General features: G+C 41.8%; 2 protein-coding genes across 2 annotated transcripts; one reads left to right on the forward strand and one right to left on the reverse strand.

Annotated features, from left to right (window-relative positions):
• Nucleotides 1–2045: 2045 nt before the first annotated feature.
• On the reverse strand, nt 2046–181566 carry CEP85L (centrosomal protein 85L). Its single transcript, XM_077812142.1, has 13 exons — nt 181503–181566; nt 155802–155963; nt 102391–103175; nt 51752–51873; nt 30409–30526; nt 27512–27688; nt 20718–20870; nt 19003–19157; nt 17140–17257; nt 16589–16639; nt 8430–8537; nt 7744–7957; nt 2046–6405 (listed from the first exon to the last, which is right to left on the reverse strand). The coding sequence occupies exons 1-13, from the start codon at nt 181564–181566 to the stop codon at nt 6242–6244; spliced, it is 2391 nt and encodes a 796-aa protein (XP_077668268.1). The 3' UTR covers nt 2046–6241.
• On the forward strand, nt 88864–89022 carry PLN (phospholamban). The gene has a single exon (XM_077811722.1). It carries the CDS (start codon nt 88864–88866, stop codon nt 89020–89022), a length of 159 nt encoding a protein of 52 aa, XP_077667848.1.
• Nucleotides 181567–288358: the final 106792 nt, after the last annotated feature.

Here is a 288358-nt window from a genome sequence, read left to right on the forward strand (position 1 = left end):
CAAGGAGAAAAAGATGACAGTTTTATTAAGCTTTGCCACAGTAACACACACACACACACACTACAGGAACTGAGTATCATAGAATTCTCTATCTCCTTCCCCACACCTTCAAATACACCAGCTCACACCACTGTCATTTGCTTACAGACCAAATGACTCTTCAGCCATAGTGAACCACTGCAAAATCTATTGTAGGTGTAGCTGTCACAGTTGAGGTGTGTGTTTTGTAAAAAATACACAAAACAGAAAAACCACACACCATGTTTGGACCTATAGTGTTTTTGTGGTGTACACTAACAGTACTATATTTAGACTGAGGAAAATGGGGTTTTTAAGTATTAAAATTGCTTTAATAGATTCATTCATCACATTCTCATGAAGTTAATCTTTTATGAACTGCTCAGCCTTATGGAAAAGTGGGCTATATGTTGCCCAGCACATATGTTAATACAGAAGACAGAGGGAGTTTCATTTAATGAGGAGTACCTCATTAGCAGTCCAGAGAGAGGGCTAGAGAACTCCCAGTGATGTGAAATGTGTATAACACACTGGCTAATTATATTAGAGGTGAATTTTGTGGTGTCTCTGGCAGGTAGGCATAACAAATAATTTCTGTGCAAGCTCTGCGAAGTGAGATGGTGGCTGACTGAGAGGTTGTCTCTGAGGGAAAGGTTCACACAAAGTCCAAAGCCAAGGCCAAAGAGAAGGGAGGGAGAAGAGTTCTTACAGGGAGTTGCAAGGATCCAGGAGGTGAATATAAACAAACACTCTCTCTTTACTTTGCTTTAGGCAACAAGCCATTTGGAGTTGGTCATTCTCCTTTGGCCTGTCTTTGGCTTCATGTGTTTAAGTAGTGTCTGGCTGTACTGGTTATGAACCTGTGTTAAGTGGGGACAAACACAAATCTTTCTTTGATTAACTCCACATGGTCGAGTCCTGTGACAGGGCCTGTATTAATTGATGCAGCTTGGAGCTCTGAGCAACTTTGAGATGTAGGACCCAGATCATGACCCATTTGGGAATGATCTTCAACAACTGGCCAATCCTTTTACCTCTCTGCACAGACTCATTTTAAACACACCCCCTTTGCTATTGCTCATTGACCTGCATGTTCTCTTACACTTTCCACCTCTGGACTCTTAGCCAGAATAGCGCATAGATTCTTCCACCTGCTGGCTGGGCTCTGTAGCAGCCAGAATATCTCCTAGGCTAGGGGATGAAGGACTTCAGAGCAGCCCATATATCTGCTAGAAGCTAGGCAAAAAGCAAGATTTCGAAGGCCTTGTATGATAGCAAATGAGCTATCACCCCACCCCATCCTAGATAAAAATACCAATACCAGGGGTCTCCCACATTGCAAGTACCTTAACTACTAAGCTAAAGGTAATGAAGGAAGTCCTACTTTCTCATTCCCTCTCCCCACCCGTATAGCCATTTTGTGTGGAGTTATGAGCCTGTCTGCAGGGCCTGATATGGTAGGTGTGCTCAGAGGCTGCCTATTCCCCCAAGTTTATGAATGGCACTAGGGCTTAGGCACCTGGACCCCTGGAGTGGGGCAGTAGCACCCCTGTTCAGAGGCAGAAACATGGGCACTTTTACTGCAAAAAGTTTAAGCTCCAAGTGAATCTAGGCACTTACAGGGTTAGGTGGCAGTGAGTGGGGGTTTTGTACATGAATACCAAGGGCGCACTTGGTGTCCAAGAGTGACAACTGTTGTGCCAACTTGCTTCCTGGTAGGTGGAATGGATTTTCTGTGTTAGGCTGTTTTTGGTGTAGGATAGGAGAAGAGAGAACTATTTAAAAAAAGGATTATGGGTGAGTAATTTTCCTTCTTCTGTCTAGGTATGTGTCACAGTTGGTATGTACTGGTATCTTTTCTCTCTGCTTTTACTTTTAGGTTGCTGGCCTTTCAGTGGAGGGACCATGTCTTGCTCCTATTTTGTATAGTGACTAGCACAGTGAGGCATCAATCCTAGCCGGGTGTTATCACAATATAAATTATGATTAAAAACAGTAATTTTGTAACAAAATTTATTTTTGCTCTGTAGATACAAATCCCAAACAACAAACAAAATTCCAGTGGAAAAATACTAGCCGTTAACAATGAAAACTTATTATTTAATAAATAGAACTTTGGCATTCAAAATTCTAGCTGTAAACCCTACTATAAAAAAATTACAAAAAGAGGCAACAACAGAGCTAAAGGTGAGCCACCCAGTGGCTCCTTTACTTTTTACACTGAATGCATTTTGATTAAGTCATGACAACTCTATTTACACATGAGGTATTCTGGGCGGTTCAAAAACAGAACCCAATTTACATAACTACCAGCCTTTGGGGACTGAGCCAGTACGTATGTCAGCTGTGCTTTTAAAAGGTAGCCTCAGCCCCCCCTCCCCACCGATTACCAATGATATATTGTCGTTAATATATACAAAATTATCATTCTGATTGAATTTCCCTCTCACTCTTCCTGTACAGAAAAACTGGACTGCTAAAAATCATCTAACTTACAAGATGTAGGCCTAGTACCTATAGCATTTAGTACATATTTCTAGATATTACGTAAGAGACTCCTTACTCTCAAAGCCTAAAAACAAAAGATCCGTAGTTCAAGCAAACAAGGTGCAATAATTATTGACATTCTTCTAGCTCAAGTAAAATTCATTGGGACTATATACATTTACTGTAGGCAACAAAAGGCACAAAGGTATGCAGCAGTGGACTTAATACTGCTGATCAGCTAGTCATATAAAATCCATTTATATAATTGTCAATAGCCACTGTTTTGTTTTCATATTTTAAAAATGTTGGTTGATTGATTCAAACAATCTAAATATTTCCCCACGCAGCAGAAAAACCTGTTGTATTCCAATTCTATTAAAACAACCAAATTCTAATTCCAGTTATGCCCATGCAACCCCACTTATGTCATTGAGGGTACATGGACATAAGTGAGGGCAAAATTCAGGTGTCAGGTACCTGAAGAGAGATTTCCATCCTTCCTTGCACCCTCTTATCTTTAAAGTAGAAAGCAGGATTATTTTCCCCTCTAACTAAAAGTGGTAAGAAATCTTCAGAAATGAGCAGAGCAAAATAACTTTGGCTCTTACAGCTACACTACTGGCAGTTTTAAAATGTCGCCTGAGTTGGTGGTTACAGCAACCTCAATAAATTACAGAACCACATCACTACAAACCTACACATCTGAGGTTAAGAATCTAAGTTAAGTTTATACAATTGAGCTGAACTACTTATAAACAGTAAATACATAGCATCTTCTATAGCTTACCCAAAGACAACTCCTTTCTATGCCATTTTCAAAATACATTCTTGAATACAGTAATTTACTGTAAGTATCACTTAAAGGATTGGAGAAATTAGACAAACTGTACAAAAATTACTGTACTTGTTTCTCTGAAAGTCCACTAATAGACAAAATGGTACAGTATCCACTCAGACTTTTTTTTAGCCCTTGAGATTGTCTCTAAGTTATGGCAAAAAGTTGTCATGACTAAATCAGTTTCAGTAATGCCACTGTTAACATTTGTTAATCAACCATATCATATTAAATATGTCAAATGAGACCACACACACTCTACTTTTTAACCAGTTAAACAATCATGCATATCTTACTTAGACAAAGCTTATTCTGTTTGGAGACATCTGTAAATTGATGCATATATAGCAATAGCTCCTACAACTGCAGGCCCAATTCTAAGAAATCAAAGAAAAGGAAAAAATACTTATTCTTGTGGGCACTTAATTCTAACCTTATCAGTAATTTGTATCTTTGGCTCATCACATCTGCCATTTCTCTCCCTGCTTTAATTTGACTGAGGCAGATAAACTCAGTGTGTTACTTTAAAAATCAAGTGCTCTTGTATTTTAATGTAAATACAATTGGCGCTCTAATATACCAAAGAGAAAAGATGCAGAATTACAGTATCATTCACAATAGTGCAACTAAAAAAAAAATCAAGACTTTCATACTGGGAGAACGTTCTATAATACTTTTGAATCATAGCAACTTCTTTCCAAGGATCTCTAAGTGCTTTATAAACATTAATCAAAACTCCCCAGTGCAGTATCCCCATTTTTGAGATGGGGAAACTGAGGTACAGAGATTAAGTGACCTGCTGAGCATCACACAGGGAGGACCTGGCTCAGATAAAAACAGAATCTGCTGTTCCCTTCTCTAACACTACGCTATCCCTCCAATATGTGCCCACGCGATTTAAAACAGGAATACATTTCCCTTTCATAGGCTGATTTTTTTAAAATGTAAAGATTAGGCTGTTCAGTTGTAAGAATGGAAGACTTAATGCTCCCAAAGTTGCTGCTTCAGTCTGAGTAAATCTGCACTTGAAAAATACTGAGAACCATTAATATAAACACTAAAATAGATTTTCACAGACCTAGGCCAGGTGTAGGGACGGTTTAGCAAGCAAGACCTGTTGAATAAATAAACCCATGTAATAGTTAGTCATTTAAAAATCTTCTGGTCAGTCTTTTCTAAGTTCATAACAATGACATTTAAACACTTTGTAACACAAAACAGAAAGCTGAAAATGTCAACATTAAAATCAGCAATGTCAATCCACGTTATTCTTAAGCTATTTTTCTGTTTTAAACAAACAGTGAAAATTAAATATAGATATTGTCAGAAAAACTGAAAATAGCCATTCCTTTACTACAGTTTGCTGTCTTCCAGCCCACTTTGTCATTGCCCATAAGCTTACTAACAAAAGATATCTAATGCTGTCAGCACTGTACTGTCAGCTGTAATAACGGCACAAGCAAGCTGCAGCTATTTGCTCTCAAAACTTTTTCAATTTTAAATGTGTTTGTAGTCTTTTATGATTATTTCTCATTGTCTGTTTAACATTAATAATGCAGCTTGACAGCCATTTTGGTCAGGTCAGCATTTGAAGGCAGAATTTATTTGCTGTGTTTGTCTCCAGTGAAATAGCGGTATCCTTGTTTTACAGTTACTCAGCTAAATTCTGATCACAGAATCTTTTTGCGGGAGTGCTAATATTCTATCTATCCTGCAGGGGCAGTCTTGCACTGGATAATGATGTGTTCCTTTATTTTTTAAAAAGTAATCCTTTCCTACAGGACTGGAAAAATCTACAAGTCCTGCACACCACACAAAATGAGAGAGTCTGTGGATAGCATTCTGAGCTTTCAGCACTGAGAGGCAGAAAATATTGTGTATGGGGCCCAGATGCTGCACGGTGCCAACCAGCCTCCTTGACCCACTGGATTTAGGGTGTTCATTACCTTCAGGAGGCCTGCAAGATTGGGCCTTTGATATAGAGGCTGAACACATTTAAAACAGAGGTTGTAGATAGAAAATAACTACAGTACACACACCATGAGATGTCTCCAGTGTCATTTTTTTGGACAGAAAGCCAGTCTTAAGACTTACAGCTGCTGGCTTTCGTGGGTTTGTGTCACACAGTCTTCATATTACTGAAACAAAGTTTTTAAGCAACATGTTAAAAGATGGCGATATGAAGAAGGTTAACATCTAAATCTGATGGGACCACATTCACATACAGAGTTTGTCTGCCTAGACTGTTGCTGGATAAAATAAAAACTCTAATAATTAACAGGATCAGCTGCTAAAACTACCCCTTCTTTCCCTTACCTAATTCACGAGGCAATTATAAAAAGAGCAACCACCTTTTGTTATAGTCTAAGACCACCCCAATTTGCTGTTTCCAACATGATGTGTTTTGCAGAAGCATCTGGCTCCACTGTCCATTTTTTTCTCTACACCTTTGGGTGCTTGAACCTGTCACTCCAGCCTTTCAATTCTGACAGTGCAATTCCAACCGCTGATGAAGGAAAGTAAGTACAGTAGTAACAACAGTGCCTTTTTCTGAGACTTTGCTTTGACTCCAGAAAACAATATAACCATACAAATTGTTTAACTGAGCCACGAGGGAGGAAATAAAATCCTACATCTCTAATGGGAACATTCTTCACAGCTTGGTCCTACATTCAGTAGCTTGGAGAACACAGATTTTATTGAGATCTGTACCACTTCAAATTATGATTTCCCTACCATCCCCCAAATTAATTATGCACAACCCTCAGATCCAGCAGAGACACCCATGTGCAGCTCCTATACAGTATGCAGTCTTCCCACAGGGCTCCTTCATAGAAATGCAAAGATCTGTAACACAGCAGCATTTAATAATGTAGTCATTGCTGTGAGACCAAAATGTTATCATTGGGTAATGCAGTTGTCTCCCATGTCCTGAGCATAACGGTCTGATATTAGAGTCCTCAGTTCATCAATATCCTTCCGTAACTGACACACCTCTGAGAGTTTCTTGGTGAGAGTTTCTGTGCTGTGGTAATTCTCATTCTCTTCAGCTGAACAGCTCATTGCTGTGAAAAACAAGACACAGCTAGAGCTTACCTTGCAACCACATGAAAACAGGAATACATTTACTTACGCATTCATTCACTTCGAAGAGGGCATGTTCGGTTTTTAGTGATACCAGGACAAAAATTGCTTCAATATAATGAAAAGCCATCCACATGCAGTACTTAGTGCACTTAAAACAATACACTATTCAATTTTTGAATCTACTGTAGCTCTTTCAAAGTGGCTATGGAAAACCCTAAAGGCCAGATTGTCTCCACAATTTCCGGGGGGGGCTCCTGCCAATAGAAAGCGTGCTGGGTGGGATGGAGGAGCGGTGGCAGCACGACTTTCTCCCCAGGAGTCTGGGGCACAGCCCAAAAGCAGGTGGACATGGGTCTGGGCAACCTGGTGGAGAGCAATGCATGCAGGATGTATCCTTCCAGTAGCCTGGAATAGCAAGACTAGGTATCTCAAACAGAGATGCAATTAATGCTCCCCTGGGACCTCACAGAGTAAAACCACCGTTCGGCCAACCCCTTCAAATGCTGCGTAGGTAACAGAAATGAGAACTACACGTGTCGATTCCTGCCCCAACACTCACTAGTCCATAACCATGGCTGGTCTGCAACAGCTCTCTATTAGTGAGGTCCTAGAGTATTTTCTTTAATTTATACCATCTCATGTTGTGATCCTACTGGAGCTCACAAAATCAAGTCAGATTAATAATCAGTTGGGAGATCTCAGTGCAACACCTATTTGCTTCAGGAAGTGGGTTCTATTAGTAGTAAACCTGTGTTACTGAAAGCATCCCTTGTGGAGTCTTGACTACTTATACTTATTCAAGATCACATGGCACTGTAAACTTATGTGCATTAATGCCAGTATACTGGCTCATCCGGAAGTATGCTAACATATATAATTTTCTCCACTTCTTCTCCTAACCTGTTGGCTATGTTGTGTGCTATCAAACAGCTGCTGCATTTCACCTTAGAGAAGATGGCACTACTCTATAAAGTGGTTCCTGATTATGATTTGGTCATATCATATACATTTGAAAAGAGTTTTGGGATCTTTGTGGTAAGAAGCACGTGGGGAATTACTACATTTTATCAGGCTGAGTTCTGCCCCTCCTGTATATCTTATAACCTGAAGGACATTAACAGGAAATACTTAATAGCCTGGAATAATAACGGCATGACCAAGAACACTTGAAAAATATAGAAAGAGTGATGTTTAGTTTTCTGCATGGTGACCAGAAAGTACAGGTCTCAGCCAGCCCAAACTAGATTCCATTGCTATAGACTGTGGTTTCTCAATGTCAAAGTACAATATAAATATTGTATGATAATATCACTTACATCTGATTCCCAGCAGTAAGGAGAGGTTAGGCTCCTTGCCCTGAGCTCTCTGGGTAAGAATGCTGCATAGTGCTTTCAAGTCAAACAAACAATGAGACATTTCTTTGAACAACTGGTCAGCCACTGGCATCTTTTGAGACACTGGCTGTCTGGACTGTTCCATCTGGCGTATCTGCTCCCTCAAAAAGGCATTCTCTTCCATTAGTCTTTGGTTCTTTGTGAAAATAAAGAAAGAAAGAAAAGGGCTGTGTCATTTTTGTCATCTAATACTAGCCCACACCAGTTGTAGACATCTCAAAACATTCACCATACAAAAAAGCAGCATATTTTCTGTTTCAAACAGTGAACAATATGAATTAAACTGAATGGACTTAGATAAATGATGGCATTTATTAAATGGCAGATTTAGGGCCTAATCTGATTTTAAAAATTAAAAATAAACCATCCATATCAAAGCTTCCAGGCTAGAACACTCACTCAAAGTGTGAATGGCAATAAATCCCCACCGATTTGTCTGTTTCATTCATTTATCGTGTCTTGTCATTAACTGAAACAGTAAGCTCTTCAGGGCAGGTACTGTCTCTTGACTACATACCTGCAGAGCACCTACCACAGTGGGGCCCTGACTGGGATCTAAAGCCCTACTGCAGTAGAAATATTTTTATCAGGGGTTTCTAATTACTTACTTCAAGCAGAGTTTTATTTAACTGCTGTATATGCCTTTCTTTTTCTTCCATCTCATTTGTCATCTTCTGCATTGTCAGTTTCCCTTGCAAAAGCTTTTCTTCCATAGACTAGATAGAATAAAAACAGGAATAAGTGCCTTAATTCTTGTATCTTGTCAGTTGGGGTATATTGTGGTCCATTGGGATAAATTTTGTTGAGGAACAAGTAAATCCAAACATAACAAGTACAGTAAATCATCTATTTATTTCACCACCTTCCCATCAGCGTTAAAATGACTCGGCATTTAGCGATAGGAACAGCTTCCTCTAGCAGTCAGTTGGGGAGCAAATCTCTGTAGGATACAGACTATTTCTAGTCAGAGAAAATTTTAAGTTATCATGGTAGATTTCTACAGTAATATCAAACCTCAGAGAAAAACCCTTAAAATAAGTTAAGTGTCTTCTTAATAAACACAAATACCTGTGGATTTTAAGTAGGGGAAAATACATGGAGTCTAAAATTACTATTCACTATAATTAATTCCAAGCAGCTATTTCCTTTTTATACGAGGAACGTCTTAACGCCCACTAAGTGTCAATTTTGTGCTAATTTCATTGTCACTAACAAGACGAAGTTCTTTTCACCTTTCTTTTTCCATTTTTAAGACTATGGAGACAACCCCTCCTGAGAGTACTGTCAGAATTTGATGGTAAATTCAGATCGAAGGCCTTTTTTGGCCTTTGATGACCACTCTTGATATGGTGCAGTTACTGTAATTTTTTACAAAATTATTTTTAAAACACCTGAACTGTGCAGTGGGGAGGGGGTTGTGTGTGTGAAAGAATCCTGATTAAACAAGTGGCTGCAAAGTAAAATAATTTAATAGCTTTTGGGTCACTTCAGCTGTCCAAATGATCATCCTAGCAGTTACAAACCAGCAATAACTGTCTATGAACCTATTGCTAATAAATACTCAGCTTCTCAGATTTGATTCCTACATTGACCAAAAAGATCAATACAAATTGGAGGATTGGGCCAAAAGAAATCTGATGAGGTTCAACAAGGATAAGTGCAGGGTCCTGCACTTAGGACGGAAGAATCCAATGCACCGCTACAGATTAGGGACCGAATGGCTAGGCAGCAGTTCTGCGGAAAAGGACCTAGGGTGACAGTGGACAAGAAGCTGGATATGAGTCAACAGCGTGCCCTTGTTGCCAAGAAGGCCAATGGCATTTTGGGATGTATAAGTAGGGGCATAGCCAGCAGATCGAGAGACGTGATCGTTCCCCTCTATTCGACATTGGTGAGGCCTCATCTGGAGTACTGTGTCCAGTTTTGGGCCCCACACTACAAGAAGGATGTGGATAAATTGGAGAGAGTCCAGCGAAGGGCAACAAAAATGATTAGGGGTCTGGAACACATGACTTATGAGGAGAGGCTGAGGGAACTGGGATTGTTTAATCTGCAGAAGAGAAGAATGAGGAGGGATTTGATAGCTGCTTTCAACTACCTGAGAGGTGGTTCCAGAGAGGATGGTTCTAGACTATTCTCAGTGGTAGAAGAGGACAGGACAAGGAGTAATGGTCTCCAGTTGCAGTGGGGGAGGTTTAGGTTGGATATTAGGAAAAACTTTTTCACTAGGAGGGTGGTGAAGCACTGGAATGCGTTGCCTAGGGAGGTGGTAGAATCTCCTTCCTTAGAAGTTTTTAAGGTCAGGCTTGACAAAGCCCTGGCTGGGATGATTTAATTGGGGATCGGTCCTGCTTTCAGCAGGGGGTTGGACTAGATGACATCCTGAGGTCCCTTCCAACCCTGATATTCTATGATTCTGTGATCAACTCCTCCAGTGGTGCTGAGTCAACGGCTCTTGAGTGTGCTTTAGTGGTCTCACCTCACTGTCTTTTTGACAGCTGAATGCTTAAATAACAATAAATCCATTTTATAAAGCTTCTTAAAGTTGTGGAAAACAGATACAGGACAAATTTCACCCCTAATTGGGTCAAAGTTCTTGCAATATCAGCTCATCTGAGACAATGACCTTGATCTCATGAGAAATTCACACCATTGCTTTATTTCCTTTGCCTAGCTTTTATTATATATATATATATATATATATATATATATATATATATAAAATCAGACTATAAACATTTGTCAAACTCCATTCATCTAAAACACTTATCTGTACTTATTGTATGTCACTGTGACGTAACATTCCATGTTCTCCTTCTCAAAAATAGGGATAATCCTGCTCTGCACAAATATGTGGAATTTGTTAATGTTTGTATAGTTCTGAAAACGTACATCACTAAATAATATTAATATTTCAGATTAAGTGCACGTGTCATCTTTTGCTGGTGTAGTGGGTTTCTAGTTCCTGCTTACAAAGGTTACTTCTGGGTTCCAAGAGACACCTCCACATACATAGTTCCACTGGGACATATACTGCAATTCAGTATGACCTTAGTTATCTTTGTCAGTATCATGCAGACTTATTTCACCACTTGATGATTTCCCTTATCTATGTTTATATGCTTTGCAGGATTATTTGGCTCAAATCCAGAAAGAGAAGCAGTCAAACTGCCTCACTCAGAATATTAATAAAGCTGAGCTACTGCTTATATAAACTCCTAAGGCTCTAAACCACAGACTCTTGCAAAGCTTCAAAAAGGGGGATTTTTTTCATGTTGGTAATGTTATTGCTCTCAAAGCCCAGTGATATGCTCTCGCAGTGCACCCAAAGGTTCCTTTATAGCCTTTGATCAGCACATTAATATGTAAAACCTGTTGCCAGTTCCAATTATTTGATGTCAATCCACTCCTAGCTTGCTCAAAATACAGGAGGAGCATACGTGGCAATGCTGCATACTTCTTCACTGGTGGAACTATTTTGATTTAACCTTTCCAGGCCAGTGGAACTCAAGGTCGTGTTGCAAGAATTAAAATGGGTTCTCCATAGATTACTGCTTACTACACAATGCTAGCCCATGTACGGAATGGCATTGGCTCAGAAGAATATTTTCTTACGTGGACTCCTGGAAAAGTCCTGTAAAATGTAATAGAGAATCACTTCTCTCTCAGAGAATTCTAAGAAGATGGTTAAAAAAAAGTAAGATTAATCGTTCTTTATTAAGTTCTATAGTTCAATTTCAATAGGAACCTTATGGTTTCATCCCAATTCTCTAATAGTTTTTCTTGAGGATATGAAGAACTCAAGGAGAAGAAGAGCAATAACTGAAGCAGCCATGGCAAATTGTGCTGAATTGTTCCAAACTGTACAGTGCTTTTGGGGCACAGAAAAATGCCCATGAAGTTTTAGGATAAACTAATTCCTTTTCGACTGAATATGAAATTACTCTGAGAGTTACATTCAAAGGCTAATGCACTAACCCACTGCCCATTTGACTCCCAATAGCATAGAGCTTTTCCAAATGCATTAACCTGAAAGTAATGAAGAATGGTGCTGCTGCTTCCCTATTCTGACACACCAGAACCAAAAACAGAGGATTTGTCTTCCCTATTACATTTTGACTTCTAAAAGGTGAATAATAAGAGAATTTACTCAGTGGTATGCTAAATCACCATGTAGAGCAGCGGTGCGCAAACTGTCCTGCCCGGCCTTTGAGCTCCCGGCCAGGGAGGCTAGCCCCCGGCCCCTCCCCTGCTGTCCTCCCTCCCCCACAGCCTCAGCTCGCTGTGCGCCAGCGCTCTGGCCCGCCGCTCCTGCCAGGGAGCACGGTGGCGTGAATGCGAGCTCCTGCTGCTCTGGGCAGCATAGTAAGGGGGTGGGGAGCGGGGGAGTTTAAGGGGCAGGGAGTTCCGGGGGGCAGTCAGGGGGCCGTTGGATGGGGCGGGGCTGTCAGGGGACAAGGAGCGGGGGAGTTGGAGGTTCTGAGGGGGGCGGGAAGTGGGAGGGGGTGGGGGCCAGGCTGTTTGGGGAGGCACAGCCTTCCCTACCCGGCCCTCCATAGAGTTTCGCAACCCCGATGTGGCCCTCGGGCCAAAAAGTTTGCCCACCCCTGATGTAGACCCCCCAGATATTGTTCATTTATATCAACTAAAAGAGGTTTTTACATTCAACAAGAACAGGAGTACTTGTGGCACCTTAGAGACTAACCAATTTATTTGAGCATGAGCTTTCTTGAGCTACAGCTCGCTAGCTCACGAAAGCTCATGCTCAAATAAATTGGTTAGTCTCTAAGGTGCCACAAGTCCTCCTTTTCTTTTTGCAAAGACAGACTAACACGGCTGTTACTCTGAAACCTTACATTCAACAGTCACACTGAATGTACATTTACATTCTTTGTTTTATGTTCATCCCATCTATGCACATTACAAGTTTGTTTGTTTTTTTTTAAAAAGACATGTTCAAAGGTACTATTAAGTTTTCCCATTTGATTTTCAAAATTCTCTCTGTCATTGTGTCTTATGTATAACTGTAGTCACACTCCATCAATGAATAGTCTGGAAATAATTTCACATACAATTCTATATTACACTGAATCACATGTTTCAGAGTAGCAGCCGTGTTAGTCTGTATCCGCAAAAAGAAAAGGGGTCCTTGTGGCACCTCAAATAAATTGGTTAGTCTCTAAGGTGCCACAAGGACTCCTTTTCTTTTTATTGAATCATATGTATGTCATCAGCTCATGAGTCACTGGCATTTGCCAGGGATCACTAAAATTGGAAACTTGTATTAATTATTAATCCTACCTTGGGTAGGAGCTTCATGTCTAAGTGCTCACTCACATACAAGCCCACTGGCTTACCATCCCGGACACACAGTACTATAGGTTTTCCCTTCCCCTCTCGCTGTGTGATTTACTTTATACGTTTTCTATATGAAGCTAAAATTCAGTTGTGTTAATCCCATCAGTCATGATACACAAATAGCTCCAACAATAGGAACGCCAGATATGCGTTGGATAACAAGTGCCCTGTACAATCTGGCTTTTCTATCCTTCTTAATTTTTATTTTTTCCTAAAGAAAATGTTAGTTCTGTGACAATCTAATTTAATCATTTGAACCGGAATTTTAAAAAAGCAACTGCCATCTACATTTTCTATTTTTGAAGATGTTCGGCACGCAAAACAACATCTCAAAAGTAACCAAGACATTAATCTCTCACAATAAAAAAAAAAAATGGGAAGATCAAAAACCATTACAAATAAACAGGAAATTAAAATGGTCACAAATTGTTGTTTGGAGCAGGATTTGTTTTCATTTCAGCTGATACTTCCAGGAGGCAAATATCAAAAATAATATTTGAGGGGCTACTTTTTAAAGAAAATACTGAACTGAAAATACACGTATAAAGCATAATTTTAAATTGTGGATGAACTCACTGAGTAAATAAGTAAAATTCAAAAAGGTATTATTAGTCTGGTTTTTGCTTAACCACATTCTGTGCTTCCTGGTTCTGGAAAGAAATCCTCCCTCTTCTAGTGATGTTAACAATTCACCTGCAATTTCCTTTAAACTCCCAGCGGGAGCAGGAGACAGGAGAACAAATGCTACATAATGACTGATGAGGTCAGAGGTCAAGTAAATATGGACTGATGGAACCCTGGTGGCCAGGAACAATCACTGAAACCTTCTTCTCCACCCCCACAAAAATATCAAGATGGCAGGGGAGGGGAGAAGGAAAAAGAAAAAAACAGTCCTGCCAAGATATGTGGGTTACTCAGCTGTGAAGTCAACAAGCCTGAAATTGCTGATCCCCCTTTGGAGCGGCCTAGGACTCCCTATTCTGGAACAGGCTGGGGAGGAACGGGGCTGGTGAAACAGCCATATTTCTTCTCTCCCTTCCTCTCTCAACAGAAGCACAAAATGACAATGGAGGAGCACACGAGGCATCAGGCAGGTCTACAGAGGGGAATCTGGGTGCTCTGGGGGGGGCTGACTCCATAGAGAAATAGGCTAGAAAGCTTCTCAGCTTCTAAAGTTCAAATTTTGTGCTTTTGGGGGTGGTCTGCTGGGCCTTGATCCAAAACCCACTGAAATCAATTGAAAGCCTCCCATTTGCAGCAGGCCATTAGTGCTTACCACCTGGTCCCTAAGGCTCATTGTGGATCTTTCTGGGGGGTGTTTATGGATCTCCCTGGATGCAAGTGCTGGTGCTCTGTATCTAGGAGTCTTCTAATGGGAAGAGACAGTATTATTTGGGTTGCCACCAAATGGGGCACTGAAGAGCTGCTTACAGGAAATTGGAAGCAGACGCGATTCAGGGGCAAGCACCTCTCTTACAAACAGGAAGACAAGAAAGAGATCCTAATTTAAAAATAGAGAAGTTTTAAAGGAGAGAGCAAGATCCCTGGTCACACAGAGTCCTCTTTGCACCGCTCTGGGAGTAAAAAGGCAACTTAAAGCTGCCCTAAATAGACAGCTGAGGATTCCCCAGGCATGCCAAATCCTTTGTTGGCATAGAGCTGGTGTAGCTAGTTCTCCACCATCCCTTTCCAGGACCCCCAAACCAGGAGTATGTATGGAGCATGCTGCAATCTGGCTGTCCCCGCTGTTGTTGGCCCTGAGGGTGTGCTGACGGGTACCCCATTGCACCTGAGATCCTGGTCCTCATACCTAGATTGGTTTTAAACTCATTATGACCCTCAATTATTTTCTAAGGGTGAAAGTTTTCTACATTGCACACCCAGTACTTATGCAGCAGGTAACTGAAACTGACAGCATCTTCAGCGACATTATGGAGATAAGAAGCCAGACTCTCCTTTCATATAAAACCAAGTTTTGCCTGCGTAACTCCACTGCCTTCAGTGGAGTCAGACCTGACTTATGATGGTGTGAGAACAGAACCAGCCTGTCAACTACAGCTGACAGAACGCTGGGCACAAGTGTCAGGTATGCAAGCTTTCCTTTTTCCACCTCTTAACTGTACGAGCATCCTGTGCTGAAGATACTGTTTAAAAATAAAAGGAGTCCTTGTGGCATCTTAGAGACTAACCAATTTATTTGAGCATGAGCTTTCGTGAGCTACAGCTCACTTCATCAGATACATACCGTCCTTTTCTTTTTGCGAATACAGACTAACACGGCTGTTACTCTGAAACCTGTTTAAAAATAGGTTGTCAATAGCAGCAAGCTCTGACAATGGACATAGAACGGTTACTGGGGCTAACTCAGGTTAGGGCAATGCTGGCCTTGGTACCAATAAATGAAGCAGAGCTTGTAGCCACTGGTCCTAATCCAGCTCAACACACAATTTGACTCAGCGTAAGACCCTCAACATATATTAATGAGGTCCACTGATATATCTAGCACCAGGGAAGTAGATGGAATGAGGAGGTTAAAACTATAGGGGAACTGGAGAGATCCAGGAATACATCGTGATGGCATAAGTGTGTTAAGCTACTAAACAGTCAGTCCAACTGACGGGTAAAATTAATCAGTTATTTTATGAAAGTAAGTGAAGGAAACTTACTTATTTTTGTTAACAGGTATGCCAGATCATTCATACTATAGCAACTCATCAATAGTGGCTTTTATTTCAAACCCATTCCTGTTAGATTTCCATGCATTCAAGACTGCAGCCTTTGAGCAACTGCTAGTGTTCAATATTTAGGAGTTTAACGTGCATTTCTTTTTCTTATCTGACTACAATTTGTGCCTGTCCCATGACGCATTGTTAAAGAGTGTGCAGTCATATCAATAGCACCAAAAGTGACATTATCCACTCTGAGGATATCTGACATGACATCCTTTAGACCATCAGCATAAGGCAGCTTGGAGGGAGGCAGTTTTCCACCTTATGCTGGGAATCCAATTTGTTTCTATCTGCAAAGTGCTAAAAAGCTTATTTTTTACTGATTAATAAATATTAGGACTTTCAGTTGCCCAATTTCATTTTGCTCATACTTGAAATTTAAATTCAGTTATGAAGTTAGCGAAACCACATACTACTTCACAGATTTGCATTTACTGTTTAATGTTTTTTCCACCAAATTATATGGCCAATGCAAAGAAACTTTGTAAAACATCAATAATGAATAAATTAGGACGCTACGAGGGAATGCAGATAACTGTAGTTAAGGTTGAATTAAGGTTAAGGAGATGTTTCTACTCCAAGCTCCTGTCTGGACAGATATTGTATATCTGTGTTTTAATAGCACATTATCATAAACTGCAGCTGACTAAACCAATGGCAAAATATATACATTTCCTTACCTGAATTTCTAAAATCATCCCAGCTATCTGATTTTGTTGATTGTCTATAACCTATAAAAAAAGGGAAATATGACTAAGTGCCACATTCAAAAAGATGATAGACCCTGTGAGTTTTAAGTAGAATAATCTCTATAATTTCTGATCTAGCAACCCTCTTTTCTTTTATAAATGTCTAAACCCAGAACTCAAATGACCTATCCTTGAAGAAGTAAATAATAATAATAATAAAAAAAAAGAGAAATACTGCTTAACACTCACAGCAATCTTCATCATGAAATTACTAATTACACAATCACAATTAACTTATTGCCAGTTTCTTGGTAAAAACAAAGTCTCTCTGTATTTTATTTGACCAAAAATGGTTTACATTTTCTTGTGCAACCGAGATTCATGCAAAACAAATGCACTGACCCATAAAACACGTGTTGAAGAAAAACCGGAATCAGCAATACACGTGAAAAATTGAGTGAGAGAAAAAGACTACAAAGGAACACAATTGGACATTCTGTGGACGCTGCTGACAGTTCATCTAATCAGTTTCATGGACTGACCTTGTGGGCTTTCTCGTTCTTTTCTTTGAGGCATTCATTCTCACTCTGAAGCTGTTTTGTGTCCAACATGGGGAGGCGGATACCATCTTCCAGGCATTTTTCTACTTTCTGTTGCAAACTGCAATTCAGAGATAAGAATGGAAAAGCAACTAGTCAATGTATTGGGAAAACAAGGAAACAAAACTGCAAAATGTTCTAGTGGAGGGTTTAAAAAGCACCATAAGCAACATCACCCAGTCTCTCACCAAACCCACCAAGACTTTACAAGTAGATTCCAGCTTCATGTATAAGTAAACCGACAGGTGTAAATCCTGGATTTCTTGAAGTCACCATGTCATTAACAAGAACAGATCAATCTAAATACACAGGAAAGTTTTATTACTAATCCAATATATACTGCACCTTTGTAATACTTTGTTGCCTGGTTAAAAAAAAAATCCTGGACCAGATTCTGTGTTGCATCTCTTGAGGCATGGCACCAGAGGCGCACCCAGAGAGAGGGGAACAAATGTGACTTTAAAACACCTTTGTGCTGCCCATTTTATGGGCTGCTGTGGGGGCTGAAACAGCTCCAGCATTAGTCAGAGCAGTCCTGGGGGTTGTTCTTACAGCAGCTTTACTCAATTTGCCTATGGGGTCCCTATGAGCTCCACTGCAGTCCAGAATTGCCCACAGTGCCAAGCACTATGGTCTGTCATTCCTGCCCCCTATGATGGGCAGCATAAAGCCACAAATCTCAGCCATTACACTGTTTACGCACCACAGGAATGTTCCCAGCCCCCTGCAGTTCATTTAAAGCCCCTATATGCTGCCAGAGCTTTCCCCCTCAGCAGCTCTCAAAAATAAGTGTATTTTATTACAGTGACAATCCTGTTTTCCAATATAGAAGCCAGAGATCATTTCAAATATTTGTAGGCTTTCAGGAAAGACAAAAACCACCACAGTAGATTACACGGGCACAAATAAAAGCGTGCATCAGCTGTAAGATGGAAACAATGTGTCCAGTGATCTGCCTGACTAGATGTCCCAACTGGCTAGCCTTTCATCAGTAACACACTTTTAGACTGCTACTGGCATGTACATTTAGGCAAGTGAGGGGCCCTGAATTAAAGTGACATCCACCCCAAATTATGAGAAATTATGCTTTCCATAACCTCTCTCTTTTGGCCGTCTTCATCACATAACTCCAATTGATATTTTTCCTTTTAAAATTATGCCTTTAAGTAGTATAAAGAATGTAACATACACCATAACAACATTGTCTCATTCAATCATCCATCTGGAATTTTTCTATGGAAATCTGCCCAATTTGTTCTTTTATGATTATGTAAGGCCAGCAATAGGGCACAAGCTGCAGTTAAATGTCCCTGTAAATATCCTCCCGCTTCAGAACAAATACCTCCCCATTAGGACATGGACGCAGGATTTTTAAATCTTTGACCCTTCCATGCTTAGCTTACCCCTCAATAAATTTCTTCTGAGCTTTCCTACAGTCCAGTACAGGCTTATTTATTAGTTTGGAATTCTGGGAGTCTCTGAACAATGCTCTTTTGCTGCACACGCTTATTCTACCCAACCCCCACCAGGCACTATTCCATGCTGCCAGCTCAGAAAGACACTGGTGAGAGTCAGCCCTTCCTCTGTTATCGTATCATTTGTAACATGATACAAAGGAAATCTCATCATATTTCCAGTACAGTGTCAATGACTTTTGTGTCACACTGTCACCCTCTGTGTGGTAATACGTTCCAGTGTGACACAAAAGTCATTGACACCATACTGGAGTAAAGCTGCAAAGAATTCGGCAGCTTGAAACAACAAGCACGCTGAAACAGTCCCAGAGTATCAAGTAGGTATTCATACCTCTGCACTGTAGTAACCAGGTCTTTTTCTTTCTTTTTCTGACACATGAGTTGCAGCTCTTTCTCCCTACACTGTGTTCTAGTCTCTCCAAGCTTCTTCTCCAAATCGGTCACTGTTTCTTGGAGTTGTTTGTTCTTCTCTTCTAGAATATGCAGCTAAGACAATACATCCAAATAGTCAGATACAATGCTCAATTTTGTATTAGAAGTACTTACTACAGGCCCCAGCTTTACACTTATCTTCTGAATACACTTTTAGCCTCATTTTGACTGTTTCCAACTACAGTGCACTTAACTCTATTACAATTATCCTTGTTACAGTGTTAAAACACCTTTTAACACTTTAAATATTTGTCTTCTAATCAGGTGGGGAAAAAATGTGATCCACATTGCAATTCAGTCAAGAGGAATTGCAAAACAATCAATAATGGTGTGACACATGGCCAGAAAGGGTAAAGCATCTCGCAAGATAAATGACCTGAATTCAACCTTTAGAAACATATTGGTAGATAATGTTTGTGTTTTTGTGTGTGTTTACATATATATTGTTGGAGGTTAACAATGTAACCAAACTTTTCCTGTCTATGCTGTATTCTGTTAATTCAGAGATCAAAAGGAGATCTTAACATTTAAATGAAGTGTAAATATAGTGGCAGGTTTTAGAGTAGCAGCCGTGTTAGTCTGTATTCGCAAAAAGAACAGGAGGACTTGTGGCACCTTAGACGCTAACAAATTTATTTGAGCATAAGCTTTCGTGAGTCTCTAAGGTGCCACAAGTACTCCCTTTCTTTTTGTAAATATAGTGATATCACTGTATTGATTTCTCTTTGAAATGTATAGCAAATCATCTGCAAATGGTTGAAAATGGACAATTGCCTTGTGTTAATCCATATAGCTAATTACTGGTGATGCTTAGGAAATATGTCTATTTCAAAGTCTCAGTGGTTGCCTATTGTTCACTTAAGAACTCTGAACTGTCAAGAGAAGGCCTGGAACTATATAAAAAAAACCACTGGGTTATCATCCTTTTTATTTCAGATCTGCTTGATGCTTTACACAGAAGCTTGAGTCCTAAGACTGAGATCTCCAGTCCCACCTGGATCACCCTGAATATGAACATTGGACTATATCCTACGGACAAATTCTGAAAGAACTCTTTGCAACTACAAAGCTCACCATCTCTACTATAAAACTGATCTCAGAACTGTACTCATGTCTGTATGTATCTTTTAACCAATACTCACTCTCTTTTCTTCTTAAATACATTTTAGTTTAGTTAAGAAGAATTGGCTGTAAGCATGTATATGGGTAAGATCTGAAGTATTCATTACCTTGGAAGTTAATTTGTCCAATCATTAGGGATTGGTATAACTTTCTTCTATGATGAATAAAATGTTCAGTAATCCTCATCATATGACTTGGGCATCTGGGTGGAAGCCCAAGGCTGGGTTGCTTTAAGGGAACTATGTTTTGGCTTCTGGGTAACCAGTAAGGTATTACAGAAGCTGTTTTGTGCTGGCTTGGTAAATTTAAGTATTGGAATATCCAATACTTAGGGCTTTAGGGATTGTCTGCCCCATTCTTTACAGTTTGCCCTAATTGAATAACCTCAGTGTGGCTCCCCTGGGACCCCAGTCACAAATGCATGTCACAGAATATATTTATATCTGTAACTCTCCTTTTATGTATTATTAAAACCAGATACTTCTCCCTTACCTGCTTACTCTGCCTTTCTACATCATCCAGCGTTGGCAGGTCAGCCAGGTATTTTTCTAGGGTTTCAATTCGTCTCTGTTTGTCTTTATTTTGTTCAGACTCTTTCTGGCATTTCTTTTTCAGGCTATTTATGTATCTGTCTCTGGTTTTAAGCTAAAAGAGTAATAAGATTACATAATTTATTGTGGTAGAAAATAAACCAGTACAAGATAATGAAGAATCTATTTCCAAATTCTCAAAACTCAGCAGATCTTTAGAAACAACATTCTTAGCCAGAAGTAAAGGTTAGTTATTACAGAAAATTACACCAAAGGGTCATTTATTTTGCTTAAATCCAGTATCTCCTACCCAGAACAATCACCATCTTTAAATATTTGCGTTACATCAAACATATGTGAAGCTACAATTGTTTTACCTCAGTTTATATGACCCAGTGCTTCGGAATTGAAAACATCCTTATTTAACACATTCTTTTTTATGTCAATTGCCCACAGTGTTAGGAAGTTTCTCACTCTTTTGGCTTGCTCTGTGTGCATGCCTGGTGATCAGAGACATGAAAAATATTAGGAGTGGGAGAACTGGAACAAAATTACTGTGTGGACAGTCAACAGAGAGTCTACATTTTGCTGCAAGTCTGTGAGAGTCCTTGGAGAGAAAAAACAGAGGCAGAGAATTCTTTCTTGGGATAATGCAAAGCCTGGTATGAGGCTACTGCAGAAGAGCTGTCTATGTGCTACTTTGTTCCTACTGCTATCCAGGCAGACAAGATTATTGTACTTTGTTTGTAAATAAACATATTACACTAAGATAGTGGTCTCCAACTTTTTGATGCCCAAGATCACTTTTTAAATCTAAGGGCAACCCAGGATCTGCCCCGCCCCTTCCCCAAAGATCCACCCCGCTCACTCCATCTACCCCCACCCTATCACTCGCTCTCCCCAACCCTCACTCACTTTCACCGGGCTGGGGTAGGGGGTTAGAAGAGGGTGTGGGCTCTGGGCTGAAGGGTTTGCAATGTGGGAGGGGGCTCTAGGCTGAGCCTGGGGAAGGGGGTTGGGGTGCAGGAGGGGTGTAAGCTCTTGGAGGGAGTTTGGGTGCAGGAGGGGGCTCCGGGCCAGGGCAGAGTGTTGGGGTGCAGGATACAGGAGGGGGTTTGGAGTGTGAGTTCTGGGAGGGGGGCTCAGGGCTGGGGTGCAGCCTCCCGCCAGGCAGCACTTACCTCTGGCAGCTCCCGGTCGGCAGTGTAGCATGGCTGGGTGCTAAGGCAGACTCCCTGCCTACCCTGGCCCCACGCTGCTCCCGGAAGGGGCCAACGCGCCCCTGCTGTGGGGTAGGGGCACGTGGCTCTGCATGCTGCCCCTCTCTGCAAGCACCACTCCCGCAGCTCTCCCAACCAATGGGGGCTGCGGGGGAGGTGCTTGCAGGCAAGGGCAGCGCGCAGAGGGAGACCCCTGCCCCTGTGGCCATGCTGGCTGCTTCCAGGAGTGGCGTGGGGCCGGGGTAGGGAGTCTGCCTTAGTGGCAGCCATGCTATGCCACTGGAGATCGTGATAGACTGGGGGATCCTCTAGGATCGACCAGTTGATCGCGATTGACCGCTTGGTGACCACTGCACTAAGAAAATACCCTCATACTATGCCACCAATTTTTCATCCAAATGGAAACCTCTCTGCAAGACTCTGAATTTTTGCTACTCAGCCAAGGGGCAACAGCTCTGTTTTTGTGGGTTTGAGTCATATAGCATCACACAACATAGCCACTTTTACTCCTAGTTCTTGAGCTTTTTTATTCTGTATAAATTGAGATAGTTTTCTTTGATCTGTGGCACATTAGCCACTAGAGCATTCGGCCCTACTTAAAACCAACCCAACCCAAAAACTTATAACACATACATGCTTCTGAGTTCTTGGGTAAATACTGTGTTTCGAAGCCATGTACACAACAAGCTGCATAGCCTCAGATAGGGCAGTGGACTGGGGGTCAGGAGACTTGGTTCTATTCCTGCTTCTGCCACTGACCTGCTGTGTGGCACTGGGCAAGTCACTTCACATCCCTGTGCCTGTTTCCCCTCCTGTCCTTTGTCTGTCTTGTTTTTCAGGCAGGGACCGTTTGTATGTGCTTGCCAAGCACAATGGAGTCCTGATTCATGTGGTGCCTAAAGGTAGTGCAGTGATAATACCACCTAGCTCTTAAACAGTGCTTTTCATCATTAGATCTCAAAGTGCTTTACAAAGGAAGTTACTATCATTAGGCCCATTTTACAGAGGGGCAAATGAGGCACAAAGGTGAAGTGACTTGTCCACGGTAACCCATCAGGCCAGTGGCAGAGCCAGGAACAGATTCCAGGTTTCCTGAGTCCAATGCTCTACCCACTACGACAGTAACAGTGGTTTACTCATGATACTCTTCTTGAATTACAAAATGTTATTTCAACTCTCATTTTATAATATACACACAATATAAATAGGTGGCCAGATAACATCTTCTCAAGACAGATGTCCTAAATGTTTTGTTTTGGATATTATTTTGTGCAACAGCTACAGGAATTAAAAAACAGCTTCAAATACATATCTATCAGGACTAAACCCAATAGGAATCTCAGCCAAAAAATTGACCTTGACACAGTCCAACAACTACATCAGAGGACATCACAATGAAATAGCAGCTTTGTTAAGGCTGACTTTCTACAGGAATCTTAATTCACCCTCAGCCTGCAAAATAATTTCTTTGCTATGTTTGATAGCCAAGATCAATACGCATACATGCATTCCTGGCACTTGCTTTATTAACAAGGACTTAAAAAAAAAAAAAAAAAAAGACTGCTCAAAACCGGTCTTCAAACTCAGGATTTGATTTAATGAAAACTCTACCCATATTGCTCAGATCAACAGATTAGCAATTTATAGGATTAGAAACATGTGTCGCTATGAATAAGTGTCAAATGTAACCCTTTAAAATATCTCATACAATTGGTGTTTCTGTGTCTAGTGCTGGAAACATCCATCTTGCTGAAAAACAAATGTTATGTGTGACACTGGCAATGTCAGAGTCTAATGATGGAGTCTATAAAAGTGCTTAGTAGCTGACAACATCGGAAAAGCTTTTTTAGGGACAATTTTCTAAACAAGTCAGGATCCTGGGGGCTACGGGAGGGCTATATACACATTCTGTGATGTTTTAAGATTACGGTAGTTTTGATATGGATCTCTTAATTATCAGGGCCTCAAAAACTCATACAGCATTCAGGCTGTTCTAAGGTATTTCTTACCAGATAAAACCCCAAAGTATTTGGAGATACATCCAAACCTATGACCTTCCAAAATGCCTTTGTTCCTCTGACATATCTTCCTTTAGGGGATGCTGGGCTTGTGCTTTCTTCAGTGAGGTTTTGCACAACTGTTTGGCCCACTAAAATCCTCCTGCATTTTCAGGGACAGATATAATGGCCTTCTCCACATCTTCCTTTCCCTCTTGCACCCACAACCTGAGGTCCTCTCCTGCAATCACGGTCTGTAGCTTCTCTCCCTCTATTAGCTGGATTGTCAGCCACTGATATTCCCCTTCCTTCCATCTCCACATCCCCAGTGTCCTCTCCCCCCCTTCCTTGAGAATTATTTTTCCTGTAAAGGTCGGCCCTCAAAAGTTAGTGTTAATGTCAGTATTAAGGTGGCCCATGAAACCTTAATTTGGTCCTCTTGTATGCAGCAGGGGGAGAACAGGTTTCCCTTACTACTAGTTTGTTTCAATCCCCCACCCCTTGCCTTGGAATGGAGATCCCTTCCACAGCCTTTGGGGAGGAGGAATTCAACCAGAAATCACTTCAACACCTTTCTCAGTAACAATCAGCTTTATCATCCCTAGATGAGCAAAATAATTTCCATACCCCCAGCATCAATCCCTCAGTCACTGATCAGGGGCCTTCTCCCCTGTGGGCTCTGACTGATCCTAACATCAGCACCGTGACGGTGCACAGGGGTCATGCAGATAGGCTGCCTCCTAGACCTAGCCCCCAGTCTAGAGTTCAGACCGCCTGTCAGCTGTGTCCCTACAGCAGCACATGCCCTTTCTGGCCCTGTATTCCCTCCTTTCTACGATTACAATCCCATCCTACTTTAATGCATTCATTTAATTACATGATCACATATTTTTTCCACAGGATCTTTGCCTCATTCAGTCCACAGGCTGGATGGAGCTTAGAGAATAAGTCATGGTTGTGTAGTGAATTAGGCTGCAGAGATTCTGCCCAACTCCCAGAACAGCCCAGAATCGGGAGCCGTCCTTGTCTTTCACTGTAATTTCTACGCTGCACCTCTCCGAGAGGAGGCAGCAGCTTTTCACTCATGGATTTGGCATATTCACTCTGGAAGGCAGAATGGCTCAATATATGAGACTTGTATCTGCTGTATTAGACTCAGCGGTTCTAGTCCCAAACTTTCCACAGTATTTTTTAAAAAATATATGTTCGTTTATTCATGTTAATAAGTGCTTCAAATCACATGAATTTTCAGACTGTTGGGCTGAGGCACATGGATACCATTTTCCTTGAAAGCGACACCCTGAGCAAACCTAATTAACAGAAGCTGAAAACAGTGTCAGCAACAGGTTTTAACTGGTTTCTGAATACCATTCAAACATTCAAGAGAGGTTCAGATCCATTCTGCTGACACTTATCAGCAATGGTAATTTTTCTATTGTAGACATGATTTAATGGAGTTTTGAAATTAAATTGAGTTGTCAGTTTCTGTAGCGCAGGGGTTCTCAAACTGGGGGTTGGGACCCCTCAGGGGGTTGCGAGCTGTCAACCTCCACCCCAACCCCACTTTGCCTCCAGCATTTATAATGGTGTTAAATATATTAAAAAGTGTTTTTAATTTATAAAGGGAGTTGCACTCAAAGGCTTGCTATGTGAAAGGGGTCACCAATAAAAAAGTTTGAAAACCACTGGTGTAGCATATTTTAAGATGTATCCAGGGTTGCTCAGAGGAGGCAATGTTCCTTCTGAGGGAACGTGCTCAACTGAAAGTAATAAAGAAACAAAAATTAAGATTTCAACACACTGTTACAAGTGTGCTTTGTGCTTACAAACCTACCGCCTTCTCGACACCATGGAATTTTAACAGAAAATGTCCCTCTTTGGCTTCATTCGCCTTAGTAACCACAAAACCAATAATGAAGATGGGTGATTTTAGCACCAGGTCATATATGCTTGCAGGGAGCAAGCTTAATTAATATGGTGCTGAAAATGGCAGCTGGAACAGAGAAAGCCATCTACATTCGGGCTAACACCAGTGAAGCTGCCTATAGTTTTCTCATCCCTCCAGGAGAGGCTAATGCTATCTTAGTGAGTTGTTTTTACTGCTCCCTCAGCCAGCATTCTCTCGCCCCTGTTCTGAATGTTCCACTTTAGGGAGTGTCAAATATAAAGGGAAGGGAAACCACCTTTCTGTATACAGTGCTATAAAATCCCTCCTGGCCAGAGGCAAAATCCTTTCACCTGTAAAGGGTTAAGAAGCTAAGGTAATCTCGCTGGCACCTGACCCAAAATGACCAATGAGGGGACAAGATACTTTCAAATGTGGAGGGGGGAAAAAAGGCTTTTGTCTGACTGTGTGATACCTCTGCCGGGAACAGATCAAGGATGCAAGCCCTTCAACTTCTGCAAAGTTAGTAAGTAATCTAGCTAGAAAATGCGTTAGGTTTTATTTGTTTTGGCTTGTAAATTTGCTGTGCTGGAGGAAATGTGTTTTCCTGTTTTTGTGTCTTTTTGTAACTTAAGGTTTTGCCTAGAGGGATTCTCTATGTTTTGAATCTGACTGCCTGTAAGATTATCTTCCATTCTGATCTTACAGAGTTGTTCTCTTATCTTTTTTGTTCTTCTAATAAAGTTCTGTTTTTTAAGAATCTGACTGGGTTTTTTGGGTCTTAAAAATCCAAGGCTGGTTTGTGCTCATCTTGTTTATTCTTAAACCTCCCCAGGAAAGGGGGTGTAAGGGGTTGGGGGGATATTTTGGGGAAAGAGGAACTCCAAGTGGTCCTTTGCTTGATTGTTTGTTAAATCACTTGGTGGTGGCACCGTTTTACCTAATGCAAGGGCAAAGACTTTGTGCCTTGGGGAAGTTTTAACCTAAGCTGGTAGAAATAAGCTTAGGGGGTCTCTCATGCAGGTTCCCACATCTGTACCCTAGAGTTCAGAGTAGGGGAAGGAACCTTGACAGGGAGGACTAGCAACACAGGCATTTTTAAACAAAGGTTTCCAGAGTTACATCCATATTAACAAGTTCCAATCCATGTGGCAGCCATGTTAAAAAACTGCTACAGGCTATGGTACCTGTGGCAGTATATAGCATCTGTTTGGCTATTATTATTTGTTACCTGTATTACAGTCACACCTAGGGCTTCACTGCAGTAGGCACTGAACACACATACAAATAGCAAGACTGCCCCTGTCCAAGTGGGTTTTTTTTAAAATGAAAAACCAAAAGCCCTTTTCACCCTGGACAGGGAAATCATGCTGCCACTCTATTGACAGGACTGAAGTTTGGTACACTTCTACTGGGCATGAGTCACACTGTGATACTCCAGTTTCACGCAGTGCAGCGAAATCAAGTAATTGCATAATACCATGTAACACTGGAACAACTGGTGAATCAGGCCCGGCATGTTTAAATGCCATATTGTGGACTGGCTATAGACACCGCAGGATAAATTAGAGCCTACACATTAGTTGCTTTCTACTTAAGAAGTTCTGAAACACCATGGCACAAAAGGTGAAATCTAAACATGAAAGCCACTTACTTTCTCTTCCATCTTCTTTTTCTCTTCACTGGATTTGTTTGAAATTTGCTTGAGAAACTCATTGAGTTGCATTTCCTTATTCTCAACTGATGCAAGCTTTTGCTCAAGCTCCTCACAGTGGGATACTGATCTTTCTGAAAATGGAGCTTGCAATGATGTGATCTCATATTGTGGATGCTTTAAAAACAAGAAAAAAGTATAGTTAAAGTACAGCTGACATTAGCTCTTCGAGAAAACACTCTCACTTGGTAGATTTAAAAATACAGTGCCTGGCTTACAAAGAAAATGCACACATGCTACAACATGTTTACTGAGGAGAGGTGACACAGTACAAGCTACGAAAAATAACTGCACTGGTGTTCATTAGGCTACATCTACACTACAAGCCCGGTGATTCCCCTGCTCATGTACACATACTCATGCCAGCTCTCAGCAAGCTAGCACGGCTGTAAATAGCACAAACAGGAGAATCGCAACTTAAGCTCATAGGGAAGGCATAGTCTTATACAACACCACGTTTTTTTGCATGCAGATAGAGTGGGGCTTAATTTTCAGTCAATATCGGATGTCTGAGCTATTTATAAGCATCAAAAAAATAAGCTAACCAATTTATTTGAGCATAAGCTTTCGTGAGCTACAGCTCACTTCATCGGATGCAAGTGATGCATCCGATGAAGTGAGCTGTAGCTCACGAAAGTTTATGCTCAGATAAATTGGTTAGTCTCTAAGGTGCCACAAGTACTCCTTTTCTTTTTGCGAATACAGACTAACATGGCTGCTACTCTGAAACCTGTCAAAAAGTAAGTTAATACATCATGAATTTCTGGAAGTTATACTTTGTGGAGCAGGAGAATATCTGAATTTGGCAATCAGACCTTAAAATGAAAAATTATCATGATCTCCATAACATGTTTAAAGGGACAGGGTCATGTCAAATTTGGCTCCAAATTTAGGTTTTTCTTTTACAGAAGCCAAGACATCCGTAGTGTTTCCAACCCCAAACACTGCACTATAACCCAAAAAGCAAGCCAGACTACAAATGACTATGAACAAACCAAAATATTGCAATGGTGCTTACATCTTTAGAAGCTTTTTGAAAGAGGGTAAGCATGATTATCCCTATATTTCAGATGGAGAAACTGAGGTACAGAAAGATGGAGTGACTTGCCCAAGATCACAGAAGTGGCAGAGCCAAGAACAGAACCTATGTTTCATATCTGCTGCTCTATCTATTGCACCAAGCTGCCTCCTCTTTCACAGGAGTGAAAATTACATTTCTGTTTTCACTGTCCATGGTGAGAGAAGCGCAAGATGGAGATAGGTAGCATGAGAGATGAAAAGTAAATTGCGTTTTTTAAAAAAAAATCTTTCCCTTTCCATAATCTACACTGGAATTTATGAGGCAATTTGATTTTGTTAAAAGACATGATATCTGAGCTGACAACGTCCCTTTAACAAAATGGACAAAATATTCAGAATAATTTTTAAAATCTTTTCAAAGATTAAACTATGTATGAGGAATACAGTTAAGAAAAATAACTCCCAGGAATAGATGCTGAATAAACCAATTAAAGCAGAAATCCTCTGAGGCTTGATTTTAAAAATGCTATTAATTATGAAAAGCCTTCATTAACATTTTACATAAAGTTTATTATTAATATGATTATATGTACAATTGTGTGCAACACCCTTTTGCTAAATAAATAAATAAATAAATAAATAAAACCAACCCAGAACATCCTTGCGGGTTTTGGGGTCACTGCCCCTTTCATGTAGAAAAAAAAGTCAATACTTTTTTCTTCAAACTCACATCCACCCAATCTCTAGTAGGTAACTATTTCAGTATAGAAAAGCATGTTTACAATTTTAAAATAATTTTACAAAATAAGGAGATTTTGCAGAAGTGCCTACAGCTGGGATTAAGCACCTAAATCCCTGAGGTGCCTGAAAATCTTTCCCTAAATAATTAACAATGCATGGTGTTTCCATTTCAGTCAATACATTTGTTAGCTTACAGGCATGCTAAATTCTCCGCCCCAAAAAGCCAATGATCAGGCATTCAGATTCCTCTTTCTATGAGCTTATACATACACTGGGCCAGGTCTTCAGCTGGGGTACATCACTATAGCTCCAGTGACATAACTGGAGTTATGCTTAAGTACATGAACTGAGGATCTCGTCCATTGATTGTAACAACAAAAAGGTTAAGGTGATACAAGGGAAACAGGATAGGAGAATATTTTGTCTACACTTGCCATTGTCATTCCCCCCCACCACCTTCCTTCTAGATGCATCTTTGGCTACTATCCCAGGTCCTACTTAAGTGTCCCTGCCAAATTTGTTGTCTTGTTCTGCCATGCAAAGTTACCCCATTGGTCCCTTGCTTGACCACCACAGCCCAGGCTTCTACATCTTTTCCATTTATTTTAAGGTGCTGAACTTCTGACATATAGCGAACATTGTAATGTTACTTTTGTTCAACCTCTTCTTTTTTATATCTCTTCCTCATTTAACTTCATCTCTAACATTACCCTGCACCCTGTCTTAGAGATCCCTCTGCTGGCTGAATACTATGATGGCTCTAACCTCAGTCTTCACAACACACATTTTTTTTCAGATTTCAAACACACACACACTAGTAAAATTGATGTTAAGCACAAAATATACTTACTATAAAAATACTTAATTTAAACACTTCTGCAATTACTGGAGAAAAGGACATTTAACAGAACATTCTGAAATGTATGCAAAGTATGAGTATTAGGCATTATTACAGACAAACAATTTAAACAGTTTTAGTTTTTGGCCTGCAGTGGAACTGTGAACATGCCCTCAGGTATTTCTGATGCGTTCAGTTAATATATATTGAAATACCTAAACAAAGATAACCATTTTACCTGTAAATTAGTCACATAAGGTTCTTCACAATTCACAAGGTGGCTCAGCCTGGCACGTTGAGCCCGTAATTCATTCTCCCGTATCTTCTGATGTAAACTGTTAATTTGTTGCTTCTGACTGTAATACATAAAGTCAGATTACTTTGGGGGATGGGGAGAAGGAGAGAAAACCATGAATCTTGAAGATTTATATTTCATAACACTCTAGCAATAAAGACCAACCTTCAACTTACTTTGAGCACGTGAAAGAGAAAACTATAGGCTACACTTGGCCAAAGTTAGATATTTCACCATAATGAATCTATAGTAACCCTGGGATTTCCCACAACAGCCTATCTGAAATTAATCCAGATTAGGGCCAGAACTGGTGTCCCACTAGGCCAGGGGTGGGCAAACTTTTTCGCCCGAGGGCCACATCGGGGTTGCGAAACGGTATGGAGGGCCGGGTAGGGAAGGCTGTGCCTCCCCAAACAGCCTGGCTCCCGTCCCCTATCTGCCCCTTCCCACGTCCCGCCCCCTTCAGACCCCCTGACCCATCCAACCCCCCCTGCTCCTTGTCCCCTGACCTCCCGGAGCCCCAACCCCTATCCAACCTTCCCCCCCACCCCCGCTCCCTGTCCCCTGACTGCCCCGACCCCATCCACACCCCCAGCCCCTGGCAGGCCCCCCAGGACCCACAACCCATCCAACACCCCCCTTGTCCCCGATCACCCCCTCCCGGGACCCCCACCCCTAACTGCCCCCCAGGACCCCACCCCTATCCAACCCCCTCTGCTCCCTGTCCCCCCACTCCTAGGACCCCACCTCCTATCCAACTTCTGCTAAGATACATGGTCACATATTCCCCATAAAGCATATACAAAATGAGCTAAATTCAGCCTGGAGAATCCAGGTGGAACTCCTATGGAAGTGTGTCTTGAGACCACCATGAATTTGACAAGTAGAGATGTCTTTTATACCAGGGGTTAGAAAAAAGGCAGGGTTACACCTGCTTTTGCTCCTCTGGTTGCATGTTATGCTTTTTTCACATAACTGAAATTTACACACCAACAGGGGGCAGAAGAAAGTTTAAAAGGAAAAGCCACGACCATAAAATAAGGATGGCAGTGTTTAACCTAAGGTCCTCCTTTTAGTTCCTTTTTCTGCTTACTATTTTCTCTTCTGACTACTTGACAGATGAGCTATAGTGCATTTAAGTTTACACAGCACTAGATATCAAAGTTGTACAAGTTAAACTACTTTATTGCTTGCACCAATCTTCCCACCAGTTTACACCAGAGGCATAAATTATACCACTATTTATAAAATAACTGATTTTGAACTACTATGGTTAGAGGGCCAAACACAACCCTGGATGTCAATTTACAAGTCAATGGAGTTACATCAGAGATACATATGGCCCAAGAAGTCCACTAATCTCTTTCCTCAGAGACAGGACTTCCTATGGTCAACTACAATCAGCTTTGTCACACTGGCCAGTGAAAACCTTAAAGGGACACAGATACCTTGGTGGGACATTATTTAGAAACAGTAAAAATTCTGCATCTCTCTCATTCTTTGTATTTCTCCTCAATTTTCCCCTCCCCTCCACCCTTTTTGTATTGTTCTCTGGTGTTTTTGGTTGGTTGGTTTTCTTTGGTTGGTTGATTGGTTTTGTTTTATTATACTAGGAGGGATTTGCTGGAGAACAGGATCATTGATTAAGTATTCATCTGTTCCTGCTGCTTATACATCATCTAAATTCACAAACCTATTTGTGACATCACAATTAAATTCTTTGGAGATTATATCCTGTGGTGAGTGGGGATAAACAGCAGAAGCAGATTAATTTCTGAGGAAAGAGATCCACCTCTGAGCAAAACAGCTTAAAAAAAAACACCCATAAAAATTATAATCCATAACCAGAGTGGTTTCTAAATTGAATGTCTTCCAAATATTCCCAGGAGGCATCAAAAGGTTTTCATAAAAGTAAAACAGCAAGAAATGGAAAAAACATGAAAAGCTGGTTAGGGAAAGGAATCCTTGATTAGTTAGGTAAGGAGTCTCTGAGGCCAAATCATGGGAGAAAAAAAAAGTAAAACCACACGCACAAAAGCCCACTTAGAGGGATTTTTTTTTAGCCAGGAAAATTCACCTAGCTGGCCATGAACAGACTGTGTCCCATTTATTCCACCTCAAAGAGGGATTTGCTGCTTAAAAAAGGTAAATTTACGTGTCCCAAAAAATGTTTGTTGCATACAGTGTGGTACATATTATACATGTATTGGAATGTATGGAAAAAATATAAGAAAGGCTTAACTGTACAGCATATTAAGACCATTCATTAAATATAATTCATAAGAATAAATAAATTTCAAGATGTCCTATGATACAATGAAACAATTTTTTTTTTTAGCCACCTCTCCTCCTCCTTCCCAGCCTATGTGGAAGGAATGAGCCCAGTTAAGAAGGAATGAGTAACACTGGAAAAAATAAATTTGCTCTAAAAGAGGGGGAATGCTACAATAAACAATTTCGATTTGGGTCTTTATGCACTATTGCATTTCAAATAATAGTAATAACAAGAGCTGCAAATCCTGGTATGGAGGGAGAGGATTTGAACGTAAAGAGTATGTGATTTTTACTAGAAAGAGACACACAACATTACGAAAGAGATGATGAGGTCTTCATAAATTCTGTTGTGTTCTTGGTCACAATCACAAGTTCAGCAAACTCACTTAATATGAGACCTCTTAACCTGAGGTCAAACTAGGATGATAAAAGGTGAACAGTCATTATTGTGCATACGTATTTCATTAGAACATTTTCACCAAGTCTGATTTAAATTATGTAAGTAACCATGACTCAGCTGTTGAAGCAACTGCACTCTCCTATTCTTTTGGTTGATCATATCTCAACATTTGCTTTACATTTGCATTCCTGAACAGATACTAAACAGTTGAACTGAGCATTTAAAAATACCACTGAACTTCAAAATACATCACTTTTTTTTTAAACCAATTCTCTTCCCACTAATCCCCAGAGGAAGATAAAATGAGCCAAATTAATCCCTGGTGTAAATGACTACAGTGGATTGAATTTGTCTCAATATTTTTCTGTTAGCCTGCAAAGTGTAGTTAGAATTTATCTGCCATCCTAAAACCTTGTCAACAAAAGACATCAAGGAAAGGTTTTCCTAGATGATGTATTTCTCTGCAACTGTCTTCCTGAAGATGAACTCTCTACAGTAAACTAACTTCAGGCCATAGGAAAACAAAACTATGAAAGCTGATGGCTATTCATGAACAAAGAATGAAAAACAAACGTTATAGAAATATATTCACTATATGCATATAATCCAATAAGTCTTTGGAGTTCTCTGACAATGAAAGACCTCACACCACGTGCATTTCATTGCTGATGTTGTCATATGCTAGGATAGTTTTAATCCTTTGTTACCCCACAGCTGTTACGACTAATCCGCTATATAACCACAGGCTGTGAGGGCTTTGTTTAAAAAAAAGTGTGTGTAAGAGGTTCAGATGACCTCACAAATATAGCCTATGCATGGCAGTGGAAATACTATACCTGACAGCCTGCCTGTCTTCAGCTAATAATTCTAGCACTTTCAAGAAGACTCTTTAGGCTCTTTTCAAGCCTCTGCTCAGATAAATGGCAAAGTTTAATATCAAGGTTGGTAGGCCAAAACAATTAACCAACCTTGAAACAGATAGCTAGTTTCACCTTCCAGACAGAGCTATTATTAGACTAGGTCAGCTTTAATATTAATCACCTTAACAGTGTGCTCTGTCTTCATAAAGGACAAAACTAGAGCTCACTGATATTTTTTGTTTTCAAATTGATGTTTGGAAAAAAAATTCAAATTCACAGCCCTATCCCCAAATTATCTTCTGTGGTCATGTTTTTTTTTTCCGTTTGTTTTTTCAAATTGCATTTTTCAGCCAGCTACAGCTAAAATGTATGTCTGACTGCAATGAAAAACAAACAAACAATCTCGTTCATTCACAGGACCACCATTCTCTCATGAAAGGCCATCTCTCAAAATTCAATACTGAGTGTAGGAAAAAAGAAAAAACACCAACAACGTTACTTTCAATACATGGACTTTTAGTTACTTCAGCTCAGTTTCTCTACTGTGAGCCAGAAGATAATTAAAAGTGTTTTGGGGTTGGTTTGTTTGTTTTTTAAATCTCAGACTTGGCTTCTTGTGTATGCCAGCAGGGTCAGTCTGAGGAAAGGAGATGAGCAGAAATGACTTGCATACCTCTAAAGTGCCAGTTAAAGGAACTGCATTCAAGGGAAGCAAAGCTATGTTTTTATATAAAACAAACACTGAGAAATGAAAGCACCCTTTTTGGGAGCGGTGTTTAATATATATATATGGTGATACCTATGAAGGAATCTTCATTAAAAGGAGGTATTACGGTCTACTTTTGTTGCCAAATAATTGATACAAATATAACATTGAAGTTGCTTTTCAAAAAGATTTTAGTCTGCAAGACATCTCAAATCTTTGCACCTTTTCCTCAAGGCATAAAGAAAGCTCTGATCCAGGAGCAGAAGAGAAAGCTTTGAAGCTTCTTTTTAACGACATGAAAGATCCTGTTGTATCCAGAATACCATATTCAATTTCCACAGAAAAATTCTGCAGTGTAGCAGTTTCATTTTTGGGGGGTAAAATGAATTTTAAAATGTGTTTTTCTTCTCAGACATGATCTGCTTGTTATAGTCTGATTATAGCAATATCTTTCTCTTCCCTTGATCTCCTACAAAATTTCAAATCAGTATCCTGAGGGTATGTTCTTTGTTGGTCCCCTTACCTTCCCCTCCCCATTTTTTTTTAAAAACACCAACCATCATTATAAATCTCAAAAGCCACATTCAATCTTGATATATCCAGCGTGCAACCCAACTGAAGTCAAAGGGGTTACCCAACGCGTGCATCAGACAACACCTGGTTCCTACATATTAGATTCCCAAGTCCCAAATGCCACATGCAAGATCCTGATATACCTACAGTAAACCCTTTTACTTTTCATGAAAAGATGTGTTCCCTTCTATTTCCACCTTTCGTAAAATCTGCAAGTCTTTTGTAAAATCCTTTTCTCTTTGCCATTTCTCCACCAAATACCTTTCATTTCAGGCATCAACAATGTCTTAATTCCTGTGGATCAGTGGTGCTTGACAGTGTAGGGGAGGGAACACTAGCCACGGATGTTCATATAAAGACCTGGTTTTATCTGGACACATTATAATAATACTCAGCCCAACAATACCAAATGTTGTTTTAGCTAATTAGAGGCTACAGTTAATATGTCTTAAAGTGCATCTGAATCCAACTTAAAGAAAAAAATTACTTATAACAGTATATGCAGATTACATAAAGGAAATACTTCTACTTAATACTATACAATGAGGAAGGAATATACAATACAGCCATAGTTATTCAAATTCATGCGGGACACTGAAATTTCCCTATTAGCTAAAATTTTCCTTTGTACAAATTTATTCAATGCATTTAACAGATGTTAAAGGAGATAACCCTATGTCAGATAATAATGTGTTTCAGAAATTGGAGACTGTACTATACATAGCACTATCTTGTCTTCATCAACCTATGCTAACACACAGGCCAATATTAAGACTTCTTCATAACCCTTAGGACTAATCTATCTGATATCAAAGTACGTGGTAGGAGGAGGACTTGTCTCAGAAGATCAGCTGCTTCTCTTTACATTCTGCCTGCCTGCATTCATGCTTCGAGCAGGCAGAACAGCCAAGAGCTGGGGCCACCAGTTCTGACACATGGCAGAGCTCTGGAAACATGTTTCCCAGATCTCACAGAACTTGGCCACCTGTGTAGGAGCCCTCTACACCAACATTCCACACAAAGATGGACTACAAGCCGTCAAGAACACTATCCCCGATAATGTCACGGCTAACCTGGTGGCTGAACTTGTGACTTTGTCCTTACCCATAACTATTTTACATTTGGGGACAATGTATACCTTCAAATCAGCGGCACTGCTATGGGTACCCGCATGGCCCCACAGTATGCCAACTTTTTTATGACTAACTTAGAACAACACTTCCTCAGCTCTCGTCCCCTAACGCCCCTACTCTACTTGCACTATATTGATGACATCATCATCTGGATCCATGGAAAAGCAGCACTTGAGGAATTCCACCATGATTTCAACAATTTCCATCCCACCATCAACCTCAGCCTGGTCCAGTCCACACCAGAGATCCATTTCCTGGACACTACAGTGCTAATAAACGATGGTCACATAACCACCACCCTATACCGAAAACCTACTGACCGCTTTTCCTACCTATATGCCTCCAGCTTTCACCCTGACCACACCACACGATCCATTGTCTACAGCCAAGCTCTGTGATACAACCGCATTTGCTCCAACCCCTCACACAGAGACAAACACCTACAAGATCTCTATCAAGCATTCTTACAACTACAATACCCACATGCAGAAGTGAAGAAACAGATTGATAGAGCCAGAAGAGTTCCCAGAAGTCACCTACTACAGGACAGGCCTAACAAAGAAAATAACAGAACGCCACTAGGCGTCACCTTCAGCCCCCAACTAAAACCCCTCCCACGCATTATTAAGGATCTACAACCTATCCTGAAGGATGACCCAACACTCTCACAAATCCTGGGAGACAGGCCAGTCCTTACCTACAGACAGCCCCCCAGCCTGAAGCAAATACTCACCAGCAACCACATACCACACAACAGAACCACCAACCCAGGAACCTATCCTTGCAACAAAGCCCGTTGCCAACTGTGCCCACATATCTGTTCAGGGGATACCATCACAGGGCCTAATAACATCAGCCACACTATCAGAGGCTCGCTGCACATCCACCAATGTGATATATGCCATCATGTGCCAGCAATGCCCCTCTGCCATGTACATTGGTCAAACTGGACAGTCTCTACGTAAAAGAATAAATGGACACAAATCAGATGTCAAGAATTATAACATTCATAAACCAGTCGGAGAACACTTCAATCTCTCTGGTCACACGATTACAGACATGAAAGTTGCGATATTACAACAGAAAAACTTCAAAACCAGACTCCAGCGAGAGACTGTTGAATTGGAATTCATTTGCAAATTGGATACAATTAACTTAGGCTTGAATAGAGACTGGGAGTGGCTAAGTTATTATGCAAGGTAACCTATTTCCCCTTGTTTTTTCCTAACCCCCCTCACCCCCCCAGACGTTCTTGTTAAACCCTGGATTTGTGCTGGAAATGGCCCAACTTGATTATCATACACATTGTGAGGAGAGTGATCACTTTAGATAAGCTATTACCAGCAGAAGAGTGGGGTGGGGGGAGAGAAAACCTTTTGTAGTGGTAAACACCCATTTTTTTCATGGTTTGTGTGTGTAAGAAGATCTTCTGTACTTTCCACAGTATGCATCCGATGAAGTGAGCTGTAGCTCACGAAAGCTTATGCTCAAATAAATTGGTTAGTCTCTAAGTACTCAAGTACTTAGTGCCACAAGTACTCCTTTTCTTTTTGCGAATACAGACTAACACGGCTGTTACTCTGAAACCATGAGCTACAGACGTCTCTAGGCCCAGTTCAGCACTGGTAGAGCAGTTTTCAGTTTCCACGGTGCCATTTAGCTTTTGCCTGAAGTTGTGCTCAGTGGCATCTCTGGGAAGATTCACAGAGCGAGGTAATGTAGGTTCACGATGATTGGCTGGCATTTTGTGAGAACTGGTTCTGTTCTATAAAGTTTTTATACTGATGTCATAACCACAGAAGCTGATTGCCTCACAATCATGCATTAAGTGACATGCTAACATCTGTCATGTATCAATCATTCTCTTTCCCTCTTTCCGAGGAAGAATTGTGTGCACCGTGCAGTGTTTTATTTTGGTAGAAATTTGTTTTTAAGGCTTTTTTTGTTCTTGTTTTTAAATGTACCCACTGCTGTGTATTCACATCAGCAAAGGCAAGGTTAAAAAAGTATGTCTTGCACTTGGAATGGAAGAAGATGAGGTTTATGATGGTCTTCATTCCCAGGTCTGCTCACAGCCTATGAAAGAACTGTCTTTTCAAAGTCATTTGGCTTTGTCCCTGGCCTCACAGAGGTGATGTGAGAGAGTGGCAGCTAAAAAATGCTGCACAGTTGAGAGGGTTTCCTGTTAAATGCAGCTTGATGCAAGAAAGGATACTGTGATAGGATGTCCACCCCACAAAGGTTTGGAAGAGGTTAAGGTGGCCAGGCAGGCCAATTAACTCCACAGGCACCTGGAGGAGCCAGGGAACAGGGAATGAAGTGATTGTGAGCAGGCCCACCTTGTGCAGGAACAGGCTAAGCCTATAAAGCCAAGTAGCTGGAAACTGATGGGGGTAGCTGGGAAAGGGCAGTCTCTCACTGGGAAGAGAGAGAAGGTTTGGAGCTGGTATTCCCAGAGAGAGAAGGGGAACCAGAGTGGTAGGAAGCAGTCCAGGGAAGGAGTAGTGACGGCAGAGGGAGGAAGCCCTGAACTGCTGAGCTGAAGGTTCCTGGACTGGAACATGGAGAATAGGGTGGGCCTGGGTTTCCCGAGGGCATGGAATAACTAAGGCAGTGAATGGGAAGACTACCTAGGACTGCTGATGGAGTGTACTCCAGAGGGCTAAGTCATGAAGGGCCCTGGAGCAGAGGCGGGCAAACTATGGCCCGCGGGCCACATCCGGACCATGGGATCGTCCAACCCAGCCCCCGAGCTCCTGGCTGGGGAGGCTAGCGCCTCCCTCCCCCCGCTGTTCCCCCTTCCCCCGCAGCCTCCTGCCGGGCGGTGTGGCTGCCAGACATGCTGCTCTGAGCATCATGGTAAGGGGGTTGGGGGGTTGGATAAGGGGCAGAAGGTCCCGGGAGGGGGCAGTCAGGGAACAGGGGAGGGGGGAGGTTGTATAGGTGTGGGAGTGCCGGGGGCAGGGCAGTCAGGGCGCAGGGGTGTGGATAGGGGGCGGGGCAGACAGGGAGCGGGGGGGCGGGGTCGGATAGGGGGCGGGGTCTTGGGGGGCAGTCAGGGGGCGGGGTCTTGGGGGGCAGTCAGGGGGCAGGGTCTTGGGGGGCAGTCAGGGGGCAGGAAGTGGGAGGAGGCCAGGCGGTTTGGGGAGGCACAGCTTTCCTACCCAGACCTCCATACAGTTTTGGAACCCCAGTGTGGCCCTCAGGCCAAAAAGTTTGCCCACCCCTGTCCTGGAGCGAGAGGAGCTGCAGACCAGAATTGGACTGACAGCATGCAAATTGCGGATGGGGGCGTCTGTCTCAAGAACTAATACCCAGAGTGACCAGGAGGAGGAACCAGACCAGTGGGGAGTGGTGCACCCCAGGACAGGTACGTACAGCATTTTATATACTGTGCCAATCCAGGTCTCACTCACAGCAGCCTAACCCCATAGAGACATTGTAATTTAGGGCCATATTCTGACAATCCTTATACCTTATGCAGGTGCACAGGAGCTGTGTATATGTGGGAGGTAATGCACCAGCTTCCCCTTGTGCCCCTCAAGTAAGGGCCTATCTGGAGCGCAGGGACTCCAGAGATGGCAGGGACTGTTCCTTCTTGATGCACACATCATTCCCCTTGCACCAGTCTTCAAAGCCGGCCTGCTATGCAAAAGGTAGCATGCCACTCCCCATGAAAACATGGAACAGCAGGCACACTCCCTCCATCTGACAAGATGGCTGGTGTGACTCTGCCTAGGGGGCATGCTAGAGACCATAGGGAAGAATCTGTTCTGAGTATGCCAGTTTTAATTAATATGGCGAACAGTAAAGGACAGCTAGAGTTATGAAAGAGACAAGTGATTTAAAGACTTCAAGGAGCAGAGAATCCTCCAGCAAGTGACCCGTGCCCCATGCAACAGAGGAAGGCGAAAAATCTCCAGGGCCTCTTCCAATCTGCCCTGGAGGAAAATTCCTTCCTGACCCCAAATATGGTGATCAGCTAAACCCTGAGCATATGGGCAAGATTCACCAGCCAGATACCACAGAGAATTCTTTCCTGGGTAACTCAGATCCCACCCCATGTAACATCCCATCACAGGCCATTGGGCCTATTTACCATGAATATTTAAAGATCAATTAATTGCCAAAATCATGTTATCCCATCATACCATCTCCTCCATAAACTTATCAAGTTTAATCGTAAAGCCAGATAGGTCTTTTGCCCCCACTGCTTCCCTGGGAAGGCTATTCCAAAACTTCACTCCTCTGATGGTTAGAAACCTTTGTGTAATTTCAAGTCTAAACTTCCCAATGAGCAGTTTATATCCATTTGTTCTTGTGTCCACATTGGTACTGAGCTTAAATAATTCCTCTCCCTCTCTGGTATTTATCCCTCTGATATATTTATAGAGAGTAATCATATCTCCCCTCAACCTTCTTTTAGTTAGGTTAAACAAGCCAAGCTCCTGGAGTCTCCTTTCAGAAGACAGGTTTTCCATTCCTCGGATCATCCTAGTAGCCCTTCTCTGTACCTGTTCCAGTTTGAATTCATCCTTCTTAAACATGGGAGACCAGAACTGCACACAGTATTCCAGGTGAGGTCTCACCAGTACCTTGTATAATGGTACTAAAACCTCCTTATCTCTACTGAAAATACCTCGCCTGATGCATCCCAAGACCGCATTAGCTTTTTTCACGGCAATATCATATTGGCAGCTCATAGTCATCCTATGATCAACCAATATTCCAAGGTCCTTCTCCTCCTCTGTCACTTCTAATTGATGTGTCCCCAGCTTGTAACTAAAATTCTTCTTATTAATCCCGAAATGCATAATCTTACACTTCTCACTATTAAATTTCATCCTATTACTATTACTCCAGTTTACAAGGTCATCCAAATCTTCCTGTATGATATCCCGGTCTCTCTCTAAATTGGCAATACCTCCCAGCTTTGTATCATCCGCAAACTTTATTAGCACACTCCCACTTTTTGCCAAGGTCAGTAATAAAAAGATTAAATAAGATTGGTCCCAAAACTGATCCCTGAGGAACTCCACTGGTAACCTCCCTCCAGCTTGACAGTTCACCTTTCAGTAGGACCCGCTGTAGTCTCCCTGTTAACCATTTCCTTATCCACCTTTCAATTTTCATATTGATCCCCATCTTTTCCAATTTAACTAATAATTCCCCATGTGGCATGGTATCAAACGCCTTACTGAAATCTAGGTAAATTAGATCCACTGCGTTTCCTTTGTCTAAAAGATCTGTTACTTTCTCAAAGAAGGAGATCAGGTTGGTTTGGCATGATCTACCTTTTGTAAAACCATGTTGTATTTTGTCCCATTTACCATTAACCTCAATGTCCTTAACTACTTTCTCCTTCAAAATTTTTTCCAAGACCTTGCATACTACAGATGTCAAACTAACAGGCCTGTAGTTACGCAGATCATTTTTTTTCACTTTCTTAAAAACAGGAACTATGTTAGCAATTCTCCAATCATACAGTACAACACCTGAGTTTACAGATTCATTAAAAATTATTGCTAATTGGCTGGCAATTTCGTGTGCCAATTCCTTTAATATTCTTGGATGAAGATTATCTGGGCCCCCCGATTTAGTCCCATTAAGCTGTTCGAGTTTCGCTTCTACCTCAGATATGGTAATATCTACCTCCATATCCTCATTCTCATTTGTCATGCTTGAAGTCTTTAAACCACGATTTGAGGACTTCAGTAGCTCACACATAGGTGAGTGGTTTTTTGCAGGAGTGGGTGGGTGAGATTCTGTGGCCTGCGTTGTGCAGGAGGTCAGACTAGATGATCATAATGGTCCCTTCTGACCTTAATATCTATGAAGTGCTGGGAAATGCTGATTTTACACTTCATTTGCACCTCCTCATCTCTTTAGCTTAAATAAAGATCTCACCGGAAAATCTCACATTAGTAGCTAATATTCTACATGGCACAAAGGGCACTGCACATTATTTTCAGAGTGGAATTCATCAGGATGTGAGCGATCTTGGATTGTCTCCAGTGACCAGTATTAATAAACAGGCCTGTTTAAGATAAAAATTCTTTCTGACTCTCTCCCAAAATGTTAGGAGGACAGAATGGACACTAACGTCGCTTTCTCACGTTCAAAACATACCAGTCTCCTCGAGGCTGGCTAATTAAAGCTTTTACATATATCCATGTATGCACACAGAGCATGCACACCACCCCATAACTGAGGGTGATATCTATGTAATAAATTGCATTCATCATGCACCTTTAACCAGCTCACCTGCTTTCTCACCCCTAATCTAAATCCTGAGGGAGATTGTCCTAACATTACTAATAGCCTCAAAGAGCTGGGGGGATGGGTATTTTATTCTTTTAAATCAGCCTCCCAGAGAAATATTTCCGTCTTCGCTTTCAAATTTATGCTCCGACTCTCTTCATGGGAATATTTAGTTCTACACCAGTGTCAGGTTTAAGGTCCAGGACCTTAGAGAACTTCAAAATTTAGGAATAGGAGCTTTATCCATTGGACAGGGATATTACCAATTTTATAACAGATCAAATGGCAACTGGAATGTCACAAGTTACTGAGAAATAGATGCATTATATTATTATTTATTGTTGTATTGGGATAGCACACAAAAGCCCGTTAAGATCAGGATATACATGATAGAATAATGTGGCCTCATTACTCAGGAATGCTAAAGCCATGAGTGAATTATGCAGGTAATTTTGAAAGGAGGGCCAATAATCTTTATATAATGTATCGCCTCCCTGTTTCAGAGAAACTGTTACAGAGATTTTTTTAAATGGATACAATATTTCATATCCCTTTGCTGGTAAAGCTGGGTTCTCTTGGGACGATGAGTCCAAATGCACAGAGCACTGAAAGGGAGGAAAACGGTAAGTAATACATTTTAGAAAGTTCTAAAAATGGTGTAAAGTAAGTTTTTCATACCCAAAAAAAAAAAGTTTTTCATTCCAGTATCTCAAGATCTCCAAGTACCAAATCCTAAAGCTCTGATCACTGGTAAGGAATGGCAGTGGAGAAGGTCCTCATTTGTAATGAAATAAAGCCCCGGTTTGTTCATGAGCTACCTTAAACCTGCCATTGGTTCAAACTGAACACTGCTCATACCTGGTCCTCTGGAGAATTTAATTTTGGCATGGAGAAAGGAATACCACATTTGGAAGTTAGGAGGAAACATTTATCTGGAACGTTATTTTTGTACATGGCTGCTTTTTAGAGCAGCCTAGAAATTTGAGTGTTAGAATAAGGCCCAAGGGAAATGGTTAGTGGTGAGAGTGCAGGTGAGGCAGTCAAAGGTATACACAACAACTGTTTATCACACGGCTTTGCTATTTATCACATGGCTATAACTACCACAGGGAATATATAGAAGGTGGAAAGGGAGAAAGATACACAGAGTTGTCTGCTCAGAAAAAGGGCTGGTTCCTCCACAACATTGGGGGAGTTCTGTAGTTTTCTAAAACAGAGTGCAGACATCAGTGGAAGGGTGAGAAGTGCTGTTTCACATTGGTTTTGTGCTAAAAAAAACTAGAGCTTTAAAAAAAGATACAGCATACTTCAAATCTCATACCAAGTTTAAACCTACTATGTAGCCTATGAAAATGTGGAGAAAGACTTTTTAATATCTTCATGTCCATTGTATTGATCTAAGTTGTAGCCACTTGTGGAAAGGTTGAGCTTACATGATTTTTTTTTTTTGTTAAATGACAAAATCACCATGAAAGTTTACTAGTCAAGGTACAAAACCTTCACACTCATCTCTTACGAAAAATGATCCAGGATAAGGAAAAAGCCAATTATATTTTACTCAGTTGCTCTCCAAAAATGCATTATTCTGACTGTGTGGGTGAGTACAATTTTATAACATGCTCCCAGTGGGCCATAAATATATTGGTCTTGATCTAATGCATGGAGTTCCCATTTACATCACAGACTGTTGCACATTCATATCTAAAAGAGTATATGCCTCTGAACAGGCCATTCATGACTTCACTACCCTCCCTTTCTCAAATCGCTGCAAAAATTACTATTTCAAAATGCCGTTTCTATGCACACAGTAATACTGTAGACCTTGACAAAATACTCAAATCAAGAGAGCTACAATTAAGCACTGAATAATGGATACTGGAAGTAACATGCACATGATCCAATCACACACAGTATGATGTCAACAAATCAAGACAAACTAATTTCACAAAAGGAAAGAAAATGGATCTAATTCAGCCATCTAAATGAAAGCTCTAACCACAATTCAGCTAGGGGTATGAAACCAATGATTTAGCAGCTGTTCTAAGAATCTAAACGTTATTATACCCTGAGGAATGAAAGCTAGTCGCTAAAATTCTAACCTTTACATTTACCTTTCCTTAAAAATAAGCTGTTTGGAAGAGAACACTGCAGTCATTGCCGAGTGCAGTGGTATTTTCAGTAGCTTATGTCATATGTTCAAATATTTGGCATTTACTCATATAACCGTTACACATTGTTCCTGCCAGACAAACAGTGCCAGTACTGCCTAAGTTTGTACTGCAAATGCTTAGATGTAACGAGAACAGGAGGACTTGTGGCACCTTACAGACTAACCCATTTATTTGAGCATGAGCTTTCGTGAGCTGCAGCTCACTTCATCGGATGCATTGGTTGTAATGGTTGGTCAAATTCAGAACCACTCCAAATATTATAAAACAAGGTTACAATTTTAACATTTTTAATATACAAAGCAAAACAGACGCTTGCAGAATTCAAATGCGACACTGGCATTTACCAAATTAATAGAAGAACTCGCTGCTCCCTCTAGTGTTAAAAATAAGATGTCACATGTCAAAACAAAATCCTTGAGAAATAACACAATAAAGTGAAAACAATCCAGGTTTGGCTATGTTTTCAAGCTACTTTGTACGGTGTCTAGTAGAGCATTCAGCTTGTAAACATTACAATAACAGCAGCACATCTGCTCTTAAGGCAAATCCTAATTCAGGGCTCGATCATTCCTCATGAACCTGTGTGTGGAGGGGAAAGACCATGTACTCACTGGTTGTGTGCGCGCGCAGTCATAGCCTCTCATGCATTTTCCTCAGAAGAGGAGATGGATCTGGACCAGTTTTTACTCTGTCTTCATGGCTGAATAAAAACTGATCTCAGTCTCTGAGGCATTAAGATATGCAATTTTTAGAAGTACCTTTTCAATACTCCAAATGAAAATAATTGCCTTTTATCTACTTATTGATACTATTGTGTTCATATGTGCTCAGCTTTCAAGCTGATCTACAGAATGGGACTCCAACTGATTTTGAACCAGTCACTTAGTAAATCTGCTGCTCAACGTGGTAAAAAGAAAAGGAGTACTTGTGGCACCTTAGAGACTAACCAATTTATTTGAGCGTAAGCTTTTGTGAGCTACAACTCAATTCATCGGATGCTACTCTGAAACCTGTCAACATGGTAAGTGGAATAAAAAGTGAACCAATTTTTCTATTACAAATGGAACCAGGTGGGTTGTTTTTTTGTTTTGTTTTGTTTTTTAATTCTACTCAAATCTTTGGCTTTCCACTGACAGGAAACTACCAAAATGCACTTTTGTGCATACTGAGCACTATTCACTGAAATACTTTTAAGACAACTTGAAACTGGTTTGATTTCAGCTATCCAGCTTTTACTATATTTCAAATGCTTAAGACACAGAAAAGGATGTTTGTCCAGTTTTCTGATCCAGAGTGCTTGTTTTTTGCTTCTTCTCAGGTGGAAGGAGGTGGCAGGGTTCCCCCCCCCTTTTTTTTTTTTAACAGTAAAGTAACACTGAATTATCCAAAGCGATTTTAAATCTAAAACATCCATTGTCTGCACATCATTAGACCAGAGTGCACATGCTGTAGATTTGGGTGGGAGGTGCAAAGGTGATTTATATCTCTCCCAATTCTAGACAACTGTTGCAGGGTCAGTCCCTAGCACATGTCAGAACAATGTAAGTGCAACATTTAAAAACAAACTTACTCTGTTACTAATGTCCCCAGCACTGAAACAGAAGCCAGAGATTGGTGTAGGATAGATATGTCCCAGCCATGCTCCTTTTTATCTGACTATGTCCTGTACTGGGCAGCAGGGAACAGGTGGGATGGATGAGAGCACTGGGGAAGAAAATCCAGCCCATTATATGGAAGGCCAGCACTATAGCATTGCTCTGATTTCCAGATAGATGAGGAAAGAGGTGTTTTAGAAAAAGCATTTATATTAAACTAGTTTTCTGGTGTTGTCAAGTTACCAGTTTGTTACGAACTGGATTTTACATTAGCTCAATGTCAACCACTGTTTAAAAGAGAGACCCCAACAACCTCACAGGCCTCCATAAAACACATAAAAAGTTGTCTCCCCCAAGCATCTACAATCAAAACTACAGGAAACTAAATGAGTTTTTCCTCCTTTTCCCTAAGCACAGAGTCTGCAATTTAAGAATCAAATTGAACTGTGGGCAATTTGGCAATAGAACACCAGTGCTAACAATGACTGATTTTGTTTTTTAATATCCAGTGTAAACACACCCTTCCAAAAATGAGTTAAAAGTACGGTCCTGCAGGCAGAATAATATAGGGCTGAGTCAGGAGATGTAGGTTCTATTCCTAACTCTACCCTTGGTTCCCCATGTCCCTCTTTGCCTTAGTTTCCTCACTGGCAAAACCGGGATAATGCCTACCACGAGCAAAACCAGAATAATGCCTACCTGTGCAAGTGCTTTGAAATCTGTAGATGAAAGATATTATTAGAGATAAATATTATGAACCAAAGGCACCACACAGGATTTCACGTAGAGTGCAGAACACCAATTATGATCAATAGTGCCATATTTCTGCACTATGAAACAGGAACCTAACCTTGTTTTCTACATTAAAAGAGCCAACAGTGTTATGTACTGTTTTTGGTTAGTTTTGTAACTGTCAAAACTTGTAAAAACTGTTAAAAGAAAGCCGGTTTTAATTCTCAACTTTAAACGTCACAAAAATATAAGTGTTAGATTATTTAAAAATATCTCAAATCATTGGCTTTAAAAATAATGATTTACAAATTGTTTTAAAGCAAGCATTTTCCAAAATGAAGGATTGCTACTCAGGAGGAAATCCTTCCTGCATAGTGCTATTAAGCTGCATGATGGTAATTCACTACATGCTTAACACTAGTGCTGAGTATGTACTTAAAGCAAATGAATGTGAGGTCACTAAGGTTTTGTTGTGCACCTTTAATAGCTTCCATTATGCATTCTACCACATTTAGTTGAATAAGAAGTAATCAGCGTAACAGACTTTTCTGAGAGATGCACAAGGACCTGTATTTCCTGTTATCATTGCAAACAGAACATGTAAGAAGAGAACTAAATTAAACACAGCTACAGAGGGAAAAGGGCTGAGAATTACAGTAGTCAGACTTTTTGCCATTCAAAATGCCAGGTAAAAATGCTTTTTTTGCCAGGTAAAAATACTTGATGGCCATCCCAAGAAAAAAAAACAACAACAAAATCAGATAGTTAGAATTCAAAAAGTCATTTTAGTCGAACAGAAGTTCATGATCAGTTGTAATCATGAAACGTTTAACAGAAGGGGAATGAAGAAGCGTAGAAACATGAAAACCATGTTAGCTGCCATCCTCTAAAATCTAAACACATAAGGTGAGATGCCAGCTAAAATGGCCACAGTGGAGTAAACCCCTAATCTGGCTGGGAAAAAATCCTCTGTCACTGGAACTGAGAGACAGCTATAGACTGTGCTCCACAGACACCCTCACAAGCGCTGAGGTAGAGGGTGCACTGGAAGGAGGAGCAGCATGTCAGGTGAGGGGCTGTAGCACATAGCACTGCAGAAATGGAGCTGAACATAGAGCGAACTGGAGAGACAGCCATAATTTAGACGGACCCTGCTCCCCTCCCCCAGGCTTATGTAAATTATGCCCAGGGCCTCTCCAGCCACTGGAATAGCCCCAAATCAGGAAGATGCCAGGGTGGCTTAAAGCCACCTTAGCCCACCCCTTCCCCTGGCTGAGAGTTCTGTGCTGTGCCTCTTGGAGGTGCGACACAGAAGCTGCTCCAGGAACGATACTACATGCTGTAATCTAAACTATCATACTCTGTGAACGAGGATAGTGGCTCAAAGAAAATGGTACATACTATTTTCTCTTTGTAGCAGTCAAAGACTAAAATGAGTCAGCCCACTTGAACAGATTACGTATGGGACATAATTCTATTGGGTTCAAAAAGTTGTGTCCAGCTGAGCTACACAAATGCATTAGAAGAAAAGAGTCATTGGCATTAAATAACAGAGCAGTAAAATATTCCATAACAAACATCCATCATTCCTGTAGTTGGCCAATCTCTATCTTATATAATTATCTATGTTCTGTACACCAATTGTTAATGAGAGGTTTCACACACTTCACAATTAGTATAGCTTACACACCTTTACCAGCTCCTCAGAGGCAAGAGTCCATTATTAGAGATGAACAAAAACCAAAAACCCAGTATCCAAATGCTCTTTGACATTCAGATCCACACTTCATGACTCAAGCTCACATCTGTTCCTTTAACATGAGCTTCATTAAACTTAGATTTTTCCCTAAAAGCACATTTTGTCTTTCAAAGCTTCATTCAGCCAAACACCAAAAACTTCAGAAACTGCTACAAACCTAGAAGGTAACATTCAACTGCAGATTGCGGCACACCAACGCAAAGAGGAACCAGACACTGTCAAAACAACAGATGCAAAATCTGTAGACATTTCTCCACGGCTACAATGATCAACAACCCCCACAACACACCTTTCAAGATTCATGGGCCCTACACATGCATATCACAACATGTGGTGTACCTCCTCCCATGCACTAAATGCCCCATTAGCAACTACATGAGTGAAACCAGACAATCACTATGCTTTTGAATAAACTGTCTCAGAAAAATCATAAAAGTTATAAAACGTCCATATCACCTGTGGGTGAACACCTTGGGTTTTAGCCCACGAAAGCTTATGCCCAAATAAATTGGTTAGTCTCTAAGGTGCCACAAGTACTCCTCGTCGTTTTTGCTGATACAGACTAACACAGCTACCCCTCTGAAACCTTTCACAAAGTGATCACTCTGCATCTGAACTATCAGTCCTCATCCTCAAAGGAAACCTGCACAACACTTTCAAATGATGAGCCTGGTAGCTTAAACTCATAACTTTCCTAGATACTAAAAATCATGGTCTGAATAAACACACTGGATTTATGGCTTATTACAAATCTGTAACCCACTAACACCACCTTAGTGCTTTTCCCCCCTCTCCTTTTCTCTCTATGACTAGAGAGGTGTTAACAGGCCACTTCACTTTGAATGGTCCCTTCAAATGTGTTAACTGTTTACGCTAAACAATCTTTCAAACCTCGTATTTAGCAGGTTTCAGAGTAACAGCCGCGCTAGTCTGTATCCGCAAAAAGAACAGGAGTACTTGTGGCACCTTAGAGACTAACCAATTTATTTGAGCATAAGCTTTCGTGAGCTACAGCTCACTTCACTGAATGCATGCAGTGGAAAATAGTCTCTAAGGTGCCACATAGGAGGAAGATTTTATATACACAGATTTCAGAGTAACAGCCGTGTTAGTCTGTATTCGCAAAAAGAAAAGGAGTCCTTGTGGCACCTTAGAGACTAACCAATTTATTTGAGCATGAGCTCACGAAAGCTCATGCTCAAATAAATTGGTTAGTCTCTAAGGTGCCACAAGGACTCCTTTTCTTTTTGTATATACACAGAGAACATGAAACAATGGGTGTTATCAGACACACTATAACGAGAGTGATCAATTAAGGTGAGCTATTACCAGCAGGAGAGAAAAAAAACCTTTTGTAATGATAATCAAGATGGGCCATTTCCAGCAGTTGACACGTTCCTGTCAACTGCTGGAAATGGCCCATCTTGATCATCACTACAAAAGGTTCTCTCTCTCTCCTGCTGGTAATAGCTCACCTTAATTGATCACTCTCGTTATGGCATGTCTGATAACACCCATTGTTTCATGTTCTCTGTGTATATAAAATCTTCCTACTATATTTTCCACTGCATGCAGTGGGCTGTAGCCCACAAAAGCTTAATGTTCAAATAAATTTGTTAGTCTCTAAGGTGCCACAAGTACTCCTGTTCTTCTTGTATTTAGCAGTGACACTTTGAATTAGCCCATGTCTACACTACAAAATTATGTCAACCCAGCTGACGCTGACATACAACCAACGCAGTTATTCAATCGCTTGTGTGTATGCACACTTGGCTTCTTGTGTCAGCAGCGCATGTCCTCACCAGGAGCACTTGTATCGACTGTAATGTCAGTGTCGGGCATTGTGGGACAGCTCCTGAAAGCCCACCAACAGTCAATGCAAACAATACGGTGTCAACACTGACACTGCATTGACCTAATTACATCAACTATGACTCTACGCTATTTGGAGAGGTGCTGTTACTAAATCAGTATAGAGAGGCACTTATGTCAGCGGGAGCCAAATTTAAGTGAAGACACTTTCACAGCTAGATCAACACAAGGTAGCTTACACCAATTTAACCGCGTAGTGTAGACCAGGCCTTAGTCTCTCACACCTGAAGAGCTCTGTGTAAGCTCAAAAGCTTGTCTCTCCCAACAGAAGTTGGTCCAATAAAATATATTACCTCACCCACCCTGTCTTGATCATGGTCCTCTTCTGATTGTTTCATACCACTGATTATAAAGGAAGTGTTTATCTAGACATTTATTCTGGATTTATCATTCTCTGAGTAACACATAGGAATGTTTGAATGCACTTTTACCATTTGCATAACTCTATGGTGCCAATTTCTCAAATCTTTAAGAGCTTGGTTTGACTATATCATTGAACAACTGTAGCATTCACCCCCCCTTTAACTTTTCATAGGGAAAAATCTCAAGAATGGGTTACAAATAACCAATTTTTGTCCTCCAAGTCATTTTCAAGGAATTGTTCAGGCTGAAAAAAGGAAAATTAAGGTTTTACAGACAGTTTCTTAAAGATCTGTTTTTTGTAATCTTAGGGGCAACAGTCCCAGACAATGATCTCATTCGCCTTTCTCTCAACCAATGTCAATGAAAAGACAGACAAATTACACTATGTCCCTGATCCTGCAAAGGCATGCACGCGTACACAACTGCACACACTGACTAGTCCCGTTTGTACATGAGTCTTTGCACGACTGAGTGCTAAAAACCTTCTTTGAACCAGGTCTTTTTGAAAGTCAACATCTATAGTACTTTCTATGTCAATAATCTGGTCTATTACTTAACACAGCAATTGAAGACAAAGGATTACTCACCGATCGATCACAATTTCTTTCTGTCTTAGCAACCCTTCTTTGATTTTCATAAGGGATTCCCAATTACTGAAATCCTGATAGCCTGTACCTGTGTAACCTTGACGAGACGATCCAGTCAGAACCTGCATTTTAAAAAATGATATAGATTAGTTCAAAGAACAGAAATTGTAAGAATTTTTTCCGTGTTCTATGAGTTTCAAGTGTAAAGTTCTTTCTGAAACATAAAACATTCTTGTATTTAATTTTGCAGTTTTACTTAAAAGAAAACTGAGCAAAGAATTAAGCATACAGTAAAGTTAACTTTTTTTAAAAAAGCAAAGAAACTTTGATCCAAAAGATCCCATTTTCAAACTCATCTTAGATTACTCTGAAAGTATTGTTAAGGCAATATCCTCTGAAACTAGAGCTGGAGGAAAAAAAGGCCATTTAAGAGGTCAAATATTGTGGTTAAGGGAAATACTGTTGAAAATTTGATGCACATTTTTATGCACTTGCTGCAGTTTTTTTGAGCAGAATCAAAAGATTTCCTGATGGCATTAGAGCAGTGGTTCTCAACCTTTCCAGACTACTGTAACCCCTTATCTTGCATACCCCAAGTTTCACTTCACTTAAACTGCTTGCTTACAAAATGAGACGTAAAAATATAAAAAAGTGTCATAGCACACTATTAAGGAAAAATTGCTTCCTTTCTCATTTTTACCATATAATTATAAAATAAATTGATTGCAATATAAATATTGTATTTACATTTCAGTGTGATAATTGAGCCTGTTTTTCATTTGTGAGCCTTGTCTGAAGCCCGAGCCCCAGGAAGCGGGGCTGAAGCATATAACTTACCTTTGCAAGGCTCCCTGTGGCGTGGGGCCCTGGGCAATTGCCCTGCTTGCCATCTCTTAATGCCGGCCCTGCACTCGGGAGCCCCCTAAACCTATCCCGTGATCCCCCTGGGGGTTGGAACCCACAGGTTGAGAAAAACTGATCTAGAGGAGTTGAGTACCCCAGAAGACCTCTGTGTACCTCTGGTTGAGAGCCACTGTATTAGAGCACTTGGCACTAGATTCACAAAGGTACTTAGGTGCCGGACTCCAACATTTTAGGCACCACTAACACTCACAAAATCACTGATCAGCTGCCACCTAACCCTGTAGGCACCCAACATTCCCTCTGGTGTACATGCACAAAAAGCTGCACAAGTCCTGATGCCCAGCTTAAGCCCTGGTGAGATCCTCAAACTAGGCATTTCCCCACCTATCTCCCCAGCAGAGCCAATCCCAGACATGCTCTGAGCATGCCTAACCTGCACAGAAGACAGCTGGGGGTGAGCAGTTTGGGAATTTCTCTGGCTGTGGGGATGTGCACGTTGGCAATGTTGAGGGCAGGTAGGAGTAGGTGTTGCGGTGTACCCAACAGCTCCAGTGGTTAGGGTATGCTCCTATGGGAGAGGTGGGAGACCAAGGTTTGAATTTGCATACTGCCTGATTTGAAGCAGGGATTTGAACCCAGGTCTCCCGCATGCAGTGCCCCAGGCTATTGAGTATTCTGGGGTGTCTCTCTCTCTCCTGATGAAGCTGTATAATTTGTATAAATAGTTAAATATTCACGGAAGCAGAGACTTGAACCTTACTCTCCCATATCCCAGGAAATGCCCTAACTGCCAGACTATAGAGTCAGTCTCTCACTTTCTCTCTCTCTCTGGCCCAGTGAATATTTATATAGAGGAACAACTCCAACAGGAGAGAGACCGTGTTCCAGAATGCCCAATAGGCTGGTGGTTAGGGCACTTGGCTGGAATGTGGGAGACCTGGGGTGAAATCCCTGCTCCAAATCAGACAGAGTAGGGGTTTGAAAACAGTTCTTCCCCATACCAGGGGAGTGCCTAGCCACTGGGCTATTGGCTACAACAGGGAGAAAAAGTAGCTCTCTCTCCCCACCTCTCAAAAAAGGGCTGAACTGGCTTAAGTATCTAACTCCAGGAGAGGGTTCATGGCTGGGAATCCAGAGTGGAGACGGGTGCCTCTTTCTGGCCTGTTAGTCAGGTACCAGATCAAAGGGAGTTAGGTGCCCAAGGGTGCTCGACCAATTTGTATAGTGGGGGTGCTGAGAGCAATTGAACCAAACTGTAAAAACTCTGTACACGACGGAAACCACTTCAAGCCAGGGGGTGCTTCCACATACCCCCGGCAGCCCTAGTTCCAGCACCTATGTAGGTGCCTAAGTACCTTTGTGGATCTGGGCCTTAAGTCCTGCTCCTTTCCTCTGCATTTCACTCTGCTATCTTCGGAGGCTCCCCATTCAACTTGCTGGCTTCTGTGGATCCCTTTCTTAGACGTCTAACTCTCCTCATAAAACATGTGGGAGCCTGGGTGCCTGCCTAGGAGTTAAGTGTTTCAAGGCCTAAATCCCCTTTGTGAATCTAGCCCTTGGCATCTTGAGATCTTCAAATATCATTTTATCATCCTTCAGCCAACCACTAGATTTCACCTCCAATGAATTACATGAAAAAATTATGTAATCCCCATGAATATATGTACCTTTAAAATATATATAAATTGGTTTTAAATTCAGCACACAGAGGCCTGGATTGCCCTCCCATCAGTCCTAGTGCGTGGCTGAGAGGGGTGCTCATTAGGACCTGTGACAAAGATTAGCAAATTTTAGTATTTAATTTGATGATTTAACTAGTTGATTTGGTATTGATTTGAAAGTTGCATTGTTTTCTTTTTAGTTTGATTTATTATTAGTAATATTCATTTTGGTGATGTGTTTTCTTGATTTTATTTTCAAGTGGCTTAATAAAATTTTTAAAAAGGTACTGAGACACATTTCTTTTGATAAGTTGCAAAAGTCAAGAATCTTTGAGGCCCTGGGTGGATACTGGCCTTTCAATCTAAGTCAGACCAGCTCCCTCTCATTAGTCTTTGCTTCTCACAAGATCCTAAAATCACTGTCCCATCGTCCCCTCCAACAATTTTTTTCCGAGTCTGGTACAGGGGATGTTATGCCCCAATGCAAAAACACTAACAGAATCTGTTTTGCATGGCCAAAAAAAGCATGCCTTACAAAACTTAGTTGTACCAATGACAAGAGGCTGGATTGCATAATAAAAATCAGTAAAAGGTGGCCATATTTGGTGGCATATAGCATTTCCTTTGCTGGTTTTCCCATTACAGAGCTGCCTGCCTCTCTACCCCAGCTACTGGACCTTTTAGGCTACAATCAGACAGAGAGAGGAAACAATCTTGAATCTTACCAGATCAGATTCCCTATTTTCGCACCTTTCCCTGCCTCTCAGAGCCAGGGATTCTCTGCCTTCCTAAGAAAACTCATTAGTTTGATATCTTGATTCAGTGTCCCATGCATTGCATAGCTATGAAATTGTCAACGCTGAGATCACAACTCTTGCTGTATGATACAGCAGCCTATTTCATTAATGACAGTGTGTCCACTGGTGGAATAAATCGTTGGAACAAAAAATATAGTTGCAGACAGCAAGGTCTTTTGCTTGAGGGACAAGGTTTATAAAAAGAAAGCAAAAATAAGTTAATATAAGCAGAAAAGAAGTGTTAACAGATTCTCCAAAGTTTGAGGTTCAACCCAGTCACATGACATGGGTGTGGCGCACAGGTGCCAGCTTCCTCTGGGCCCCCGACGTGCTCAACCCCCAGCTCTGCCCCCACCATACCCCCCCCAAGTCCCCACCCACACCCCACCTCTTCCCCTCCACACCCCACCTCTTCCCAGCCAGTTCCACCCCCTCCCCTGAACGTGCCCCATCCCCACTTTTCTTCCTTCCTCCCAGAGCCTCCTGCATGCCGCAAAACTGTTCATCATGGCGGGCAGGAAGCGCTGAAAGGGAGTGGGAGGAGTTGATCAGCGGGGCCACCAGCAGGCAGGAGGTGCTGGCGGGGGCGAGGGAACTGGCTGCCAGTGGGTGCTAAGCACCTGCACATTTTTCTCCATGAATGCTCCAGCCCTGGAGCACCCACAGAGTCGACTCCTATGGTATGGAGTCTAGCCTTCCCAAAGGCATTCTCTCCCTCCTGTCTCCAAAACAGCCAGTCTACAGATGTTCCCTTGAGTGTCTGAGTAAAAGGAAGGGAAGTTGAATGGAGGCAACTTCCTGTCTACATATTCTGTCACAGGATGGCAGGGTCTGGCATCATCAAAAGAGTTAAGGGCTTGTCTGCATGGGGAATTATTCTGAAATAGATATTCCAGATTAACTCCTTGTGTGGGTGCTCTTATTTTGGAATAAAATAACCTGAAGTTTATCTGGAATAGCTATGCAATTTTCATTTGTACCCTACCTTAATCCGAATTAACTTCTTGGTGTAGATGAGCCCTGCTAGTTCGAATCTGGCCCCATAAGCAATAGGCATGACACAGAATTTGTGAAGATCTACTGTGAAGATCTACACTTTGAGATCTACTGATGAAATATGCTACATAAGAGCTAGGTATAATGATTACTATTTAAATTGTTGGGCATATCTTCCAAAGGAGACATAAAACAAAAAGGTTGCAGAGTAACAGCCGTGTTAGTCTGTATTCGCAAAAAGAAAAGGAGGACTTGTGGCACCTTAGAGACTAACCAATTTATTTGAGCATGAGCTTTCGTGAGCTACAGCTCACTTCATCGGATGCATACCGTGGAAACTGCAGCAGACTTTATATACACACAGAGAATTTGAAACAATACCTCCTCCCACCCCACTGTCCTGCTGGTAATAGCTTATCTAAAGTGATCATCAAGTTGGGCCACTTCCAGCACAAATCCAGGTTTTCTCACCCTCCACCCCCCCACACACAAATTCACTCTCCTGCTGGTAATAGCCCATCCAAAGTGACAACTCTCTACACAATGTGCATGATAATCAAGTTGGGCCATTTCCTGCACAAATCCAGGTTCTCTCACCCCCTCACCCCCCTCCAAAAAACACACACACAAACTCACTATCCTGCTGGTAATAGCTCATCCAAAGTGACCACTCTCCCTACAATGTGCATGATAATCAAGGTGGGCCATTTCCAGCACAAATTCAGGTTTTCTCACCCCCCCAGCCCCATACACACACAAACTCACTCTCCTGCTGGTAATAGCTCATCCAAAGTGACCACTCTCCCTACAATGTGCATGGTAATCAAGGTGGGCCATGTCCAGCACAAATCCAGGCTCTCTCACCCCCCCCCTTTTTTTTTTCCCAGGGACACACACACACACACACACACACACACACTCACACTCACTCTCCTGCTGGCAATAGCTCATCCAAACTGACCACTCTCCAAGTTTAAATCCAAGTTAAACCAGAACGTCGGGGGGGGGGGTAGGAAAAAACAAGGGGAAATAGGCTACCTTGCATAATGACTTAGCCACTCCCAGTCTCTATTTAAGCCTAAATTAATAGTATCCAATTTGCAAATGAATTCCAATTCAGCAGTTTCTCGCTGGAGTCTGGATTTGAAGTTTTTTTGTTTTAAGATAGCGACCTTCATGTCTGTGATTGCGTGACCAGAGAGATTGAAGTGTTCTCCGACTGGTTTATGAATGTTATAATTCTTGACATCTGATTTGTGTCCATTTATTCTTTTAAGTAGAGACTGTCCAGTTTGACCAATGTAAATGGCAGAGGGGCATTGCTGGCACATGATGGCATATATCACATTTGTGGATGTGCAGGTGAACACAAAAACTCTGAGCAACTGCAGTCAGAGATCTTAAAACACTTTTTACAAGGGAATGGGTATGCTGACCAGATTCCAACAAGGGCAATTTTACATAAAGTTCTTCTTGTACTTTCAACTCTAGCAAAACTATTCTTCAGTTTCTCTCCTAAAATATTTTGCATAATGAAACGACAATATATAAATTAAGACTGTAAATGAATATAAATGTCATATCATTGCTTGAACAAGGCAAGTTCTGGCTCTTATACTGACCAATGAGAATGAACATGTTGGCCAAATTTAGACAGCCTTATGCCCAACTCAGTGGCATTTCAGTTTGTCTGTCTGTCTGTCATGAGGTAACTTTTGAATGCCACATCCAATCTAGTCCGAAATTTCAGGGAATGTTCTAGGCACCAATGACCAGCACCCTATTGATCCCAGGAGAAATCAAAAACCTGAAAAGGGTGAAATGGGGGCACATGAATTTTCTGCCAGGTCTTTAGCACACCAAGCCTCAAGCACATCTCCAATTGTCTATAGATCAAAGAAGAGGTTGATGGCACCCATTACACTTTATAGCACAACAATACTCCCGTCTCATATTTTTATTCCTTTCCCAGAGAGAAAAAAGGTGTCTGGTGGAGGGGGGAGAGGGAATGGAGGCATACATGGAGAACTCCTGGTGGGTGAGGGATGTTGGGGGACTCCGGCATGGGGATGAAGGAGTTAAGGTTTAATGAAGGATTACATAGAGTCTCTGCCATGGGGGGCAGGGAAGATGGAAGATTCTACTATGGGAGGAAACAGGCACACAGAGCCCTCTGGCATAGAGGGGAATGGAAGGTATGGGGAAAAGCAAGGATGGAGGGGCACACAGAGATGCTACTATGGGGGAGGGATAAGGGACCCTGGTATGGGAGAGTTGCAGGGAGTCCCTGAAAAGAGATGTTGGCACAGTGAGCTTGTGGGAGAGGAATGGAGAAATGCAAGGAGCACCTGGTGTGTGCAATGAGCTAGGATTACACAAGCTACAAAGCGTGCAACTCCCTATTCTTTGGGAAAGCACCTAAAGGGGGGGGGGGAGGCAGAGATTAAAGTAAGTAATTTAAATCCTGCCCCTTTTATTTGAAAATCATATGGAAGCTTCCATATATTTTTCTAGCTGAATATTTCAAAACAAGTCCACTACATAAATCCACTGCAAAAATAGCTTTAAAAAATAATGTCGTAATGTGCAAGCAAAAAGCAACACAAAATCTACTTCACACAATAAAACGACCATGTGCAGCGGCTGTCAGTGACCTGTCAATGCCACTTGAAAACAAGACAGAATACACACTGGAAAGTTAAACATATAATGATTAATGATTTGCCAAATAGTTGCTATATAATGGGGGATGTGTCAATATATGTACATACAGTACCAAAGGTCTATTTACTTGACTTTCACAAACAAATTTTTTGCTATTGGAACATATCCATTCTCATAGATGTGCACAATGTTTAGAGAGCATCATAATTTTCTATGAAACCTATCAAACCTAGGTGTTTTTACTGGTCATTCCAAACTGACAAATTATTTTTCCATTTCTTGTATCCTTTTTGTTCTGTGCTATAAATACTTTAATAGGGCCCAGAATAACAAAGGTTCACTTCACTCATTTAGAGCACATGGTGTTGAATACTCTCAACAGCTTTCTAAATAGTTTGAATTGTGCCATGATAGAAACACAGGTGGTCCAATTACATTTGAGAACTTTTTGTCCTTTCAAGCCCTCAAACCATGTAATGAGAATACAGTTTGTTTTTAACAGCATATCCAGTAAAGCCAACAACACGTTCCCACTTCAAACACCGTCACCCTCCACTGCAACGAGAAAAGATGCCCGTCTGAAACACCCAGCATTCTTTTCCAACTGCCCCTAGAAAACATGACTATTTTTGCTAGCTGGCACCTCTTCCAAGCATATCTAACTCAGATTGAAAACATCTGTTCAGTTAAAACAGTATCCTTTGCACACGGACATCCAAAGCCCCACTAGCTTGTTTCTGAACAAGGACTTGGCCTTGACTTTCAGGACCTGGCAATCCTTCAAGTCACAGCTGAGACACAGCTAGTTGCTGGAAAAAAAAAAAAATCTTTGCTGTACTGGTTTATATGCAAAATATTTATTGCTCGGACACAAATTACTGACCGATACCATCATGTTTTCTAACAGTGGGAAAAGAATCTCTCTCTAGACTCCCAAGATATTAACATTCAGATAATTTAACCGAGCAGTATTTGGGTCCAGTTTTCAATGACAATATTAAGATCTCCTCCTCAACCATGCTCATGCTTTTTGCCTCAGAAAGCACTGAGTAGCTCAGCACATATAATTAGATGGGGCCAAAATGCTGAGGGCCTATGCTGAAAAAAAAAGTTAATGATTTTTCATATAATCTTCCCTGAAAGTTGTATTTTAATAAGTTATTAAAATATATTAAGTTCTACTTTACAACAGTAAAGTTTCCAGCTGCCCACTACTGTTTCGCACAACCAGCAAGAAGCCAAAATTATACTGTTTAAGCGAATGACACTTCTGACCAGTTGCTTGCAGTCCAAACAGCTGTTTCAAAACCCCACACTTTTTATGAACTGTACATAGCCCCTCTGTAACAATGTAATTTACAGACATCATCATGTAAGGGCATGATACCCCCCTCTGCAGAGGGGCCAAGGTGATGGAACTGGTGCAGCTCTGCCGCACAAGAGTAGCAGGATTTTTTTCTTCTTTTTTTTTTTTTTTTTTGGAGGGGGAGGGAGGAAAGGAGGAGGTGGTGTAGGAGTTAGGAGGAGGAGCAAACCATAAACCTGTGTGGCATGCACCTCAACTCCACAACAGTTCCCATATCAACCTAAAAGGGTTAGAGTGGGTGGGGGGGAGGGAAGTAAGGCTGGAAGCTTTATTCCTGCAGAGAGACACTTCTGTTCTCTCCTCCTCTGGGCAGGGTAAGGGTTAGGGCTTTGGTAGTGGATTTGGTTTAGCTCCGTGGCTGCTCCATAGTCTGAAGCAAAAAGCGTGCGGGGACTTCTTTAACACCATTCCGCCTGTCACCTGCCCATACCTCTTCTCAGCCATGGGAGCGATAGCACGGTGGTTTGAGCATTGGCCTGCCAAACTCAGGGTTGTGAGTTCAATCCTTGAGGGGGCCACTTAGGGATCTGGGGCAAAAAATTGGGGATAGCTCCTCCTTTGAGCAGGGAGTTGGACTAGATGACCTCCTGAGGTCCCTTCCGACCCTGATATTCTATGATCGATCCATTTACTCAGGATGAGCGTATAGGAGTGGAATAGCTCTTTAACACAACACCACTGTAATGTAGAGAACTACTATACCTATTTTGCTGATGGGTAAAATGAAGCCCAGAGAAGTTCAGAGACTTACACCCAAAGTCACACAGAAGTCAGTGGCCGAACGAGGAGCAGAATGCAATAATCCTGACTTGCAGTGTTTGAATTCTAACCAACTACTATTTCACTGAACCTAGCGCCTTTGCTATACAAGGATAAAATGTGCCGCCACTTAGCAACATATCATTTGTTAAATTCGTAACAGGAAAGACTAGGGGTACGTCTACACTGCAATCTGAGGCGTGACTGCAGCTCAAGCAGACATACCTACATGGCTTTACCTGCACTAGCACTGCTAACATTAGCAGCGTAGATGTGGAGCTAGCAATGCAAGTAAGTACTCAGAATCCCGTGGGTGTGTACTGCCCGACTTGAACTCTGTGCCACCACTCTTCACTGCTATTTCAAACAGCACCATATCAGTGCACACTAGGGAACTTTTAGTTTATACCAGCAGGACCTATATGGGCCAGTTAACATGCAAATCACATCCCTCTAGTGTATGTTCCATGTACACCAACCCTAAGGTGTGATAAAATCTGTTAATGCCTCTGCAAATCCAGCACACTCTGGGTCACAGTTTGTCCTAAATTATAACCATGCAACCCTACTGATGTCAATAGTATCTACTGGAGCTCTGCAGAGACTGCTGTTAAGTCCAGTCTTCTTTAACATCTTTATTAAGTGAAGAAGAAAAGTGAGTCATCCAAAAGATCAGAAAACAGCAACAGGAAATAATGAAATTCAGCTTGGAAAAATGCACCCTAATACAACTTGGGAAATGTGTATACTTGATGTGAGGATGTAACCTGGAAAGCAGCTATGAGAGAGATCGTGGGTTAAAAATGGACAATAAAAATTAGACACATTTGCAATATAATGTGGCTTGCAAAAAAAAGGGTAATGCAGTTTTGGGCTCCATACACAAAATCATCACATTATGGAGGAGAGAAGAAGAGGATAACCTCTTTATAGATAGCTCTGGTGTGAACCCATGTGGAATACTATGTTCAGTTCTGGGCCCCACATAACAGAAAGATATTGATGTACTGAAGGGAGTTTGGAGAAGGGCAACCAAAAAGATCCGGGACCCGAAGGGACTGATTTATGAGGAAGGATTAAGAGACCACATGCATAGTTTGGAGAGACGTAACAGTCTGTAAATATTTCCATGGAAAGAGGGAAATTATTTAATGGGTGCATGCACCATGCAGAACTAAGTAGTGTGATGAAATTACAGAAGCGCAAATGTAGGCTAACACCAGGAAAAACCTAATGACAGTGAGATATAATAGGTAGTGCAAAAGTCTCCCAACGAAAGTGCTGGAAATCAAGTCACTTAATTTTTTTAAACTACGCTGGACAAAAAACTCTAGAGAAAATAGAGAATAAGCTTGTCCTAGCAGAGAGATGGTGAGGATGACTTAATAGGTCTTTTTCTTCCTAATGTCTATGATTGGGATTGCACAGGTGTAGCTGTGGGCAGAATTCACCCCACCGTGTCTACCGAAGTGTCTACTTAAGGAGCAAGCACATATACTGTAAAACATGCCCACTAATAATTACAAAAGGGTCCATATGAATGTGCACACAAGGGATTTCTGCAGAACAAAAGGCTAGAATGACAGTTGCATTAATTGGTACCCCACTTCACAGAAGTCAAAATTAGCACTGGCAATTTGGAGTCTAAAGTTGGCAAAAAACAATACAAGTTTCATTTCCCAGTTTTAAGTGTTACATTGTTTTGAGCATTAATCTCGTATGACTGTACATAACAGATTCTAAAGTGATATAGTTTAGAAAGTAGTACATAAAATACCGTTTAAAGTATTTTTCCTCCCTCTTGTCCTGTCTTTGTAGTAGTTGTTTAGATTTAATAGTGATAAATAGTTGTTTTGCTTTGATAGGTTAGTCAAATTTGCCTCTATTCTATTACATGGACCTATATTCTTGAATTCCATTGTATAATTGTTTAACATTATTCAATAAAAATATTTATTAAAAAGAAAAATGCTACTTAGGTCAGCTTGTGACTAACAATGCTACTATTGCTGTTTTTGTGAGCAACTCAATAACTAATAGAATAAGGCTTTGAATAGAAAAAAATATGAAAAGGTAACAATGTACACAGCACTATATTGCATTGTTACATTTCTTCCAAAACATTCAGTGAAATTTTCTTAGTACTAATGTTTTACCTAGACATGAACTGGAATGGTATATTAAGCATAAGACATGATTCACACTGATTTATTTCAGAATACAAAAGTGAAACAAAAGAACCAGGAGAGAGAAAATATAAAAATATATTGTACGAAGTAACAGGACAGAAACATACAAACTATTTTGTTTTCATTAAGGTGAAATTAACTTTCACTTGCTTAGCCATACTTTATTTTCAGGACAACAGTGGAAGAAGAGGAGACAAAATAATTAGAGGCTTAATAGACATGTTCACCAGTAGGACTTTGAACTTTTTAAATTTTTAGATACATGAGCCAAATGAGGGGGAATACAGAGGGAAATATCAACTTATCAATCAAGTCATCTGTAAGGGCTTAGGATCTCTGAAGGTTAGTTGTATTGCACTAAATGCACCAATTAAAGAGTGCAAGAAAGAGCTCAAAATGGGCATTTGCTTTAAGCGAGTGTAAAGGGTTGTTGTCGCCATGTACAACGATGGAGTGAGCTGTAGCTCACGAAAGCTTGTGCTCAAATAAATTTGTTAATCTCTAAGGTGCCACAAGTCCTCCTTTTCTTTTTGCATGTACACCTTGTACACGGTAGGTTGCTACTAGCAGTCCTGGCTTCTGTACCAGATATGGACTGTCTACAGAGCTTCCTTCCGAGAGAGAGAGAGACAGAGAGAGACACAGAGACAGAGACCGACCAGATGTAAACCCTATAAGACTCTTTAATGCACTGCCAGGAATAGCTACTGTGAGCTTTAAGGAGGTATGTGACACACAGCATCACCTAATGGTTGATCTGTACAATACAATTTAGCACTCCATTACAGTTGCAATGTATGCAATCTTAGCCCTGGTCTACACTAGGACTTTAGGTCGAATTTAGCAGCATTAAATCGATGTACACCTGCACCTGTCCACACGATGAAGCTCTTTATTTCGACTTAAAGGGCTCTTACTCCACCCCTGACAAGTGGATTAGTGCTTAAATCGGCCTTGCCGGGTCGAATTTGGGGTACTGTGGACACAATTCGACGGTATTGGCCTCCAGGACCTATCCCAGAGTGCTCCATTGTGACTGCTCTGGACAGTACTCTCAACTCAGATGCACGATTGTTTGCCGTTGCTCTGACGCAGGGAGGGGCGACTGAGGACACGATTTACAGGGTTGGCTTACAGGGAGCTAAAATCAACAAGGGGGTGGAGTATTTCAGGCAGGACTTCACGGAGGGTTCCAATAAGAAATGGTGCACCTAACTTATTGTTCTTATTGGAACAAGGTGGTTAGTCTGGCCTCTGAATGATACATGGCTAGATTTACCTCGCTGCACCTTCTCTGTGAGTGACTGCAGTGTGACCTAAAGGAATGAGTCCCCTAGACGGGGGGCAGGGGTCTGCAAATGAGTATAAAACAAATCTGGTCTATTTCTTTTTTTGATACACTCCATCTATCTTTTACATCTTTGGCTGGCAGCAGACAGTGCAGAAGGACTGCATGCCATCCACATCTCATGGCTGCTCGGCAGAAGATGATGCAACAGGACTGCTAGCAATCCGTATCACCTGCCTGTTCACCATAAGATGGTTCAATAGGACTGACTGCAGGACTAAAGAGAATGACTTGATCAAGTCACTCCAGATTTAGTCCCTGCACCCATGTCTGCCCAGGCGCTCCTGATCGACCTCACACAGGCGACCAGGAGCACCTTGGACATGACGATGACGGCTACCAGTCCTATTGCACCGTCTGCTGCCACAAGGCAATGGGTTGCTGCTGCTGTGTAGCAATGCAGTACCGCGTCTGCCAGCACCCAGGAGACATACGGTGACAGTGAGCTGAGCGGGCTCCATGTTTGCCATGATATGGCGTCTGCACAGGTAACTCAGGAAAAAAGGCGCGAAACGATTGTCTGCCCTTGCTTTCACGGAGGGGAGGGAGGGAACGGGGGCCTGACGATATGTACCCAGAACCACCCGCGAGAATGTTTTAGCCCCATCAGGCATTGGGATCTCAACCCAGAATTCCAATGGGCAGCAGAGACCGCGGGAACTGTGGGATAGCTGCCTACAGTGCAACGCTCCGGAAGTCGACGCTTGCCTCGGTACTGTGGAAGCACTCCGCCGAGTTAATGCACTTAGAGCATTTTCTGTGGGGATACACACACTCAAATATATAAAACCGATTTCTAAAAAACTGACTTCTATAAATTCGACCTAATTTCATAGTGTCGACATACCCTTAGGGACTGACACTGCTGGCACCTATTAATGGACATAGTACTCACTACCACGAACAGCTCCATGACTACGTGAGGCCAATGAACCCATTTATGTTATGGGGGGAGTGATCCTGAGACCCTGCATCCAGTAGCAGCAGGACTGAGCCCCACCTGCATGCATTTGCATGTGGCAAATGACACTGCGGTAGGCTCCTCCGAATCTACAAGTGCCTAGAGCCAATGGGCTGCGGAGCAGGGAGCTAAGCCCAGCTCCACAGGACAGAAGCAGCTGCACATGGGAAGTGAGGGGCAGATTCAGTCCCCTACCGCGCCCTCCCCCCCGCCGAATATTTTCACTGCCATTCACATCTTAATGTGCCCTTCACAGAGGCATAAAAGGCATCATGTATGGAGGTCACTATTAGCGACAGACACCCCACACGATAAGCAGTGCCTCAAGCCTAGTGAGTGCTTCCTACCACCGGTGCCTACCATCGAAACCAACTATTAAAACAAACTTGAAAGTATAAAATAAGAATTAAAAAAACACTTAACAAGTGTGAACTGCTAACTAACTGTTGACAGGTTAGCTTTCTCCTTAATTAGCTACCTACACAGAAGAAAATCCATGAGGTAATCCTCACAGTGGGCTCTGACACAGGCAATGAGCAGTGAGAAGGAAGTCAGAGGGTCAGGAAGGCACTGACCTGATATAGCCTCCGGAGAGGCCATGAGGAGGTGCAGGATACATGTGTCTCCTCGACAAATACTGCTGCAAAAAATTCTCCGGCTCTAGCATTTTGGAATAGATGCGTGCAACCACGTGAAGAACTGCTCAGGAGGGAAATACAGCTAGGCCTCGCTGTGTTGAATTAGGCAATCCCCCAACAAACCGAGTAAACCTACCCAGTGAAGAGGACCTGTGCAAGGACCTATGAGCTATCTGAACTCTAAGCACAGCTGGGTGCATAGGGAGCCCCTGCACAGAAATGAGTTCTCCCTATAACAGCATCTTGCTCAAACGTGTCTGGATAGCCACAAGTAGGGGTCAGCTCCCGATTGTAAGAATCGGTGAACACTAAACTGCAAACGGATCCTAACTTTCACTGCACAAAAGCTATCCCTTTGGCTAGTTTCTACTAGAAAATGGACTGAAGGGCATCTTTGGCATTTCTGGTTTAGAATTGGGTGCTGGAAGTTTTGGCTTACGTGTTTGATTGTTTTGACCAAGGTTTCAGAAAAACCCGTCATACCACCCATTTGCAAATAATTATCTTGGCATATTGATCCCATATTCCTTACCAGGCCGGATGAGTGATAGCTGCATATTTCTGATGTCCCAGAAACATTTAAAATAAAAGTGTTTACATAAAAATGATATCCAGAGACCACTCAAAGTATTTTTGATTTTTCAAAATATTCTTATTATTGAGTTTTTGTATCACTACAGACCCTGCTTGTCGGCAGGCAGGATTGACCGTAGGACTTCTGCATGAGCTAAAAGCCACATGACTCTTAACCAAGAATATAGCAGATTCATCAATCTCTAGCTGGGCTAGATGCCACTAGAAGGGAACTGACTGTAACACCAAGCAGGCATGGGTTACAACAGCACATAGTGGTCCCCAACCCACTGTGCTAGACACTATGCAAAGATAATGAGGATGGTCTCTGCTGCCCCATACAGTGTATAATCCAAGTAATTTTTATTTTGCTCAGAATCTATCCATCCACTAATCTACATATCTGTGTGTTTACGCTGCACACATCACGATGGTACTGAGTTCAGTATGAATACCTAGATAAAAAGGTATCACTTGGAGCTATGGATACCCACGTGGGTGGTGAGAACATTAGTTTTCCTCTCATGGCATGTTCTATTGTAAGAATGGCACCAGTGGTGTTCTTACCAATAACAAGATCTCTAAAAAAAGCCTAACCAACAAGTGAAAAGAATATTAACTCTGACAATACAGTTTTGCAAGGTACATAACAGATACACACTGTCACGGGTAACTCTGTCATGGCACAAGAATGTTGTCTCATTTGTGGCATGGTGTCAGGCACTCCGTTATGCTCCACAACTTTCTCATCTATGCCACTTCTGAGCCAGCAGCACACTCTTACATCGCGAAAGAGGAATTCCCGGAGTTGTGGACTTGATTATATACCTCCTTCTGCATATTGACCTCCTAACAATAAAACCATGACACACAAACGCAACAGAGATGTCATTCCTTTAAAGTCTGAGCCAACACCAATATTAATTTGTTCAGATACCCCTTCCATTTATATTCTGGCAAATGTTATGAGCACAACACACTTCTAGGTGCCACTTAATAGGATGTGAAGACCAACAGTGCCTGGAATTTTCCATAGATAACAAGTGAGTCTTTCCTAAGTATAGAAGCACTTGTTTTATTAAGTGATCATATTATCTTCCCATTACATTTAAATTCAAACATTTTTTACTGAAACACTCTGGAGACAAAGGGGGCTTTACTGGGTGAACGGCTGTGATTTTTTTTCTTTATTCTCTGAAGCTGTGTATGATACAAGTTGCTAAAATGATTTCTTCAATCCACTCTTCTGAGCTAGAAAGCAGCATAACCACAAAAAATGTAAATATAGTTATTCATTGTGAAAAGCAAGCACAAACATTAAGACCAAAAAATCATGCACTCAGAAAGGTCAGGAAAGAGTTATACCTGATTTACCATAAGTAGTTTTGAATATTAGAGTAGCACATAAAGACCCCAATAAGGGATCAGGGCCCCATTGTTTTAGGCATTGTACATACAAAATATAAAGACAATCTCTGCCCCAAAGATTTTCCAGTCTATACCTATGATAGAGACAATAGATGGCTAAAACAAGTGAATGAGTGGGAGCATAAGATAAAACCATGAAACCATTATGATTAGCATAATAAACAACAGTCCTGGTAAAAGAACTGCCAAAAATTCCCAGTGCCTGTAAATTCATTTATCAGGTGTCATCTCCTAAACACAGCCATCTTTAAACAAGATCTGAACAGAACTATATCCAGTTAGGGGATAAGTATGTGCGGTCAATATCTCCATATCCCTTATTTATCTAGCGCATATAATAATTAGTCACTACTTATCTCTACAGTTGACCCTGCTGCCAGGGTTGGGCAGAGGGTATTACCATATAGGGGAACAATCTGGACCTCAGACTACCAGCCAAACAGTTTAGTATCCTAGGAACATCGTTAAACTACAAGTTCCACGGGACAGGGACTGTATTTCATTTCTGTACAGTGCCATGTATAGCCTACAGCACTACACAAATAGCAATTATTCAAGAATTTCCCCTAGAAATTAGGCCAGAATTTCTAGACTATTTTATACCCACCTTGGGCTTGATTTTTCTGAGTTGCTGAGCATCCACCTCTCCCATTAACATCAGCTGGAGTTTTGGGTGCTCAGCACTTCTAAAAAAATCGAGGCTAAGATGTCTCAGAATCAGAGGACACTTGAAAATTCTGGTCTGAATCTTTCACAGGTTCATAATGGACTAAAAATTGCAACCAAATTTGGCCTCTGACAGAAAATCCATACAACTAGGACTCTGACAAGTGTGGAATAGAGTTAAGCAGATTGTATGTGGAATAAGTGAAAGTTTCTAACTGTTTGGCTTCACTTCAGATAGCAAACCTCTTCCACTTGACATTACGAGGGGTACTTGAGACACACTTGTCTAACAAAACTAGCAGTTCGATATGTGGGTCCATCTGAGGGCAATCCTGTCTGTCTGTGAAAGTGTTTTCCTTCCTTGCAAGAGACATCAGAGGCAGGAAGGTCTAGTTGGATAATACCAAAATTCAGGCCTTGAAGGCTTCTTAAGGCAAGGAGAAAGATTCTAATAATTTCCACTTCCTAATGCATGATACCTACTACCCATTATATAGTGCTCTTCACCTGTGGATCTCAAAGAACTTTAGACAAGAGCTAGGCATATTATCCCCATTTTACAGATCAGGACACTAAGGCACAAAAAAGTGAAGCAACTTGCTCAAAGTCACACAGCAGACTTGGAGCAGAGATGGGAATCGAACTCAGGTCTCCTGAATCCCAGTCCAGTGTCCTACCCACTGGAATACACATCCTCCTGATCACTATCTGGACCAATTTCCTTATTTATGTAATGTTATTCATTGGAAAGGAAGCAATACTTGGCACAGACAGGCCAGTTCCCCAAGTGCGAACCCTTCTGTATGTCTTTGGCAGTCAAGTAAGGATGGTTTAAGACGAAGGAATGAATTAAAACTTTTTTTTTTAAAAAAGACACTACAGAGATTATAAAGGGTTTTTGTTTTTTAAATAAATTTATTTTATACAATTGTAATATGCGCGTACTTGAAACCTCAGGATGCGTGGAGGATGTTTTATACCAGGGAACAACATGCTGCTTAAGAAAATTATTGCAGCCAACAGGCAAAATATTTTTAACACAGTCCTTTGTGATACCTGTCTTACTTTGCTACACTCTTCCCACTAAGAAAGGTGAGAAGATATCTAAGCAAGATCACTAAATTCTTAACGTGCAGAGAGGAACAGCTGGGAGCCAGGTAGATTTATATGGAAATCTGGAGATCCAAATAATCTGTATAAAATTCTCTGGATCCTTCTGCCTCTTGAGTATTTCTATTGATTGATAAACCATGAAGGGATACCACACAAATTCCCCAATGACAGAACTAAGCACAAGCACAGATATCAGCTGTGAAGGAAGTATGCTCAACTGGTCACTTTGGAACTTTTAGTAATCTGGATATGAATGCTCTATAAGCACGCCTGCATCCAACAGGTTTGAAACCCATCATCAGTCTCCTGAATTTAGGATTTAAAAAAAAAAAAAAAAAAGAAGAGATTGCCACATACTGAAACACATGCACAAACATATTCATGTACTTAATATACCACTCTTGGGAGAATTCTGTGCCAAAAAAATAAAAATTCTGCATACAGTATTTTAAAATTCTGCAAATTTTATTTGTCAATACATAAACGTGGAGGCTCCAGCACAGCAGTGGGAAGCAAAGGCCACTGGCTGCACGGAGGTGGGCAGCTCTCCCGCCCCAGGACAGACTTGGTGGTAAGGCTGCACCTGACCCTGACACTGCGCAAAGGCTGGACCTGCCCCAGAAACACGGTGCCCTTCCCCTCCATGCCACAGGCACCAAGATAGCAAATGAGAGGGACAGATTCTTGCATGCATGCCCAGCCCTGGCCCTGAATCCAGGTGTGAGGCAGGCAGGCTCAGCCTGACAGGATCCTAGTGTGCAGGGGCTTAGTGTGAGGGGATCCAGATATGGGGCAAGAGGGTTCTGTGTGGGGCAATCTGCGGGCAGGCAGCTTGGGGGCGGGGTGGATAAACAAAGGCTCATTGAGGGGTTACAGGTTCATGGGGAAAGGGATTCTGCAGGGGGGTCCAGGTGAAGGTGGTTGGGGCTCAGCAAGGGTGTGTTAGTTAGGGGACCCAGTGGTGGGATCTGGGTGCTGGGAGAGTGGGTCTCGATGGAGTATGAATGCAGCTGGTTGGAGCTCAGTGGGTTGGAGATCTGGAGGGCTCATCGGGGTGGTCCAGGTGCAGGGGGGATGGGGCTTGTCAGGGTGTGGGTTGGAGTGTGGGGAGCTCAGTGGGGGGCAGTCTGGGTTAAGGTGTGGGTGTCCAGATTCAGGGAGGTGGGGCTTGGGTGCAAGAGGGCTCCAGATGCAGGGGGGTGAGGCTTGGGTACAGGAGGGCTCCAGATGCAGGGGGGTGAGGTTTGGCAGGGTGGGGTTTCATGTGCAGGGGGTTCAGGCTGCAAGAGGGTGGGGATGAGGTTTGGCAGGGAAGTCTCTGTTTGGGGGATCCAAGTATGGCGAGCAGCTCCCCGTACAATGACACCCACCCCCCTGCAACTGAGGAGCAACGGGGGCAGGAGGTGGGGGTGCGGAGCTTTCTGTAGCCAGGGGAGGTTTTTGGTCTGACCTGGGTCCAGCTGCTCCTTGCTGGGGAAGAGGAAGTCCCATCCTCCCCTGCCCCCAGCCCAGCCAGGACTAGCAACTGAGCCCAGCACAGGTTAGGAGCCACCAGCCAGTGTGTTGACAGCCCAGCTCCCTCTCCCCACACAGTGATTTCCCTCTTCACCAGCTGTTCTGAGTGCGCAGAACAAAAAACCTGGCTGCTGGGGAGGGGGTGAGACCGCTCTTGCTGCTTCCCTTTGTTTCCCTGTCAGAAAGTCATTTTTCTCCAGGGAAGCAAAGAAATCTGCAGGAGACATCAGTTCTGCATGTGCGCAGTGGTGCAGAATTCCCCCAGGGGTAATATACTGGCTACCACTGTAAACTAACTGCCACAAATCAAGCCAATCAGCATTAGGATGAACTCCGTGAAACTTGTAATCCACACACACACACACACACACACACACACACACATTATTATTTATTTGTATTACAATAGCATGTAGAGGCCCTTAATAACAGCTGCTGCAATGAAGTTTTATTATTTCCAAGAATATAGTATAGTTAGCACATTTTACTAACATACTACGATTTATCATTAGAAAGCTAAAAGTGACTAATTTCTCTGAAAAATTCTACAATTTCCAATCTACAGTGAGGATAAGGATATTCTCCTGTAAATAAAACAACCGAAGAAGGTGGCTTGTATAGTGCTGCAGATACTCAAGTTTTGGGCAGAAGACCTAGCATGGTCCAGAAGCTATAGACTTTTTTCAAGATTAAGAAAATCACAGCTTTTAATTATTTTTTTCCAATTTGTCATTTAATAGGAGCAATCAAAGCAGAGGATAGCAGCTTTTCAAATACCCAAGTGATATGAAGGAATGCAAATCACATATCTGTTCCACTATTTCTCTCAAATGATTCAACAGAAAAGCCTCAATAATGGAGAGCCAAAGAATTTCGGTGATAACCTAAATAATTATAAAAGAAAAAGAAAACTCCCCTTCATTTCAATAGTACAAGGATTCGCTAGACTCTATACAGCATACTTTCCTAGTTCGCTGAGTGATAGGAAGCAGTATACATGTAATAAAACAAACAGTACTATCAGGCTTCCATTGGAATCTGTTCTTACTGCTTAGAGATGGATCAAAACTAGAGTCCCAGATTAAAGTTCACAGTTTGACACTTTCTATAATGGTGGATCCAAATACTCCAAAGTTTTGAACACTTTGGCTCAGAGACAAATTTCAACCCCTCAAACTCACAAGTATTCGGGGGTAGGAGGAGCTGGGCTTTCCCCCCCCCCTTAGGTGTTACCAGAACACCTCACAGGAAGCAGCTATATTTCAAATAGAGTCTTTAGTATTTTTTCTTGCCTATGTACATGTGAAATGAATCGCAAGAAGTCAACAATTATTATTTAGCTGGAGAAATTCTGTATAAAAAGTGAAACTGTAAAAACTAACCAAATATTTTATTTATAACTATTTGTGAAACAAAAAGAGAAATGGCTAATGGCTGGTAATCCACCAAGAGCTTTTCACTCATCTTGGTATCACCACCCCATACTAAAGCGAGAGAAGATAGTGGGGAAGGAAGAGAGAGGGGAGTAAATGACAATTTCTTCAACTTGGAAAAAGTGTTAAAATTTCCGAGTTCAATATTTCACATATGCACCTGGTAAAGCAGGGGTGACTAAACAAGTAACCCGCAAGCCAAATACAGCCATTTCCGTCTGAGGAGTAAATCCATGGAAGCTAAAAGACCTCTTTATGCCACCTCCATCTTAATCTGATGGAAGTGCCCCTTGGAGCCAGATGGAGCATTGCATGAGGGCACCCATGCCCTCCATGAGTACTACTGCATATTAGGATGAAACTAGCTACTACAGTATTCTCTGTGATATGACTCTCAAGCTCCTGAGTATTGCTAATGTGTTGGAAAAGTTTGAGCACCCCCCTGTTAAAGACAATCTACTACTGAAGATATGTAACAGCTGAAGTCCAAAACACAATCTCTGGCCTCCATTCTATAATTGCTGTTAAAGTGGAGATAATCCAGTGCCACCACACTTGGCAAATGAAACATGGCCTTCAAGTCTTATCTCTCCTTCATATGCCTTTGTCCCTATGTTCATCCATCACTCATACCATGTCAAACAACACAACTAATCTCTGTGCTTCCTGGAACAGTTTATCTGAAAGACACTCAACACGGTTTCTTTGTTACAAGTATCTCAGCACATCACTTCATGCAAATAAACTAAGCTAATCAACTGAGAGGCCTAAAACTTCAAAATTACAATGCGTTTGAAGATTTTGTAATAATTAAAAAAAAACCAAGCACTGGGTTAACCAAAAGCACTGAAGCAATTCTCTTTTTTCCTTTTTCTCTGCTGTATCATGTTGCTTTCTGGCAGCGAGGCAGGTGTAATGGTTCTCTTAATTTACAAGTTAAATAAACTGACCATGACTTAAATAGTCAAAAAATGTGTTGATACAAAAGGAACCAAATGTTTTACAGAATACAGATTTTTATGGTGCTAACATTTATTGTAAAAATAAGGTATTACCTGGGTACAATGTGTGTCAAATATGTACTGTCTAAGGAAAATAAATTGTATGTTTTGGAGGTCTGGGAAACCACTATGAATACATACCACAAGACCCAGCCAAAAATCTTCTTTGATCCTCTTCCCCTATCCTACCAATCGGTCAAAGTATCAAACAACATAACAGGTGCCATTATACTTGTTAACACTGTAGTCTACTGCAGTTGTTAAAAGTTCATGCCCATAAGACTGAAGGTAATGTAAATATTAAAGCTGACCTTTTCAGAAACGGTCTTCTGTTAGTAACAAAGCTGATAATCAATACTGTTAGAGCCTTTAGCATTCCAAGAGAAAAAAAGTCCCAGAGAGATGTGCGATGCTGCAGCTCCGATGATGAGAGACTTTTCTATTCAGTTATATTCCATAAGATTTTAAACCCATATGCTTATGTATACTTAAGAAAACAGGTACAAAGCCAAAGACTTATCATTTTACCTTGCTATTATCGATGACAGAGTAACATCTAAAAATAAAAATGAAGCCAGCACTTTAATGACATTCCAATTTTATGAAATCATTAAGAACTTTCACCCTTTTTACCAGAGGACAATAAATGTGATGCTAAGATGACAGGCCTTGATCTTCAGGGCACAGGTGTGAGGAAGGAAGGACTCCTCCACAACACTCCACACAATTCCCTGTAAGCCAAATCTATGAAGCAGGAAAGGTGACTCTCTTAGAGAGGACTCCCTGTGACTGTTCTGTCTCCTTTAACTTGGATACAGCATGTTGTAACAATAGTCTGAAAGCAGCACGAGGTAGGGGAACAAGGAAGAGATAGGGTAAAAAAAGAATATCCCGGAGTGATGTGGTAAAGGGCAATGGAAGAAAATTCAGAATACTGCTGATTATCTTCAAAGCAAATGACTAATTAAATTACCCTACAGGCTATGGAGTACAACCTATTTATATAGCTTTTGTGATTAAAAACAAACAAAACACTAAAATCAGATTCTGTAGGATTATATGTTAACATCATAACTTTGATCTTATTTGTTATTCCTGAAGCGTGAACTCTGGTTATGTTGCTAGAGCATGTTTCACTAAATGCTTCACTAATACATTAAGTTAAACGACACCAAAAGAAACCTGAACCCCACTCCTCTCCACCCCACAACTCCCCCTCCCCCCCAGTTAAAAGGAGTAGAATCTGACATGAGACCCACTGAAGTCAGGACTGTATTCTTAAACCTCACCACCAAAATCAAGCAAAAAAAATTCAGACAGGAAACTGTCTTAAAGTGCAATTCTGTTGTTAAACTACTAAGTAAAGTGACACCTGCTTACCACATCTGCTTTTGGGCCAGATCTTCAGCTGGTGTAAATCTGTATACGGACATTGGCTTTAATGGGACTAGGCGGATTTACAGCAGTTGAAGAATTAGCTCTTTCTATGCTTTCAGAATCGTATCTGCCACGTTCAGTAACAAAAAAAGTTTTCATCACTGTTTGCACTACAGGACTAACAGAAGTAAAAAAACACCAGATATCAACAGAAGTGTTTCCTAAATTACCATCAGTGACACCTGTGCAAACACACAAACAACAGTGAGGTTATCACCAAGAACAGCATTTGTTTTGTCGATCATGTGTTACACTGGTGACAAGACACAAAAACAAAGGAACTCAGACTCAGTTCTCAAGGTGAGTTTGCATCACTGACAGTTAGGAAAAAAACAAAAACAAAAATATATTTATTATTTTTAAACTGAACATGTTATACTGAAATCCTGGAGAGATCTGGACTCTCAATTATGCCCTTTTTACAGAGGCAGAGTAAAGATACATTTTTGTCTAATAATATTTGGTAAATTTAAAAAGTGGCACAACTGTGTGAAGGCCTCAGCACTAGCATTCAGTTTTAGTGCTGAATTTCTCTGATTACTTTAAAACCACAAAACCAGACTATCCTTGTGTTATATAATATATTTTAGTTCACTTCTATCCATCACCATAGATTATAGAAAACAAACACCAACATCTCAGAGCTTTTTACCAAGATAGTACAGGTGACTGACTTCTGTATCTGGAATTTTAAAAACACACACACACACACACACACACACACACACACACACAAAAGACAAAATAACCTCAAGGAAATTTTTATTATTAGTTAAATAAGGAGCTGCTACACCAAGTGTAAAATGCCTCTGCTCTTTGGATATTATCCCATAGAGCAACCGGATCGCTAAATACAAGAGCACAAACATGCTCTGGGGGTGGATTTCTAATCCCCCTGGAGAGAGTCCAGCTCTTCTCCATTTAAGGTCAGGCAAGCAGCAGCTGCACATTTTTGTTCCTGAGAAGAAAACGAAGCCACGCCAAAGCCTCCAACACATATTCCTTTTTTAAACCTTTGCTTTTCTCATGTCCCAAATTAGTTCATTTGTGGCTGAGCACCTTGTAATACAGACACAGAAGAGTTAAATCAGAAGAATGCAGTATGCATTTAAGTACAACTGGTGGCCTTACTGCACTAGTAGGTCAGCAGGAAGCACCTCAGATATTTTCAGAAGACTACACAGATAACTGAGCCCCTTCTTCCAGGTTTCATGTGACAGAAAAGGAAATTTCAGACTGAAATTTAACGAAGTTCTACAGCGACAACTTGTCTAATCTAAAACCAATCGATCTACAATCGGTATGATCGACAAGATTCACAGTGGATATACTCATAGCATTCACTTAGTCTGAAACTGTACTACGTATTCAGATATTTTAAATGGTTCTGGACTAGAGAGTCCTAAAATGGTTTTAGAAATACACAGAGGAGATTCATTAAATTCCTTTGAAGGCACCTTTTAATTGTTTGTACTACTCTCTCATTTATTTCCTGGTCATAAATTAAACACAAAAAAAAGTATCAAATTTTAATAAAACAGATGAAACTACTAGATTGAAGGCAATTTTTTCCTTCCCAACAACATGTCACAACACCATATACGAAGAAAAACAATCCTTATGAAGCATACACAGACACACCCCTAAAGTGGCAGTAACAGACCAATGCAGCAAAATCAACAAAGACAAGTTAAAAGTCTGGGAATGAATAAGTGCAAAACACCACTTTTGCTATGCCCATCTGTACAAGGGATGGATTTAAATTATAGTTAATGTTATGCTGGGTGTTGTAGTCAAACACTAATCATTTTAACAGTGGACATTTCACTTTAAAGTCAGAATTGAAGCAGCTGACTAAGTTAAAGAAAGTACCTTTGCTAAAAGTGGTTCATTTTGCCTCAAGTAAAAGAGCAGCACCATAATGTACCCATCAGTGGTAAATGAACTTTTTGCAGGACCGCATCCTGTGATAAATATAGGATGCTTTCCTTTATAAAGGGCAAATACATTTCTCCTGAGACGTCAGAGATCCAGAATACTAACATTGCCACTACAAGTGAATTATGAGGCCTTAAGCACAAGTAAAAAACCACCACCATTCACTGAGGAGACATTCAATTAACTTTAAACTGAAACATGTAACCTTAAATTTTCTGTTCCTGATACTAAAGGGCAATAGAAAACTGCCCAATTTACTATATTAGGATAAAAGCTTCAAGCTCTGGTTGTGTTAAAGTTATTGTAACAGTTTTACAGGATCTGACTTCACTTAACTAAGGGTAAAGTCAAGAGAAGCTCATCAAAACAGTGCAAAAAAAGTAATGCAAACACTATATTTTTAAAAAAATGCAGCAAGACAGAATCCTTCTCTCAGCACATTATTGTGTGTCTGGTTTGTGTTCTATTTAAGCTGCATGGTTTATAGAGCAGGGAGCATATCTTCCTCTGTTTACTATATTTCCAAATCCGCTCTGTGCTTTCTTATAAAAAATGATCATATCTGACCACAATATAATTTGGTTTGAGGTAAAGGGCAAGAGAAGTAACTATTTTAAGCATATGCAGAGAGCTAAAAGCATCTCAGTTTATCTGGGGCAAAATCCTGCCCCACATCAAGTCTGTGGGTGTGGAGATCTTGAAATGAAGCACAAACTGCATCAGTTCCTCTGGGGTGGGGAAGGAAAGTTTTGGAGAACACAATAGGGATACTCATACTGTGACGTAAAGAGGATAGCAATCAGTTGCATAACCATACTAAAAGCAATACACACCACATAGCTCAGTAAACCCCTTTTAACAAATGAAAATGGTTCAAAGCTTGTGAAGATGCTCAAGACCCATAAAAAAAAGAATTAATATGAAAGCAAAATATTCAAAGGGGGATTTTTATTATGGGAAAATATTTCATCATTGTTGTAGCAAATTCACCATCTTGAAGAATTTTCTAGCGTTTTCTTAACTAATCACAATCTTATATAAGTTACTAAAAATACTACATATTTGCATGCAGCCTCATCTCCACATTTCCAAACACTGGATCATATCACTGCTCAGGTTCTTCAGTTCATGGCCATGCAGACTGCTTTCCTCCTGTCCACTTTCTTAAAGAATGTGGCAAAAACAAAACAAACCCCTTTCCCCAGTGCTAACATTACTTCTACAATGAGCTTAGATGAGCAACTTTCCTGTATTGGAAGGCCATGTTGTAACCAATCACAACTTCTGAATTTCTGCATGACATCATGAGCCCTGCCTCAAACTTTTGTTATTTTTTCTCTCCACCTTCTTCAATTGTTCCTACAAACTTGGTGACAGACTCAGACAAGTTGCCAGAGAAGTCCAGGCAAAGTTTCCCACAGCTCAGAACACATTATCCTATAATTCACTAATAATCATCAGCAGAGGTAAGGGATCTCTTCTTATTACAATTATATTTTAGTTTTCCAAACTAAACAGCTCTATGCAAAATTAGCAGTCTGTATTATAAATGCTTATTTAAAATAAAACCCAACCCTTACAGCTGTTTTTTTAAAAACAGTAGAGAGATTTTAGGCATGACTGTTCCAAGCCAAAAAAATAGTGCAATGGAAAAAACAGGATGGTAGTTTTGTTTTTAAAAATCATCAGCTTCTTTTTAATATGAAGCTATATTTTCCTTGGGGAATGGGTTAAGCAAACATCACACCACCAGAAGTCTTAATGATTTCTCCCATACCTCTACTCAGGTTTTTGTTGGCTATTGTTGCTTTTGTTTTAAAACTCAAACCGAATTTTTCTGTTCTCATCAAAAAGTAAGTTTTAATTCAAGAGTTTACATTACTGTTTTTTGGTTTTGAGGGTTTCTACTTTTGGTTTAGTTGCCCACTAGCAACCCAACATAAGGAAAGTTCACCTTCCTATTCTTAAGTCAGAAAAACAGATTCACTTATATAGCACAGACATTTTTTAAATTAACCTGTGATATATAGAGACCCCTATTTTGATTATAAAGAAGGGTTAAAATGCTGATCCTTAGTCATTTTGCAGTATTCAAATTTTAATGTACTATGTCTCAGTTCTGAAATCTTTTTAAGGCTTCTTTTTTTTTTTCTGATGGCCAATATAACCTGAACTTAAAACCTTTTTTTAGGCTACACTAGCTTCTGAATCCATTAGTCTCATTGAAATACATTGGCACAAAAGATTCTTAATACCTAGCAGGAAAATACAGCTAAGATTCTCAAACATCAAAAGTAATTTTTATAAATAAAGTATCCTTCTAGCCATCAAGTGTTTGGGCACTGTACAAAACAAACAAAAAAAACCCACATGAAAAGTTTTAGCTGTTTAAAATCTGACCCTTTTATAATGAACATATAGAGCAAAAATACTTTATTAATTAAAGGAAATGAGTAAAATAAGGGACATGTCTGGTAAACAGAAACTTTTTTTTGTCACTTCTTACATTTGTTTTTGTATTTTCATGTTAATTTATTTTGTTAAGAAATCCAAAGAACCATGACTGCATGAGTCTAGGAATCCGATAAGAATTTTCCTAAATAAGAGGGAGAAATCTATCATTTTTTTAGGACGTCAGGAGACTGCAAAACACAAAAATGGATTAAGTACATTCTAAACCTATATCTGTTCTAAGACTAGCACTATATTTCTATCGATATATACCTCATATATGCATGTTTAACATTTTAAGATAAGATCCATGAATACCAGAGAGTTCTACTGTATATTTTGTATTTAGAAGTATATTCTCCCAACACTCTTGGGAGTGCCTGCATGCAAGTCCATTAACGTTGTGTGTGCAATGTATTCATCAAGAATATACCCAGATATTTGTATGTGGATGCATCATCCATGTGTGAACAGGGAACTGTTAGAACTCTATTCCTGGAACACTTTGATGTTCATATGGTGAACTTTGCATCATATAACTAGTTGAAGACTATGTAATTCTGTTATAGGAGTTGTTTCCAGAAGGAAGCAGTAGTACTTCTCATTTTGCCTGCAAGAGGCATTTGTCTCGGGACATTTAGGTAACAGCATTTTATTTTCCTTTTAAATGTTTTTATTTAAAACCAAATATTTTGTCTTTTCATACAAAGATAGGGATTTGCTCAAACTAAGTTACAGTAATTATATTTAAGAAATAAACAAGAAATTTGAGTTATTATACTGTGTATATAATACACAAACACAAACAGAGCTATAGCACTTAGTTGCCCTGTATTATTAGATTCTTTATAAAAATACATCCATGGCTATATCAGGTGAGATTCTTGTCTGATGTAAATTAATATAGCTCCACTGGCTTCAATGGAGTTATGCTGATTTACATTAGGTTAGAATGTGGCTATCATCTCTACATAATCCCAAAGCTTGCACGGGTAATAACACATTTTGTAGATGTCCAAGAATGCTGAGTAACAACGAAAGTATTGGTGATATAATGAAAACAATGTTTTTAAACAGATGTAATATTCTACATTTGACTTACAGTTAACAGCAACTATCTCTTTATTTGTTTAATTGTCTGATTCCTTATTAATATTTAGGGACAGTTTTGTAAATACTGCAGAAGGAAAAATTAATGAGTGTTTCATAGATGTCTAGAGACAAGTTACAGCCTACGTAGTAGATCACTGCTCTAAAATTCGTTACTTCGGATGTTTTAGAACATAAGAACGGCCCTACTGGGTCAGACCAAAGGTCCATCTAGCCCAGTATCCTGTCTTCCGACTGGCCAGCACCAGGTGCCCCAGAGTGAATGAACAGAACAGGTAATCATCAAGTGATCCCTCTCCAGTCGCTCATTCCCAGCTTCTGGCAAATAGAGGCTAGGGACATCATTCCTGCCCAACCTGGCTAATAGCCATTGAGGGACTTATCCTCCATGAATTTATCTAGTTTTTTTTTTTTTTTTTTAAAACCCTGTTATGGTCTTGGCCTTCACAACATCCTCTGGCAAGGAGTTCCAATAGAACTTTATTTCTTGTTCTGCAGGAAAGCTATGAATAGAACTTCCTCAATGTAGGATTAGGTTTCAGAGTAACAGCCGTGTTAGTCTGTATTCGCAAAAAGAAAAGGAGTACTTGTGGCACCTTAGAGACTAACCAGTTTATTTGAGCATGAGCTTTCGTGAGCTACAGCTCACTTCATCGGATGCATACCGTGGAAACTGCAGAAGACATTATATACACACAGAGAATATGAAACAATACCTCCTCCCACCCCACTGTCCTGCTGGTAATAGCTTATCTAAAGTGATCATCAAGTTGGGCCATTTCCAGCACAAATCCAGGTTTTCTCAGCCTCCCCCCCTCCCCCCCCACAAACTCACTCTCCTGCTGGTAATAGCTTATCGGTCACTTTGGATAAGCTATTACCAGCAGGAGAGTGAGTTTGTGTGTGTGGTTTTTGGAGGGGGGTGAGGGAGTGAGAGAACCTGGATTTGTGCAGGAAATGGCCCACCTTGATTATCATACACATTGTGAAGAGAGTTGTCACTTTGGATGGGCTATTACCAGCAGGAGAGTGAGTTTGTGTGTGTGTGTGGGGGGGGGGCGGAGAGTGAGAAAACCTGGATTTGTGCTGGAAATGACCCAACTTGATGATCACTTTAGATAAGCTATTATCAGCAGGACAGTGGGGTGGGAGGAGGTATTGTTTCATGGTCTCTGTGTGTATATAATGTCTGCTGCAGTTTCCACGGTATGCATCCGATGAAGTGAGCTGTAGCTCACGAAAACTCATGCTCAAATAAATTGGTTAGTCTCTAAGGTGCCACAAGTCCTCCTTTTCTTTTTGCGAATGTAGGATTAGTAGTAAATGTGAAGCTCATTAAGATGGGCCCATAATTACAGAGAGCAAAAATGTGCTTATTACTGTACCTTTTAGATCAGCAGCAAGTGACAAATGCTCCCAGCACATCCATATAGGAATAAACACCTTTGTTTTGTTTGTTTTTAATGGCATTTGATCAAACAATAAATGTATGCCAGTGGAGGACCGAGCTTTGGAAAACAGAGTCAGTGATATATGTATGCTTTTGGGGACTTGTCCGCACATCAAATCACTTTTTAACCACTTGAATTCACCCCCTAACCTATCCCAATACCATTCTTTTTAAGAAGATTATGAAGGAAAAATGGTTTCCCATTGCTTTATCTTTGCCTCAATTCTGTTTTCACTTACGTGCTTTCTATTTCTGTTATCAATTATTAGTACTACAGGAGCAACTAGAACCCCAGCTGAGATTGGAGACCCACTGTACTAGATGCTGTACATGCCACACATTAAGAGAGCTCCATTCCCAAAGACCTGCTGGTCTAAACTGACAAGTCAAACAAACAAGTTGGAAAAAAGCAAGTGGTATTATTCCCTAGTTTTTAAGTTTGGGAATTGACACATAGAGAGATTGAGTGACTTGCCCAAGATCACACAGGAAGTCTATGGCAGAGCTAGGAATTTGACTCAGATTTGAGTCAACCACAAAACCATTCTAATGGCTCAATATCATATCATGAGTATGACGACTCAATATCATAGCAATATCATTACTAATTTTATTAAGTGATGATCAGTATAGCCATACGAGACATGCTGGGTGACTTTCAGAAACAAGAATCTAAGCTATGTATGCACAGCTAGAACTGTTGCAGACATTGAGTGACTAATTACATTAAAATATATATCTGTTAGGTATTTATAGGACCCAATCAGTGTAATATTTAGACTTTAGCCTCTGTTGGTCCTCAGCAACTTATGATTTAGGAAGAAGCTCTCTCTCATTGATAGCTATTTTGCCTCTGGAACAAGAGCAGCAGCAAAATTAATCAGAATAAGGAGGGTGGTGGGGGGAATTCACCGAGCCCCTTAAAATGGCCAACAAAATAGCTGAACTTAGCCTGTTTTATGACATCTTAACCACTGAATCCATTAGTCTGATTTAAATGCCACTGCACAAAAGATTGTTAATACCAGGCAGGAAAATTCAGTTAAGATCCTCCAATATTACCATCAGAAGAGTGAGTGAGTGAGTGTGTGTGTGTAAAAATTAAGTATCCCCTTCATCCATCATTAAATCAAAGTGTAAGAACAATGTATAACAAAAAGCAACCCCAAACAATTTTAAAATTTGGTCCTTGCTATTTCTGGCAAGATGGATTCAGTCTCCTGTTTCATGAACTGTTTTCTGTACTCCAGCTTCAGTTGGTCTCTTCTTGTTTCTTTACACCTGCCTTTTCCCTTGTTTCTCTTTCCCTCTCTGTAGATTTTTGGCCCCTTCATCCCTTTGATCTCCCGCTCCATTTCTCCTCTCCCCATACTCTATTTCTGTGTTCCATCTCCCCCTACCATGACATCTATTTTTCTCTAGTCTCCATCTTTTACACAGTTCTATCCATTCTCTTCCCCCAATTCAGCTTCCCTTTTTTGATGTTCAGGTTGCTCCCATCAGATGACTGCCCTTCTCATGGTGTGGGAACAACTTACTGTGCCCATAGTGCTAGTCCTTTCCTACAGTGGCCTGCTTTGATCAGAACTCTTCTCTAGTTGAAACACTTGAATCAGAACAAGAAAGAATTCCGACCAGAGGTTCTACAAGACGTGAATAGCGATACAGGAAAGCTCTTATGCTGTGGGTAGATATACAGACATCCAGCTAGTGACCAAAGAACCAGTGGACCATTGGCAGAGCATTGCTCCACTTCAGAAAATTGCTAGATGCCATTATGAGCCTCTCCAGCACCCACCACCTATGATCTAGTCCTGTTTTTTTTTTTTTTTTATAAACACTTGTTTTATTGAACTAACTGGAGCATAAACAGTAGACATAGGACCTCTAGTGGTCTAATGAGTTAATGTTCCCCCTTCTTCCTAGACTGAAAAAAAGGAGACTTCAGAAGGACATAGTAGGTTTTCAAAAATTAAATGGATCAATACAGTCACTGGCTGAAAAGGAGGTTACATATGCTGGGATTAGACATATTTTCAAGGAACTATATAAATAGAGCAAAATCCTCCTGTCAGGGAGGGAAAATCAACAGGCAGATCTCTGCACTGCATACAGATTTCTATGCATGAGCAGAGTAGCAAATTGTATTCTCAGTCTTCCACTTGGATCTGCATGTTGCACATCTAACTGTAATCGGGGGCTCCAGAACTACACTCCCACAGCTAATGTTCAGTGTTTAATCCTAGATACTTAACTAGCTCTCTTTTGCTTTTGAGGTGCTGAGTTCCCACTGTCAAACTGTGACCTTTTAGTTCTTCCTCACCTGAATTTATAGAGAGCATCTCATCTCAACTAGGATTAATGGGATTTCATGTAGGAAGACCAGAGGAACAACAATTAATCCAAAAGTATGTTGTATGCTGGATTATTTTAGATAATAGCTTCCAAAAATATACATAAACCACAGATCGCATAACTCCCTAGCATTTTTGCTCTGTGGTACTGATGGTCACTAAATTGTTCATTTTCAAAAGGAAGCAACTAGGAAGCTTTTTGTGCCATGCTACCAAAATGAAATTACTGTGAAATACTTTATTACTTACTGTTCATTTCCTGTGCCTGTCTCACTATTCCATGCCACAAGTTAGTTTGGTTTTATGGAAAGATAATAAATCATGCATGCATGTCAAATCCGTTTTATTTCACAGATATAACTCCACATTTAGTAAACATATGACAGGAAATGAGGAAACTGTGTCTAAAATCACTGTTTCCAATGGAGTCAAATTTATCCTGTGTGACCCAAGTGAAGTCAATATACTTATACCTGGAATGAATTTGGCCTACAGTTTTGAACTTTGTTCACATACCTCCTCTCAGTATGAAGGGTACCCAGAAATGGATAAAAATAACCACACGCAATCACTGCAATAATTACTTGTCAGCTAGGAGAACAGTCACTGATCTGTTGAACCACTGTAAGACAGCAACTGTAAAGTAACCTTTACACGCATGTAGGATCAGCAATGTGGCCTTTTCCTGAAACAATGAAGCGTGGACACTACATCTCTTCCAGATGAGTGAACACACCCATTGAATGACAGAGACAAAGTTTTGTTTCTTGGGCAATGCGGGAGAGTACTGCACATGACAATAGCACTTGGCACATAAGAACTCAAATATAATTTGCCCTCCTGCTGAAACTCCCACTTTTGGCTTTTGAGATACATTTTTGCGTGTGCAAGGCTTCATCATAGTATTGACCTAAAACATTAGCACCAGTGATCTAAACTTGGGCATTTCTATGCTGTCATAATATATGGCAAGAATAGGCCTTTATTTTAATTAAATGATTCTTCGTGATATAATATTGGACTGTGCCTTTTGACCTTGTTTGTTATCCACACACGGCTGTGTTAATGAGTCTATTTCTCTTAATGCACATCCAGGGAAGATTAACAAGCAAAATGTGCATTTGCTAGCTGAAACCAAGCACCTTGTAGAGAAACACGTATTGAAGTCTAGACATATAGATCTATATGTAGATGAGAAAACCTCTCCCAAACAGAGACATATCAGATAGGGAGAAGATAGGAGCACTCAAAATTGCTTCTGAAACCCTGCTGGTGCTTCTTTAAGATCTTCACATAGGTTCTCTAGCACAGCAACACTAATTACTGAATTCTGAACTCCTTACATCTGGTTCTTCCAGAGCATTCAAAATATGAATCTTTTAAACACAAAGGTACCTATTTTCATTTATGCCACTATCTCACTTTAAGGCTCCTTTACACAGCCAGAGTGGTATATGAGAATCAAGCCCAATGACTATTTCACTAACAACATTTCCTCTCTCCTTCCAAAGGTTTAAAAAAAAAAAAAATCACCATTAACATTTTGTAATATGACCGTACTAAATGATGGGCCCTCTCTGAATTTTGGTGGCCATTACATAATAGCACAGAAGGTTGTGAAGAAGTAATTCCCAGCAAATATGGTCGTCTGAAGTGTCAACTTATGCACTGCTTGAACAAACTTGTTTGTGTCAGTATAAACACGTTAGTGCTTGAACTATCATACCTCATCTGGAACAGAATAAACATTTTAGTGTATCTCAGCCCCTATTAGGCTAGGCGAATGGATAAACTTTCAGTCAAGTCATCTGAGAATTCTGGCACGTCTGTCTTGCTTTTACTGCACTTACACAAGAGAGACACAGACCAGACAAATAACTGAATAGAATATGCCGGGCAAGTACTTTAAGTCTTTATGCTATACCTGCTTTCATCTATCTAGAGTCAAGCTAAGCTGAAAAATTAAAGTAGCAACTAAAAATAAGCTCTTGATGTCATATACCAAAATTGTAGAATCTAAGTTTAGGAAAAGATGTCACCATATTCAACCAACCAAAGCTATTAATATATCTAGGTGCAATTTGATTTTTGTGTCAGTTTTTGAAATGCTATTTAAGTCTTCGATGCTGAAAACAGATCCCTGTCACAGCACACAGTAATAGTGGATATGAACTAACAGCCCCTTATCCTCCTCTCCTGTGGACAGATTTTTGAGAAGAGAAAAAAGGTTGACAGTTTTCATGAAGTTCACTTTATGATATTTCTTATGAATCCTTTTAGCCAGATCAGCAAGCAAGCTCATGGATCTGGAAGCATCCATGTGTAACGAAAGCCTCCTTATTCTGCTCTCCATTTACCCCCTTTTACAGTCAGGACGGTTCACACAGCACTTATGATGCCATTTGTGGGATGGTCACTGCTAAGGATTTGTCTTCCCCCACTCTACGTGGATGCGATGGCAGGAGTCTATGTATCTTAAAATATAGCTGTTATGAATAAACTTATTTGAGTCAGGAGTAGAGAAAGTATATCTGCCACAGAGAGAGACAAGGCAGGCAAGGTAATATCTTTTATTGGACCAACTTCTGCTGGTAAGCGACAAGCTTTCAAGCTACACAGAGCCCTTCTTATGCTCCCAGAAACACAGCAAAATGCAAGGTGGAACTGATTGTTTAGCACAGGGATTCTCAAACTGGGGGTTGGGACCAGTCAGGGGGTTGTGAGGCTATTATGTGGGGGGTCATGAGCTGCCAGCCTCCACCCCAAACCCTGCTTTGCCTCCAGCATTTATAATGGTGTTAAATATATAAACAAGCGTTTTTAATTTTATAAAGGGAGGGTCACACTCAGAGGTTTGCTATGTGAAAGGGGTCACCAGTACAAAAGTTTGAGAATCACTGGTTTGGCATAAGTAGTTGGCAGCCTGGAATGGTCCCTTACAATATCTGGTAACTGCTTATGCTAAACGATCTGTTCCACCTTGCATTTTATTGTGACACTGGGAGAACCTTTCCCAGAGCTGAAGAAGAGCTCTGTGTGGCTTGAAAGCTTGTCTCTCTCACCAACACAAGTTGGTCCAATAAAAGCGATTACCTCACCCACCGTGTCTCTGTAATATCCTGGGACCGATAAGGCTACAGCTACACTGCATACATAGAGATAAACGTAATATGAACATAGAGAGGCAAATTCTCTGCTAGGAGAAAAATGTATGGTGAATAAATGTATTTATCCAAGGGCAGCTTGCAGTTACCATCATTATCATCAACTACTTGTATTCTTGTAGTGCCTAGCAGCCCCAGCCATGGACCAAGCCCTCATTGTACTAGGTCCTGAACAGACACATAACGAAAGGACAGCCCCTTGCCCTGAAGAGCTTACAGCATGTTCTGGGGGTTTATTTTTTTTAAAATTCAATATAACTTGCATTCCTAAAAGCACTGCATCCCTATCTCTTTATTTCTTATCAAAAGCACTTCAAGCAACACTATCTATCACTAACAAATTAAAAAGTTGTATTTTCCCATGCATTTATTGCATCATCTCCTCTCTGCCTTTGGGCATGAAATTTTTAGTGTACGTTAGTACTTTCAGAGAAGAAAAGTCTCATGTCTCAGACTGCCAGTCCTTCAAGATAATTTTACTAGAAATTCCCCATATCACTGATACGTATTAGATGCTGCCACAGCATTTGCTTACACTTGAAATTCTTTCTACTTGGAAAGAAAATGCATTAACAAGACTAGTTTTTCCGCTCCCCCTCCAAAATGAGGCATTGAGAAGCTAAATGATTTGTCCAAGGTCACATAAGTAGTCAGTGACACAGCCAGAAAAAGAATCAGAATTTCCTGACTCCATGTTCTGTGGCTTTTATCCACAAGACCATCCTGCCTCTTAATTGGCCAGAACCAACTCCCACTGAAGACAAGGGGAAGCTTTGCATGGACTTTGAAGGGAATCAGATTAGGCCCTGCTGGACCGATTCTGAGAAGTGCTGAGCATCCACAAGTTCCATCTCATAATGGGCCTGCACCTCGGATTTGCAGGCACTCAATAACTCACTCATAAGGTTGCATGTGCAATTCCACTAAGTCTTATCTGTCTTGAAAATCCTTTTTTTTTTTTTTTTGGTAAGTGAAAATAATGTGTAGCAGACTGTGGAAAGTAACTTCACTTTTTCTTTCAGGCACTATTATAACGAATACAATCTGCACTTGCACTGATCAAAACACTTTACTTTTGTGTTTCTAACTCTTCACTTTCCTGCTTTCCCAGCTCCACACAGATTCTCTAAACCAAAAACAGAAGATAATAACCACTTTGCACTGTTCCTGACAACTTCTGTTTTTTACCTGCACTTCTTCTAAAACCTGACTTGTGCTCTCTGCTTTCCTGTTGCCATGGAGAAGGTTCAGCACATAACCCGCTCTGCCATGAGGAGAGCCTCAACTATTGAGGTGAACCCACACACACGCCAAAAGCTCCAGGAGCTCTTTATAAATTTTTGTCTTATTTTAATATGCCTCTTGCTTATCTGTATCCTTGTGATGCTTCTCTGAAGTTCCACAGCATCTTTGCTTCCCATTGCACTATCCTATAAGAAAGCCAGAACAAAAGGGAAAAAAAGAACTAAACAAGAAACTCCCAAGGCAAGAACACCCATGTGAGCAGGTCAAGCAGTTGGACTAAAACAGTCTCGTCAACCCCACGGCACCATTTTCGGACTAGCCATTGTAAACACGTTAAAAAGCTCTTCTGTATTGAACAGTGATTTAAAACCTACTGGTACAAAGCTGTCCATGAGCTAACTTGTTTGTTCACCTTGCTAAGAGGCATCTCATGTGAATGTTGGAAAATCTGTGCCTTTTTCATGGAAGTAAGGAAGGGCATTAATTGTGTTATTCAATTAGTGTTTCAGCCAAGTCAACTACAATATTAAAAACAATCACCTCTCTCCTTTGGGCCTGCATGCTTTAAAAATTTCACTGTAAATCTTTTTAGATTTTGGATATATATTTTAATATCTTATAGAAGTCCAGATCAATCCAAAATGATGCACAGGCACATTTAGATTTCAACGTGTTCCAGAAAATTTTCTGTTCCACTTCAAGATGCTACAATGTTACACTGTTGATTGAAATTATTTAACTTGCTCTAATAGTTTATGACTAGAACCCTGAAAAATGAAGTAGAAGCTATTTTAAAGAAACCTTTTCCCAGATATAAAATTGTCTTTTTCTTTTTTCCTATTTGAGGAAGGGGTTTAGGACTGATTAATGGGAAGAAAAGTAATACCAAAACTTCATTTCTGTCTGATATCTTTTCACGTGACTTGTGACTCAGTTTTAAAAAGATGTGTATTGAAGCAAACTGGCATTTGCAAAGAGAGTTTTAATTTGCTTTTCAAGGTATATCAAGAACCAACCACGCTATTAAGAGAACAGCATTCACTCATGTTCAGTTGGCTAACAAAACAAGCAGCAGCCAAAAAAGTGTGCCTTGAGTAGGGTTGCCAATTATCTATTCACACAAACCCAAACAACCCTGCCCCTCCCCTTCTCCGAGGCCCCATCCTGCTCACTCCATTTCCCCACTCTCTCTGTTGCTCGCTCACCCCCACCCTCACTCACTTTCACTGGGCTGGGGCAGGGAGTTGGGATGTGGGAGGGGATGCAGGCTCTGGGCTGGGGATGAGCCTGGGGTGGGGGGGAGAAGGGCGGGCAGGGTGCAAACTCGGGGAGGGAGTCTGGGTGCAGGAAGGGGCTCAGGCCTGGGGCAGGGGATTAGGGTGTGGGAGGGGGGAAGGGGTGCAGACTCCAGCCGGGCAGCACTTACCTCAGGTGGAAGGCTCCCTGCTGCTCCTGAAAGTGGCTGGCACGTCCCTGCGGCCCTGGGGGAGGGCAGGGGTCTCTGCGCACTGCCCACACCCGAGTGCCAACTCTGCAGCTCCCGCTGGTCATGAAGTGCGGCCAATGAGAGCTGTGGGGGCGGAGCCTGACTTAGCCCTGCTGCGCCACCGACCGGGAGCCACCCGAGGTAAGCAAGGCTACGGGGTCCGTACGCTGGTACCTCTGCGCGTCACTCCCGGAAGCGGCCAGCACGTCCCTGTGGGACAGCAGGGGGCTCCATGCACTGCCTCTGCCTGCAGGCACCACCCCCATAGCTTCCACTGGCCACATTTCCAGACCAATGGGAGTTTTGGAGTCGGAGCACAGGCAGCACATGGAGACCCCACCCGCCCCTGCAGGGTCATGCCAGCCGCTTCTGGGAGTGGCGTGGGGCCAGGGCAGGCAGAAAGACCTGCATTAGCCCCCCTAAGCTGCCTAAAATCTCCTGGTTTGGCTTCAGTAGCCTCCGGGAGATAGAGCCTGAATCCAGCAGACTCCTGGGGAAACCAGGAGGGTTGGGAACCTTAGCCTTGAGATCTCAAGATCCTTTTGTTTTACATAGCTTTAGCAGCAAATTATTATCTACCGCACTTTACATGTACCATAATTTGCACAAAGAAATGCAATTTCCTTTACATTAGGAAACTTGAATACAGGAAATTCAGCATTTATCTATGTCAGAGAGGCTTCTGTGTTTGGTATAATAAAGTAAAAGTAAATTTGGGTTTTTTATCCTGCAGCCAGGTCATTTCCATTATTCTGATCAAACTTACGCAAGCTGGATACAGTACAAGAAAAAATAATGCTTTTCTTTTAAAGGTAATTCACTGCTTATCCAAACCCTTTCTATTTGAGGCAGCTCATCAGTATAGTATTTGAACCAAATTCACCTTCTAGTGAGATCAAGATGGTCAGAAATCGGTCAAAAAAACACAACATAGGCCTGCTCCCAGCTAGCTGATGACTAGGGATGTGTTTCTAATGTGATTGTCTAGAATGAAAAGCTACCCATCTGTCATTTTGTTGTAAATTTTATACCATACCTTTTCCCAGGGAAGGTATATTTTGCAGGCATCAAGAACAAAATAAATCAGTGGTTTCCAAACTAGTCCATGGATCATGGCAGTCCATGGAGCTCTTGCTAATGGTCGGCAGAGAGCTGGCAGTTCACACAGTGCTAGCTCTTCTTGTTTCCAGCAGTCAAAGCACATTAAGGAACAGCTAAATACACAAATATTTTCCCAGTACCAGTTTTCCAAAGGGACACTGTGTGATTGCAAAGGAGGTGGCCCACATTATCCTGGATAGGAAGGGAAGCAGGTCGCACAATAAAAGAGTTTGAGAACTTGTGAATTCGAGAATTTATTGATCTCTCAAGAGCAAAACCTTCAATTGAGGTCTATTTGGTTCAGCAAGACTTTGAAATACTGAAGTTAAATATCAGTTTCATACTGAAAGTCACTAGAAATTGACAAGGATTATTATGCGTTAGGCAAAAAGTGGGGAGAGGGAACTGTAATCTATCTTTAATATTCAGAAGATCTATTCCAGCAGCATTTAAAAGGAAGGAAAAACAAGAATCTAGTGTATCAGTCAAAAAGCATTCATATTTAAAGGGCTCTATTCTACTGTATTCTGTGTGTGCAATTTATATTTGATGTCAAAGGGAGTTTCATGCAAACATCAAGGGAGAATAACTTGCCCCAGGAATTAAGGTTACAAGAGCAGGGTTGATGACAGTGAAAATATGGGAAGTCAAACAGAATGAGGAACAAGCCTAATATTTGGTTTGGTGCAAGCCAGCATACCCATATTAAGGTGTTGCCCTACCTAGATAAAGCAGATAGATACATAGGTCAGCAGAAGGATAGAAGGAAGTTGGTAACTACAGGCAATAAAAAGATAGCTTCTATACATTGGCCAATTCAGGAACTGATGGATTCAGCTATCCTTCAACTTCCTTTGTTTTGAAAGACAGTAGTCAATACTGCCTCTTGCATCTCAAGCACATATCAGAATCCTGAATGCACCACTGAAGACTGGTAAAAGAATCCCGGTTTCAAAAGGCGTTTATAAATACTAGGTTCACATAAAAGCATGTGTGTCCCCTCAGCCTAGTCCCGCTGTTAAAACCAAGCATGAATGCCTTATTTTTGGTGAAACTGTAAATGCAGTGGAGTACAGTTTGAAACAAATACCCTTGTAATTCTTGCTTGCAAAAACTGTTACTGTTATTTAAAAATTTTATTGAAATGTCTAGGTAGAATTTCAATGAATTTAAAAACAAAGATGTGCTATCACATACAATTTAATGTGAATATAAGACTATTCTTCATAATTACAATGTTTAAGTGATCTTATGATCTATTCCACATCTTTCAATTCTGCCCCACAAATTCGTGAGGAGATTCTAGTAACTGTACAGTAACTATTTAAAAGATCTGCCTGTAACATGTTGGGATGTCCCTTCAGAAGAAGTGGGAAAAGCCAAAGCTACAAGTCTTTTTGATTTTTTTGGATATAGGGTTTCCAGTTTTAGTTTGCCCTCAAGAGGAACTCATACATTCAGGGAACTCTTTGTTGGGATAACAGGCTTCAGAGGAGTCAGTTTTTTTATATTAAAAGGCAAACCCCGGTACAAATAGAATTTTCTTCATACAAATTCAAAAAACCTTAAACAAGAAAAAATGAATTTACGAAACTGAAAACACTATTAGCATTTTGAACCAATGTAAATCTATAATATATAGATGTGTGTCTTGGGATTCTGTTGATATGAAGAAAATACGATAACATTTCTATCATACTTTATACCGTACATATCAGTGGAATCCAAAGATAAATAAAACTTTTTTTCAAATTTGGGTACATAAGACCTTTCTCTTTGTATAGTTACCGGACCTTTAAAATAAGCATTTTATTGTACTTCTATTCATTAAAATCAACACTTGAAGATGAAATAATACAAAAGCAAGGAATGTTCAAAAACACTCCAGTTTAGAAGAGTTAATTCTAACTTCTTATATAAAGTCATATGAAAGAACTAAGCAATGTAAAATTTTTTTTACTCTTTGTAGTGCTGTTTGTTTTGACTAGCGCTATTTGCTTACTTTATTATGCCTAAATGAATTTTAAGTAGATTTAATTCACTCAGGGTATACAAGCAATCTAGTGAGTTTAATTAAACGGCACTACAGTTCACCCTATAAGAATAAGAATTCCAAATACCTTAGGTGGCTTTTGATTTTGGGAGTTTTCATTTCTGTACTCAATCGATTGCCATTGCTTTACTGCATACTACCTAATTTTTTTCTAGTTTATCTTACACATAGGTAAGGAGAAAAAAATATATAGCAATAATCTTGGATCAGCCCTTCAAAAACAAAAAGTGAAAATCAAGAGTCAGTAACTCTTAACTCTAGCATGACTCCACTATAATCAGCAGAAGTTCCATCCCAGGAAAGAATTTAGTGAGGATCAGAATTATGCTTTTTTAAAAAAACTATATAGTAAGATTCCCTGTTTACAGCCTTTAGGCTAGATCATCAGCTGGTGTAAACTGATGTTACCGTTTTACACCCGCTGAAGATCTGACCCATTTCAGCATTATCTGTTCTGCTCAGAGCAAGTCTAAACCATGAGGCAGTTAAACCTTGGATAGTTAAAAAGGGCACCAGTACTTTCACCTTTTCTAGGCTAGTTCTGCCAGTGGCTGCTGTTGCCACTAGGGGAGCCAACAATGGGAAATCTTGGGGGGGAGAACCTAATGTGGAAAAGGACTAAATGACACTGTTCTTGCAAAGGTGCATAACCACCACTGTCTCACAATGCAGAATAATCCACAGTGCATGGGTGTCTGGTGTAAGCCAGGCTCCACCTACTTGTGGATGCACCAATATGCACATAGCTATTTACACACACACACACTGAATTCGGCCTGTGGCATGTTGGTGCCAGATTCTGATATTCATATTCTCACTAAATAGTACTTACGAGACGAGCTCTTAAGTCAGAAAATGTTTGTAAATGGTCTGAAAAACATGGATAACCATATTTCTACGTAGCGTTTTGTATCTTCAGTCTGCCCCACCCCTAAAGTTTGTAATGGAGTTTCACGTTTTTAAAGATGTCATACTTTAGCAATGCTGTAGGTAGTAGTGGAACTCTATATATAAATAAATAAATGAAAAGCTTGTCATTAAAACCAGTAAATTAAAATGCATTTCTTGGGAGCAGAAGGAGGTACGGCAACATTATTTTTATGCCCACAGTGCAAAAATGAAGTATGATGGCATACGTATAGAGACTTTTGTCAAGATCAGTATTCTCATTAAACAATCACCTAAAGTATTTGTAATGGTTTAAACGAGGCTCAAATATTTCTTTTTAATATCCGGACCATAATTCTTACACATACTTTATTTTATAAAAATCAGATCACTATTTTTTAAAAAGGTATGAAAATGCCAAAAAGGTACTAGCTTTATGTATTTGACAGCCATAAACACCCCCCACCCACCCCCCAAATGGCTTGCCATCTAAATGAAGTTTTAACAGCATTTAGTACAGAGGTGGGCAAACTACAGCCCAGGGGCTGCATCCGGCCCTCCAGAAGTTTTAATCCGGCCCTCAAGCTCCCGCTGGGGAGCGGGGTCAGGGGCTTGCCCCACTCTGCGCGGCTCCCAGAAGCAGCAGCATGCCCCACTCCAGCTCCTACGTGTAGGGGAAGCCAGGGAGCTCCGCACACTGGCCCTGCCCCAAGCACTGCCCCCGCAGCTCCCATTGGCCAGGAACCCCAGCCAACGGGAGTTGTGGGACAGTGCCTGCAGACAGGGCACCGCACAGAGCCGGAGGCGGGACATGTCATGGCTTCTGGGAGCTGCTTGAGGTAAGCGCTTTCCAGAGCCTGCACCTCTGACCCCCTCCTGTGCCCAATCCCCTGCCCCAGCCCTAATCCCCTCTCCTGCCCGCTGAACCCCTCAGTCCCAGCCCAGAGCACCCTTCTGGACTTCCAGCCCCTCAGCCCAGGCCCCACCCCAGAGCCCACATGCCCAGCCAGAGCCCTCACATGCCCCCCTGCATCCCAACCCCCCTGCCTCAGTCTGGAGCCCCCTCCTGCACACTGAACTCCTCATTCCTGACCCCACCCCAGAGCCCGCACCCCCAGCTGGAGCCCTCATCCCATCCCGCACCCAAGCCACCAATTTTGTGGGCATTCATGTCCCACCATACAATTTACACACCCAGATGTGGCCTTTGGGCCAAAAAGTTTGCCCACCCCGATTTAGTACATAGCGTTGAGCAGTCCTATTTGTTTAATGTTTTGTTTTTACAATTGCTAAGTTATTACATTTTTAAATAAACTATTGCGTATATGTTTATTAAAAGCAGTAAAGATGTAGCCTGTGCCAACTCAAACGAGGCTCTTAATAAGGCTTTTACAAGGCTGCAATAAATCTTATATAACACATTGCTGGCAAAAATAAGAGGATGTTGCTCGCTGTGCCACACAATGCCGAAAACCTTAGAAGGGCAGGAAATTTCCCTCTTTGCAAAGATGCATTTGACCCACGTTAGGAAATTTTACACTTTTTGAAACTTTAGTGTTCTTCCAAAAAGTTTTAAGCTTCCAGTTTTTTTTAAATATAATTGGCCTTAAAGGAAGTTACAGACCCATTACTATTACCCATACATTCCATAAATGACCTTGACAAGAGCTTTGCCTGGACAGCACCACACACATTTTTTGTTTTTAAATAAAACTGCTACATAATCCCCATTTCTTTTACTATGGGTCTGTTCCTTAGATGAGCAGTAGCAAAATAGGAGATATCAGTAAGTCAAACAAGTTATCTTTCCAAACTAGCTGCTCTTCGCAGAAAGTAAAGGATTAACGTTACCAGTCATAAGAGTATAAGTTATTAGTTATTGTGAACAAACAATTTTCTCTTAGGTGGCAAAAACTGAGGACAGGTAGAAAACTAAGAACAGGATGAAATACATGCGAATCCCAATTTCTTACTACTGCAACTGAACTGGCAGAAGCTACAATCAAGAATTCAGCTGCAAGCACAAGAGGTCAGACTAGTGCAGAGTATGGATCTTGCTAACAACAGAGGCCTCAACTTGCTACTTAATTTCCTGCTTATTGTTATGGTTCTGGTGCTCATGTTTATCCTTGTTAAACTCATGTGAATCTCCTTGAGGTTCTGTTTTTGCAATGATAACTTAACACTTCAAACTATCTGAACATAAGATGTAAAGACTGCATAAGCTAGAGAAGGGTCTATAAACTGTAAGACTATTACATGCTCATGTATCTACTCTACAGCAAAATAGCTTAAAAGCAAAACAATCAACATACTTGCCAAAGGCTAAGAAAAGCGTATAGTTCCATGCTAGCTACAAAAGGACACTGTATCTAAGAATACACAGTTCTCTTGCCACTGGTATAATAAACTGATTACTTGTATTTAAACAACTAAGAATCAAAGGTGGCAGTCTCCTAGGAGTACAAGTTCTGCAAAGAGGATAACAGAAATAACAAAAAATGAAATCTTCATAGAGAGGCCTCTCTGAAGAAAACTGAAACACAGGCCTGAAAAAGGACAAGAGAGACGCCTGAAGCTGAATGATGGCAAGTATCAGATTACATACAGAAAAGAAAAACAAAAATGCTGTTGTGGCTATTCAAAAGCAAACCCCACCAGCTGGTTACAGGATTTGTCATGCATGTTCAAATATAAAACAATATTAACCGCAGCTTTTTAAAAAAGCGTACCATCCACTGCAGCATTTGAAAAAACAAAAACAAAAAACCAGCAAGCAGATCTATTATGCATCAGTATTGAAAGAATTTCACCAACCATCAGCTGTTAAGCTTAAAATTTTGAGCAACAACAAGGTAATATAAAATAGAAAAAACACTATCAAGTCTCCATACTCTACTTCAGTCTCTCTGAAGTTTTCTGAAAGTTTCATGCCATAGTAGATGGGACGGCCTGGATACTTACAATTAAAGCTTTTCACACTTGTCTACAAATGACGTATGTGCAATAGATATTTAAACAGCCTTTCCAAAAATCAAAAAAAGACATCTATAGCAACAAGCTGTAAAGTCAATAGCTATTCTATGTTGATACTCTATTGTCAATTTCTGTATTGATTGTCAATGTATGTTTCAAAGAGAAAAAGTTACCCAGCTACTTCATTATAAGCACTTTATCACATTTTGTTTGATATTTTGGAGGATATTCTGCTGTTATAAAATGTCTGTACATTCATATACAAGAGATCTAAATTATAGCAATGGGCTCGTTTACTGTTTCAATTAACCCTTTTAGAGTCTCACTGTGCAGGCACATTACGATAACATGAAGTATACCAAATCCGAACAAAAAGCCCACTGCAGTCAAAAGGAACCACCATGCTATAATTTTCTAATGACATGCCTATTCACAGGTATGCTGCATAGATTGCTTTAGAATGTACTGTGTATATATAAACTACAGCTACCAAGACAGCCAATTTGGAGGAAAAAAAAAAAACAAAAAACAAAAAACAGTGACTCTGTGGGTTGTATTTATATTTCACTTTTTATCCCAAATCACTTTACAAACAAAGCATACAAGAATCTCACCATCCTGCGCTAATGTGTAGCTACCTCTGGGGAGGAATGCAACAACCGTTTATCAACTAAACAGTGACACTACACAAGTTTGAGACAGATAGCAAAACATACATCTTTAAAAGACAGAATATAAATGTATATGAGCTACTGGGAGTAACATGTCTTCTGCAGCAAACAGAGGCATAATATTTTTAATAATCAAAAATGGTCAGGATTGGATTTGCACATCAGCCATCAGCACGTATTCAAAACCATTTATTGTATTAAGATGAATCCCTAGTTGTCAAATCCCAAGACTACCTACTTCGCAATGAACAGTATATAAAAAGCAACTTCAGTGAGGTACAACAACGAATGCTGATTAAACTAAAAGAGATTGAACTTTTTAGTACGAAAAATTCTCTCTGAAAATACCATTTAATTAAAATTGAAAATTTTCTGTGGAGAAATGTTGAATTTGAGAAAAGACTTCAATTTTTTGAACAGATGGGACCACGGTAAAAATATTATGAGTTGACATTTCAAAATGAAACTACTTTTCTCATTTCAAAATGTCCATCGGAAGAGAGTGGTGGTGTCGTTTCAACATGTCAGATTGTTTTGCTCATAAATATAGACATTTAGTTGAATACTTCCAATTCACAAGTTGAAATATTTTGATCTGCAAAATGTTTTGATATTTTGACTTTCCATTCTGATTTGGAATGCAAATCAATTCTGAATTGTCTAAATTTTCCAAAAGACGAAAATTCATTTCCCGAACAGCTCTAATATTAACCTATGCGTACTTTAAACAGAGATATGGGCTAAGCACCTCGTTAATGGAAGACTGCAAACAGACAAATTAAGGGGAAAGCCAGACTACTAAGTAACTTCCATCCAGCACAGATGTAGCCTCCCAGATGAATTACTAAACTCAAGTGTAATTGCAGTATGAAACAAAATAAAAAAATAAACACAAAGAGAGCATGATACAATGAGAGCGCTGGGGGTGGCTGTTGGGTGTGTGGTGAGGACATAGGCCTGGCCTCAGCATAGGGCCAGCTTCACTGCACACAGCTGCCCTGAGGCCAGTCCCAGTTTACTCAAGCCAGTGAGACCCCGCCCAAGAAATGGTAGGGGAGGGGGCTCCACTCATCATCCAAACCCAGCTGCTCAGAATGGGGAGAAAGCCAGCATGAGCCAGCACCCAACCCTGCCCCACAAAGTGCCTGGAGAACCAACCCCACCCCAGAGTTCCCTCTGGGCCTCTGTAGTTCTGACCTCGTCATGCAGTGATGTGGCCAGGAATGGTAGCACCATGATGCAGGACTCAGCCTATGGAGCTGCATGTGGTTTCTTGTGCAAAGGAGCAAACATGGCTTCTCCAGTTATTCCTGCAGGATGTTTCTGCATCCTTGGTTTCAAGATTTCTGTGGGTCCAACTCAACCCACGAACCCCTGCTAAAGCCACCATGGCTTCCACCTATTATATCAATACTAGAGTCAGATGCAAGTCAGGGTAGTCTAAAGAAGCCTCTTCAAACCAAGTATACAAACATACTGTATATTAAAAGAGAAGGAAGGTATAATTCTTCCAAAGACACCTAGTACATAGTACTAATACACAGGTTTGCAACCTTCTGAAACATTTCTTACTGTATGGTCTCCTGCAGTTTTCAAGAGAAAGTATTTTCATTTTAAATCTTATTTCTAGTGCTGCTGTACAGCATTCAGCTCTATATCAACAGTATCAAGGTTTGAGAAACTACTATTCACAAATACTCGTGGTCAAACCTTTCACAGCCTTATGGGGCATATTCTCCACTCCAAATTTTATGCCTGGTTTCCAATTAAATCAATGGGAGCCTTGGTCGTGCATCTGAGGCTAAAATTTTGCCCTAACAAGTGCCTAATCCTGCAGCACTTTCCTGTGGAAAAAGTTACCTAAAAAGTGGGATTTCTGTGTGCTGGAACATTAGGCATAAGTAGGGAATAACGAAGCGTAATGCCTGATGGCAGGAGAATAGTGTGTGGATCTTTCTAGTTCACTAAGAAAACAACCTTATGTTTAAAAAAATATCTGCTTCTTGAAGGTCTGTTTACACCTTAGATTACAGAATTTGATGACAGACATGCCCTCAAAACAGCACATGTTGGTGAACGCAACCTCAAGAACACTCCCATGATGTTACAGAATATCAGAGAAACACTTAGAAACTAGTAACCTCCCCTGTAATTTGTTTCACAACATGTGTAGATATTATAGCTTCAGGTGAATATCTTGTAATCTCTTCAAAGCAATATGCATCTCCTTTGAAGAAGATATAATCTGTTGATCCACTTCACTCTTTTTCTATTTTATTTTTTTTTACAGTTTCAATATAAAGACGCTTTCCACATAGCTTGAAATTGAGTACAGAATGTGTTTAATCGGCCAACTTTTCTGCACATACTTTCTGATGTAATGTTCAGGGCAAGTTATCATTGTTCTATCTACATTCTTAGTCAAAGATAAATTTGGTTATAATTTTGTGTATTCTTTAGTGTAGAAACAGCATATGTGGGTTCTCTCTGCCTGTTCTGAAAATCACTGCATTTCAATCAGTACACATACTTCCAAGCAGATGGCACATTTCTTATTCCACTGTTAAAAGATTGTCACCATCAGCAAAAATGATCTCTAATGTCATGAAATGAAATTCCTTACTCTGAAAAGGAAAATAAAGTTTATCATCCTGTTATTGTATTGTACACAGTATCACTGCTTTACTATTTTTTTAAATAAAAGTAACTTTATAAGATTTTTAATTTTTCAGAAACGGTAGCAAATCAATTTCAGGAGATTCTGCTGTTTGGACAGTATTCAATATGTAAAAAGCATTACGAATAAATAAATTTTATTGCAGAAACATTTTAAGGTTGTTGCAATAAGATGATTTTAAAACAGAACCAAGTTCTCATTGAAGCGTTAAAAGAAGGAAACTGTTCTCCCTCCTTCAAACATTGCTACTTTGCTTCTAAAAGGCTTTGAGCCATTGCAAACGCTCCCCTACCCACATTTCCCCATTCTTCAAGTGTTCCTCATGTGAGCCACAACCCCAACCTCTCACTTGAAGGAGAACAGGTAGGCTTTGAAATGTGATCTATAGACATCACTCATTAATCAGCTGCATAAATGCTTCTGCTGTTGTTAAGCAATGCTCCCACTGTACTCCAAACAATCGTGCACAGTTCCTCAGCATTCCCACCCTATGCTAGCCACAAATGTCAGAGTAAGGACTTGCCTACACTTAGAGCAGTGCATCTGCATGGCTGTAGTGCTTAGTGAAGACAGTACCTATGCTGATGGGAGAGCTTCTCCCTTCGCCTTAGGTACTCCACCTCTTGGTAAATATGCCGATGGGAGAAGCCCAACATAAATTTGTAGTTTAGACCAGGGCTATTAGCTCAGCAATCGAATGCTGGTCTCCTGCATGACAGTTCGGAACACTTCCCCTAAAGTTACAGCCTGACAAAGGGAACTGAATTTTTAAACAGTTGGAGAGAAATGGACTCCAAAAAATTTTAAAGACAACATAAAAAAGGTTTTAAACAAAATCGTGTGTCTTAGATTTGTTACAATCTTGAAAATTAGAAGAGCAGAAGCATCACTGAGCTTACCCAAAGTGATAAAAACTGTTGTTTTCCCTGTCCTTGTTCTGCCCTTGAACACAAATTATTCTGAGCTGTGTTGATGGCAGTATTTGCAAACAGACATGCATATAAATGGATATGTTTTGAAATAATAATTGTAATATATGTAATGCTTTATTTTTGTTAAACCATGTTAAATTTTACCTTCATACAAAATAGAGGGGGACAATCTTGAATGCTTAGTTTTTTTTAGAAAAACAGAAGTTATAACATGTCAACACTAATAATCAGAGTGTGGTTTATAAATGAGGCTATTAGGAACATTTATGAAGTAACTAACCTTGCAGTATGTGAGGGTCATTGTCTACTATGAATCTGTTTCAAGTAAAAAAGAAACGGCGCTTCCTTATAAATCAATTCAGATTATAAAGTCCATTCAAGCATATATCACACCATTTCAACTGAAGGTTCTTTTAAAATGACACAAAAATGTGACTAGATATACCCTATATATTACACAGTTGCAGAAAGTATAGATGCTGCTCTCATATAGATTGGGTAAATTGTCTGGTATAATTAACTGCCAGAAGCTGTAAATTAACTGGAGCACACTTTGCTGGCACTCAGATAATGATGAAGCTCTAGTGCAGTCAGTTTTTCATTAAATTATACAAACAGCTTAAAAGTTTAAAAACCAACAATAGCACCACCTGAAACACTTAATAAAAACATGCCGGATGCGGTGTCTCTTGCTGCCCACCTGATGGCAGCAAACACCAAATTTCTATTCTTACCTGCATCGGGTGCTCATTTCCCGTTGTAAGATCTTCAAGCTGCTGCAGCTGCCAAGCTGCCAAACCGTATGTCTCCTCAGCAGTCCTACAGTCCAGAGGATTTGCATGCAACTGTTCTGTAAGCCACATCTGAGTCCTCACTGAAGGCTGAATGGGTACTCCGTTCATAGCCTGCTGTCCCAGCGTTGCATATCGATGCCCAAAAGCCTCGCAGCTGGCTGAGTTGGGCTTGCTTTCAGGTAAGGCACTGTAGGTCATGTCAAAGACATGTCTCCTATTTGAGGTGTCTGAAACACCAAAGTCTTCTTTGCTGCAACTTTCAAATTTGTATTTGCAATCCAACGTAGAAGATCGTTTTTTCCCAGTTTCTTTGTCCTCAACTTTTAGCAACTCCATGCTATTATGCAAACAACTTGGCCCATTTGTTCTTAATTGTGGTGACATGGTCTTGTCTCTCCCTGATCTGTCAGTACTAGACCTGGAGTCCCCTGAAAGGACACTTTCATCCTGACTGCAGCTATCTGGTGTGCTGAGTTTAGACAAGGACGACCATTTCCTTACAGGCCTCACATCCTTCATGTCAAGAGAATTGTCCACTATGTCCAGATTTCGACTTCCTCCTGACCGTAAAAGGTTTGTACTCCATTGTGAGCAGTCAGACTTCAGAGCTTCCCTGTGTTTGGAAAGTGAAGAGCTGGCATTAGACGGCATCACATGGGCAGTGGGAATAGAGACCAGTGATCGGCTGGGCTTAAACAAGGAAGTACCACTTGACGTTGAATGATCTGGGAAAAAAAAGATTTATCACGTAAATAAACGCAACACAAGCTGTGACAGCAATACTGATCAAATGTCAAACTCAGGACGAAATGCTAAAGCAGCAGGCATATCCTCTAGTAATTTCTTAATGGGACACAGTCATATTAAAAACACATTCCATGAAACAGAGTTATTAGAACTGATAAATCTGAAACCCATATAAAAAACATTTGTTTCCTTTCTGTGAATGCTGCAAAGTTAGGACAATGAAAATGGTGTACACTGGCCAGTTTCACTACTATTTTTTCTTTTGGGTTGCCAGTGTTTCAGGGGAATGTTTTCCATCTAAACACTGTCATAAAGTTGCCAAGATTTCTATTTAGGCTATGTCTACACTAGAGACATTACAGCAACACAGCTGTACCAATGTAGCTGTGCCACTGTAAGATCTCTCTTAGCTGCTCTATGCTGACAGGCAAGAGCTCTCCCATCAACATAATTAAAGCACTCCAAACGAGCAGCAGTAGCTACATCGGTGGGAGAGCTTCTGACATACCGCTGGGTACACTACCACTTATGCCAGCGAACCTTATGTCACTCAGGAATGTTTTTTTCCCCCCATACCCCTGAGCGACATAACTTTTGCCAACATAAGTGGTAGGCTGTAGAGACTCTCTTAAATGCGGGAAAAATATTTTTTGATTGTTTGCATATTACAGAGATATCAGTAGCAACACTATAATCAAGACTGCACTGAAATTTTTAATTAGAGCAGGTTTAAAAATTCCCTCAGCCACATATCAATCCTACTTAGTCTCCAAATATGAAATAACAAATTTTCAAGAAAAAATGAATTTCTATGCATTATATTGTTTGCAAATATATTTATTAAATTTTGCAGAGGAAACAATTTGAAGTGCTCCCTTTTTGAAATGTACATTTTTTTTTTGGTTCCTCTAGTTAAACAATCAGTCACCACAAATTCCAAATTTCTCTCTCTGAACCTCATACATACAGGCAGTGTATTTGAAATAAGCCACTTATGACATTTTCAAATTAAACCACAAACAATTATTCCCTTTATTTAGGTTAAAATAATTGAGTTACGCCAAGATTCTGCAATGAAACAGCCAAGTTCTGCTAGCTACTGCCATTCTCTCTCACTGTCAACAACCATCCGCGATTCACCAGACATCCTGTGAAGACAAGGAAGCAGGCTGATCAGCAAAAGAGCTGTGCAAGTGTGTGCACGCACACTATGGAGGAGAAAATGGAGCTGTAAAGGATCAGTGATGCTGTGAAGGTCAAGTCCAATGTCCATGTAACACGTTGTACTACATGCTTAACACTGAGCATCAGGGGCATGCACAAGCTGGAGCAAGCAGGGGCACAGCCTCTCCATCCCTGTAATAGGTTGGGGCACAGAACTCCTCTGGCCCCAGTGGGAGAGAAAGCCGCTCCAACCCCGGGGCTGGGGGGGAGGGGTGGGGAGGGGCGGGAGAGACTCCTGCCCCCCATGTTTTGTACTGCAGTGCATGCCCACGCAGAGCTCTTAGCTACAGCACTGGGCAGCCAGATCCCTCCCCTCTGCCAGGAGCCTGCATTCTCCAGAGCTCACCCACCCCACCCTCTTCTCTGCCTCCATCAATTTTCTGCTGAGATGATACGGAGTGACAATCCTCCTAACCAATAGTAGTGTGGCAGTGAGCAGAGCAGGCAACAAAGATTGGTCAAGAGGGGGGCACGGTTACCGCATGAGGGGTTGAGCATGGGTGGGGAGCTCCTCCGGCCCTGGGGCTGCAGGGGGGAAAACACAGAACTTGTCACCCCAAAAGGAGTCAATTTTTATTCCTGCACACGCCCCAGCTGAACATGCTATATATATAAAAACAAACACATTTCAATTCTGAAATTTCTACATAAAAATAAATAACAAAATTTTAAAAACAAATACTAACACCAGATACCATTGAGGAAATCTTCCCTAAACACTACAGGGGAAAAAAAAACAAACATTGCAGCCACCATTTGCAATATGGCACTAAATTTTGCTTATTACTGACACAAAACCACATAGATCTGCATACAGCATAATTTAGGGAGGCCACACCAAGCCTAAACAAATAATCAAGACACACAGCTACAGTGTGAGGATACCCATTAGCTGTTTGTGATGTAGGTGAAGATGCTCAGGCTCTGCGTGGTAAAAGGAAGGCAGCAGAGACTGAGAAGGAGAACTGATTGATAGAGTGTACACGAAGTGATGAATAACTTAACTAAGTGTTTCCTCGCTTTTTACAGTTTGAGTTGGTGGGCTATATAGTTTAGCCAACTTCACTCTAAAGTTAAGTGGAGTTTTTTCTAAGGGAGTTACTGTATATAGTTATATAAATGGGTATCTATACAATGAAAGGATCATACTGTCATTTCTTGCACTTATCCCTGCATCTCCAACCCCAAGCAGAAATATGAAAATGTACACAGAGGACATCAGGGAGACACTGTTCAGAGAGAGACTGGTAAGCGAAAACAACAAAAAGGTGAGACAGAGGTTACTGGGATCCGACTGACAGCTCTCCCTTAGCCAGCAACTGCTGCTTAGCATCAGAGCCTGTAGACAACCAGAAGCAAGCAGCTAATCCTCTCACCAGCTTCCATTAAGTCACATGGCTTAACCTTACCCGTGATCTCACGTTGTTCCACTCTGAAGCTCATTAAAGCATTATTACTTACTCAACCATCTGCAAATTAAACTCCATGAGACTTTTTGGTTACATTTTTGACAAAAAAAAAAAAAAAAAAAAGAAGTCTTTACTGTTTTTTCTCCTCAAAATCCTTACAGTTAGTACCAGAGTTCCTGGGGAACCACAAAACTAGCCCAGTCACGATCAGGGTTCAAGGGCAAATCAATTAACATGAACCAGCACTCTGCAGATGCTGCTTGTGGGGGTGACCGAACTTTGGGAAAGACACTTTCTTTTACTACAAACCTAAATAACAAGGAGCACCCAATTCCTCAACACTCCTACTCACCATTCACAGGCACAATTCTCCCAACTCTCATTGTTCCCGCACACCTATGTAAGAAAATATGAAAGACAACATCCACAGGGCTAGAGTAATTTCCTTGTATGGCTTTACCATGGAAAGCGGGCTGGGCCCTGCAGTATTAAAAAAAAAAAAAAAAGGGGGGGGGGGAGGGGGGGTGAAAGAAACTTGGGTAGAGGAGAACACCTACAGTTTGGGGATCTCTGTCTCCCCACTCCCATCACTAATCTTTGTGAGATCCCATTCCCTGCATTGGTGTTGGGACAGAAAAGAAATTGCCTCCCCATCCCACTTCCATTCTTTTTTGGAGGAAGAAATATTCTGCCTAGTGCCTGCCTCTCTTGGCTGAAATCCATTTTCAGAGCAGTGAACCAGGAAGACATGTTGAGCTGCGCTACCCATTTAAAACCCCAGCTAGCAGTGATTTCAAGAAGAAATCACATGCACTGGTAAAATGCTGGTGTAGTCTGTTCTGTACCGACATCATACCTGGCAACGGAATAAGTCAGAGAGTGGAAGAGGAACAGGACAAGGCAGCCACACAAGTTCTTATGTGGCTTTTTTCCAATAGGAAAGTAAACCCTTGGAATAGGCTGGAGCCTCCATTACTATGGAGCCCAGGAAGTTCAGGGACCTATGCCACAGGCCATGCAAATGGAACAATGATTTTATGGAAAGAATCTTAAAAACGGAACAGCCCAAATCTGCATGGGGTTTAAAAAAATAAAATAAATAAAAAACCCCACATGAGAGAAAAGAAAATCACCCAGAAAAAGTATCAGAAAGACCCTGAATTGTGATATTTCTCCTGTGGCAATGAAACTGTTCCATTTAGCCATAACCAACCAAGAAAAAGGACTCAATCCAAAACACAAATTTTTCCTTACAAAAAGTCAGGAGTAAGGGTAGGAATTAAAGCACTACTTCATCCAACAACAAGACCAAATTTGGAACCCACACAACATTCAGACTTCAGCATTTCTCATCAAATAGGCTCCATTTTATTGGATCAGTTTTTATGTAAAGTTTACAGGCATTATTATTGATGCTGTCTTATTGGCTCAAGGTTCTTAAAATTTTCTGTTAAACAATCTTCTTGGTAATAAAATTTTTAAAAAAAAGCAGAAAAAAAATGGAGGAAGTTATTCCTGGGTTTCCTCTAAGACTACATCATAATCATATCCTATGGTATATAATAAAATGAATTGCTTTTCCAATTATCCTATTTTCTTAACCCCCCCGCCATAAAATTCCCTAAAATACCTAGCTAACATGTACAACATTTTCGTGACAAACAAGTATTGCCCAAACCAACAGGTCAAATAGACAGATAATTTGGAATCTCCGGCATTACACCTTAATAAATTGTACAATTTATTTATATACGTCAAAAGAGTACAACCAGCTACTAGACAGGGGTATATTTTAAATGTGCTAGTTATTACTTAGTGTATTATACTTCTGAATTAGTTTATTCTCAGCACTGCACTGCTGGGATGAAATCAAAGGGAACAGACTCAATCCTGGTCCTATTTAAAAAAAAAAAAAAAAGGAGAATTCTCATTTGAGAGAAGGCCCAGATCTTTTTTTATCCTCCTACATGCTCAATTTACTCCTTGTCTGTTCAATAAAGTTTATAATACAACATCAGAAATATTTTTAACATTGATATTGTCCCTTTAGGCGAATCAAAATACTGATTTAAAATAACTAAGGGAACCTCCTGGGTCACTTTCTGAGTCAGATACATCACGTATATTAAATTATGGCCCGGGGATGGAGCGGCTAGAAAGTCTTATCCAACTCACTTTCTGGAGGGCGGGAGACTTGCAAGAGGGGAAATATGGGCCAAATTCTGACTTCAGTGATACCAATGAAAAAGTGTTTTCCACGTGTCTTGGATAGTATGCAGCAAGATTGAAACTGGCAAAAAACAACATTTTTTGGTTGTTATACAGTATCCCAGTGCTTCCAACACTGTACTCCCTCTGCTTGCTCTCTCCATCACCAACCACATAGGAATGTTTATATAATTAAAAACTTGTGTTTACTAATAAATGAAAAATGTATCTATTTAGTGAATAAAAACTGAAATTGTCCCAAACTACTTACCTGAGTCCCTTTAAAGAAGAACTTCAATTCTTTACCTGCTAAATCTATGTTCAGGTTTCTGTGTTTTTCCTGGTATGTCCAATAATCCTAACATCTAAAGAAGGACAGGGAGCTGAATTATGCATCTTCCTTATACCATATTAGGTGTTTGTGAGGACATTTTTAACAAGGAAAACAGAAGCAAAAATTTGGGACTTAGTTAAGGAAAGAAAGACTCATCTACCACCAGGGTGGATAAAAAAAAAATCAATGATTTAAAAAAAATAAATTGTATTTTTTTTTTAAATCAGACTTTTTTGATAAAATGCTTTTGAGGAAAAAACATATCTAAAGATAAAGATATATTTGAGCTATAATGTATCTCATCATGGAATAAGGATTATAAATTCTAATTCTATAGTATGAGAATATATTCATGTAATATTTAAGAAAAGTTTTGTAAATGAGTTGCATTGGTTCATGGATTAGGACCCAATCTTATGGGGTACCAGGGGCTTCTGTATAGATTATTTAGGCTAATCTTTCGATCTACCCAATGGGACTCAGTGCTCAGTCTAGAAGATACCATCAGAGATTCTTAGTTTTGCAGTTCTCAAACTGTGGATTTGTGTCTCCAGAGATAACATGCTTGTTAACAGCAAAAATGTTTTTAAATAAATAAAGATATAGAGGTGAGAAATAACAGACCTCAACCCTATTGTCCCTCTGCAGATTTGTGTACAGAGTCACTCCCTTACCTCTCTCTAAAAGTGCAAAGTTTCAAAAAAATTCAATGAATAGAAGACTGTTGGGGGCAGAATAGATCTGGACAAGAAGAAGTCTGGAGATAAATGTGAGAAGGGAGGGACAGGCAAGAGAAACAAAAGTGAAACTGTTTGAGTGTAGCCTTCATTGATTTGAGATCTACCGTACCATTCTCTCACTAGAAGAGAAAACCTAAAATGGCAGCAAGCCATAAGAGAGACCCAGTTTGGGAATATTTTAATGAAGTTCCTCTACCTGTGAAGAATATGTATTAAGGTTATAACAACCAACAAGAACGCACTTTTATGTAGAAATCCATGATTTAATCGAGTCTTCCTGGCTAGTGATTTAAATCAAATCCATCCTGTCTACCACCATAATATTTTGTTTTAAAATTCACTAGATGTAGTTTTAAGGCTACAAATTATATATGTGGTGCTTTGATAATACTATACTGGTTAGTATACAAAATCCTACATTACTGAACTTGAATTTGCCATTTTAGAGGTAAAGTGAAACTAGTTGCTTAAGAGACCTCATTTATGAGTAAGTGTGTCACTATTTATCACAGGTTTCAGAGTAGCAGCCGTGTTAGTCTATATCCGCAAAAAGAAAATGAGGACTTGTGGCACCTTAGAGACTAACAAATTTATTTGAGCATAAGCTTTCGTGAGCTACAGCTCACTTCATCGGATGCATCCTATTTATCACAGTTTCCTCATCGGTACCAAAGTGTTTTCTTCTCTCAGAAAGCCAGAGCAACCACTTAACTCATTTGCACAGTTTTAATAAGAGCAAATACTGTGTGGCACGTACATCCCCAGTGCTGCTGAAATCAGTGGGCTTTCCTAGTATCAGAAGCTTTCAAGTCTGGCATTTTATCTGGGCTATAATTAGGAAGTCCTGATCACTGAAGAAAATGCAGGTATTAAAAAGTAGCCCAAAAAAACCCATACTTTAAACTACCTCTGTGATCCAAGAAAGTACTTATTACAGAAATAAAAATATTTTTAGCAATCAGAAGGTTTAGAGAAGGCAGACGTTCCTATCTTAAGAGCTTGCTAAAAAAGCCCTTAAATTGGGGTGTACAGAAGTTCTGTGCTCAGCTGCATGTCATCTTTTCAGAATGATTCTCCAAACAATGCTTGCTGCAACTCTTAGTTAGACCTCTGTGACACAGCCACAAGTGATTTAAAACCAGCCAGATCATGACTCACACAGTCTCTGCAATAAATCATCACATCTGGCTCATGAGGGGGTGGGAGCCTGTACAAGCCTTCTCTAAACAGTTGCTGAGAACAATGAGAATTTGAGCTAGGGATGAGGATTTAATCAAAATTGAAGATCTGGGGCCCTGTCAAGAAAGTTTTTAGCGCTGCAGCCACAAGCCATGTGTTTTCCTTTGTTTCCATCTATCTGACGATTATGGCTGGACTGGGAAGCTTTGATGTAGAGGGGATAAGCCACTGCAAAGCGGTTGGAGGACCTTAAACTGGACAAGCAAATAACCAGTCCAAACAAAAAAAGACCACTGAAAAGGCTGATTTACCATTCTCTAAAAGCAAAAATGCATTTGCATGATTCAACAAAAAGCTGCCAATAGTGATACCACTGTGATGATTTACATATGTACTTCACCACACATCCTTTGGAGTCTCTCTGTACTACTTTCAAATTTTAGCATGCCAAAAACATTAAAAAAGGATAATTTAGTTGTAATTACTGCAGGAAAATAAACATATTCCTTCAAACAAGCATCTCCCAAAAATATAAACAGACAGATATTAGCTATCTATCTTTATATAATAAAAATACGAGTCCAGACACAGAAGAGAAAAACTAAAGTGTGTAACGACTTCTGTACAAGGATAATTTGAAACACTAAGGACTACTTAGTTAAGAGAAGAGACAAAAGGTACAGCAAGTAACGACTGGTAAAGAAGAACTAAATTGGCACTTTTACTTACCATCATAAAAAACAAGGGCACAGCCAAAGACATTGAAAGGCAAAATGTTTAAAATTGATAAGAAGGGGTATTTATGTGAAGTTTTTAAAATACAACATAATAAACTGGTGGAACTCCTTGAGGGCAACAGATCAGCAAGATCTGAAAAAGGATTATACATTTATATGGATAATGACTTTCATTAGATCAGATTAAAATGATTAATAGCACAAACCTATTACTAACAAATGGGAATTAAAAAGAAATTTCTCCTATGGCCTGGACATTCTGTATAGGTCCATTATGGGTTTTCATGAATGCTCCTTTAAAACATTTTATATTGTCCCCTGTCAGAACCAACATATTGAACTAGATGGACAAAGAATCTGATCCTGCATGAGAGTTCCCTTGTATCTGAGGGCATGTTCACCGAAGGTTATAGACAGCAAGTCTGAACTCCTTGTCTAGCTGTTAAATATAGAAGCTTTTTTAAAAACCAAAGTGAATCGTGTTTTGACTTTTTAGGGAAAAACGTTTTTAAAATGTATACTCTACATGTAAAATACGAATACGACTACTACTACTAAGAAAAGGGGGGGGGGGAGGGAAAGCAAAAAGAAAAATGGTGCCATAGTGCTTATTGCTGCAATATTTAAATATGTCACATTCTAGGTCTTTACATGATCGCTTGAGATAGGAAGCAGTTTTGATAAGGGCCATTTCTAAAAGCGAATTAAGAAAATGAAGCACTGCCGGTAGTGAGTAAGTAATTACATATAGTCATTGTGCTGACCAGAATTTGTCTACCTAAGCAATGGACTGCAAACAAATCAGAATCAATACATCACATTATTCTAAACTGCTCCCTAGAATATTGGATGTAGTCTACAATGTTTCCGTCATTTTTAAGTGGTGTTTTTTTTAAAAAAATCACCATTTGGTTTGTTTTGGTAGGCAAGTCATTCAAAGCACACACAATTCACAAGGCACACAAAAACAAAAATCCTAAAGTCAACCTTATCAACAGCTGCTCAGGGCCTGTAATTCACGTTGCTGCTCAGATATGATGAAAAAAATCACAACTAGGATGATTTTGTTACATTTGTTTTTATTTCCCTTGAAATTCCATCTACCTACAGATGTATCAAAGTCATACATACACTGAAATATTAGTACTGCCACCAACACTCAGTAGCTGCTGGTGGAACCAATGAGTATTTGTCCTACAGAGGGGAGCAGCAAATGCCTGGTACGCACCCCTCCCCCACTTCCCTTCTTGCCAAAAGTCACACCTCACCCATTTCCCACAATTCCTCCTGCTAGGTTATCAGCTATATGGCATTGTGTTTGGCCAGATGGCAAGGATCCCAGTTACACTCAGCTTTACTCTTCAGTCCTTACCTCAAAACTCAAATACCCTTTTTATTTCTAAATTAAGTACATGAGGTAAAATTTCATTGAATTAAGCTGAAAGTCATAACTGATTAGTTAGGCAAATCATATTTTATTCACTCCAATATCACACAGATGGACTAGTTAAGTCACTCACCTCTGTTTTCCTTCTGCGTAGGTCCTGCTTTCAGTACATACAAGCTCCCTTGCTACGTTCAGATCTACCCTTCCCCCTCAAAACACACAGTATTGGCAGAGGACATGCTGTAGAAAGTTTACTTTCTTAGTATTTGTAACAGTGTTGCACTCCTCTTAAACGGTAATGTTAGGATGTTAAATGGTGGTATTTCTCTTTTTTAAAGTCCATTATCTTCATAAAATCTCCCAACCCCTGGCATTCACACATGCTGTGCAGAATGCCACAAAGCATCACCACCAGGGACTTATTTAAAACCATCATCATTGTGCTTCAGGATTCATCCCCACATAACCTTCAATTTTACACTACATTTTTCCTATAGCCTTGGTTGCTGTAATCTAGAATTTTTTCTTTAAAGTAATGGGGCAAAGAAAAAGATGGCTCTCTCAGAATCACATCTCTTAAGACCTCTTAAGCATGGACATAAATGTATGGTCACATTGTGGAAACACTGCTGCCATTTGGGCATGCTGAAGCATGTCATGGGAGAGGGGAAGAACCCTCTACTTTGATCTTTAGAAGCCATTACCTAACTAGCTTGCAAAATGCAAACAAACAGACACCCTCTCAATTCAGGAGTACTGCACCGAATACATAAAAAACAAAACAAAAAACGGACTGAGAAGAGACACGCCTGGTTGACATACCCATTCTCCTGCATACACATGGTTCATTACAAATATGGTCTGAAGTTATGCTCCAAGTGAAGATGAAACTGGGTGATCCAACATGATGTACATCCAAATTACATCACATTAATACTCCATTTTAAATATGCAGTACATATATGTTGAAAGGATCAAGCATAAAGTCTTTCACTTTCTGCTCATTAAAAGGAAAAAAATAGGGGCTCTTGGAAAAAATAACGCAAACCTCAAGAAGCAAAAAAACATTTCAGTGGATTTGAACAAATAAACCTTTTAAAAAGGAATGATCAACTATAAAATGTAAACCTAACAATATTTTGTGCTCTGCAAACCCTGGTCTCAGAGGGACAGGACCAGGCAGACGCTGCAAAGAGAATTTTTGATTAAACAAAAAATTCAGAGCCATTTGAGAAGTACAGGCAGAACTCCCAGGATTCAGCATGGGAAAGCTGACTTTTCAAAAGGCACTCTCATATACATTTTGGGGAGGGGAGGGGAATATATATCAATCAAAGCTGCTCCTTGAGGGTGTTTTTAAGCAAGACATAAAACATTATAGCAACTGCCTACTCAGATTAGTGGCAATGCTCAAAAAAGGTTTTCAAGGTTCAGTAGGATAAGCAATGGATACATATCCCAACCTCTGAAAGCTCCCCAGTAAGTTCTTATTGAAGATAAAACCCATCAGTTAGAGAGTGAGGAAAGAAGTGATCGCCTCCGTCTTCCTGAAACTGTCTGAATGCTGCTTCTGGAAGAAAATGAGAACCTCAAACAGCGGATTTGAACCTGAAAAAAGGTTCAGTAAGGATCTGATGTGAGATAAGGGTGAAGACTCATCTTACTTTTAAACTGCCTCAACCAGTACACCTCAATCACTCCCGTACTCTCCCTGTTGCACACACTGGTTTAGCCTCCTGAGGGCTGCAATGGTCTGGTATAATTTTGGCTGTTGGGCTTGGTGTGGAGGTGTCGGGGTGGCATTTAGTGGCCTATGATATACAGCAGTTGAGACTAGATGATCTGGTGGTCCCTTCTGCCTGTAAACTCATAAGGTATGTCTACATTGCAACTGAACACCCATGGCTGGCCCAGGTCAGCAGACTTGGGCTGAGAGGCTGTAAAACTGCAGTGTAGACATTCAGGCTGGAGGCCGGGCTTTGGGATCCTCCTCATAGGGTCCCAGAGCTCAGGCTCCAGCCCAAACACCTACACCACAATTTTACTGCCCCAGAGCCCAAGCCCCACAAGCTTGAGCCCACTGACAAGGGGCCAGCTACAGATGTTCAAATGCAGTGTAGACATATCCTACGAAATTCACAGCTGGGAAAAATGGGTCATGGACCGTGAAATCTGGTCTCACACGTGAAATCTGGTCTTGTGTGCTTTTACCCTATACTATACAGATTTCACCAGCATTTCTCAAACTGGGGGTCCCGACCCAAAAGAGGATATTGGGGGAGTTGCAACGTTACTGGGGAGGAGTCACGGTATTAGCACCCTTACTTCTGCACAGCCTTCAGAACTGGATAGCCGGAGCACAGTGGCTGCTGGCCAGCTGCCCAGCTCTGAAGGCAGAACCGCCACCAGTAGCAGTGCAGAAGTTAGGGTGACAATACCGTGACCCCACCCCCACATAATAACCTTGCAACCTCTCCGCCCACCACACAACCCCTTTTTGGGTCAGGATCCCTACAATTACACCACCAGGAAATTTTAGATTTAAATATCTGAAATAATGAAATTTATCATTTTTAAAATCCTATGACCGTGAATTTGGTAGGGCCCTACCTACCACTAAACCGGGCCAAGCCTCCTGATCTTCAGCTGCAATGGAGGAGTACACAGTGCAATTCAGGAGAAGGGTGGATCCAAAGATGCCTTTAACCCATCTTTGCAGTCCCTGAGTCTGAGGCCAGTTGTGCATCAGGCTGGTCCTTTAGCATAGGTCAAGAGCAACTGGAAGGCTGCTCTAAATCATACTGGTTATCAATGTCCCCAAGAAGTTTTTATGGCAGCTGTGGATCCCAAGTGCACAGGGAAGCCCCAGCCATGCCTCTAATTCAGGAGCTGTGGGTAGCGGCTAACGCTGGCTGTACTCTATTCATTGGATTCCCCAAGGCAAGGTGATCTGCTTGTTACCAGTTATAATGGTCATAGGCACTGGCTTCCTCTGGGCCCTGTGGGTGCTCAACCCCCCACTCTGCCCCAGACCCCGCCTCTACCCGCCTCCTTCACCCAAACCCTCACCCCACCTCTTCCTGCCCCCACCCCATCCCTCCTCCAAACCCCCACCCTGACCCCACCTCTTCCCGCCCCACCTCTTCCAACCCAAATTCCATCCCCTCCCCCAAGTGCATCCCATCCCCCGCTTTTCCCCCCTTCCCTCCCTCTCAGGGCCTCCTGCATGCCGCAGAATGGGGGGGGGGGGGGCTGGCTGCCGATGGGTGCTAATTTTTTTCCATGGGTGCTCTAGCCCTGGAGCACTCCTGGAGTCGGCACCTATGATAATTGCAAGAACAATAATTGCAACCTGCGTTGCAGAGACAGTGCAACACTAAATGGCCTCAGCATAAAGAAACTCTGGGCCCCCATTCTGAAAATATATACATTTAAAATTTGAAATTTAAGAATTTCAGTACAATTACCACTCTAATTTTGTTGCTTATTTTTCCCCCGTTAAATATTTTCTTTTACAAATCAACATATCCAACCTCCACATTTGAATTTTCTTGAAAAATAAATCTTAACTAAAACAGCAACGAAAGGATGGTTACTGTAATTTTTAAGAGGCCCTTGATACCAAATGACAAATTATGTTTTGTGTCTGAATTAAGGGCCTATGTATTATGCATACAACTGGAAGGTCATCTAAAAGTGGCCTCTGTGGTGGAGACAGGACACAGCAGTCAGAGGCAAATCAGACAGCTGTCATTTATTGAACAATAACCTGGGGTAGTCAAAAGATTATAAAGGAAAGTTACCTACTTTTCGTAATTGTTGTTCTTAGAGATGTGTTGCACGTGTCCATTCCATTCAAGGAATGTGTGTGCACGCCCATGTGCACAGTCGTCAAAGATTTTTTTCTTAGCAATATCCGTAGAGTTGGCTGTGGTGCCCCCTTGAGTGCCACGCTCACGTGCTGGTATATTAGGCGCAGACGACCCTACGTTCTCTCAGTTCCTTCTTGCCAGCAACTCTGACAGAAGGGCAGGACAGTGGATAATGGGGTCACCAGGGCTAGCGTTAGATTTTCTGAGGCTGAGGCCAAAGCCCGAGCGCAACGGCTTCAGCCCTGGGTGGCGGGGCTCAGGTTACAGGCCCCCTGCCTGGGGCTGAAGCCCTTGGGCTCAGGCAGCAGGGCTCAGGCTTTGGTTTGGCCCCCCAGCCCAGGGCAGCGGGGCTCAGGTGGGCTCAGGCTTCAGTCCCCGCTCCTGGGGTCGTGTAGTAATTTTTGTTGTTAGAAGGGGGTCGCAGTGCAATGAAGTTTGAGAACCCCTGGTCTGGTAGCTTGCAGTACTGCTCTACCGAAGCCAGCATCATCCTGGACCTGCTGGGTAAGTGCGTAATGGGACATGAACATGTGGATGGACAACCAGGTGGACATTCAAGTCCCAAAGAGGGACAGGGTCCCTCACGAGCAGGCAGAGGCACTCGAGGCCCTTGGGGAACCTGGCAGTCACGTCCTGAGTGAAAACCGACCTACCCTCAAGCAGTGAATGGAAAGCCGAGACAGCAGCCAAGTGGACCCTGATCGATGAAAGGGTCAGGCCTTGGAGCTTGAGATGCAGAAGGTAGTCCAGGATTAACTGCAGGGAGGCCCACTCAGGCCGAATGCCTTTATCAGAGGTCCAACAAGCAAACCACTTCCATTTGGCCAGGTAGGCTGCTCTGGTGGAGGGCTTTCTGCTGCCCAACAGGACCTGTTGGGCACTGACCGAGCACTCCTGTTCCTCTGCATTAACCATGCAGCAGACAAGCCGTCAGGTGCAGCGCTGTCAGGTTTGGATGCAGAAGACTGCCATGGTTTTGGGACAGCAGGTCCGGCCTGAGCAGTAGCTGTAACAGAGCAGCCACTGGGAGGTCCAGCAATGTGCTGAACCAGGACCAAAATGGGTCTGAGGCCCCCTTTTGCTTTTGGGATTAGGAAGTAGCGGGAGCAGAACACCTTTCCTTTCATGTCCTGAAGGACCTCCTCCACCACCCCCAGGTGCAGGAGGTTCTCGACCTCTTGGAAGAGAAGTTGCTTTTGAGAAGGGTCCCTGAAGAGTGACGGGGGAGGGGGATCAGAGAAAGGGACGGCCGTGAACTGCAGGGTGTAACCTGAAGATATTATTTCGAGCACCCAATGGTCTGAGGTCAGCCGAGACCAGGCTGACCGGAAGGGGGACAGGTGGTCAAGGGAAAAGCGGGAGGGTGGATCCTGGGACTGGGTCGCCATTCTCGAGCACACCATGTCTGCTTCTAGCCTTCTTGGTTCCGGGGGGGGGGGGGGGGGGGGGGGGGGATGAACAGGCTGAGTAGACCAACAGGAAGACGATGGGTGCTGCCGCATTGACCCCTCATCTCTACCCTTTCTCCTGTAGGTGCTCAGCTGGGGAGGCCCCCAGGACCTAGACTGGGGAGGTGGAGGAGATGGAGGATGGAACAGCTTCCTCGCCCGCTGAGGAGTATGAAGGCCCAAGGAGTGGAGGGTGGCACGGAGGCCTTCAAGGCTATGGAGCCTTGAGTCCGTGAGCTCAGAGGAGAGTCTGTAGCATCCCAGGCCATCTGGAGCGCCCCTCTCGCCACCGTTGTGCCGCCTTCTACTAAAGCGGTGAACTCCTAAGCTTGGTCCTGTGGGAGGGCCTCCTTAGAATCATAGAATCATAGAATATCAGGGTTGGAAGGGACCCCTGAAGGTCATCTAGTCCAACCCCCTGCTCGAAGCAGGACCAATTCCCAGTTAAATCATCCCAGCCAGGGCTTTGTCAAGCCTGACCTTAAAAACTTCCAAGGAAGGAGATTCCACCACCTCCCTAGGCAACGCATTCCAGTGTTTCACCACCCTCTTAGTGAAAAAGTTTTTCCTAATATCCAATCTAAACCTCCCCCACTGCAACTTGAAGCCATTACTCCTCGTTCTGTCATCTGCTACCATTGAGAACAGTCTAGAGCCATCCTCTTTGGAACCCCCTTTCAGGTAGTTGAAAGCAGCTATCAAATCCCCCCTCATTCTTCTCTTCTGCAGGCTAAACAATCCCAGCTCCCTCAGCCTCTCCTCATAAGTCATGTGTTCTAGACCCCTAATCATTTTTGTTGCCCTTCGCTGGACTCTGTTGGACTCCTTGAATTTGTACATATTAAAACTGTACCTTCCTAACAGGGCCTGGTGGTTAGACACCTGAAATTGTAGGCTGCTCATGGAATCAACTTTTTTGACAAACAAATCCAGTCTCTTGGCATCTTTATTTTTTGGCATGCCACTGACATGGCCCTGCCTGTCCCTTTCATTAACAGCAGACATGACCAGTGATGCCGCTGGAGGGTGTGAACCCTTTTGCAGGGACATAATCCTTCTTTTCCGCCTTCTTAGAAGTAGGCAGAATGGAAGAGGGGGGTCTGCCACAGCGATTTGGCAATCTTAAGTGGACGGGCAGCGCGACCCGGGCCAGGGTGGAGGAGGATATAACATTAAAGAGGTCGTCGGACTCCTCTGCAAACTCCTCAATATTTAAGTTCGAATTGGTAGCCACCCTTTTAAGGAGGACCTGGTGATCCTTGAAATTGTCAGGGGGGACTGCCCGTTTGGGAGGGACCAGCCACTGCTTCATCTGGAGACAATGACGACGAGAATTGCACTGCCGGGGGAGGGGCAAGTTCCCCTTCCTTCTCTGGGGATGGCTCCTTAGGTGTTGGAGCCTGCTGCGCTGCCCCCACATCAGATTCGGTGCAGTGTTCCAACTCTGGTCCCGGAGGAGGCTTTTCTGAGGCGGTTGTGGAAGACTGGTGGGAATATGGGACTGACATTACGGGCACGCACCCGGGATCTGATATGGCCATTGAGCGGGCCACCTGTCCGTGCTGCCACACTGCTGCAGATGCCACACCGGTCTCGCAGGTCGGCATTGATTCACCCCTCCTTGGTGAGGGGCTGAACTCCTGGTCCGACTCAGACCATTGCCCTACCAGCAACCAAGGCGGGGCCACGGAGGCCTGAGTTTGCTGATTGGCCCAGGGCAGCGATCAGTGAGAGGAGGGCAAGGACCAGTGCCTGGCCAGGGAGTGGTAAGGGGGAGGTGAAGACCGGTGTTCTGATGGGGAGCGATCCCACCCCGGTGGGAACCTAGGTCTGGGAGACCATCTAGGCAAAGGTGACCTGCGCAGTGGCAATCTTTGGTGGGAAGCTCACCTGTACCAAGGATACAGCGACCAATGCCTTGACTCCGGTGTCCCATGCCCCATGGGGGAGAGGGGGGAGCACAATGTTGTGGATCTGGGCCTTCTGACCAAAGACCGAGGGTACGGTGCCAGGGTCCTAGGCTGTGAAGATGGGGATCGACGCCTGTGGTCTGGGGATGGAGGGTGCTTCACTGCCCTATAGGGCAGTCCCATGACTGGCTCGTCCTTAGGTGCTGGGGTCTTAGCCGAGTCTGGTGCCTGGCGTGGCGACTGCTGTGACAGTCAGCCTGCTTGTTTCTTAGCTGCCAGCGCTGCTTCGGGCAATGAGGGCCCTAGGAGAAGACCGAGTCCCCTGCCGCTCCCGGGAGTTGGATCCCTGGTCTGGCTGGGTGGTCCGAACACAGCGGTACCCCCATGAAGCCCCAGAGCGGGCACATGGCCTGACATAGGTCCTTTACCCAAAGCCCCTTTTCCCTCTGGTGCCAGGGTGCTCTTCTTCTTTTGCAGCTTCTTAGGCACTAGCGAGGGGGATCAGTGCTGGGCGGAGCCCAGTGCTGGCGATGCATTCTGCACCGATGACAAGGTGCTCGGCCTGGGGTACGAGCGGGAGGGCTCTGACGCAGGACGAAGTGCAGCCTCCATGACACGGGCCCTCAAATGGATATCCCGCTCCTTCTGGGTTCTAGGGCGAAAGCTTTTACAGATTCTGTACTTGCCCTTTCTATGGAACTCCCCTAAGCACTTCAAGCAGTTGTCATGGGGGTCACTAATAGGCATTGGCCCATTGCATGACAAGCATGGTTTGAAGCCAGGAGAACGGGGCATGCCCCACTCCAGGGTGAAGTCCCAGCCGAGACTAACTACAAAACTACCTAACATTTAACTTAATGGCTAAGTACCTAAAACTATACACAATGAAGATAGACAATGGGCTGTAAAGAACCACGAATGTTCTTGCAATGCAAGATGAGGTGCTCCAACCAATCGTCACGGGCGGCAAGAAGGAACTGAGAGGGTGTAGGGTCGGCAGCACCTAATGTACCAGCACATGAGCGTGGCACTCAAGAGAGTACCATAGCCAACCGTACAGATACTGCCAAGGCAAAAATCTCTGACAACTGTACACATGGCCACGCACACACCTAGAACGGAATTGACATGAGGAAGCACTTGAAGAAACAGATTTACTCCAGAATGCCTGCTCCACAAGGGTAGGCTATTCAGAGGAAAGTAAAAATAGCTATGTAGAATTCAGTATTTGGAAAATTAAGAGACTATTGTGGTAAACTGTGCTTCAAAGCAGCACCCTGGCACCCCCATATTCACCACTGTCATATAATTATGATCTGTTTTGTGCAAAATATGCCTTGTGAGGTACAAGATACACAGATACAAAGATGTTTTCTAGCAACTCCTAGAGAAGGTAGACAGAACTCTGTGAAGGCTCATGTGTGTAACACTACATTGTTTAGCAACACTTGAAAGTTGTATGGTCAAAACCTAAGGAGGATCTTGGGCACACTGCCTCCACATTAGTCAATGACTAAACTCCTGCAGTAAAACTAAAGAAGGGTGTGTGTGGCATGCTGTGCTTCAAAGCAGTACCCTGAAACCCCCAAGTTCACCACTGCCATATAATTATGATATGTTGTGTACAAAGTCTGCCTTGTGAGGTATTTTCAAGGTTCCTTCCCCACTCTGAACTCTAGTGTACAGATGTGGGGACCTGCATGAAAACCTCCTAAGCTTACTTTTACCAGTTTAGGTTAAAACTTCCCCAAGGTACAAACTATTTTACCTTTTGCCCTTGGACTTTCGCTGCCACCAAACGTCTAACCGGTATTTATTATTGGGAAAGTTTGTTTCCCCCCAAAATCCTCACCAAAACCTTACACCCCCCTTCCTGGGGAAGGCTTGATAAAAATCCTCACCAATTTGCATAGGTGAACACAGACCCAAACCCTTGGATCTTACGAACAATGAAAAAACAATCAATCAGTTTCTTAAAAGAAGAATTTTAATAGAAGAAAAAGTAAAAAGAATCACCTCTGTAAAATCAGGATGGTAAATACCTTACAGGGTAATCAGATTCAAAACACAGAGAATCCCTCTAGGCAAAACCTTAAGTTACAAAAAGACACACAGACAGGAATATCCATTCCATTCAGCACAGCTTATTTTCTCAGCCATTTAAACAAACAGAATCTAACGCATATCTAGCAGGATTACTTATTAAGTTCTAAGACTCCATTCCTGTTCTGTCCCCAGCAAAAGCATCACACAGACAGACCCGGACCCTTGTTTCTCTCTCCTCTCCAGCTTTGAAAGCATCTTGTCTCCTCATTGGTCATTGTGGTCAGGTGCCAGCGAGGTTATCCTAGCTTCTTAACCCTTTACAAGTGAAAGGGTTTTTCCTCTGGCCAGGAGGGATTTTAAAGGTGTTTACACCCTTCCCTCTATATTTATGACAGGTATCATTTTAAAAGTCTTGATCTGTTTACAGGATTTTAATGTTTGACTGCATCCGCTGTCATTGCATGTGGAGTTACGATGTTTTGCTATGTGTGCGTTACTGAAATATGTTGTGAGGTTGGGAACACCCACAACCAGCCTTTCAGGTACAACAATGGAGCAGCCAGATGCTGCTGATGGCCCATTAAATGAATCCACGCTCCCAAGGACTATCCCAGGAACTGTATACAATGGAGACTTCTCAGAGATAGCACATGGACAATGGAGACTGCTTGAGTCACAAATCATAGCAAAGGATCTTTCGAGCAAACTGGAAAAAAACTATAAAAGAGAGGAAGTGACATCATCACTGGCCCTCACTCCCACACAACTCGACACCTTGAAACACATCTGGAGAACAAAGACTGAACCGGGGAGGTGGTCCCAATCTGAAGTAGAGTCCCAGCCTGTGTAGTGAAGATCTGTAACCTGCTTGTATTATCTATCCGGGTGAGACTTCTTGATTTAAATCCTGTTTTGTTTATAGAACTCAGATCGCAATTTTTATTTCTAGGTAACCAACTTTGATCTGCATGCTTATTATTTATAATCATTTAAAAATCTATCTTTCTGTAGCTAATAAATCTGTTTTACATTTTATCTAAAACAGTGCATTTTGGCTGAAGTGCTTGGGAAATCTGCTCAGGTTACAAGGGCTGTTGCAAGTCCTCTCCACATTGAGGGAGGGGTGGACTGGGTAATAAACTTACACTGGTCAGGCTTCTGTCCAGGGCAAGATGGTACAGCCCTGAGGTCCTAGGCCGGGAAAACTGGCTGAAGCCTCTGTGTTGCTAGTTCATGATTGGCTAGGAGAAGCATTCATGTAACTCAACTGGCTGTATCCCTGCCGGTGGATGGTTGTGTAAGTGCAGTACATGGAGTGGTTTGTAGCCTGTCACAACACCAGAGTGTGAAAGGGAGTCCAGGCTGGAAAGCCAGTGGACAAAGTAGTACCCCAATTCCAGGTTGCACCCCAGGGAATCCATCACAACTGTATTGTGTTTTTCTTATTAATTGGATTTATCCAGCTGTTTATCTAAAAGGGAGGTTTTAATCAGGGACATGAATGGCAGAATTATTTTAAAAAGCATCCATTGCACATTGTGAGAGAGAGGATAGATACTATACCATCTCTTTCTTTACAGTCGTAGAAAAGATTTCATATCCCTGTATCTGATCAAAGAGAAACCAAAGAAAATATCAAGCAAGTCCAAAAGTAAGTTTCACTTATTGTGCAGTCAGTGGAAACAAGTTATAAATAACCTCTGCTGAGTCTATGTGATGGCCGTTTGAAGTGAAAGCAGGGCTGCTGCTCTGATCTGTTCATCCAGCTCATACACACACGATAAGTCTAGTTTAAACATAACCTTATGTATATCTTAAAATGTATTTCAGCAAGTAAATTAAAAAACATGTTTAAATAAAGCTAAACCATCGATGGGTAAATTGATCTTACTAGTACATTGTGAACACTATTTATAGATCAGTGTGTTACTTTTTCTTTTTCTGATTTTCCCGTCAAAAAAACCAAACACCCACACTAAGAATTAGTTAAGTGTAATTCCGGTACAGCAACACACTAAGGAGTGTTGTCAACTTGATTTTTTTTAAATGACTAATTTTTTAAAAGTAAATTTTGTGACCAAGCACCCTTTTGTCCTGTTCCCTTCTTTGGTTTATAAGGGTCTTTTGGATCAACCCAAGAGTGATACAGTGCCACAAGAGACACTTGTTCACACTTTCTCCTCCCCTTGTTCTCTCTGTTCACTCCCTTGCCTACTGCCTCTATAGTTTCAGCATCAGTGTTGGTGCTCCAATAGTTAACTGATATACAAACTCCTGCAGAGTTCGGAGCACCCACAAGATCAATGCAGGAGTGTGGTGCAAATGACCAACAACAAGAAAAACAGTAAAAATTACTACACACAAAATCCTATCGGAAGCAGAAAGAAATACAGAAAAAACAGAGACAAATGATAACTCCCTCCCCACTCCTAATCTCCTTCTGTTCCAGTAATTGAGGATTATTTTTAAACAGTAGATATACAACTTTCAGAAAGATAGGTGATTTTTAGATTAACAGTGTCCCTTTATCTCGAAAAAATGGAAAAAGCAATACTCCAAGGAGAAGTCATATAACCAGGAATGGGAGAACAAACAACATGTGAAAGATGTGTTGGCATGTTGCTTGATGCAATACTGGAAGGCGCTCAGATACTACGGTGATAAGCATTGTATCAAAATCTATATAGAACAGAACATAAAATGTATTAAAAGTGAGGTGAAGCCTGAGAAGACACCCTCACCCCTTCCTAACAATGATCTGCTCCCCGCTTTTAGTGTTACAATTAACTGAGAGTGAGAAGAAGTGGCTAGGGAAGAATGACACACCCATGCTTCCCTTTTCCCTTGGGAACCATTCCAAGGGAAAAGGGCAACAGGGAAGATCGTACAAATATGTGAACAGGAGAAAGATACCAAGGAGCAAATAGGAGGCTAACATTCCCCCCATACACCCACACACCAGAAAATGCATTTACCCCCATCTATACATGCTGTGTTTCGCATGGTGATTTGCTAAAAATATTCCCATGTGCTACCATTCATCTCATCCAAAGCTTCAAGACCCATTTGGTTGGCTTTGCTTCCACGAATTACACAATGATTCACTGCAGTTTTCCATAAGAAATGCACATTTCTGCATGTGACATTATAGGTAGATGTTAGGGCATAGTCTCTTACTGAGGGCACAAATATAGCTATAAAACAAACAAAAATGAACAAATATTCTAAAATGGTATTATATGAAACCTTAATATGGCAGACAGTCAGTCAGTGCAGTCTGACCCTACTTAACTGAAGTCATATGAGAAGCTAGCAATTCTTTACTGTTAGCTGCAGAAAGATTGTATGCATTTGGGAAGTGAACAATAGGATTCTGGCAATAATTAAAAGCTGAGGAAGAAAAGTATGTAGATGGTCTGTTGAGCACTAGACCTTTCCAAAAGATCATAGATTTATCTGCCTGCAGGGTGGATAAAAATCAATGGTTAAAAAAAATCGTATTTAAATCAGATTTTTTTATAAATTCTTTTTGAGGGAAAAAACCTATCTAAAGATAGTTTTAATTTAGATACATTATAGCTCAAAGATATCTCATCATGAAATAGGGACTATACATTCTAATTCTATAGTATGAGACAATATATTCATGTAATGTTAAAGAAAAGTTTTGTAAATGAGTTCCATTGGTTCATGGATTAGGGACCCAATCTTATGGGGTTCCAGGAGCTTCTGTATAGATTTTTTTAGGCTAATCTTTCGATCTACCCAATGGGACTCAGTGCTCAGTCCAGAAGATACCATCAGAGATACTTAGTTTTGCAGTTCTCAAACTGGATATGTCTCTCCAGAGAGAACATGCTTGTTAACAGCAAAAATGTTTTTAAATAAATAAATATATAGAGGTGAGAAATAACAGACTTCAATCCTATTGTTCCTCTGCAAATCGGTGTACACAGAGTCAATCCCTTACCTCTCTCTAAAAGTGAAAAGTTTCAACAAGTTCAATGAATAGAAGATTGTTGGAGGCAGAATAAATCTAGACAAGGAGAAGAAGTCTGGAGATAAACATGTCAAGAGAGGGACAGGCAGTAGAAACAAAACTGAAACTGTTTGAGCAGCATATTCCAGAAGTCTTGAGATCTTTCTGAGTGTAGCTTTCATTGATTTGAGATCTACCATACCATTCTCTCACTAGAAAGGAAACCTATAATGGCAGCAAGTCGTAAAAAAGACCCAGTTTGGGAATATTTTAATGAAGTTCCTCAACCTTTGGGTAAGACATGTATGCAAAATGCAAACAGTGAACAAAGAAATGCAAGGCCTGCTTGCCCGATGAAACAACATCATGGTAAGTGTTCCTTCTCAGGAGGAAGCTGCCTTGAAGATGATGAAAGGAACATGTCTGAACATGCAGGATCTTCAGATGGGTAAACTTTTTTATTTCATACTTCTTTCTTAAGGACTGCCTGGACTATTCTTGAATTCTCATATTTGAGCAAAAAATATAGTTGTTACTCTATGGTACTATCATTTTAGATGCAGTTGTGATAAAAAATAAATAGCTGAAACTGGCAGATCTTCCTTTTACAATTTCACCTTTAAAGTAGTACTGAGTGTCCATGAATGCAATGAGTAATACTAAATGAGCAGTACGGTAATAATTAAATAACTTCATTGACGTATTTTGTTTAGGAGAATCCATCCTTAACATACAGGATTCTGAAGACTATCCACCTTCAAGATCACCATCATTTTCCATAGTTTCAGAGTTATCTGCCAATTCGAGTGTTTCAGTCACATCATGTATGTCAGATAGCCACAGTATATCACCTGTAGCAAAAAGGAAAAAAAAACTCCATCATCCAGAAACAACCATAGATAAGTTTGTAATAAGAACCAGTAGATTACAAAAAGAGGTAACTAATGAAAAAATTGCCAAGTATTTATGCAACAAACTCTCTTTTCTGTATGATAATGAAGTGTGGGTTCTGCGATTGACCATATACCCAGCTTTAGCCAAAGGGAAGATAGCACGAAATCCTCTATCCTGATGAGCCATTCTAGAGAGGAACACACATGTTTATAGTAGAACAAATTCTTCCCAGGCATGGTTGGCAATTTTAAAGAAAGCACAACATGGCCTGAGCTATAATGTACATTAGGAAGTAATTTTAGGGGTACCCTTAAAATGTAAAGAAGTATATATTCTTAAACCAAAGACACAAAAAGAACAGCAGCATCCTCTAATCCCATGAACAATTTTGTTTTGCAATGCCTATTTTGTTTACTTGGAAAGCGGCCTAAAAATTAATACTGTGATTACTTTTACCAGCAACTCTTGAAATTCATTCACTGAATGTGCAGCCATCTTCTGGGACCAACCCCAAAGTCTACAAACAGTAATTATTATAGAAACACGAAGGAAAAATTCATCCCTAATATTTCTAACCAAACCAAGTAATCTTGCCTCAACTATAGTCTGACTGGTCTCAGTTAAGTGGGGGAGACCCATAAAAGAGTATGGAGGAAGGCACCAATAAGAAATATAAAGATCTGAAAATACCTCAAAAGCAAATGAAACATTGATTTTTCAAAGAAACTGCATTTTAGAAGGCACAGAGGATTTAAAGAAACTATTGGGATGGAAAAACCTCTCATATGATGAGAGATTAAAGAGAAGAGGATTGTTTACCCTTCAAATAAGGAGACAAATAAGAGGGGACGTGATAAAAGTATATAAAATAGCGGATGGTCTAGAAGACCAGGAGCATCAGTTCTCTCTGTCTCATATCACAAGAACAAGAGAGAGAGATTCAATGAAATTTAAAGTTGATAAACTCAAAAATTGATAAAAAGGAAACATTTTTCACACAATACAAAATTAGTCTGTGGAATTCGTTATCACAGGATGATGTCGGGACCAAAAACTTATCAAGATTCAAAAAGAGGGAAGTGACAATTATATGGATAACAAGGACATCGCAAGCAATAATAGTTAATGATAATTAAAAGATATGGGAAGGGAGAGAGGGTTTCTTTTCTTATGTTTCAGGATTGAAGACAATCTTTATTACAATCTCTAAAAGTATCAGAGGGGTAGCCGTGTTAGTTTGTATCCACAAAAACAAGGAGCCCAGTGGCACCTTTAAGACGAAGAGATTCATTTGGTCATAAGCTTTTGTGGGTAAAGCTTATGGCCAAACAAATCTATTAACCTATAAAAGATTACTCCACATTTACTCCCTGTGAGGGTTCTTGCATCTTCCTCTGAAGCATCTGATGCTGGCCGCTGTTGGAGACAGGGCACTGGAGGAAATGGACCACAGATCTACTATTTAACAAGTTCTAAATGGGAGATGGGAAAACACACACACACAATTCCAATTTCTAAAATGGCTAATAAAAAACCTACAAAAACATTTTAAAATTGCTCTTTTGCTGCAAGAGTCGTCATTGCCACAGCACAGTATTCCTTAAAAATAATGCTAGAACTCTTCAATGGTTTACAAATTAGCAACATGGAGGCAGGCAGGCACTATCAGGTTTTATACTCACACCTCATGCCCTGCCTAGAGTTTTGGTTTGTTTTGGGGGGTAAAAAATGCAAATATGACGACTAGACCCATGATCCATGTATGTTTTCAGCATTCCGGTATTGCTCTACAGTGGTTTTCTCTTTGCTGTGGATCTACAATACAATATTAAGGCAGCATCAGTTTAACATGCAGTACATTCCCTTGTCTAGGAGACTTCCATTAAGAGAATGGACTCAAAATTTCTATGATCCTGTTAGAAAAACTGAAGGCTGAACTAAGCTTTTTGAGGAAAGGTCAGCCAATTGCTTCAACAAATACAAATAAAACGCTCATACTAATGGAAAGATTTAGTGGCCTTAATGCTCGTGCTATTCTTATGGCTAAATCTTCCTCCCACTTAAGTCGATGGGATTTACAATCTGGAGAGGGCTCAGGTGCGGAGGCTGCTTCCTTTTCTACCCTTCACCTTCAAAAATAATCTTGTGATAGAACATTCGTAGAAAGCTTGCCAAAGACTTGCATATTTACTACAATCGGAAAAATTCAGACGTGTAAGCAATCTATAGAGCTTGATTTTCAAGGATTTCTTCCACTTTTGCAGGCAGTTTTTCACCTGCAAATAGTTGTGACTGCATCAATTTTTTGCATTAATAGTAGTAGACAGACATCTAGCTACCTGTTTGTATCTGTAAGTCAATTAGTTAGACATGCTCGGATATTGACACCCCCAATTACAGGAAAGGCCAGCACAAACTTTTGTCCCCAAAACAGCAGATTGTCTGAAATCTGCCTGGAAAAATCAAAGTCTACTACAAGGAAAGGAGAAGTGAAGACTAAACAGACACTGCATTAACGATAAACACAGAAAGGCGAATATGATTTCAATTCTAGACTATGTCGGAACAAATGGATAGCCATTTAGAAAAGAGCTGTGCCAATGAACTCAGAGACCAATTTAAAGGTCTGATATTTCTTCCACTGAAATCAAGTCCAAAGCTCCCAGCTTTCATTGAGAGCAGGATTATATCCTATGTCTTCTGAGCAGCCTTAAGACTGTTTCAAACTACTCACAATCTTTAAACAACATTGACATGGTCGGCGACTGGAGAGCTGCAGAGGGGGGGCACCCCTGCCAGCAGAGGTGGCTGGGCAGCTCAAGGGTCCCCACTGTGGCTGGGAGCTGTAGGAGTCCACCCCACCCTGGTGACAGCTAAGCAGCTCTGGAATCCTGCTGCTCAGAGCTGCGGATGGGAGGGCAGAGAGGGGGCCTGCCAGCAGCGGCACTTGGGCAGCTCAGGGATTCCTATCAGCAGCGGCAGCCAGTCAGTCGCAGGGCCCCCTCCCCAATATCACAGAGATCTCAGGAAGTCACGGATTCCGTGATCTCTGTGACATAATCGTAGCCTTACTCAGCACCATGGTATCCAAGCACCTTATTCCAAGTAGTTTATGCTACCCAAAAATACGTAACAAAATTTCTTTTCTGTTCAACATCCCACCAAGGAACACCTCAGAAATCTGTTTCTACAACCACAATATTTTCCCAAAATTAGAAATAAAATTTCACTAAAAAAGAATCACACAATGAACATGAATTGTTCAATGCACAATATATGTGTGGGAGAAAAGAAGATACAGACCCACAACCTAAATTCTAGTTCTAAAATGAAGTCAAACCCTCTGGTCACCAGTACAGAAACATTTTAGATAGTCACCTTGCTATGATTAGTTAAAAAAAAATGATGTTCATTCTGTTCTAATGACATCAATAATTAGAAGAATTCTTGCACCACAGGGGGAAAAAAGAGCCATTTTGCGCAATGCAGTCTCTAATGTATTTTCTTGTGTTACCTAAGAGTAGCAGCAAATCCCTAACATAGCAATTGTAATGGCATTCGGCCCACATCCAAGCTACAAGGGTGAAATCTGAAACTTAGCACAGGATACCAATTTTAGAAGCCAAAGAAAGAGCTTTACATCATTACTCAGGAAACAGAGGAGGTAATGGGCTCCTGATACACTTCAGCTTAAGGGCAGAAGAGAGAAGGACACAAATGACTCTTGATAAATTGAAGCAATGTGCTTCACATTCTATAAAATCCTTCTAAATTCTGAGAAATTAACCTCACTTTAAATTGACAGAAAATAGCATAACTGAAATGGTGAAATATAGGGCAGGTGTAAAAACACAAAAACTTGTCTGGTGAGAAATCTGAATATTGAACATACAAAATACTCTTTTTAAAAATTATATATATATATAGTTAACATTTTTACCATGGTGTTTTATCTACTTTTGTTTTTACTCATAAGTAAATTATTACATAAAAATTATGCCAAACATTACATATATAGATAGAATCACAGAGCTGAAAGGGACCTTGAGAGGTCTTCTAGTCCAGTCCCCTGCACCCATGGCAGGATTAAGTATTATCTAGACAATCCCGACAGGTTTTGTCTAACCTGCTCTTCCAAATCTCCATTTGGAGAGATTCCACAACCTCCCCAATCAATTTATTCCAGTGCTTAACCACTCTGACAGTTAGGAAGCTTTTCCTAATGTCCAACTTAAACCACCCTTGCTGCAATTTAAGCCTATTGTTTCTTGTCCTATCCTCAGAGGTTAAAGAGAACAATTTTTCTCCCTCCTCCTTGTAACAACCTTTTACGTACTTGAAAACTGTTATGTCCCCTCTCAGCCTTCTCTCTTCCAGATTAAACAAATCCAATTTTTTCATTCTTCCCTCATAGTAATGTTTTCTAGACCTTTAATCATTTTTGTCGCTCTTCTCTGAATTCTCTCCAATTTGTCCACATCCTTCCTGAAACACGGCACCCAGAACTGGACACAATACTCCAGTTGAGGCCTAATCAGCATGGAGCAGAAAGGAAGAATTACTTCTTGTGTCTTGTTTACAACACTCCTGCTAATAAACCCCAGAACGATGAATGCTTTTTTTGCAACAGTATTACACTATTGACCCATTTAGCTTGTGGTCCACTATGACCCCCCCAAATCCCCTTCTGCAGTACTCCTTCCTAGGCAGTCATTTTCCATTTTGTATGCATGCAGCTGATTGTTCCTCCATAAGTAGAATACTTTGTATTTGTCCTTATTGAATTTCATCCTATATACTTCAGACCATTTCTGCAGTTTGTCCTGATCATTTTGCATAAGGAGAGAGCAGGATAGCAGCAGCTCCTGATTCTAGCCTCACGGCACAGGTGGGGAAAGTGAACTGGATTCAGGGAGCGCCTGACATTGCTCTTCACTTCCCCTCTTATAGACCCCTCAGGGAGCACGGGCGAGCAGTATCTCAGTCATCACTTCCCCCACTCCCCATCATTCCTCAGCCAGGAGAAAGCAGGGAGAAATCTGGACACCCCTACCATGCAACACCTCTGAGTTTGCAGTGCTCCCCTGCCAACCGGGAGTAGTTTCTGACTCTACGCTGCCAGATGGCACCCCCCTTGACCACAGCGCCCTGGGTGGTCCCCCTGGATGACCCACCCCTAATGCCAGCCCTGATTCTAAGATGTATTTAATCAGGCCCTGGTGACTTGAAGACACCTAACCTGTCTAAAAGAACAGGAGTACTTGTGGCACCTTAGAGGCAAACAAATTTATTAGAGCATAAGCTTTCATGGGCCACGGCTCACTTCACTGGATGCACAGAATGGAACACATAGTAAGAAGATATATATATATAAAGTTAAGTTATCTGTACATATATTTTTGTGTGTGTGTGTGTGTGTGTGTGTGTGTGTGTGTGTGTGTGTGTGTGTGTGTATAAATAAAAAATTTAAGTTATCTTCTTACTATATGTTCCATTCTGTGCATCCGATGAAGTGAGCCATAGCCCACAAAAGCTTATGCTCTAATAAATTTGTTAGTCCCTAAGGTGCCACAAGTACTTTTGCGGATACAGACTAACACGGCTGCTACTCTGTAACTTGTCTAAGTAATTTTTAACTTGCTCTTTCCCTATTTTAGCCTCTGATCCTGCCTCGTTTTCACTGGCATTCATTAAGTTAGATGTCTAACTGCTACTAAACTTTTTGGTGAAAATTGAAACAAAAAAGTCATTTAGCACTTCTGCTGTTTCCACATTTTCTGTTATTGTTAAATGCACAGAGTTATAAGAACCAAACTGCTGATAGTTTGTACAATTTTCTGCAGAGGGCAAAGCAAACAAATACAGGAGGTATTACATCAATATGTAAATCCAATTTAAAATCTAGTCAGTTAGTTAACTTAAAAAACATTACGATATTAACAATTTCAGTAGCATGGACACACAATATTAGGCAATACATATTGGTGTGCATCCTGGAAGTGTTTCACTAGCACAGGTTTGGGATGCTGATGTTATTCATGGGTAGTAAGCCAGGATTGAAAGTTATGCAGATCATTTCAAACAAATGCTGTGAAAACCTTCATGCCAAGGCCCAGTCTGTCATTTAATGTGTGTTTGCACAGGGCCCAGCACAACCAGGCTCTGACCTGGTTGAGGCATTTAGGCTCTACTGCAATATTAATGTTAAAAAAGTAGTGTCCATGTATTCTATACACATCACTATTGCTGAAAACCTATTTTAGGAATGTTAAAGTTTTGTTTTTTAAATATTATTGGGACTATTTCTTGCATTCTTCCACCTGTAAGGTGTCTTCATCGCCTTTGGAATCCCAGCAGCAGTTCTAGATAAATTATTTGACATCTGTAATCCTCTTTTGGCCACGGTACATGATAGTCCTGCTACTTCCTGCTTTGCAGCATCATTATGGAAATGAAATTATATAGTCAACTGTCCCACAGATTAAGGACTTCTAAGTTCCACAGTGTACAATTAACCTGTTTGAATGAACCACACAAGTCATCTTGACTCCAATTCTAACTAAACAATAGGAACAAACAGTGAATCTGCCAGCTAATCTGCAGAGTTGGTATATAAGTAGGTTTCACAGAATGTGAAGATTAGAGGAGCTAACATGGTAAAAGAATGTTGAATATTCTGCCCACATTACAGGAACAAGAACATCCAGTCTTACAGAAGCCATCAATCACCACATTAATGAGTTATCTGGAAGCTAGATTAGACAATAGATTGCAAACGTTTATAAATAATGCAAATGAGCACCATAAAAAGCGCTATTCTGTGATTTATTCATGAGTGTTTTTCCCCCTAACAGTAACATGAAACGAAAGAACAAATTTGTGGTGTTTTTCCACACAAAGACTACGGCTATGTCTACACTACCACTTTTGTCGGTAAAACTTTTGTCGGTCATGGGTGTGAAAACATACACCCCTGACCAACATAAGTTTCACTGACAGAAGCACTGGTGTGAATAGTGCTACGTCAGCAGAAGACTCTCTCCCGCTGACATAGCCACGCCCACTTGTGAGGGATTGTTTGTTTATGCTGACAGGAGAGCTCTCTCCCATTCGCACAGAGCACCTACATGGGAGACCCTTACAGAGGCGCAGCTGCAGTGGTACAGCTGTGCCGCTATAAGGTCTGTAGTGTAGACATAGCCTAAGTTTCCAGATTTTGAAGAGGGTCACAACCTTCCTTCTCAGGACCTGCTTCTATTGACCTTACTTACAAGTCCCATGGTCTTCAATGGCAGTTTGGCCCAAGTTAAGGACTACAGGATCAGGTCAACATAGACTTGAAAATAATCTCATGTACTATTAAACTTTCCTTCCTCAATCTGGTAATCAATTTCCTTCCCTTACCCCGCCTCCTTTATTCTCACTGCAATAAGAGCCAACAAGACTAGTTTGTTTACCTTCTTGTTTGGGCAATATCACCCACGTGTATGCCAAACTCTGGGCCTTACCTGTTTTCTGTGTTTGTTTACTCACAAGCAAGCATTCACTCCTTTTCCAATTGCCATTCTAAACTTTGCTATCTGAAAATAATTAAAGGTTTGCTTTTTGAAGCTTTGTACTGGAAAATGCATGTATCAGAATCTGGTCAAATATCACCAAGTCCGTTGTTAATTTCAAATAGGAAAGGGTGCTTGTGGAGTCTAATAATAATGTTAGTTTATATGAAAAAAATAATAAAAAAGTAGAAATTTTAAATTCCAGAGAGCTAGAATTCTTGTATATTAACTAGTTTCACATGTTCTTTCAAACAATTTCCTGCATGCTGACAAAGGTGCTGTCTAGTCTCACTACTTTTCTGCAGAACACTTGCTTGGAGTAGACAGTACCAGTCTTGACTGAAAATGAACATGGTCTCAGAAGCAAGATAGAAATGGGGCTTTTGCTAGGGATAGGAGGACAGAGGCTGGTGTAAGAGGCGGTAGGGTTGCCTCTGCCAGTTTTAAACTAGCAGAGTGACTCTGTACAGGGTGAATTCTCCACTGGCTATCTTCTGCACTCTAAGGCTGCTTTATGCCACTTACCGGTTGCAAAGCAACCTTAGTGGACTAGAGAATTCATTCCATTGCATTTATTTTCAGGTTAATGTTGTATGGTAACAAAAAACACCCCAACGTCCTGATAAGACAGCAACAACAGTAGAAAATTCCACTTGTTAACACTACAAACTCAACTGTTTCCTCTTAGGTGATCTGACAAGTTAGGAGCACTGTTAACTTCCATATAAAGAACTTGGACACACAACTGTTGAGACCTTCCCACTCAGATCAACCAACTGCATCATCTTACTAAGGTTACTAAGCTATAGTGCTAAGGATACACTAGTAACAAAAATATTTTGTAAATAAACCAATGACCTTTAATTTTCAGGGCCATCACTAAGCTTGTAGCAAAATATAATACGAGTCTGTGGACAGGACCTAGTGATCTACTGTAGAGCACAAATAATCCTATTTTGGAAAAGTTACCACAGCTGTTAATTAAATATCCAGATAATTAAGACAGGCAATGCTGAGTAACTCAGACTGGAGTAACTTTACTTGACAAGATAGGTGAGGTAATATCTTTTATTGGACCAACTTCTGTTCTCTTTTAAGCTGTGTGTGGCTTGAAAGCTTGTTTCTCTCACCAACAGAAGTTGGCCCAATAAAAGATATTACCTCACCCAGCTTGTCTCTCTAATATCCTGGAATCAACATAGCTACCACAACATTGCATTATCATATTTATTACCAATCACTGGACTTCATTTTCAAGCATCCTTTTACCATTAATAGTTAGTACAAATAATTTAAGTCATGCACTTTAAGTTCTCACCACACAAGTGCCCTCTAGATCCTTAATGGGACTTAAGGATTTTCCCCAGTGTAACTATCAAACATCCTTCTGAACTGGTCAACAATTCTCCATAAGTCATCTGAAGTGTCACCTCTGTGCACACATTCCTGCTCACTAAGATATTGCTATTCCATTGCCTCCACTAGAAACTGAATACATTACCCTCTCCTCCCAGTCTACAGACAGAGACTAGGATCACAAAGTAAAAACTGACCTGCATGGACCAGTGAGTGTATGGCACTACCTCAAGAACAGAGGGCCAGCCCAATATGCTTATCGCTATTTTATACCTTTTTAATAACTAAGGTTAGTATTAGATTTTTGTCATGCAAGGAGTGACATTATACCTGCTCACAAATTGCTTTCCTATGTTCTGTCTTCTGTGTAACAAAAGCCCTATAAGTTTAACTTTGATAAGGAGTAAGCACGTCTTGGTGCTATTCTATAGAATACTTTTAACTGTTGCCAAGAAAGTATAATACAAAAATGAGAAGCTTCTTTTCCGAACTCCAGTCCAAAACAAAATAAGCAGGCTGGGCTACAAAGAAATTTTTAATTTCCAGCCAGCCTGTTCTCCCTCTAATTGCAGGTTTCAGAGTAGCAGCTGTGTTACTCTGTATCCGCAAAAAGAAAAGGAGTACTTGTGGCACCTTAGAGACTAACAAATTTATTTGAGCATAAGCTTTCGTGAGCTACAGCTCACTTCATCGGATGCATTCAGTGGAAAATACAATGGGGAGATTTATCTATACAGAGATTAGAGATGACTAATTGCAGTCATCTGTGACAGAATCTTAAAGGCTTGCAGTCTCCAAACCAGAAATCAATAGGACATGCAGTCAGGGAAGACAACTGCATCACCTAGCGTGTAACCAGGCTGCACGATCTGGTCTTTGCTTTAGTTTCAACAACTTTCTTTTTCTCCTGGGAATTTTAATTTATGGTAGAAAGAAAAGGAGTACTTGTGGCACCTTAGAGACAGACTAACATGGCTGCTACTCTGAAACTAATCTATGGTAGAGTACGCCACTTTCCTCCAGCTCCTTAACTGGACTCCTTTTGAGATCCTATTTTTAAATCAGTGAATTCAGAAGTGCTGACATATCGTATGAATAATGTATGGCTAGAGAATGGATTTAAAGTAACTGATGACCATTACTTAGACCCAGGCTATCAATTTACCTTTTAAAGCAATAGGGAGCCTGATCATGCAAGTTCCGGTACTCTTAACTCCCCACAATCATGTAGGAGCTCATGCTAGGCCCAAAAGTTCCCAAAATTCATTACTTTCATATTGAGAAGTAATGAAAGATGTTCCCTAGCTCATCCGCTTAATTTTTAATCAATATTGTTACTCCTTTCCTGAGAGCATTCAAGTCCCCAGTATAGTTACAGACTAAGCCGCATGCAGAAGAACTCTAGAAGTAGTTAGTAATCTGCAATCTATTACTTCTGTGATAAAAATAAAGAATTACTTTTCAGATCCAATAATCAGCAATTTGTCATTTATTTCCAAAGTAGCTTTAGCATCCCTATTGAGATAAATGCACAGGGCTGACTATTTTCCATAATTCCATTTTTATGTCTCCTATGTTCACATCAAAAGGATTTGTTTGTGTTTGTTTTTTTTAAACATCACAGACTACATAAGATTCTATCTTGAATAACGTGAGTAGAGTAAGAATGCTTTTCTTGCATGAAAGTGGTCTGCAACAGTGCAGTAAAAGGCAGGCAGCTTGAAGACTAAAAGGCGTCACAGGCCCTACATACCTGCAGAGCTGTCTCCCTTCAGGCTCCTGCTGGAACAATACAGCCTTCTCAACCCATCTTTTGCAGTGTTTTGGTCATATGGATCCATACCATGACCCTAATCCTGTAGCAAGCACTACATAAGCCTACCTGTGTGCCTGCATGGAGCCAAATTACTTAAAATAGGGCTGTGTGTGAGTCTTCCTCTGCAGCACTCACTAAAAGGAATGGGGCCTATTTGTGGATCTATTCGGTATGTTCTCAAGTGTGGGAAACATACCCACTTCTCCTCCTTAGATCTACTGTTATAACCAGGAGGCTGCAGAGCCTCCCTGCAAGGGATCTCTACTGTTGCTCCCTTACGCAGAGAAGAAATGCACTGGTTTGGCTAGATTAAATAGTTTGATTATACAGTTTGCTTCGTTTAAACAAAAAAACAAAAACAAACAAAAAAATTAAATAACTAAGATTGCCACCTTTCTAATGGCTGGTAACCGGACCCAATGACGCCTTGCCCCTGCTCAGTCTCTTCCCCCAAAGCCCCACCCTGGCTCCGTCTCTTCCCCCTAAGGCCCTGCCAGTCGCTCACAGGACCTTCACCAGCATGGCCAAGGCCACCCTGCTTGCCATCCATGGGCTGCACAGAGCCATGCACCGCTGCAAGCCGCATAAGCAGCTTGGACCCGTAGGCAGAGGCGGCTGCTGCTGCGCTGCCTCCTTCCTTCTCCTTAAGGTTGCCATCTTTGCCACAGATTAAAAAAAAACAAAAAAACAAAAAAACAAAAAAAAACAGACATCCAGGCTTGTCAAGTGACACCCGGATACACAAGCTGAAACCCAGACTGTTCAAGTGAAAACCGGACATGTGGCAACCCTATAAGTAGCAGAAGAATGAAGCATGATTTTTAGCATAGCTTTTCTGATTAAAGCCAAGATGTAAGCCTGAATTCAATATTCAGTAACTGAGCACTTTTAATAACTGTACCTTCTAATTTAATTCTGACAGCAAATGCAATGTTTTTCTGAATAGAAAGAAACCAGCTAAAATACCATAAACAGCAGCATTAATCTTATAAAATGAAAGCTAGAATTAAAACCAAATGTTAGATCCAGTTTTGAAGGATCAGCATAAAATCCATGTGCTTGTATGACCACTGGATATAGCTGTCAACATGCCAAACATTTTTCCAGGGACAATTCAAAAAAAAGCTAGATATTTGAGGTATAGGGAAAGCAGCAAAATAGTATGCAAATACCCAATTCATGCAACTGACCTTCCAAATTTCAGTCCCATAATTACAAACATAAGTAGGTCTCTATAGAAAGGTGGGCTTTTGTGTCCATGCAGTGCAAACAGGGCCTCATTCTTATGGTTTTATACATACATACATACATACATACATACATACACACACACACACACACACGTGTAAATTGCATGGTTTGCAATTTACATGCCTTGGAAAGATGAAAGAATTCATCCATTCTGTTCAGATTTGGCCCTACTGTTCCAGCAAGTTGAGACATTTTGAAAGTAATTCTTATATCATTTACGCAAGTCAGTAAATTCTTCTGCACCCTCCCCTCTCTACCTCCTTCCACAAACGCTTTTCAGGGCTCCTTTGCTTCTGCTGCTGCCCCCGTACTCCCCTGATACTGATGAGGTGTCCATGGCCTCCCAGCTCCCCCATCCTGCAGCTCAGCCACTCTACTCCTCACTTCCATCTTCCTGCTTGTAAAAGCAGCATTGGCAGCTGTCTTTCCTCTCCTCCAACGCTAAGTGTAGCGACCACGGCCAGTACAACCCAGCTCTCTCTCCCACTTCATTCCCCTCATAAAAAATAACCATCAGCACCTAAGTCTTTCCAGCAGCTGTGCTGGGTAAAGGAATAAGCAACTGGTTTGGCAAGGCTCACCAGGACGACCTCTGGAAGAGCGAAGCAGAGAGCGAGGAGCCTGCCAGGCACAAAAGTTCTGGATGCTCACTGGGAACCCAGTTCACAAGTTCAAAATCCAGGACTCTTTTGCCAAAACAGAACTACTTGCAGCTGTGGCATTGAGCCAGCTGCCTTCTGATTCTCAACTGTAGGTCACAGAACTAATAATGCTTTTAGTGTCTGTTATAACTATGCCTGCCACCTCTTCGAATCTAAAGATTGGCCAAATTCACAAGTTAGTTTTAATTGTCCATTAAAATTTAAACCCCAATTTTCATTTCTAGGGTTTCATGCACGTTAGAACAGAAGTAGTTTACACATAATAAGATCTCTCCTGTAGCACAGATTCAGTACTTATTAATGGCCCGTAAAAGCTGATGCTTTTCGAATGATTGCTTTGATACATATCAATAATGGAGTTTAAAATCCCTCTCTCCCACTTACACACAGTCAAATCTGTCTCAGAGTTCTCTTTGGGAATTCAGAAATAAGCCCTGTTTTGTAAGTATTCACATCACTGACTTTTGACATAGGCATGCCATCACTTCTCAATCAAACGTGCTCAGTTTACAAGTAAAGATTTTTTTTTTTCCTTATTGACAGTACTACAAATTCAAGCTGGACACTGCAAATCCAGTTGGATTCTTTTCCTCACACTCATCTTTAACAATAAAAGTTTCTGCTGGCCAAACCAACCTTTCACTCACACCTGTGCAAAACAACAGATGAGAATATGGTTGCACAACGGTAACCAATTTCGAATTGTAGGTCCCCTGAAAAAACAGCTCTACTGATGATGCACAAGGAGGAACAGAATCCAGATCACTCACTCATTGCGCTAGCTTTGCAATGCTAACAAGAGTAAAACCTTTTTTGACACTATCAGCAGAGAGAACTCTTACTACATACAGGAAGCCCATCTGTTGCTTAAGGAGGCAACACTTTTACAGTGTTGCTTTTCAGAGTAACACTACTTTAAAATGCCTTTTTCACCCAGTTAAAAAGGTTAAAGGGTATCTGCTTGTACAGCACCTTCCATAATGGGCCACAATACTAACTGGGATCTCTGGGGTGATCCTGCAATAAAATAATAAGAAAGAGATAATAAGAAAGCTGAAAATCTTATTCTGAATTGAAAACAAACTAACTCGTAATGTCAGTCTACAAGAACGGTTCTGTATATGAAAATACGAATTATTTTTAGCCTCTGATAGTGATGGACTGAACCTGGTGCAAAAAGGATGTACCATTAATAGTCTATCCATGTTTCCCATAATCCACTAAACATACACAGGATGTTTAGGCTTATGATTCATGGGCCCATATCAAAAATAATAAATTGTGCTCTGTTTTAGCAGTGGCAGCCCAAATACAAGGAAGTGTATTTGTTCTACACAGCAAGAGCCATTACATAAAATGTGTCCTCTGGCCAGCTCTTTAGCAATCTAGATGTTACAGACATAGGAGATAATGCTAGACTGTTGAGCCATGCATAATTTTGAGTAGAAATATCAAAAATAAATACTTAAGTGAATAAACATAAAAGTTTCTCATACAATTTCCTTCTCAGATGTTGAGAGAAATTGTGCTAATTATTTTGGATAATGCAGTTTAGAAGTATGCACCTTAGACATATTGGGGAACAACTTACACCAATGTGTAAATTTACTACATGTTTTCATTTGAGATATCGAGCCTGATTGTGGCATTTAAGGCATGGAATATGCCAGATGAGGTACAGACAGGTGGCCTACAGCAAGGACCGGAAGAAGAATGAGTGACTCACCCAGAATTCCTCCTCGGCGCTCTGTGCTAGGTCCAACACATATTTAAAGGGATTTACGCAATGTCCTGGTGCAGCAGGGTTTGGGGCCAGAGCTCCACCTTCATTCTGCCCTGTTCCCTTTTAGGTAGTTATTGCTTGCTGCAATGGCGGTGGAATGGAAGAGCCTCTGCTCCCAAATGGGAATGGACTCTTTCCAGGGGCATGAAGAGGCAGTGGGGAACAGGGGGAGAAGAATTTCTGAAACCCCTTGTGCACCTGGTTAGGAATCCGGTCTACAAGCTTTCGTGGGCTGCCTAGCATGTTAGCAACCTCTTTACGCCCTGTCTGTTCAAACCCAGAAGAGGAAGAAGAAAAAGAAAAAAAAGCTGCTGGGAAAAAATAAATCTTGAAGGACGTGCACGGAATAAGGGAGAAGATGATACAAATGTAAGGATCTGGAATTTATAAAAGCAACAAACAAAAAACAGCTGTCAGCAGATATACTTCATATTTCCTCGTGTCCACTCTGCCAGTGAAAAACAAAACAAAAACACACAAAAGACTATCTGCACTTTGCTGGAGTACTGGATGTTCACTAAGCAAAGAGAAAGCAATCTGTGAGCCAAAATTAGGGCTTAGTCCTATTTTCATTCAAGAGAACATCAAAGCTCCCATTGTTTCAATGGAAATAGAACTGGGCCCTGAGTATGATTTCTGCAATAGAGAATGGACCCTTGTCAGCAGAATGGTAAGTAGGTGGGCTGCTTTGTAATCACAGCTTCACTTACAAAACAAAATAGATTTCTCTTAAGACCTCAGGTTGACTATAACTGAAATTCCAAAAAGAAATCCTATTGCTTCCTGCACTAAACTGCCAGGTTCCAGGCAGCATCGTTCAACATAAAATTAAGCATCAGGGAAGACCAAACTAACTTATAAAACAAAGAATATATTACTGTCTAGGAAGAAGTCAAATACTTTATTTAGGCAGTTTCTTCCCTCAGGTTATTCTCCGCCCCCCCCCCCAAAAAAAAGAATACATTTCTGACTGGTTTTTTATGTGCATCCAGGAATTGGGGTGGATTTATTTTTTAATTTTTAATGTCTCAGCTACCTACTATGACCACAAAATGACTAAACCAGAAAGGAATTTTCTGGTTAACTATCACTTATTATTTTTCCGATTTGCACAACCAAAAATTTTGGGAAAGGCTATTACTCATAAAATTATGAACCACCACTTTTTTCTAGAGAAGAAAATGTGAAATAATGTTTGTATGATCTAAAAAGCTATGCATGGCATCTTTCACAAATATTTGTTTTCATAACCAAAATATTATACATCTGGCTAAACACATATAGTATTACTCTAACAACAGCACAAAAGCATAAAATCTCAATACAAAAATATCTTTAAGTGTTTTTTCCCCACCTTCACATCAGGCAATTTCCAAATAGAGAAGTAAGCACTTTAAAAGATTCTGACCATCTGCAGTTCAATAAAGAACTCTTAAAATAAGCCAATAAACCTCTATGTAGCCTGCATATGATCACCTAATCATAGGAGGTTTGTCAGAGGTGTGGAGGTAGGGGAGCATTTAAGGATTTCACAGTAATGAGAAGATTTTTACACAAGGTCTCTCTCAGAGGGCAAGATTCTGTTTTCCTGTCCACTTGCTGCATTTCAACTTTGATATTCTGTTCTCCCTATGCAAGTTCGGCTCAGAGCGAAGAAAGAATATTGGACTCAAAACCTGCACGCGGACAAGAAAAGAATAATTCCGACTTTAAGTTACATCTTAAAAACAAACAGAAAAATACAAGCAGTTCAGTCATGTGCCCCAAGACGACGTATGCATAGCCCATCACACGAAGACATAATCCCAATTTAATGCCAAGTAAAAATATTTGCCTTACAACCCTGTGTCTTGAAGAATTAAAAAAAAAATTTCAGTGTACATATTTTTTAAATGTTTGAGACATCATAAAGGCTTAAAAATCTGTTAGCAACAGACCTTAAACTTTAAGAGTATTCAGACTTATCTTGGGTCTATAAAATTGTTCCATTATTCCTCTTCAATAAAATGTTAAAAATTTGCCAAAAAATTTCTATTTAAAGTAGTTTAATTTTTCTTCAAAGTCTATCAGGATTTAACCCTTTTCCCATCAGAGTAGTTCCTGGGACATTTCACTGAGGATTCTCCCGTCACCAGGAAACAGAAAGCCTCATGAATTTTGCTCTGTTTTTTCAGCAGCGTTTATACTGCTGATATTGTCTGTTTGCAAAAGAGCTATGAGAAGACAAATCTTAAGCAACAAGTTTCATTCAGCCCTTTTCTGTACCCAATCATCAACTGTTGCTGCTCAAACCTGGTCACATGAGTCTATCTGGCATATCCTCAAAGAACACAGTAACTTTTAAACAAGTACCCACAAAAAGATGGATGAGGAGTTTTCCCTGCGCTTTCACAATGACAGATTGTACCAGAATGACTACATCAGCTTAAACCAAAATGGACAACAGCCATAAGTTTCAAAATTTCAAATATAAAACAAATTTAAGAACATGTACTTGAAGTGGAATCTCTATTCCTCTCCCCAACATCGACTTGCACTGGTGCCTCCTGAACATAGTTAGAATTCGAAATAAGAACTTCTCTAACACCTCAGCTCTAAAACTCAGAGCTATGGAAAAATACTAGAGTGTAATGATAGCAAAGTTATGAGAGATCTCAGGAATGCACACAAAGAAGGTGCAGAGATTTGTAAATTGCAGTGTGATTCTAATGTAAAATCTGCCAGAATACTTTCCCCTGCTGAAAAGTTTACATTAAGACAGCTAAATTACAAGGATTAGAAACTAAACTCAGCTCTATTCATCAAATATCAAACACTTCCTATGATACAGTACTGACATATCGCATGGGATACTGAAAGTACTGTTACAGTTCTGTAGCTCAGCAGAAAGTTGTGTTTCATTTTTACACTAGGAAGCATTCTCTGACTGCTAGACACTGGGCAGGAGCTACAGCTGCATCACCACCAACTACCTTGTTAAAAAAAAAAATCGCTATTAAAGATACATTTATCTGAAATCAAGACTCAAGCCCTTCAGGGGAAATTCTCCAAAACTGAAGAATGGCAAAAAAAGGAGGGACCACTGTGGTCCTGCTACATGAACCCCTGGAGGGCTTCATTGCCCCTATCCACTGTGGAGACAAGCTAGCGGGTCTCTTCGTAGCTGAGAGACATGGTTATAGTTATACTGGGAGAGAGGGATGGGCATGCTCAGCAGATCCAGGAATTTCAAAGACCCACTGACCACACACACTGTGGAACACAGGTGGCACTTAATGCATGATTCCATGTCCCCCACACCTTCTTAACCCCAAGCACAAGGCGTGTTTGCTCAGACTGCACAGAGAAACAGGATTTCACCTTTAGTTTGTAGTACAATGTTCATGAGAAAATGAAAAATGTATTGATTTATAAAAATAAATATTGTCCGTAAGAGAATATCTGTCGGCTATTAAAAATTCCTGCTAGGTTCTCTCTCTCTCTCTCTCTCATGTCCATCACCACCCTTGAATGGGCTGCTCATTACAAATTAAATTTTCTAGTCCTCTGCCCAGTCTCAATCCATGAGGAATATATAGCAGTAGCAAATAGCAATGTTGCACAGAGAAAAATGAAGGGGAACTGGAAAATTAAACATCTGATTATTGAGATTTGTCCTAGTGTTTGTATTTACGATTAAATAAATATATTTGAACTTCCAGGATAAATGTATGAAAGAACATGAATAAACCCTCAATGATCATGCTCTTAATTTGCATGTTTCATGGAGTAGGTTACAACTAGCCAGGTACACATTCAAACACAGATTTCTACAATGTAGGACTTTTTTTCCTCCCCAATACTGGAAGCTAGAAGCTATGTCTCTGTAACGGACTAGATTTCTGCAATGCAGATTTATATTACTGCAGCTGACACACATGCAGTCATCATAGCAAACCTTTCCATTTCACTCCTTAACACACACACACACACACACACACACACACACACCTTCAAGTATAAAGAAATTTTCCTTACAGCAAGTGGCCTGAGTCTTTAAAAGCTTTTTACAGCAGGGGGAGTAGGAAACAAATACAGTGACAATATATAAAAAAAAAAATGTTTAAAAATAATAGGCACAGAACTTTAGTCATAGCTCTCTACATAGTAACTGCCACAGTCCTTTCTATTCTGTATGGAAAAGCTAATCAAAACAGAACTTGATTGAGCTATTGCTTCTAATCACTTCGGTTCCGCAAATTTAGCATCCTATAAGCAGGTGCCCAAGTGTTTTTCATTTTTTTAATTTCAAGCATCTCAGACTGTCAAACCATTCCCCTCCCCCTAAACCTGGGCTATTTTAATTTTCCTTCACTGTTCTACGTATATAATTTCTGCATCACACACACACACACACACACACACCTCCCTCCTCCTCTGCAGGGTTTTGAGGGGAGGAAAGAGCATTTGCCTCTCTATTAGTGTAAAAAAATGGAATAATCTGTGAACATTGCATTTACAAGCTAATTTCTTCACCACTGATGAGACCCATCTAAAAGAAGTCTGTACCTATGGTTATCGAGAAGGTATAGAGTAATATGCCATTCAGAAGCAAGGCTTTGGGACAGATTCTATTATCAGAGCAGTTTTTATGCACGACTTTGGTGGAGTCACCCTTCTATTTACATAGGTGAAAGCTCAGAATCAGACCCTGTTTCCGAGCAACTTTTTAATTTAATAAAAATCATAATTAAAATCAAGGATATATAGAACACGCTATTTAAGCTACATTCAATACAATGGAGTATTCCATCATAATTAGTTCAGCTCTACAGTGATAACAGAGATCTGTTCACATGACCAAAATAAAAAGGAGGAAGTCAAGCAGTCTGCCAGCTGTGTAAATTTAACGTGATAAAGCAATGATTGCAAAGCCATCTACAAAGGCTTTGACGTCTTCTCTGTAAAATTAAGAGCTGAAACTTCAGCCATCATCAACAATGCTTCTCATGCTTAGCAGAAAGAAAATCACTTCCTGTAACACAAATAATTATATTCACTCTACTGCTAGTTGCAGTACCTTGATTATAATGCAAGGGATTAAAAGAAGTCATATGATTAGTTCAAGTAAGGCTGCAAGCCATATTTAAAATTATGTAATTATACCCAACCAAGAGGTTAACGTGGTTATTCCAGATACCTGCAGTGTACACAAAGTACATTAAAGCTCACTTCCCCCGCCCCTAATTCTGGTGCAGTTCTGTGCAAGCTGGTCTCTCAGAGTATGTCTATGCTGCAATTAAAAACCCACGGCTGGACTGTGCCAGCAGACTTGGGCTTGCAGGCTGTGGGGCTGTTTAATTGCAGTGTACATGTACAAACTCTGGCTGGAGCCCCAGCTCCAGGACTCTGCAAGGTTTATAGGGCCTGATCCTGCATTCCCTACATTTGCATAGCTGTCACTGAAATCTATGTAAGCTTGCAAACAGAAAAGGATTGCGAAAACAAGTCTTGAATAAGTCTTTAAGAGCCCTCTGCTGCATGAAACTCAATGGTAAATTTCTAAGTTATAGTTTCTCTCCTCTATCTAAACTGAAGTACCTGTACCGGGTTTTAAGTGCTTCTATAGGAATTTAACATGTACAATTGCAAAAAATAAGACATTAAAAATACAAATCCATAGTGCCCATACAAAACCATAATACTATTCTCTCCCCACAAACAATATCAGCATTATCCCCACTTTTGATCACTCTCTCTACCCATCAGCCTAATACCACATTGTGTCACTTGATATCTGTTATCTTATGTATTGACTATTCCAATATACGTCTATTTTAACAGAAGCCACTGGGAAGCCTTAAAGTCTGTTACCACTTTAAGCATTTTCAAACTCAGCTTCAAATTAAGTTTCTTGATAAATTTTGGGGTCAGGCTTTTTGTGAGAAACCAAGGTAGTCTTTTTTCAGGCATCTGTCAACTTGAACAAGGTTATTCCCCAATGTTGCACCGACACACCTTCGCAATTCAGAAACAGACTTCCACCATCTAAATACGAGGGGTACATGAAGTAGGTATTAAAGTGGTGATTCATAGGGTTCCAGGCTTTGGCAGGCTGACGCATCTTGTTTCTACCATACAGGAAGTCCTTTTGCAGGAACATATTTATAAACCGGGTAATTCTGATCTAAATCTTAGAGCACAATCGTATGCATGCAAGTTGTGGTTGCAATGCATATAGGCATGAGCATGCACAAGTATGCTGGGAAGGGGAGACATGTTCTGCTGAATAACTTTATTTTTGCTTTTAAATACTTTCCAGTAGGAACACTTGAGCATTAGATAGATGCCCCTTCTTATTGTTGTATACAAATCTGAGTCAATGTTTCTCTGTGCGCGTGCACTTTGAAAATACGGTCCTCAGTTATCTGTAGAAGTGGCCTTTGGGAGGAGTGTCACAATTTTAGCAAGGGGAACAACCCCTCCACTTTTTGACCTTTACTGCTGAACTTTAAAAAAAGATGCATTATCCAGAAAAAACAATACAGATATACATTATTCTGTTTTAATTAAATGTTGCTTTGTTCAAAGGATGAGATTTAACATGAGATGTACTGTCACTATTCTTCGCACAAAGTTGGATTCTCCGGAATATTGAACTATAGAATAGGAGCTTGTTTTAAAGGATGATTTGAGGTCCAAAGGAATCTCGCCTCACATTCTGAGCTGAACTTTTCTGTATCACTATGACATCTAATTAGCTTAACTTGAGAGCAACATTTCCTTGTACACATGGGGGATGTGCCACAGCCTGCAGCAGCTGTGAAATTATGATTTCCATTATTTCAAAACTTCCCCTTCTCTTCTTTCTCAAGCAGTTTCTTCGCCTTATTTCTACCCTTCCTCCCTTTTCTTTATATGACTGAAGGATGACTTAATGAATGTATTTGTTTACCGTAGCTTAGTGCAGGGTTAGGAAAGAAGTTTGATCTGAAAAAGTTAATAGTGTAGTCTAAAGACTGAAGCTTTCTTATTTATTTAAAAAAAAGAGGTAGTTGGGGGGTGGTGTTTTCAACTACCAACACCTCCAAATCTTAGTCATAAAGTAGCCATCCATCTTGATGTAACTCAAGATGACGTACTGTAAGAGCACAGAGGCCTGAATCTTGGGAGATGAGGAGAACCTCCTTTGAGCTGGCAAATGTCATTAACTCCCATTGTCGTCAGTGTACTCTAACTTCAGAGCATATTGCATCCTTAGTTTCCAGCTAAGCAATAAGCAAAGCTGGAAGCTGAAATCCGTGTACTATCCCAAGTTAAACAGTCAATCCCTGAGCCTTTGGATCCTGGCAGGTCACAGACAGACATTGATGGAGCAGTTCCATGACTGAACAGGGAGGGAGGGAGAGGGAGAGGGGGAGAGAGAGAGAGAGAGAGAGAGAGACCGGGGGGGGGGGGGGGGAGAAGAGGGAAGAGTATTAGAGCCTTTCTTTTTTGGGTTTCCTTCCTTTGAAAAGCAATGCTCTGCTCCTGTGAGTAAGCTCCATTTTGTTGGAGATGCTGTCACCACTTGCTAGGTAAAAGTGTTTTTTCTTGAGGGAACAGAAATAAGTACTTAATGCTTGGAGACATATTTATTCTTTAGTAGGATTTAAACAAAATTGCTAGGGAAACCTAAGTTATATTAGTTTTGAAAGAACATATTGTCAAGATATAGTAGCTAGAAAGAATGATGGTAATGAGTTCCCAGCAAGGGAGACTTAGGCAGTAGCGTGGGTATATAAAACCAGGTCACACTATTCATTACTGTAGGTAAATGGCGATCCTATTTTACATCTTTAAATCAGTAACTATCTCTGAAGAAAAAAAAAAAAAGTGTTAGAGATCACATCTTCAGATCACGTTTTATGGGCATGAACATACATCTTGTTTGAATTGCGACGTGGCAACATTCACCATGATGCCACCCAAAAAGTTGTCTCCCTCCACATTAGCATTTTTTGGAAGCTTCAGTGAGTTTGAACTCCTGACTGTATGAATTGACCACATTCATTAGGATACATCCTGTGGCACAAGATGGTAAAATACACCATGGCTTCTAAAATGTTAACACAATGCTGCACGTAGACATTGACTCACATTGAGATGCCACTTGGGACCAGCTGTGTTGTAACCCTTTGTATGCTAGTGGCCCTAGTCACCAGCTGGGGATGGATAGACAGTCAGCCACACTCAGGTTAGATTTCTGTCCCTTTATTCAGGGCTCTCTTGTCTTCACAAAACAACAAAAAAAGTATGCAAAAAGGAACACAAACCATCTGGTTAGGCTTCGCACTGGGGTACTCTGGCCTCCGGTAGCTACCAAGTAGGACCATCTCCCACCCTGAGGGGCTCCACAGGGTCTGCCTGCTTGCCTTCAGCCTCATGTTCTGGTAACCAGAGGGTATCCTCTCTCCTGGTTCTCTCTCCTCACCCCATCTATCATGGAGCTGAGAGCCTCAGCCAACCATGAGGTGCTGATCAGCTGATTTCCAGCACTGTCTTCCACTAAAACCTCTTCTTCTATGCAGTTCTTTGAGGAAACTGCCTCCTATACTCACCAAAAGAAATGCAAGGAATCATTTTCACAGGCCTCTATATAATCTACAGTGCTTATAAAAAGAAAAGGAGTACTTGTGGCACCTTAGAGACTAACCAATTTATTTGAGCATGAGCTTTCGTGAGCTACAGCTCACTTCATCGGATGCATACCGTGGAAACTGCAGCAGACTTTATATACACACAGAGATCATAAAACAATACCTCCTCCCACCCCACTGTCCTGCTGGTAATAGCTTATCTAAAGTGATCATCAAGTTGGGCCATTTCCTGCACAAATCCAGGTTCTCTCACCCCCTCACCCCCCTCCAAAAAACACACACACAAACTCACTCTCCTGCTGGTAATAGCTCATCCAAAGTGACCACTCTCCCTACAATGTGCATGGTAATCAAGGTGGGCCATGTCCAGCACAAATCCAGGCTCTCTCACCCCCCCCCCTTTTTTTTTTCCGGGGACACACACACACTCACTCTCCTGCTGGCAATAGCTCATCCAAACTGACCACTCTCCAAGTTTAAATCCAAGTTTAACCAGAATGTCTGGGGGCTGGGGGGTAGGAAAAAACAAGGGGAAATAGGCTACCTTGCACAATGACTTAGCCACTCCCAGTCTCTATTCAAGCCTAAATTAATAGTATCCAATTTGCAAATGAATTCCAATTCAGCAGTTTCTCGCTGGAGTCTGGATTTGAAGGTTTTTGGTTTAAGATAGCGACCTTCATGTCTGTGATTGCGTGACCAGAGAGATTGAAGTGTTCTCCAACTGGTTTATGAACGTTATAATTTTTGACATCTGATTTGTGTCCATTTATTCTTTTACGTAGAGACTGTCCAGTTTGACCAATGTAAATGGCAGAGGGGCATTGCTAGCACATGATGGCATATATCACATTGGTGGATGTGCAGGTTAACGAGCCTCTGATAGTGTGGCTGATGTTATTAGGCCCTGTGATGGTGTCCCCTGAATAGATATGTGGGCACAGTTGGCAACGGGCTTTGTTGCAAGGATAAGTTCCTGGGTTAGTGGTTCTGTTGTGTGGTATGTGGTTGTTGGTGAGTATTTGCTTCAGGTTGCGGGGCTGTCTGTAGGCAAGGACTGGCCTATCTCCCAAGATTTGTGAGAGTGTTGGGTCATCCTTTAGGACAGGTTGTAGATCCTTAATAATGCGTTGGAGGGGTTTTAGTTGGGGGCTGAAGGTGATGGCTAGTGGCGTTCTGTTATTTTCTTTGTTAGGCCTGTCCTGTAATAGGTAACTTCTGGGAACTCTTCTGGCTCTATCAATCTGCTTATAAAGAAGAATATCCTAAAATCCCCTCCCGCCCTTTTCAGAAAGTACATGAACTCTAAATAGGGTGACCAGATGTCCCCATTTTATGGGGACAGTCCCAATTTTGGGAGCTTTTTCTTATATAGGCACCTATTCCCCACCACCACCACCCCGGCTCCCTGTCCCCATTTTTTACACTTGCTATCGGGTCACCCTAACTCCAAAGAAAATCATTCCATGAGAAAAAAGGTTTCTTGTTAATAAGCTCACACAATTCTTTGCTGGAGAGTTAGCTACTATATAAAGTCAGGAGGGATAGCTATTTTTTTTAAAATAAAGCCAGACATATATTTTTTATTGGTTTCAGAGTAGCAGCCATGTTAGTCTGTATCCGCAAAAAGAACAGGAGTACTTGTGGCACCTTAGATACTAACAAATTTATTAGAGCATAAGCTTTCGTGAGCTACAGCTCACTTCATCAGATGCATATTATTCAACTCACAGGTGATGGGGCACCCACCTCTGGAATTTTTTCTCCTGCTCCAAGTAGAAATATTATTAAGAATTTAGCCACAATGTACATTTGGTTAAAAAAAAAAAAAAAAACACACACACACAACTTGTGAACAAGGATTTGAATCAGCGAACAAGTTCATGTCCATCACCGCTTGTTGGCAGAAAGATTAAAGGGATACTCTGAGTGACGATAAATACAGTTAATACAAATCTTTACTAATATCAGATGATTATCGCAGAATGGATTTAAAATCCTGTTAGCTTTTCAACACATAAGAGTCTTTACTTTCCCCTATACACACTTTGCTCAACGTGAACAATGAAACTAGACTAGGTCAGTTTCATTTCCTGGTTTTCCTATACTAGCACAATACTATGATTGGGCTCTCAATCCTGCAGGAGGACAACTACACATTAAGTGATATTTTCTCTTCCTCTTGGGCATTATAAAAACTCTTTCTGCCCCCAATCTGAAATTAATTCTGAGTCTAAAAAAAATTACTTGGGACTATCCCTTTAAACTCTACAATTCCAGAATGAAAGAAGAATGCTCCTGAAATAGTTTAAATAAATATTTAAAATTTAATTTTACCACCTTTTAAAGAAATTATTAAAATGTAATAGCGAAAGAGAAAAACAGATCTTCTTTAAAAAAAACTGACTTGAATTTCAGTCTTTGCATCAGACAAACATATTACTGCATTTACTAATAACTACAGCTCTGAACAAATCTTTTATTTATAAAAAATTCAAGGATATTGTTAACATTAACAAAATGCATTTTTGTAATTCTAAAGTTAAGAATAGATTGTTAGTAGCTTCAGAAAAAGCGAGGTAACACACTCACGTTTCAGTCTTCTTGAATTGCTAGATGTTGTAATGATTTGCTGAGTTGTCCAAAGACAATAATCTTTTCTGCTGAATCTGTTCCCTAAGGGCTATTTTCCCTAGCACCCACATTGAAAACAGATGGCTAGAATAGAGAGTCTAACTACAAGCCGGCCCTGGCAAGCTTATCAAAATTGCATCAGCTATTCTAATTTGTTCCTGAAAAAAAAAACACAATCAACTTTAAATTTAGTCAGTTACAAAGAAGTAAGTTCAGGTACTACTTATCCCCTCAGTCCTCCTGCCAACTTGTATTTTACAACCACATTTTTCCTGTTTTCCTCTGCACTGTCGTGCAAGTTTTCAAACAGCTAACAAGCCAGGGGACTAAGGGAAACAGTGAAACTGACTGCATGTAAATCACCACCAAATGCACAAAATATACAAACTGAAAAAATAGAGAGATGTTAGGTGATTGCTGTAACTGAAAATAATAGATGTTTCTTGTAACAGTATGTCAAAACCAGAGAGATATAAGGTAGCTCTTAAAGTGATAATACCCCTTAAATCAAGTTTTACAGTAGTTGCTTTTTCATCCCCCCTCTTTCTCACCTGCCCCTCAAATGGGGAAGCCAACAAGAAAAAGAAAAAAGTGCTTTTATCCAAGCCTGGATCTTGACTCACTATTCTGTAATGCCTGTATCTGTGTATAAGCAAAGAGAAATCCAATGGGTGGATCAGAAAGCAAAATTACGGGCTAAGGCAGGTCAGGTAATACCTTTTACTAGACCAACTTCTATTGATGAGAGAGACAAGCTTTCAAGCACACACAATACCTTTTCTTCTGGTCTTATGGGCCAGTAATACTTCTGGACTCTATCCACACATTTTACTCAGGGAAGGATCCCACAGAATTTCATGGGAGCTTTGCCTGAGTAAGGGGTGTGGTTAGAACCCTAATGCTGCATAACTAAGCATTATTTCAGTATTACAGCAATTACATTTGCAAGAATCAATAAAGAAGGTTTGAAAAGGCAAATTAAAAAAATCAAATAAAATCCCAGTACTGCAGAACTATCATCTAGGTTACTGAATTTTTTTCTGAACTATATTTCTTCACAGGACTAGCTAATGAATAATCTGTTTTACATAAACCCTACCATATTTTATAAATAAGTATTTGGAAAAATAAGAAAGGAAGTGTATTAATTTAGATGGAATATATAGGCTCAAAGGTTAAAGGAGTTAACAAGACCCTATTACTGTTTGCGCTTAAACAGTGCTAAACAAGGTTCGGGGTTTGGTATACAGAGACCTTAGCTTGCTTAGTACCATGGCAAACACACCATTAAACATTACTTTAACCTTTTATCAAAAAATACAGAAAAGGGGGGGGAGGAGAACAGTTAAAGCATTTGAAATGTCAAAGTATTCCATAAGGCTTGTTTGTTTTAAGCTACAGTGAGTTTTTAAGAAGAAACCCTCCACCCTTGTCTGACAGATTTTTAGAGGGTACCAAAAATGGTAATTTTTGGGGTGGTGGGGGGAGAAGAAATTAGTAGATCAGCTGGAGCTTGCATTACTGGTGTTGTGAGACTTGGATTTTGTTTTTTAGAAGACAAGACAAAAACCCCCACAAAAAGGGAGAGAAAAGAAAAACAGAGAAAATGCAGCTTCTGTCTCTGGTGCTTATTTTAATTGCAACCTCAGTGCTGGAGAAACGCAAGCACAGTGCTGGAGAAACGCAAGCACAGCACACAGTCTTATAAGCCATTCTGAGACCTGGAAAACTTGTACCAGCTTTGGGCTATTTAGGGTATTGCTTTCAGTTGTCTTTTCCTAGTCACAGACTTATAGTAGTGTTGCAAAATATAGTCTTGCCTGGCTAAACTGGACTGTTATTAGACAAAAGGAAAAAGGTGAGGGATAGAAAAAAGAAGAAATAAGGTGGGGAAGGAAAAGGACACACTCAGATGGGTAACAGAGATTCAAAGCCTCACATCCCAGGAGGCGTTTGGGACATTGCAGAGCTGGCAGAGGTGGAGATGTCATTTGGGTCCCTCTCTGGTCAGGACATCTCCTAGTATCAAGATGACAAATGCTTGGGGTCCCTGGAGACGCAGGGAGTAGCAGCAACCATAATGGTGAAGCTCATTCCAATTTTTCGCCCCAAAACAATCTCTCTTTAAGGAACTCAAAAGGGAATGATGGGTGAAATAGCTAATCCTTTTATTATTTGGTTTACAAATTAGGCCTAGTTTTTAAACGAGCCAATTTTGGTTTATTGATTTTGGGTTTTACACTGTCTTGCTTACCAAGCAGAATTTTTACACAGTTCTTGAATTATATTAATTGGCCTTTTTATTTTGACTAATTTAAACTTTGTCTGTTTTGAAGCTTTCCCCCATTAATAGTTGTGACCTTTTAGAAACTTTTACTTACTTTTTACAGTTGAGCTGACAATTAGGGTAAATACATAGGCCCAATTATTACAGAGGATTTCTCCAACAAGCTCTGACACAAAGGGTTAAGAACGCACACTGATCAGAGTACAAATCCATCGCAATTAGCCAACAGAAAACATGTCTTCTTTGTACAGCAGTTATCACCTCCGAGTCTCTTAATATAGCACCAGACTACCCTTTCTTACAGCTAAACCCACAGGAAGGGAATAAGGAGATGGAGAGAATTCCTTTCCAGAGCTCCTCTTCAAATCAGCATGCGGGGGGGCGGGATGGGTAAGAAAGGACTGCCCCCCTTTGCAATGAGGCATTACAGCCTCAAACCCTGCGGATCCAAGGCCATCTTCAGGAGGCCAGGAGCAGTCATACAGAGACCCATGCCTCTATATTGGTTTAAGGGCTCCCATGCTATCTCCCTTCTCCCGGGCTGCAGTGGTCCCAGGATTCCTTTTAAAGAGATCCAAGCACAGAAAGGCCCTGCAGAAAAAAAGTAACATAGCCCCAACCTCTATTACCTTTCCTCCAGCAGGGTTTTCTAGGGTAAGGGGACCATGCATCCCTGTGGCCTATCACTGCTCAACACAGGCTTAACCCATTCTTGTCCCATTCGCTGCCCCAGTGCAATTCCGAACTCCAGGGAGAGCCCTCCATGCAGGGGCAATAGGGATACTACTGTTGTAGTGGCTAAACCCCTTATACATCTTCTGTGATGGCAGCAAGTTCGAGGAATCTTGGGGATATGATATGGCCCAAACTTAGTTTTATCCCTCTCTAGATATTTTTGGATAATCTTAATGAATTTTGCCAGTTCATGAGATGCCCCATATTAAAATACAATTTGTATTCCCCTGAACAGAAGGCAAAAAAGACATGAGACCTTTCTCCATCTTTTTCCCAGTCCTGTGACTTATCTATCTATCTTTACTCCCACGCAACAGAAGACAACCTTGTGATACAGAGAAGTTAAGGCCCATACAATGCAAATTAATCAGATCTAACCAAACCAATTTCTCAACCCATCATAAAAATTGGCAATGTTCTTTAACAATATTGGAAAAATAAGTATTTTAAGACACATTTGGCCTTTAAAACTTCTTAGTTCATCTCTTTTTCTCTCACCAAAACTGATTAACTTCAGAATTTAAGAAATCTTCACTCACCTTCCACACTATCAGAACAGGAGGTACCAATGCCTGTGTCCCCGCTGTCAGAAGCTATACTGTGTCTTCTGATATGGTTACTTCGGCTGCTCGATGGAATGGTTGTGGCCTGCCACAGTGATTCAGTACCAGATAACCATCCCGCAGAGGAGTAATCTGGGCCTACAGAGAAGGAAGTCAGAAGTCTGTCATTCCCGATACAGACCAGTGAAGTCAATAGTGACTATCTGGTTAGGAATAAAGTTACAATCAGGGCTCTGTGTACTCTTTGGCAAGGTTTGCCTAAATAGTTCTGTAGCAACAGTTAACTGTGGCAGTTCAAAGTAGCAGACTAGAAATTCCCCAACCACTTCAGGTAAACATAAAAATATACTCTTTTACTGGTTTAAATTTGAACCTGAACAAACAACAAAACTGCACTGATTGTAGCAAGAGATTTAAAATTATTGTATGTTGCCTGCCTTAAATTCACTCATCAACACGCCGCAGAACTGTGTTGCACTGAGGAAGCTGTAAGAGGAGAAGATGGAAGCTGGGTAGAAGGTGGTGGAAGCTTTTGGTACTTGAATGCAAGGAAGGTACAGTAGTTTCAAGCTGTACAATAATCACGCTACCTGAATGTTTTTGCTAAAATGAATCATTACTGGAACACTTAACACTGACATCTAACTGGTCAACACTAAGTTTCAAAGTTTAAAAAGACAGATAAATGGGGCAGCGCACATCTCTCAAAACTACCATTTCAAGCTGGCTACAGGCTCAGGAAAATATCAGTGCACTGTTTAAATTTGGAAGGTTTCTTTCACAATCACAGGATCTAAGATTTTCTTTTTTAAAGAAACAAAGATTGGATTGTAAAGCACAGTTCTGCAGAATTATGAAACATAGATTATGCAGAGTACGTGGCCATGCTAACAAAATTAGTCCCCAGAGTATACACTTTATAAGGATGATCAAATGCATACCTGGTGTATGCTAACCCAGATGTCCATCAGAAAGTAACTTTCAGTAACCAACATAGTCTAGTTAAGCATATTTCCAGGTAGAATACTGACAACCAGATTTGTACGTCTAATCAGAAGTCAGACATTAAAAACTGAGAAGCAGTGCACAGCATAGGTCTTGTTATACGCTGACCTAGCAGTTAACTACACACCACACTTTCAATAGTAAAAAGAAAAGGAGTACTTGTGGCACCTTAGAGACTAACCAATTTATTTGAGCATGAGCTTTCGTGAGCTACAGCTCACTTCATCCGTGAGCTGTAGCTCACGAAAGCTCATGCTCAAATAAATTGGTTAGTCTCTAAGATGCCACAAGTACTCCTTTTCTTTTTGCAAATACAGACTAACACGGCTGTTACTCTGAAACCTTTCAATAGTAAGTGATCATCAAAGGTTAGTCCCACATTCAGTAACCATTCTCACATGCCACTCACAGGTATTTTCAGGTCATTTAACAATTTTTGAGTTCATTACAACACCCCAAACCAGTGATCTGTCGTTCCCGGAGACGAGAATGCAGCTAATGAATTGATAAAGTAGTTTTTGACAGTACTCGAAAAATATACCCATCTAACAAGCCTACTAGCCATGGCGAAAACATGTATACCAACATGCCTCTAAAATGCCCTACCTCCTGCAATTTAAGGCAGTGGCTCTCAACCTTTTCAGACTACTGTAACCCTTTCAGGAGTCTGATTTGTTCTGTGTACCACCCCCCAAGTTTCACCTCATTTAAAAACTACATGGTTACAAAATCAGATATAAAAATACAAAAGTGTCACAGTACACCATTACTGAAAAAAATTGCTTAGTCTCTCATTTTGGCCATATAATTATAAAATAAATCAACCGGAATATAAATATTGTACAGTAGTTATGTTTCAGTGTACAGTATATAGAGCAGTATAAACAAGTCATTGTCTGTGTGACATTTTAGTTTGTCTTGACTTTGATCGTGCTTTTTAATGTAGCCTGTTGTAAAACAAGGCAAATATCTAGATGAGTTGATGTACCCCCTGGAAGACCCCTGCATACCCCTAGGGGTTCACGGACCCCTGGTTTGAGAACTAGTGATTTAAGGAATACGACAGCTGGATACAGTTTCCGGGGTACAGTAGTTAATTGTAATACTGTCAACTATTTAATACATTTTCAGAATTTGTAACTGAACATCTCTCTCGTTTTTGTTACACCACCAGTCCCTTCCTGGTTACTTCCCATTTTTCCCTCTTAATAAAAGATAATTGTGAATCTTTTTCCTATGTTGTTGTCGGAGTCTGTCATTTCCTTCGCTTTCTCCACAGTGTTCTTTACCCTCTTCCTTTACATTTTCTGTCTTCCCCCCAAACTCAAAACATCTCTGCCTGCCCAAACCACTACATATATTGTCCTGTCCCCCTGCCAGCCACAAAACATCCTCACAGCAGTGATAGGGAGAATTACTGTTATATCCTTCCTTCAGCTCGTTCCCAGCAATTCGCTACACTGCCCATCTCTCTTGCTGCTCATGGTAATTAATGTCCTGCTAAAGATTTGTATTTTATTTCCTCTTTTAATAAAGCAGAAGTACAGAAAAGAGGTACAAATACCAAAAAAGTAATACAAATGTTTCTTGTTGATATTGCAGCCTAACACACAAAAACATATGTACTGAAGAAAAATCCCAGTCATAAACTAAGTACACACAACCTTTATGCCCAACGCAAAGCTTATACAAGAAGCAATCTCTACATTCGAGGGTCATCTAGATTAGAACCACCTATCTTCCCCACTCTGGACATGCCCAGTGATTGCAACTGCAGTTGGCCTACTTGCAGGAGACAGAATATGGGGGATGGAGGGAAGAAAGCTTCTTTTTTCTTTACATACCATAGCAGGGGCCAGATACAGTCTGGCCACTAAGGAATGCAGCACATCTAAATGATGTAGTTCCAGGTGTCTAAACTGTCAGATGTGCCATAAACAAGGCCCTACATTTTTGTTTAAATTATCTGGGAATTTATCAATGTTTCCATTTAAAAATTTTGAAATGGATGAAACAATTAGTGCAAAAAATCACCCCCCCCCCCCAGTTTTATCGGGTTTGATAGAGGGGGACGGGATGACAGAAAAAAGCAACAAAGAGAAAACGTAAGTGTACTGAAAGTACAGAAAAGACGTTTAATGATGTAGTTTATTGCATGAACTGTACATTAAACAGTACATACACATATGCACACGTGTGTAGGTATATACATTTTCTACTATTGTCTTGCTTTCACAGACAGCCTTGCATTTACACTTAGACTAAGTGATTATTAACAAAACACAGCTACCTAAGGTAATGGACTGGATTTTCTTAATCAGTATTTTCGTAAGAATGGCCATACTGGGTCAGACCAACGGTCCATCTAGCCCAGTATCCTGTCTTCCGACAGCGGCCAATGCCAGGTGCTCCAGAGGGAATAAATAGAACAGGTAATCAAGTGATCCATCCCATTGCCCATTCCCAGCTTCTGGCAAACAGACGCTAGGGACCCCATCCTTGCCCATCCTGGCTAATAGCCATTGATGGACCTATCCTCCATGAATTTATCTAGTTGTTTTTTGAACCCTATTAAAGTCTTGGCCTTCACAACATCCTCTGGCAAAGAGTTCCACAGGTTGATTGTGTGTTGTGTGAAGAAATACTTCCTTTTGTTTGTTTTAAACCTACTGCCTATTAATTTCATCTGGTGACCCCTAGTTATTGTGTTATGAGAAGGAGTAAATAACACTTCCTTATTTACTTTCTCCACACCAGTCACGGATTTTATAGACCTCTATCATATTCCTGCTTCGTTGTCTCTTTTCCAAGATTAAAAGTCCCAAATTTATTAATCTCGCCTCATACGGAAACTGTTCCATACCCCTGATTATTTTTGTTGCCCTTTTCTGAACCTTTTCCAATTCCCATATATCTTTTTTGAGATGGGGCAACCACATCTGCATGCAGTATTCAAGATGTGAGTGTACCATGGATTTATATAGAGGTAGTGTGATTTTTCTGTGTTATTATCCATCCCTTTCTTAAGGATTCCTGACAGTCTTTTAGCTTTTTTGACTGCCCCTGCACATTGAGTGGATGTTTTCAGAGAACTATCCACAATGAGTCCAAGATCTCTCTCTTGCGTGGTAACAGCTAATTTAGACCCCATGATTTTATATGTATAGCTGGGATTATGTTTTCCAATGTGCATTACTTTGCATTTATCAACATTAAATTTCATCTGCCATTTTGTTGTCCAGTCACCCAGTTTTGAGAGATCCCTTTGTAACTCTTCAGTCTGCTTTGGACTTCACTATCTTGAGTAGTTTTGTACCATCTGCAAATTTTGCCACCTCACTGTTTACCCCTTTTCCCAGATCATTTATGAATATGTTGAACAACAATGGTCCCAGTACAGATCCCTGGGGGGCATAACTATTTACCTCTCTCCATTCTGAGAACGGACCATTTATTCCTACCCTTTGTTTCCTATCTTTAAACCAGTTACTGATCCATGAGAGGACCTTCCCGCTTACCCCATGAAGGCTTATTTTGCTTAAGAGCCTTTGGTGAGGGACCTTGTCAAAGGCTTTCGGAAAATCTAAGCATACTATATCCACTGGAACTCCCTTGTCCACATACTTGTTGACCCCCCTCAAAGAATTCTAGTAGACTGTAAAAGAAAATCATGCATCGTCAAAAACCACGCTGAATCTTCCCCAACAAATTATGTTCATCTATGTGTCTGACAATTCTGTTCTTTACTATAGTTTCAACCAGTCTGCCCGGTACTGAAGTTAGGCTTACCAGCCTGTAACTGCCAGGATCACCTCTGGAGCCCTTTTCAAAAGTTGGCATCACATTAGCTATCCTCCAGTCATTTGGTACAGAAGCAGATTTAAATGATAGGTTACAAACTACAGTTAGTAGTTCTTCAATTTCACATGTGAGTTCCTTCAGAACTCTTGGGTGAATCCCATCTGGTCCTGGTGACTTATTACTGTTTATTTTATCAGCTTGTTACAAAACCTGCTCCAATGACACCTCAATCTGGGACAGTTCCTCAGATATGTCACCTAAAAAGAATGGCTCAGGTTTGGGAATCTCCCTCACATCCTCAGCTGTGAAGACCAATGCAAAAAATTCATTTAGTTTCTCTGCAATGGCTTTATTGTCCTTAAGTTCTCCTTAAACATCACGATAGTCTAGTGGCCCCACTGGGTGTTTGGCAGGCTTCCGGCTTCTGCGTACATAAAAAAATGTTTTGCTATTACTTTTTGAGTCTTTGGCTAGCTGTTCTTCAAATTCTTTTTTGGCCTTCCTAATTATATCTTTACACTTCACTTGCCAGAGTTTATGCTCTTTTCTATTAAGATTTAGCTTCCACTTTTAAAAGGATGCCTTTTTGCCTCTGACTGCTTCTTTTACTTTGGTGTTTAGCCATAGTGGCACTTTTTTGGTTCTCTTACTATGTTTTTTTAATTTGGGGTATACATTTAAGTTGAGCCTCTATTATGGTATCTTTAAAAAGTTTCCATGCAGCTTGCAGGGATTTCACTTTAGGAACTGTACCTTTTAATTTCTGTTTTAACTTCCTCATTTTTGTGTAGTCCCCCTTTCTGAAATTAAATGTTACCGTGGTGGGCTGCTATGGTGTTTTCCCCACCACAGGGATGTTAAATTTAAATTATATTATGGTCACTAATGTATTTGAGTGATCCAAAATTAGGGAGAAAAAAAATCAATATAAACCAAAGTAACAGTTTTGTAAAACCCAGGCTTCAATGTTTTTGGTAAAAAATCAGTAAAAACTGAAAACAAAGGGTCTTAGCCATGAAAAAATGAAAATTACTATCTTAAAAAGAAAAGGAGGAGTACTTGTGGCACCTTAGTCTCTATGGTGCCACAAGTACTCCTTTTCTTTTTGCGAATACAGACTAACATGGCTGGTACTCTGAAACCTATTTCCTCTTACTATCCCACTGGTGCATTTTGTAGATGAAAACTATTATGCAGAGTAAGTACTGTACACATGTGGTAGCTTTTCATAGTTAATTTACTCCACTGCCATAAATTGTTTAAAAAAAAAAGCAGAATGCAATAAGACACTCCAGTTTATTAAACTGAGTCCCGAGAAAAAATTTGTCTCAAGAGCTGAAAGTTAAGTTGTAACCAATACAAATTTAAAAAGTGTAAAGATACGAAGCCCCAATTCTAAACTAAGGCAGTTAAGAAAGCAAAAAACAGAAACCAAAAAATAAATATATATATATAATCTCCATATCCTTGCAGGCTGAATTAATTCAGTTTATTATTTAAAATTCATTAGCTTGGAGTATTTAATAGAAAATTGCATGACAAACACCACATACACTGTCTCATAGCCCCCACCTCCTCTTCAACACTACTTGGTGAATTTGTGATATATTTATATATAAATATAAGAGTGAGGGACTAATGTAACTGAGCCAAGCTTAATATGGGCAGATGATATGCAAGCTTCTCCACACTGCTCTGCCAGTGCACCTGTGTTACCCTGCTGTTCTTATCTTAAACCAGCCAACCAACATAAATTGCCAATCTCGCCTAATTGGGGGAGGAGGGTGAGAGACACACAACACCAGCAAGTATCACACCAGTCAGACATCAATGCAATATTTTACAGTTTGACCAGTTTTATCTCATGAAGATGATCTGATTTACAAATAAGTGCACAAAAATCTGTTCCAAAAAGATCAGAATTATGGTCAGATCAGGTAGCAATTCCTTCCAATGAGCACAACACACACACTCCCAAGATTCTATGTCTGGAATAGGCTTAGTTTAATCAAGAGCTGTTAATTATTGCTCTCTAAGGCTGAGCAGACAAAATAAATGAAAGATAAGATGCTGTCTTACCACCATGAGTATTTATATATAATATAAAAATAATTTTAAATATAAAATCAGTAGACAGCAAAGTGTATACAGAGGCAGAAGTGGACTAGTATTTATTGAGACAGATTAGCTCAACATTCATTGCCTTCTTTTGTATAAAATTTAACCTTTCTACAGAAAAAGTCACATATAAAGTATTCAGATACCAGACAGACAGCTAGCCAGCTTTTTGGCTGCATCAGCACTTTATTTTAGCAGCAGGTGTAGATTTTAATATAATTGTGCATAAATTTATGCATGTATATAACAGAATAACCTTCACAAGAAGGGTTTTAGAATCCCAGTTTAGTGAGTTTGATAAAGAGTTGCTTCTACAATAGGAACAATAAAGGAGTTAATGAACTTAGACACTAAACTACAAGCAACAGCTGAAGTCTTCCACCCTTGTTATGAAATTGGTAAAATACTGAAATTGGTAAGTTATATTGTAAACTACAGAATACCAGATTTTCTGTCCTTGACACGGCTTTGGACACAGCAATTTCAAAACTGTGACCAGAAATGAGTCAGCTTGGACAGCCAACATTAATTTTAACATTCCTTGTCAGTTTAAGAGGAACCTTGCTATGCTGAAATTAAACATGAGCATGCCCTAATTTGTCATAGTTAGTCTTTCTTCAAAAGTTCATTTGCTTTATAAATTAGACTGTAAATACGATAGTTGGAGTGACTTTTGATTCAAATACTCCTGTGGAGGAACAGTGAATGGTTACAAAGAAAGGAAGATCAGTTACCTTAGGGTAACTGGAGTTCAAGATGGGTGAGCCTTATGAGTACTCACTGTGGGTGCACTTGTGCTCCATGAGCCCAGAACCAGAAACACTTCGAGAGCTGCATCCAGTGCCTCCTCCTGCTCCAAATAGAGGGCACAAGGGGCAGTGCAGACCAACTGTCAGCCACCTCTCTAGTCCCTGCTCTACCATGAATCCAAAGAGGACCCAAGCAGCGGGGAAGGAAGGAGGATCATGAACATCCATGGGCGCTACACATCTTGAAGAATTCCAGTTACTAGGAAAGGTAAGCAACCTTCCTTTCTTCTTTAAGTGCTGATTCCTATGGTTGACTCCCAGTGCTCACTGAGGAGGAGGGTGCGAGGAAGCATTCTGTACTACACAGCGGAGGATATCAGAGCCAAAGGAAGCGTCTGAAGCTGAAGTTTGAAACAGAGCACAATGGTTGGCAAAGGTGTGTACAGAACCGCAAGTAGCTGCTCAAAGATATAGCTTCTCCTTTCATTCTGACAGCGATAGCAACAAATAATCTCAGAGACTTCCTAAAGGGTCTTGTCTGGCGCAAACAGAAGGCCAAGGCCCTGCATACATCCAGAGAATTAAGCTTGACTTCTTCAGTGCTAATGTGGGGCCTTGAGTAGAACCCTAGAAGGCAAACAGTCTGGTTAAGGTGAAATTCAGAAGGCACCTTAGGGATTAGTTCGGGATGCAGCCTCAAAAGAGACTTTGTACCTGTGAAAGCCTGTGTCTAGTGGGTTTGCCCCAACCTGCCTTACCCTCCTAGTGGAGGTCATAACCTTAAGGAAGGCCACCTTCCAAGAGAGGTGCAGGTGGGAATAGGAAGCCAAAAGATAGCCTCATGAGTGCAGGGGGGACAATGCTCAGACAGAGATCGGTTTAGAAACTGGAGGGTTTCTCTTTATGATGTCCTTCCGGAGCTTCATAGTCATGGCATGGGTAAAGACTGAGCAGCCCTCAACAGGGAGATGGAACGCATCAATAGCTGCCAAGCATATCTTACAGAACTGATTGAAGACTTCAAGTCTGTCTGAAAGACAGGATATTCCAGGATGAATGGGATTTCCAAATGTCTCAGAAGGTAAGCAGTATAGCATTTCCATGTAGAGGGTTTTCTGCTGCTACTAAGAATAGACTGAATGTCCTGGGAGCAGGTTCTTTCTATGCTTATCGTCTATCCAAAAATCACTATGCAGTATACTTTGTTACAAATCTTTCTGCTCCTCTACAGAAAGAGAAACCATATAAAATTAAGCTTGGGTGGATGATGCAGCTGGTTTGAAGCATAAGTGAACAAGTTGGGATGGCAATGTGAAATTAGCTAAATATCTTAACTACACTTTACTGAAGTTTCAGGTTCTAGAAACTATTTGTATGTAGATTTTTGTTTGTTTTAGAAAAGATTGCGGCTTCTTTGGTGCTCGCACAGCGAGGTAGTGGAATCAACATTCAAACAACTTTTCTTTACGAAAGATTTGTTTGGGAATGTCCACCACTTTTCCACCATAATAATTTAGGATATATGTACAGAGTTGCTGTTTCCACTTTTTGCCAACAATACTGTCAATACCATCGATCGGCCAATACTGCACTGGAACTGGCCTGTGCAGTTTACAATATTTGTAATAGCAGAGCTCGCAACATGCACAATTTCTGAGACGCTGAGGGTTAAGAACTCCTCTTCAGACAAATCAAGCAGGAACTAAGCTCCCATTCTGCACACCTTCAGAAAGTGCTGGCAGGTATCTCCTACCCTACTGGCCTTATATGGTCAGCAACTGTGGAGAAGCCCCTCCTATATATATTTATAGTCTGCAGGCTGGGAGCTCCCCTCCGACATATCTTTTAAGGTGACATTCAGCAGAGAAGTTCTTGTTCCTTGTGCAGAAATAGAGCTCATTCAACAAGAGCAGTCATATAAATTAACAGATTACACGTACAAGTTAAGAAAATATACAAAAAGAAATACAATAAGACCTGTGTCCTTCTATGTATACTTCAGAAGAGGCGTGCATAACGTTTCAGGTCTGAGACATGTCTATAAAAACACCGTTCTTCATAGATAAAACAGATTAATATTATTCTAAAGCCAAAAAAGTTTGCATATCAGTAAAACTGTGTTCCAAGCAAGTTACAATTTGCCTCAAAACTGATAAGATATTGTGTAGTCCTCTACTCCTCTCAAATTAAAGGGGGTTGAAAATTATTAGGGAAGCACTACTTCACTTCTAACTACAGAAACAAGGTACATTTCTGCACAACACTAAATCCCAATTTGGTGAATAAACAATGGCAAATCCATATATATTATATTAATGCAATTTTATAAACAATCCATCTAAGGATTCTGGTGGGATCCCACAGCATAAGAGAAAAGCTCTTGTGGTTTACTATAGCACCAGAAACCCTCCATTCCATAAATTGTTTTCTTATAACTCACTGGCAGCCATCTATTATGATTTATAGACCTGTTCAAACTCACAATGCAATGAGTGGCAAAACTTCCATTAACTTCAGCACAATCAGGCCCCAAAACGTCTTACACATAGCAAAATATGACCTTGTAAAGTAACAAAAAGGATAAATTTATTAGCTTTAATAGAATCAAACCCCGCAGGTTGATAAGAGTCCTCAATTCCTACGGATCTCAATTGAATTTGAAGGTGATGATCATCTTTCAGGATAAAGGAATTTGGACTGTGTCTTTTAATATGTTTGTACAGTACTCAAAGCAATCGTCCCCACCCACTCTGCAGAAGCTAGCACAGCTCTAGGCTGTAATAACCTTTCCAAGGATGTCCCTGATGGCCACCATCGACAAAAAGGAGCCTGGGGTCATTCAGCTCCTAAAAGAGAAAACTGGGGGAAGGGAGAGCATGCTAGGTTCTGAAGTTGCTGTGGAAGTACAGGGTCTACATGCAGATGGCCCTGAGCGCCTCCCTGGATCGCTGGTCATCCTCCAGGTTAGGGAGTGACTTCTCATCTCACTGCTCACAACAGGGAGATGTGGGGAAATCTCTGCAAAGAAAGAGTCTATGAAATCTCTGCAAAGTCCCTTTCTGAAGCTTTGTGTGTGATAGGAACAATTTAGTCCTTCCTTTTTACTGCATTTTCTGTCTTATTTTTCTTTACAGGTTTTGTTCCCCCCCCTTTTAGGATTCTCTCTCTCTCTCTCGTGTGTGTGTGTGCGCGCTATTGATCTTTGCAGCATTAGCAGACGACCATATATAAATCTATAGCTTAAGAGCTAAACAGAATTCTTCTACATTAAGTCACCATCGGGCAAGAGGGAAATTGACTAAAAGTCATATGGATTACTCAGATTACCTCTGTGGTTAGCTTCATTAATAAAGCACTACTGAGCCACAGTGTTACTTTGGCTGCTCTAGTCTGTCTGCTTCTGAAGGTTTTTCTCTGCTTATGATGGACAAATTATCAGGAAGCATGGGAGGGGTGGTTATGCATGTCAGGTGACCAGCAATGCATGGCTAAGTCACTATGTTCATGCACTCTGGAAAAGGCATTAGGACAGGCTTTAAGCAATAAACATTCAGCAATGGTAACTAGATTTTTATCTTGTGTTATTTCAACACATTTATTTTATTTAACAAGGCTTCTGCAGGGCTTCAATTAGGACCTAATTTTTTTAATCTCCTTCCTCTGAAAGATCAGGGATGGCCATGGCTGGAGATGGGACTCTGGAGGAGAAAGGCCAGGACTATGAGGTGGCACTGAACAGTTTATCTGTCAGTGCTTGGCTGGCTGGTTCTTGCTCACATGCTCAGGGTTTAACTGATTGTCATATGTGGGGCTGTAAAGGAATTTCCCACAGGTCAGACTGGCGCTGACCTTAAGGGTTTTTGCCTTCCTCTGCAGCTTGTGGGTATGAGTCACTTGCCAGGATTATCTGGGTCTCTCTCACTTAATCATTTGCCTGCTATTGCAGGGACTGAGATTCACCAGTGCCTGAGGTCCCTCTTAATCTCTGTCAATGGTACATAATAATCTAGTCTCCCTGTGGGCTACAATACTGGGATCTAATTTTGGTTGTTGGCTTTTGTATGCAGGTGCTGGTGGCCTGTACTATAGAGGAGGTCAAACTAGATGATCTGGTGGTCCCCTCTGGCCCTATACTCTAAAACAGGGGTGGGCAAACTTCCTGGCCCGAGGGCCACATCTGGGTGGGGAAATTGCATGCAGGGCCATAAATGTATGGCTGGGACAGGGGTGCAGGAGGGAGTGTGAGGTGTGGGAGAGGGTGCGGCGTGCAGGAAGGGGCTCAGGGCAAAGGGTTGGGGTGCAGGAGAGGTGCGGCAGGGGGCTCAGGGCAGGGGGTTGGGGTGCAGGAAGGGGTTGGGGTGCAGGCTCCGGCCCGGCGCTGCTTACCTTGAGCGGCTCCGGAGCGACAGTGGCACGCAGCGGGGCTAAGGCAGGCTCCCTGCCTGCCCTGGCCCCATGCCGTGCCATTCCCAGAAGCAGCCAGCACCACGTCCCGGGGGGGGGGGGGGGCGGGGGAAAGGGCTCCATGTGCTGCCCTCGCCTGCAGGTACTCTCCCAAAGCTCCCATTGGCTGCGGTTCCCCATTCCCGGCCAATGGGAGCTGTGGGGGGTAGTGCCTGCATGAAAGAGCAGCACACTGTGCCCTCTGCCCTGCACCCCCCCCCGCCCCCGCTCATTCATACAGGGGCTGTAGGGACGTGGTGCCAGCCGCTTCCAGGAGTGGTGCGGGGCCCACGGCGGTGGCTATCCCATGGGCCAATCCAAAACCCTGACGGGCCAGATCCAGCCCACAGGCCGTAGTTTACCCACCACTGCTCTAAAAGATTACTATAAATAAGAAGGAGAGAAAATGGATAAATAGTAAATAAGATGAAGGAAGGGAAAAACCAGAAAGATAGAGGAGTGGGAAGGGGAAGACTACTGAGACAAAAAGGGAGGATAATCTTTTATGTATTTTAGCACGGAGCTTACAGAGTTGTAGATAGAGGTAAGACAGCACTCTTTATAAAACCCTTTTACAATTGGAAAAACTTTGTAGGGAAACTCTAGCAATTTTACCCATGTTATCGGTTTACATATCGCCCTCTGTATACAAAAGGCCCGTACCTGTATCTTGTGTAACTCCTCAATAAAATAAACATTCACACATTAATGTATTCTATTTCCCAGTTTTTTGATCATGTAATAGGAGACCCTCACATAATGCAAGCAAGTGAACAGAGATAAGATGTGAGAAGGGAGGGAAGAATGACAAAGTAGAGAGGAGAAGAGAAACCCAGGAGAGTAAGGAATCCAGGAGAGTAGAGGGTGAAAGAGCATGAAGTCTTATCTAACTGAACTCCCAGACTTGCAGCTTTAAATCACTACTACTCATTATTCTAGTATTATTACCACTCAGTATTCTAGACCAATTACATTTAATATTATAACCCAAAATTACTATAAATTCATGTAATTTCTTCTGTGATTTGGTGATATGAATAATCTACTTAAAATTTAGCTCTCATGTGTTATGTTGTCTCTAGAACCCTTTAATGCAATTAAGCCATATTGCATACAGATGGCTACAGGTACAGTATTCTTTACATATCCCCAGAAGCCATTTCCAAATATATAACTCTTTGTAATAACATGGAACATCTAATTATGAACTTCACAAATTATGAAAGATTTTAAGCTATTCGTGTTTCCAGAGAAGAGAAAAACCCTCTGGGGAGAAGAGGGGAGGAGTAATACAAAATACAATGGTTTGACTTTGATCTTAAAATAGCATCCAAGACAGAGTCATCATTTACTTTGTAAATGCATAAGCCACTGTACAATACTAGGTCAGTGACAAGTTTTCAAGCCCTTTCTGGTGGAGATTATATCAATCTAAAGGCACAAGCACGGACAAACAAAACAAAGACAGACAGACATATAAAGATTATATGAAGGCATTAGGTTCCATTTGTGAGAGGTCACATTCTAGCTTACAACCAAGTCATTATATATATTTATATATATAAAATTATACACACAAAACTTGAAATAAGGTGCAATTTTTAAAAAATTTATTTACTCATTAGTTTCTTCACTGTGGGTTATTAACCCCTGAAACAGCTTACTAAGGTTGCAGTGGATTTACCTTACACAGAAATTTTTTAAATCCAGACTGGATGTTTTTCAAAAAAAGATATGCTTTACTGCAAACAGGAATTAAGGGAAGTCCTCTAGCCAGCGTTATGCAGAATGACAGACCACATGATCATAGTGTCCCTTCTGGCCTTATAATCTATGAATATATACACCCCACACACAACTATAAAGATTTGCTTTCATCCTATCAATCACAGGTAAAATCCTGGCCGCACCAAAGTCCATGAGAATTCTGCCGTTTACTTTAGTAGAGCCGAGATTTTATCTCACTTGCTGATCATATTTATATGGGTTCCTTTCTTTCTTCCAGATACAGCCTATTAGCACACAGCAAAATTTAGAAATGTAGACTACAGATGTTTCTTATTTTACATTTGGCACAAAAGACTCCATAAATTACCTCATGTCTGCTATGCTGGCTCGCTTCCTTGTCTTCATATTCAATGTACTCTTTACCCCACTGTTCCACTTTTGCTCTCAATTCAATCTGATTACTGCAGACTGGGAGTCTTCCTTTTAAATTCAGAGAGCCTATCAGTTAAAAATGGCTTTACTAGACACCTCTCTTTTCATAGCATTAATAATAAAAATATTATAGATTTTGTTTTACACTGTATTTGTGTACACTTCCTACACTGGGCCCTCTGGATATGCAGCCAATTGCTGAAGTCAATTAAATGAGACATATTGTACGTGAACAGCAGAATCCCTTCCCCACCATCAAAAGACCACTCAGACCCCCAAGTCAGTGTACAAATTTAGCCCTTTCCCAGGGTTTGGCTTTACTGATAACTCAAACACACCACCACACCATAAACCTGTGCCCTCTCATCGCCTGGCCATTCCTAGGGTTTCCCTCCATAACCTCCTTCGTCCTAGCACCCTAATTCCTCCTCTTTAAAGAGCCAGTCCCACCTCCCTATATACAGGGTGGAGTGAGTAGTCATGTCTACTACGAGTCAGTCAACAAAACTTCAGTAGCTTTATAGAAGGTTCTCACACTTGCTAACAGAGTGAATCACAGAAGAACTCTTGCCAAGCTGGTGTACTGGACTTGGGGAAAAACAGAATAAAAACACCGGTCATCTTCATTATAAACAAAGGCCTATAAATAACCTTGACTGTAAAGAACAGCCATGTAAAAATGGGATGTAGGAAGTGTATTACAATTGGTCAGTAATCTTCAAATATCAGGTATTTCTATTGAAACGTGAAAGAATTTCCATATTTTTCAACTTCTACACCTGAGTGCAAGGGGCAAAATCCTGGTCCCTTTCAAGTCACTTGGAGCTTTGAGATTGACTCGAATGGGGCCAGAATTTCACCCTACAATTTTAACAAAAACACCAATTTTCTTTACACTTGCTATGGTGCATTTGGAATGAAATCCTTTCCCCAGCACTTAGCCAGAGTAAGTGAACTGGCCACTAGGAAATTTCAAAGGGGGAAAGGGGACATGCATGAAGAAATGCTCCCAAGCTACAGAGCAGGAACAGAATCATTTCAGGACTCCCACTCCACCCCAATAACTGACGTATCCTCTGTGGGCAAGTCCAGACAGGCAAAAAAGGGTGCATTTTTCAATCACATTAGCTTAACAGGATTGAACAGTCCTGTTAAGACACAGGGGAAAACTAGGCTACAACACAGCCAGCTAACACATCTTCAAAACACGTTAGCAGCACTTTAACTGGGTATTCCAATTGCGTTCAACTAAGATGATTTAAACACATGCACTTTTTGTCAAGACAGAACCTTTGAGTCAGCAGCTCCCCTCCAAATCCACTGCATGCCAGCATCTTGGAAGCCCCCACGGAGAAGAGATAAACATTCAGTTTTCCTTTGAATAACAGCGTCAAAGGGTTTGCTTACTTTTAATGGCAAATATTCCCCTTAACCCCACCCAGGCTACCAACAGCTACTTCTTTTCCTCTTCTTTCTCAACTGTTTAATGGCTTTACATACAGTAAAATCTTCTATATGATTTAAATTATGATTCTTCTGGTACAATGATCTTACCAAGTCCTTTTTCTAGTTACATCAAAAGAAGTGGTGCATGAAGTTACAGAACATCATGAATATAAGAGTACAAATGTTAGCCCTATTTTCCATATCAGTTTTGTTAGAGAGATTTTTTAAAAAATAAAGTGGTAAATATTACCACCCTGTGCGATGTCTAGCTAGGTCACCATCCCTTTGAGCTTCTACTCACAGACGCTTTCATCCTTTGATTAATATGAGTCATAGAATTCTGTATAAAGTGAAGTCTCTTTTGCATTAATTCTCAACTATAAAACAAGTCTAAGGATCAGGATTGTCCATACTTATGGATAACTTTGTTGCAGAGCAGGCATCCAAGAAGAGCTGCCATTTTTAAAGAAAAACAATCCTGAAAAGATGCCCAATTTACCCTGAAACACATTTGAAAAAGTTGCGACTTCCAACAGCATCTGGACATGCCCTATTGTAAAAAGGGTGAACCAGACACTAAAAACTGGATAACTGGTGATAAAGTCTCAGACAAGGTTTCTGAGTGACTTAGGAATGATTCTTGCTTGGATACTGCACGTTAAGACTCTTTAATTAAAAGATGAAAATTATGTTTGTAACAAAAATCCTTTTTGCTTATTGGAACATAGATTATATCATATAAGAACTGTCAAAGTATTGAACAAAATGCTAATTTATAAGCCTACCACAAGCTTCCATGCATTATAAATGAATTTGCATTTGGAAATTTCACAGCCTCTGTCACTAAAAGTGCAGGAGGGGAACAAGTGCTCAGTCACTCCATGGCTGGCTTGTTTTCAAAGATACGCAAGGGTTTGGGATTACACGGACAGCTGCAGAAGAGAAAGTGATTAACATCACAAGCCACTCTTCTTTCTCTGGTAACTTCCCAACTCTCTACTACCTGCTGTACAGCCCCTTCTTAAAAAAAATCCTTCCCTTGATCAGGACATTAGTGCCACTCAGTCTTTAGCCTGCCTTTTCTCAGCCAAGGGTTTGTAAAAGCAGTCTTCCCTTATCACTTTAACCCCCATTCATACAATACTATTCTGGACCAATTCCAATCTGCCAGTGCCATTAAAGCTGCTTACTCCCTGGAGTTAACATCATGATCCTTCTTTCTACTGCTCCTCTCTCCTCATTCTCCTTGACCTCCATGTGGGAGTCTGCAGCTAAAGATCTACTTCCTGAAGTCACCAGATGGACTGTAGTGGTGAACCAAATCGGTGTGAAGAGGCTATTGGAAAGACTCATGTAGTTGTAAGATTTGATTCATCCTCCCTCTTGCTACAGGAGTTTGTGCACCAGGTGAAACTTGAGGGACTAGTGCACCTCAACAAAGGAAATTCTTCCCGGGGAGGACAGGTAGCGTATGCACTATTGCACTTTCTACACTGTCCACATGCTTGCCACATGGCAGCAGAGGTCACAGGGGAATGACATCAGGAAGAAGCAGCACCTCCCAGGTCATGCCTCTGGGGGCTACTCAATTGACAAATGCTGGAAAATCAGTAGGATGCTGAATATTCTGGCAGCAGAGCCAGCTGACGGCCAATCAGCTATTTTGGAGAATGTTACCTTGGACCCCACATCCTTAGATCCTTCAGCCTAACCTTACCCCGCAGAGCTGCCTGTGAAATTAATTGTCGGGTGCAGAAGAGCAAACGGCCAGGATCCATACAAGGCTGGTCACAACTCTAAGTAAATTTGCATGAATTTTTCAACCCCCTACTTCTGAGCCTTTATAGGTTCCAGTGATTGAGTGGCTGAGCAAATGCTCTGCAGCGCCTCCTGGCCAGTCTGACCATCCTTAAATTAGCCAGACCACCAGATTAGCAAAAATCTCCCCTATAGAGAAATAAGGGGCCTCTACACCCCTCAAGATTAGGTTCTGCATATTTTCTAATAACTTATATCAGAGGTTCTCAAACTGTGGTCCGCGGACAAGTTTCACTCAGGTGGTCCGCAGATAATTCCCTCTAAGGCATGCGGCTGGGTGGCCGCACATGAGAGAATGAAGGACCACCCACCTAATTAGCGGAGCCGTGCAGGCGTGGTTCCACCCTGGAAAAGACGCACATGTAAGGTGAGGTGGTGGCCTTGGGGAGAAAAGGGTGTGGGTGGGAAGGGACAGCGGCGGCCAGAGAAAGAGGAGACTTTCCCCAGCTCCAGGGCTGCAGCTGCTGGGGAGAGATAGCCCTCTTGCCCAGCCTGGAGCTGGGGCTAGGAAGAAGGGGAGTCTTTCCCCCTCTCCCTCGCCATGGCATGTGTAAGAGTTTTTAGTGTAAACTTTCAGTTCACAGCACAGTTGTGTGTCACCAAACACTTTACGACAAAGGGCAGAGTGCAAAAAAATTCTTCTTAACTACAGCTGTACAAAGTGGGCCACCATAAGAATTAACAAGTGGTTTTAACTCCTCCACTGTTAAGCCTCAGGCAGGTTGCAATGCAAAGACAGGCTTCTAAAGAATGTGGAAGGCAGAACAGTTGATACTGGAGACAAGTGTAGAATTATTCCTCTTCCTATAATAACCTATCCACAACAAACATAATCTGCTTCCAACAATGGCAGCACAACCATTTGTTCCTGTAACTTCAAGTCCTTCCAGAACCATTAGATTTACAAATCTTTTTCATTTGTGCTTTCAAGACAGGTTATCACTATGTTTGGCAGACACATAAGCTTTATCCATACTATCAAAAAAAAAGTGGACTTTTAACACACTAGCTCACTCATGTTAAATGTTAATATCCTAATATAGACCAGGTAAGTGCAGTTTTAACATGTACTAGCTGGTTGAGGTAAATCTTAAGATGCCAGTTAAGATTTGCTTTCACTAGCTAACATTTGTTAAAACTAGTTTGCCTGATTAGTCTATTCCATAATTTTAACATGTTAGTAGTTAACATGAGTTAATAAACACCTGTTTAAACAGATACAGACAGACTTTTCTTACTCTAGACATAGCTGCCCAGGGCAAACCATTAATATATAGTTCTGATTTGTATTGTGAGATGACTTCACTTTATTATTACTTAATCCAATGCTTCTGAGCAGAGTATCTTAAAGAGTCACTTTAGATAGGATTACAAAAAAAAAAAAAAGTAGTCCACTGTCAGATCAGGAGTTTTGAGTGAGAGTATACAATTGAAAAGATTGCAGCCTTCCTTAAATGCCACTGAGTAAGAGAGTATTACTGCTCTTATACTTTTGCATTTTGTAGAACCACTAATTCTTTGCACTCAACCTCTTAAGACATTAGTGTTTTGTAGTACAAATTCACTTGAATATACACAGCTTTAAAATTAATGTTTTGAAAAGCTATAGCTTTGTGGAGAGATGTAAGGAGTTATCAGTAACTACCATTCCAACAAGGAATCTCAGTTTACCTCATCATTATTGAGGGAGAGTAAAGAGATCGCCTCAATGTCCATTCCCATAATTGCCATTCTGAGTTTGTAAACGCCGATAATCATTCATTCCGTAATATGACAATTTTATTTGTCTGGCATAAATATGTATATGATGCCCACTCTATAGGGTGACATTAACTCACCATTTATTGCCCAGCACGCAAAGATAAGCCTGCCTCCTTGCAGGCTTAGAGGACCATCTCATCCTCAGCAGCTGAACTTGAATTACTGATGAGCAAAACTTGTTACAGAAATGAAATGACTGGATCTTTCCCCCCACCCCAGCCTCCCCACCCCCAAAAAGAACTAAGTTAAGTTTTCCCAAGTACTTCTCTCTCTTTGGTACAAACTAAGCACCTAAGTTTCATTAGTGCCACTAGGCAGTTGTGTTCAGAAAGTTATAACACCAGCAAAGCTCACAATGAGTTGCAACCTTATCACAATTTTAATTATGACATCACTAAGTAGGCTGTTTAACTCTTACACATACTAGCTTATGCCTATGATTTAAGTAAGAGAAACAAGGCAGCTCAGGGGTTTGTGGATATGAACTAATCACATTCCTAATGTATTACAAGTCACAAGACTCAGGAAGTTGTTTCTTTACGATGTTAATCACACCCTTAGGAGCTTCCTTATTTCAAGTTTGTTGAGAACGTAGCCAAACCTTATACACCTTCCTCACATACAGAGCCCCATGGCCACAATAATCCAGTTTTGGTTGCTAACTACAGTATGAACACAGATGGTCCCATTTATTTAAGGTAATAAACACACTACAAATAAATCATTAAGCAGTTGTCTAAGTCCCTGCAGCCATTTATATCATACTGAACACACACAGTCTAAGGGAATGATTGTTTGTCTGGTGGATACTGTTGATGCAGATGAACATTTTCACAGCCTGAAGTGCATCATCAATTGCCTACCCAATTCAAACAACAGTCTAGAGGCTTGAGCTTGGGGCTGGGAGTCAGTTTTCAAAACTCCCTGTGTGGTCTTCAGCAAGTTACTAAAAACTCTTGCATCTCAGTTTACCCCTCTGTAAAATAAAGAGAAATTACTTATCTAAACTTACAAGGTTTTTATGAGTAATAATTTTTGCAAAGAGGTCTGAAAGTGACCAACTTAAATTCTAAAAAAAAATTATTATTCGATTTTCAAACAATAGACAAGTGTTAACAGACCTTAGACTGATTTTAGCTTGGCAGCTCTATTTGCCATGGTGTAAATGTTTACCATTTAATCCTTGGATATAAAGGGGCACATAAATTTGTGCACAAGCTAATGTCTACCTTCATTTCAGAATGCAAAATTCTCTTAAACTGCAGAATGAAAACAATTTGGAAACAAAACAGGATGTGAGTGAAGACTTCAAAGACAGCTAGACTTTTGAAATTTTCCAAAGCATTCTGGGTATTTATGTTGTGTATCACTGCAGTTTACCTATAAAGACAATTACTTTACTGGTTCCGGAAAATAAATATGAAAGGAAACAGAATAAGTTATCTAGGTTATACCTGAATATTTAATACAAGGGCCAAATTACTCCGTGGTGTACATTCCAGGAACTGATCTGGCCCATTGTGTTTTAAGAAAGTTAAAATGAATGTATATCTTTCACAGAAAAAAATCTCATGATCCAGTTATATAAAAAGTGATAGGGTTCCACACTGTGTATCTAAGTAGACCATGAGATTTTTCATGAAAAAAGGGGATGGTATTACCCATCAACGTACTTTACTAAAGAAGAATTTTTCCACGTATATAGAATATACTTCTAACAAAATATTATGTTTTCATGGATAAACTATTCTGACTGATTTAATGAGAAGATCTATTATGTGTGTCAACCAATCAAAATGTAATAACAGCTGGTCAATAATGTTGCAGTCTTCAAAACTCTATTGCACCAATGTGCAACAGACAAAAAGATATAAAAATCTATACCAATCAATCACTTGGTCCAAGAGAGATATATAACTGGGGGGAAGAGAGTGGCACACTGTCATAAGACAAAAATCTCCAACTTTGAAAATAATGCTTTGACTTTTGTTTGCCAGTAAGAGACCATTATCTTACGACACCATACCGTTTCAATAGTCTCAGTTTTATTCCTTGTATCAATACAAACAATATCAGATCTGCTAACAGCAGAGTACATTGGCATTCATTATCAATTTCGAATCAGAATGGCTGTGCACCTCTAACTACACTCCTTTCATTTGCTACTGAATACTATTTATGGACACACTTAACTGCAGCAGTTTCTTCAGTCTGTGATGGAAATATTTTTTCAGAGATCAGAACTCAAAGGTTACACTTGACCTTTATCTTCTGTTCACTTTCTAACTAACCATGCTTTTGTAATTCTGTGTTGTGCCAAACTACACATTTGCCTCTTATAGTATATGAAATGCAAAGTCCCTTTTCATTCAACTCAGTTTATTCCAAAAGAACAACACTACGGAGGGGGAGGGGTGGAAAAGGAGGATGGAAATCAGACAGTGAAGTAATTTATAGAATATTGCAGACACTGCTGAGATAAAGATTATCAGAACATGAGTAAACCCTTCATCCATTCATGGACTAAGGGACACCTGACGGTTGATTCAAACAAACACAGAAAAAGAACATACAGTTTAAGTTTAGCCTAAACCAAATGACTTCCCAGTGCAGACACAGTGGGTATGTTTACAACGCAACATAAGATCAGGATGAGTAGAACTCAAGTTAGCAGACCCTGGGTTTGCTAACCTAGGGCTTGAACATTTTACACTCATTTGTAACCCCAGGTTAGGAATTGTTGAATTCTGGGTCCCCAACCAGGGGACCCAGGGTCTACACTGCATTATGCAGCCCCGAGTCCAACCACCCATATCCCAGATTTCCTAGCACCCTCCCAAAACAAGGCTGCTCCAGCCCTTGGTTTGTGGCGCAATGTGGGAAAACTTTATTGTTCAGAGGACAAGGAAATTCCTTTTTTGTACGGCTTGGGTAGGTAGCAACAACTACAAATTTACATCTGAGTTTGATAGTCAGCACATTGCCACAGCAGTGAACTGGTGAATGTCCTTCAGGCCCCCAGCAAAAGAACGAAGGGGACACTCAGATATGATGTGCTCCATCATTTGTGCCTGGTGACCAGAGCCGCATACAGGTGTTTGCCTCATTTCCATTTAAAGAGAATTTGTCCACATCTCCCATGAGATGTCCTTATGCAATTCAATCTGCACCAGTCTTTCTGACATAAATTGAGATCCGGTGGTTCCTCAACAGGATCAATGAGCGGTTTGTTTTGAGCAGTTGAAATGTTCCATGTGACTCTCCATTGAGCCTCAGCATTGAAGTTGGGTGTAAGGGTCTTGATACGGTTCCACAGAGGGTTGCGGGATTTTAATCTTGTCTTTGGCAGGTTCTGCAGGTCATCGTGCAGCGGGATCCTCACGTTTGCATTGACCTGGTTCAGAAAGCGAGATGTCTGAGAAGCTCTTCTAATCTGTGGAGGCTGGATGGGCGATAGGACCGGGAGCCAGTCAACTGGAGCTGATGTGAGCATCACTGACACTATGCGCATCCTATTAGTGATCCTTGAGTATCAAGGAGTTTAGTGCGACTGCTGAGAGACCACACTGGCGTACAATATTCAGCTGCAGAATATACCCACCTCCTTTCCAGTGAACATAGCAATGATTATACTTCCTCAAACCGCCCTAAAAAAGAACAGTCGGCTAGTCCTTCAAATATACCAATTTAATGTAGAAGGGATGTCCCCGGGGAAAAGGACAATGAAATCCAGCCTGTGAGACAGTGGAATACTTTTGGCAGATTCCCAAAGCACAAGTCTCTATTGCAAAGCTATAGAGTTTGAACCCTGAGTCCCAGCTTCACTTAGTCTCAGACCCTTCACTCCCAGTCACTCCTGAGACTGAGCCCTGGCTTAGTACGATTTGTGTATAGACAGAAGGGGGGTGAAGTTTGAGCCTGAGTTTGAATCCTGGGATTAGACTGCAGTGTTCACATAGCCAGTAAGGGCCTGATCCAAAGCCCACTGAAGTGAATGGAAAGACTCCCATTAACATGAAAAGGTTTCATATCTGGCTCTAAGTTTAGTGATCATAACAACTGATATTATACACTGCCCAAGTACTGTTGTTTGTACCACCAGATTTCAAATAATTATGGCCACTTTCTCAAAGCTGCCAAGTTCCTGCAGTTCCAAAGGAATCCACAGGCACTTAGACCTTCCAAAAATTTAGGCCTCCGGCAGTTTTCTCCTTTGATTTTATGTAGGATATGACAACTTTTCCTATCAAAAGAATAGATAACTAGACAAAAGAATAACTAAGCCTTAGCAAATTATGTTAGACATACTTTTAAAAGATTAATAATTCTTGCTACCAGTATAGAAACAGCAACATCTTCTTTCAGATTACCATGAGCACACATTGGACTATTTGTGGAGGTTCAGGCAGTTGCTAGAAATATCTTATATTTTCAAGCAAAAACATGTCAGCTCAAAAGCAAACAATATTGCCATTTAACTATGCCAACTATTTATATACCATTTAATGAAAGAGACAGATGTTTTGCAACCATGTTGCAATTCCAAAATTGAAACTATGCATCTCAGTTTCAAAACTAACACAGTAGGCTGATTTCAATGACATTACTTCCAGTTTACACCAGAATTTAGCCCTACACTTTGACAATGATGTATTAGTCTAGACTAGGGAGCAAAATCATGAGAGCTTTGCTTGAAAAAGAACTGCATGATATTGCTCCCCCTTCTAGAAAACTGTCTAAAGCGCTCTGCAGTCAGACCATTTATTTTATTTGCCAGTAGACAGAGGGCCCAATCCCGAAAGCCCTTGCTCCCATGAGTTGTCCTATTCATGAGATCGATACACTACAAAATCATCTCTAAAAATTCAATTCTAAATATCAATCAATCTGAAAAAGTCTTGCCAATTGTAGAAACTCAGAGTTCAAATGCAGGCCAGAAACAGTTAGAAAAGTTACACTAAAATTAAAGGTCCAAAACAATGTTAAAAAAAACCTGACTAAAACGTTGGTCGTAGTCCAAATCTGAAACAAGAACCACGCATATGGGCAATGACGTCTATCGTTTAGGTCCTCCATCCTCTAGGGTGAATTAAGGAAAAGCAGATTATTTAGATAAAAATCAGGTTTTGTCACCACCTCTATGTTCCAGCTAACTAAATAGCAAATGATACAAAAAAGGGGTATTTGAAAACTACATCTGTATAATCTGTAACAGTTAGTTCTCCTGCAACTGTGGGCAGTTTATATTTCTAACCCTAAATCCAGCTAATTGGAGATATAAAATAACTACTAACGTTGCAAAAGAATGATAGTATTTTCAAGTGCCCTACAGCCACATACAGTGAGTTCCCAGCACTGTGACCAAACCGTTCCACATTAATAATAAAAGATGGGTACTTTACTGGATATAACACAATGTCATTTCAGCAATCAGCGCAAGAAGAATCAAGGGGATCACATAGTGCATTGTTTAATTACAAACAGAGATATACGAAGCATCTAAACACAATGAGCCAGCTTCTTCTCTGGTGGAAATCCATTGATTTCAAGAAAACTGGCCTTCCCTTATTCTCATCCTTTTATCCTTTCACATTCTAAAAACATTTTCAATTGAATTACACCAGTGATGAATTTGGCCAAGATACCATATATCCTGAAAAGTTACACTACCGAAAAAACAACAATTGACCCAGAGCTATCACTATGTTTCCAGTCACTGTACCAGTGCTGCCTCAATTATACCCAGTGACTAAAGATTCATTAACTAGATCACAGACGTGCAATGAGGACTCTTCCTCTAACCCCAAACTTGTCTCTCTCCCTTTGCAGAGAAACAAGTGAGGTGTCTGGTGGGGAAGGGTTTTTTTTTTTTCAGTCGCAGATTTAGAAGTAATTATGATCAACCCTAAATATAGGCCCGAGCTAATTGCATTTACTCAGCTCAAATGGCTCCCTTAAATGCCCCTCTACACAGAGCAGCCTGTCTGCAAACGCACCACCACAAATGAGTTGCCCTGACCTTCTGCCACCTCCCCAAAACTATTATTCTCCCCTCCACCCCCATCCTTTTGCGACTGTTTTTGAAGCACTACACAGAACCGATTGGTTGTGGGCCCGGGGCTGCCCCAAAGCCAGACTTGGGGCATGGAGACCAATCTCCCAGCCATCTGTTTAAACCCGGGAGCGGGGAGAGAAGCGGGGTTTGGAAATGGGTCGCTCTCTGCAAACCCAGCGCGGTGCCCAGATGTCACCAGGCAGCGCGGCGTGCCCGCTGGGCAGGGGCCGCCCAGGAAGGGAGCGGGGCAGGGGGAGGCAGGATCCCGGACGCAGGCAGGGAGGCAGGCAGGGATGCGCGGCGGGCGGGCGGGCTCCTTACCGGCTTTGTAGCTGCGCAAGCCGCCGCCGTCCCCGAGCTCAGGGAGGATCCCGCTGCCCCACATGGCGCCGGGGCCCCGAGCCCAGCAGCACAGCAAACTTCCCCGCCTTGCGCCGCGGGGCCCGGCCAGCAGCGGGCGGACGCGGCCGGGCAGGCGGGCGGGGCGAAGGCGCCAGGCGCTGCGGGCGGGCGGTTACCGGGCCGCTCTGGCCGCGCTGTCTCCCCGCTCCGGCCCGGGGGCAGCCGCGGCCATGGCGCGGGCGGCGCTCGGGCTCTCGCCGCCTCCTCGCGGGGCGCAGCAGCGGCTGGAGCAGCGGCGACAAAACTTGCTTTATGCCGGGGCCGCCGCCGCCGCCTCCACCTCCGCGGCCGGCAGCGGGGCGGGGCCAGGGGCGGGAGCCCAGCAGATGCTGCCGCGTCTCGGGCGCTGAGCCGCCCGCCTAGCCCGGCCTAGGGGGAGGGGGCGCCGGCGGAGCAGCCCAGCGGCCGCGGGGAGTCCTGCGCGCATCGACTGGGGGGTGGGGGGCTGTGTCCGCCCCTCCCAGCTGGTACCCCGCCCCCGCCAATGCATATCTGCCCCTCTAGATTTCCCCGCCTAGGATACCCGCTGTAGCCACTCAGCTATCCCGTATCTCCTCTCTGTGCCTTCCCCCGTGTCCACTCCTGGATTTCATATGTACAGCCTGGGAGCCTTAAAATCCCAGCTGCGTTTCATGGAGCCGTTGCCTTTGTGTTTTTTACAAGACCTCAGAATTATTCAATTTAATTTACCTTACAGGACAAAGAGAACTGGGAGAATCCAGGACTGTATATTCCCAATCCTTCCTCCCACTCCCCAAGCATTTCCACTGCCTTCTGCCCCAAAGATCCCATCTATATTCCTCACATAGTTCATACAGGATCAGGGAGAATTAAAAGGACAGCCGCATGGGTGAAATCTGAATACAGAGGGATCTGAAAACTGATTCCCTCCTGTAACTTCCCAAACTAGTTACCAAGAAGAACCTTGCCAGGTGCATAGAGAGAGTAGCAGTAAAAATTTGGGATGATAGTGGGAGAGGCTAATGACTCATTTGCAGTGTGAGGGTGCACCAATGTATCAGACATTGCCTTAGTCACTCCTTGAGCCCCCTTCCACCTACAGCTAATACAGGCAGACCTGTAACCCCTCCAAAAAGTCCACCATGACTAGCTACTGCCCAGCACAAAGCAGAGGAGCCTACATCTCCTCCCTACTACCTAATATCATGTATAAATAACAATAAATGTACAGAAAAAGGATCTGTGTTATGATGACAAGAACCTACGTTGGGTTCACTCCCAAGCTTGCACTAGAAAGACATTTCAGCTGCCAAATGAAAATGAAAGAAAGCTACAACATTCACAATACACTTGAATCCAACCCCTAAACACTTAGAAGAGTTTATGATAATAATACATGATTACCATCTACTTTTCTGCTTCAAATAGCAGAAGAAAAAATGATGAAGAGCAATAAGAATTGCAACTAATTTGTATTTATTTTAAGAACACTAAAAAGGCCCTCACAAAAATCGCTAAGTACCCTAACAATCACAAATTATGACCATCCAGCAGAAAAAAAATTGCAAATCATGAATTAGCTCTCCCTGAAATAAAAAAAAAAGGGGGAAACAGCTACATCCCCAGAACACAGTTTCTGCCTGCCCCCAAACCCGTCAGAATTCTTCACAACTGGTTGGCATATTCATTCCATTGTTATTGGTTTGCAGGAGATGTTAGAGTAACTGTGTCTCAGCTGGCCCTTCTTTAAATGTACCTCTGGAAAAAAATTTAACCTGACCTCCATCAGAAATACACGTCAATAAACAAGGATGCATACATAGATTGTGGTTGAGAAAAAATATTTTGCTAAAACCAGTGTACATGCTTTATTGTACTCATTCTCACAACAGTAGACCACTACAATCCAGCCAATGGAAGTGACGGATTCAGACACTGTACCCTTTGATGAGCACAGTATAAACGCATAGTAGCCTAAACAAAGGGTCAGATCGAACACTACAGTATGTATTCATTGTGATCAGGAACAGCCAGCATGGATTCACCAAGGGAAGGTCATGCCTGACTAATCTAATCGCCTTTTATCATGAGATTACTGGTTCTGTGGATGAAGGGAAAGCAGTGGATGTATTGTTTCTTGACTTTAGCAAAGCTTTTGACACGGTCTCCCACAGTATTCTTGTCAGCAAGTTAAGGAAGTATGGGCTGGATGAATGCACTATAAGGTGGGTAGAAAGCTCGCTAGATTGTCGGGCTCAACGGGTAGTGATCAATGGCTCCATGTCTAGTTGGCAGCCGGTGTCAAGTGGAGTGCCCCAGGGGTCGGTCCTGTGGCCGGTTTTGTTCAATATCTTCATAAATGATCTGGAGGATGGTGTGGATTGCACTCTCAGCAAATTTGAGGACGATACTAAACTGGGAGGAGTAGTAGATACGCTGGAGGGCAGGGATAGGATACAGAAGGACCTAGACAAATTGGAGGATTGGGCCAAAAGAAATCTGATGAGGTTCAATAAGGATAAGTGCAGGGTCCTGCACTTAGGACGGAAGAATCCAATGCACCGCTACAGACTAGGGACCGAATGGCTAGGCAGCAGTTCTGCGGAAAAGGACCTAGGGGTGACAGTGGACGAGAAGCTGGATATGAGTCAGCAGTGTGCCCTTGTTGCCAAGAAGGCCAATGGCATTTTGGGATGTATAAGTAGGGGTATAGCGAGCAGATCGAGGGACGTGATCGTCCCCCTCTATTCGACATTGGTGAGGCCTCATCTGGAGTACTGTGTCCAGTTTTGGGCCCCACACTACAAGAAGGATGTGGATAAATTGGAGAGAGTCCAGCGAAGGGCAACAAAAATGATTAGGGGTCTAGAACACATGACTTATGAGGAGAGGCTGAGGGAGCTGGGATTGTTTAGCCTGCAGAAGAGAAGAATGAGGGGGGATTTGATAGCTGCTTTCAACTACCTGAAAGGGGGTTCCAAAGAGGATGGCTCTAGACTGTTCTCAATGGTAGCAGATGACAGAACGAGGAGTAATGGTCTCAAGTTGCAGTGGGGGAGGTTTAGATTGGATATTAGGAAAAACTTTTTCACTAAGAGGGTGGTGAAACACTGGAATGCGTTGCCTAGGGAGGTGGTGGAATCTCCTTCCTTGGAAGTTTTTAAGGTCAGGCTTGACAAAGCCCTGGCTGGGATGATTTAACTGGGAATTGGTCCTGCTTCGAGCAGGGGGTTGGACTAGATGACCTTCAGGGGTCCCTTCCAACCCTGATATTCTATGATTCTATGAGACATTCAAGCAAGCAACAAACCCTGTCCTTATGTAACTTCTTGCTGATCCAATGAATTGTTTGTTTTTTAAATGGTAAGCTGATTAACACAAATTATCTTTTATTTTCTTATTTTAACCCATTATGGGGAATCTAATGGTTATAGATTGGACTTCAGCAAAAACACATTGATCTATCTGTCTAGGTGTTTGTAATGTACGTATCACAAAATAGTTTCTAAGCATTCATTCTAGCTAGAGGCTTCTGGGCAAGTGTACATTGGCTAAAAAACAACATAGAATCACAGAAATGTAGGACTGAAAGGGACCTCATTAGGTCACCTACTTCAGTCCATTGCACTGAGGCAGGTCTAAGTATTATCTAGACCCTCCCTGGCAGGTCTTTGTCTAACCTGTTCTTTAAAACCTCCAGAGAGGGAGGTTCCACAATCTCCTTAGGTAGTTTTGTTCCAGTGCTTAAGTACCCTTATAGTTAGGCAGTTTTTCCTCATGTCTAACCTAAAATCTTTCATGTTGTAATTTAAGCCCATTACCTGTTGTCTGTCCTCATGAGATTTTATCATGAGATTACTGGTTCTGTGGATGAAGGGAAAGCAGTGGATGTATTGTTTCTTGACTTTAGCAAAGCTTTTGACACGGTCTCCCACAGTATTCTTGTCAGCAAGTTAAGGAAGTATGGGCTGGATGAATGCACTATAGGGTGGGTAGAAAGCTGGCTAGATTGTCGGGCTCAACGGGTAGTGATCAATGGCTCCATGTCTAGTTGGCAGCCGGTGTCAAGTGGAGTGCCCCAGGGGTCAGTCCTGGGGCCAGTTTTGTTCAATATCTTCATAAATGATCTGGAGGATGGTGTGGATTGCACTCTCAGCAAATTTGCGGACGATACTAAACTGGGAGGAGTGGTAGATACGCTGGAGGGGAGGGATAGGATACAGAAGGACCTAGACAAATTGGAGGATTGGGCCAAAAGAAATCTGATGAGGTTCAATAAGGATAAGTGCAGGGTCCTGCACTTAGGACGGAAGAATCCAATGCACCGCTACAGACTAGGGACCGAATGGCTAGGCAGCAGTTCTGCGGAAAAGGACCTAGGGGTGACAGTGGACGAGAAGCTGGATATGAGTCAGCAGTGTGCCCTTGTTGCCAAGAAGGCCAATGGCATTTTGGGATGTATAAGTAGGGGCATAGCGAGCAGATCGAGGGACGTGATCATCCCCCTCTATTCGACATTGGTGAGGCCTCATCTGGAGTACTGTGTCCAGTTTTGGGCCCCACACTACAAGAAGGATGTGGATAAATTGGAGAGAGTCCAGCGAAGGGCAACAAAAATGATTAGGGGTCTAGAACACATGACTTATGAGGAGAGGCTGAGGGAGCTGGGATTGTTTAGCCTGCAGAAGAGAAGAATGAGGGGGGATTTGATAGCTGCTTTCAACTACCTGAAAGGGGGTTCCAAAGAGGATGGCTCTAGACTGTTCTCAATGGTGGCAGATGACAGAACGAGGAGTAATGGCCTCAAGTTGCAGTGGGGGAGGTTTAGATTGGATATTAGGAAAAACTTTTTCACTAAGAGGGTGGTGAAACACCGGAATGCGTTGCCTAGGGAGGTGGTGGAATCTCCTTCCTTGGAAGTTTTTAAGGTCAGGCTTGACAAAGCCCTGGCTGGGATGATTTAACTGGGAATTGGTCCTGCTTCGAGCAGGGGGTTGGACTAGATGACCTTCAGGGGTCCCTTCCAACCCTGATATTCTATGATTCTATGATTCAATGGTTAAGGAGAACAATTTATCACTCTCCTCTTTATAAGCGCCTTTTATGTGCTGGAAGACTGTTATGTCCTCCCTCAGTCTTCTCCTCTCCAGACTAAACAAACCCATTTTTTAAGTCTTTCCTCATAGGTCATATTTTGTAGACCTTTAATCATTTTTTGTTGCTCTCCTTTGGACTGTCTCCACTGGAAGAATTACTTCTCATGTCTTGCTTACAACACTCTTGTTAATATATCCCAGAATAATGTTCGGTTTTTTTGCAAGAGTATTATATTGGTGACTCATACTTTGTTTGTGATCCACTATAACCCCCAGATCCTTTTCCACAGTACTCCTTCCTAGGAAGTCATTTCCATTTTGTATTTGTGCAATTGATTATTCCTTCCTAAGTGAATACTTCACATTTATCCTTATTGAATTTCATCCTCTTTATTTCAGACTATTTCTCCAGTTTGTCCAGATCATTTTGAATTCTCATCCTGTCCTCCAAAGTGCTTGCAATCCCTCCCAGTATGGTATCATATGCAAACTTTACAAGTGTACTCTCTATGCCATTATCCAAATGATTTAAAGTGCAAATACTAAAATTGGCAGATGTCTAACTCAAAAAGAACTCCTGAATACACTCAAATCACCTCCCTTCAGTAAAGTTTTGAGTGATACAATACTGATAAGCTTTGCAGCCTTGAAAGGCAACAAACTTGGGTTTGGGCAGATCTATGAGGGAAGCTAAATCCTGGACCTACCATCAAACCATGAGAATGTCCAATCCCCCCCCCCCCCGGCCCCAGCCTTACTCCTGTGTTCAAGTCAAAGGACAGTTACAAGAGCATATAGGTAATCTTAAATGTTGGGATGGTGCATAAGTAGCAAGCTGCTTTCTAATACATACAAGATCCAAAATTATGCAGTGGCACTGATTCAAATGCTCTTAAAGAACTTTTCTACATACTGCCTTTGAGAGAACAACTAATGTTTTTATCTGTATGTTCTGTACTTTGGTTCAGCACTTGTACTTAACTCAGTTAGAAGAAGGCAATGTGGATTTTAAACAGGCTATTTTTTTTAACATCAAGTAAAGACTGTGGAAGAAAAATCTCCCCTAGGAGAAGAAAGATACCAAACTGGAGTGAAGCTTGAGAGTTTCTGACCCTACAACACAGTGCAGAGGCACAAAGCCACAGACTTTTTGACCAGGTGGAAATATGACTGGGAAAAGGTGTGATGACCGTTCTTTCATATCATGACATATGTATAAGGTGCTTTTGTGAATCTGTTATTTACTTCCCTTTAACAGTAGCTTCTCAGAATCCTGAGCAGATCATAGAAAAGGAGCTGTAAGAAGGAACAGTAAAGGTGGTACAAGACACACCACTGGATTGACTTCATTCACTTCAGTGGGAGTTTGAGTATTAGGCTCAAAGTGTTTCCCCATGTTTTGAGGAATCTGAGTTGGTGCATCTGTACTTTTTTTTTCTTGGTGTGTGAGGGGGAAACAGTATAATTGTACATATTTGGAATTAAGCATTAACCTGCTATCACCTGAGTCATTAGAATCCTTTTGACAAGATTCTGATTTATAGTCCCTGAATTTAATTACCAGTGCCTCTTTTACTACTTATCTGAGAATATCAGTCTAGAAACTAAGCCAAATTAAAGTCAGTGCATAAATTTGGCTCCGTAATCCATTACTCACTCCCTAATAAAGTCTGTTTTCCTCTTTGCTGCATACACACAGTCCTGGATACTCTGTACCATAATACAAGGTCTCAAAATAAATTATTTTTTTAAGTTCTCAAAAACTTCATAGAAAACCTATGCTGCTAAATTAATTGAACCTCCTGCACAGGGGAGGCTGAGTTAGTTAATGCGGTTAAAGCCAGCATTAACTCCCACATGGATTTCAGCTTGGAAATGTTTGGAGTCTTCAGGACACTATGCCATTAAGTATGGCTGCATCCCAACTCCCCTCATTCTTAGCAGGCCCATCCCCATCATCCCACATAGCCATAACTGCAGAGCTCATGGGCTAGAAGGAGAATATGCTGTGTGGGCTCTGGTGTTTATTTTCATTTGCTCCTCTGCACATCTCACAGGGCCTGTCCATGCAAGGATAAATGTGGCCTTTTTAAAAACATGTTTGTTAATACATTTTAAAACTTACTGTAGACAGAGAAAGTTGTCTTGATCAGCTAATACATGTTATAGTGGGGACCTTATGCTCCTCTTTGGTTACAAAACAACCAGCTGATATGTTAAAATACCCCTTGCCCTGTCTATAGTAAGGTTTTAAAATGAGTTAGCTAACACCTATTAAGAAGACCCATTTCTCCTAGTGAACATAGGCCCACAGAGGGTGCTTGGGACCAAAGGTAGAATATTGTCAGATTGCAGTTTGACAATTTAAAAAAATGCTACTGTTTGCCAGAAGCTGGGAATGGGCAACAGGGGATGGATCACTTTATGATTAACTGTTCTGTTCATTCCCTCTGAAGCACCTGGCATTAGCCACTGTCAGAAGACAGGATACTGGGCTAGATGGACCTTTGGTCTGACCCAATATGGCCATTCTTATGTGCTTATGTACCATGAAGACTTTTGTTTGCTTGATTACAACATACTATTGCTTCAAGTAAAATACCAATCCATATTATATTTAGGTCAACTAAAATATTCCTGGTTTCAGCATAGCAGCTGTGTAAGTCTGTATCCGCAAAAAGAAAAGGAAGACTTGTGGCACCTTAGAGACTAAAAAATTTGAGCATAAGCTTTCGTGAACTACAGCTCACTTCATCAGATGCCACAAGTTCTCCTAAAATATTCCTGTTTCATTTCCCAGCTTGCTTGACAATGGTGCTGTAGGGAAAAGTTGTACATTTCTATCTTAAAATGTAAAATCTAAATAAAATGTTAAAAAAAAGCATAAAGCAGTTTAATGACCAGCACTTTGTCAGTTTCTAAAAGCCTAAAATCCACATCTGGATTTTTGCATGTCCCAAAGTATCAGAGAATTCAGATCTAGGGTTTTGGGACCATCTATAGATTTTAACTTTTGTCTTCACATTTTTTGTTCCTCTAAGGAATAAAATATAGAGCAGTATTACAAAGGGGCTCCAGCCTTGAACTCCCATTAAATTCAGTTAAAATTTTGCCTACCTCAGGGTTGCCCTGAGTGCAGTTTATTCACCAACTCAAGTGGAGTATAAAACAATATGTGTAATGAGTGGGAAAGAAAAGATGTAACCTTATTACTGACTTATGCAGGGGTGGAAGCAGGCCCAGCCCAAGTATAATTGTTGTGGAATGTACTGCTACAGACAATGAATGGGCCTGACTTCTTATGATCTGGAACTGAAAACCTCCTCCCTACCCCGCTCCAGGATTTTGTGACCAAAAACCTCCTCCTTTGTGGCAGAAAACAAGAGAAACAATCATAGAAAATAACAGTGAAGTGCTGGTGCTAAGGAGATGTTACTCCACTAATATCGTATTAAACTGATTTGTAAGTGGATTCACACATCACATACTTGATTTTTTTTTCCTGAATAGAGATAGAATGTTATAAACTGTCAAACTGCAATCTGACAAGTAACAGCAGCACTTTTCTTTTAGTAAAACCCTTCATCTGCTGTGCATTAATTCTACATACTTGCTTCCAAATCTAATAGAATTATCTTCTTTAACAAGCCAATGCTAAATACCTAGCTATTGTTCAACCAGAATACAGATAATTTCTAGTATTGTACTAGACCGTGAAACTCCTTTTTATTCTGTCAAAAGCTATAGACAGCACTATTTCTGCAAAAAGTCTATACTGGGAATGATTGACATTAAAATGACAATTTGCTTTTCTATTCCTCAGTTACTTCTTTTCTATGTTTTTCTGTGAGAGCAATACAGCGGTGCACAGACAATCCAGGAAGTTTTTGGAAAATGTAGGGGACAATTTCCTGGTGCAAGTACTGGAGGAACCAACTAGGGGCAGAGCTCTTCTTGACCTGCTGCTCACAAACTGGGAAGAATTAGTAGGGGAAGCAAAAGTGGATGGGAACCTGGGAGGCAATGACTCTGAGATGGTCAAGCTCAGGATCCTGACACAAGGAAGAAAGGAAAGCAGCAGAATACGGACCCTGGACTTCAGAAAAGCAGACTTTGACTCCCTCAAGGAGCTGATGGACAAGAGCCCCTGGGAGAATAACATGAGGGGGAAAGGAGTCCAGGAGAGCTGGCTGTATTTTAAAGAATCCTTATTGAGGTTACAGGAACAAACCACCCCGATGTGTAGAAAGAATAGTAAATATGGCAGGCGACTAGCTTGGCTTAACAGTGAAATCCTTGCTGATCTTAAATACAAAAAAGAAGCTTACAAGAAGTGGAAGATTGGACAAATGACCAGGGATGAGTATAAAAATATTGCTCGGGCACGCAGGAGTGAAATCAGGAAGGCCAAATCACACCTGGAGTTGCAGCTAGCAAGAGATGTTAAGAGTAACAAGAAGGGTTTCTTCAGGTATGTTGGCAACAAGAAGAAAGTCAAGGAAAGTATGGGCCCCTTACTGAATGAGGGAGGCAACCTAGTGACGGAGGATGTGGAAAAAGCTAACGTACTCAATGCTTTTTTTGCTTCTGTCTTCACGAACAAGGTCAGCTCCCAGACTACTGCACTGGGCAGCACAGCATGGGGAGGAGGTGACCAGCCCTCTGTGGAGAAAGAAGTGGTTCGGGACTATTTAGAAAAGCTGGACGTGCACAAGTCCATGGGGCCAGATGCGTTGCATCCGAGAGTGCTAAAGGAGTTGGCGGATGTGATTGCAGAGCCATTGGCCATTATCTTTAAAAACTCATGGCAATCGGGGGAAGTCCCGGACGACTGGAAAAAGGCTAATGTAGTGCCCATCTTTAAAAAAGGGAAGGAGGAGGATCCTGGGAACTACAGGCCAGTCAGCCTCACCTCAGTCCCTGGAAAAATCATGAAGCAGGTCCTCAAGGAATCAATTCTGAAGCACTTAGAGGAGAGGAAAGTGATCAGAAACAGTCAGCATGGATTCACCAAGGGCAAGTCATGCCTGACTAATCTAATAGCCTTCTATGATGAGATAACTTGCTCTGTGGATGAAGGGAAAGCAGTAGATGTGTTGTTCCTTGACTTTAACAAAGCTTTTTACATGATCCCCCACAGTATTCTTGCCAGCAAGTTAAAGAAGTATGGGCGGGATGAATGGACTATAAGGTGGATAGAAAGCTGGCTAGATTGTCAGGCTCAACGGGTAGTGATCAATGGCTCCATGTCTAGTTGGCAGCTGGTATCAAGTGGAGTGCCCCAAGGCTCAGTCCTGGGGCCAGTTTTGTTCAGTATCTTCATAAATTATCTGGAGAATGGTGTGGACTGCACCCTCAGCAAGTTTGCAGATGACACTAAACTAGGAGGAAAGGTAAATACGCTGGACGGTAGGGATAGGATACAGAGGGACCTAGACAAATTGGAGGATTGGGCCAAAAGAAATCTGATGAAGTTCAACAAGGACAAGTGCAGAGTTCTGCACTTAGGATGGAAAAAATCCAATGCACCACAACAGACTAGGGACCGAATGGCTCGGCAGCAGTTCGGCAGAAAAGGACCTAGGGGTTACAGTGGACGATAAGCTGCATATGAGTCAACAGTGTGCCCTTGTTGCCAAGAAGGCCAATGGCATTTTGGGATGTATAAGTTGGGGCATTGCCAGCAGATCGAGGGACGTGATCATTCCCCTCTATTCGACACTGGTGAGGCCTCATCTGGAGTACTGTGTCCAGTTTTGGGCCCCACACTACAAGAAGGATGTGGAAAAATTGGAAAGAGTCCAGCGGAGGGCAACAACAATGATTAGGGGACTGGAACACATGACTCATGAGGAGAGGCTGAGGAAACTGGGATTGTTTAGTCTGCAGAAGAGAAGAATGAGGGGGGATTTGATAGCTGCTTTCAACTACCTGAAAGGGGGTTCCAAAGAGGATGGCTCTGGACTGTTCTCAGTGGTAGCAGATGACAGAACAAGGAGTAATGGTCTCAAGTTGCAGTGGGGGAGATTTAGGTTGGATATTAGGAAAACTTTTTTACTAGGAGGGTGGTGAAACACTGGAATGTGTTACCTAGGGAGGTGGTGGAATCTCCTTCCTTAGAAGTTTTTAAGGTCAGGCTTGACAAAGCCCTGGCTGGGATGATTTAATTGGGGATCGGTCCTGCTTTGAGCAGGGGGTTGGACTAGATGACCTCCTGAGGTCCCTTCCAACCCTGATATTCTATGATTCTATGTGAACAACATAAGTTTTTCCCCCCAAGAGTACAATCTTCTGAAGTGGACTATTTGAGTAGTGTACAAAATTTTAAGTCTGACCTTCACATCATCGTAGAAACCCAAAAGCAAATTATTTCTGGTTTAGAGAAAAGTGATTCAAATACAAAGTGATATATTTAACCCAGTACAGGTGGGATTATAATTAAAAACAAACTAGCTCACCCCGTAAACACATCCCAACAGAAATAAACAGAGATTGGCCTGTGAAAGGCTGAATCACTCCACTGGGTCCATTCTGTGTGCTGTACTGCACCAACAGCAAGCTGCATCAACCCATATTGACAAAATGTGCATTGTGGAAAAAGGTGTTTACATAATTGTTCTGACTTTTTCTATAAGGAAATTGAACTGGATATCTTACATATTGTTACCCCTATTTAAACCCAAGCACCTACTTGAAGTTTGGGGCTTTGAAGGTAGTTGCAATTGGGAGAAGAAATTGACAACTGAGTCTGGTATTTTCTTTGATGCAATCTTTTTTTATTTACAAGGAATGTACAAAGTCCTGCTTCTCTGAATGTAAGAGGAACCACAACCAGGGGATATTATCTTGCTTATGGGCCCTAGCCTCTTTAGCTAGCACCAGACCCAGGCTTCTCTCAGGGTCACATTGTGCTTCCAGGCTCCTGCCTGGCTTAATTTCTTGCTCTTCCTTAATTTAGGTTGATGTAGAAATCGGTCAGGGACAAATCCACATCCCTGAGCTCAATAGCTGTGGCAACCTAACCTCCAGTGTAGACACTGCTAGGTTGATGGAAGATTGCTTCCACTGACTAGCTACCATCATTTAGGAAAATGATGTTACTACAGTGATGGAAAAAACTTCCATCACTCTAGGCTGCATCTTCACTCGGAGGTTATGTCAGCACCCCTATAGCACTGTATATATGCCACTATAGTCCCCATAGACATACCCTTAGTCTCTCAATTTCTTGCCTGTCCCACTTCCAATTCTCCCTTTCAACCCCCACTACTTGTCTTTTTCACAGCCACACCCTCCTGGTCAGAACAAAAACTAGTAGACCTCCCCTACCCATACCATTCTGATTTCTGGGCAGAATCTATTAGGTCTTGTTTTAGATGGGGCCCCTTAACTGTCTCTCATAACTATTTTTGAGGGAAGAGCATGTTCACACATCAGTTTCAATGAAGTTTTAACTCAATCCATAACAAGATTTAACTCAGCTCATAACAGTACGAAAAAACACAAATATATTGGACCTATCTATTTGTGTCAAAGCAGCTAACAGAATGTTAGGAACCATTAAAAAAGGGATAGTTAAAATACAGACAATATAATGCCCCAATATAAATCCATGGCACACCCACACCTGGAATACTGCATGCAGTTCTGGTTGCCCCATCTCAAAAAAAGATATATTAGAAATGGAAAAGGTACAGAGAAGGGCAACAAAAATGATTATGGGTACGGAACAGCTTCCATATGAGGAGAGATTAAAAGGACGGACTATTCAGCTTGCAAAAGAGACGACAAAGGGGAAGATATGATAGAGGTCTATAAAATCATTAACAGTGTGGAAAAAGTGAATAAGGAAGCATTATCTACCCTTCACATAACACAAGGACCAGGGGTCACCCAATGAAATAGGCAGTGAGTTTTAAAACACACAAAAGGAAGTACTTCTTCACACAATGCACAGCCAACCTGTGGAACTTATTGTCAGAGGATGTTGTGAAGGCCAAAATTATACCTGCATTCAAAAAAAAAGAATTAGATAAGTTCATTGATGTACTTGTCCTCTGTGACTATTAGCCAAAATGGTCAGGGATGCAACCCCATGTTCTGGGTGTCCCTAAGCTTCTGAGAGTGTCAGATGCTGGGACTGCCCGACAGCGGATGGATCACTTGATAATTGCCCTTGGAAGCATCTGGTATTGGCCACTGTCAGAAGACAGGATACTGGGCTAAAAGGACTTTTGGTCTGACTCAGTGTGGACATTCTTATGGCCTAATTCTCCTTTGCCCTTCACCTTATGTAGTCATTTTTACCAGTACAAATTGGGTATAAAAATTCAGAATTTCCATGTTGCCAAAGCTCAGGATTTGTCAGTAGTAACACAATATTTGGTGTTTTTCTTAAACTCCCAGAATCAGGTTATTAGATAGGAATCTCAGATTTCAGGTTCTCTAGGATTTTTTTTTTTAGTAACTTTCTAGTTCTCACAGTTGCAGAAAAAACTTTGAAAATGTGAATCTTAAATGTATTGCCAGAAAACAAATAAATAAAAAAACACCTTTGGATTCTAAGTCACAAGATTTTAGATTCAGTCTAAACGGAATTCCAGTGTCATAGATTCAAACATTACGTGGAAAAATATTTAAGTAACAGGCTCATGGGCTTTATGACAGGAGCATTGGTACTGCAAGACAAGGGAGAATGTGTTTGCTTCAGAATGAGGAGTCTGGATCGGGGAAGTAATTAGTACAGCTGGTCAGGAATTTCCCATCAAATGTACCCTACTTTCGACGTCTCTGACTCAAGGAATATTTCCAACACACCTCTGAACAGCATACTAACCCACAGAGACCTTCCTACCAACACTACAAAAAGAAGAATTCTGGGTGGACTCCTCCTGAAGGTCGAAACAACTGACTGGACTTCTACACAGAGTGCTTCCACCGACATGCACGGGCTGAAATTGTGGAAAAGCAGCACCACTTGCCCCATAACCTCAGCCATGCAGAACACAATGCCATCCACAGCCTCAGAAACAACTCTGACATCATAATCAAAAAGGCTGACAAAGGAGGTACTGTCATCATCATGAATAGGTCAGAATATGAACAAGAGGCTGCTAGGCAGCTCTCTAATACCACATCCTACAAGCCATTGCTTTTGGTAACCCCCAGTGGGATCAGAGGGTTACCAAAAGCAACTACAACATCTGCTCAAGAAACACCCTGAAAAAGCACAAGAACAAATCTGCACAGACACACCCCTCCCTGACCAGAGGTATTTTGTCTGCTACCCAAGATCTATAAACCTGGATGCCCCATCATCTCAGGCATTGGCACCCTGACAGCAGGATTGTCTGGCTATGTAGACTCTCTCCTCAGGCCCTACGCTACCAGCACTCCCAGCTATCTTCGATACACCACTGACTTCCTGAGGAAACTACAATCCATTGGTGATCTTCTAGAAAACACCTTCCCGGCCACTATGGATGTAGAAGCCCTCTACACCAACATTCCACACAAAGATGGACTACAAGCTGTCAGGAACAGTATCCCCGATAATATCATGGCAAACCTGGTGGCTGAACTTTGTTGTAATTTTGGTGGTTGTGTTTGGTGGTTTTGTCCTCACCCATAACTATTTCACATTTGGGGACAAGGTATACCTTCAAGTCAGCAGCACTGCTATGGGTACCCGCATGGCCCCACAGTATGCAAACATTTTTATGGCGGACTTAGAACAACACTTCCTCAGCTCCCATTCCCTAATGCCCCTACTCTACTTGCGCTACATTGATGACATCTTCATCATTTGGATCCATGGAAAAGAAGCCCTTGAGGAATTCCACCATGATTTCAACAATTTCCTCCCACCATCAAGCTCAGCCTGGACCAGTCCACACAAGAGATCCACTTCATCGTTTATTAGTTCTGTAGTGTCCACGGTCACATAACCACCACCCTATACTGGAAATCTGCTGACCGCTATACTTATCTACATGTTTTCATCCAGACCACACCACACGATCCATTGCCTACAGCCAAGCTCTAAGATACAACCGCATTTGCTCCAACCCCTCAGACAAACACCTACAAGATCTCTATCAAGCATTCTTACAACTACAATACCCACCTGCTGAAGTGAAGAAACAGATTGACAGAGCCAGAAGAGTACCCAGAAGTCACCTACTACAGGACAGTAGTAAAGTAACAGAATGCCACTAGCTGTCATCTTCAGACCCCAACTAAAACCTCTCCAACGCATCATCAAGGATCTACAACCTATCCTGAAGGACGACCCATCATTCTCACAGATCTTGAGAGACAAGCCAGTCCTTGCTTACAGACAGCCCCCCAACTTGAAGCAAATACTCACCAGCAACCACACAACAAAAACACTAACCCAGGAACCTATCCTTGCAACAAAGCCCATTGCCAACTCTGTCCACATATCTATTCAGGGGACACCATCATAGGGCCTAATCACATCAGCCACATGATCAGAGGCTCGTTCACCTGCACATCTACCAATGTGATATATGCCATCATGTGTCAGCAATGCCCCTCTGCCATATACATTGGCCAAACCGGACAGTCTCTACCGAAAAGAATAAATGGACACAAATCAGAGGTCAAGAATTATAACATTCAAAAACTAGTCAGAGAACACTTCAATCTCCCTGGTCACTCGATTACAGACCTAAAAGTGGTAATACTACAACAAAAAAGCTTCAAAAACCAACTCCAACGAGAAACTGCTGAATTGGAATTAATTTACAAACTGGACCCCATTAAATTAGGCTTGAATAAAGATTGGGAGTGGATGGGTCATTACACAAAGTAAAACTATTTCTCCATGCTTATTTTCCCCCCTACTGTTACTCACACCTTCTTGTCAACTGCTGGAAATGGGCCATCCTGATTATCACTACAAAAGGGTATTTTCCCCTCTTGCTGATAATAGCTCACCTTAACTGATCACTCTCATTATAGTGGGTATGGTAACACCCATTTTTTCATGTTCTCTGTGTGTGTGTGTGTGTGTGTATATATCTTCCTACTGTATTTTCCATTGCATGCATCCGATGAAGTGGGTTTTAGCCCACAAAAGCTTATGCTCAAATAAATTTGTTAGTCTCCAAGGTGCCACAAGTATGCCTCGTTCTTTCAACAGCAAGAAAATCCATATTTTGCAGATTTTTGATTTTATATTGGGCAAATCAAAACATATTTCATTTCAAGTCAGATGACCAAAAATGTTTAGATTCACTCACTCTATAAAGTATGGGGGGGGGGCAAGGCCTATCTTATAGCACAGTTTTTGCTTTTGCTGAGCCACTCATACCCTAGGATAAAACTCTGTCTGAGCGCTCTCTCAGAATCCAGGAAAGCAATTTCCAGTATGGTTAAGTTGTTTTATTTTAACCCGCCTTAACAAAACAATCAAATCCTTTCAGACTTTTCCCTCAAAAGTCTTTGCAGGCTGAATAGTCCCTTCCCCAAATCTTTCCCTTGCACCAATAACTTCAGCAACCCAAAATTCCCTGGTTCTTGCTTTTGTAATAAAGAACTACACAGTCTCCCTACTATCTATTTGGTTTCTGGAGCAATTCCTCTCTGCAGTAACTCTAGTAGCAGTCCATTGGGAGCACAGCCCCTTGGCTTTCTGGAGGGTGTTACAGGCTCCCCACTCCATTTCCTGCTGCAGGGGTGCTGGAACAATTTTTATTGTGGTGGAGCTGAGAGCCACTGAACCAACTGTAAAGTCTGTATATAATGGAAACCATTTCAAGTTAATGGGTGCTGCAGCACTCCTAGTTTCAGCACCTATGTCCTGCTGCCTTCTTTTATAGGGATCAGGTACTTAAGTTTAGTTCTTTTTTCAGGTGCAGCAGGTGGGGTTAATCAGCCAGCAGCAGACCTCTGATCCCAGAGGAATGGTATCCCTGATACCTTCACACACCACATTGAAACCTTTTGTTTTGGGTCACTTACTGTGACATTAATCTGGGTCCACCTGTGCTGCTGTATTACCTCAGGGGAGTTGTCATTCACATGCATTGTGGTCACGAGGCTCCCATAGTATACCATAGTGGTTCAACCAGAGATGAGACCACGGTGCCTCATAGGAGATGTAGTTCAGTCAGCTACCTTTGCAAACTGAGGAGAACGAAGCCATGAGACACACAAACTACAACTCTCACGAGGCACCACACCAGCCCAAGCAGACACAGTTCAATGTCAAACTGAGCCAAAACGAAACATTTCAGTTCTGGAATGTTATATGAAAAAATAAAAATTCTGATATTTCAGCTTTTTGCCCTGATTCAGGATGAAAACAAATGTTAATTTATCAGCGTTTCCTTGGGAGGTCGAAATTCTCATTTTTGACCAGCTCTAATCACTGGAAATGTTTGGATTTTAAATTGGATGAGATGCAGTATTACTTCTGCATGAGCTGGTTTGCATTTACTTCACACAGGTAAAAATGACTCACAAAAGGACAAGCCAATGGAGAGTGAGTGCCTTCATATTGCAAAACTCTGATGTTGCAAGTGCTCTACAAAAGGTGGAACCTCTGCACCCACATGGAACAACTTTCATATTAGGGGCTTAAAATAGCAAAGGCTAAGGGTTTAGCATTTTGTATTTAAAATCTTGATTTTTAAAATAAAACCTACAGCACGCACTTCCTGGTTTTATAAATTGAAACAGAGGATCAGATCATTAATCCGGTCAGTTGCTTTTCTGTTTCCAAGGGTGGACGTTAAGGGACGGAGCGTGTTTTCTTTGTTCCACCCAAAATGGTCATGGAACTCTATGGACATTTGAGAGGTCAAGCAACACTAAGTGATCCTTCAGAGGAAGGCAAGAAAAATACCGTAATGCAACTGGCAAGTATTATCATGTACTAGTACATCAGAGTGGAAATTCTTTCTGAATGCCTGTCACTATCAGCTTTATAGCCTGAAGCTTGGGATTTGTTTACCCCAAACCTAGACAAAATAACTACAAATATTAGTCCATTGACCTTAAAGACTAACATTTATTTGGGCATAAATTTTGTTAGTCTTTAAGGTGCCATCAGACTCCTCGTTGTTTTTGTGGATACAGACTAACACAGCTACCCCTCTGGTACAAATTTTAGTTGTCAGAGAGTTATCCAGCCACTTGTATTTGAGCCAAAACCAATCTTGCTGCATCACTGAAGTCAAGCTTACACTAGCTCTGAATTTGACCTATTAACTCTGTTTTCTGCGGACAGTAAATTAAATGGGCCAATTACTGATTAGGAAGTATTTCCTTCAACTTGTTTTAAATATAAATGCCATGAACTTTATCAAGTCCCCACCACAACTTGGTCTTGTATTACTGGACAATATAAAATGGAATGACAGATCAGTGTTTAATATGTCTTTCATAATCTTAAATATAGTAATGCAACCATATTGACTACTGATGTTACTTCTGATTTATACTGGTGTAACTGAGAGGAAAGTGTGGGCCCCTTACTGAATGAGGGAGGCAACCTAGTGACAGAGGATGTGGAAAAAGCTAATGTACTCAATGCTTTTTTTGCCTCTGTTTTCACTAACAAGGTCAGCTCCCAGACTGCTACGCTGGGCATCACAAAATGGGGAAGAGATGGCCAGCCCTCTGTGGAGATAGAGGTGGTTAGGGACTATTTAGAAAAGCTGGACGTGCACAAGTCCATGGGGCCGGACGAGTTGCATCCGAGAGTGCTGAAGGAATTGGCGGCTGTGATTGCAGAGCCATTGGCCATTATCTTTGAAAACTCGTGGCGAACCGGGGAAGTCCCGGATGACTGGAAAAAGGCTAATGTAGTGCCAATCTTTAAAAAAGGGAAGAAGGAGGATCCTGGGAACTACAGGCCAGTCAGCCTCACCTCAGTCCCTGGAAAAATCATGGAGCAGGTCCTCAAAGAATCAATCTTGAAGTACTTGCATGAGAGGAAAGTGATCAGGAACAGCCAGCATGGATTCACCAAGGGAAGGTCATGCCTGACTAATCTAATCGCCTTTTATCATGAGATTACTGGTTCTGTGGATGAAGGGAAAGCAGTGGATGTATTGTTTCTTGACTTTAGCAAAGCTTTTGACACGGTCTCCCACAGTATTCTTGTCAGCAAGTTAAAGAAGTATGGGCTGGATGAATGCACTATAGGGTGGGTAGAAAGCTGGCTAGATTGTCGGGCTCAACGGGTAGTGATCAATGGCTCCATGTCTAGTTGGCAGCCGGTGTCAAGTGGAGTGCCCCAAGGGTCGGTCCTGGGGCCGGTTTTGTTCAATATCTTCATAAATGATCTGGAGGATGGTGTGGATTGCACTCTCAGCAAATTTGCGGACGATACTAAACTGGGAGGAGTGGTAGATACGCTGGAGGGGAGGGATAGGATACAGAAGGACCTAGACAAATTGGAGGATTGGGCCAAAAGAAATCTGATGAGGTTCAATAAGGATAAGTGCAGGGTCCTGCACTTAGGACGGAAGAATCCAATGCACCGCTACAGACTAGGGACCGAATGGCTAGGCAGCAGTTCTGCGGAAAAGGACCTAGGGGTGACAGTGGATGAGAAGCTGGATATGAGTCAGCAGTGTGCCCTTGTTGCCAAGAAGGCCAATGGCATTTTGGGATGTATACGTAGGGGCATAGCGAGCAGATCGAGGGACGTGATCGTCCCCCTCTATTCCACATTGGTGAGGCCTCATCTGGAGTACTGTGTCCAGTTTTGGGCCCCACACTACAAGAAGGATGTGGATAAATTGGAGAGAGTCCAGCGAAGGGCAACAAAAATGATTAGGGGTCTAGAACACATGACTTATGAGGAGAGGCTGAGGGAGCTGGGATTGTTTAGCCTGCAGAAGAGAAGAATGAGGGGGGATTTGATAGCTGCTTTCAACTACCTGAAAGGGGGTTCCAAAGAGGATGGCTATAGACTGTTCTCAATGGTAGCAGATGACAGAACGAGGAGTAATGGCCTCAAGTTGCAGTGGGGGAGGTTTAGATTGGATATTAGGAAAAACTTTTTCACTAAGAGGGTGGTGAAACACTGGAATGCGTTGCCTAGGGAGGTGGTGGAATCTCCTTCCTTGGAAGTTTTTAAGGTCAGGCTTGACAAAGCCCTGGCTGGGATGATTTAACTGGGAATTGGTCCTGCTTCGAGCAGGGGGTTGGACTAGATGACCTTCAGGGGTCCCTTCCAACCCTGATATTCTATGATTCTATGATTCTATGATTCTATGATTCTAAGAATCAGGCTCTAGTTTCCATCATCTGAAGAGATGCTATCAATTCAAAGTTAATTTGGTTCTGCCCGTGTCTATTACATTGAAAGAACGTATGGATTTGTGACCAAAAGGTAACACAAACTGATTTACGAGTGTCTAGTAGAGGGATCTGTGATGGCTCATAATAGATCAGAGACTTGAAGTCATTATTGGTGGGGATAGTTAGTTGTGTTAACATGGAGGTCTGAAATTCCTAAATGCTTTACCCACTTGCTGAAATTCCAGCAATATTATTAACTTAGCCATCATCCTTTCAGGATAATAAATTTCATATGCATATTCAACCCCTTGTTCAGGCTCTCAGATAAGTCCAGTCTCTTTCATATTTCATATATATATATATGGGGGGGGGGTCTTTCACATGAGATGTTAAAAAAAGGTCCTATCTACTCAAAGATCCCATAGTTCTTTGCCTAAGAGTAGGCATTTACCCAATATCCTTTCCATAATATCTCATTCCTTGTCCAACTTGTGCTGTTGTGCGATGGCCTGGTTTGTGCCTGAAATGATTATATGTATATGCTGATGGGCTAAATCCTCCAGATCTTTTTAGGTCAAAACCCACCACAGATCACGATGCATAGTTCCCAAAACCTACCTCATTTCTTGCACAGAGGAACCACACTGGTCACTTTTCTCCACAGCATGGAAGGTACCCAGCAAAGGACAGGATTTTCTATTATTGAATACTTCTCTCTAGCCAGTCTTATTATCACTGACACTGCAAAGCACAGTACTTATAACTTGAACTACGCGTATGAATACTTCAGCCTTCTTAAAGCAGCCTCAAAATAAATTGGTAAACAAATACAAATCCTCTAGACAGGCCCCATTTGTGTTTAGCCAAAACAAGGTAGCTGACTATGACAAGCAAAATTAGGACTATAATATTCAGTGCTGCTTCACAGCCAACTGGATTTATCTCACCAGGCACAGGGGCTGTACACATACACCCAACAGTATAATTATACTGCGTTGGTGCCGACTTGCTTGTTAAATTTAGCCAGGACAAGAGTGTGTTTATTAAAAGTAAACCTGGTCTCTGAGTTGGCTGCAGAGCTGACTCTCCAGTATTCTACTTTTAACCTATTGCTTAAGAGTTCTAATTGGGAAGAAAGCCTTTCTGATAAATTTGCTTCACAATCTGTGGCAAGACAATTTAAGATAAATATGACAGAGAGAGAGAGAGAGATCAAACTACTAAACATCAAGGAATTATTCAATTAAAAGGAGGTAAAGCAAGAATGAAAAAAAATTGATGTCATTTCATTGCAAGTTTCAGTAAACTATTGCTAAGTTACCAAGGGGAAACATGGATCAATCCATATGAATATTAAGTGTATTTCTGTGATGTCACAGGAAATCAAAATAAAATTCAACTGTAGGAAAGATTAAGATTTAAGGGGTTGAGGAATGTGACAGGGTGTATTTGGCCTTTGTGGCTCCCTACAGGAGGCCCCACAGTTCTACTACACGCCACCCCAGGAAGCATCAAAGTGACAGGAAAGGAGCAGCGAAGGTGGGTCTTCTAGGCCTCCCTAGTGAGGCCTCACGGAAGCAACAAATCAGAGTCCAGCAGGCTCAGATAAAAGGAGCTGCAGGGGAGTTCCCTTCTGGCCAAAAAGAACTTGACGGTTTGTTTTTAGCTGCATTTGTTTAAGCTCAGTTTGCAGGGAGAGAGAGAGAGGGCGCAAGAACCTCAGCCTTGAGTTAGGGGTAAAACTAAAAAAGGCCTGGTAGGATGAGCCCCAGTGAAGAAGTTGCAATGAAATAAAAGTGAGCAGGGCATAGCTGCTGTTTATATGGTCCCTAGGCTGGAACCTGGAGTAGTAAGCAAGCCTGGGTTCCCTCACTGGCTATAGTGGCATAAACCTGAAGAAGGAGACAGGACTTATTTGAGAGCCTGAACAAAGGGTTGAATTTAAAGGGCCCAGAGCGGGGCTGAAGACCCTAGCAAGAGCATCAGAACAGTTCACTTATTGGACTCTTTACTACCCCAGAAGGGGTTCATCTGGACTTTGTGACTTGGCTGGAGGGCCAAGCCATGGAAGACCCACCATGGTCAGCTGGCAGACTGCAGAGTATGCTGCGGGGTGACAAAAGGATGGTGGTATCCCACCCAGCTGCTAAGAGGTGCTCAAGAGGTGAGTGCACCCATTACAAAGAAACACAGAAAAACGTTAAAAGTTGTAAGTGGAACTTAAACAGTAGGGAAGTATCCTATCAATTCTAGGCATTGTAGAGCTCTCAGTTTTACATTGTCTGAATGGTGCTTTTTCACTCGGACATCCCAAATAAGGAAATCTGAGTAAATCAATGCAAAGTGAAACGAAGGAATCATAATTCTTCCAATTAATGTGTATTGGTAGATACAGAAAAGATTTGATGGTTTCCTGTATTACTCGTTGAAAGGTCGAAAGTTAAGTTCTCTTCACCGCTATTGGCCTCTTTCCAGCAAGTGATTGATTTTCTCAGGTAGATCAAAAAAAAATCTAGAGCATGGGAGCAGCATCCGTAGTTTTGAAGAACAGATTCATTACCATTGATTCATATGGCAAGTACATTTAAGGTAAAAAGAAATGGATGATCAAATAATACCTTGTTTTGTGTTTTTTGCTTAAATTCTTCTACATCTTCCTCCGTTTCAACTCTTCTAGTCATTAACCTCTCCAGATGATTGGACATATACTTATAAACAGTTTTGTAGATATGCTCCCTGATGTGAATTTGACAATGAGAAAACTATGGTGACTAAACAGGAAACTGCAACTTTAAGAAGCTACAAGAGATAGTAACAGACAAGTAATAAGAGAATGTAAGGGCCAGTTATGCACAACATTCCGATCTGCAGACTATTTCAATGGGCCCGCCATAAGGACAACTCATTCATGGAAGCCCTTGTTGAAAACTCCACTGGAGTTATGTTATTTGAGCCTTTCATAATATTGTCCCTGCTGGAATGCATTCCCAGCAGTCACCATGTCATGGCCTTTACTTAGCACAAAGTATTGGGGGTGGGGGGGGGAAGGGGCAGAAGAGGGCACAAACAAGAAGCAGACAAAATAACTGCAGTAAGTGATCATCTTCCACTGTTAGTTACAAGGACAATGATGTGAATCCACAAAATACTGACTCTAATCTAAGCAATTAGGAAAAAACGAGATACAATTCCTAATGTACCAGGGATGCTGATCAAGAGTAAATGCAAAAAAGGGAAAACTGACCCACATATTAAAATTATGTTCTTACATGTCTTTGAAAACATCACAATTTGTCATATTAATATTTATTTAATATTTTCTGGTACTGCCAGTAATATGCTAGGCAATGTTAAAGCATTAAGTCATGGGTTCTAAATGCAGAATCTAAATTAAAAATACTCTGTAGTGTTTTCCAGCCCTAACTTTACACTTTTAGGCTAAGTAAAAAAACAGCCCATTAAGTAGAGATTGACAAATTGATCTTGATTAAGTAACACAACCAACCATGTTACCAAAATCCAAATTGAACATTCTCTGTGGCTTGAAAAAGTCCAGAAAACTCTGTTTTTTTATTTTATTATTTTTCATTTCCCCAGCTGCCTCTGCAGAAGTATCAGTCTACCATGAGGAGAAATACAGAATCTGTGGCCCGAATGGAACCATAAAGTAACAGAAATCTCACAACAAAGCTTGCCTTGTAAGATTTTCAGACCAATTTTGCAGAGCCAGGAGATTCATAATTCAGATGAACCACCAGAAGTTTAGTTGTTTACCTCACATGAACCTTTTGAAGTTTATCTATTATTATCCACTGACTCTATGCTCCGTTCCAAATACAGGTTTAGATCCTGCATTGCTGTACAAGCAAACCTCCCACTGGAGTCAAAGGGTGTGTTTCCTTTGTATATGAGTGCAGAATTGGGACCACATTAAGTAGATAATCACATAGCAAAATAATGGTTTGAAACCAAACCCACTGAAATCAGAGGTAGTCTTTCTATTGACCTCAAAGGGCTTTGGATCAGATCAGAAGGGAATCATGAGACAAATTCAGCTCCCATTTGCACTTGGGCCACCACACTGATATGAGTGATGCATAGGAACAACAGAAAAATACAGTCCACTGAATGTTCAGGAAAGATGGCACTAAATGAACAGCAGAAAACATCTGTAGCTTTGTTCTTGGGGGAAATAAAAGGACAAGATAGAGAGTGGAACAACATGTATTGGTCTGACAAACTCTAATCCACAAACCAAAAAAGTCCAAATGCAACTTTCTAGGCTGAAGGTCATTCATTATAATTTACTTCATGTGGAATAAAAGATGTCACATTTTCTACCAGGTTCATAGTTTTACATGATGTATACAAAACATTCAAGAGGGCCCATATGAGAAGATTGAAGAGTGGCAAACTCTTGTCTACTGACAGTTATAACCATTCCCAGCCTGGAAAGTAAGAGGCTGGTCACTGAAACTCTCTCCTCCATGGCGCTGCAGACGAACCATCACAAACCAGTCCTCCCCAATCTAATCTATAACTGCCCTCCAAATCACCATGGATACTGGTAAAGTGGGTGGGATTTAAACTGTAGCTGACAGTGGTGCATAGCCAATTACCAGACCATCAAGGCCCTTACTGGAGATGTACTGGCTTGAAACGTGAATTCTATTGATCCATGTGTCTCCAGTGATACTACCCGCAAAGAAGGGTTTGGGGTATGTATAATATAAGAAGCCATGATAGGATAACAGGAACAATTGTATAATTAGAGCCACTAACACACCAGGCCAAGTTTTAAAAAGGAGCTTAACTTCAAAGGAGCTCTTTTGAAAATCTGGACACTTATTTTGATGTAGATTTAGCAACAGAGCAGTAGACTTGGCTATGTTTACTTTTAATTGCTGAAATCAGCTAGATCAAGGTAAGTGTGGCATGAATTAAGGCACTAGTGACTCCGGGAAGTGGAATCTGCACATAATGGCCTGCTCCTGCTTCTCCAGAGTGAGAGAAGCAAAAAGCCTTTCTTCTCCTTTTGTCTTCCATGCAGAGACTGGCAACAATTGAAGCCCCTTGAGCTACCCTGAATGAAAGGACTCCTTAGGGCTAGCGATCCTGTTGTCACTACAAAAAAGACAGGTAGTAGGTGAGGACATTATGGAGCTAGCTGGCCATGAAGGCATGTGTGCATACTGCAACCTCCAAAGAGATGGGGTAGTAAAAATAATACATACTATTTATAATAGTAAATAGCTTTTCATCAGTAAATTCCAAAGTGCTTCCCAATCTTTTAATGTATTTATCCTCATGACACCCATGTGAAGCAAGGAAGAATTATCCTCACTTAGTTATAAAGTTTTTCTTAGTATCTAGCAGTCGTGGGGTTGGTACAGTCTGTCCCATGTGCCAGGTCACGTAGGTGTGGTGTTTAGATGCTGCTTGTAATTATTAGAACTGGGAGCACTGGCTGTTGGGAGTCTGAAAGGACAGGAAACAGGAAGGGGGAAGGGGTTGAGGAGGCTGAGCGAGCTACCAAGAGTGCAGCAGCAGCTTGGTAAAGAGGTTTCCACTTTAAAAATAAAGTCTTGTTGAAGTTTGTTAGTACCTTGCCTGGTTGTTACAACAGTAGGGTGAGAAGAAGTGGGAGGGGAAACTATATAGCAGTCAGTTAGGTCCTGTGTTTGTCACCCTGACTATAAAATGTGTCAGTATGGCCTCATGGCCAGAGTCAATACCATTTACCCATACGGGTACCAGGAGTTTAGCCACGCCCTTTTTCCAAGCCTAGAGGTTTGCTGTCCACAGGCACAATCCATAAAGGGACATTCTCTCCAAAAGTGCTCCTCTTGCCCACACTCATAGCAGTGGCCCGTAGGCATTCCAGTGTGCAGGCTGCGTCTGGGAGTCTCCAATGTACTGGGGGAAGACGCTTCCCCCCTTAGGGTAGGATGCGTTGCCCAGCTCCCACTAGTGGTCAGTGGGGGCCCAGTGATGTTAAGTTTGTTCCGAGATCTTGCTACTTCAGGCCTCAATTGCTTGCGATCGGGGTTCTGTCTCCGCCCCACTGTACATTCTGGTTTAGGGATTTGTCACTCTGATACTTCCATGGCCAGGTAATCCTCCATTAGCAAGACAGCTTTAGACAGGAGAGTGGAGCAATGGCATTGCCCCACTCTTTTCCCCCTGCCGGCAGTATTTGCATGAATTGTTCTAGGGCCACGGCTTCTGCTATCTGGGGCCCGGTTAAGTTCTCAGGGCTTAGCCATCTCCAGTAATAGTCCTACAACTGCTGGGCCACAGCCTGTGGTCAGGCTCCAGGCAGGTAACGTTCTTTGCGCAACCACTGGCGGTAGGTCTCCAGGCGAATGCCAGTGTAATCTAATATGTCAGCTTTTACTCAGAAGTAATCCAAGGCTTTGTGAGGATCAAGGTTGCACTAAGCATTCTGCACCTGACCAGTCAGATAGGGGGCCAGCAGGGTGGTCCAGTGTTCTGGGGGCCAATGGGCAGCCATCGCAATCCATTCAAAGGTGACGAGGAACACCTCAGGTTCATCACCAGGCCCCATCTCAGTGAGACACACTGGCAGTTCCACAAAGTAGTTCCCCGGCCCAATCCCTGCAGGCCATTGAGGCAATAAAGCGGCCATTCCTCTCAGAGCAGCTTGTCCTAATGGCTGTAGTCAGTAAAGCGACTCTTTCACTCAAGGCAGCATGACCTAATGGCCGGAGTCAATAAGTGCACCCACTTCTGGGGTACTGTGTGGCCTATTGGCTCGTTGGGGAAGTGGGGCACCCAAGGTAGGAGGAGTGGGGCCCTCCCTACTCCTCTGAGTCCCAGCCCAGGGCCCTCGCGGTGGTGGGAATGCTCACCACTGAGTCAGCAGAGATCCTCCCAAACCATACTGACTGGTTCCCCAGTTCATTCACCAGAGAAAAGTCTAAGTCCCCTGGGCTGCTTCCTACCCTTTCTCCCTCGCCGATGCTCCATGGTTCCCACGGGGCTCTGGGGTCCTCAAGTGGTGTAGTTCCTGCCGGTGTGGTCTCTTCTCTGGGCTCAGCAGGAAGCCTGGAGTCTGTCTGGAGCTCTGCATGCTGTGGCTTTGTAGTCAGGGCCTGTAGCAGCTCCCTGGACAGGGCCTACAGTCTGCATCCTCCCCCTCCAGCAGCCTACCCAGGCTGAGTTGGGCTGCTTCCTTTTAGACTCTGCTGAGCATGCCCAGTAGAGTCAGAGGGGCAGGCCTTCCTCAGCCTGCAAAGCACAGTTAACCCTTTCAGGGCTGGTTTAGAATGGGCTACTGTGATGGCGTGTAGCTAACTGTAAGGACAGTTAAGCACTGGAATAGACTTCCAAGGGATGCTGTGGAATCTCCATGACTGGAGGTTTTTCAGAACAGGTTAGACAAACACCTGGTAGGGACACTCTAGGTGTAGCTGGTCCTGTCACAGCACAGTGGCTGGACTAGATGACTTCATAAGGTCCCTCCTAGTCCTAAATTTCTGTTTTACAGGTGGAAAACTGAGGCACAGTGACATGCTCAAAATCACACAGAATGTTTGTGGCAGAGCAGTAAATTGAACCCAGGCCCCTGAGGTCCTAGAACAGTTCCCTATCCATTGGACCATCCTTTCTCCCTCTCCATACCTCCCCAGGAGTTCTGTGAGGCACTGTAACTCAAGACTCAAAAGACTTTCTTCCCCAGGGGCTCCTACTCCAAGCTAGGCCATAATGGCATAATGGCCTAAAATTTCTTCCATACTCATTTGGTTATCTCCTTTGATTAGAAACTAAATAATAAAACTCTGCACTTTCATAGCACTTTTTATCCATTCATCTCGAGTACCTCACAAAAGAGAGTAAGTATCATTATACCCATTTCACAAATGATGAAAATGAGGGGCACAAAAGTCTAGGCAGAGCTGGGAAGAGAACCCGGACCTCAGTCCTAGCTCTTATTCTCTGAACCATGTTAAACAGATTGGCTAGATGTAAAATTTTCTTATGTGTAGCTTACTGATCTGAACAAGTTTCATATAAAAAATTGGTTCCGTTGCAACAGTTACATAATTATGACTAATCAGTGTGTGGCTACCAAACCTATTGTCCAAAAATAATTCTGGTGAATACATACCGGGGGAGCATAAGCAGCTTTAATTATCTCTGTTTCGCACATTCTTTGAGCTTCTGATTTCTATATTAGCTAAAGTGAAAAAGTATGGGTGATGATGTTTAAAATACCTGCCCCTCTGAAGAGAATCACTCATCCTAGAATCACTCTGAACCCTGTCTTCCAAGCACTCTGATAAGCTGCTGATATGTAGAGAGGCTGTATTAGTAAGTGTAGAGGCTTTATAGAAACTAAACGTACGCTTCATTATTCAAACCTAGTGAGTTAGTCCTGGCTAGCAGAATGTCAATTTGCCTGGTGAAAATAGTGTGTTTTTTCTCCAGAAAGAAAGATAAGGATATAAGATGTACCATAGGAATGATAAGTCTTCCTGGCTGACCTAGGCAGCAGTGTTGATGTATAACCCTGAAAGGAGCTCTGTATTATAACAGTGGAAGTGGTTCAGTAGGTTTTCTTTCTGTTTTTTCTTCTTGGTGGGGGGAAGGAGAGGCAGGGAGCTAGAAAGTTGAAGGATGAAATGAAAACGGTGAGATCATGCTAGAGCTTAGAGCAAATGGTAAGGGACACAGTTACAGAAAAATTGGTAGTTTCCCACAATCTGCAGGGTAGGAATGATGGGAATTAAGAAGAAAACTAAAAAGAAGCTAATTTCCAAACCATAATTAAAGCCCCTTTAGCTTCACAGAAATAAAACACAGGCACCTCCCAGGAGGTTCTGAAAGTTTATGTGTGACTTGTATAGCACAAACAATAACAAACTTAAATATAACTCCTTTGGCTGAAGAGATATTTATCTATTACCATCAAGCAATGCCATTTTATAAATTTATTAGTAGTAACTTTTGGCACTTCCATATCCTGAAGTCAGTTTTTTATGTAAAGCTGAGGCAGATACATAAGAAACAAGCAGATTGATGTCTACTCTCTCCCTCCCCCTTCTCCTGTTTTCATTCAATCTGGGCAGTCAATCCTTTCAATCCATCATGGGGCCCAATCCTGTTCCAAATCAAGTCAATGGCAAAATGCCCAGTTACTCCTCTAGGATCATCAGGACCCCCATCATGATACTCCAGGTAAATCACTAGCTGTCCTGGAGTTCAAGTTTTCAGAAAAGAGATCTGACTCTGAGCAGTCAACTAGTCTAAAGGGTATGGGTTTCTGGAAGAAAGTGATCCCTGAGGGGATATATTGCATGGGGGCAAAACAAGTAAGACAAGGTTAAAGAAAACAAAAAAACAACTAACTGGCCTTGAGCCAGTCAGTGGCCTCTGAACCAGCAGTGTTCAGTTTGAGAAGCCCTCTAGAGAGACCAACACAAAAAGAGCAACCATCCAGCATGTGTGCAGCATCCTCCACAGCACTACAGATGCACAGGGGCTCCTACATGTCCCAGGTGAGGTTAGTCTTGGCGGTGTGAACCACACCACACCTGAACCAATTGAGCTGGCTCCAAAGGCAGTGTGGAAGCCCAATGCCAGGTAGCCATTCATCCAGCCTGATGATGATGATGGAGTTCCTAGTAGTGGCAAAGGCTCCCTCCCATTCTGTCCACCACAGCAGTGGCTCTCAACCTTTCCAGACTACTGTTCCCCTTTCAGGAGTCTGATTTGTCTTGCGTACCCCCAAGTTTTACCTCACTTAAAAGTACTTGCTTGCAAAATCAGACAAAAATATGAAAGTGTCACAGTCCACTATTACTGAAAAATTGCTTACTGTCTCATTTTGGCCATATAATTACAAAATAAATCAATTGAAATATAAATATTGTACACACATTTCAGTGTATAGTAGATAAAGCAGTATAAACAAGTCATTCTCTGTATGAAATTTTAGTTTTTACCGACTTGACTAGTGTTTTTTATGTAGCCTGTTGTAAAACTAGACAAATATCTAGATGAGTTGATGTACCCCCTGGAAGACCTCTGGGTACGCGTACCACTGATTGAGAACCACTACGCTACAGTGAGCTAATGATGCTATTAGCTGGATGGAAAGTGTGTGGCACGGTCCAGATAGGGCGCATTCCATATATCCCTGAAATGTGGCAAGTATTGAATTTTCTGTACATTGGTGATCAGTTTACTGGCTGTATTCTGATAGCAGATGTTAGGTGGAGGAATATTGGCTTGGTCTGGTAACCATACAAGGTAGTTTTTTTAGCTCTTTGATAATACACAGTTTTGGACAGAAAAATTCTGAAAATCTTTTTTGTGGGGGGCAACATTTTATTATTACATTTTGAAAAGGATTGAACCATAAAATCAAATATGTAAATAAAAACTGTCTGTGTAGATGATCGTAAGCAACAGTAATCAGGAGACCCATTATAACTGGCATGCTACATTTTCACTGTGGCCTCCAGAAGGCTCAGCTGTCCCCTTCTTTCAAAACACATCAATGCTTAATGCTTTTCAGTGTGCTCACAAGCTAATGACTTTTCTTTTTGTGCTCTCAGTAAACAGACACAGATAGATTCAAAGCACAACAGCTGATTCTGATTATTGGCTACACTGCAGATTTCTAAGAAACAGGAAAAACAATGACGAGCTATTCTGAAAGCAAAAGAGCATGGCTCTAAAAACTCCACTCTCCCTTCCTTCCTTCTTCCCTCCCCCCTGCACATACACAGTCCTCTGCTCTCCTTTCCTGCATTTAATTCATTGTTGGATGTGTGGAGGACCCAACAGAAAGCAGCAGCACAACATACTGGACATTTCCTTCTGGGTATTATTACAATCACACTTACTTGAGTTACCATAGCTCAGGACCTGTCACTGTTTCCATTATAAAACCATTTCCAGAGGTTTACAACTTCACTAAAAAAAAGTCATTCCATACTGAAACTTAGCATACAAGGTCTCCTGATACATATGATTTATTTTTTATTAAAGGCTGGCACTGTGCATTGACCTTGCCTCTCTGAAGACCTATATTCAAACCCACAAGTGAAAATGAGTTTGGTAGTCACATCTTAGGCTTCTGCCGACTTTTGTCAAAATGACCCAATATTGGCATAATTAATGAATCACATGTGACAGTCTCAGCTAAAATGAGGCTGAGCACTAGAAAAGGACCATTTAGGAAGGAGCTGCTTTGGCAGAACTACGTGGAGGAGCTTGTGCAGCCATTAACCAGATAATACCTAGCTCTCGCCAGTACCATTAGGTCTTGATCCAAAGCGCATTGAAGTCGATGGAGAGGGCTCAGACCCTTTTTTCCTTTAGTTTCATGAGGCTGATAGGAAACTAACCACAAATTATGAAGTTTTAGGGACAGACCTGAACCAGAATCCTGGATTTCAACATACATCCCATATATTGGGAAAGTTCAGAGATGGGCCTGAGATACAAAATTCAGATGCGGGATTTTACTTAGGTGTGTTTTGGTTCTGCGGTTTTTGTTCAGTCCATTATAGAAGAAGGTTGTGAAATTCAGATCAGGATCCAAATTCAGATTCCAGCTTCCCTTCCAATCACCCAAAGTTTGGTCTAGGGTTTCATTTAGGCCTTGCCTAATTATAAGATATCAAAGATACCAAAAATTTGTCATGAGTGATTTGACTTTAATCTTGTTCTCTTTCTGTTGCTTTTCTATGTGTCTGAGGGTTTATGCATGTCTTAGAAATGTCTGGTATGTCAATGATAAATTTGGCCATAAATTAATGCTTTATTTTCTTCCGTTTTGTAGTAGCTTAGTACTGCTAGAAATGTAGGTCGTCCAGCATATTCAGTAATATAAAGTGAACAAAAATGTTAGTTCTCTAACTAAAATTGGAAGACAATAAGACAAAGTTTTCTATGATATTCTAGTTGAAATGGCATATGCCAATTTCTTAAAGAAGCAACCTAATACTGAAGTTCTTGTTAATAGTAAGAGTAGAACAAACATTGAACTGCACTTCTATAATACATTTAAACAAAGCATCTCAAGTGCTTTACAAACACTAATTAATTAAGCTTCATAAAGATCTTTCTAGGTTCTCTGTCTATCCGGACACTTATACAGGGCCCATCACTGAGCTATTTGAGCCATCCTATGAAATAGTTTACCAGGCTGTAAAAATTTTATAATAACCACCTCAGTCAGAAAGAGGTACTCACCCACTGGCTATGGCCTATAGTAAGTTACTTTGGTTAAATCGATATTTAGGCACTTAAATAAGTGACCTATTTTTTAAAAGAGGTGCTGCACACCTGAGTTTTCAGTGAAGGAACTGAGAGTTATTCATATCCCACTGGGGATGTACAGGGTCCTAGGTATTCATTCAGTGCAGAGCTGGCTTACTGCTATGGAGCACTAGCCCATATTATCAAAGCGAACAAGCATACAACAACCCATCTCTTGTAATCACCATTTGGCTATTTAAGCCCACACTGTATTAGAAACAGTCCTATACAGCACAGTGCACTGAAAGAAAAAATGGAAGGCAGAAGACTAGATTTTGTTCCTGGCTCTGCCACTAACTCACTGCATGACCTCAGACAAGTTACTTAACCTCATATTTGTGACTCGATTGTACCATTTAGGCACAGCCTTGTGCTGAAGGTTGGTGCCTGTTGTTGTTCACCTGGGGGGGTATAACTTTACTCCCCACCACTTTGTATGGCTGCTCAGTGTGGGAGGGCAATGGAGGGGGGGGGCGGGGAGGGGGGCAGAGCAATGGCACATCTCAGGTCTGACAAACAGCCTTTCGAGTAGGTATGGAGCAGCTCCTGTACGATTCTGTCAAGCCCTTACACAGGCCACACAAGATAGAGAAGGCTCCTTTTGGCTTCCCTAATCACTGTGCACCACTTTCCACTTGTGCACTGGGCACAATCTGGCCCTCAGTCTGCAAGCTCTCATTTAGTTTGCAAATACTTTGGGAGAGAGACCTCTCCTGCTTTATAACTGTGAAGGGCCGTGCTCACTTTTCAGTGCTTGATAAATAAGTTATTAATAGGGTGACCAGATGTCCCAATTTTATAGGGACAGTCCCAATTTTGGTGTCTTTTTCTCACATAGGCACCTATTACCCCCCACCTCCTGTCCCGATTTTTGACACTTGCTATTTGGTCAGCCTGTCCTCTAATTAGATGCAGGTAGACAACTGAAAATCCTTAAGATATAGGTCAGTTTAACTGCGATTTTCAATCGCCCCTGCAAAACATGTTTTGGGCTGTACAGTTTCGCACAGAGGGATGTAATCTGATCTGTTATGGCTACAGCTGAAATGAAACTAGTTTTCACACCCACAGCAGAGCTACTGTGTGCATGACATTTACTGTTAGAAATGAATGCTGTATGTGTCTGGTAACAAATGGAAGGTCTGAGTATAAGCCATGGAAAGATATCTTTTCAGAGTTTCTGGGTCTCTTATTAGTTATTCTACATACTGGAATACTGTACAGAAAAAGCATGCTTTGTGAATTTCAGTGTCCACACAGCTCCAGATAGGCCATAAAAATAAATAAATAAAAATCCTAGCTACAATTGTATGCAGGCCTTAAGCATAAAGGATCCCACTCTGAGGCCTGCTGATTAGAATCTTCTGTACAATAAGTGAAGCCTTGATTCAAGTACAGTTTCTTTTATATGGAGGGGATACAGTTTCCTTCATAGAGGGTCAATTTGGGGTGCTCTTCATTTGGGTTCAGTGGAAGAGTTTGACAGTTTTGAAGGACTTATTTTAGGCTGCACTGATTTGCGAAAAGAAAAGGTTGCCTACACACTGGAGGGTACTGTTGTCTACTGGAACTGAAAACTAGAAAACCTGGGTTATTCCTGGCTCTGCCATTAACTCCATGTGGGACTTGGGCAAGTCGTTTAACCTCCCTTTGCTTCAGTTTCTATCCAAGGTATCTGTAGGGTGTGCATCACCACAATATCTAAGCACAAATCAGTAAAATGAGGATGTGTGTGTAGATATGTACATATATACACACACACACTATATATATATTTTAAATCTAGGGTTTGTGACTCTTCTCAGCAAAAATAAATAAAAAGGTGGGGGTTGGGTAGGGCAGGGCACAAGCTTAATTTTCCTTTCCTTATCTGCAAAATGGGGATAATACTTCCCTAACTCATAGGGGTGCTTGGAGACTTAATTGTTGGTTTGTAAATCCTTTGAACCCCAGAATGAATGATGCTCTAAAAGACAAGCTTTAGAACTCTACATGGAAATTATATTCATATTTTGGATCCTGAAAAACAGATATTTTTAATGTAACCAACCAACCAAGTTGGCACTCAAACCTTTGCCTTCTTGCAATATCTTCCAATATAAATGTTGGTTGTGGAACCCATTATTTACTGCACCTATCCTAGCATCAGTAGATAAAGAAAATGTCAATTTTTAGAAGTTTGCAATTTCTACAAGAATAATTTAATTTTTGACTAATCTAATCTATGTCTGCAACTGTGAGGCATGTTTAATAGCTGTGGCTACTGTTGGAAATTGTTTTTGTCCATGTCAATTTTTTGTAAAGAGGATTTCACTGACCGGAAGCTATTCATGGAAATGATTTCGTTTCTAAAAATTGGTATTGTATTTCTTTAGAGCAAGAAAAACAATAAAGTCCTCTTTCCCTTAGTTACATTTTATAGTTAAATATATATTTTTTGTCCTAGGAGACAAATATTTTATTTTCTAGTAAATCATCATGACAAATGTCTTTGGTTCTTAAATAAAATCTCATGGTTGAGTATAAGATTTATGCTTTTGTGGTAAAATATTTGGCTGCGTAATGAATGGGTCTTGACGTGTACTGGAAAATTGCATTTAGCCTGGAACACACACAGTTTGTAGCATAAGTGTTTCTGTCTGACCATTAACGTTTAACTGACATGACTGCATGGCAAAGAGGTGTGAGGCAGTTAAATATGATCAACATTGCCATGCACTAGAATTGTTTGGGGAGTACTGTAATCTGGGCCTTTCAGTTAACTGGTAGCTTGTTAAACTGGATGCACTACAAAAAGTGTAGAGTATTTGAAACGCGCTGCCTCCTGGGTCAGATAAAAAGAGATACAAATCTTTCACCAACACAAATCCATTTGAGAAGCCTGAATCATGACGGTCATGACATGAAATCACTAGTTTTATAGTGGTGCTACTCCACTGAAATCAATGGAGTCGCACCAGTAGAACTGGAGTTACACAGTCATGAATCATGTTTGATATAAATATTAAACAAAAGATTCTGTCATTGACAGATGGTCCCTAATCTATGTGAAATTACTTGGTCATGCTATGGTTGTTTGATACCCAATGACCATACTGTGAAATCCACTGTGATGCTGGCAGACCAGGTTCCTGCTCATGCCAAGGCCCTTAGGCCTCACAAAGGCGTAGCTGGAAACCAGTCTGTTTCACCTGTGTGTAATATTGTTAAGATAGGTATGGGACTTATTTCAGCATGTATAATATTTACACTTTATGAAATGCTTGTGAGTTGCTGCAAGCATTCATCTCACTTATGTCCTCTATATCCCTGCTATAAAGTAATACAAACAAAGATGTTTGTTCTGAAACTCTGTAATTCACCAAACACGAAAATAAATTTAATCTAATGCATAGGTTCTCAAACTAGTCTGAGCTCCATTCAGGTGATCCACGGATAATTCTCTCCATGGTGCGCACGTGGGCAGCCGCACATGAGAGAATGAAGGGCCACCCACCTAATTAGTGGAGCCGCGCAGGCGTGGCTCCACTAATTAGGTGCCTGGACCCTGGAGAAGAAGCACATGTAAGGTGAGATGGTGGCCTTGGGGGCAATAGGGGGGTAGGTGGGAGGAGGCGGTGGGGTGAGAAGAGGGGTTGGGGGGAATTTGGGATGTGCACGGCTGTGGTGGCCAGAGAAAGAGGTGACTTTCCCCAGCTCCAAGGCTGCAGCTGCTGGAGATACATGGCCCTCCTTCCCAGTCCCAGCTTGGGGGATGCCGCGGCAGGGGAGAGAGGGCACATCCATTGCATTAGAAAGGTAAGACTACTGATATTAAAATGTAAGTTGTGTGCTTTTATTTGTAGAACAAAAATTGATTGCTTCCCCCACAGCCCTGAAGAGGATACATGCCCAAGCCCTCATCCCATCACAGCTTGAACTCTGCGAGAAGGGAATAAAAATGCCTCCTAAGGAGAACTTTTATTCCTTTGGTGCTTGGACTCTGAGGGGTGAGGATTTCTAAGCATAAGCAAGTAGTCCCCAACCATGTAGTGGGTTAACCCTAAAAGACATATACAATTTGCATATTATAGAAATTTCTATCATCATTTGGAATTTAAGACTGTAACTCATTGTGTGTGTATGTTATCTGCCTTTATCTTGTAAATAACTCTCTTAGGACTTGTCTACAATAAAGGAAAAAGTCGATCAAAGATACGCAATTTGAGGTACATGAATAGTGTAACTCAAATGGACTTAGCTTAGATCTACTTACCCCAAGGTCCACACTAAGCGACATCAATGGGAGATGCTTTCCCATCGAGTCCTCTTACTCTTCTCGATCAGGTGGAGTACAGGAGTCAATGGGAGAGAGATTGACAGTTGATTTAGCGGGTCTTCACTAGACCCACTACATCGACCGCCAATGCATCAATTGCCACAGCATCAATCCTCCAGTAAGTGTAGACAAGCCCTTATTTCTTTTTCCAGTTAATAAACCTGTAGTTAGTTTGTTACAGGATTGGCTACAAGAGTTGTCCAGTGAGAGATCTAAGGTGCAAATTGACCTGAGGTAAGTGACTGGTCCTTTGGGACTGGGAAAAACCTGACTATTTTGTGATCTTTGGTGTAAAGTGACACTATCAGAGAGTCAAGCTTGCTTAGGTGGCACAGTAGATGGGAATGCCAAAGGGGACTGTCTGTGGCTCCATGTGAAGGCTGCATAGAGAGTGGGCAGTTTACACTTGTTACTTGGTTGGTGAAATCTAAGTATAGAACTCAACCAGTTTGGGGTTTGTGACCTGCTTCATAGCAGTTTGCCTTGAGGTTGGTATTCTCACTCATGAGCCACTCCAGACAGCGTGACACCCACCATACCAGAAGACCATGCCACAAAATTGGCATCATTGTTGTCAGTCTCAGTAGAGAAACAAGTGTTCAATAGATGATGAATTCTAGCATGGAATACCCTCACCCTGCAAAAGAAGACTAAAGCATATTAGTGGGGAACCTTGCACCATTACTTGTACTTTTTGGACAACAGATTTCAATTAGTATTATTATCATCAATCAGCTACAGCATGCGCAGCTGCAATGTAACCTCTCCAGAGCACTACAAACTTACTGGGCAGGGTGTGGAGAATCTGTCAGAGAAAATTACATCAGCAGACTTGCAGAGCAGAAATGATATTGCCAGGGGGGCCAGTCTTATTTTCCTTGACATTGTCATAACACTATGTCATAATGGAAAAAAAACTGTTCTGCTCAGGATTTTACACTATAGTACACTCCCGGAAATGGGAGAGGGAGTGAAACAAAGAGGTGGTGAAGGGTTCATGTAGCGTTCATGCACCTGGAAACAGTCAGGGCACACCCTGACTGTTGTGTAGGAGCGATGCACACATTGCTCTGTCCAAGGACATGGACCATGGGAACATGGACCATTGGGAAGTCAATTAAAGGACATCAACCGTGGGAAGCTTCCTTGGCCTGGGCTCAAGGCCTGAGAACAAAGATTGTAGCAGATAGAGGCTAGTAAATAAGAATATTAATCAAAGTCATATTATTTCCTTTGTTGATGCCTTTTGCGGTCGGAGTATGTAATGCGCAGGGGGGAGAGAAATAAAAGAGAGGTGGAAAAGCTGACGGGGCAATCCAGTCAGCAAACCAGCCTGCTTGCTTGCCTAAAGCCGTGTCCTGTCTTGTATTGAACCGCCACAATTGGTGCCCAACGTGGGGCCCTCAGCACTCACCTCGCCCGGCAAGGGTTTCAGACACGTCACTCATCCGCTTCGTGGATCCCGGTGAGTATTTTTCATTGTGGTAAGTATGGGAAGCTCCCTCTCTGCCTTGCAAGTGCAACACCGCAATGAGCTACAGTATTTGCTGCGTAAGGCTCAGCATGACTGCCCCACTCGAGAACTCACTCTCCTGCTACAGGAGGTGAGTGCCCAATGCCCGTGGTACCCTGAAGCTGGAACCCTTAAGCTAGCGGACTGGGAGCGGTTGGGCCAGACATTGCACAAGGAGCCTCGGGCGCCCGTGCAGGCTTTACATGCCTGGCACCTCTGCTGCGACGCGATACAGCGTGTCGCTTCGGACAGGCCCTCCCTCGCGAGGCTGATGCTCTCGCCACTCCCGTCCGCTCCTGCTGCCGTCCCCCCTCCTAGCAATACGACACAGTGTGTCGTCTCGGAAAGGCCCTCTCCCGCACCAACAGAGAGGCTGCCGATCTCGCCACCCCCATCCACTCCTGCAACCATTCCTCCCCCTGCTTCGCCCCCAGTGCCTCTATTACCACCGCCTCCCTGGCCTTCCCCACCGGAGCCAGTGTGTGATCACCATCCCCCCGTGAGGCCCCATGCTCTGGGGCCCCCCGGAGGGTCGTCCGCATCTGCTCAGGGGCTTTCGCTGGTGCAACAAATGGTTCACGCAGCAAAGACTCGCTCAGATCTTACAGCAGAGGAGCTGGCTGAGCTGGTCTCAGTCTGTCCAGTGACCTGGCAGGATGATGGCCAGGGCAACCCGGTTGCAAACTGGGTCAGTTTGCCTTACTCGGTGATCAGAGAGGTAAACAAAGCGATTCGCGAGTTCGGTTTGACTAGCATGTATGTGCATGCTCTCATTGAAGGGCTAGGTTCTGGGTATTCTCTGGTCCCTGAAGACTGGAAGGCGCTGTTGTGCATGATGCTGACACCTAGTCAGTATGTTATTTGGCTTAGTGAATTTCGGCAGATGGCGGAACGCCAAGCCCAGGTGTATAGAGAGCAAGGTGTCATTTATAAGCACTTGGCAGGGGAGGGCCAGTTTGCTACTGTCCAGCTGCAGTCTCAACTCTCTCCGGCCGTCTTCCCCATTATTTCCACCTGCGCGCAGCATGCTTTCCGGAAGGTCCCGAATTCAGGCAAGCCTACCAAAAGCTTTGCCAGTATCCATCAGGGTGCGTCAGAGTCCTTTATGGATTTTACCAACAGATTGCAGGAGGCTATCCTCCGACAGGTGGATAGCCCTGCAGCAGCTCAGGAGATCCTGTTAAAAATGGCAGTTGAAAATGCGATCGAGGATTGCCGCCATGCTCTCCAGGCGGCACAAGCCCCTGGAATTCTAGAGCTGTCAGACATGCTGCGGGCGTGCCAAAACATCGGCACCCAAGCCCATAAAGCTGGAGTTCTAGCTGCCGCCCTGCGGAAAAGCGGGAAGGAGGGGAAGCGTTGTTACCGCTGTGGTAAGGAGGGTCATTTTCAGCGGGAGTGCTGCTCATCAATGGCGCCCGCTCGCCCCTCAAAGAAGTGCCCCAAGTGTCGGAAGGGCTATCACTGGGTTAATCAGTGTCGTAGCGGGTCAGGAAACCGCACGACGGGTCCTCCCCGAACTCAGGGCCAAACGGGGGTGTTTCCCACTCAGACAACTGTTCCTCTGCTTTGAAACCCATAGACTCCATGAAGGCGGCGACTGCCAGAAGTGCAGGGCTTGATTTGATTATGCAGGAGGATGCTGACTTTCGGTTGCCCGGGGGAGGTTTGCGTCATACCTACCCAGGTAACGGGACCTCTCCCTGCTGGCTTTGTGGGTCTGGTTCTCCCTCGCTCACACGCTGGGAAACAGGGTTTTTTTGTCATCCCAGGGGTCATTGACGCCGACTACACCGGCGTTATTAAGGTTCAGGTATGGACCCATCTTCCACAGTTGTTCCCGCGTGGACAGTCAATTGCGCAATTGATTTTAGTCCACTATCAGGTGCCAGCTGCAGAGGATCGAGCCCGGGGCGGAGGCGGCTTTGGATCGACGCTGGCTCAGTCGCCATCTCACAACACGTCCTCTCCACTTGTTGCTCTAACAATGTCAGTCCGCCCCTCGAAACCTCAGTTAACACTTCTCTTAAATAATGTTCCTTTTACAGGGCTGGTGGACACTGGAGCTGACGTTACAGTGATTCGTGACCCGGAGTGGCCGGTCAGTTGGCCAACTGTTCCTTCTAAAGAGTTGTGGGGGATCGGGGGTCGTAAACCCGGGCGCCAAAGTTTGTCTTGGGTCACGGTCTCTAAATCAGGAGGCCGTGCCCTTGCTACAATCCGCCCTTTTGTGCTCCCTGTCCACCTCAATATTTGGGGCCGTGACTTACTTACAAAGCTGGACACCACCCTTGATATTAATATATAATGGCCCAACACCCTCCTGCACCCACCTTGCCCTCCGCATTACCATTGGTATGGCAATCCTTAGAGCCCGTATGGATTGACCAGTGGCCCCTCCCTTCAGAGAAGCTGAAGGCGCTTCATTCGCTTGTGCAACAACATTTGCATGCACAGCGCTTGGAACGTTCCACTAGTCCTTGGAACACCCCGGTGTTCGTTATTAAGAAAAAATCTGGTGCATGGCGGCTGTTACATGATTTAAGGGAAATAAATAAACGCATCCAACCCATGGGCCCCATACAATTTGGCTTACCGAACCCAAATTTAATTCCTCAAACCGATCAGCTTTGTGTGTTAGATTTAAAGGATTGTTTTTTCACCATCCCCCTTTGCCCACAAGATTGCGAAAAATTCGAGTTTACGGTGCCACAGTATAATAATCAGCAACCCTCTCATAGGTATCAGTGGAAGGTCTTGCCCCAGGGAATGCAAAATAGTCCGACCTTGTGTCAGCTCTTTGTGGATCGGGCCCTCGCCCCTTTCCGTGCCCGATACCCCACATTAAAGGTCTACCATTATATGGATGACATTTTGCTTAGTGGTCCCCAGGTCACGGCAGAACAGCTTGAATCCTTGTCCCAGATTCTTGGCCAAAATGGCCTATTAGTGGCACCAGAAAAAATCCAATGCTCTTATCCCTACCACTACCTCGGGCATAAGGTTTTACAAACCTATGCCGCCCCTGTTCGCCCGGAATTGGTTCTACCTCAACCCCTAACCCTTGTTAAATTACAACAGATTTTGGGTCATTTAAATTGGATTCGACCCTACTTCCGTCTCCCCACATCAATGTGGAGCCGTTGTTCGAGCTCCTATGTGGAGCTCGGGCACCGGGCGCAGTTATTGCCATCACTGAGGAGCACGTTGCCTGCATTCGACAGATCAATGCAGTGTTGAGTCAGCAGTTTGTGGATAGACTCACTGAGGTCCGTCCCCTACAGTTGGTTCTCCTTGCCACCCCTCATACGCCTACTGCGGCTCTGTGTGTACCTCGTACGGACACAGCTGTCTCTATCATAGAGTGGATATATTTGTCATCCACTCCTCCTCGGAACATTTATCCTTATTTAGACGCCTTGTCCGATCTTGTTCGTAAAGCCCGCCACCGTACAGTGCAACTTACAGACACTGATCTAGTTGCCATTGTGTTCCCCTTGTCCCGTAGCAAATTTGATTCCTTGTGCCACGCCTCCTTGACCTGGCAGGTTGCTCTTTGTGATTATGTGGGAGAGATCTCTTATAATCCCCCAAAAGATCCCCGATGGGTAATTACCCAACAGGTGCCCCTAATCGTACATCATCTTAGCCGCTCTCAACCCATTGTTTCAGCTGTCACTCTTTTTACTGATGGCTCTCCACGTCGAGGTGTTGTCACCTATCAATTAGGTGACCCCCCTCATTGGCAGTCTCGTTTTATGCTGCCTCAGCGTTCCGCGCAGCGCTCAGAACTGGGGGAGGTTTATTTTGTTATTTTGGCCTTTCAACTTTTTGCTGATTGTCCCTTTAATTTGATTGTGGACACCCATTATGTTTATCAGGTAATTGATCATTTACCCCTAGCCCTCATTACCCCTCAGGTCGATGCAGACCTCCTTCACCTGTTTTTGTCTTTACAGTATCTCATCACCACTTGTAATTTCCCTTATTTTGTTGCTCATATTCGCAGTCATACCCCTCTGCCTGGGCTACTCACTGAGGGTAATGCGCGCGCCGATCGCACGTTACGTGGTCAAGTAAATTCCCTTTTTTCTGACCCCATTGAAAGCCATTCCTTTTTTCATCAGTCTGCCTCTGTTTTGGCCCGACAGTTTCACACTCCTGCTGATCATGCACGTTCTATTGTTCGTTCCTGCCCCCACTGTGCTGCTGCTGCCCCTACCTTTTCTTATGCCGTTAACCCCAGAGGTACCGCAGCGAATCAGCTGTGGCAAATGGATGTCACTCACGTACCACAATTCCGCCCCTATTCGTTTTTACATGTTTCCATTGATACCTATTCGGGATTCCTCTGAGCGACCCCACAGCATGGGGAAGCCACTCCCAAAGGTATTCACCATTTGCTAGCCTGTTTTGCTGTTATGGGTCGCCCGAGCCAGATAAAAACAGATAATGCCCCAGCCTATTGCTCCACAGCCCTTTCCACTTTTTGTGCCCAATGGGACGTCCGTCTCACACATGGGATCCCTTATAATTCCACGGGCCAAGCCATTGTTGAACGTGCAAATCGCACGCTAAAAACTTTGCTTGACAAACAATTAAAACAAGGGGAGCTGCATCTCTGAACCTTAGGAGACATTCAGCAGCAATTGCATATCCTTTTGTTCACTTTAAATAATTTAACGCTGAATGTAGATCAGCAGACCCCCGCGGATCGGCTTTTTCATAAAGCCGAGGTACTGGAAAGACCGCGTGTCTATTACCATCAGCTGCCCGATCCGCAATGGCTGGGCCCAGTACCTCTAATCACTTGGGGTCGGGGATATGCTGCTGTGTCTCTCCCTGCAGGACCGTTGTGGGTTCCAGCCCTGTGTGTGCGACCGGCACTGAAACAGCATGGCGTGTCACTAGGGGCTATCGAACCCCATACCGGAGTTTCAGCTGACCTTGGAGGAGAGCGCGGTGCCTCCCGGGTCGACAACGACGGGACGGAAACGGAGGAGGCGTAGCGTCCCAAGCCAGCCCGTGACATGGGGAGCAGTAAAAGCATTGGTCGCCGCGGCTCAACGACAACTGGCAGCAAACCAACAGCCAGAGACTCCTGAGACTTTGTTTGTGGCAATTCTCACCCAAATTACTGCTAATTCTGTATTGATTGTATGCCTTTTGTGCCTGCTATTTCCTGTAGGGGTTGGCTCAGGAGCGCTTTCTCCGTTACGAGCCCGAATGACGTATAACCTATGGGAAATATTGGCTTCAACAGCAAATGTTACCCACTTTTGTTTATCTAATTCTGTAGCAGCCGGAGAATTGTTAGGTACATGCCTTATTCCAGTAAGTCATCACCCTGAGGAAATAGGGAATGAGACGATGCTCGCTGCTTACGCGAATCTCTCTTCCCAGTACTCTGGCATGGCTAATTGGGGCCCGGCCAACTATACTTTGCCTCAAACGGCCATATCCCTCCACACACCGTACCCGGCCGGGGCCAACCAATGTCACCTGTGCGCGTGTGGTTAACTGCACTAGTACAAAGGTGCCCTTGGGCTGTCGGCAAATTTCTCAACCCTTTTTAAATTGTTCCCACGCCGTGAATGTTTCGTACAATTATGGCCATATCATCCTACCATCCGGGTGGTTTTTTACCTGCGGCTCAAACACCTTTAGTTATATTCCCGCAAATTTAAGCGATGGCACCCTTTGCTGCCTTAGTAGAATGACACTCATTCTGCCTTTTGCCGGCCAAAAGCACAGTAAAAGAGGTGTACCCCTTTCAGAAGGCTGTGTTGCAGATGTCGATCTTTTCAGCCACGCTGAGTATACCGCCTTAGCGGCCTCTATTGTTGGAGTCCCCGGGCTTGCCACTTATACAGCCAGAACTTTGAATACCCTGGCATGTTTTGCGGCAAAGGCAATTAATACAACATCCCAGTTAATTGCCCTACTTAACACAGAACAACACGAATTAAGGGATGCAATTTTGGATAACAGAGCAGCCATTGATTTTCTGCTCTTGAAACACCATCTAGGCTGTTCCACGTTTCGGCATATGTGTTTTAATTTAACTGATAATAGTCGCTCCATAGAAACTAGACTGGCCGAATTGGCCAATCTTACGGCACACATACGCCAAGATCTGGGGTTTGAGGGCTTTTGGAACTGGCTTACAGGTTGGCTGCCCTCTCTAGGATGGCTGCGACAACTTTTCGGTTATGCTGTGTTTGTGATTGTTGGGCTTATATTTTGCTGCTGCTGTATACAATGTATTCCCTCTTTGCTAAGGCTTTGTAGAGACCTGCCCTGGCAGGCTCCCCGAGTTATGTCCTTGTCAGTCCGGGAGTTAAATCGCTTGCAAAAGCAAATTGATGGCTACCATGAGATGGCCGAGCACAAATAACAAAAAAAGGGGGGATGAAGGGTTCATTTAGTGTTCATGCACCTGCAAACAGTCAGGGCACACCCTGACTGTTGTGTAGGAGAGATGCACACATTGCTCTGTCCAAGGACATGGACCATGGGAACATGGACCATTGGGAAGTCAATTAAAGGACATCAACCGTGGGAAGCTTCCTTGTCTTGGGCTCAAGGCCTGAGAACAAAGATTGTAGTAGATAGAGGCTGGTAAATAAGAATATTAATCAAAGTCATATTATTTCCTTTGTTGATGCCTTTTGCGGTCGGAGTACGTAATGCGCAGGGGGGAGAGAAATAAAAGAGAGGTGGAAAAGCTGACAGGGGCAATCCAGTCAGCAAACCAACCTGCTTGCTTGCCTAAAGCCGTGTCCTGTCTTGTATTGAACCGCCACAAGGTGGGAAACTGCATTCCCACAGAATGCTTAAATCAGAGCTAAATTTCTCATGGTTTTAGGATATGGGGTTTTGTTTTATATTTTATATGTTTCCAATATATGTGCACAATTAGAAGATTAAAAGCAAAAAAATCCATAGCAGCAAGATCTGTTACTTGGGTTAATTGCCCCCCAAAACAATTTATACAGAGAAATATACATCTGGATTTCAAAGTTATGGTTAAACCTGGAAGAAGCAGCACAGTTTTTCTGGACATTATTTAATTGGGGATGTTGGCTAAATACACAGCACCAGTGGCCATTCAGAAACCACTTGTCAGACACAGATCTCCAAAGGACTGCTTCACAGTCGGGACCAAAATTCAGGAATAATAATTTGGGATCCTGGGGGATGGTAAATATTCCCCAGAAAAGTTTGACAGTAACTGATACAAATTAATACACTATGATGCACATGTTGGGCCAGACTGAAGCCTGAAGAGGTGAGCCTTGCAGAGAGCAGGTCAGGAGGGCTCAGTGTAGTCCATGCACTCTTCTAAGCTCAGGGGCTGCTCCTTACTAGTAACTAGAACTATCCAGAAAAGGCAATTTCCGTTGTGCAAAAAAATTAATTTCTGAAAGAAACTTTCATCCCAATCAGGATGAAAAGGTCAAAAATTCAAAATTGTTCACTAGGCAAAAATTGTGAAAAATTCCATTTTGGGAGAACAATAATGGGTTTTTGGCTTGCTCCTCAGGCTTCTTGGCTCCCTGGGCAGCTGCTTCCCTGGTTTCCCCTGACCTGCTTGGGAAGGTGGCTGACCTGAGATCCTGGGAACCCAGGATCCTGCCAGCAGAGTGGCTGGGGAGCTGCTTGTCCCTGTGCCTGGTTTCTGCTGAAAATTTTGATGAAAAAAAAATTGACACATTCCTTTGGAACTGTTCTGTCAAATCTGTATTTTCGGAGAGAAGGGCATTCCATCAGTAAATCTTTGACCAGCTCTACTAGCAGCCTCTAGAGCATTAAGCAGCTCAAAGGAGCTCTGTCCCCACCTTGTCTCCACCAGCCACAAAGAGCTCAGGCAGAATGCTCCTTAGCGTGTGCCAAGGAACTCCAGGAGGCAGTGCGCTTTCCTGAAGCACTGTGCCTACAGAACTCCTCATAAGAGAATGCAGCTCCACCTTGCCTCCAGTGCACAGCAGTGCCTAAGAGTCCCAATCTGGCCCGCAAATAATAAACTGTTCTTTAATTATTAAAATGTGTTTTTCCCCAGGAGGAACATTTTATAGGGAGGGAGAAAAAGCACAGATTTCAAAAAGTGATGTGTCTATTGGCCGAACTACATGTGTGTCCTCCGTTCGTAAAAGACTGGAGAACTAATGGAAAATACATTGACGCAATCTCATATCTGTAACAAAAAGTCACAAAAACAAACAGTAGACAAAAACAGACTTTCAACAGTCACATGTTTATGAATTGTTTTCAGAACATTCAAAAGGTGTTATGTTTGGCAATGGTTTGGACCATTAACCAGTTGTATTGTTTAACTTTCCACATTAAGTTTCACTCTTAGTTCAACAATTACCCATATGTTTCAGCTTCTATCTTTATTTTCCTGTTCCACATTATTTCTACAGGAAAAGAGACAAGAGAGCATGTGCACCCTCCCATATTCAGAGTCTGTAAAAATAGTCATTAGAAACTAAACAGGAATACCCACCCTTTTAAATAGTCTTTAATTGTATGCAGCATAATATCTCCAAAAATATTATCAGCACTGGACAAACCTCTCTCTATTGCCTGATCATTTATTCTTCGGGCCAGATTCAGCCAACATTTCAAGCATGAGTCCATGGACAGAGCGCCAGCTACAGAAAGTCGGCTGGGAGGTAGTTTGTGGGAAACAGAAAGTGGCAGGAATACCTACCTTAATAGCCATAGGGGCACTAGCCAGAAGAGACAGGTTTCAGAGTAGCAGCCATGTTAGTCTGTATCCGCAAAAAGAAAAGGAGGACTTGTGACACCTCAGAGACTAACAAATTTATTTGAGCATAAGCTTTCGTGAGCTACAGCTCACTTCATCAGATGAAATACACATTCGTGTAGCTCACGAAAGCTTATGCTCAAATAAATTTGTTAGTCTCTGAGGTGCCACAAGCCAGAAAAGAGACACGCGTAATGTGGCCAGGGGAGAATCACAGTTCCTGGATGGATAGATTTGTTCCATATTCTTCTTTTTTCCCCCCACTCCTTTATTTTTACTCTTCTTCCTCCATTGCTTTGTATTTTTCTTTTTTTAGGCCTATGTTTTACTTTTTTTTCTAATTATTAATTTATTATATTATTATTATTATTATTATTAAAGAGCCAGTTGGAAACTTAGGATTTGAACACGCCTGAATTTGGGAAAGTTCAGGTCCAGATCTGAATACAAACTTTCTGGCTAAGGTCCATCTCCGATTTATATTTTATTTGTTTCCAATTGTGATTATCCTTCTCCACTGTCTCTTGCACTTTGTCTAATCCTCCTAAAAAGTTATACAAGAATTGCCATCTGGGATCAGACATACTGGTCCATCTTGTCTGACATCCTGTCACCAATAGTGGTCAGTACCAACTGCTTCAGAGTAAGGTACAAGAAATCCTGCAGTAGGCAGTTATGGGATAACCTGCCCCTAGGGCAAGTTTCCCTCTGACTAGGGCTGGCTAGTCAACAACAATTCCATTTCATGAAAAATTTCAAGATTTCAAAATGTATTTTTGTTCCAATGTGAAGAGAGAGAAAATGCTCAATAGCCTGGCAGTTAAGGCATCACCTGGGATGTGTGAGAGCCAGATTCAAGTCCCCTCTCTGAGATAGGCAGAGAACCCTAAACACCAAGCTAGTCTGGGTTCTCTCTCTCTCTGTCTCCAGGAATTCCATCCCGGATTGAGAAACCTTCCCATGAAGTTTTCATTCAAACAGACATGTTTCCACAAAACATTTTGGTTTCAACGAAACAGCATAATTTTTAGACCAGCCCAGCTAACTAGAGATTATCTTAAACTCTGATGCAGGAGGATTTATACCAACCTTAGATTGCATGGGAGGATTTTGCAAGCACTAAGCCACACCTGAGTGACACAAAGAACTAAATGAATGGATTCTCACTGAGAGCTTCTGATTTCTAAGAAGATTTATCGTCTTGCCCTCAGAATCCAATAAGATAAAACAGATAATTAAAAACAGAAAGAAAAGAACGAAGAAGAGAGAAGTTGAAATTACAAGGCCAGTTCTAACAATCTGTATGTACAAAACTGTCCACTAATCATTGCATAACGCATGCACTTTTATAATTTGTGTTAAGAATGGGAAAAAAGCATTTATTTGTGCCCAAAAGTATTGTCTAACTTCTCAACTTTGCCTATCAAATATTCAGGATTCTATTCTTTGCACTGTTAACACCTAGAGTCGTTTCCTAAAAATTACTCAGTAAATTGCAGACATACTCATAAATATTTGCATAGTGGCAAATTTAACTGTAAAGATAGTTAAAATCATAAAGCCAGATAGCAACGTGTCACAACCAGGGTAAGTGAGATTGGTACCAGCAGCCCCCTGATCCCCGACATTGCTGCAGGCCCAGCTCAGGGCAATTATACACTTTCTGCTGGGGGACTGTGAGCACCAGGGTGACAATCGCTGCGCTAACAAGTTAACTGGGGAGGATATAAGGGGAGGAACAAGAAAAAGGGCAGCTCAGAAGGAAGTTCAGAGAATGAGCCTGGGTTGGGGAGTGCGGGCTGCAGGGAAAGTTGCTGCAAGCCTGTCTTGCACAATATTACTATGTAAGAAGGGAAAAAATGCACACCTTGGTGAAAAATACACAGCCCGGTGTGTGTTTGTGTCTGTGAAACCATCCGAACTGGCCAGGTAGTGAGGTTCATCAAGTAGCAACAGAGGCGCCTTGTGACACTGGTGTAAATTTGAACTCCATTGAACTCAGTGAAGTTACTCTAGATTAGTAACTGAATAAATAATTTGTCCTGTAGGGCCACTAATCAAGCTTCAAATTTGTGAAATTTAGTGAGCACACCATGTTAGAAATCAAGACATCAGTTACATAAGCTTTCTGGTAACTGCAACACACCAACTATGAAAATTAACAGAATTTCTCGAGCATCACTTTTATTCAGTAGTTTCTAATATTACTAGAACCCAAAGATGGATTCTTAAATCTATAAGTTACCAACTCTTTTATCCCATTTACTATTTCACCAAATCATAACAAGTAGAAATAGAAAAGACCTGTTAGGTAACCTAGTCCATCTTCCTGCAAAAACAGAATTTTTCCTTACTGTACATTATTTTGCCAAGTCTCATTTTAAATATGCCAAGCAATAGAGCTTCTACCACTTCCCCATGGAAACTGTTCTACAGATTAATGTTTGCAGTGTCGTTGTAGCAGTGTTGGTCCCAGGATATGAGAGAGACGAGGTGGGTGAGGTAACATCTATCTTGTCTCTCTACAGATCAGTGGTTCTCACTGTGAAGACATTTTTCCTGATGTGCACAGCATTCTGAGACGGCACGTTACTCCAGAGTAGATTATGAGTGGGTGAGAAGACAAGGAGTCCATGAGGGAAAAGTATCTAGTGCACCCAACATGTACCCCTAGAGGGTCCTCAGACACCACCACCCAGAAACCCTAGCACCCACCAGTCTTATCCCAGCAACCCAAACACTCTCAACCCTTCACAACAACCAAGTCCAGTACTAGTTTCTTGCTGTTACCCCGGTAAGAGTCATTTACAGCTGTAAATGATTGTGATTGTGGGTCATACCATGAAACAAGTGTTTTTTGGGGTCTTGGGTAAAAAAAGTTGAGAACTGTTCTAGATATTTAATACAAATGTAAACACAATACAAAATCATTAAGTACCTCCACTAAATAGTCTAGACCAGGAGCTATGTATATGATCAAATTCTCCAGCTTGTTCTCTTTCCAGTTCTTTATCAATAACTATTTTGTAATGTAAATTGAACAAATATTTTAATTTAGAAATCACAATCACAATCCTTGTTATACTGGCAGTAGTGGTAATTATGTAGTCTGACTCACCGCAATCACAGAGTTCTTCCACCAAAAAGTAGTTCCTCTAAAAAAAACAACAAAAAAAACCCAGCAAAACATTAACTTTCTTTTTTTAAAAAAGTCTGATATATACATATTACACACACACAGAGCACAACCAAGGTTGTTTCCCTCATGCCCCATGGAATTTAAAATAATAGTATTAACTTTGTGTGCTCTGAGCCATTTTATAAAATTTAAGAGAACTACATCCCTGCTATAGGATTCTATAGCAGAGTTTAATGAAAGCCCGCAAAACCCTGTTACATTATATGGCCCTGATCTTCCACTGCTCTGCACCTGTGTAGTAACTTACATCTGTGTACAGTGGGTGTAAAAATACTACCAAATAAATACTAGAATATTATGCCCATTTTCTTGCTTTGCACAAGTGTAAAGGACTATACAAGGTGCAGGGCAATGGCAAATCAAGCCCTATAAATATTTCTAGTAGTTTCTGTAAAACGCTAAGTTTCTAATAGGACCCTAAGAGTTGTATCCCAATTCAATTCTATTGGACTTTTCCATTAGGGTATAATAATAAACTCTTCTATTTTTTCCCAACACCTAAAAAATTCATGAAAAAATAAGCTATGTCCTGAACCACAAATGCTAGGTTGCTTCTGTGACAATCCCACACTTTGGAGAAATTCAGCCAAGATTCCCACTCACAAGCAGGCCTGATCCCTCCCTGAAGACAGTGAAGTAAAACACATGTAGTTCAGAAAAGAATCCAGGCCTCAAAAGTTCAGTGTTGCTCCAGAAGGAGTAGAGAACTGGACTGTCAGCATCATACACTCAGTCATTCTTCTCTTAAGTGGGAGATGCACTGAGCATGTGTCCAGTAAGACTCCCTATTACTCTGGAGTAAGGGGATGGGGGAGGGGGGGAAATAGGCATGCGTAGTTCTCTCTGAGGATATTTCCTATTCCAGTGCAGCTGCGTAGGAGTGGACTATGCACAATGATCCCTTCTACTCTTAAGTATCCCTTTTTTCTAAAAGGTTGGGAATGATTTCCTCTACCTCCCAAACCAAAGAGAATGGTCATTCTTAAGAATCCTTCTATTCCAGAGGATTAGAGCTGTGAGAAGCCTCTGCAGAGGATTCCTGTTGCTGGAGAACATGGTGGGACTTGACAATGTAGGTGTAACTTATTTCATGTAAATGTTATAAATGTTGGCCCTTCTCAAGATGCTAAAGTTCAATTTCGAGGGCCTATCAGCTACAAAACCCTCTGTTCTTGAACATGTTGCCTCCTAACACAATGTCGATGTCATCTGCCTTCAGGAAACCCAGGTTAATTCTCTTATTGCCAATCAGTTCATAATGTCTGGTTTTGACTTTATAAACTACATTTTACATGAAAAATACAGCAGAGCCACTTATGCAAGATCCAATTTAGCTGAGATGGAGAGTTTACCAGCTACATCTGATTACTCTGATATCATAAGGATCAGTAAGTTTAAAGTGGCTAATGTCTACAAGCCCCTTAATCAGTTATGGCTTTCTTCTGTTCAACCGTCATTCCAGTATCCTGCCATTTATGCTGGAGACTTTAATAGCCACCACACCACCTGGGGCTATAGAGAATCTGATCAAAGTGGGATGGACCTTGCAAACTGGACCTCCCTCAATGAACTACAATTTCTTTGTGACCCTAAGCAGACCGGCAACTTTTTACTTTTCCTGCTGGAACGAGGGCTACTCCCCCTGACCACAGTTGTGTCACTTCAGCTGGAGACTGCCCCGTACCAGCCATCTGGAAATTTCCCCCACAGCTGGCATCGCCCTTTCCCAATCCAAATAGGGGTTACCATACCTATAGTGACCACTAGCCCAGGGCTATGGTGGGACTACAGAAAGGCAGACTGAGCCAATTACACTAAACTCATTGACCAATGTACAGTCTGTATCCTGCATAACATCTCAATAGATCAAGCATATTCAAGGTTGCACCAAAAGCAATCTTTATGTCTATGTCAAAGTCCATACCCCATGGCTACCAAAAAATCTAAAGATCATGTCTGGATGAAGAATGTGCAGAATTCCTTAAACAGTATGAAAAATCTGGTGATCCGCAAATAGTCAACGCCCTGCTAAATAGCCTGAAAGAAGTTTGAAGAGTCCACCGGAAAAAAGTTCTCAGAAATGGACATTTCAAGATCCAGCAGAAAAGCTTGGACACTCATCAGGAAGTTCAATGCAGCACAAAACCCACGAGACACATGGCGACAGAAGATCTCTCCAAACAGTGTTGCCACATACCTGACCAACAAACAAAGGTACAATTTTGAGGTGTCAGACAAGAGTGGCATCACTACAAGCCATTTCCACAGCTCAACCAAGATGAAAACTTCCAAACATTTGCAACAGAAGAAATAGAATAGGCAATGAAATCCATAAAACCAGGGAAAGCCTGGGGCTTTCACCAGAACTACAACAACATCTTGGGAAGAAAAGCCAAAACACTTGTTGTGTATCTTCATGTCCCATGTCATACATCAAAATATGACACCCAAGATATTGCAGAAATCTAAGGTGAAAGCTTTACCAAGGCCAGATAAAGACCATTCTTTAGCAGCAAGCTATCACCCAATATTACTCCTGAGTTGTAGGCATAAACTCCTGGAGTGGATAATTCTACAGAGAATTTCACCCATGACCGAACGAGTTTCGAGTAAGGATCAGGCAGGTTTCCGACCAAACTAAGGAACCTGTGACTGAGTGTTAGCACTAACTATGTACATTTGAGAATAGATTTCAAGAGAAGATAACTTAAAGCTGTCTTTAACCATATAGCAGTGTATGACACCATCTGGCATACTTGTCTGCCGCATAAGTTGTTAAGAGCGCCTCTTAACAGGTTGCTATGACAACTGAGCTAATGTTCTGAGGTAGACTTTTCAGGTGGGTCTGGACCACAAAACCAGGACGTGGAGATTCCAGAAGAACAGACTCCCACAAGGCTGGGTGCTGCCACAAACTTTATTTAATGTATTCACCAATGACCTATTGAACACCATCTCTAGGCAGTTTATGTATGCCGATAACTGCTTGGCCACGAGGGACCAAGATTTTCAAAAGACTGAAGAGAACCTGAACAGTGATACGGCTGCCTTAGGTGAGTATTGCAAGAAATGGAGACTGAAATCAAGTACATCAAAGACATGTCAACATGCTTCCACTTACACCATGCTCAGAGCTAACTTGAGGTTAACATCTTGAGTGATCAGTTGTTGGCTCATGATTTAAACCCAGTGTATCTAGGGGTCACTGAACATCACACACCCACGTACAAATACCATCTCACTAAGGTAGCTGAAAAGATCAAAAGCAGAAACTGTCTCCTGAACAGACTGGTAGGGTTCACCTACGGAACCAATGCTCAAACACTGTGTATCAGGGTGGTCACCCCGTCCACTCAGAAAGGGGTTAAAACCAACTTAGGGAAAGGGCTGCCCATCAACTTGATTAAAATAATGTTTGGGATATTTTAAAATTAACATCTGACACTTTTAAAGCCATATTCAGTTAAATAATATGTTCATTGTCCTAAAATCCACAGTAGCATCAGGGTTTTTTTTTTTTTTTTTTTTTTTTTACGATCAGATTACTGGAAGGCTGTGCAATTATTGTCTTGTAAATCAATCAGGCACTCTGAAGTCAGATTAGAGTACTGTACTTTTTAGTAGAGTACACTTGATTTTATATAGCATTTTTCACACAAACTGTATCCCAGATCACTTTATTAAGTTAAATAGCACTACTACAGAGATAGGTAATAGCAGAGGGAGTGGAATATTGAAAAGGTATAGGTCAAATGGAGAAAAATAAGTTTTCAGCAGTGATGTTAATTAAGATGAGACAGAAGTACAGATGCACAAAACTTGCTGAGGATGGCAGTAACTGTAAAGAAGGTTTCAGAGTAGCAGCCGTGTTAGTCTGTATTCGCAAAAAGAAAAGGAGTACTTGTGGCACCTTAGAGACTAACAAATGTATTTGAGCATAAGAAGGCTCTTGCACCAACAGTGGCCACAGTAGATGAGCAAAATTAGAAGAGTTGTAATGTAAGACAAGGTCCTTTATGGATCATGGCTTTTATAGATAAGCTTGTGTTTTAACCAATTAGACAAGAGCGTCCTATTCTCTAACCCAATCAGAATGCAGCAGGTCTACAGTGGTAAAGAAAACAGCCATTACACCAACAGTCTAATTTTAAATTATATTATGGCCCCTCAGCAGAGCAAAAAGGGCCTCAGCATAAATGAAAATCAAGACCAGACTGTCTGATTCTACTTTACGTCAGAGACATGATCATTGGGTGTAACAGAAACGTTCTTTTAATCAAACAAGAGCACAGAACTAGCATCTCCTGCTCCAAAAATAAACATCTTGGCTTTGCCTTGGCATATATTTTCCATAAATGCCTGAGCATTCATTTATCAGCAGGAGACCATTATCTTGTGACAAGATTCCATTTCACTGATATTACCTCTTAAAGATACCACGCAGAATGTGTTCCTGTCAGTCAGGTTGCTAGACAGCTGACATTTAAGGATATTTTTTTTAAAAAATAGCCAGTCAAAACTAACTTAGTCATAAATGTATAATGTAATTGTAATCATAATAATAGAGATTTCTGTGACAGAGGATAAGCTGAAACAAACGCCCCTTTCCTGAACCACTCAAAATGTAGCCCTTGATTAACGATAAGGTGATCAGATGTAGCTTTATAGCATCAACATTCATCCAATAAAGTAATTCAAGCTCTATTAGTCCTTTACTATGACAAAAAATAAAATCATGTTAATAGAACTTTGCGAGTGAATACTATGCAACTTTCCTGCCTTCCCTATAACACTTACTTTTGCTAAACTGTTTAGGTTGGCCTTATGCAATGAAGTTGTAGCCATGTTGGTCCCTGTGACTGACATGGCTACAACCAAAGTTGGTCAAATAAAAAGAGATTACCTCACGCACCTTGTCTCTTTAGTTTGGCCTGGGCATTCATATATAGCGGGAAACCATTAACAGGCCAGAGATGCATGCAACATTTCATCCACTGACCCTACAGATATTCCCTCAGAAAAACAGTCTAAGTCCTGATCCCTTGAGCAAAGCCTAAGTAAAAGCTCTTTGCCTTGTGAGAAATATGCAGGGTTTAGGAAAGGTACACACCTACCATCAAAGCACTAGAACTTGAGTATCCATGAATGAGTTGCAGCTTCTACAACAGGGTATGGGGGAGAAGAAAAAAAAATCATAGAAATGTAAGACTGGAAGGGACCTCAATCAATTATCTACTCCAGTCCCCTGCACTGAGGCAGGAATAAATTTTATCTAGATCATCTCTGACAGGCACTTGTCTAACTGTTCTTAAAAACCTCCAATGATGGAGATTCCACAGCCTCCCTAGGTAATTTGTTCCAGTACTTAACTACCCTTACATTCAAGAAGTTTTTCCTAATGTCCAACCTAAATCTCCTTTGCTGCAATTAAGCCCATTACTTCTTGTCTTGTCCTCAGTGGATAAGGAGAAAAATTATCACCCTCCTCTTTATTAACAACCTTTTACATACTTGAAGACTGTTACTACTATGTCCCCCTCAGTCTTTTCTTCTCCAGACTAAACAAATTCAATTTTTTCCCCAATCTTTCATCATAGGTCATGTTTTCTAGAGCGTTAATCATTTTTGTGCTGTCCTCTAGACTTTCCCTAATTTGTCCACATATTTCCCAAAGTGTGGTGCCCACAACTGGACACAGTACTCCAAATGAAGCATTACTTCTCATATTGTGCTTACAACAGCCTTGCTAATATATCCCAGAATGATGTTTGGTCTTTTTGTAACAGTATTACACTGTTGACTCATATTTAGTTTGTGATCCACTACAACCCCCAAATCCTTTTCTGTAGTTCTCCTTCCTAGGCAATCATTTCCCATTTTGTATTTGTGCAATTGATTATTCCTTCCTCAGTGGAGTACTTTGCATTTGTCCTTATTGAATTTCATTCATCCTCTTTATTTCAGACCATTTCTCCAGTTTGTCAAGATCATTTTGAATACTACTCCTGTCCTCCAAAACGCTTACAGCCTCTCCAAGCTTGGTATCATCTGCAAACTTTATAGTCATATTCTCTCTGCCATTATCCAAATCATTTATGAAGATATTGAATAGAACTGGACCCAGGGCAGATCCCTTAGGGACCTCAGTCAATATGCCCTTCCAGTTTTGATCCATTGATAACTACTCGCTGAGTATGGATTTCCAACCAGTTTTGCACCCACATTATAGTATGTTAGTCCAGGCTATAGTTCCCTACTTTGCTCATGAGAGTCATGTGAAACAGTATCAAAAGCTTTACTAAAGTTGAGATATCACATCTACTGCTCCTCAGATATCCACAGGGCTTGTTACCCTGTCAAAGAAGGTTATTGGGTTGGTTTAACATTATTTCTTTTTTGCAAATCCCTGCTGTTACTTATCACCTTGTTATTTTCTAGCTGCTTAAAAAACTGATTTATTGATTTTTTGCTCCATTATCTTTCCAGGTACCAAAGTTAAGCTGACTGGTCTATAATTCTACGGGTTGTCTTTATTCCCCTTTTTATAGATAGAAGCTATATTTGCCCTTTTCCAGTCCTCTGGGATCTCTCCCATCCTCCATGAGTTCTCAAAGAAAATTGCTAATGGCTCAGAGATCTCCTCAGCCAGTTCCTTAAGTAGTCTAGGACAAAAAGAAAAGGAGTACTAGTGGCACCTTAGAGACTAACCAATTTATTTGAGCATAAGCTTTCATGAGCTACAGCTCACTTCATCGGATGTAGCTTACGAAAGCTTATGCTCAGATAAATTGGTTAGTTTTCAAGGTGCCACAAGTACTCCTTTTCTTTTTGCGAATACAGACTAACATGGCTGCTAGTCTGAAACTAGTCTAGGACAGTAGTTCTCAACCTGGCGTAGGTGTACCCCTGGGGGTACACAGAGGTCTTCCAGGGGGTACATCAACTCATCTAGATATCTGCCTAGTTTTACAACAGGCTACATAAAAAGTACTAGTAAAGTCAGTACAAACTAAAATTTCATACATACAATGGCTTGTTTATACTGCTCTATATACTATACACTGAAATGTAAGTACAATATTTATATTCCAATTGATAATATGGTAAAAATGAGAAAGTAAGCAATTTTTCAGTAATACTGTGCTGTACCACTTTTGTATTTTTATGTCTGATTTTGTAAGCAAGCAGTTTATAAGTGAGATGAAACTTGGGGTATGCAAGACAAATCGAACTCCTGAAAGGGGTACAGTAGTCTGGAAAGGTTGAGAGCCACTGATCTAGGATGTATTTCATCAGACTCTGCCACTTGAAGACATCTAACTTGTTCTTTCCCTATGTTAGCCTCAGATCCCACCCCATTTACACAGATGTTCACTATGTTAGTCATCTGCTTTCTGCTAAGCTTTTCTAGTGGAAATTGAAACAAAAAAAGGGCATTTAATACTTTGGCCATTTCTACATTTTCTGTTATTGTCTTTCCCTCTCATTGAGAAATGGACCTACCCTGTCCTTGGTCTTCCACTTGCTTTTAATGCATTTTTTAAAATGTTCTTGTTACCCATTATGTCCTTAGTTAGTTTCATCTTGTTTTATGCCTTGGCAATTTTGTCCATGACCCACTCCTCCCCACATGAGTTTGGGACATTAGTAGATGATGAGCCTATGTGGGTGGCTATTTGACACCAGGCAGTTTAAGGTAAAGCCCTTAGCTCTGACAGTGCCAAGGAAATCTGCAACAGTGAGGTGAAACTGATGGAAGATTTGTCAATGAAGTTTAGTTTAATACTTTGTTCACGCCACCACCTATAGGCCTCAGCCAAGCTTGGGACCCAAGTGTGCTAAGTCTGTAGGCTTTATTCACAGAAGAAAGTGGAATCAATTTAACTAAATCTTAGAAACCAATTTACTTACTTTGGCGTAACTCTTGATTCCTTTCCAGTTTAATAAGACTTGACCTAAGGCATTATTGAACTGAAATAAGAACGTCCACACGAGAGCTGTGCCAATTTAATTAAACTGGTTTCCAAACTAACGAGCAGGAGGCAAACAGAAACAAAGGTCAGTGAAATGACTTGCCCAAGGTCACACAGCAGGTCAGTGGTAAAGCCAGGAACAGAACCCATGTCTCTTGATTCCCATGCTAGGGCCACATCCACTAGACCACACTAACTCCAAAATTGGTCATCAATTTGTTTAATATATTTTCACGCCCGTGAAATGTTGCTAAATGTGAAGTTTGGGGTTCCCACCCACACATATATTGGAATCTGAAACACACTTCTGGTGCAGATTTTTACATGTGGGATTTTGCACATGCAAGCTTTTTTGTGGAAATGCTTTTGCAACCATCTTTGGAAAATGTGGATTGTGAATGAGTAAGACAAAAAATACACAAAAAATTAAAATTATATATATATATACACACATACACACACACACACTCAGACTGACACAGAGACAGACGAACAAAAAACCAGAGGGATGATTAAGAAACTTTCAGCAGATCCCTGTTCAGTAAGATAGATTTAACAAGAATAAGTGGATTAAACTAATATTTATCTGAGCAAAGCCTGAGATAATGACCCAGCCAAAACAGAAAGGTATAAAAATGGAGGGCAGTTGCCATAAAGACAAGGACACTATTCTGGATGGTAAACTTCATAAAGTTGATGAAGAATAAAGTTTCCAGCAAGTGTATTAAAGATAGAGGCACAATGGCCTCAACTATTACATTGCTGTTAAGTAAAGGAAGTCCAGAATGTTTACAGTAATGGCCCAAGAAAGAATGCACACAGCTAGTATGCTGGGTGAACATGAAAAATATAAATTGTGAAACAAAAATCAATGAATTTGGATGGATTGTAAAATAAAGCAGAGACCATTGTTCTTTTTACTATCTTGCAGGAACAAAAAATATAACTTTGCTGTTTAGCCTTCAACAGAGGAATATAGTCCAAATGACTTCTGCTACCCTCCCTAACCACATGGGATAGGATTATTTTTGCCCTTTCCCCTCCCCTTTGTGAGTTTTTGGTCTTTTTCTGTTGTAAATTCTTCAGTAGTCCCATTCCCTCTCTCAGCCCTGTTCCCCCTAAGCCTCACCTGCAAACCACATCTCCTCCCATGCCACCTGCCATACTCCACTGACCTTCCTGTCCACAACCAACACCCCAGCCCTCTCCTATTATCATCACCACCTACCACCCTCTCCAGCTTAGCACGCTCTATTTTCTGCATTTCTACTCATGTCCCACTCAACTCTCTGTACTAGCCCACGTACTCTTTAAAAAAAAGTAAAGACATGTCCGACATAAAAGCTTGATTGATATAAAGTTAAGGTTGGTAAAAAGTTTTTACTATCAATGCAATCACTAAATCTCAAGGAAATCATAAAATAGGATAATTTTATTTAGTTGATAAGATGTGAATGGAGGTTGGTTGCATGTTAATGTCTTAACTGGGGATTTCCTTGATTTTCAGAGATTGCATTGACAGGAAATACATTTGAACATCCTTAAATCTAAATTAAAATTTTAGTGAAAGGTGATACATACAACAAAATCAGGTGGATGTATACTTGTACATTGTAGCACCATCCAAGTCTCTCATCTATTTAGATAGTCTTGGTTCTGAAGAGCTTACCATCTTATTCTGTGATATTGTAATGCCTAGCCCAATGGAGCCCCATTCTTGGTTGGGGCCTGTTAGTGCTATTGGGATACAAATAATAATAATATGCACACACAAACACCTATTTGTGCAAATATAAATAAAATTGATTTCTAAAGCAAAGTATCTAATGAACAGATATAAGAACATTTAAAATGGTATACTGCATAATTTGAAATACACATATGCATACCAGCAAGGCCTCCATTCGAGTACATATTTTGTGTCTTTTTTGGAATGGTTCTCTTTGGTCTTGGTTTTTCTGTTTAGTTTCTCTTATAGGCCTCAGTGTCATCTCTCTCTAGGTCCCTGTCTTCTTTTGCTAATCACTCACATTCTTTTGTTAGCCTCTTTATTCTCTTTCATTCTACTTGTGTGTCTTTGGTTGTGAAACTCCCACATTTTATGGTTCAGACTCTCATCTCTGGATCACCTGGCATAGCTCAGAACAGAATGCCCATGCAGCCCACAACAGAGCTCATCTACTTGTAGCTTCCTGTTGCTAAGCAACCTCCTCCACCCCATTCTGGTGTGCAGCCTGGTTGCCTAGCACCTCCTATTGGTGCAGGCACAAGCATCAGAGAAGATTCTTCCAGACAGGATGAAATTCACTCCTATACAGAGTCTTGCACAAAGCCTATGTATCACTTAAGTCCTACTTAGCTCTGGTCTACACTACAAGTTTAGGTCAAATTTAGCAGCGTTAGATTGATTTAACCCTGTACCCGTCCACATGACAAAGCCATTTTTGTTGACTTACAGGGTTCTTAAAATTGATTTCTGTACTCCTCCCCGACAAGGGGATTAGCGCTGAAATTGACATTGTTGGGTCGAATTTGGGGTAGCATGAACACAATTCGGTGGCATTGGCCTCCGGGAGTTATCCCAGAGTGCTCCATTGTGACTGCTCTGGACAGCACTTTCAACTCAGATGCACTAGCCAGGTACACAGGAAAAGCCCCGTGAACTTCTGAATTTCATTTCCTGTTTGGCCAGCTTTGTGAGCTCATCAGCACAGGTGACCATGCAGTCCCAGAATCGCAAAAGAGCTCCAGCATGGACCGAACGGGAGGTACTGGATCTGATCGCTGTACGGGAGACAAATCCGTGCTATCAGAACTCCGTTCCAAAAGAAGAAATGCCAAAATATTTGCAAAAATCTCCAAGGGCATGATGAACAGAGGCTACAACAGGGACCTGCAGCAGTGCTGTGTGAAAATTAAGGAGCTCAGGCAAGCCCACCAAAAAAAAAAAAAAACTAAACAAAGAGGCTAATGGCCGCTCTGGGTCAGAGCCCCAGACATGCTGCTTCTATGATGAGCTGCATACAATTCTAGGGGGTATCCCTACTACTACCCCACCTCTGTCCGTGAACACCTGCAAGAGGGGAGTTTCATGCAACAGGTATGAGGATTTTGGGGAGGAGGAGAGCAGCGCACAGCAGGCAAGTGGAGAAACCATTCTTCCTGACAGCCAGGAACTGTTTATCACCCTGGAGCCAATACCCTCCCAAGGCAGGCTCCCGGACTATGAAGCCAGAGAAGGCACCTCTCCGGCTTTACAAAGTGTACCTTTGTAAATATAATACATAGTTTAAAAGCAAGCGTGTTTAATGATTAAATTTTCCCTGAAGACTTGGGATGCATTTGCGGCCAGTACAGACCCACTTCTTTTAAATGGCCAACCCAACGGGTGCTTGGTATGGGAAAGGAGGGTGCTGCTGTTTGAAACCATTCCCACATGTTATGAAGGTTGAAGAAGCTGAAAGACTGGCTTATCATGGCTGCCTGCAAGCTGAATTCTGTTCCCCAGCCCTGCATGTGTGATCTCTCACACCAAACCGGCAGGCCCTCAATATAAGAGGCAGAATGTGATCTTGTACCAAAAGCACATGTGCTTTATAATGTTAACAGCTTGGTTCACCATGAAAGAGAGTCTACCCATTATTCTCTAAAATGTGTTTTTAAATACTACTCTCCCTTTTTTCCTCCCGCAGCTGTAAATGTTTCAATGCTGCCTCCATCATCTCTGTCCCAGAGGCTAGCGCAGATAAGGCAGCGAAAAAAAAACCACACTCACGCTGAAATGTTCTCTGTGCTCATGCAGTCCACCCACACTGAAAGGACTCAGCAGAATGCATGGAGGCAAGCAATGTCAGAGTCCAGGAAAGCAGAAAATGAATGTGAGGACAGGAGAGACGAGCAAAATGAGACGTGGCGGGAGCAAGATGAGAGGTGACGGCAGAGTGATGAGAGAAGGCAGGATGCAAAGCTGAGGCTACTGGGTGAATCAAATTGATATGCTCTGGTGTCTGGTGGAGCTGCAGGAAAGACAGTAGGAGCACAGACCGCCGCTGCAGCCTGTGTGTAACTGCCCACCCTTCTCCCCAAGTTCCATAGCTTCCTCACCCAGATGCCTAAGAACGCAGGGGGCTCCGGTCACTCAACCACTCCACCCCAGAGGACTGCCCAAGCAACAGAAGGCTGGCATTCAATAAGTTTTGAAGTGCAGTGTGGCCTTGTCCTTCCCTCATCCACCACCCCACCCGGTGCTTCCCTCCTCCCGGGTTACCTTGGCAGTTATCCCCTTATTTGTGTGATGTATTAATAAAGAATGCATGATTTTGAAACAATGACTTTATTGCCTCTGCAAGCGGTGATCGAAGGGGAGAAGGCTTTTGGCTTATAGGGAAGTAGAGTGAACCAAGGGAGTGGGTTTTCATCAAGGAGAAAAAACAAACAAACAAACAAACAAACAATTATCACACCATAATCTGGCCAGTCTTGAAACGGGTTTTCAAAGCTTCTCTGATGTGCAGCACGCCCTGCTGTGCTCTTCTAATCACCCTGGCGTCTGGCTGTGTGTAATCAGCGGCCAGGCGATTTGCCTCAACCTCCCACCCTGCCATAAACGTCTCCCCCTTACTCTCACAGAGATTGTGGAGCACACAGCAAGCAGCAATAACAATGGGAATATTGGTTTAGCTGAGGTCTAACTGAGTCAGTAAACTGCACCAGCGCGCTTTTAAATGTCCAAATGCACATTCTACTACCATTCTGCACTTGCTCAGCCTATAGTTGAACTGCTCCTTACTACTATCCAGGATGCTGTGTATGGCTTCATGAGCCATGGCATTGAGGGGTAGGCTGGGTCCCCAAGGATAACTATAGGCATTTCAACATCCCCAACAGTTATTTTCTGGTCTGGGAAGTAAGTCCCTTCCTGCAGTTTTTGAAACAGACCAGAGTTCCTGAAGATGCGAGCATCATGTACCTTTCCCAGCCATCCCACGTTGATGTTGGTGAAACATCCCTTGTGATCCACCAGTGCTTGCAGCCCATTGAAAAGTACCCCTTGCGGTTTATGTTCTGGCTGCCAAGGTGAAGGTGGTCTGGTCCCAAGATAGGGATATGGGTTCCGTCTATGGCCCCATCACAGTTAGGGAATCCCAGTGCAGCAAATCCATCCACTATGACCTGCACATTTCCCAGAGTCGCTACCCTTGATAGCAGCATCTCAGTGATTGCGTTGGCTATTTGGATCACAGCAGCCCCCACACTAGATTTACCCACTCCAAATTGATTCCCGACTGACCAGTAGCTGTCTGGCATTGCAAGCTTCCAGAGGGCTATTGCCACTTGCTTGTGAACTGTGAGGGCTGCTCTCATCTTGGTATTCTTGCGCTTCAGGGCAGGGGAAAGCAAGTCACAAAGTTCCATGAAAGTGCCCTTATGCATGCGAAAGTTTTGCAGCCACTCGGAATCATCCCAGACCTGCAACACTATGCAGTCCCACCAGTCTGTGCTTGTTTCCTGAGCCCAGAATCAGCATTCCACAGCATGACCCTGCCCCATTGCCACCAGGATGTCCAAATTGACGTGCTTTGAGAGAAGTCTGTCCATGTCCTCATCACTGCGCTGCTGTCACCGCCTCGCCTGCTTTTGCGGGTTCTGATTCTGCACATACTGCAGGATAATGCACAAGGTGTTTACAGCGCTCATAACTGCCGTGGTGATCTGAGCGGGCTCCATGCTTGTCATGATATGGCGACTGCAGGAGAGCAGAGTTGCAGCGGAAGCAGTGGTTGATGACGGATGCCACAAGAATAGATATTTATAGAGAAGGACGAGAGGACCTGTGAGGTGGATTCATGAGAGCAGGAGAGCAGAGCTGCAGCGGAAGCAGTGTATGACGATGATTAGCAGTCCTACTGCACCTTCTGCTGCCAGCAGCACCCAGGACACAACAGCGGCGGCGAGCTGAGTTGAGCAGGCTGGACACTTGCCGTTGTATGGCGTCTGCGCGGAAAAAAGGCGCAAAACTATGGTCTGCTGTTGCTTTCACGGAGGGAGGGGCAACTGACGAGGTACCCAAAACCACCCGCAATAATGTTTTTACCCCATCAGGCATTGGGAGCTTAACCCAGTATTCCAATGGGTGTCAGAAACTGCAGGAACTGTGGGATAGCTACCCACAGTGCAACGCTCCGGAAGTTGATGCTAGCCACAATAGTGAGGATGCACTCCTCCAACTTAATGCGCTTAGTGTGGACATATGCAATCGACTGTATAAAATCAACTTCTATAATATCGACCTAATTTCGTAGTGTAGACATACCCTTATACAGGTACATTGACCCTATGGGCCCTGCACAGGAAGTGGAATTTATTACTGGGTACAGCATCTTTCAAAAGACTCAAGGCTTTTTACAGAGCTAAATAATGATACACATAAAAGTATATGGATCACATCCCACTTTCAATACAGTCACTTCTGTAACTGGATGCAATAACCATAGTCACAGGGCACCGAATACTACAGTAGAGTTTTAATACCCAAAGTGAAGACTGAAATCCAACGGAAATTACTAGGGAATTTTAAGTAGGCAAGTAGTCATCTCATTTACATTTGTCAAGGGCACCAGGTGGCAGTTGGGGATAACTGAATTTTGCTTTTCCTTTCTATAATCTCAAAATTGCAAATTTATATTCCTCTCTCTATATATAAATATAGTGGCAGAGCTTCGACCCCATCCCCGTGGGTCCCGTGCTTCCAGGCAGTTTATGCTAGCCTCAGAGGCTCACTGACCCTCCATTATCTCTCTGGGGCCAGGGTACAGTTTACTGAGCTCTTTTCATCATAATACAGCAAGGAGGTTAGTGAGAGAACTCCCACAGTCTCTGTTGTCCTTATGAGCTTATTCCAGAACAGTTTAGCCTCCTGTCCTGACAGGGACCTGTCTTCCCCTCCTAGGAGGTGTTTCTGTAGTGGCGGGTTGCAGGGAACCCAGGCCTGCCCTCTACTACGGGTTCCGCCCCAGGGACCCTAATAGCAGCAGCTGTTGACAGCTGACCTTTCACTGCCGAAGCTGCTACATTTCCCTGGGCTACTTACCCACAGCTCCCCCGCTTCTCTCTGTTAACACCTTCTTCACCCTTACCTTAGGGCTCCCTTTCCAGTGGCTTGAGGGTATCTTCATTACTCAGCCCTTCAGCTACACTTCTGCTCCCTGGCTCTCCTCAGCCTGACTGGAGTGAGTCCTTTTATAGTATCAGAGGGGCCTTAATTAGAGTCAGGTGTTCACATTAGCTTAACAGCCTCACCTGACTCTTTGCAGGCTAATTGGAGTCATGTGTCCACCCTAGCCTGGAGCAGCCCCTGCTCTGGTCAGTCAGGGAACAGAAAACTGCTTATCCAGTGGCCAGTATATCTGCCTTCTACTACTCTGCTGTACCCAACTGGCCTGGGTCTATCACAATATAAATATACTAAGAACATTACTTAGGTCAAGCATTCTGAAGTTAGGAAATGCCATATTTAACCATACACCTCTCAATCCCATCACTCTGAAATGAGGGCCAGTGACCCTCAACATGAGGTACAACACACCTTGAAATGAGAGATACAATGATGGATACTATAATATTAGAAACCTAGGCTCTGGTCTTGCAGGGCATGCTGACCCCTGTGTCCATTCAGAGCCCCAGTGGATGAGCTGGCAGGACTGAGGTCTCAGTGCTGTGAGGAGGTTACTGCTCTTCTGGGCATCCCAGTGTCCAGATGTCTGTCTCCAACTCTTCATCCTAGGATATCACTGCATTCCCCCTGCCCTCTGCAGGGCAATCAGACCCATGTTAGGTTCAGCCCCTTTGTCCCTAGAGGGGGAGGAGACCCCGCCCTGTTACTTTGTAAACTCCAGGGTACATACCTCCTCATGTGGCTGAGCTCCAGGTACTGCGCACATGTTGCCCCTTCCAGCAGAGACTGTGCTGTAGTTTCATGAGCCCTTCATTTCCTGTCTTCTGACTCCCAGGCCTCCCTTTCAATGCCACCTCCCCATTTACATTGCCGCACCCCATCTATCGCCCATGCTGTATTATTGACATCGGAATACCATGTGTACTGATCTGCACGAAGATTATTTAGGTAATAACATAAGAATGGCCATACTGGGTCAGACCAATAGTTTACGTAGCCCATTATCCCATTTTCTGACAGTGATCAGTGCCAGATCCTTAGAATCATAGAATCATAGAATCATAGAATATCAGGGTTGGAAGGGACCCCTGAAGGTCATCTAGTCCAACCCCCTGCTCGAAGCAGGACCAATTCCCAGTTAAATCATCCCAGCCAGGGCTTTGTCAAGCCTGACCTTAAAAACTTCCAAGGAAGGAGATTCCACCACCTCCCTAGGCAACGCATTCCAGTGTTTCACCACCCTCTTAGTGAAAAAGTTTTTCCTAATATCCAATCTAAACCTCCCCCACTGCAACTTGAAGCCATTACTCCTCGTTCTGTCATCTGCTACCATTGAGAACAGTCTAGAGCCATCCTCTTTGGAACCCCCTTTCAGGTAGTTGAAAGCAGCTATCAAATCCCCCCTCATTCTTCTCTTCTGCAGGCTAAACAATCCCAGCTCCCTCAGCCTCTCCTCATAAGTCATGTGTTCTAGACCCCTAATCATTTTTGTTGCCCTTCGCTGGACTCTCTCCAATTTATCCACATCCTTCTTGTAGTGTGGGGCCCAAAACTGGACACAGTACTCCAGATGAGGCCTCACCAATGTCGAATAGAGGGGGACGATCACGTCCCTCGATCTGCTCGCTATGCCCCTACGTATACATCCCAAAATGCCATTGGCCTTCTTGGCAACAAGGGCACACTGCTGACTCATATCCAGCTTCTCGTCCACTGTCACCCCTAGGTCCTTTTCCGCAGAGGGAAGGACCAATTATCAAGTCATCTATCCACTTCCAGCTTCTGGTCAGAGGTTTAGGGACACCCAGAGCATGGGGCTGTGTCTCTGTCCATCTTGGTTAACAGCTATTGATGGACCTATCCTCCATGCACTTCTCTAATTCTTTTTTGGACCCAGTTATACTCTTGGCCTTAACATCCCCTGGCAATGAGTTCCATAGGTTGACTTTGTGAAGAAGTACTTCCTTATACTAGTTTTAAATCTGCTGCCTATTCATTTCATTGTGTGACCCTTGGTTCTTGTGTTATGTGAAGGGATAAATAACAGCTTCCTATTCACTTTCTCCAGGCCATTCTTGATTTTACAGACCTTTATAATATCATAATGATTGAGGTGGAGGGTATTTCCTGAAGATTAATAACTGGTTGGGAGCAAAGGCCAGGTGAGGAATATTAACTCCAGCCAACCATTGAATCCTCAGGAAATGGCCTGAACGGTGGTGGTTATTGCTATTACAAACTGAAAGTGGAACCAAAAAAAGCATATGGATTTTCTTCTGCATTATGTAGCCACAATTGGCATGTACAAGCCTTTACAGTAGCCAATCAGCTCATTTGACTATCTCTTGATCTTATGTTATAATTTGCTGTTTTGAAGGAATGGGGAACATTATAAAAACATTTCTACAACTGCAACAGTGAGAAGGCAATAAAAATCCCATCCCCAGCTTTACAAAATGTCTCCACTCCCCTTCAACAGTGGTTTCTCTGTTATTTCTACTATTGCCTAACACCCTAAATCAAAATAACTCCACCACCCCCCATCCCCACCTGCACCCCCTGCATACCACTTTCTATGGGTAGCTACTTTTGTTATCTCAGATGACTGAGATAACAGATTTGGCAAAAAATAGGACTGCGTACACATACATGTGGATGGGGAGGGGAAGGGCCTAATCCTTGGTTTGAAGCAGACTCCAAGACAACAATTATAACCATGATGCAGTTAGTTGAATGTGTAATTTTTTGACTTAAATGAAAGAAGGGGGGAAAAGGGAAAAAAGCTTAAATGTAGATAATTATGTCAACTTACTGCCAGCACTTTTACTGAATTCTTTGCAACGTGTAGCTTTTCTCCCTGGTGGATTTCACTGCAAAATGTGATTCTCCATCAATATTTTGTATGGATACCATATTGACAAGCTTTTAACAATCTCTCAGTGACTTCGTCAGGGTCATTTTATGCTGTGTGAAGGCTAATAACATTTAAAATAGTCACCGTGCAGTGCTCTGTATCCTCATTCCTCACAACACGTGGCACATGCACATCAAGTTAAAATTACAGGCAGAACAATACTTAGGGATAGTTTCTTAAAGGTTTAATGCTCACTTGGAAGATTCTAGAACTCTGTGGAGAGCAGCTGCTGCAAATATTAGCAAATTGTGAAAGCAATGAGAGATGTATCTGTCTTTTCTTAATGAATGCACTTCTGCTGCAATTCCCAGTTATATCACTGGCAACTGTGCACATAATTCTTACCACATGGATAGTGATGTGGTGCCAAAATTTTAACAAGAAGCTCCCCCAATTTTTTTTCCATCAGTCAACAATATATGTGATATTTGTGAGTAAAAATTTTGCCTTCCACTACATCTTCCCTTCAAAAAAAGAGTCCATTGATCCCAGTCTTTGCTTTCTTTTAAATAACCAAAATAAATCAAACGATTTCTCCCCTCAAAGCCATTGGTTCTCTACTCTTTATGTGCTAAAAATCATTCAATACTTCCCCCTCATCCTCTACCCTTAGCCAATAACTCTTGACCAACATGATCTCATTCCCCAGGCAGGTACCCTATCTGACAATTTTTTCTCACAGCAACAGTGATAGTGGCAAGTAGATCACTCCTCTGGCTGTGTGGTGGTTGGTGTGGGTGGGGATGGGGATGAATCATAGAATATCAGGGTTGGAAGGGACCTCAGGAGGTCATCTAGTCCCACCCCCTGCTCAAAGCAGGACCAATCCCCAACTAAATCATCCCAGTCAGGGCTTTGTCAAGCCTGACCTTAAAAATATCTAAGGAAGGAGATTCCACCACCTCCCTACGTAACGCATTCCAGTGTTTCCACCACCCTCCTAGTGAAAAAGTTTTTCCTAATATCCAGCCTAAACCTTCCCCCTGCAACTTGAGACCATTACTCCTTGTTCTGTCATCTGCTACCACTGAGAACAGTCCAGAGCCATCCTCTTTGGAACCCCCTTTCAGGTAGTTGAAAGCAGCTATCAAATCCCCCCTCATTCTTCTCTTCTGCAGACTAAACAATCCCAGTTTCCTCAGCCTCTCCTCATGAGTCATGTGTTCCAGTCCCCTAATCATTGTTGTTGCCCTCCGCTGGACTCTTTCCAATTTGTCCACATCCTTCTTGTAGTGTGGGGCCCAAAACTGGACACAGTACTCCAGATGAGGCCTCACCAATGTCGAATAGAGGGGAACGATCACGTCCCTTGATCTGCTGGCAATCCCCCTACATATACATCCCAAAATGCCATTGGCCTTCTTGGCAACAAGGGCACACTGTTGACTCATATCCAGCTTCTCGTCCACTGTAACCCTGTGGTCCTTTTCTGCCGAACTGCTGCCGAGCCATTCGGTCCCTAGTCTGTAGCAGTGCATGGGATTCTTCCATCCTAAGTGCAGGACTCTGCACTTGTCCCTGTTGAACCTCATCAGATTACATCTATGATTCATAGAGTGGATGGGTCCACTCTGGTCATGTGGTTAGGTGGCTGGATTGGTTCTTCAGATGGGTGGGTCTCCCCTGATTGCTGGAGGTCTGTCCTAGATGGTGGGTTAGGGAGCAGGTCTCCCCAGGCTCATATAGAGGATTTGGCTGTATCAGGCTCTAACCCCTCCCAAACTCTTGGCTGGGCCAGGGAACACAGCTTCTAGCAGGAACTCCCACTAAGTGGAGCAGCTAGCAGGGTGATGCAGGAATTATGTAGTGCATCCCCAGTACACTACTGGAGGTAGTGGTGAGGGACAATGGAAAGGAGTTCCCCTCATAACAGCTGCCGTAGCAAGAGCAGGGGCATCCATGGGCTGACAGTTGCCTGGCTGTGTTAGCAGCAGCTTCAGTTCCAGCCTCAGAAAAGGCTAAACATTTTAACAAGCAGAGCTGGTCCTAGCATTTTTAGGTGGGCCTGAAAAGCAATTTTTTCTCCCTTTCCCTCCTCCAAATATAACCTGAAACCACCACAGCATCATTGGTGCATAGCTGGCTGACAAACATAAAGAGTGTGTTTAGGCATGTGCCAGGGGATGTTTAGGTCCATTCCAGCCTCCTGCTGCAGAAATGAAACCCAGCTGCTTGTTCCTTTCAACTCTAGTGCCTGGTTTACATTTAGAGGCCACCTGAGACACTACTTTCTCCCACCACACAGCCATGGTTGTGATCAGGAAAGCAGTCAAGCTGGAGCCCCCTCTCTTTAAAAGGGAAGGGATGCCTGCAAGGTGCTCTCTCTGTGGGCTCTTAGCTTTGAAACTTGCTTGGCCCTAGTCACAGGCTGGATTTGTTAGGTTTTGCCATGTGTGCAGAAGGTTATCTTTTACCTTGACCATCTTAGGAGATGCTAGCTAAGAACGCAGTAGCATGGAGGGAGGGCTATTGTTCTTGTCAATTCTATTATAGTGTTGCCAACTCACAATTTATTTGAGAGTTCAGCTGGGGCTGGAGCCAGTCTGCCAATGGCGCAAGAAGAATATAAGCTCTGACTGGGAGAAAAACTCCTCTGATTGCCTTCCCGCACTGTCCCACCACCTATGGAAGAGAAGCCAATTAGAGCTGCTGTGAGAAGCAGGCGGAGCTCTCCGCCATCTCCTGAGGAGCCAACACCATTCTCACCCCCCACCTTGGACAGAGCTAAAGAGTCCAACATCTCAGGGCAGCTTTGCTGACTCCTCTCCCATCCCTTCCTGTGAGCAACAGGGATGGAACAGCACCTCCACTCCCCTCCTCCCTTTCCTTGCAGCACCCCGCCTGGGAAGGGGGAGGAGAGGATCCCATGAGCTGCAGGAGGAGCAGAGCTCAGGCTGGGGGTGGGGTTGGAAGATATGAATGCAGAGTTGATGGGGAGCTGGGGGCAGAATGAATTCGTGGGCAGGGGACTGGCAGATGTGGGAGTGAGAGCTCCTGCAACAGGGCCAGAAACCACCTTAATAAATTTGGGAGAGTGGGTAACACCCGTTACACACCCACACTGCGGTGGGCTGGGGGAAGATCAAAAATAAAAAGACAAACCAAAACCACACTATCATCCTTTTTTTAAAAAAATCTCACGATTTTGGGGGTCTGACTTGTGATTTTTGAACCTTTGGAGCTGGCAATATTGTTACAATGATATGTATCAGTGGTAATGTACAGCCAGCTAAGTAAATTAATCATGTAAAATTTGACATGGGGCCAATTAGAGGCCAGATTTTGGCTGTAGCTTGGACTCCACACACTGCTATGTCAGCATATAGGGGCTCTAAAGGAGTTTCATATACGTGGGGCATGTGGGAGGGTACATATCACAGACAGGTTGAAGGACATGCATTCAATAGCTGTAGGGTTGTCTAGCTGGGGTACACTCCATAATCCAAATGGTGCAAAACCACCTTTGACCCTTGTGTCCACCTGTGCCAGCCAGGCAGTGCAACACAGAATCTAGCCCCTTGAGTCTAAGATGCAGTAAATCATAAGAAATACAAATAAAATAAATGTACAAACGTGTTCATGTGGTATTATTGAGTATAAAAATCATTGCCATGTTTTGCTCTGTAATCACTGCACACTATGTAAAGTCAAATCCTAATTTATTATGCGCTATCAAAATGTTTTTGTGCTTTGTAAGTTAAATGAGTGCAATGGAGAGACATATAAGCATACTTGGCTCTGTGAAAAGCCATATTTATTATTCAGGAATGCAGCAATTATACAATTCTGTATGTGCAGTTTTTCTTGTACAGCACAGTCTAACAGAAATGGGATAACCCTCAGGGTGAAATTAAGACTCATTTTCCCAAAGTGGGGGGTGGCAATATTCAAGTAAAACCTTAACTAAAGCTAAAACAGTGCTAATTAAAAGCGTGCTCTTTATCCCTGCTCCTGTGAAGGAAGTACAGCTAATCAGCAAGACAACTCAGATATTAAAACAAGAAGCAGAGGCGGATTTACAACGAAACACACAGTGCCCTGGCATGGGCCCCAGGGCCGGGCAGCCCAGCACCACCTGCGGGGGGGATGGCTGCAGGGGCAGAAGCTGTGAGGGAGAGCAGGGAGGGAGCCGTTTAAGAGCCGTGCTCTCTCCCAGCCGGTGAGCTAAGCTCCTGCTGGCTTCCAGGACTCTTCCCGCAGGCTGGCGCTGTCAGCCCCGCATGCCACAGCAGGCAGCCAGGTGAGGGGCTGGCTGGGGGGCGCGCTGTAGGGGGGGCACGCGCCTTTCCCTGGTGGGGCGTCTGTCCATGCCTGCCCTGCTCCTCTGGACACCGGGCAGCACAGGTGCAGTCCCTGGCGTGCCCTGCTGCTGGTGGCCCCTGGAAAAATGCCAGGGGAAGGGAGCGGCAGGCCAGGGGGTCTCACCTCTCATGAGCTGCTGCCGCCGCTGCAGCTCCCTTTGGCAGCGAACAGGAGCAGCGGCAGGGCAGGGATGCACCCACCAGCCAGCCAGGTAAGATAACCCAGCGGCCGCGACTGGGATGGCCCCAGCCCAGAGCTTCCCATCCTCTATACACCGCGCCCCCCAGGGTAGGCGGTTGGGGTGCCCCCCCACACCCGGTCCACCCCATGCCCTCACTCCTGCACCCCCCCACAACCTCCAGCCCTGATTCATGCACCCCCCATGCACCCCCAACCCCCTGACCTCCCTGACTCTGCACCCCCCCAACCCAGCCCCCCCACCCCTACCCTGACTCCTGCCACCCCCCATCCCCACCGCTGCCCTGAGCGCCAAACAGAAGCTCCTGCACCACCCCCCATCCCCACCTGCACCCCTGGCATCAAACAGAAGCTGCCGCAGATAAGCACTCTGCACCCCAACTCTCTGCCCCAGCCCTGAGTCTCCTCCCACATCCTAACTCCTGGCCAGATCCCGCACCCCAATGTTTTTTTTATAAAGCGCTCTTATCCAAAGCACTTTACAATAGTTCGCTAACGGTACAAACAATATTTGGAAAGATCATTAAGTGGTCTGCCTCGACCCTTAGCAATTTTCAAGTGGTCTGTGGAAAAAAAGTTAGACTACAAAAACAATCAAGGTACCTCACTTTATTTTCATTGACTTCCTATTACTTATAAAATAGGAGGAGGATGAAGAAAAAAAGAAAAGAGAGAATGTTCTTTTTCTTGTTTGGGTCCCCGGGTGGGGGTGGGGGGGAGGGATCAAAAGTGAAGCGGAGCACAGGACCCCACTAACTCTAAATCTGCCACTGACAAGAAAGAAGTGTGAATGTAATGTATGTAAAAGGAGCCTGGTTGATAGTTCTGGAAGTCAAAAAACATTGATTTATCCAAAGAACATGTACAGTAAGTGTAGTGGGAGTGAAATCTACCCCACACTTCAGGCCGACTACCTCTTAGGGTATGTCTACACTGCAATTAAAAACCCATGGCTGGCCCATGCTAGCTGACTTGGGTTTGCAGAGATCCTGTGAGGCGGGAAGGTCCCAGACTTCAGGCAGCTGCCTGAGCCTGAACTGCTATACTGCAATTAAACAGCCCCTTAGCCCGAGACTCAGTCAGGTGGCATGGGCCAGCTGCTGTTTTTTAATTGCAATGTTGACATACCCTTAGTCCATTTTCCATGCCCATTCAGTCCTTAGACACTGCCAATAAGGGTGACAAGTAATGGCAATTGTAAAGGTGTTTTTTGTGACAAATATTCCCCAGACTCAAAGGGGACAATAGAGAATCTTTAAAAGCTGAGTAATGGTGCTAAAAATATCCTATTTCTATACAACTTTGGGGTGTCTTTGCAGTATTTGGAGAATCTTCCAGGGTGCTGCTCTCTATCTTGCTGTCAGCTGGAGTTGCATCTCTAATTCTATGACTAAAGTGCTTAAGATTCCCTCTCTTTATTGAAATGCAGTAGTTTATTACCCAATGGCTATACCCTATCCTCTATGTTCTCTCAGAAATTGAAATTAGTTCCAATTAGCAAGGCTGCCTCTACAAGACTCAGGGGCTTGCAGGTCATCACACAAACTACCAGGAGTCTCCTTTGGCCTTTGCATAGCATTACATATGCAGCTAAAGATTATTTAAATTAGTATATTTAGTATATGGTGGGCATTCAGAGCAGTTCTAGTCTGTTTGATCTTAAGCTGAGTTAGCTGAATGGGTATACGAAGTGAAGATAAAGACAAAGTGAGTGCAAATGGCACTAATATTAATAAATATTTGTTTTCTACCTTCCTTTCTGCTCTGACCTAAGCAAGAATTTTTTTACCCCCAACTTTAGTATTTGCTACATTTTTAGTTCATTACTTGGTTTTCATTTTCTAAAACCATTCATATCCATCGATGCCAGTGGAAGTTTTGTCTGAGTAAGATAGAATTAAACTGAGTAAAGACCTCAGGATTTCCCTGGTATTGCGGGGGTCCTGAGCACTGGGGCACCTCAGTCCTTCCTATTCTCTGCCTATGGTACATAATAGTTTAATCTCTTAGGGGCTGTAATGCTTTGGTCTAATTTCAGGTGTTGGGTTTAGTGTACAGGTGCAGGGGGGTGTTGGTGTCCTGTGATGTACAGGAAATCAGACTAGATGATCTAGTGATCCCTTCTGGCCTAAAACTCTGACTATGATTTTGCCTGAAATGCATGTAGCAGCAGTTCTCTGAGAAGGCCTGTCGGGCCCAAACAACAGCATCGACACAGCTAGCAGGGAGCTGCAGTTTTCTGAAATGCACAGACATAAAGGAAACCTTAAGAGAGCAAAATAACTGCTGAGGATTTCTGTTACGTGGACGAATAAGAACAGTCTTCGTGTCTTGCTCTAGCTTGGCTCAGTTCCCATATTACCAGCAAAACAACTGCATAGCAACCCAAATTTTCCCACAACATGCCTCACAAAGGCATTGTGTGTCCAGAAAAAATACAGCAGCTAATATTCTCTCTCTAGTTTGGCCTCTTGTTTGGGAACTAAAGTTATATATGCAATGAGGATTTAAGCTTCTAACTGCAGTGCAGTAGCTGCAGTGGCAAAGGAGACAGATAAACAGACATACCAAGAACGTCTCTTATGAACAGCACCAGAACGCATGTGCGTTCTGAACAGGTTATCTGAGAGTCAGATGGAGGACTTGCTAGCTTTTCCCCTCCACCCCATTTCCTCTTACACAGGCAGGAAACCATGACTATTAGCAAAAAGGTACAGATATCCGTTATATTGAATGACTTGTTTTATGAACATTAAGAGCGGTCTCCAGGTTGCACCCCAGTAGTATATAAAGAGGTCAACAAAAGATATAAATAACTGTCACTTTTAAAACATTCTGGCTTGGATCACGTGGAATTGCTTTTTTGTTACTGCCTTTAAGGAACACTGGCAATTGTACAGTAGATTTTCTAATGGCAAAAGGCTCAGTTTGCTTATCAGAAATCCCAGCTGCAGTAATATCTTGCAGCTGAATATTTAAGCTACTTTCCTCAGTTTCAGCACTGTAAATGAAAGAGTCTCCTGGAACCTTATACAGCTGCTCGTGAGCAACATGCTGAGAAGACTATAATGCTTCTGAAATTAGCTTGCGTATTTGTCTGATTCACAAGCCCCCTTCCCCCTCCAAACCATACTGCAGTTTAGGGAGCACTCTGTATAAACTGTAACAAGCATCATTAATTAAGAAAAAATTCTTAATCAAATACACAGAAATTAAGACAGCAAACTTACTTGTTTTCTGCATAACTTCCTCTGTTCAAATTATTGTAACAGGAAATTGTGGTGGTCATGGGTAAGCTTATAGAATGTAGCACAAACCACCTATTGCAATTTGCAGAGGGAGTCAGCCTTGGGGTGTTAAGTCACAGTCTGACGGTCACCCTCCTGGGTGACAGAATTTACATGCAAATTTAAAACTGACAGAATGCAGAGAAAAGTTACTTGTTCTGAGTCTTGTATGAGACCTATCTGTGGAAAGCCTGTACTGCTCATGACAGCTATCTACTCAGGATAACTATATTCACCTTTTTTAAGAATCTTTGAGACTCACATCATAGATGCGCTGTTATTTATTATCCATTTTAATGGAAAACGTCCACATTCATGGTAGCAGCTATCTTTAGGCTTTTAAAGGCACTACTAGCCTTTTACTATTTGCTGTTTATATAGGGCCAGATTAATCACGGTTCTCTGATATATATAGTCTGGTGGAAAGGGCTGTAGGGCTGGTGTATGCCCCCAAATTGATTATCCCTGTTGAGAGGGCCCTACAGCAGGTGCAGAGCTCTCTCAACAGCAGCCCTGGGCACAGGGAGTATGGCCAGGCCAGTGGAAGGGGAAGGCAGATGGTATGAAGGAGGGGTGTGTGCCTGGGGTAGAATTGCATCCCAATGACTCTGTGCCCCTGAAATTACCCACTGCAACAGGGATACAAGTTAGGGCAGTCCTCCTGCTAGGAAGTGTACTAGCCTCCAACAGCTCTTGATAAGGAGATGCACCCTTCCCTCTGTTTTGGCACCTGAGCCTACAGGCCCGTATAATCTACAATAATATCCAGCATAAAGAAATATGTATCTAGGGCTGTGATCCCATGGAACGGTTCAGACAACAGCATAAAGCACAGGCAGTGTGGCATGCTTCAATCATTGGATTGCCTCATCAAGATTTATTATTTTTCAAAGCTACATTTTTGTCAAACTCTGCTAGCATCCAGTCAGATGGCTGGACAGATAAGGCATATGCATTCTAGCAGCACAGCCATGAAATATGCATGCAAGTGAATGAAACATTAACTACTAAATTCAAAGTGCAGGGCCAAATTCCCCCCATCCCCTGTGACACCTGCACAATCTTGGTGTGGGCACAGATGTAAAAGAGGGCAGAACTAGGAGACACAGGTTACACAAGTTTAATTGAGGACAAACTAGCCTGAAGAATCTCTCTTACTGGCCTAGGGATAATGCACAAGCCAGAAAGAACAGATTCCCTTTCATATGCAAGGCTGCATTTGCAAGACCAGTGTGGTTAGAAAAATTTCTACTTATCAAACTGAGGCCCTATTTACAGTCATGTTTCAGAACAGAACCACACTGAAGAAGCAAATAAAAAAAGGAACTTTAGGAGGAACTAAAGCTAATTAGCAGTGCTCTGTGATATAATACAAGTAAAAGAACTTGGAGCATCACAGATGGAAGTCATTTTACCTACTTTCAGTGAAACAGCACTCAAGTGTTTCTTATTTCTCCCCACTGAGTGATACCAATACTCCCCCATTGTGATCAGAGGTGGTCTGAGGATTTGAGAGGCTCCCACAGTGAGAAATGAGTTTGAGGGCCCACAGAACTCTCAACACCACCTAGTGCACCTGCCATGCTGGCTTCTGTGCAGCTTGACAGCCACTTTGTGATGTACCTGCCAGTTCAGTTAGTGGCTCCCACCTCCCGCTGTCATTAGCTGTATGGACAAAATCTGCTGGGGTGTTGGCTCATAGGGTGCACAAATAGAAGGAAGTAGTTCTGTCTGACCAGGACTGAGGCACAAACAATGGAGCTGGAGCTGAGGTGGAGAGCTTATCATTGAATGAGGCAGACTGAGGCTACGTCTACACTGCACACCTTACAACGGTGCAGCTGTGCCGCTGCAGCCATGCCATTGTAAGGTGCATGGTCCTGGTGACAAAATAAAACCACCCTGCACAAGGGGCCGTAGCTTTGTCGCCGGAAGAGCATCCCCCACCACCAAAGTGCTCTCCACACTGGTGCTTTACGGCATTAAAACTTTTGTTGTTCGGGTGGGGGGGGGCGCGTGTCTTTTTCACGCCCCAAGCAACAAAAGTTTTAACGACGTAGCCTTAGAAAGAACAGGGTAGGCGTAGCCTTAGAAAGAACAGAGAGGTGATTACTAGATGATTTCAGTGGAATGAAAGTTCCCAGAACAGTCAGCGTGCTGCCTTTCTAAAACTTTCTAAAACTGACCAAGTGTTAATTTAAAAAAAAATTTCTCTCAAGTTCTACTTTCTCTGGTTTCCCTCAAGTTGCTCTTTTATGTTTTCCATTCTTTATTTCTGTTTTTCCTGTGTTTAACTGGAACATGCTCAACCAGGTTTCTAATAAATATATATTTTAGAACATAACTTACTGTGTCTTGGTTGCATCTGTCTTTCTTTTCCCTTTCCCTGCCTTCAGTCCCCTTTTACTTATTACAGTATTTTAGGGTCCCTCTTCTTTCTGTTCTCTTGCAGCTTCTCCATCTCCAGCCCCATTTCTTTCTTACCTTGCCTTTTGCTCTCTAATTCCTTTGCCTACATTATTCTATTTCCTTGTCATGCAAGTCCCTCCTCCTCACCCCCCATCACCACTTTCCAATCAATCTCACTGCACGTGTATCAACTGAACAGGAGAAGGTGGGACGAACGGGGTCCAGATGCTAGGCGCTAGAATTCTCAAAGCAGACCTCTAAGGGCTTGTCTACACTGTGCAGCAATGTGCATTATGAGGGTGGGATTTTTAAAGTGCATTGACGTGTTGTGCATTAATTGGGCTATGTAGACCTTGCTAGTGCATACAAAGGTGTCATGGTGTGCTTTAACAAACCACTTCAAACAGCTCTGTAACAGGTCCCAGACATTGAAGGAGACCCTTTGATACCTGGGAAGCTACTAGAACAATGTATAAAACATTCAATTTGTGAGTACCTTGAGAATGAAGGGGTGATCACTAGCAACCAGCATGGATTTACCAAGAACAAATCATGCCAAACCAGCTTCCTTCTTTGACGGAGTAACTGGTTTGGTGCATAGGGGAATGCAGTGGACATAATATATCTAGACTTCAACAACCACAAACAAAGAATAACTATCAGATTGGAGGGCGGTCTCAAGTGGGGTTCCACAGGGATCTGTTCTGGGTCCAGTGTTGTTTAATAAGGTCTTTAATAAGGACCTGGATCTAGGAATAGAGAGCATACTGATCAAATTTACAGATGACACAAAGCGGAGGGGAGGGGTTACCAACACTTTGGAGGCTCGAGCTAAAATTCAGAGGGATCTTGATAAATTGGAGAACTGATCTAGACACAACACAATGAAATTCAACAAAGACAAAATGTAAGGTGCTACACTTCTGTTTTTCTTCCCAATGCACAAATAAACTGGTTTGGCAGCAGGATCTGGGAATTGTGGTGAATCACAACCTCAGTATAAGTCAGAAAGGTGATACTGTTGCAAAAAAAAAGCAAATGCAATTTTTGGTTGCAAGAACAGAGACATAACGTGCAAGTACCACTCTACTCAGTGCTGATTAGGCCTCAGCTATAGGATTGTGTCCAGTTTTGGTCACCAGTGTGTAGAAAGGATGTGGAGAAACTGGAAAGGATCCAGAGGCAAGTGTCAAAGATGATCAAAGGCAGGAATGCAAGCCATATGAACAAAGGCTGAAGGAACTGGGTATGTTTCGTTTGGAAAAGAAGAAATTAAGGGGAAGACATGATAGCGGTCTTCAAATACTTGAAAGGCTGCTATAAAAAAAAAGTGGAGAGAAGTTGTTCTCTCTTGCCCCAGAGAGCAGGACAAGAGGCAGTGGGTAAAAACTACAGCATAGCAGATTTAGATTAAATCTCAGGAAAAGCTTCTTAACTGTAAGAACAGTAGGACAATGGAACAGACTGCCATGGGAGGTTGTGGAAGCTACTTCACTGGAGGTTTTCAAAAGGAGGCTGGATAGCCCTCTGTCTTGGATGGTTTAGACATAACAAATCCTGCATCTTGGCAAGGGGGTTAGACTAGATGACCCTTGTGGTCCCTTCTAACCTTATGGTTCTAGGTTAGCAGTTTATTACTATCATTGATTTCCTTGAGATAGGTGTTGGATCATTGTCCTCCTAGGCTGAATACTTTCTGTGCAATTGCCCAAGAGATCTCACTTGGACATAAGGCTTTCCACCTTCAACCAAATCAGAGTAGCCATATCTTATTGTTTTCTACTTGGAATGATTCCATCAATTCTCAGAATAATCTGACTTGCTAAACCAGCATTTGACTTTCTGGAGCTCAGGTGTGAAAACAAAGAATGTAACGATGCACTGGACTAAGAGCTAAAAACACATGCTAAACACAATTGTCTAGTCCATCTCCTCCCGCACCACTGGGGCAGGTTTTTCCCCCCTACAGCACATTTTATAGTTCTTTGCAAGTTCTATATCTGAATCAATATTGCATGCATCTTCTTCAAACTGCTGATTGGTTTTTAGCAAGTTAAAAAAAATAGCCAACTAATTTCACACAGTCATTTCAGGATATTTACTAACCGAGCTGGGATACAATCATCTATTTGGCAGAAATCCAGCAGTGCATTTTTAACTAAAAGAAGTGGAAAATATAAAAGTATCCCACTACCAATGGATTGATCCATAGTATTGTAAAAGGACAGGATTTGCAATCCAAGGGCAAATTTTGAAATGTGGTTACTTAAACTTGCACCTGCAAAAATGCATGTATACTAATTGCCCCTGGTTCCTTGATTTGCCCCATCGTCCCCCACTAAAGTATGTTTCCCATTAAACTGCTCAATTCTGTTTCCAATGTTCCCAATTCAGCCCTTATATGGCCAATCTGCTGATTAGCACTTCCTTTTTCACAATCTAGGTCAGCAGACTGGACCGCCTGCTGGGGTGAAGCAATAGAATAGCAGCACTTAGAGACACCAGACACATTCACAGTAATGGAGATTTTAAAGAGCTGACAGGTGTTTCTAATAAAAAATCAGTTATGATACATTCCTTTTAGTGACAATTTATTTTCTACCTAAGGCCCTGATCCTGCAAACACTTAGACTAAATCGTCGCAGAATCTGGGCTTTAGGTCTTAGAATTGATTACCACGATTTATCTTTAATTAGTTTTCATTTGTAGACCAACCCTGCTCCTACTAAAGTCAATAGGCCTTTTGCCATGAATTTCAATGGGATCAAGCTCTTCATACATAGCCTAGCCCACTAGGAAGGCAATGTATTAGCCCCTATACACTTAAGTGGTCATTATAAGCTCTCTAAAAATATGGCACTGTCCCCAGGGGCACTCATCATGTCCAAATTCCTGTTCTGACCTGCTCAATGACAACTGCTATTTTTCTGATAACTACAGATATAATCTCGCCACCTGGATCATATTCTGCTACAAGGTAAAGAGGTTTGTCTTGTTAACTTTTATCACTATTCTACTGCAACATCCTTTTAATCACTGATACTAGACATTCTACATATCAGTTGAGAATACCTCTTCAAAGCTGAATATGGCATGATGAATCGTGATCGTACTACGTATTTTAAAAAAAGGTCACTTAGAATTCTGGCAGTAGAGGTCTGCCTCCCTTGCCCACTAAAAAGTGTACAAAAATTGCCAATTAGTTGTTTGAAATGTAAATGTATCCTAAAAAAATATCAGAAATAACTATCTGTGCAAATTAGAGTGTAACAAATGTCTGAATTGAGTTTGGAATGTACATTAAAATGAGTCTTTCCAATAAAGATTTCATAAGAGAGTCACTGCATGTTAATTAAATCACAAATGGTTATTAGTAAATTATTCCACATAAACTATTACACAAATTGACCTATGCACAGCATAGCTTGCCTTAGATGCAATATAGAGGATGAAGCCATTAACTAAGACAGTAACTAACTGCAAACTAGAGCGGCCTCTCTTAGCAACTTTTTCGCTATTACTCTGTGTTATACTAAACCTGCAGTGTGTTGAGTAAATACTATTCACTGTGGGGGGTTTTTGTATTTAAATGAAATGACTTTCAAGGACACTGCTTGGCATTCAGAGACCAGTGTAGGGTACTACAAAAATGCTACATTTTGCAGAAAAAATGTATATTGTTTAAGAAATAGTATGTGATCACGCAATTAAAAACCGTGTCATAATCCACATACACAACAGGGGCTGAGTAAGATTGTGTGTGAAACTTTAGCATCACCTTACATCCGAATGCTTACTGGTGCAGTCTTCTTGTTCTCTGAAGGTCATTCTTCCTATGAAATTTCCTAGATTTTTTTTTTTAAAGTTAGGAAAGAAAAAAAAAAAAGTCCTTCGGGACTTCAACATTCTGCTGATATATCAGAAATTCTGGAGTTGTTTGGCTAACCACTACCAGAACACCATATCCTGTGCACCTTCGGGGGTCTACAGGATGGAGCCTCTCGCCTACATATCTCAGGAAGAACCATTTTCCTGGGTACATAAAGAGCTTTGCTAGTGGGGATGCCTTCCCCAGCCATGAAGTGCCCAATTCTTAAAATTGGCTGAACCAGTTTTAGCTCAAACTTAAACAAATCACCTTTAATCAAAAGCTAAACACAGAAAGTTGAAGACAAAAAGGATGCTCATTTCAGAAAGTCAAGTGCTTAACTTCAGGCTGGTGAGTATCCCACTCTCTATTCAGCCAAAAAAAAAAAAAGGAATATTATATATGCATTGAAGTCAATAGATCTAAACAAGTAAGTGCTTTGCTGAAAAGGGATGGGATTATTTCTAATCTTAAAATTACACATGTGCTTAACTGCTTTGCTGAACAAAGGCCTAAATGCTGAGAACTCCTAAAACTTTTAAAGTTCTTTTCTGCTACATAGTTAAATTTCAATAAATATTGTATTCCATGGAATAAGGATCCAGTATTCTCTAAGGGTGAAATTCATCCTTGTGCAGAGGCCAGCAAAAGGCCTATGCACCACTTGAACTCTACAGCAGGGGCTTAAATGAAAGCTAGTCAGTGGTTCTCAACCAGGAATCTGGGGCCCCCTGTGGGGCTGCAAGAAGTTTCAGGGGGGCCACCAAACAGGACCAGCATTAGACTTGCTGGGACCCAGGGTAGAAAGCTGAAGCCACACTGCATAGGGCTGAAGCCCAGGGCCCTGAGCCCCACCACCTGGGGCTGAAGCCAAAGCCTGAGCAATGTAGCTTCACGGGGGGCTCTGTGGCATGGGACCCCAGGCAATCGCCTGGCTTGCTACCCCTTAATGCCAATGCTGACTTTTATATGCAGAAAACCAGTTATTGTGGCACAGGTGGGCTGTGGAGTTTTTATAGCATGTTGTGGGGGGCCTCAGAAAGAAAAAGGTTGAGAACCCCTGAGCTAGAGGTTGCCTAATGGTGTGTCTACATTGCAATCTGTGTGTGATTGCAGCTTGACTAGGTATACCTGAGCTAGGTTTGCTCTACCTAGCTCAGGTCCCAGAGCACTGAAGCCATGGGCAGCTCATGCTTTAGCATGGACTGTACAAGCCTGACCAGAACCCTGGGTAATTACTGGTGGGACTAGACTGGGCTGAAGCTCACACTGCTGCAGTTTCTCTGCTCCGGGACCCAAGCGAGCTAGATCAAAGCTAGTTCAGGCATACCTACTCAAGCTGCAATCACATGCTGTGACTGCAGCATATAGACATACCCTAACAGCTTGTCTACATGGCATTGCAGTGTGCTTTTCAATTGGTACCCTGATAGACCACTGTGTTGTGTTGTGCAGAAACTGCTGTAGACTCTGCTGGTACAAACTAAAAGGGACCTAGTTCGTGCTGATATAGGTCAGAGGTACATTAAAGCACACTAGGTACCTTTTAGTTCATGCCAGCAGGGTCCACATGGAGCACAACCTATAAGAGCGCTCTACAATTCACAACCCGCACTGCCGCACTGTGTAGACAAGCCCTTCGTGTTTTGCTAGCCCCCTACAGAGGTGAATTTCACTCTAAATCTAAATGGATATTCCTGTATTTAATAGATCAACAAAAACATTATGCTGAGTAATTTTATAACTTTAAAATTAGGAATCTAACATTTGCAATATGTGATCAGGCCATCAGGTTAGCACCATCAAGTCCAGTATCTTGTGTTCAACAGTAACCATTACACCTTATGTTTTAGAGAAAGTTCAAACCCCCATCATTGTGAAATCTTGCACTTATGAGTTTAAAAAAAACAAAAAACAAAACTGACCATACACCACCAGCAATCAGCTTATGCCCTTTGATTTGACCACTCATATTATTGGAGCGATCAGATCTCCAAATGTTGGTGACAAAAAATACTCAATTATTCATATCTTTTTCATACCCAGTCAAAGCATTTGACTGCACCTCCTGCACCAGTGAACTCCTCGGTGTGACCTGCTAAGTCAAGAAGTGATTTGTTTTATTTGACCTAAGTTTTCCTGCCCATATCGTCAGTGAGTCAATTAAAAGTGAATTTCTCTTGCAGAGGTAAATGAGTTGAAAGATCATGAAAACAAATGCGTTTAACACTTAATCTTAAATGAAGAGGCAGTGTGCTCCAGTGATTAAAGCAGCAAAGGAAGAGTCACTACTATGGGTTGTAGTCTCAGCTGACACTGTAGGACGTTGGACAAATTGTTTAAACTTTCCGTCCAATTTATGTTTATAAGTTTACAAAGATTGAGTCTCAAAGTACTTTGAAATGCTTCAAGGATAGTGGCATTATAGAGACCAGGTGTCATTTATTGCTAATAAACCAGTGAAAAGTAAAGGCATATCTAATGTAATAGGCAATGACTTCCATGGTATAGGTGCAAACAGATAAATGAGGGACCATCCAAGTTAACACATTTTGGGAATAAAAATACAGGTCTCCTTGTATCAGCTGATCCAGCACAGAGTATAAAAAGCCACTGATTCATAAAGATACACTAGTTCCTGTTTTGTTAGGGGATTTATGTTCAAGTTTACTAGTAGTTATAAAATTAACTAGTAACCAGTGCAAAAGGAGAAAAATCGGAGTCACAATCACTGACTTCAGCTGCTGTATTTTGTACCAAATTGTAGCCTATGGATCAAATGAGTAGGAATGCCAATAAATTGAGCATTGCAATAATTAATTGTTTAATTTAAAATGTTATTCCCAAACTTCTGTTTATGGAGGGTAGTAAAATCCTCTGTTGGAATCAAAATCCATTGCTGAGCAATGAGGCATGAGAGGTTAAAACCAGGAAAGATTAGGGTATGAAAACAACAATCAAAACTGTGCATAGCATGGCTGTAAACCAGAATACAGTAATACTGCCTAAAATTTGACAATTAAACCCCTCTTGGCCTAGCTAGGACTTTTAGACTCAAAAGGAAATTGCAGTATTTTCAGCAACTCTCTATTAAAATGGAGATTTTCCCCCTTTTTATTATGAGCACATTACTAGTATGCATTTTTCAGCACCTCCAAGCACAGACCCATATATTTATATAGTGCATATTAGGACGAGACCACAAAAATGAATTGCAACTAACTCTTAGATAATCATTGATGCACTCATCTTTAATTTCTAATATCTGAGTTCAAATAAAGGCCCCCAGTCCTGTAATGTAATATGCTAGTGTGTACTATTTGCTGGTATTGGGACGGACTAGGCCCACCCAAAGATAGAGGTTTGCTCCCTCCAATGGGGGAGGAGCCATTGGACCCAGGCCACAAGCAAGTGCTGCAGACAACAAATGACAAGTGAAAGTTAAAAAAAAAAAAAAATCAGAGCTGCAGAGGGGGACAACAAGCAGAAAACCACCGACAGTGCTCTCTGCTCCTCAAAAGGTGTGTAAGGAGCCAGTGGACAGCACCCAGAGGAACTCTGCCTGGAGGCGTGATTGGATGAGGGCCCAGAAAGAGGCCCCATGGTCACACAGCACATCCCTTATCCAGCTTCTTCCTGGTATGGTGGAAGACTATCTTGGCCAGCACCGGGAGGCTGACATGGCGGTCTCAGTAAGAGGTTCTGGAAAAGCCTGAAGACTGGCTGCAACCTGGCTCACTCTACATAGATGTGTTCCAGGGTCTCCCTCTTGACGCAGAAAGAACAGCTGTCAGAGGAGTATGTGAACAGCTCCAGATACACACCTGTGTGTATGGCTCCATGGAGGAGCTGCAAACTGATGTTCCTGCTGGGCTATGGAACTAGAATGGAGTACACACTGGCCCACTGGGGTTCCTCGCCCCTCTTAGACGGCAGCATTCCTGCCACTTGGTGTCAGAATGAGACATGAAGGCAAGGGAGTGGATGGGATGAAGCATGATCACATGTGGATGTTTCTGTGTGTAATTTGGAGACAGAACCAGCTGGATGTCATGCAGTGACTCAAGTTGCGTATCAGGGGCAGATGGGGTGGTTCACAGGGCAGGGGTCCAATGGCAAGTTCTAGAGGCCAGGGGTGAGCACCATCCCACAGGACCCTCTTGAGAAAAGCAATAAAAGCAGGAGGCAAGGCAACCCTCACCTCCTGAAGCACATGACAGGGAATGTGCAGCGTGGGCAACCCCATGTACTGGCTGAGTGCCATGTGGTCCACCCACTCCCTCCGATTCACCTAGGACAGGGGTCAGCAACCGTCAGCACACGGCCCATCAGGGTAATCCATTGGCGGGCTGCAAGACATTTTGTTTACGTTGACTATCAACAGGTATGGCCCCTGCAACTCCCAGTGGCCGTGGTTCACCATTCCCAGCCTGGGACCTGTGGAAAGCGGCGGGCCAACAGGACATGCTGGCTGCCACTTCCCACAACTCCCAATGGCCAGGAATGGCGAACTGCGTCCACTACGAGCTGCAAGGAGGCATGCCTGTGGATGGGCAACGTAAACAAAATGTCTCACAGCCTGCCAGTGGATTACCCTGATGGGCCACATACTGAAGGTTGCTGACCCCTGGTTTAGGAGGTCTCCAATTCTGATGGCATCAGCCAAGACCGTCCTCTGGCAGTGGACTCCACCACCTGCACATGGAGATGGAGGTTGTGTAAAAGAGGTTCTGTGAGGAGGTGTCCCTGACTGGAGCTGCTATGGGCCTAGTCACAGACTAGCTTCCAGGTCACTCATATATATGGTGTCCCATGGAAGCCAATCCAAATCTGCACAGCAGCTGAGAATGAGCTAGCACATCCTGAGGCAAAGATGCAAGCCTTAGCTCCAGCCACAGGTGAAGAGTTTGGAGGTCTCAACTCACTGAACATTTCCCTACATCAGAATCCTCCCTATAAATAAAGACATCCATGTTGCGCAGGAAAAACTCAAGACTCTAACAGCTGGAAAGCTGCTGGATTGAACATACGAGCCAAATTACCTATAGTGAAGCTTGCATTACCAGTTATTCATGACTCAAGATTCTAGCTAGGAGTGTGTATTACTCACTTTTCATTAGCACTAAAACTCACTCTAAACAAACATAAGAACAACAGGTTTCAGAGTAGCAACCGTGTTAGTCTGTATCAGCAAAAAGAAAAGGAGGACTTGTGGCACCTTAGAGACTAAGGTGCCACAAGTCCTCCTTTTCTTTTTATAGGAACAACAGACATTCATGGGGCTTGAAAACACATTTTACCAATAGTTTTTCCAAGATATTTAAGAAGTGCAATGGTATTAGTACAACAGTCAGGTTAGGATAACAAGTATCATTTACAGCATCTTCTATTAGTTAATCCCACTGTTTTAGTAAACATATCATGCCATAAATTTGACAAATGGCTGTTCACCAGTCAAGGTATCCTTCTGTACAGTCAGCAAGAGTCTGACATAACTGTGTTTAATTGCAACCATAACAGCTCAAGCTGCTCTTTTTCAATATCCATCAGCATATTACACTATATTTGGAAGACATGGGCAAGGAATATATAATGTATATTTCAAGACCATCATCAAGTAGTCTGTGATTAAATGAAATTAACACTGGTTCAGTCAGCATCATCAGGTAGCTCTTTACCATAACACTCATATTCCTGGAATAGAAGAAACCAGGAGCATTTGAAAAAACCAAAACAAAATGCTGTTCTGAAGTTCCCAGACAGTTTGGATTAAATCGTGCTACCCTTATTCCGGAGAGTAATCCCAATGGCTTCAATAGAACTCCTCCCTGAGGGCTCAAGTGGAATTTAAATATTGCCTAAGCCTCGAGTTGCCTCTCTGAGTAAGGGCAGAATTTAGTCCTTTCAGAATTGCTGCTAGGTCTGACACAGCATCTAACCCTGCCAGTTGATGACATGCTGTCTCCATATGCTTCTGCAATAGAGAAGTGGGGGCTCAAGGGTGAAGCCTGGCAGTTGCATACACAGACACCAAGCTCTAGATTGATTTTTGTTTTCCCTTTTAACAAGCACAGCCTTTGGCTCCCAGCTTATCTTCCTGGGTTGCTTTCTTATCTGGCTCCAGTGTTTTCTGCTTTGGGAGATGTGATTTGCAGTGGCTGAGCTTCCTTGATTTCTTTCATTCCTTTCTCATTTCAGTTTACAGTCCATATGATTTTGATAAATCTCTCCTTTGAAATGTTTGGGATAATTCACTCCAGATCAGAGGCCCATGTCCCATGCATCACTCCTGCAAAAGCTGAACTCTGCCCTCAAACACGTTCACAGCTCCCACTGACTGCAATGAGATACTCCTATATAAATATGGGGAGGATTGGAAGCATAGTACCTGCATAGGCCCTTTGAACTGTGATAATTTCACCCTACCCATTTTCTATTCCTAAATATCTAGGATATAAAATATGCACATCAAAGCCCTTTATAGTGACAATATTAGTCAGAATAGCAAAATTGGGGCAGTTTGTTACCACATTCTCTGGAGAAAGGTTCCTTGAATTATTTTGTGGCACCTAATATTTATTATTATTTTCCATAATATATGGTTAGCATGTTTGAAGTGACATATATTCCAAAAGAGTCAGATTAGCACTGGACAGTACTGTTGATCATATCAGTATGTGTGTGACTGTTTGGTCACATCAATATTAAGTTGTATAGCTATTATTTTATTATGTTGTCTGAACATCCAGAAACATTACAGACTATAGAAATATAACTGATGGGTTCTAGTGATATATTTAGTAAGGTTTCCTGGAATGTTGCTGTCTGAAAACTGACATGGGTATAGAGTATTTCATTCTTGGGTATACTACAAAAAGATAGGCAGAATGTAATCAGTGTAAATGTCATGATGAATGCTAAAGCCCTATAAAGGGCCTGATCCTGCTTCCATCAAAGTCAATGAAAATATTACCATTGACTTTACTGGGATGAGACAAATAATGTCATGTCTTGTTCAAATAGGGTGAAATTCATTGCTTCATTCCAGAAGGCCAGCACAAGCCCTAGCTTGAGGGTTTAAATGGTGCCTAAATCTTATGATTTTTTTTAAACAGCACAGGGTGAATTTCACTCCATGGTAAAGGCTTTAATTCCTTCCATCCATCTCATCTAACAATTCTTTGGCCTCAGTTTAGCAAAGCAAAGAAACAGATGCCCTGGTTCAGCAGGGTACTGTAGGATATGCTTAAGCCCATTCCTTTTCAGCAAAGCATTTAAAACATATGCTTAACTTTAAGTCAGTGGGACTTAAACCGATGCTTCACTTTAAGTGTGTGCTTTAGTGCTATGCTGAATCAGGGCCTCTGGTTCTATGCCAGTCTGAAAAAATGGTTTATTTTAGGTGTAGCTCCCCATTAATCCTAATGAAAACAAAAATAAAGTGTTCAGTTACCAGTGTTACACTGTTTATGGTGCACTGAAGTACATAAATAGAACTCACCAACAAAGATGTTTAACATACCAATCCTTTTCCAGGGGTTTTAATAGGGAGCAAAAATAGTAACATAAATTGATTACCAAATGGGAGGCACTAAATATTTATTAATCAGATTCCCAAAGTGAGTATAATTGGTACACAAGTAAGTAACTCCAGCAATAAATCATTTAGTTCATGGGAGGCAATGTGAGAGAATAGACAGGACAACTGGGCTAGGAAGCAGCAGACTCGGTCTATTCCCAGTGTTTTACCACTGACCTCTGTCACAGTGGGCGTTACTTCAATTACCTTTCCCCTCACACCCTTTGCCTGTTTTGAACATAAGCTGTTTGGTGCAAAGACTGTCTTTTAGGGTATTTTTAGAGCTCAAGGAGACGTACTTGTGCTAGCTCTGATTGAGCTGGTGCACTAAAAACAGAACATAGCCTCAGTAGCATAAACAGCAAGAGGAGTAGCCATCCCTGAGTATGTGCCCATCTGAGAAACTAGGCATGTACTTGGGTGGCTAGCCCCCTCCCCCACTACTTCCACACTCTATTTTTAGCATGTGAGTTTGATTAGAGCTAGCTAGTATGTCTCCTCGAGATGGGAATTTACACTCCCAGCTGAAAGTTTAATCATTCCCATAATGCGTGGCACAATTCCTAGTACAACGAAGCCTCAGTCTCAGCTAATTGTTTAATGAATCAGCATGGTTTTTATAACCCAACATTACCTTGTGTTCCAAACATGCATATGTAATTAACAGTTTGAATAGCAGTGTATTTTTAAAGCCAGGCTAGAGAAATTATTATGAAACTGAAAATTTAACCTTACTGATCTATCAATATAAATTTTTTAAAATTCAGATCTTTCATGCACTGGGTACCTGGTTTGTTTCTAGCATACATATTTGTAAATAACATAACAGCTTTCTTTTGAATGGCTTCTAATTTATTAAGTTTGAGGAAAACCAGTAAAGGCCATCTCCTGCTCCCATTGAAAGCAATGGCATACTCCCATTAACTGCAGCGGGAGAAGGACTGGCTGTGTGCTGTAAATCTTGGCCAAACATAAAACAAATCCCTTAAGCGCCTCGATTTTAGGATGGCCAAAATTCAGAAAATGTCAAACTCCAAACTTGCAGCTTTCAGTCTTCTGTGCTCTGCCTTGAGTAGTTGGAGTGTGAGCAAAAAGAATAAAAGAAGCTTTAAGTACTGTTGAGGATGGTGCCACATGACAGTGCCCCTTTCTGAAAGTATTATACAGAGTTGTCTTGCCTTTTTTCTTTTAATAACAGCTCAAAAATATTTGACATCCTCATACTTTTCTTAAAATGTGTCTGTACTCCTGAATCCAGTTTAAAAAAAACTTCAGCAGGTCAAACCTCCAAAGTTTCAGAAATTTGATACTGATAAGCATTCAGAAATGATGACTACTTATTGAGGCCTTATTCAAAGAACCAGAACCATCTGAGTCTATGAAATGCTTCTGAAATGAGACCGAACCCAGCAAATGGCATGAGAAAGTTGAAAGCAAAATTCTCAAACCCCCAAAAGGTTTGCTTTATTTATTTCACTTGTTCTTTGGTTTTGTGTGTTGTTTCTTATTTAACCCAAATAGATTGACCTATCCCTTATATACACTTGTCAAAAGTTAATGAATTAATCCTCAGAGCACCCCTGTGAAATACCAAAACGTTAGCTGTACTTGAGACTCAGGCAACCAGTCTTATATCTCATCTAGAGGGTAAGGAATGCTCTGCTTCCATCCTTGGATGAAGAGGGATAAGAAGGGTCACTGTGTTGCTTCCTCTGCATAAGCTATTTACCCAAAACTTCAACAGTACAGAGGTGCTCTCTGCCCCATCTAATGATCAACAAGGGTGGGAGCGGAGTACAGCTCCAGCAAAAGCTTCATTTCCTTAAGCTTTCTACCAAGAATTCCTCCAGTGACACTTTGGGAGTCCCCATAAATTGCTCACAAACTTAGAATTGATTAGTTACTAAAGCATTCATGAAGGGGGAAAGGCAAGGACTCTGCTCAAGGGTTCATTATGATATTGGTTGACCCCATCTAAGTATTATACAAAGTGAAATAACTTCCCACAGGAGGGATTGAGAGAAACCTCACATCAGAATGTTTTATAATCCAGCGATTAAGGCCCTCCCCTGAGAGAATCCCTGTTCAAATCCTCTCCCTGCATCAGTCAGAGGGGGGAATTGAGCCCGGGTTTCCCTTATCCTGAATGAATGCTCTAACCACTGGGCTAAAAGTTACACAGACACAGCACCACCACCTTATTCTTTTCCTCCTCTGGCCAGTTTGGGTGAGCTAGGCAGGTATGTAACTCCTTCTCACAAGAACAGCTTAGGCACCTAAGACACCTGACTCAAAGAGAAGGGGTCCCAGCTGTGGATCACAAGCAAAACCAGGTGTCTCCCTGCAGCCAGAACTTAGGTGCCTAACCCTCAGAGGGGCAGAGCTTAGCACACATTCCTCTCGTCTGCATCAGTTATTGACTAGTTTACACTGCTCCAAGCCTAGTGTGCTGGCTTTTGTGGTTCCCAGTCTAAGGCAACTCTCTCTCTCTCCCCACTCATTGGATAGGGAGCCTAGGTACATAACTAAGGCTTTGTGAATCTTATTGTTTGTGATTTTCTAGGTGCCTGAAAGTTAGGCATTGCAATACTGATCATTGCAATGACTAAGCCCTTGTGTGGCTCTGGGCCTATATGGATAATGGTTAGTCATAGAAAAATCCATTGCTGAGCCCCTCCGTGACCTTGCTGTTTAACAGCATTTGTCAAGTGCAACACTCCTGAAGACTCCGGTTCAAATTCTCTCCCTGCAGAGATAACACCATTGAAATTACCAATTTGGTTCATCTCCAAAGCACTTGAAAATCTGGAGAACCAGGAAAGAGTTGAGACAAGAATCTACCCATACTCCACTCTATGTCCACGCATGGAGGGAGGCTTGTCTCTGGAGAAGAGTGAAACACTTCCCACTTCTCCCTCAACATCCTGGAAATCCCTTCATGGATTTCCTGCTGTGGAACAGAAGAAGGAAAACTAGACTCCTCTAGATTTTTCCTCTTTCCTCAACACACAACAAGTTAATACAATCTAAAGGACCCATTGTTGTGTGGCAGCTGCCACCAAAGCCCCTTCTGTACAGAGTCCTTTGCCTCTGCAAGGTCCCCAGAATGCATGTAGCTCTTAGGCTCCATGTATGCGATGGAAAAAGATGCTTCTTTCCAATCAATTTAGCTAAACAAAATTGGAAACCCCGTTAACAGCTGCATAGGCACAGTTTCACACCATTACAATAGTGTGAGCTGGTTGTGTTGTAGAGCAGGAGGGAACCTATATCATTGGCATTCTAGGAAACATCCACCTTCCTCTGGAACACCAGTTGTTGGCTACGCTGCCAGAATCAGGATACTAGACGTAATGGATTTATGGTCTAATCCAGTATGTCAAATCCTATGTAATGCTGCAAAGGAGAACAGGGGCAGGATGCAGGTCTTAACATTCCTTCCGATCATGATTGATCTAACAAATAATAATTGTGGCTCTCAAAAATCCAAAGACTCCTGAGTACCTCCCAAAAGTATATAAATCCCCACAAAGATGAATAAGCAAGATGGCCAAATAAGAAAAGAAATTGCATTAAAAAAATCCTCCAAAAAGCCACAACCTCAAAAATAAAAACCAAAACCAAAAAAAGTCAACACTTTTTATGTCCAAATGCTGACCTTGAGCCATATCCCCAGGAGGCACATGAGCTTTTGAAGATGAATGAAAATTGAATGGAGAAAAAGGTTCATTTAAATAAATATAATAGTGATTTGCAGTCAATTTCCTGACAGTCACATAACAGTATCTGTCAGATGGCTACCAATCTGGATAAGAAATCTGTTCAATTAAGGTGGAAGGATCTCTACAGATGGAATTGGCTAGGATAATGTGAGGACTGGTACTAAGTGATAGGATTTTTTTTCCTTAGGATTTATGAAATCAGGGGAAAAAATAGGGCTAACATTTTATTTTACATTAAGGCATGACAGGTTTTTCAGCCACCTGAGCCCGAGTACTCCCTGGAGATGCAGTAACCCTTGACATACCAAATTCTGCTAAAAGAAGAATGGGTGGCTAATTTGATTTCTAATCCATTAATATTAATCTTGTCACTGAAGAGTCAGTAAGTGTGACCTCTCAGCTCTGCCTCCCCTGCTGCTTTATATTTCTGTTTAAGACAGCAGCATTTGAAATGGCTGCTGCTACTCATAGATCATTGGAGTTATTCTCCAAAAGGCTTTTGTGCAACCTGAACTAATGAGATGAGAAATCTGCAGATTTTAAGCCAAATTCAGCCTGTATGTATGCGAGTCCATCCATCCCCCGTCGACTTCAAAGATAGTCACACACATTTACAGCAGACCAGAATTTGATCTATTGTCTGAATGTTCTTTTGTGAGCATTATTTACTATAGTCTAAAGAAACTAGAATACATTTTAACTCCCCCACCCCAAAAGGGATCAGCAGAAGGTGCTATGGAAGTACAAAATATATTGAAACTTTCCATTAAAGACATAGCCAGGTAACAATGTAATTTTCCTATCAGCTTGTAATATTGACTGTGTTTCTCCTCTCCAATTTAACAGTACAAGTCAGGAAATATCACATGTACAGTGCGATGCTAGAAAAATACACCAGCCACTGAGTACTTAAGGGAAGTAATTTGATTTTACAAAGATCAATCTCCCTCTGCTTTACTGCTTTCCCTTCACCTGCTCACTGGGAGGAGCACAGTTCAGTGTTACATACCCTTAGTTCTTACACATGGAATCCTTTGCAAAGGAAAAGAGAAGGAGCAATAACCCAAAATGTTCTAGTAATTTACATGTATCCATTCGAAAAGTCATCGCAGACAGATCTTAATGAAAAGTGGCTCCTGCAGCAAAACATTCTAACATTTGGTCTGAATTATCTGAGTCACACAGATTTAGAAGTGGATTTTAAGATGACATATCGCTGTTAACAATTGCCATACACTGCAATCCCTTGTAGAGCACAGAGTCTCACCATGAAGAGTGCTACTGGATTGGCAGGTGTGAGCTAGGAAGTGTGTGATAAGGGGGGCGGGGAGGGAGTATGAAGGAAAGAGCAGCTATATAATACAGCAGCCCTGGAGATCACAAACACTATTCACTCCTTATGTTTCTAATTTACTTTTACAGGAAATATGGCTATACCTACACTTTTGTGGCTGGATTCCCTGGTTTGCTAAATCCACAAAGCAGCATAAAGAGGAATAAAAACTCTGCGGAAGAGAATTCCCCTCCACAGAGGAGCACTCCACAGGTAGAAAGCCACCCTAACCACCTTGGTGGAAGAGGAGAGGGGCCTACTGGAGGCAGGCTAGGGACCTGAGCTCTGCTATGCCCTGTTCTCCTCTGTCCTGAGGACACTGAGGGATCTTATGTCAGGGCTGTATGTTAGAACTGTTGCTCAGCTCTACTCATTGGAGCCATGGTGGGAACACTGGTGTAAACTGGCTGCCAGCATTTTAACCACTTTAGAGCAAGTCTAGATGACACAGTTTAAAATGCCATCAGCTACCTGCATTGTGTCTCTGTTAATGTTCCTACTATTGCTGTCCCAGCAGAGCCACCAGCAGTAACAATGGTGGGGAGAAGTCTAGCATGAACAAGGTTGGTCTTCTGAGAAAAATCTTTAAAAGGGATGATAGCTGGTCTCTTAAAATGGCACAGTAGCACATGTAGAAGTTTGGACTCTTGTGCTGGGGGAAAGGATTAGCAGTCATAGCACCAGGCACAAACGAGCCTCTTTATAAGTAACAAAGTAACTCCCCAATTAATCTCTCTGGAGATAGCTTTGGAATTGTTTAAACGCCACTTTATTATAGATGCTTTCCAAGTAGCAGCCTTGTTAGTCTGTATCTCACGAAAGCTTATGCTCAAATAAATTTGTGAGTCTCTAAGGTGCACAAGTACTCCTGTTCTTTTTATTGTAGATGGTTTCCTGTCAAACTGGGAGGATGCGTCTAGTGATCTTGCAGAGGTCTCTTGTGGGCCCAATAGTAAATATTTTCATTAAATTACTTGGATAATGGAGTTGAACATCTGCTTATAAAATTTGTGGATGACACCAAACTGGGAGGGGTTGCTAGCACTTTAGAGGACAAGATTAGAATTCAGCATGACTGTCAGGGGCTGCAGGTCTTCCGTGCTCCACAGAGCTTTTAGCAGCTAATAAGTTCCAACCTGCCACCCACTGACATAGTAACAGCTGCCGGAATGGACTGTGAACCCCAACAGAGGACTCCGGTCCCGCAGTCTGATTGGTTCACAGCTTCTATATAAACCCAGCAAAGGAACTGGAATCTCCCTGGTTAGGACTGCTTCCTCTGCAATACCTGCTCCTGATCTCCAGGTAACCTGACCCTTAGGAGGTCAGAGGGCAAAACTGATACCTGGCCTGATTCCTGCTCAGACCACTAGATCAGATTGTCACAACTAGGGCAATGACTGACAAATTGTGAACTAGTCTGAAATCAACAAAATGAAATTCAATAAAGTACTACACTTAAGAAAAATTAAATATACAACTACAAATTGGGAAAAAATTGTCCAGGCAGTAGTACTGCTGAAAAGGATCTGGGGGTTATAGTGGATCACAAATAAAATATGAGCCAACAATGTGATACAGTTGCAAAAGACTAATAGTCTGGGGTGTATTAACAAGAGTATCATATGTACGATGCGGGAAGTAATTGTCCCACTATACTCAGCATTGGCAAGGCCACCCCAGATGGAGTAGTGTCCAGTGCAGAGCAACAAAATTAATAAAAGCATTAGAAAACCTGACCTATGAGGGTAAGGTTAAAAAAACCTTTCAGTATGTTCAGTTTTGAGAAAAGACAACTGAGGGGGGACCTGACAATAGTCTTCAAATATGTTAAGGGCTCTTAGAACGAGGACCATGATCAATGTTCTCCATGTCCACTGAAGGTGGGACCAGAAGTAATCAGCTTAATCTGCAGCAAGGGAGATTTAGATGAGATGTTAGGAAAAACCTTCTAACTATAAGAATTGTTAGCACTGGAACAGGCTTTAAAGGGATGTTGTGGAATCCTTATCATTGGGGGTTAAGAACAGGTTAGGCAAACACATGCCAAAAATGGTATACGTATACTTGGTCCTGCTTCAGCATAGGGGGGTGGACTACATGAAGTCTCAAGGTCCCTTTCAGCCCTTTATCTCTATGCCCAAACCCCACAATCAAGTAAGAAGGCAGTACTGGTTTTAAAACAAAACAAACCCACACCACAGACCCACAGTCTGGTTTAGAGGGAAAGAGAGGAAGATATATGTAACAAACACACACGAAACGAGAAGTTGATAATGAATACAGATCAGAAGCTATGAATTGTAGAAAATTGATAAGGAAAGGGACACAAGGAGAAATCTATAGAGTTAAGTATATTAGGAATAAAAATTTGAACAATGGTATTGGCTCATTATTAGATGGAAATGGTAGAATTATCAATAATAATAATAATAATAATAATAATAATGCAAAAGAGGCAGAAGTGTTCAATACATATTTCTGTTCTGTATTTGGGGAAACATAGATGTCTAGGATGACCACACGTTTTCCATTTCAATACTATCTCAGGAAAATGTTAAACAGCAGCTACTAAAGTTAGACCAGCAAGTCCAGGTAACTTGCACCCAACAGTTTCAAAAGAGCTGTTGGAGGAGCTTGCTAGCCTGAAAATATTGATTTTCAATAAGTTTTGGAACACTGGAGAAGTTCCAGAAAACTGGAAGAAAGCTACTGTTGTGCCAATATTTATAAAAAAGGGTTGTCATAAATATAAAGGGAAGGGTAACCACCTTTCTGTATACAGTGCTATAAAATCCCTCCTGGCCAGAGGCAACATCCTGTTACCTGTAAAGGATTAAGAAGCTCAGCTGACCTGACTGGCACCTGACCCAAAGGACCAATAACTGGACAAGATCATTTCAAATCTTGGGTGGGGGCGAGGTAAGGCTTTTGTTTGTCCTCTTTGTTTACATGGTTGTTCTCTCTTGGGATTCGGAGAGGCCAGACAGAAATCCATCTTCTCCAACCCATCCTAATCCAAGTCTCCAATATTGCAACCAGTATAGGTAAGCCAGGCAAGGCAGATTAGTTTATCTTTTGTTTTATGTGAATTTTCCCTGTGTTAAGAGGGAGGTTTATTCCTGTTTTCTGTAACTTTAAGGTTTTGCCCAGAGGGGGATCCTCTGTGTTTTGAATATGAATACCCTGTAAAGTATTTTCCATCCTGATTTTACAGAGATGATTTTTACCTTTCTTTCTTTTTTCTTTTTTTTTTTTTAAATAAAATCCTTCTTTTAAGAACCTGACTGATTGTTCCATTGTTCCAAGATCCAGGGGTTTGGGTCTTTGATTTTGTAACCAATTGGTTAGGATATTATTCTCAAGCCTCACCAGGAAAGGGGGTGTAGGCTTGGGGGGATATTTTGGGGGAAGGCTTCTCCAAGTGGTCTCTTTCCCTGTTCTTTGTTTAAAAACGCTTGGTGGTGGCAGCATAGGGTTCAAGGACAAGACGAAGTTTGTACCTTGGGGAAGTTTTTAACCTAAACTGGTAAGAATAAGCTTAGGGGGTCTTTCATGCTGGTCCCCACATCTGTACCCTAGAGTTCAGAGTGGGGAAGGAACCCTGACAAGGGTAAATGGGATGACCCATGGAATAGGTCTATCAATTAGACATTGATCCTGTACAAGATAATGGAGTTGCTGATTTGGGACTGTATTAATAAAGATTAAGGAAGGGCAGTATAATTAATGCCAATCAACATGGGTTTATGGAAAATAGATCCTGTCAAACTAAATTGGTATTTTTTCTAGATTAGATTATAAATTGATAAAAAGACTTCTGTAAGGTATGAGACTTGGTACTGCATGCTATTTTGATTAAAAAATAGAGTGAAAAATTAACATGGCACATATTAAATGGATTAAAGCTGGCTAACCAATAAGTCTCAAAATGTAATTGTAAACGGGGAACAATTACCTAGCAGGTGTGTTTCTAGTATGGTCCACCAGGATCAGTTCTTGCCCTGCACTATTAACATTTTTATTTTATATTTTCTTCCAGGTCATTAAGGAACACGGGGGGACTTGGATGGGGCAGGAGTCCTGGGGGGCGGGGGTGGGCAACGACCCCCTCCTGGGGTGAGGAGGGAACCCATTAAGATTTTGGCAGCTCATCACTGGGTACCTTCCTTGTGCACTGTGCTGGTTAGACAGAAATACAATGCTAGCTAGCAAGCAAGAGTCCCTTTGAAGCTGAGGGAGTCACTGACAAGGCACAGAAGGGAGATTGGACTGAATGGGAGTTCAGCACATAAGGGAAGTAAGCTCCTTAATTACTTGAGTGGACTAAATTTAAACAAACTAAAAATCCTTAGTTTCTAAAATTAACAATAAAGCAAAGACCTAGAAGAAGCCAGCACGTACTTGGAATAAAAACCTCAGTGTAACTATGGAGGCAGAAAACCAGTCGTAGATTTAAAGTAGATAGTCCCCACCCTGCTTAAAACACAAAATAAGACTGCTTGCCTCAGGGCCACGTACCATCATTGTGCAAGCAGCTCATGACTCTCGTTGCTATGGTAAAGGGTCTTGTAGCAAGAATTGCTGAATTCGGGGACCAGAGAGGGGCAGATTCAGAGACACGATATAGGGTCATTGTAAAGTAAGCTAACCTCAGAAATGATTTCCCCAACTCTCCTGTTGAGGAAGCTGGTCTCAAAATGGTAGGAGATTAAGAGGATTCTTAAAGGACAAACTTTCTCAGCTGGGACACAACTTGCATCGAGAGGTCATGCTAGGAAAGGTGGCAATGTTCTGTGATGTAGACATGCTGTGATGACAGCTACCCTTCCACGTGGCAGCATGGCTTCTCTAGGAGCTGGGTACCATTAGTCATCCTCCAACATCTGTGCAGAAGACAGGGACAATGAGTTAATGTTTTGACCAGTATTAACTGTCCAGCAGATACAAAGCTGTTTTGGGAAAGTCACAGGAAGCAACAAGGACAAACCAATTAATCCATCCCTTGCTTTCAGAACAGAAGGGTGGCATCTTCCTTGATGATTGTGCTAATACTTTACTTCAGCCTGCGGACCCCAAAGCACTTTACTAATATTATTTAGTGAAGCCTTACCATTCTCCTAGGAGGTTGCCAATTTTAGGAAGTTTTATTTTTCCTCAGTTAACAGATGTGAAACCTGAGGCAAATAAGCTAAATGACTTTCCTAAACTTATACACAGTCAGCGGAGAAGGAATGGAACCTACCTTGCCTGACTCAAAATCCTGTGTTTTAACATGAGACCAGATGCTATTTATGTTTTGAGGGAAAAAAGTACTATAAACTGCTACAAGTTTGGTGTTCTTTCACTTGCTGCATTAGTATAACCTCAGCACGCTTCAAGAGAGAACAAGTCACATACACATGAAATATGAAAAAATGCACTTTCAGCTCTCCATGGTGGTGGACAAGGAAGAGATTCCGATAATGCAGAGGCTTGGATACTAGGCAAAGCCTTTCAGATAAATGTGAGTATACTGCACTGTAAATTGGGGCCAGGGGGTCTTGTAATCTCATGTTGAAACACAGACAATTTGGGAATTTTGCCTGAGCCACCTGCAGTTTCCCTTTTTGGTCATTAGAGACTGCTGTGTTTCTTGGAATGAGTAGGGCAAAGCTACTCCACACCCCCTGCTTCAATTTAGGGAGCAGCAGCTTTCTCCCCCACCCCCTCCCAACACTCCAGTGCAGCAAGGGAGAACTCCAGGAGAAGCCTCCTCCCTCTTTGGTAGTTGTATGGCCCTGTGACTGATATTTGAGCACTTCAATCTTCTTACAAATAGGGAACTGAGGCACATGTGGATTAAGGTCACACAGGATGCCTATCGTACAGCAGAGAACAGAACTCAACTCCCCTGAGTCCCAGGAAAGCACTTTGATCACTGGCCCACACTTCCTTTTCCGCCCATGCAGCCTAGACACAGGGGCAACTGCAGGAGCCTGCTGGGAGGCTGTGGAATCCTGCCAGTGCGCAGTGGGTGGGCAAAGTTGAGAGGTCACTGCAGCTGCCTTGTGGGCTTGCTCAGAGGGTGGAGAGAGGGGGAAGCAGTAGACTGCAGTAACCTGCTAGGATAAGGTAGCCAGAGAGCTCTGGCCAATGTTGGGAGTAGGAGGGCAACAGTTAGGGATGTTGTGCTCTGGGCATCCAGGGCCTATAGTTTGTGTTCACGCTCTTTGCATTTAAGGTTGCATTTTCAACCCTCTGTATTAAACAGATGGGCAGGGGGAGGTCAAAAGCCAGGACAGACAAAACATCTAAAAAAAATTTATTTTTTAAAGTCTCAGGATATTTAAGCCAGTCTTGTGTTTTGGGGGAATTATCATTTTTTTTTTAAATATAAACACACTCCTGGGGGTTAGTAATACACTTGTACAAAACCAGAGTAACTCCCAGTAAGTGGGAGGAAAATTAGGTGCAGTGTTAAACTATGACACAGAATGATGTTACAAGGAAGGCGGAGGAAACAAATGTTTAATGCAGGAAACAAGTTTACTACACTTTTCACCTCTAAATTGACAGTAAATTCACATTGGGGAGGGGAATATTTGAGGTTTTTTCTCGAAAATTAAGTTTATTTAATAAAGAACTCCTTCACCCAGGCAAGGCATAACATTAAAATGAGGGAGAATCTATATGAAGGGTTGGTGATTACAACTCTGCCTCTCTGGAAAATACTTGAAGGGGAAATTCTGCTGTGGTTTTAAAGTGCTGATAAAATTATAACTTGATCTGACTTCACAGCTCTCTGCTTGGCACAGTGTCAGAAGAAGACTCCATTTGAGGAGTTAGCCTTTTCCATGAAGGTAACTCAGTCTTTCCCACAGAATGGGGGAGTACCTACTTTAGAAAAACAGCCACTAATCATGATGCCCCAAATGAAATGATTTAAAAATACCCAGGACATGTAAATGAATGTGAACTAAACTAAACATTTATTGCAGTTGCTAGAATTCATGTTTTATCTAGGGCTGTTGATTATCACAGTTAACTCATGCGATTAACTCAAAAAAATTGCAGTTCTAATCTCAGCGTTAAACAATGGAATACCAATTGAAATTTAATTTTGGATGGTTTTCTACATTCTTATATATTGTATTCTGTGTGGTAACTGAAATCAAAGTATATATTACAAATATTTGCACTGTAGAAATAAAATCTTATTTTTTCAGTTCACCTCATACAACTAGTGTAGTGCAATCTGTCATGAAAGTGAAATTTACAAATGTAGATTTCTTACATTGTTTTGTTTGAGTGCAGTTATGTAAAACTTCAGAGCCTGCATGTCCACTCAGTCCTACTTCTTGTTCAGCCAATTGCTCAAACAAACAAGTTTGTTCACATTTGCAGGAGATAATGCTGCCCACTTGTTTGCAATGTCACCTGAAAGTGAGAACAGGTGTTCTCATGGCACTGTTGTAGCTGGCATCGCATGATGCACTAAGATTCATATATCCCTTCATGCTTCAACCATTCCAGGGGGCATGCGTCTATGCTGATGACCAGTTCTGCTCGATAACAGTTCAAAGCAGCGCAGATTGACGCATGTTCATTTTCATTATCTGAGGTCAGGCTGCCAGCAGAAGGTTGATTTTCTTTTTTGGTGGTTCAGGTTCTGTAGTGTCCGCATCAAAGCGTTGCCCTTTTAAGGCTTCTGAAAGCATGCTCCACACCTCATCCCTCTCACATTTTGGAAGGTACTTCAGATTCTTAAACTTTGGGCTGAGTGCTGTAGTTATCTTTAGAAATCTCACTTTGGTACCTTCTTTGCGTTTTGCCAAATCTGCAGTGAAATTGAAATGAACAAGATGTGCTGCATTATCATCCAAGACTGCTATAACATAAAATATATGGCAGATTGAGAGTAAAACAGAGCAGGGAACATACAATTGTCCCCCAAGGAGTTCAGTCACAAATTTAATTAATGCATTATTTTAACGAGTGTCATCAGGGCCGGCCCACAACATTTTGGCACCTGAGGCGGGGAGCTCAAATGATGCCCCCATGCCCACTAGCTTGTAATCAAAGTGTCTTCTTTTTCGGTGACTCTTGTATTCTTGAATGGGTGGGAAAATAGCTTCACTGTGAAGTTCCTCTGCCAACTTCTGTGCCCTCTTCAGAATATTTTGAAATCCCTCATCTGACCGGTAAGACTGTAGGTATGACTTTGTTTTGTCCAGTTGTTCCATTGCTCCAGATAGATCAAGGTCAACACCTTGGAGTCTCTTGCTTACAACATTTCCAACAGTATGTCATGCCACAACACTAAGCCACACAGAAATTTGAAGTTATGTATGTTTCTGTTGATTCCATTTCCCTCTGCCACTGTTCTCCCATGAACAATTCCTGTCATAACATTATCCTCCATAATGGCAACTATGGCATCATCTATCTTCCCAATTTGGTGTTTGATAGGCTTTAATCGCTTCCACTCGACTTTCCCATCGTGTGGCACTCAGTGGTTTCAGTGTCAGAAAGGATGTTCCCAGACATTGCTTCAAAATTTGCCATCAATGAGTTGAACCAGAGAAAAATACATAGATGCTTTGAATTACATTTTAAAAATTCAGCAACCTCACTAGAAGGTGATGCTGCATCACTGACCATCAAGTTCAATGAATGAGAACTGCATGGGACAAAAAAAAAGCTCAAGGGTTTAACTCTTGGATCCGTGTCTGCACTCCTCTGTTCTTTCCTCTCATGTTGGCACCATTATTGTAGTCCCGATCTCTCAGGTCAGCTATTTGAATTCCCATATCTTCCAGCTTTTTAAGAAGCACATTTGCTATATCAGCTCCTGTAGTATCAAATGTCAATAAATTCTAGAAAATGCCCTGACAGTCACCATTGCAGGACATTTTCACTAGGTTCTGTTACAAAACGCACCGTTAAAATAATTTGTTTCGTATGGCTGATGTCAGGTGTGCAGTCCAGAACAACAGAGTAATATCTTGCTGACTTCAGATCAGCCACAATCCTCTGTTTGACTTTTGTTGCCAGTAACTGTATGATCTCATTTTGAATGGTTTTTCCAAGGTAGTGGTGTGTGTACATTTCTTGGGTGGTGACTTAGATGCTCCTGGAGTACAGCATCAAACTCAGCCATCAATTTTAAGGAAGTTTCCATTGTTTGGCACATACAGCTGATCTGAAGTGCCACGCAGTGCTAGGTTTTGAGTAGCAAGCATTCTCACAATGGCAATGAGCCTTTTCAGAACATTTTGCCAGTAAAGAGAGTCTGATGCACTCTTCTCTTGATGCTGATCTATGGTGGCCTTTAACCTTAGTCTCATCTCAAGCTCTTTCCACCTATGGAATGCTCTCTGGAGATTTGCTGCCTTCTCATGGCATGCCAGATTTCTAGCCAGATTTTTCCAGTCCTTTGTTCCTGTAGAACCCAATGTGGCTGGAACATTAGACTGGAAGAGTTTGCAACAAAAACAGTATGCAGCATTTTGGGGTTTTGAGTACATAAGCCATGGCCTCTCCACTTTGTCACCATTGGGGATGTCACGCCAGTAATGTGTTGAATGGAAACTTCTGTTTTCATTGTCTTTGGGGAACATGAAGTTTTTCACTTGCTGTGGCCCATGCAGTACAAGGAAGTCCCTCAGGCTACTGCTCAAGTGGGTCCACAGTCCTGGATCATCTAGACTTAAGGAACTAAACTCAGCAGCAGCTGTTTCTTGCGCCTCCACCACACTCTTCTCTGATCTACACTTTTCTTCAGGAATGTGCATGGTTACATCCATTTGAGATGGAGATAAGGATGCTGCAGTAGCTGCCAGGTCACCTGCACTCTGACTGACTGGAAGATCAGGCATCTCCTCACCACTCACATCCTCACTGGGGCCGGAAGGCTCACTGTGAACATGTGTCTATGTATCTCAGGAGAACTCCTTCCTGCTTAGATAGAAAAGCTTCCTTTGTTTTTGTTTTTTCTGAATGCTGCCCCAGAGGGGCATTTTCTTCTTTCACTCATGACTGCTGTTCTGTGCCAGCTATAGTGGCTCTCAACACACAGTTGAAGGGGACAATTAAGCAGGCTGGTAGCAGGGCCTGAGTGAGGGAAGGTATCAGCGTACTAAGGGCCTAACTGGCTCCTACTACTTCAGTTGACTGCCTGTTCTCCTCAAGTGGGTTCAGGGAAGCAGCAGGAAACAGGAAGCTCCCTGAGAAGCTGATGTTAATCAGTCTAGGCTCCTGGGGGTGCTAGAGAGGTACATAAGAGGCTCCTCCTCCTCCTCCCTCTCCTTGCAGCTTCTGATACTTTCTGTTATTTCCGCTCACCTTTTCTCCTGCCTGTTATGTCTCTTGTGCCCTCCTTCCTCCAGCACAGCACTCCACCATCTCTGTGCATCTACAGCAGAGAGGATACATATGCACCAGCAGCAGACACAATTTTCTACACTCTGGGTCCTAGTGGTGCCCCCCCACACCCCAGTCTGGCACCTAGGCGGCCGTCTCAGTTCGCTGCATGGTAAGGCCAGCCCTGAGTATCATCTGCATGGAAGCATGTCCTCTAGAATGATGGCTAAGCATGAAGGGGTATACAAATGTTTAGATATCTGGCACATAAAATACCTGGCGATGTTGGTTACAAACGTGCCATGCAAATGCGTGTTCACTTTCTGGTGATGTAAATAAGAGAGGGCAGCATTATCTCCTGTAAATAGAAACAAACTTGTTTGTCTTAGCAATTGGCTGAACAAGAAGTACGACTGAGTGGACATGCAGGCTCTAAAATTTTACCTTTTATTTTTGAATGCAGTTTTTTTGTACATAATTGTACATTTATAAGTTCAACTTTCATGATAAAGAGATTGTACCACTACAGTACTCGTATTAGGGTGAATTGTAAAAAAAAAAAAGTCCTTTTTACAATGCAAATACACATAATCAAAAAATATAAAGTGAGCACTGTACACTTTGTATTGTGTTGTAATTGAAATCAATATATTTAAAAATGTAGAAAACATCCAATATTTAAATAAATGGTATTCTATTAATCTTTGTAATTGCACAATTTTTTTAAATTGCTTGATAGCCCTAGTTTTATCAGATATTATTTAGAATGCAATGGCAGAGATTAAAAAAATAAGAGCCTGAAGTTAGGCTCTTAAATCCATATTTAGGCACTTAAAGTAGCGGCTTGATTTTTAAAAGTGCTAGACATGCAGTTGGTCCCAGTGACTTCAGTGGGAGCTGTTGGGTGTTCACCCCCTCTGAAAATCAAAAGGAGAAGGGAGGCGGGGGGGGGGGGGGGGGGAGGAACATGTCAAAAAGCCAGATTCAGTTACCTGATTACCAGAGCCATCTCTAGCCCTAACACAATCTGAAGCTTCTGCCAGGCAGCCTTAAATTGTTCAACTAGCAGAGGGTCCTTGTGACTATGTCAGTGCAAGGCTATTTGGTTCAGTTCCTGTCTGCCACACCTCCTCTCCCCCAAACATAACCCTTTCTCTCTAGGCTAGGAGACCTAGCTGTGCCTGCTTCCCACCCCAGACTGACCCCACCAGCTTCCTAAACACCTTTCTGCACCTA

Source organism: Eretmochelys imbricata, chromosome 3 (assembly GCF_965152235.1).
Source record: "Eretmochelys imbricata isolate rEreImb1 chromosome 3, rEreImb1.hap1, whole genome shotgun sequence".
NCBI lineage: Eukaryota > Metazoa > Chordata > Testudines > Cheloniidae > Eretmochelys > Eretmochelys imbricata.

What these genes read in the sequence shown, in the direction of transcription:
- PLN (XM_077811722.1), top strand. Translation starts at nt 88,864, where the DNA reads ATGGAGAAGGTTCAGCACATAACCCGCTCTGCCATGAGGAGAGCCTCA.
- CEP85L (XM_077812142.1), bottom strand. Translation starts at nt 181,566, where the DNA reads ATGTGGGGCAGCGGGATCCTCCCTGAGCTCGGGGACGGCGGCGGCTTG. An exon ending in CTTGCGCAGCTACAAAGCCG is followed by an intron (nt 155,964 to 181,502) that starts GTAAGGAGCCCG and finishes CCTTCTCTGTAG; the next exon opens with GCCCAGATTACTCCTCTGCG. An exon ending in AAAGAAATTGTGATCGATCG is followed by an intron (nt 30,527 to 51,751) that starts GTGAGTAATCCT and finishes TATGTATTACAG; the next exon opens with TCAGAAGCAACAAATTAACA.